General features: G+C 39.2%; 2 protein-coding genes and 3 long non-coding RNA genes across 12 annotated transcripts; 2 read left to right on the forward strand and 3 right to left on the reverse strand.

The window, feature by feature from the left end:
- Positions 1-26,451: 26,451 nt before the first annotated feature.
- Positions 26,452-121,119, reverse strand: LOC123611433. 2 transcript variants are annotated; one of them, XR_006718666.1, is made up of 4 exons: positions 120,844-121,119; positions 31,142-31,210; positions 28,064-28,175; positions 26,452-26,634 (listed from the first exon to the last, which is right to left on the reverse strand). It is a non-coding gene; the product is annotated as an uncharacterized LOC123611433 (long non-coding RNA). The 2 variants fall into 2 exon arrangements; XR_006718667.1 differs by having other exon boundaries at positions 28,064-28,179.
- On the forward strand, positions 96,506-119,601 carry LOC123611434. Its single transcript, XR_006718668.1, has 4 exons — positions 96,506-96,745; positions 114,529-114,695; positions 116,966-117,644; positions 118,486-119,601. It is a non-coding gene; the product is annotated as an uncharacterized LOC123611434 (long non-coding RNA).
- Positions 121,120-128,793: 7,674 nt separating the features above from the next.
- ZIC1 (Zic family member 1) lies at positions 128,794-132,316 on the reverse strand. The gene is made up of 3 exons (XM_045503351.1): positions 131,300-132,316; positions 129,701-129,864; positions 128,794-129,018 (listed from the first exon to the last, which is right to left on the reverse strand). Exons 1-3 carry the CDS (start codon positions 132,279-132,281, stop codon positions 128,821-128,823), a joined length of 1,344 nt encoding a protein of 447 aa, XP_045359307.1. The 5' UTR covers positions 132,282-132,316; the 3' UTR covers positions 128,794-128,820.
- ZIC4 (Zic family member 4) lies at positions 129,026-156,546 on the forward strand. 7 transcript variants are annotated; one of them, XM_045503354.1, is made up of 6 exons: positions 129,026-129,319; positions 135,823-136,076; positions 139,753-139,837; positions 145,938-146,555; positions 151,294-151,612; positions 153,701-156,546. In XM_045503354.1, coding segments are annotated over exons 3-6 (1,008 nt in total). In that variant the 5' UTR covers positions 129,026-129,319; positions 135,823-136,076; positions 139,753-139,767; the 3' UTR covers positions 153,702-156,546. The 7 variants fall into 7 exon arrangements, with proteins under 7 accessions (XP_045359310.1, XP_045359314.1, XP_045359309.1 ...); XM_045503353.1 differs by lacking the exon at positions 129,026-129,319 and adding an exon at positions 132,321-133,227; XM_045503358.1 differs by lacking the exon at positions 135,823-136,076.
- On the reverse strand, positions 147,081-150,314 carry LOC123611437. The gene is made up of 2 exons (XR_006718669.1): positions 149,247-150,314; positions 147,081-148,178 (listed from the first exon to the last, which is right to left on the reverse strand). It is a non-coding gene; the product is annotated as an uncharacterized LOC123611437 (long non-coding RNA).
- Positions 156,547-288,358: the final 131,812 nt, after the last annotated feature.

Genomic DNA, 288,358 nt, shown 5'->3' on the forward strand with positions numbered 1-288,358 from the left:
ATATTTTGGGATCGTTGATAATAACTCAAAAGATTGTGGGAGGGAAAAAGATGCCTGGAAAATTCCTATCTCTTGAAGAGTTAACTCTTCAGTCTCATGAAGTAGGGTAAATGTGAGGGATAGAGAATAGGAAATTCTCCATACTCTCCCTGTATGTGAATACTATTTCTTGCATGTAACATACAGCATCTCAGTAACTGTAAGGCAGTTGTTATTTTAGACACAAGAAAATCTAAGTTCAGAGAGATTAATTATACTATCTAGCCCAAGGTAACATAGCTAGTAAATGGTGAACACAAGAGTTAAACACAAGTCTGTCTGACACCAGAGTTCACACACATGCATACAAGTCAGGAAATGAAGCTGTGTAACTAACACCTCATTAATTTTTATTCTATTAAGGCTAAATAATAACTGACAAAACATTGGTACACACACACGCACACACACGCATGCACAATACCAATTTCACAAGGAAAAACACCCAAGAAGAAATTACATGATGGAATATTTATAATTAAAAGGATCATGGGACTTCTACTTCAGTTAATTATAGAGTAATTTGGAAATGCTTTGCCACTAAAAATAACTAAGAAACTAGATTTCATATCTTAAACATATTTTAAATCTTTAACATCTTTTTTTTTTGAGAGAGAGAGTGAGCGAGAGTGTGCAAGTGGAGGAGAAGGGGCAGAGGAGAGAGAGAGAGAGACAAACAGAGAGAGAGGGAGAGAGAGAGAGAGAGAGAGAGAGAGAGAGAGAACCTTTAGCAGACTCCACACTGAGCGTGGGCTCAATCCCACAACCCTGGGATTATGACCTGAGTTGAAATCAAGAGTCAGATGCTCAACTGACTGAGGCACTCAGGCACTCCAAAACCTTTAGTATCTTTTAAAAATACTAAAGAACAAACAGTACTTTGTAAGTAAGATTCAAAGAGGAAGTCCTGGCCCTGGTTGTCTTCACCATATAAAGTACTTGCCAATCCTGAAGAGGTAGGAAATCAGTTGAGCTACTCTTTTGATGACACTTAGGAGAAGACACAATACCTAGAGTCCAGGGCTCACAGGATGAACATTTTGACAAACTAATTTCCACTTAGACTGGACATCAAACAGCTGGACCCTAGAAGTTATATCTGAAGTAAGCCAGTTCTACAATGGATGGCTACCTATCTTCAAGTTATTTCTGCATCACAGAAAATATCAGACTCTGAATTTGGATTAAAGCACATTAATGAGTAGTGCTCCCATGTGCCAGAAAAAGGCAAAGAAAATCCTCTTTGGAGGAAGACATCAACAGCAAAGCTATTCTACAAATGCAACCATACCTCAGAGATATTTTGGGTCTGGTTCCAGATCATTGTAATAAAGCAAATATTGCAATAAAATGAGTCAATTTTTTCATTGCCCCGTGCATATAAAAGTTGTGTTTATATTATATTCTATTAAGTGTACAATAACATTATGTCTAAAAGACAAACATAATACCTTAATTAAAAAATACTTTAGGGGTGCCTGGGTGGCTCAGTCGGTTGAGCGTCCAACTTCGGCTCAGGTCATGATCTCACAGTCTGTGAGTTTGAGCCCCGCATCGGGCTCCGTGCTGACAGCTCAGAGCCTGGAGCCTGTTTCGGATTCTGTGTCTCCCTCTCTCTCTGACCCTCCCCCATTCATGCTCTGTCTCTCTCTATCTCAAAAATAAATAAACGTTAATAAAAAAATTTTTTTAAATACTTTCTTGCTGAAAATAAGGCTAACCGTTATCTGAGGTTTCAGCGAGTTGCAATCACTGATCACAGATCACTATGACAAATAAAATAATAACTAAAATTTTGCAATATTAAAAACTTTGAAAGTTTGAAAAGTTTGTGAGAATTATCAAAATCTGACAGAGAGACACAAAACATGCAAATGCTATTGGAAAAATGGTTCCAATGGACTTGCTTAATAAAAGGTTACCACAAACCTTCAATTTGCACACACAAAAAAAAAGCAACATGTGAAAAGCACAATAAAGTGAAGTGCAATCAAACCAGGTATGCCTATAGTTTTTCAATACAATGACCAATATAAAATTGAAGATAACCAGATATATGTGAAGACATAGAACTATCTAGTAGGTGTAACTATTATTCTTGTCATTTCTATAACTAAAAGTAAAATTCAATAGGAAAAAAAGCAGATCATAAGTCTTGCTGGTAGCTTGAGTGCCTACAAATATCATAAAAAATATCATCCAAGACTTCCAGACAGAATTTCATCTTCTGTTAATTCAGCTTAATTAACCTTGTGTTAATTCAACCATTCAAATTACATGTCAACTAATGAACTCAGTTTTTAACAAATCATTGATTTTTTTCTAGTTAACTAACAAATGCCAATCAAAAAAATCACTGATTTATAGACGCCTTAAGTCCTTAAATTCCTGATATCATTCCACTCATATGACAATTCAATTCCTTCCGACTCAAAAGTCTGTTTGTAATGGCCTGTTGTTTTAGTCTTATTATCAAAGAATCTATGTCACCCTATTGTCATCCAAAACCAGTAGTCAACCTCTTCACCAAGGATCCAGAGTAAACATTCGAACCTCTTTGGAAAGAAGTACTATGGCATAATTAGAACAAGATATATTATCAACACAGGAAAAAGTAGTAAAAAACCCAAGTGGAAAAAACTTGGAGAATAATTTTATCAATAAAATATGAGAAATTTTCCATATAGTACAGAATATTAAAATGTAGATTACTCCATATTTTCATACCTCATGTGTAGCCATTTACCTAAATTGATTCATTTTTCATTTTGAAGTAGAATTTCTCTTCAATGGAGTTGCTATTCAAAAAAAAAGTGACACAAGATGTAGAGTTTACTAAATATTTCTCTTTTCCTAAAAATTCGAACAGTAGTTATTTATCCAGCATAGTTAAATACAGAACTACTTGTTTATTCAGGAGACTTCTGGAGTTCACAACATTGGAGTGAATTTCTTCATATTGAATGAAAACTACTGTTATGCTGCATTGTAGGTTTCATTTATAAATAATAAGAAATTGTTTAAGACAAGTTTTTGGAAATTCTGATTCTACTTTCTGCTGTTTTTATTTTTTTACAAGATAATGAGTGTTTAATTTTGAGGTTTGCAAGGATGTATCAGCTGAAAGATCCTGAGTGAAAACAGGGAAATCTACCACAACTTCCATTTTGCTGCAAGCTGTGTATATTATTATTATCAGCCTTGGTATTAAAACTAGACTTTTGTTAGGAGCAGTTGATCAGAAACAAGCTCTACTTATAATTTTCTTTAGCACATAAACACCCTCCAAAGCTAAATTCAATACTTCCACAACATGAAATGTTGACCCTTTTATTTATCAAAAATAAATTCCCAAGATAAGAGAATGAGTAAATAAATTTGACAATAAAATATACTTCTTTACCTTAATTATGGGGTCTTTTACTGGGGACATTACAGTAATGAAAAGAATAATGTATCAATGTTACTTTAGGAAATGAGACAAAACAATAAACTACATTTCACAGAAACTAAATTAAAAAAAAAAAACAACCCTGCTTATGGTCTACTGGTTTCCCATAATGCAACACCACCTGTGTTTAAATCATTACCTGAACAAATGCCACACGAGTAGCAATCTTTCAATTTAGTTTGCCTTTTGAATCAGTTGGGATATGAAATTAAGTTTTAAACCTGAAAAGCATAAGAGACTCTTAAAAACTGAGAACAAACTGAGGTTTGATGGGGGATGGGAGGGAGGGAGGGTGGGTGATGGGTATTGAGGAGGGCACCTTTTGGGATGAGCACTGGGTGTTGTATGGAAACCAATTTGACAATAAATTTCATATATTGAAAACTAAAAAAAAAAAAACGAAAAAATAAATAAATAAACCTGATAGAAATTTTACAAATAAAATAGCTTGCCTCATCAGTATCTCCATGGAAACACTGAGGGTGGGGGAGGGTACTGAGAGCAAATGAGCAAGTATCTTAATTCTGGTGAAACTTACTTTTATTTAATGTAGAAAATAAAGTTTATAAAGCCCCAACATTTAAGAAGGACTTGTTTTACAACATTAAAATTGGGTGTGTTTTGTGGATTTTTAAACATATGCTCATTGTCCAGTTCAAAGAGAAGAATATAACAAAGAACATTAAACATCACCTGTACTCCCACTACGGAGGAAGATTTACTCAAAATTTGGGGGAACATGATTCTAACATCTCTCCATGCATACAAATGTAATTTTTAACGGGCTTAATCTAAATCTACATTTTAGTCTACATAATTCACTCAAAAGTATTTTATAAAGAGCTTTTTTTGGTCAATAAATACAAATATCCAGTATCATTTTTAGTAATCAGAATTTTCTATTATATGAGCACACTACAATTCATTTGACCCACATGATTATTTATTTGCCAGCAATTACAATATTTCTTTTCCAATATTTAAATTATCTCAGTACACTTGTCAGTCACTTCCTAGGAATAAATTTCAACAAGTAAATTTGTTGGAACACAGGGTGGACAAAAGTTAAATATTGATTTAGTTTGTCAAAGAAGTTGCACTCATTTACATGCTCTGCAGCTCCGGAGATTACTCATTTTGCTTTATCTTTGCTGATACCAGGTTCTAAAAAAAATCTATCTTAATTTTTTTTCCCTAAACTAACAGTCAGAAATGTTTCATTAATTTGATTGTTTTATTTTATAGAAAGGTTGAACAACTTCTCATACGTATATTGCCTATTTGCGTTTCTTCTCCTGAAGTCTTACAATGAATCCTTGATGCAAATTTTGCCTAGGCAATTCTGAAATTTACTTTAAAAAGTCCTACAGAAGTGATACACAAATGTGGCTTCAACAGAAGAGCAACTACATACCAGTGAAACAGATGCCTAGACCATAGTTGCACCTGATTGCCCTATAAACTCTGTTTTGAATCAGTTACTTACAAATTAGCTTATTTCATTCACACTTCTTCACCACTAACTTGACAGGCAATTTTTAAAGAGAAGAAATGTGTGACTCTATTTTCAACCTTTTTTTTTTTTTAAGTATTTCACAATGGAAGGCATCCCTCTCAGTATTTCTATAAAGGTTTTTGACTACATTTCCCTTTACGATGTTCATAGAACTCTCTCTTATCTAGGCTTCCCACTTCCTGAATAACATTAATAGCCAAATTGACACTAATGGAGTCCCTAAAGCCAGAGTTACATCTTTCCATCTACCTCAAGCTGGAGTCAGAGACACCAAGAAGAGACGTATTATTTCCACGTCATCTGGGTGATCTTTAGCACTGCTCACCCTCACCTATCGATGTGAACTTCTAGGGACTGCCATTGAATCTATTTCCTCCACAGGGCAAGTGTTCCCTTGCTTCAAGACCTGAAATGACACTGTACAAGCCACACTCCAGAAAAGGTACTGATTGGTCGTGGATGCCTCCTACTTAGCCAATAGCTAGAATATTTATATCTTTTAGAGGGTAGCAACTATTCACAGTTAGGGCTTTTGAACCACTAGCTTCATCTATTTTAGTTTCCACCGTTTAAAAATAATTCTGCCTCATCTAAGGAAGGGAACAAAAAGAGAGCATCCTTATAGGGGCAGAGCCCTGCACAACTTCTGTTATTAGTCTCTCTCTTTTCCCCCAAGACAGAAGCAAGACAGTTTCTTCCCCAGATTTCCAAAGATATTACTTCTAGAAAGCCCTAAGAAAATCAGAATTCATAGAGGAAAATCCCATTCACTTGCCATTGTTGTTTGGTCATTACCTTAAGGCTCTAACCCTGGGCTTAATTGCCTCCTGGGGCTCCTTTGTTATAAGGGGGTGGGGGGGGGAAGCATGTAGAAGGGTCTACTCACTCTGCAAAAATCTCATTTAACTAGAAGACGCAGCTTTTAGCAGACATCTTTTTCTGAAACAAAGTAAATATCTATTCCAAGGTTTGCCTCCCATTCACTTCCCCTGTGAAAAGTGAAGTAAAAAGATTTATTGCATCATATACATTCTGTTAAAATTTGGTATTTAAAGTACAGTTTCTACTTCGTCTCTTTTTCCTTTTCTCTACTTATTTATATTGAGGTAAATATCTATCTTGGTTGGATGTATTTACTTTCCACCTGAAATTCAATTTCAGTACAATTAAGGAATGTGTATTCCAAAATTTTATTCTGCCTTTTTTCTCAAAGCTAGGGAATGGAAATTCTGCGTGGAAAAAAGTTGGATAACAAAATTGTGAATAACTACTTTCCTTCTCATCAGAAATAAACTTTTTAAAAAATAATTACTTAACTAAAATTAACTTAAATATAAAAATCCAATAGCTTGGATTCTTCATTGAATTGTCTAGTTATTTCATGAGAAATGCTGCTCTAGGGAATGAGGAAAATAGTTTCTTCATAACATAGAGAAAAGCCTGATTTCTGAGTTCTTCTAAGAACATGAATGTTCATTTTGACTTCATAGAATGCTGTACCGTGCCTGTTTATTCATGTGGCTTAGCTTAATTGCTAATTCAGTGTTGTTTCTGAGGTACTTAAAATTCAGTAATGAAGACTCACATAATGAAGTATTATGTAGACTAATTAATGAGTATATAATGCCACGTAAAGTTATTGCAAATGCCAACTGTTATCATCATACATGTCAGACTTAATTTTGCTTCTGAATCCACTGAGCTGAGTACCTAATTCTATATTTACTACTTTATTTAGTATGGCAATGGCCCACAGTTCTTCCCTAGCTTCTCAATGTAGGAACCTTCTATTTAGCAGAAAATCAGAAAGACAAGACAGACTTTAAAAAAGGAAAACCGTATATTTAATTTAAATCATAGCTCTGTCATTTACCAGCTCTCTGATCTTGCCTAACCTTTTTGAAACTCAGTGTCACAAGTTTTAAAATGAAAATAGTAATATTCTTTCAACAAATATTGCCTAAGTATATGTTGTGTTCCAATTCCTGAGGTAGGCATGGAGGTAAACAGTAAACACAACACAATCCATTCCTCAAGAACATGGATGGGAGGCAGATTGTGTTAGGTGCCATGATGAAGACAAGAGCTAGTTATTACAGAAGCATTTTAGGGGCACCTGGGTGGCTCAGTCAGTTGGGCATCTGACTTTGACTCAGGTCATGATCTCGTGGTTTGTGTGTTCAAGCCTACATTGGGCTCTCTGCTGTCAGCACGGAGCCCGCTTCAATCCTTTATCACCCTCTCTCTTTGCCAGCCCCCCACCCCCGGGCTGGTTCTCTCTCTCTCTCAAAATGAATAAATAAACTTTTTTTAAAAAGAAGATTTGAGGGGCGCCTGGGTGGCGCAGTCGGTTAAGCGTCCGACTTCAGCCAGGTCACGATCTCGCGGTCCCGGAGTTCGAGCCCCGCGTCAGGCTCTGGGCTGATGGCTCAGAGCCTGGAGCCTGTTTCCGATTCTGTGTCTCCCTCTCTCTCTGCCCACCCCCCCCCCCCCGTTCATGCTCTGTCTCTCTCTGTCCCAAAAATAAATAAACGTTGAAAAAATAAATAAATACATACATACATACATACATACATACATACATACATACATAAATAAATAAATAAAAAGAAGATTCGAAAGGATCAACTCATAACATTGTGGAGAAATTAAGTTAAATATTGTTTATAGAGAAACTAGCACAATGCCTAGCAATACTAGATACCAAGAAATATTCATCTTTTTTAAAGCTATGTAGTGTTACCTAGAAAAAAAAATGGCACTACATATCAAATATTGATTGTGTCCAAGTTCATGTGGTAGTTTAGCCGTTACAAACAGTGGTTCTTTAAAGGACAGATTTGCCTTCTTTACCGCTGAAAACCCTTTTATGCTTCATTAATTTAGCCCAAGAGAAAAAATTTTCAAACTGTTTGATCTGGTTACCTCTCAGGTGCAGGAACAGTGAAGAATTTAACTTTACGCTTTATATACTTAATATTCGTGACTTTTTGGTAACAAATACGTTATCATTATACTTTTTTTTAAATTATGGTAAAATATGAATAGTACAAAATTTACCATCTTAATCTTTTTAGGAGAGAGAGAGAGCCAGAGCATATGTGCCAGCAGGAGTGAGGCACAGAGAGAGAATCTCAAGCAGCCTCCATGTCCAGCATAGAACTCCACACGGGGCTCAATCTCACTACCATGAGATCGTGAGCTGAGCATATATCAAGAGTGGGATGCTTAAGAGCTGAGCCACCAGGCACCCCCAGCTTAATCATTTTTAACTGTACAGTTCAAGTGTTAAATATATTCTCATTGTTCTACAACCTATCTCCTGGACACCTTCATTTGCAAAACTGAAACTCTGCACTCATGAAACAACTCCCCACATCCCCCTCCCCCATTCCTTGGCAACCACCATTCTATTTTTTGTTTCTATAAACTTGACTACTCTGAATATCTCATATAAGCAAAATCACATAGTATTTGTCTTTTTGTAACTGGCTTATTTTACTTAGCATGTCCTAAAGGTTCATCCACATAGCATGTGTCAGAATTTTCTTCCATCTTTTTTAATAGAAATAATCTTTTCTTTTAATTTTTAATTTTTAATTCTTTAAGGAAAAATATATACACTTGGGTTGCCTGAGTGGCTCAGTCAGTTAAGCATCTGACTTCAGGTCATGATCTCACGGTTCATGGGTTCGAGCCCTGTGTCAGGCTCTGTGCTGACAGCTCAGAGCCTGGAGCCTACTTTGGATTCTGTCTCTCTCTCTCTTTCTCTCTCTCTCTCTGCCCCTCCCCAGCTTGCACTCTTTCTCTGTCTCTTAAAAATGAATAAATGTTAAAAAATTTGTATATACTTAAGGTGTACAACATGATGATTTAATATACATATATATGTATATAGGAAAATAATTACTATAGGCAAGCTAATTAACATATCTTCTCTTCATAGTTACCATTTTGTGTGTGTGTGTGTGTGTGTGTGTGTGTGTGTGTGTGTGTGGTGAAGGTACCTGAAATCTACTCTCAGCAAATTTCCAGTATTTAATACAGTATTATTATTATTTTTTAAGTTTATTTATTTATTTTGAGAGAGAGAGAGAGAGAGAGAGACAGTATGAGCGGCAAGGGGCAGAGAGAGAAAATTGCAGACAGGCTCTGAGCTGTCAGAGCAGAGCCTGATGCAGGGATCGAACCCACAAATCTGGAGATCATGACCTGAGCCAAAATCAAGAGTTGGACCTTTAACTGACTGAGCCACCCAGGTGCTGCTCAATACAGTATTATTAACTACAGACATCAGGCTATACATTAGATCTCTAGACTTATTCATCTTACATAACTGCAACTCTGTATCCTTTGACCAACCTCTCCATTTCCCAAACACTCCCACCACTGGTAATCACCATTCTACTCTCTGCATCTATATATTTGTCTACTTTAGATTCTACATATTAATGAAACCAGGCATTTGTTTTCTTTCTGTGTCTGCTTATTTCACTAAGAACAATATTCCCCAGGTTCATGGATATTGCTGCAAATGACAAAATCTCCTTCTTTTCTAAGACTGAATGATATCCATTATATACAAAATTACATATGTGTGTATATACAGAATATATATATTACATATATTTATTTATCCCTTCATCTGTTGACAAACTTCAGTTGTTTCTATAGCTTGACTATTGTGACTCATGCTGTAGGAAACATGAGAGCACAGATATCTCTTCAAGGCACTGATTTCATTTCCACTGAGTATCTACCCAAAAAAGGAGTTGCTGGATTATATGATAATTCTATTTGTAGTTTTGATGAACCTCTATACTATTTTTAAAAAAATTTTTAATGTATATTTTTGAGAGAGAGAGAGACAGTGTGAGTGGGCAAGGGGCAGAGAGGGAGACACAGATTTCAAAGCAGGCTCCGGGCTCTGAGCTATCAACACAGAGCCTGATGTGGGGCCAGAACTCACAAACTGCGAGATCATGACCTGAGCCAAAGTCAGACACTTAACTCACTGAGCCACCCAGGTGCCCCTAACCTCTATACTATTTTTAATAATAGCTATACCAATGTACATTCCCACCAGCAGTGTGCAAGGGTTTCCTTTTCTTCACACCTTTGCCAACATTTAACTCTTATCTTTTTGATAAGTCATCCCAATGGATGTGAGGTAATATCTCATTGTGGTTTTGCGTTTACCTGATGATTAGTGATGTTGAGCACCTTCTCGTATGCCTGTTGACCAGCTGTATGTCTTCTTTGGAAGAATTTCCTTTCTTTTCAAGATTTAGTAATATTCTATTTACTTATTATGAATAAATAATAATAATTAATAATACCATAAGACCTAGCAATTTCACTTCTAAGTATTTACCCAAGAAAAAAATTAATGTATATGTCCTCAACACACCATTATAAGGAATATTTAGAAGAATTAAATCATTGGGCCAGAGAGAGAAGGAGATAGGGTTGGTGTGAGCTAATTCTCATCTGTCATAACGGGAAGACAAATGATGTCTTAAGTTGTTAAATAAAGAAATTAGGGGCACTTAGGTGGCTCACTGGGTTAAGCATCTGACTCTTGATTTCAGTTCAGGTCATGATCTTATAGTTTGTGAGTTCAAGCCCCATATTGGGCTCTGCACTAGGATTCTCTCTCTCAACCTCTCTCTGCCCTTCCCCTGCTCATGCTATCTCAAAATAAATAAATAAACTTAAAGAAATTAGAGGGGCGCCTGGGTGGCTCCTTCGGTTGAGCATCCAACTTTGGCTCGGGTCATCATCTCGCAGTCTGTAAGTTCAAGCCCCATTTCCGGCTATGTGCTGACAGCTCAGAGCCTGGAACCTGCTTTGGATTCTTTGTCTCCCTCTCTCTCTCTGCCCCTCCTCTGCTGGTGCTCTTTCTCTGTCTCAAAAATAAATAAACGTGAAAAAAAATTTTTTAAGAAATTAGAGGTATCTGCATATTATTTGGTATTAATGGAGCCAAATAACAGAAAACTTAAACAGAAGCATTTAAAACTATTGCCCCTGGGAGCTGAGATTGAAGGCAGAGAAGGGTGGGACAGAAAACAGGTATTTTTTTTTAATTATGTGTTTGTTATTATTTGAGTATTTTTTATCCAGTCAATATATTATTTTGATTAAGAATATTAAAATCAAGAAAATTTAATGTTTCTCAAAAGTAATATCTAGGTGTATATTACTTTTCCCAAACTGAATCTCATCAGTAAACCAACTTTGAGAGTATATATATCCTTACATATATAAAAGATTTATTTTTAAGTAATCACTACACCCAAAGTGGGACTCAAACTCACAACTCTGAGATGAACTCCACCCACTGAGCCAGCCAGGCACCCCAAGGAGATACTTTTAAAATGATAAATAAAATTATACACATTTAGTTTTCAGCTTCACCTGAGATATGAATTAGATATCACAATTATTTATGAGTGCATCTATGTATTTAAACTTGTACTAGGCACCATACAGTGGGGTAATTATTGAGTCAGAGGTAATCCCTTCAAGGAACTCACTTTTTGGGCAAACGAATATTTTAGGCAAATACAAGAATCCTTGCTGAGCAACATTCTCAACCAAGGTGACTGATGTCAAGGAAGAACAAAATTCCTCTTAACCTGGAAGGATAAGTGAGGCAAGTTTCTTTCCCCATCAAAAAAGCCAAGACCAGAAGAGAAGGAAAATGGGTTCCAGGTGAGAATGCTCTAAGGGAGTTTTATATGACACAAAGGAAGGCAGAACACATTTATTTTCCTTTCCTCCCAGCTGTTCTAATGGCAAAAAGTGCTGCTGTCCTACCCATATACATCTGCTTGCAGACTGGCATCTGCAGATGATTGCCTCCAGGTGTTTGCCTGAAGGAAGATCCTGAAAGTCAATGCAAGCTGGAAGCCTGGCCTCCAGGAGCAGATGCGGGCCTGCAGGTTTCTGCAGACCTCTGCAGATATATTTTGAGAAATAAAGTTAAGATCCAGTTCTAAAAAACAGGGATGGCATAAATTAAGAACTTGGGGAATTACCTTCAGGACATTTTATATTTACATATTTAGTACTTTTTTGGGGTATAAAGCTTCTGTGTGATTCATGAATAAACACCTTGGGTTCTATTTCTCCTCGAAGAGGAAACAGTCTGCCACGTATGCCAGATATTTTCTATTTGCTGTGACAAACTGGTCCGGATGCTAAGAACTTAGATTCCAAAGGGACAAAACACACATGAAAAGAAGCAACTGTGGCAAACTCAAAGACTGGAACAGTGATAGGGAGCTCTACGATGTATTCTCCATTAGGGACTTGCTCCTTTCGGGTTAAAAAAAATACTGTTCAAAAAAACAAAGGAAGGACCCACATGTCATTTTTACAAACATCTGAGTCAGCTTACTTCTTAAAAAATATTTCTCCAAAGACTACTCCTGAAATGGCCTGGATTAAGCTGGAGAGAATAAAGCTGAATAGATTATTAAATTTTCTGTTAAATAGAGATGAATGGCATTTATTTGTGCATCCTGGTTGTCCCCATGAGGGTGCTTTTCTACTACCTTTCTATGCTGTCACTTGTTCTAGTAGAATTAATTAATCAAAAATCACAGTGGTAGTCAAATTCTTACTTTGTTTCAGAGTATTAATTATATGTCTCTATACTCATGGCCACACACTTTTTAAATAAATAATAATAAAGCAAACTCTCACAAAAGAATAAAGATGTGTTTCTGGTTTTGTGTTTCTTCCCTAATAAGCTTTAGATGTATTTGATAGTTAGTTCCAGATATTATTTATTTTTTCATTTATTTATTTGCCATTTGTTGAGTATGAATTTTGCTAGTAGTGGCAGGAAAGAAACTTCAAAACAAAACAGATGCTGATTCTGTCCTCAAAAATCTTAAGATCTGAATAAGAACAATAAAAAAATTCATAACATAACGTAAGCTAGAGTACAAATAAGAGAGATGCTAATGAAACACTAAGGGGTAAGGTACTGGAGATGCTACCTCCAGCTAAAAAAAGCCATAGGTTTCATGGAGAAATTAGCGTTTAGACTTGGTCTTGAAGAGGGGTATGATTTAAGGAGATGAATATGATTTAAGGAGATGAATATGACAGAGGAATAACGTAATAGGCAGAGTGAAAGGTTAATGTGTGTCTCCATGTTTTACTTTACTTGTTTTGTTTGCAAATTCCCAAAATAGAAAGAGCAGGTTACAACTTTCATGTAATTAAACATTGGCAAAAGGGGAAACTCACATAAATGTTCTCTAAAAGTCTAGTTTGTTTCAGTAAAAATATACAATGTGCTTATATGCAGCATTATATTAGAAGTCCTAGCTAACACAAGAAGACAAGAAGAAATAAAAGGTGGAAGAATTTTAGAAACAAGTCATTATTCACGTATGATATGATTCTCTATCAAGAACATCCAAGAGTCACTACAGACCAACATACAAAAATGAATAATATCCTTTATAGCAGCAAAAACTAAGTAGTGCTAATAAGTCAAGTATATTAAGTACTATATTCTAGGCATATATTATCTCAATTACTCTTCACAACAAACCTGCTGAAGTAGCTAAGTAAATAAGTAAATTGAAATACACCTAGTACGTGGTAGAGCTAGGATTTGAACTCAAGCCCTTGGATCTAGAACCCAGACTTTTTAACCCCTATCTATTCCACATTAGGAAAAATCCCATTAACAATATCAGTGTAATCAAGATTGTTAGAAATAAATGCATCAAAAAGAAGGTGAGGCCAGTAAACAAAAAAAATCATCAAATTTTAGGGAAGGGCATAAGAAAGCCTTTAAACACTGGATACATATACAATGTTCAGAGTTAAAGGACCCAATACCACAAGGGTGCCGTTTTCTCGATAACTGAGTTATAGATTCAATGCAAATGCAATCAAAATACTAACACGTTTTAATCTGATAGGCTTATCTTAAAATTCATACGAAAGAGAAAATAGCCAATAACGGCCAACACAAAACTGCAGACTGTGCTCTAGTATGTATTGAGTCATAATATAATAACATTAATTAAAATGATATGGCATTTATGTATAAATGATCAGTAGATGATAAATAGGACTGAGCAGCCAGAAACAGCCCCACACATATATGGGAATTTGGCATGTCATGTTACAGTGCAACGAATAAAGAATGTTCTACTCAGGGAAAAAGGCCAGGAAAATTGATTATCCATATATGATAAAATAAGATCGCTAACACACTCCATACACCCAAATAAATTCCTCATGGAAAAGACTTAAATGCACCTCTTGCATGAGAAAAGAATACATGGCAGAAGATTTTATTACCATATGATATGTAAAATTTGCTTAAATAAAATAAAAACAGGGGTGCCTGGTTGACTCAGTTGGTTGTGTCTGACTCTTGATCTCAGCTCAGGTCTTGATCTCAGGGTTGTGGGTTCAAGCCCAGCACTGGGCTCTGTGCTGGGCATGAAGTCTACTTTAAAAGTAAACAGACAAATAAACAAATAAATAAAACAAAAATATCTCATATCAGAAAAAAATTGATACATTTGTCTGCTTTAAACTTAAAATATCTGGAGGTGCCTAGGTGACTCAGTTGGTTAAGCATGACTCTTTTTTAAAAATGTTTACTTATTTGTTTTTGGAAGAGCACCAGCAGAGGAAGGGCTGAGAAAGGGAGAGAGAGACTCCCAAGCAGTCTCCCGATGCAGGCTCAGTCTCTTGAATCATGAGATCATTACCTGAGCCAAAATCAAGAATTGCTTAACCGGCTTGCTTAACCGGGTGCTTAACCGGCTTAACCGACTAAGACACCCAGACTCTTGACCTCAGCTCAGCTCTTAATCTCAGGTTTGTGAGATCAGATCACTGTCAGGCTCTGGGCTAGGCTTGGAGCCTGCTTAAGTTTCTCTCCCTCTTCCTCTGTCCTTCTCCCTGCTCATGAGCACTCTCTCTTTCTTTCTCTCTCTCAAAACATAAATAATAAATAAAATAAAATAAAATAAAATAAAATAAAATAAAATAAAATAAAATAAAATAAAGTATAGTAAAGTAAAATAAAATAAAATAATAAAATAAAAAATGGGTACAGTAAAGGCAGTATAAATATTTACAGAGAAATAAATTAGGAAGAGGATATTGGCAAAGTGTTTCTTTGCTCAATCTCACTAGAAATCAGAGAAATGCAAATATAAATTAAAATAACAATGAGATAGTATTTGATGTAGGACACACACAAAGAGTACAATATATTTCTGTAAATTTTAAGCGTGAAAATAATACACTATTTTATTTGTAGATTATATCTTGAAATATATTTAAAAACATGAAAAGAAAGTATATACACCAATATCAGAACAGTGATTGCCTATGGGGAGGAAAGGAGGCAAAAGAGATTGGAGAATGTAAAAAAGGAATTTGAATTACTTTATTTTATTTTATTTTATTTTATTTTATTTTATTTTATACTAATATAAGATTTTATTTTTAAGTAATCTCTATACCCAGGGTGGGTTTGAACTCACAACCCCGAGATCAAAAGTCACATGCACCCCTAACTGAGCCAGCCAGCTGCCCCAAGAATTTTAACTAGTTTTAAAAATGCTTTGAAGCAGGGGTGCCTGGGTGGCTCAGTCAGTTGAGTGACCAACTCTTGATTTTGCCTCAGGTCATGATCCCAGGGTGATGGAATGGAGCCCAGCCTTGGGCTCCAGGCTGAGATTCTCTCTCTCTCCCTCTGCCCCTCTGTCCTGCTTACTCTCTCTCTAAATTAAATAAAATAATGATTTGAAGCAAATGCCAAATTGTCAACCTCTGTTATATGCACATGTTGGCTACATGCATGTTTGTTATACTATTTCCATACAGTTCTGTAACTTTGAAAAAACACTAGTTTTTAAAGTTCAGTGATGACTTTCTAAAGCCAATATATTTCAGTTTTTTAATACATTCTATTTATTCCAATGAATGTACTTGCTACTCCAGGTAATACAGTCCAGGGAGCGTAGAGAATGAAATTCAATCCCTGCCCTCAGAAATTAACAGTGTGGTTAAAGAGTTATAAGTGTAAAGAAAATAAAAAAAGACAATTATGTAGCAAGAAGTTCCCACAGGTAATAAAAACAAAAAGAAACTTAGGAGTTAGCTTCATATATATATTACCTATATCTTTTCTTTACTTGTCTTTACAGGAAAAATATATATCTATTATCTCTCCCTTCAATCTAACCCCATAATTTTAAATACTCTCTCCCTCTTTTTGTATCTGCAGCCTAATTACGGACTCCTTTTGAAAGTTTGGTACCAATGGCATTCAGGATGTTCACATTATTTTTTCTGCACTCACATTTTTGTTTGACTGGGCCAAGCCAGACTCACTAGGAGCAAGACAGATGATTTGCAAAATAGTGAGTCATTTCCATGTGTATGAGCAATAAGGGATTAATTTTTATAATTCAACAGTAGTCTCTTTCTCCAACTAAAATGATAAATGATAGCAACCATACTTCAAAGGCCCACTTCAGTTATTCATTGGTAATTCCCTTTTAAAGTAAGCTCAAAATGGAGACAAATATTTTTAAAGACAACGTAATGTGCATTTGTAGAATATATCAAATTATAACTGGAGAAGGGGACAAATAAATTATTTGAAAGAATTTTGCAAAAATATTTTATTTTCCCAAGTATGAGTGGGTGTTTGTAGGAATAAAGAATTCCAGAGAAACAGTCTAGAAAGAAAAGAAAGAAAAACTAAAAAGAAAATTGATGACAACTAACTTAAGAATATTGAACAAGATTTTAGAAATAGATGTGGACATTTGTTATAAAAGTTCGGGGTCTAAATAAATGTGTCTTTTGCATGGTGGCTATTGAGATTGCTCCTCAGAAAATGAAAAGTTATTTTTTGAAATCATGGTATTGTGGAACAGGATACATACAGGTTTTTTGTCAACAGTTATCTTAATAACCAAGACATGCCTCAATATAGAGTAAGTCTATTGCTTTGAAATTTAAAAATATGTTTATAACAGAGTTTGGCTCTAACAAAGTACATATTGATGTTTCTAGAGAGCAAAATAGATCCAGGAATTTAAAACTACTGTATAATGCAAATTACATACTTAGTTGACTAAACCACACCTTTCACAATTTACTTTGTAAGCAACAATAACAACAACAAAATCTGAGGATATTTTTAAATGTTAACACTGGTTAGAATTTTTACTTGGCTTTTGGTAAGAAATTGCCATTACTAAAATTTCTCTATAACTACATTTATGGAAGCATGAAAGGTATTCCAAAAACTAAGATAGAAAGGTAGTTAAGTGATAAACTTAGAAACTGAATCTTGATATTTGACTTCTCAAATTAGAAGAGACCTTCAAATATTGAAAAGAAAATATATAGTACTCCAATATTCACAAAGAAGTAAATACTGTTATGACCCCTTCCCTCCCTCACTTCTTGTTGTACTGTGTTCCAAAACAACAAGCAGGGGCACGTAGGCGGTCAATCTGTTGAATGTTGGACTTCCACTCAGGTCATGATCTGGAGGTTCGTGGGTTCGAGCCCCCCCCCTTCCCCGTCGAGCTCTCTGCTTTTAGAGCAGAGCCTCCTTCATATCCTCAGTCCCCCTCTCTCTCTGCCCCTCCCCCACTTGCACGCGCGCGCTCTCTCTCTCTCTCTCTCTCTCTCTGTCTCTCTCAAATAAATACATAAATTTTAAGATCAACAACAACAGCACAACAACAACAAACAGACTTTCCTATGCTGGAGGGACACAGGCTATCATGACAGGTCCTAACTCCAGGGCTCTAGCAGGAATCTCAGGGTGTGAGGAAGGGAATGGAACAAAATGACGAAGAACCTTCTACATTCAAAACTACACTTTACAGTCTCAACTAACCACTGTCCTTAGATGGAGGGAACGCTCTCTTCCCTTGAAGAGAAAAATATCCTTCAGAGAAAAATATCCCAGAGGACCTGTCTTTCTGAAACTTGTAGCTGGCCCAAACAACTGAATTTAATGGAATATTTGCCACATATCTACAAGAGAGAGAAGATACAATAAAGTAAAGATAGGTATAGAGTTCAAGCTGGGGAAAGAAGAAGCAGGTAAAATATCTCCACACAAAATACTGAAATCAGTCATGTTTCTCAAATATGAAAAATTAAAACGCTGCCTCAATTTTTATTTGCCTGCTTAAACACGTGATTTCCATGATTTTTGTATTTTTTTTCCTCCCTAGGTCTCTGCTTTCCAACCAGAAACAAATTACTTGGCAAAATGGTAAAATCTATATAATAAAATATATGCTCATTACATAAATACTCAGGAAAAAAGATACAATTTCTGTATGAAAAGAAATGCCTAATACTTCACATTCCATGTGAAACTTAATAAAATTTTTCTCAAAGAACAAATTATATACAATATTTAAATTTTTAAAAAGATTTTGTTTCCTTACCAAAGAATCTCTTTGGATTTTTGTTTAACTGTGTGCCTATGGGATTTGATGTAATGCAGAGTTTCTCAGCTTTGACAATATTGAAACTTTGGGCTGTATAACTTTTGTCTTAAGGTCCACTTTTTTTTTTTTTTTTTTTTTTTTTTTTTTTTTTTTTTTTTTGCCAAATGGCCTAAAATCCCAGAAGGGGAAAAAAAAAATAGATGGAAAGGAAAATCCAGTGAGTTTATGTACGTGTGACAGGAAGGCAAGTGGGTGGTCCTGTACACTGTAGGATGTTGAGTGGCATCCCTGGCCTCTTCCCCTTGATGTTAGTAGCACCTCTCATTCCTCCACACACCCCACTCCCCCCCCACCCACCCATTGTAAGAAGCAAAATGTCTCCCAACATTACCAAATGTCTACTGAGGAGCAAAACCACCCCTAGTTGGGAATCACTGATGCAATGTTTTGTCAAGGATAGAGCAACAAATGTTTACTGTGTGTCTGTCATATACAAAACTGTCAAACATGAGCTATCAAATTGTGAAATGCTGTGCTTGCTTTTAAGGAAGTTACGATGCACGCGGAGTTCCAAAATTTACTTGCATTACAATCTAAAGAGTAGAAGACTATAAATATGAAGTCAAAGCTACATATGTAATATCATATATATACATATATGTGTAATGCCACACATACACATACATATATATAGTCCTCCAAGAAATTACTGAGATGATCCCAGTTCTGTAATTTTATTTTTTTTAATATTTGTTTATTTATTTATTTATTTATTTATTTATTTATTTATTTATTGAGAGAAAGCAGGAGCAGAGAGAGAGAATCCCAAGCAGGCTCTGTGCTGCCAGTCTAGAGCCTAATGCAGGGCTCAAACCCATGAATGGTGAGATTATGACCTGAGCCAAAACCAAGAGTCTGACACTTAACTGACTGAGCTACTCAGGCGTCCCCCACCCCCAGTTCTACAAGTCTAAAAATGAAAGGAACTGCAATGGAAGAACAAGAAAGGCTTTATGGAATAGTTCAATTTCAGTTGCATCTTCAAGGTTGGGTTTGGAGAGAAAACACTGGGTAAAAAAACATTTGGCCCATCTCTGTAAAGGCACAAGTAATGTGACTCTAGAAAGGAAGGAGGATTATTTAAAAATAACTGGAAAAAAGAATTGTCTTTCCATTTTTTTAAAACGAATTTATGCTTAATTTATTTGGGAAATAAAAAAATATTTCTCTATAATTACTGACATTCATTTATCTTGCAAATTTTAATCATACAATGTTTAAAGAGTCTAAAATAATATTTTGTAGTTCATAAACTTTAAGCTGTAGATTTCGGGGCTTAGCAGAAAGCAGGCTAACAAATCAATATACTGAATAGTTATCAAGATAGAACATAGCGTAAAGCTCTGGTAGTTTGGTTTTTATTTCACATAGCTAGAACTTATATTCCACACATCAATTCTTTTTTTTTACGCTCTACACCCGATGTGGAGCTCACACACATGATCCCAAGATCAAAGAGTCTCACACTCTACCAACTGAGCCCCAGGCACCCTATACACATCAATTCTGAATCTGTTTTGATTTTTCAGAGTTTCTGAAATTACTGAATTCTGAATTCTGAATTACCGTTCTTAACTTTATATTAAATAATAAATAAACGCCAACAATTAACATCCCAAACAAAAGTGAACAAACTCTAAGAGAAAGAGTTTCCATCATTTGTCCTTAATAGCTACCATTAATTGAGTCCTTAAGGCTAGGCACTATACTAAGGGCCTCACAATCATTTTGTACATCTTCTATTTTTATACGTAACAAGTGTAAAGACATGACATTTTTAAATCAAGTGAACCTAATATGCAGACCTCTACATGAAGAAAAGTTACTTTGGAAAAACAATAGCTTCCTAAAATGTATTGATCTTTCTCTATGCTGGTAGATGAATTTAGAAACAAGCATTTAAGAAAAAACAGGAAGTTTAGGAAAATTATTATCTAGTAAATTTTCTCAAGTTGTAACAAATTTTATTAGAATTACACCTTCTATTTGTGTCCCTGTCCTTCCTTGCTGTATTGCATTTTCAATGAACTTTAAAATATGCTATAGTATTTTTTTTTAATTTGCAGATATACTATACACTAAAGCAAGCTTTGTTTTATCTGGAATGATTAAGTAATTCAAAAGTTTATTTTGAAAAGAAAGAAAAAAAGACTGAGACTTTAGTAATTTAAAAATTTTATCTGTCTTAAAGAACCAATAGCTAAAAACTGAAACAACGGTATCTTCAAATTTAAATCTTATGTAGTTGGATTAACATAAATAAAATGATGCATTATAGCCTGTAAATATTGTCAACAGTCTTATTATCTGCTCAGTCTCTCAATTTTCATATGGCAAAAACAACTGCCAAAAGGGGGCAAATTATGTGTGTCCTTGCTAAATGCAAAACATGTACTAAAAAGAGTTGGCAGTAAGCAATAATTTTGATCAATTTACATAATAAATTCAGGGGGAGATTGGAATATGCTGACAAGCATTATCCAATCTTATAAACTTGGATTTATGGTTCTATGTTTATTTTTTATTTGAGAATATTCCTCCTCGAAAGCAAAGGGATAGTACAATAACCTCAGAAGGTCCAGTTCTTATATGTAACTTCAAATACTAGTTACAGGGAACCTTTGATAAGAATTTATTCAAAGACAGAACTAACATTTTAGAATATGCTGTAGAATGAAGGAGTGGATTGTACACATCACCATACATTTTTCGATAACAAAAAATTCACCATTATTGTCAATGACATTTTAAATTTTAGAATGTGACTGTTTATAATTGTATAACTATAATTATTAAAGTACTAATTATTTATTCAGAAAATTTAAAATTAATATTGCTGTTGCCTATTTTGTTTTTAATGAACAAAACAATCACACCAAGATTTTAAAAGTTTTGGGTATTTGATACCAAACTCATTGACCCCCCATTATTATTTTCCAATTATAACTAGAAATTAACAACGATTGTGTCAGACATGTAAAAAATGTTTCATGTAAAATGCTCTCTTACTGTTGCATCTTTATTCAACATCAACTTCCAGATGGGAACTATTTTTCATGGTTCATAAAGCCAAATCCAGCTGCTACATTTGGACCTACATAAGGAATCCACATTTTATTGCCTTCTCAGTGTGTATAAAACAATTGCTGTTGTTTCTTTAGCCGTGGTGCAACTCACTGTTCTCAGTGCAAATGAGATATCCAAAAAGAACTTTTAATGTCTTCATAGTTGATTACTTAGCAGTGCTATGCGTAATAGGATCCCGGTTTTACAACATTTTCTAGATATCTAAGCTAGCTTAAACAAAAACAATCTTCAACGGTAACCATAGATTGAGTGAATTACCAAAAGTGTTCATACAATTTCCTATTAAAACCCACAATGGTTATTAAATACTTCTGTAATCTTAGCTTTATTAAGAGACAGGAAGGGCACAGTTTCCTTTTCCCTCCTCACTCAGCTAATCTGGTTCTTTGATGGTCATGCGTTTGGAAGAACCATGGGGTTTCCACCATAGCATAGTCTTCTCACAGCTAAATGGAATTAACCCTGTCAAGCCTTAAAAGAAGAAAGAAAGAAAGAAAGAAAGAAAGAAAGAAAGAAAGAAAGAAAGAAAGAAAGCATTTCATTGTTAGAAAGAAATACATTTGGAAATTTATTGTGAATGAATAGCAGTTGTATTAAAACACAGTCAATTTGTGCATAGGACATTTTTGGTAGGGCCACCAATGACAAAGAAACATCAATTTCAGAAAATGGATTTACTCAGTTTGCAAAATTACCCATGCTTAGGCTTACTCACTATCTATAGATGTCAAACGTTTGGTATCTTTTCAATTAAGTTCATTAAATACTTTTTAGATTCTGAATTAACATCCGCTACTCTTTTTAGCCAAAAGACCTAAAATCCCAGAAGGCGGGGGAGGAGATGGAAAAGTGAGTTAATGTAAGAGTACGACAAGGAGGCAAGTTTTCTATGAATTGGGAAGCACAGACTATAGTAAACCGCTGGATAATCCCCATCCTGCTGAGTGGTTGCCCCAGAGGTCTGATACAGCGCCAAAGCCTCTTACGCATACTGAAACAAAGCTTATTTCAAGCCGAATTCAGCTCCTAAAGCCACCATACTGCTCCCTGACAACCTCCAGTTGCACTGCTGCTGTATTTTTGTTTCCTGCTGTTTATATTTGCTTGTTCCCAAAGCCACAATAACTACAAAAACAAATACTTGTTATGCAATGCTTTGTATCGATGCAGGTAAAGTGCTCTGCTCCTTTTTTTTTTTTTTTTTTTTACTTGTACATAGCTTGTGCAAATAGGTTTTTAATATATTCTGAGATTAATTTGGTAATTATAAACCAGTTTAGAAACACTCGTTAAACAACAGGTCATATAGTCACCATTTCTATTCCAGAATAATTCTGTTTTGACCCTTGAGCAAAGATGAGCAAATGTGTATTCAGAAAGAAATTTATTTGAATCGTCCACTTGCTTTGCCTTGTCAGGTCCCAATTGATATTCTGTTTGGATTTTTACTGCAATCTTTTTGACCTTTGGCAAGGGATTGTGCTGACTTATCTGATTTAAATGTTTGCAACAAGCTTTTAAGTTATTTTTTTAAATTGGGCTAAATAGAATGTAGGTGATTTCAGGAAGCTATTTCTATTTTTAAGTCAATTCTATTCATTCTTCATAAAAATAGGATTATACCCATTGTGGCTGCATAAATACATAGCCTGTAGAAGTGTTCATAGTTTCTCTAGTACAAGAATGTCACCGAAATCCTCTAATGTAATCTGACAGAGGTAACAGAGTACCTTTTTACAAAAGGAAAACAAATAAAGAAGATTAACTTAAATGTAATCATATGTAAATTTTAAAAATGGAAAAATGGACCTTAAGCTTTTTATTATTTAAGGCTAATATAAGCACTAAGAATAACTGGGTAGTGAATGTATTACATTTCATTTTAAAACTCTGTACTCAAAAGAAACTTTGGAAAGCAAAAGGAAAATAATATTCCTTCTATTAGATTGAGATCTAGATTCCTTTAGGCTTCATCTTTCTACCTATACTAAAATTATATTGTTCAAAACTGGAAAACATATAATCGAATGCTAATTAAGCAGAAAATATTATGTCACAATGTTAAATTATTTCATGACTACACCACAGACACAAGCTTTGAGAATCTATCTAGTTATCAAGATATACCTGCCTTCTTTTTCTTTTTAGGTATTTCTCCTTTTTCCTCCTTTATTTAGGGAATTTCTCAAATCCAGTACAGGTTGACATAAATTTAACGTGCTCCTTTCCAGAAGTGAATGTTCAGTCCTGGAGACCCAAGACAAAAAGAAAACACACACAGTAATTAAAACAATACTGTAATGCACATTTTTAGCCTCAATTGTGCTAGGAAACTACAAGTTTATTTTCAGATTCTCTCTTTTCTAACCTATCATGGACAGCTTCATTTCTAGTCTTAGAGTCCCAAACACCAATATAAAAGGTGGAAACCATTGAGAGACAGAAAAATAGGTGTGAATTTATAGCCCAAAAGAATGTAAAAATATAAACAGGCAAGGTGCTGTATTCCATTTTATTTCATTAGGTTTATAGCTTTAACCAACATATTTAGCAACCACTTATTTTATCTGAATGACTAATGTTTGTTAATTCCAGAAAGATTACACCAACCAGGAGATATTTTAAGCCACAGTTTTAGTGATTCCATCTTAAATGCTTTAAGACCAAAAAAAAAAGAAAAAGAAAAAGAAGTGAATGTTTTACTAATTGTCTTTTAAGTGAAAATAGCAATCAGTCCGGGCAAAAGAATAAAAAAATAACTCAGCTAATGCGAGATTAAAAAGTGATCCCATACTTCCAGAGTGAGACTTAGAGAAATGACAGAAAACCTATTAAAGAAGTGTTATCTCTCTTGAACGTATTTGCGGTTGTATTGTATTATTCACATGAACATTTACGGCATGATGCCCTTCCATTTTCTGTATTCACCTTCTAGCACCAAAGGAGAAAATACTGTGGGAAAGGGAAAGACCAATGGTTCTCAACTGGGGTCAATTTTGCACCCCCCGACAGAAGACATTCAGCAGTGTCCGGAGACACTTTGGGGGATCCCATTGTGGGGGATGAGGTGCTACTGGAATCTGGTGTGTAGAGGCCAGAGACACTATAGTACACAGGGCAGTCCTCTACAAGGTAGAATTCTCTGGCCCCAAATGTCAATAGTGTCAAGGTAGGAAGAATGAAACAAAACAAAAACAAAAACAAGACAAAAGGATCGTCAATTGAGCTTTTCTTTTTCTATTGTTTCTCTCCTTCACATGATAAAATGATTGTCATCATTATCTCCTTCTTGAGTTTATTGATGCCTCTAATTTTCCCCTTAAAATAATTTTTCAAAGTTCCAAGGCTGTTCTTGTGGATACCACTTTTTTTTTCGAATACTGCCTCTTGCTCATCTTTAAATCTCAGATGCTACTTTTTTTCTCCATCTTCAGGATCAGACCCTCTTAGGGGCAAAACTGGAAGTTTCCTTGGCCTAGTCTGTGGAATCATTTGTACTTTTAAAATAGGAGAAGGAAGAAAGGGAGAGGCCAGGAACCACAGTCCCTTATCCCTGGAAATTGTCTGGTAAAGTAGCTTTGCAAGGATGTCCCCAATAGAATTGAGCAAACTAGATGCAAATATGGTAGAAAATTCTAAACTCATATGAACTGTGTTTTCTCTCATTTAAAAACAAAGACGAAAAACACAATAATCTTCCAGCCTCACACTTACCAAAATATATTCCTTAACAATAGCTCCTCAGGAAAAGGTCTTAGGGGTCAAACAATATTAGCAAACATACTACTGCCATCCTTAGAGACTCTCCTTACACATTAATATGTTAAAGATTTTGAGAAGTGATACAATAAAAGCTGTATTTTGGAGTTTTAATTAATCTAGTGTTTTTTCTCAAACTTGACCAGAGGAATATTTTCATTGTGTTTGGTTATGATCTTCATTGCACCTGTTAATTAACATTCGGGAAGCACTAACCTAGTTTTTCTAATATAGAATGAAATCATTCCCTTTCATCTCATCTTAAAGAGCATATAAGCTCGCATATTTACATACAGCATAAAACACAATCTTTTTTAAAGATTAATAAAGAATAACTATGAAAGTTTGAAAGCTATCTAGCTAATGCTGCACATGGTAATTACTAAAGATGTTCAAGAAGTTAAAACCCATCAGGTAACACAAAACACTCTCCAATTAAAAACATTATCTCCAGCCAAAGCCAGAAAGACTTTCAAAGGCCATCTCATTTTGGGCTCACATGAGCCTGACCAAGGAACATACACACTGAAATGATCAAAATTGTTTCTTTCAGTTAATATTGCTATAAATGAAATGATTTTTATCACCTCATAACATGTATAACTTAAATATTGCATATTCAAAACAATATGTATTTATTCTTTTCATTTCATTTTTAAAAATTAATCTCATTTCCCTATCATTCTTACAATATATATTAAGTATGCCCATTTGGTCTGCTTCTGAGTGAAAATAAGGGTGAGTAGAGTAATAATAACAAAAAGCATGTAAATGCATCCAGAATTGGCCCACCTGTTTTATACGTAGTAGTTCCCTCCCAACAACACTGAATGAGCAGTAAGCACAATTATTATTCCCAGTTGAGAGCCAAGATTCAAGCTTATGGCACACTTTTAACTACTATGATAGATTTAAGTGGAATAAGCATTTTACACTTAGCAAACACTTTACAAACATCATCTCCTTTGTTTCTCATAAAAGCAATATTTGTAAGATAGGTATTACTCCTCTGGTTTTCCATATGGAGAAATGGAGGAAAAGAAGTAACTCGCCCAAGATCACAAAGCCAGAAGATGAATCCAAAATGAACGTTATCCAGGGCCGTTTCTGTAAGCGATGCTGCTGCGGCCTTTTAGGTCTTCTGGGAAGCTCTCCAGGCTCGTTCCCAGCACTCCTGGGGGGCAGCTAGGAAGCACTCGCTAAGCTCTGAGCTGCTCATCCTTTGTGGTTTAGCTTGGCTAAGACATGAAAAGAGACAGTGGAGAATAACAATTATTTGGATGCCTGGAAATACTCAGCAGGTAAAAATGACCTGTACAAATAATGTATTTATTAAATAGAATAAGGTCTTCCCACATTTCTAGCGGGAATTTTCTTGCATAAATTAACTTTGCTTAACCTTCTTCCAGTGTTCACTGGTATTTAGTAATGTGTCACTTCTGTGCAGCTCTAATAATAATGATGATGGTATTAAAAAGAATAATGAGGAAAAAAGGAGATAAAGAAATAGATATAAAAGTGTTAAATATTTTCCATTGATTTTATATTAAAACAATAACAATATTTGGCTATTTAACTTCTGGAAGATGTGTTTTTAGTAATTAGCTTCCTAGACCTGGTACAGGTGAAATGAAATGAAATAAATGTGATTTTTTTTTCAGTTTTAGCATTTTGTGTAAGAAGCATTACAAAATGCCAAAAGAACTCCAACAAGAGATCTTATTTTTCTTACCTTAATATAATTTCTCACAGAAATGTTAGACTAGAAATATATAACATATATTGGTTTACTTCTTTTTTTTTTTTTTAACGTTTATTTATTTTTGGGACAGAGAGAGACAGAGCATGAACAGGGGAGGGGCAGAGAGAGAGGGAGACACAGAATCGGAAACAGGCTCCAGGCTCTGAGCCATCAGCCCAGAGCCCGACGCGGGGCTCGAACTTGCGGACCGCGAGATCGTGATTGGTTTACTTCTTAAGCTGTCTCCTCCTGAAAGTAATATTTTGGTGGCCTTAAATATTATATCAAATTATAAAACGTAGAAAATCAGATGTTTATGCCTAAAGTGAAGAACGTAAACTGACTCCAAACACAAAATGTTCCTATCTCTATATAAACTAGTTATGAATATTTTAAATTCCAGCACCCACTTGCATTCTGCCCTCTACTTGTCAATGTGCTTAGCTCCCTGCATATATATTAATCACAACTGTTGTATAAATTATTCTTATCACTGATGCAGTGAAAATATCCCTAGTAGTCTCTCAATTATGGCTAAATTATTTTCTGAGGCTTAGGGTGACAACAACAATACTAATAGATGACTTTTAGCTAATGTTTACTTTGTGCTAGGCACTTTGTTAATTTCGTTCAAGCCTCACAATTCCATTGGAAAATGTATTATTATTACTATTACTATTACTATTGTTATTACTATTACTATTACTATTACTATTAGTGAGGAAGCTGAGGCTCCAGTCATGCAGCCAGTAGAAATGAAACTAGGAATTATAGCCAAGCATCTCAACCTTGTAGAGTTTTTCACCACTATGTTATACTATATCCAGGAAGTACCAAGCAAGGCCTTGACCTTGGCACTTCCCTCATTTACATTTCCCTCTGTATTGTCAAGCAGATTGGTTTGCCAGGGAAGTTTTAGAACTCACCAGACTTCCTGGAAGAACTTCAGACTAGGGATGCCTCAGAGACCATGCCATATCAAACCCAGCTCCCAAGAGTCTTTCCAGTTTAAAGCCACATCCTAGAGCTTCCCAGGAGCTGTCTTATGGGGGAAGGAAACCATTAGTCAGTCACCTGAACATCTGTAACATTGAACAGCCATTTCAAGAGCCAAAGATTTGCCCAGTGCGTTTTAGGCCCTCTCTTGGGAACAGAAGGTCACCCCACTGGTTTATAAAGTTGAAAACAAGCTCTTAGTCAAGTGATGGATGTGGCATCATTGCACAAGATGTTTCCTGAGTATGTCATCCTGTTCTTGGATACCTTAAAACAAATTCTGGGACTCAGGCTAGCAAGCAATCTATTAACTATATTCGTGCTGAACAGCAAAAGTTTAGGTGAATTGAATATATATCCTGAAGTCATATACTGGAAACTTTCTTCAATGACCATATCTTTTCAGTGAGCATAACAAGAAAAGGAAGGCTAAAGAAGAATGAGAAGTGGAAGGAAGGAAGGAAGGAAGGAAGGAAGGAAGGAAGGAAGGAAGGAAGGAAGGGACAGAGGGAGAGAAGGGAAAAAGGGAGGGAGGGAAAAAAAGAGGGAGGAAGGAAATAGTCATTTGAAAAACTTTAAAAATTCAAGTCCCATAATCCTACTATAGAATTAGCTAGTATTTGTCTTATTTCTCACATGAGCTGGATATTTTGTCTAGCCCTGACATATTCCTGGGGTGCATAATATGTAAATTTGATCCATGAGATGAGGTACACTATCAGATAATAAATGTGACTTGTTTTTTTAAGATGACATTTTAGTGATTTATGTGTATCTGTTTTAAGGCATTTATAGAAGCTTTATAAATCTGATTTAGATATGTGAACTGAATTTTTACTTTTATATGATGCCACTATTAGAAAAATATATTTTTCTTATAACTGAATAAAATGTATGTGGGGCTTTAGATGTGTGTGTTTTCTACACGCAGTTTCTATACTTTTATATGTTATAAAACTCTATAAGTTTGTGTGTTGACCCATATTCAAGGTGTATATCTGAAATACATGTAATTCAAATGTTTGTATGTTAAATTTATATTTATAAATAAAATAGGAGGGATTATTATTTAATCAAATTTAATTTTTATATCTTTATAAATTAAAAAATGCCTCCCTTGAGTACCCTGTTACATAATAGGTATAAAGTATCATTTGTTTAATTAATTAATATAGCATAAATTCATCTTTTCTTACACCATGTTTAACTGACAGAAAATACCTGGTCACTAAGTTGAATGTGATCTCAGATACTTAAAATTATTGCCTCTCTCTTCTCTTTCCATGAACTAAGAGAGAATCAGGAGCCTATTATGATGAAAACAGAGTTTTTGTAGAGCGGGCTTTTAATTTTTATGAGAAAATGAAGGGATTATGCTAAAGAATTATCAACACATAATTTTATACTTTAAATCCTCATTAATAAAAGTTAAATGTTACCTTAAAGGCTAATAACTTATTTGTTTTTAGTGTTAAATAGCAAACATCTAAGAAAACACCCTAAGTAGACCTGAATGGTGAGAACCTGGGACAAAAATGTAAAGGGCAGGCAGAGGCGAGTTCACAAAGGGCCTGACAGGTCAGAGTCAGGAGTGTGGATTTTTATACTAAATACAGGAAGAGGCCATAGAATGGTTTTCATTTGTTTTAAGTCATGTTCATTGAGATATAATTTATCTCATGTAGACATAATTTGGGATAGAAGCTCCTCACAGACTTTCTAGAACACGTGTACGATTGTCAGAGTTAAAGGAAGGTGCTTTATGAGGATGGATTTATTCTCTTATTTTTTTTCTAAAGGACACTTAAAGCATTCTATGGAACTGGGTCTCCCTTTCTCTCTGAAAAATAGATATATATGTCTATGTATATAATTATTCTAAACAATAAGTGTATATATAACTTTTATTACATTCATATATGTGATGGTTATATATCCTGTATATATTCTATATATATAAAATCATCATATATATGCATGTTACGAAATTAACCCTTTTCATGTACATAACGGTTTGATGATTATAGACAAATATATAAGTTGTGTAACTACCACAATCAAGAAATAGATCATTCTGTCACCCCAAAGAGTTCCCTCATGTCCTCCACCCCCTAGCAACCACTGATCGCATCTTTGTCCCCATAGTTTTTCCAGGATGTCATTTAATGGAATCATGTAGCCTTTTGTGTCTTGCTTCTTTCACTTAGCGTAATGCCTTTGAGACGCATCCACGTTGTTAAGTGTATCAATTGTTCATTATGGCTGAAAGAATTCCATTGTGTGAATGCACTATTTGTTTATCCATTCACTGGTTGATGAACATTTGCGTTGTTTCCAGTTTGGGCCATTACAAATAAAGCTATAGAAGCTTTTAAAGAAGGAGTGACATGATCTGGCATAAACTTAAAAAAAAATCCTTCCGGCTCCCATATAAAGAATACATTTTAGTGGGAGGCCAGAGGCAGGGAAACCAGCACAGCAGTCCAGGTGACAGAAGAAGGTACTCGCTCAAGTGAAGATACAGAGAAATCAATAGAATCACAATACTTACATTGAAAGCACAGTGTAGAGCATTTGCAGTAATGAAAAAGTGGGGAAAATCAAAGATATTTCCTTAGTTTTTGTCTGGAGCAACTAGATTACTGCACACTCCTCATTTCCAGTTACCTATCTCCATATCACATTAGCATAACAACTCTGTGGGTATCAGTTAGTAAAATTAAATTTGGGACAAAAAAATTTGAAAATATAGAATTTTCTATGAAATCGACCATCTATCATCCAGTCCACAAAAGCAAATCTTCTGTGACAGGCAGGTAACTTCTAGAATCTTGGACTGAGTCTCTACAACACTGTCTTTCAACACAACACAATTTAAGTTATTTTCAGAATTACGCATGGAACACTAAGATTAGATAATTTGGGGAATTTTAAAGCCTGTCACACTCCCATTCTTGGTCTAAATACTGATTTAAGAAAAATATTAGAACTGTGAGAGCCTCGCTTACACTGGGCAGCACGTCATCCTGAGATTATTCCCAAGGTCGTTCCAATTCCATAGAATGAACTGAGTCCCCCTGGAAAAAAAATCAGAGGTAAACACATCCTTATAAAGTGCCTCCTTTAAACTTGGAGAATTGTACACTTGTCCTTCACAGTTTATAGAGGGGCTTCTACCCCAAATCCTCTACTTCTAATTAATAGAGTTTATGGATTGGATTGTTTTTACTCTGTCCTCAGTAATTACAGAGGTTGAACCCATATTTTGGTTTTTGAATATTCGATACATATAACCATGTAAAAGTGATATCATTTCCTCAAGTCACCTACATTTATATATAAACCAACTCTTCATTTTTTGCTGCATATAATAGAGTCTGTGTGCTTAAACTCTTAGAAAGCATTTGGGGTGAGTTCTACTTTCTCTGTACCTGGAGACATATAAACATAAAATAAATTACCAGCAGTGAGGACCGACCTTTGCCTCCATCATCCCACGGGGAGATAAAAATATCCTTTTACTTAATTTTGAACCTATTTTTATATTTCTATTTTTATATTTCTGAAAAGGCTTAATTCTAAAGATTCATATTTCTCCTGATTTTCAGGTTAGAGATTTTTTTTGTCCATACCTCTTTTCTGCCTTTTTCTATAATAACAAAAGAATCCATAAATTGAAAATCACGTGATGATATTTGGTGAGCCTTCATAGCTTCACAGTGTGGCAGCCTCATTTTCAGTTACAGAGTGTCTGTCTGTGTGTGAATGATGTATTAGAACATGCATATATATATATATGTATATATATATATATATATATAAAATCAGTCAATATTATGATCTTCTGTGTGAACAAATATGAATGTGTGAATATCAGTGATAGCATCAAATTCATAAAATATTTATTTAGCTGCTTATTTTGTTGATTACAGGCCTATTTTAGACTTTACAAGAAAAACTATTTCTAGATTTTGCACATATATGTGATTTTCTCAAGTTTCGCATTTCCATACCATATTGTCTAACTCAGAACTACTGAAATAGATTAATTTTTGTAATGAAAATAAAACTCCACTGAGCTTTTGGAATAAAAAATGATAATAACCAGTGTTTACTGTTTTCCCCGGTTCTTGACATTGATTTTTAAAGCCGATGGAAATGAAAAATCTTAGGCCCTCCTGCACTATGGATCACCTTATTGACAAAATTACTTGGTTGATTTTTTATTTTAATTTATGTTAATTTTTTATTTAGTGGGTGTCTACGTTGTACCACACACTGTGTTAAGCATTGGGAATATAGACAAACATGAAATGGCCCTGTCCTCCAAACAAAAGTTCATTTTTCAGTAAGGAGACATTATACCATAATGACTATAAATTGGTTCAAAACTAATAATATCAAATAACTTTGCAAAACTCTGCACACAATGATGACTATACGTGTGTGTGTGTGTGTGTGTGTGTGTACACACACTTTGCAAAACTCTGCACACAATGATGACTATATGTGTGTGTGTGTATACACACACACACACACACACACACACACTATTCCAAACTTTGCCAAGATACACATCCCTGACATTTTGCATCCTTCCCTCACCAAACGTTCAAAAGACTATCCCACTGCCATTTTTTTTTTAATTTTTTTTTCAACGTTTATTTATTTTTTTGGGACAGAGAGAGACAGAGCATGAACGGGGGAGGGGCAGAGAGAGAGGGAGACACAGAATCGGAAACAGGCTCCAGGCTCTGAGCCATCAGCCCAGAGCCTGACGCGGGGCTGGAACTCACGGACCGCGAGATCGTGACCTGGCTGAAGTCGGACGCTTAACCGACTGCGCCACCCAGGCGCCCCTATCCCACTGCCATTTAACAACACATACATGTTATGTATATAAAGCAGCCACTTTATGAATTGTTAACTTGGAATTTTATAGTATTTTTATTACACATGATACAGTTCATAAGTATACCTCAGTACACACATTACTTTAAACTCTGACCGGCTTGCTGACTTCAGGCACTTTTTCATTCTGAGTTTCAATTACTTATCTGTAGAGTGGGTGTATAACACCTGCCTCATAGGGTAATTATCAGGATTTGCTAGGACAGTGTAGGTAGCGGCCACTAGCTGACTTTAGAGCTGAATAAATGGTAGTTATTTCCACCAGCAGCAGTGGTGGTGTCATTGCTAATCAAACTCTGCCACAGTGTTTGTTGCCAACAATAGGCACAAGTCGGCCAGCTGGGTAGCTTGAATTCCGAATTCAGCTCTGCCACCTGACCACATTTCACTCTCAGAACTTCCGTGTAGAAGTGAAATTGTCCTATGTAACAGTTCTGAACATTTTAATTGAACTACAGTAGAATCCTTTCATCGTACACACATTAAAACGCATTCGATTTCCTTCTAGACTTGTTGTAAGGCCCTGGAAATACAAAGAGACATTAAACAAAGGCCTCTGTCAGAGTAAAATCTTGAAAGGAAAATACATTGGTAGGCAACTAATGATAATGCAAGGCAAAGCATACTATAAGAGAAATATGTACAAGTTATTACAACCAAGGAAGAAGTGACAATGTCAGAAGAAAAATGGTTGGGAAAGGCTCTATAGGACTTTATGACCAAACCTTTATAATAAGTCATTTTCTAATGTTGATTTATTGTGTTCTGTATGTTATATTTAGGGGAAAACATATATCCTATATATATCCTACACATGTGCACAGACCCTTCTAAACGCTGGGTGCCTTCCATACAAGTAGGGAAGATTTCTCTCCAATCTCATGCAAGGGGCCTAAGGCATGTTAAGAAACACATGGGTATATTAATACAGCTACCACATGTGCCTATAATCCATATATCAACATGATAACTTTCTCAGAGAAGCCTTCCTAAGCAATCTAACTGTACCTTTGACTACTCTCGGAACTAGTTCACGCTATGTTCTTCATAGAACTCAACATTAAATTGAAATTATATAATTAGATTCTTAGATTTTCTTCCTCCCTCTCTCCTTTCCTTCCTTTCTCTCTTTCCTTCTTTCTGTGTGTGTTTCTCAAACTAGAATGTAAACTTTAGGAAGCCAGGAATTTCTCATGCTTCCCTGCTGTGTCCTCGATGCTGAGAATCCTGCCTGGCACGTAATTGGTAACCGAGAAATTTATACTAAGTGGATAAGTAATGAATGCACACAGAAATCCATACATGTATTAGCCCCATAATCCCAAAAGCACTAGTCTCATTCTTACCAGCCATTAAACCTTTGAGTTTATTGAGTTTCCAGAAAGCTTGTGAATTCGGTTGCCAAGTATAAATGACTCAAAAATACATAACCACATGAATTTCATTAATTCTACCAACAAACATAAATGAATCTTGCCTCCTGTTTATCATGATTCTCACATGCATTTTTTTCTATTTGTAAAAAAATAGTTGTATTATTAAAGCTACAGCAAATATATCAATGGTTTATGAAACTTGCATATGGAGATGAGAATATTTCTTAAACTCCACTAAATATCTGAATTTATGTTTTGTTTAGTGGTGGAAAAAATCCAGTTGCACTGACTATGATCACATATTTACCCATATCTTAATTATACTGCAACAATATCAAAGCCTATAACATACGTAGAATTTTTATCACGTCTCCGGTTTAGCTACATTTTTTCTCACCCAGCCCCCAGGAAAATATTCATGAGGCAAAACTGGCAATACAAAAATAATTATTTGAAAAACATTATATGAGGTGAGTTGTTGCTTCTCTACTGGATGCCAGTTTAAATTGAGCTAATTTGTTTTACCAGTAGCTTAAGAAAACCCCCAGCACAGCGGCACGACAATTATATCCAGGTGCAAGGACTTAATTCAACAAATTCTAGGTGGATCCTTCCAGTCTGCACGGTGGGCCCCATTCTCAGCTCTGGCTAAGAACAGATGCCTTGAAAAGCCTCTGTAAACATGATCCAGTCAGTCCTTGAATAGAGATGTTGAAATGTTTCCAAGAAAGAAAAAAAAAAAAAAAAAGAATGTGATATTCTCATGACCATAATTCCAGTGTATACACCATTGAAGAAAATGACATGGTAGGAATTATTTTACATATGTGAACAAAATAAGAAAAGTAATTTATTCCTTTGGATTATTTTTTTCATATACAAAGCATATATACCTTTAAAATTATAAATGTTCATATAGGTTTTAAGATAAGTTATAACTATAACTATATATTATATATATATGCATACAGTGTATATAAAAATTAAAACCATTAATACCAATATACACATTTGCAAATAGTTTCTGACAGAACTTTAGTGATGCTCTAGATGAGAAAAGTGTGGAATGTCAGATGAGGAAAATGAGCCTCTGAAAGATAAATATGCTTGCCCACGTTCATGGAGCAGCTTATGTAGAGAAAAGACTATAGTATAATTGCCCATAACCTCCCTTTTTAAAATTCATGATTTTTTTAATTAAATAAATTCAGGCTCTTGCCTTATTAACTTTTTAAATAACTTTCGTTAAATTATATTGAGCAACATAAACAAAAGCCTTTCGTGTTTTCAGGGCCAGAAATAAATAGCCAAGTAATGAGTATTTTATTTTTCCAGCATACTTCTAGATAATAGTTTTCTCAGAATCTGTTGTTTGTCTTTTCACTAATTGCTAAGTTAGATGGGAAACAATTTCTAACTTAATATTGTAGCAAACTGCCTCTTTAAAATTACTAAAATACACGTGTGCAGACATGCACTAGATTTGGATATATTTAAAATTTAGTGCTAATTATTAGTATAGTAAGACCAGCAGGTAAGTATGCGGGTGTCTATAACCTTCAGTTTTCCAGTGTTGCTCAATCTAAATCTGTTAACAGATGACTACCCAGATTATTCCAGATTGGGAATTATATCATAAGAGATAGTTATTTTGGCCACTCTGTCATTTCCAATTTTACCCCAACCAAGAGTTTTCTACCAGTTTTTTTAAGGAAATTTTTTCTTTAAAACTTCTGATAATGTCCACATTATTTTTATTTTAAAATAAAGCCATAAAACTATTTTTTTCAGCATAATATGTAAACATTAACAATACTAATTAGAGGTAAGCCAGACGATTTGAATTAAACCATTAGGTAGTGCTTATTCAGATGTAATGTGAATAGTCTGGACATTTTGAAAAACATCCAAATGGGACGCAAATAAAAAACTGTCAAAATCTAAAACAAGTTCAGCCAGGCGTACAAGACCAGTTCCCATGAACTGAAAGAAAAAATTAAAAGCAGTCAGATGTCCTAAAAAATCTTAAAGCTAGATAACAACTTTTCTCCTCTTTTGCTAGTGGATACTAAAAGAAGATTTGATACAATGAAATCTCCAGGGCAGAGATTTTAGATAATTTTGGATAATAATATAGCAATTTATATCCTCATTACGCCAATTTTTCTCTTATGTAAAAAAAAAAAAAAAAGATTGGATGTGATATTCCACTTAAAACAGCAAGATTATAATTCCACCATGGTGTCCCTATCCAAATAATAAACCTTACCTCAAAGAATCAAGCTTTAATTGCTTCATTGTAAAACAAAATTTAAGTTGTCAGATAGAAAGCCAACTTCCTATTTGAGGGAGAGAAGGCATTCTACACTGAGAACAATTTAAAACAACATAGCAACATGCAGAGTGTTCAAAAGCAAAGAAAGATATGTTGACAATCATTTTTTCTTCTTTCAACAAGTATTTCTTTAACATTAATCAATACTAAGAGTCAAGGTACAAAAATACATAAAAACTTAAGTCTGATCTTTTAGGCACCCAAATTTTCATAAGGAACAAAACACTATTATAAAGAAAAACATTACATTTCATTAAATATTTTAACAAAAAATCATTTGTCTACATATTATTTTTTAAGTTTATTTGAAAATAGAGTGTGTATTTAAATGAGGCTACCTAAGTTTAGATACTAGTGGTGTTTTCTTTTACTCAGGCCAACAAAAATTTATGATTCTATTTCATATTCTAAATATCTGATGAAGCCTGAGAATCAAACATGAGAAAACTAGACTCGTAAAGTGAACTCCAAATAATTAAAATCACCCAAAAATTCTTAATAATATGTTTTCACACAAGAATGTAACCAGAGAGGGGTGCCTGGGTGGCTCAGTCGGTTGAGTGGCCGACTTCAGCTCAGGTCATGATCTCGCAGTCCGTGAGTTCGAGCCCCGCGTCGGGCTCTGTGCTGACAGCTCGGAGCCTGGAGCCTGTTTCGGATTCCGTGTCTCCCTCTCTCTGACCCTCCCCCGTTCATGCTCTATCTCTCTCTGTCTCAAAAATAAATAAACGTTAAAAAATTAAATAAAAAAAAAAAAGAATGTAACCAGAGATAGAAGAAACAATTCCCAATCTCCTGGGATCCTTATTACAAAACTTATTCTAGAACGTTAAAGCTTATGAGTGACGTTGGAGATGAGCTGGTACAATGCTTCCATTTCTCAGGTCAGAAAACCAAGTCCCAGAGACAATGAGTGACTTGTGACTCGAATCCTTGTGACACAGACTTAGGACACAAGTCTCTTGTGTTCCAGTCTGGAGAACCCCAACATCGTACTATGCTAATCCGCAGCTAAAGTTTATTATTATTTTTCCATGTGTAAAATACATGCACTGAAGTTGGTGGTTATAAAAACAAAGAGGAGTTTCAAACTGCTCAACTTTACAAAATCAAGTTGTTTTGTGTGAAAATTGTATGAACATCTACCCCCACCCTCTGGCCCAAGTTGTAGCGGACTGTGTTTTAGGCAAATTACTCTTTATTCTGATAAACCCATGAGACAAGTGAAGTTTGAGTATTAAAGAGTATTGAAAATGTTAAACATGGCAAGTGACCCAGAATTTCTTAAACGAAGAACAGGTAGCAAGAAGCAACTGGGGGAAAAAGTCTCTAGAGAAGGAAGAAGGAAATATTGTCATCTGATGTAGGAAATTACTTTCAGGGAGGCATCTCTCTACTTGCTGGATGGGGTACTTCCCAATTCAGGAATCTCTTAATAAAGACAATGAGATCTTTAAAACATGACTTTAACTACTTGAAGTCATTGAAAATTATGTTGCCCATGTTAAGGTAAATGTGCTACAAATATCTAAAAGTCATATCTAAAAGCAGACATGATACATATCCTATTCTTCACACTTTTACCTCTGTATCCCCACTGGGTAGAACTGTGCAACATAGCAAAAAAAAATAAGTCTCTTGTAACTTATGTAAAACCGATGGAGATTATGATAAAACAGAGAATATCAGTTCTCCACCGAATTGTTAATATGATTTTTAGCACAGTTTAACAATACAGTTTAATTTTAGCTTCAAAGAACATTGTTTTTAATTTCAATTTTTTTTCTGCTTATACTTTACAATAGATAATTACAAGTGTAATCATTATTGGTCATTGGCCATTAATTTGTTTCAGCGTATGTACCTCAGTGGGCAGTAATTACTGCACAGCCTTCAATAAGATATCATTAACAAAATGAGAAGACCGAGAAAATATGTTAATTACTGTAAGTGCTCCATTGGTTCCTCCCTGGAATAAACAAGTCTAACAATTAAGATCACACTTACTTTTTGCCAGATTATATTATGCAGTGCAAAAAGAAGGGGGGGGGGAAGACACTGCTATATAGTTTGAAGAAAAGATATTTGGAGGAATTAATATTATTTCCCCTTTAAATTCAAATCAGCAAATCTAATGACCCAAAGATAGAAACCAGCTTTTGCACCAAGCAGCAATTTCATAAAAGCTCACTGTTAATAATGGAGGGAAAAACTAATTGACTACTGTGTCCTATTACAATGAGAAATATCACAAAATTATGTAAATGTTTTAATATTTTTAAACTATCGTAGAGCAAGTTAAATTGATTTCCTATTAGTCCGTGTATAAATAGACTGGGGAATGTTTTAAAGGCTCTAATTAAGAACTTAACAATATACCAAACTCACTTAGATCCTAATTGGTTTTGGTGTCCAGTGTAGAGTTCCAAGTATTTCTTAGCATGGCATGGATAGTGTGTTCTAACTGAAAAGCGTAATCAAGATATCTGCCCATTCGATTCTCTTTGGCTTTTAATCTTCGTTTTCCAGTTCATCGCTAAGAATGTTAGTCTTTCCTAAGCATTTGTTTTGTGCATCTTTGGATATTACCTATATATGTTTCCCATTGCTGTTCATTTAGACCTTCCCTGCAACTGGGTTTGCCTTGTATCACAGATCCAAACCCCGCAGCTGTTCCTGCCTTTCTTTTATTGTCCCGAGCAAGGCACATCTCATTTCACCCTCATTCTTCCGCAGTTGCAGGCCTTTCCAATCTCCCTTCCAACTGCTCCAGCTGTACCTTTTACAGCCCAGCTGTTGGGAGCCTTTTACAGAGACCTCCTCTTCCTGACCTCAGGCAACTCCAACCCTCCACTGCTGATTCCCTAGTCCTTTCTGACCTCTTTCAGGCTGGTTCAAGTCCTTCGATTCCCTCTTGACCTAAGCTACCTCAAGTCGATTTGAACTTGATTGCAACCGTTTCTAAAATTACAGGATCAATGACAAACAATGAAAACTTCTCACACAACATCATAACCATTAATACTTAAGCAGTAAAAAATTTTCCTAAGTGTATACTTTAATAAGATTTGCAAGTAGTGTTGTCTGGAAGAGTAACACCAATAATAATTGAAGTCAAAAAATAGCAAGCTGAATAGACCACCACGGTTCATGATAGACTGCCTTCCAGCACTCTTTATAGTACTTATTCAGAAACTTGAACAGCTAGATGTGTTTTTCTTTGAATGATCTGCAGAGTCTTTCAGCAATGGTGATAACCCAGAAGCTTTCAAAACTAACAAATTATCAAGTGTTTCAAAATACAGCCATCACCAATGCAAATATAAAAAAATCTGACCTCTGATCTTCTCCTTCAGAACTCTTTCTTACATTCCCAAAGACCCCAGGACTTCCCTCTATAAGAATACTTATTATTTTGAATTGTAGTTCTCTGTTTGTTCGCCTGTCTCCCCCAGTGAACTAAAAAGTCTTAAGGAAAGTGGACTATGTATGTCATATGCTAGATGAGTTAATTGAGTAAATGGCCTCAGGTACTAAAAAAAAAGTTTTTGAAGGTAACAAAGTAGTTATGAGACAAGGTTAGACTTTAAGAATTTCTGGATACTTTAAAAAGAATGTGGATTCATTTTTCATGTGATTTGTTGGTTTTTTTTGTTTATAATTATAATCTCAATTCTAGGTATATGTGTCTATTAGTTTTAAAAATTACTGTAGTATCCTTTCAACTTTGACAGGGCCATTCTGAGTCTTTAGAGAGTAGAGTATCTACCTGAAAAGTTTCAGATTTCTACACGACTTACATAAATTTATCTGTTTATAGCAGTGCTTATATATCATGGTGTACATATACATACTAACAACTCAGGTATCTAATAACAAAGATTATATTTCTACTTTGTGGAAATAACATTCCTATAGACACTACATCTCAGGAGGACACAAGTTCTTACTTCCACTAAAAATTCATTTATCTTACAATAGAAAAGCAAACAAGAGTCTAATTAACGAATTCTGTAATAAATTATTTCCCTTTAACACACATAAACAAACATGGCAACAAATCTAAATCTAAGAAATTCACAACTTTAAAATAACAATTAAACCCAAATATAGTTTTAAGTAAGAGAAGGAAAGATAATACCTATCACTGAAATAAAACCATTCGACATGGTGTCAGAGTATATCCAGACATTACACATTTTTTTCAAACATTATATTTTTAAATGAGTGTATAATGATCATTAGCAACTTGGAAAATGATTGTCAAAATAATGAGAAAAAGAAAGCTCACAAGAGGCCTCAAAATTTATACCTCTTCAAAAGTATTCCTATTGTGTAAAAGTAAACTTAAAATTTAAGTTTGAGGGGCAGGAGGGTGGCTCAGTTAAATGACTGACCACCTCTTGGTTTCAGCCCGGGTCATGATCTCACAATTTGTGAGTTCAAGCCTCTCTGAGCGCTGACAGCTCAGAGCCTACTTGGGATCCTCTCTCTCCCTCTCTCCCGCCAATTCCGTGCTCATGTGCACTCCCTCTCTCTCTCAAAATAAATAAATAAACAAAAAAATCCATTTGACTTCGGCTACTACTGGCCATGGGAATCCATACCTTGCAATGACAACACTCATCTAATTATATACACTTTTTTTTTTTTCAAGAAATTCATGAAGCCAACACTGAGGCATGATTCTGCCTCTTCATTCATCTCCCAGATTTGTCCCGCCTTTACCTAATGGGACTTGTGGTCACCAGTTCCCAGAAATTATTTTTAACTCATCATCACAGTATTTTTCAGAATACATTTAACATGCCTTAGTTTTTTCATTTGAATTATTTATAGAATTTTAAGAAACACCCTAACCTCTTCTTACTCCTTACTATAGCCACAGTAAAAATCAAAGCTTCATTTACTGCATTGGAGAGGGGCAGGATGTTGGAACTCCCTTCTAGTGTTAAACAGATAGAATAGAGTGCTGGTTCCCAATAAAAAAACCTTAATTATTTTTTTTAAATCCCCTATAGCACAAGCCAGTCACTTAGTAGAAGCTCAACAAGCACTTGATGACTGGTTCTTTAATTCACACTAAAATAAAAAGGATGCTGGAAGTGCAATTTTCAGCTTCCATCTACAGACCCCATTAGTCAAGAGAAAGATGTCATCAGTTGGCACATTCATTCCTGGTGGGAATATAAATTTCCGTGGGCAATTTAGCAAAGTGTCAAAAGTCGTTTGTTGTTGTTGTCGTTGTTGTTGTTTAAAGTACATACCCTTTAACCCAACAATTCTACTTCTGGGAATTTTTTTTTAAGGAATTAACCTTTAAAGTTGAATACACGTTTAAGTAAACTTTAGGTCACAGGAATGTTATCAGACTGTTGCAACCATTTATGAAAACTGCTAGTAACAAAAACGTGTAACAAGAAATTGACTTTAAAAGTACAAAATTATAGTACAATCAAATAACGATACTACAAATAACAAGGAAAGGAGTGTGAGATATATTGCTAGGAAAATAGACAATACCACACAGCAGAATATATAGAACATGAGACTGTTGTCATACGTATTTGTGATGGCAAAGAAGACAACGTAATGTTGAACTTGCTTCCACACCCCCAGAATTTCTTACTGTAAACAGAAAAGATGGTTTGCTATCCTATGGTCTAAAACGTATAAACATCCCACTGGCCATCCTATCTTCCCTCTGACTGGAGGCTGATGGCCAGGAATCTTCAGTAGCAAGGTTAATGATGACACTGCCCTGAGTGACTGTATGGAGCAGAGCATGAGGGACCTCGGCCCTTCCCCCATCCTCCAGCCTCGGCCCCCACCCCCCCCCCCGCCACTGCTGGCAACCCCCTCCAGAGTAAGAAATAAACGATTGTGTTCAGCCACTGATATTTTAGAGGCATATCTATGTCAGCAGTTGCAATATCCCAATATTATTCATAGAAAGACTTAAAAAAAACTATAGATGTACATCAAAATGTTAATAGTAATGGTGATTCATTTTTTACATCTTATATTTTTCTTGCTTGAACACCTATTTGGCAATAAAAATTTTTTGAGAGTGGAGGGGGGGCAGAGAGGAGGGGGAGAGAGAATCTCAAGCAAGCTGCACACCCAGCTCAGAGCCCAGTGGATCTCATGACCCTGAGATCATGACCTGAGCGGAAATCAAGAGTCGGATGCTTAACTGACTGATCCACGCCAGAACCCCTGTAATACAAATTTTTTTGGAAGGGAAATCTTCAGTAGTAAAAACCTCACAAATGGGATTTTGGATCCCTAAAGGTATGATTTCCAAATATAGAAATCATATTCTTCAGAAAATAATTGAAGCATCATTTATAATTAGTAGCTTTATAGGGGCATTTTTGCCTTGGTGAATGTCCTTAACAAAAGCCATAAATTATCCTCTTAACTGTTGCTAATATGGAGCAAGCTCTACTACAAGTCCATTTCCACCCCTCAAGTCCTGAACAAATTAAATACCATCTCGCACCAACTCTCAGACATCTCTACACTTGACTGGATCGACTTGACGAAATATGTCAGACCTGACAAATGTAGCTCTTAGAACGACTTGAACTCGGTTTTCAAGCCCTCTGACATAGCTGCCAAAACTCTGTTAATGTGATTTACAGTTAAATTAAACATAAAAACATCGTTAAAACAATGATAAAAGGCTAAGGCCTCGAGCTATAAATGCAGAGGAGAGAAGGCCATGCTGTGCTCTGGAGCTCAGTGAGCCTGCTCAAGCAGCTCTGCCTGGGCTGGGTGGCTGGGCAGAAGCCAAGCAACGCCCATTTCAGTGTTTCGGAGCATGTATAGTCTGGGCATAAAAACACACTAAAACCCGTCTTGATCTGTAAAACGCAAAACAAAACACCGCACTTTTGTCTGGTTCATACTCTGCCTTTGCACAAGGCTCTTACACTTGACTGATCCTCATACCCACTTCACAGATGAGCAAACTGAACCCTAGTTGAGGTCAGTGTCAAGGGCTTTTAGAGAACAAAGATGCAACCCTTTCACCTCCACCACCATAATCCATGTCAGGCAGTCTGTGTCACTGTTTGCCTTCTCTTTGTGGACTGAGGTCCACCCTAGTGAAAGAAATCACACAAATCTGAGTTCTCGTCCATGGAGATGCCTCCTGAGAACTTCCCTCATCCTGCTTTACCACATCTGTACCAGTTCGGTGCGCAGACTGACTTAAACTGTCGGTTTCTCTTCAAAGATTTTTCTACATTTGCTGGGCTGAACTCTCATCATTCAAAATCTTGCATCCCTGTAGGATGGTCTGCAAGCCATAACATTATCTTTGACCAGACTATGAACCCTCAGAGACAAAACATCTGCCATATCCAGCTTGATTACCCCAGATTGTAACATAATGCTGGGCTCATTGTAAGTTTGCAAAAATAAATGTATAAATGAAGAGCAGAAACTACACTATTTTTAAAGACATGTGAAATAAAGTGAAATCCACAGTTTCTGAATGACTCAGTGCAGTAGCTCTCAACTTCTCTAGTTCTGCTAAAATAGTCATTTCAGTGTGTCCCTAACTACCAAGAACTTCTTTCTTACCCCAGCTTTGCCAGCTTTGCCTTACTCCCGCAATTAAAGGCTTTTAGTGGAAGCCCATAATTATTGCAAAGCTGAGACTAAAACTATTTGCCTTTATAAAATCTCCTAAGTCAATTTTTCCCAGGGGTAGGTGTATAACTCACTAAAGATACTTCAGTCATTCATTCTTTCTGAAATTGTTTACTGAACATCCACTGGAGTTGTAGGGACATGGGTTTAAATGATGCATCCAATCCAGTTTCTACAAACAAGTCGGAGACTAGTTAGGAAGAAAGACAAAACACAACAGAAAACTACAACTCTAATGCAGTGGAGAGATGCAGGGAGCATTAAGGGGTCACTCAGAGATGTACTGAGTGGAAGTGAGGACATCAAGGTAGGCTTCCTAGAGGAGGTAACCCTTGATCAGAGCCTTCATAAAGAGCTTGTTAGGTAGACAAAACAAAGCGGGGGGGGGGGGGTGAAGTTCCAAGTACAGAAGAGATGATATACAAAGCTACAGAGATGAAAGAAAAAAAAAAACAGTATGTGTGGCAAATAATAGGATCTTTAATACTAATGGAACATAAAAATATGTACACAGAAAGACTTAAGAGAGGAGACAAGGGAGGAAAGGAGGCAGCAGGCAAGGGATGATTATACACCATGTTAGAGTTTAGTCTGTGACCTCAAAGAATTATTGCGTACACAAAAATCTCTTTTAAGTATTTATTTTTGAGAGAGTGAAAGCAGGGGAGGGAAAAAGAGAGGGGGACAGAGGATTCGAAGCGAAGTGGGTTCTGCACTGGCAGCAGCGAGCCTGATGTGGGGCTCGAACTCACAAACTGAGATCATGACCTGAACTGAAATCAGATGCTCAACCAACCGAGCCACCCATGTGCCCCACAAAAATCTCTTTTTGACACAAAGATTTATCACTAAAAGTGTATATACTGTCTAGTCTATTAGGATTTGATTGTTTTATGCCTAATATTAAAATACTTTTCTTAGATAATCCTGGAAGGGAATATGGATCCCATCATTTAGATCTTCTCTTAAATCCTTGGTTTTCTTTCTTGAAAGAAATAGGCTCTTCTTAGATCCTTTCTAAAGGGAACTGGTGTAGCTAAAGGATTCTCTCCTTGATCCTGTTGGTCCTGTTGGTGTTTTGTCGCTCTGCCCTTGCTTTCTCTCTCACTGCCGTTGTTTCTCTTTTTTTCTTTATCAATAGTTTTGCCTTCAATGCCATTTCCACAAAGAGGCTTAGTAACCATCTCCTGACATTGTTTCCTAAGCCAACAACATGGAACGTTGGGTCAGAATACAGCTCTCTCCCGACCACCTTTATGCATCAGGCAGATCTTTTTCGCTTGTCATGTTGGCACTCATAAAACATCTGGGACCTCAGTCTGCCCTGAATCTTGAAAGAGTAGGGCATAAACCAAATTTTGGACTCCTCTGTTGATAATAACCCATTCAATATAGCACCTGGAGTGTTTTTTTTATTAGAGAGAGTGAGTGCTGTGCTAAGCGGCAGTGATGCAGTTTGATGGAACTGCCCCTGGAATGTAATAAAGAGCAGGGGACATGCTCCTCCGAGTGTGTTCCTGAATTAAAAGCCAATGGTTTAAGAGCTCACCGGAGAACCCAGGCAGGGAGAGATGCTTACTCCACGGCTGTTGGCGACACTGAGCATGTCATTAGTCTATTCTAGTTAGCTATTTACTTCCAGGTGCAACTCAAAGTGTAGCACAAAAAATATATATAGATATATACACATGTGCATAACTTTATATTATGTTTGGTCCTGGCTAACTCAGAAAACGCATTCAAGTGCGAAGTGTTCCATCAGTGGTGAAAATGAAATTTTACTGCTAATGGGTTCGAAATATGAGACCCATGCAAGTGGAAGCAGTGTGCTTTGCAATTCCCATTTTTCCTTAGTTTACCCTTTGGAGGTCTAGTACAAAATCCTGCCTTTTCTATTTGAAAATACGTAGTATTATCGGGGGGAAGATCTGAAGTATTAATTTTTATTATTTATTTGCAATTACTATTCAAAATGAGTATCTAAATAGAGGTTCTTCGGGGCGCCTGGGTGGCGCAGTCGGTTAGGCGTCCGACTTCAGCCAGGTCACGATCTCGCGGTCCGTGAGTTCGAGCCCCGCCTCGGGCTCTGGGCTGATGGCTCAGAGCCTGGAGCCTGTTTCCGATTCTGTGTCTCCCTCTCTCTCTGCCCCTCCCCCGTTCATGCTCTGTCTCTCTCTGTCCCAAAAATGAATAAATGTTGAAAAAAAATTTTTTTTTAAATAAATAAATAAATAAATAGAGGTTCTTCTTCTTATTTTTACATGAAAGTCATAGCTCTACTACTTACTTTTTCAGAGTGAAGGGAAATCCAAGAGCATGTTAATCAAAACTAGGGACCTGTTTGATGACAATACTAAATCCTAGGTTCAGATGATGTAATTCAATCATGCAGTATAGAAAGGAAGTATTCCAAAGGTCACTCCTTTCATAGTCCCTTTAGTAACGTAAGGCTGAAACTTCAGTTTTTAAAAAAACCACACTGATTTTATTACTTCTTCTACCTTTGTGCTAGAGAATATTTTGCCAAAATAATTATAAACACCTTGCTTGTTCGGGGTACCTCTCAATAATTCAAATGACATTTTTTTTCCCAAAGAGAATCAACATGTACATTAAAGCACTCATCACATAAGATGGAATTCTGGTTTACAAGCTTACATTTCATAATTAATTCATTTTCATATAAACTATTCATAATTTATTTTCAAATAAATATCAATAGGCTAATATTTCCCTATCATAATCAGGATCTCGTTTTGAAAGTTTCTCAGTTATATACACTACTGCTGACCTTTCTTCACTGAAAGGTAACAAAATAACTGAAATAGTTTTTAAATAACAGTAACATCATCAACTATTGATATAAACTGTAATATATTGATGATAAGAGGAAACCAAAAGAGCCTAAGTTTGTGAACATAAAAATGATTACATGTTTTTCTAAGGACTAAACCTTGACTCATAATTATCAAAAGAATGAAATGCTTTAGATACCTCTGCATCACCTAGACAACATAGTTCAATTCCTCCTGATGCAGTTTGACATGCCACAACTCTAAAACCTAATCCAAGTCAAATCCTATTTTAATTGATTAAAAGAAATGGATATTTTCGGAGATCAAAAACGGCACATAATATCTGCATTATAGCTTCTATCCTTATTTCCACTTAATGATGATAAATGTTTATGATATGACAAAATGATACGTTTGTCTGCACTATTTGGGAACTTCCATGATTTGTAGAAAAGTTCTGTTTTTAATTAAAGTGTATTACACAACATCAGAATTTTTCTTCTTTATTATGCCAAGGAAGCATATGGAAACTTGAACTCTAAGATGTTACTGATTTATTCTGATGTTAGAGCATTTTGCTCCCATGTAAACATATCCTGTGACATGAATATGAATAGCTTTGTGCCCTAGAAAAGTCCATTATTATAGGTAGCACACGGTTTTGACACCTACACCATGAGGAATATGAGAAAAACCAGTTTGCCAAGCAAGTTATTGTAAACATTTTGTGCACCCTAAGCTATAGACAGAGATAATTACTATACCTGTTGTTTATTTTAAGTACCATCTCAACTGTAATCTCTTCCTTGTTTTGCATTTATTGTTTTCAGCAGCTGAGTTGAAGTCTCCCTGCAAGATGTATAGACAAAGACCAAATACGGACCCCAAAGTCTAAGCACACAGAAGTCAAAATCAAGGCAACCACAAACAAGCTAATAATATATTCTACACCAATGCTTGTATTAAGAATATATCCTTTCTCGGGGTGCCTGGGTGGCTCAGTCAGTTAGGCGTCCAACTTCAGCTGGGGTCATGATCTTCCGGTTTGTGAGTTTGAGCCCGGGGTCAGGCTCTGTGCTGATGGCTCAGAGCTTGGAGCCTGCTTCGGATTCTGTGTCTCCCCTTCTCTCTGTCTCGCCCATGCTCATGCTCTGTCTCTCTCTGTCTTTCAATAATAAATAAACGTTAAAAATTAAGAAAAAAAAAAGAATATATCCTGTCTTGGGGCACTCGGGTGGCTCAGTAAGTTGGGCCTCTTGAGTCTTGATCTTGGCTCAGATCAGAATCTCATGGTTGGTGGGATCGAGCCCAAGTCTGGCAGCCAAAGCCTGCGTGGGATTCTCTTTCTCTGCTCCTCCCTGTTCTCAGGGCACTCGTGTGTGTGTGTGTGTGTGTGTGTGTGTGTGCGTGTGTGTGTGTGTGTGTGTCTAAATAAATAAATAAAAACTTTTAAAAAGAATATATCCTTTCTTAATTCAATCTTTCATAATCAAAAATATCCACTTTCACAAATGACATGGACTGTATCTTTTAAATTATATAATTAAAAAACACTAAAAGTATGCCACAAATGATTAATTTTTAAATGTTTTGGGTTTTTTTTGTTTCTGTTTTTCTTTTTTATATTTGAGAGAGAGAGAGCGTGAGTTGGGGAGAGGGGCAGGAGGAGAAGGGAGGAGAGAGAGAGAGAGAGAGAGAGAGAGAGAGAGAGAGAATCTTAAGCAGGCTCCACGCTCAGCATGGGGCCCCATTGAGGGGCTGGATCCCACAACCCTGGGATCATGACCTGAGCCAAAATCAACATTCAGTCGCTCAACCAACTGAGCCACCCAGGCACCCCAAAGATTGATTTTTATAACTCTTCATAGGGGGTTGGATTATTCTGAATTATCAAATGTTGAATACAGGGTTTCCAAATACTAAATTTAGAGTTAACCCCAAATTCATATTAAAAACATGAATAAAAAGAATATAAATATTAACTTCAATATTATGTGAGCTTTTTTTTAATAAAAGGAGAATAATTTATCCCTTCAGTAACTCATTGATTTCAATGTTTCCCAAACATACCTGATTCACAAGAATTACCTTAGGATCTTATTAAAATTCATATTCCAGGACACAGTGGTTCAGATGGATCTTATAATCTGAAAGTTTTGGAATTACAGATTTAGATCCACAATAGAAACAAGGGACTGAATCATGTGTGTGATATACTTTCTTCCAGTTATAATGTTCTATGATCTATGAAGTGACTAAAAAACCACAGATTCATTTATTTGATATAGAAACATTTAGATGTAGATATAAACATAAATACTGGCACAGACCTAGATATCAGAACTGAAAATTTTTGGTGACAGATCCAAAAATAGATAGATACATAAACAGGTACAAGTGACCCCTAAACACACAGGCTTGAACTGTATGGGTCCACTTAGAAGTGGATTTTTTTCCACAAATATATTGTAAAGTTTTTGATAAAAAATCATAGACAAACCCCACAGACTAGAAATATTGAATTTTAATATTTCCAATACTGTATTATGAGTATGACTATACTACTATATGCCATAAAAACCTTATAATGATTCATTCATTAGCGTATAGGCTAAACCACCATAAAGCAATTGTATTGATTACACTAAGCTACCATAAAGCAATCCTATTGCTGCTTCTTCATTATCCATACATGAATCATTATACCCATTAAAAAATATGAATTTCTCTTTCACATTATCTTCTCATTTTTTAGATCTAGTGATAATAATATATATAATATCTACAGTGTTTTGTATCATATAAGACAATATTGATGTAGGTACTGACATGATTCATCTTGTAAACAGATGACATAAACCTACCACATTGATAAAATACAGTACAGCACCGTAAATGTACTTTCTCTTCCTTGTGATTTCTTTAATGACATTTCTTACTTCAAGATTACTTCATTGTAAGTATATAATACATATAACATACAAAATATGTGTTGATTGTTTATGTTATTGGTAAGGTTTCCTGTCAACAGTAGGCTATTAAGTTTCTACTAAACTACTTTCGACTACGAGGGGGTCAGTACACTTAACCCGCATGTTACTTATAGATTACCTATAGATAAATTGATAGGTCTAAATATATGTCATAACACAGAACCTTTTTAATCAAACTAATTCCATGAAGTTATCAGCAGACATGTATCTAAAATGTATTCATGGAGAGAACAAATGCAAATTGGCCACTGAAACTATCTACTCAACTGCCTTTTTGCCTACAAATACATAGGAAGATTGTGTTCATGTATTTATATAGATTTTTAGTTGCTACATTTCTAAAGCTAATTACAGGGCATATTTGGATTTAGCAAAATTAAATGTTTTTAAAAACACAGTTTGCAACTTTGGCCTGTTTGGTTGAGAAAATTCTGGAGAAATAAAATTAGAGAACCAGTAGATCTAAATATTAATTACAGGCACTATTCTGTATTTCTAAAGCTATCCTACTCCTAAAGCCAGTCAGTATCAGTCTACTAAGAATGGTCTGAATAAATGGTTCTCAAATTTTACTGTGTATACAAGCAACTTACGAATATTGTTAAACTGAAAACTGATTTAGTAAATGAATGGTGGGGCCCAGGAATATTCATTTCTAACCAGTTATCAGATAATCATCATTACCATCATCATCATCATCACCATCCCCATCACCGTCAGCATAATAGTCCATGAAACAACTTTCCATTAGTAAGGCACTAACCAATGGCAACAAGGGTAAAAAAAAAAAAAAAAAAAAAAAAAAAAAAAAAAAAGATACATTTCTTGATCCAAAACTTTTTATGCAATTTAGGAGAAAGGTGTGACTGAAGGAAATTTAGCTTGTCAGCATGTGTAATACCTGCCTCCCCATACGAAGACAACGACTAGAACTAAAAATGTTCATTTGCTTTAGAAAATTAAAAAAGGAAACCAGATTGGGGTATGTTTTGTTGTTCATTTGTTTTGGTTTTGGCTTTGGTTTTGATTTTGGTTTGTCTTTTATATGTTTGACTCAACTATCAGTAGAACTTTTCTCACATTAAGAGTTATTATCATCATCAACAGGAATAAATATTAATTGTATGGGCTGCTGTATACAAGTTATTAAGACCTATAAGCATACAAAGAAATTTATCCTTCATATTATAATTTCACTTTATAATTTATTATTGTACTACAAAAAATTCCAACAGATTATTTGGAAGACACACAATAAAATAAGGAACAAAATTAGTGTAGAAACGGGATTGAAGTGAAATAAGGCAAAAAACAAAAATAAGGCCAGTTATAAGATCCAGTATTAAAAGAATTCATATGATGCTGTAGGTGGACCAATACTCGGATCTGAGGCTGACCTTTCCATCAGCCAGGGCCAAGAGGAAAATACAATCAGATGCAAAGTTTATAGGCAGTTTACTTGAATAAAGCTTTCTGTGAAACTGATATGTGACAAAAAATTTTTTTGGCCTGGCTTCATTAAGAAGATTCCATAATACCATGTAAGAGACTATGTCTTCAACAATATTTCTTCAGTGAACACAACTAAATATACTATTAAATGTAAGGAAATGCGCATAGAATAACTTATAAATTGGGAAAATCAAACTTAATGGATGAACCAAAAGTTATATAGCAATAAAAATCAGTGCTGCTATTTACTAGAACCAGTTAAGATACATTTGTGTATCTTATTTGTGCTATATTAGCAACAATTTTAATTGCTGAGTTTGAGGGGTACATATAATTTGCATTAAAATTTTAGTGGAATGTTGAAGAATGTGTGCGAATTTTAAACTGAAAAAGTTTCCAGATGGCATAATGAGAGTGAAATGACTCAAAAATATGGACACTGGTAGATTGAAACATAGCAAATTCCCTCCAATGAAAAATAAATTCTCCTTCCACTCCTCTGCCCCTTAGCTATTCCCAGGCTCTCTCTCTTCTCCTCCATGGTCAAATTTATCAATAGAATCATCTACTATTGATGTCTCCATTACCTCATTTCCCCCTCACTTCTCAACTATCTGGTTTCCACACACGTCATCACATAGAAATTGCTTTCATAAGATTTTCCATTCTCGGGGCGCCTGGGTGGCTCAATTGGTTAAGCGTCTGACTTCGGCTTAGGTCATGATCTCATGGTTCATGGATTCGAGCCCCACATCGGGCTCTGTGCCAACAGCTCAGAGCCTGGAGCCTGCTTCGGATTCTGTGTCTCCCTCTCTCTCTGACCCTTCCCCACTCATGCTGTCTCTGTCTCTCAAAAATAAATAAAACATTGAAAAAAAAATTTTCCATTCTCAATGTTCTAATTGTAGAATATCACTTTGAAAGTTTCTTATCTGCTATTTGAAAGAAAGAGGAAATGTCACTGGAGCAAAATATAAGACAAACTAGAACTAAGAAAGAAGCTGGTGAAAATATTGACTCCTAGTTGGAAAAAAAAAAGTACTACACATGTTTACCTGCTAAAAGCCTATGGTCTTATAATTACTAAAATACAAAGTAGGTGCAGAGTAGCTTAACAGAAGGCAAAAGTCACAGAATAGCTTATGAAATATAAAATTCAAATGACAACATAATTATATATCAATAAAAGAATATTATATATTAACTTTAAAAAATGCCTAAACAAAATCATTACTTAATAAAGGCATAGATACACATTCTATTTATTTTCATCTATATTTATGTAAAGGGAACACGTTCTTTTTCTTTGATTATTTAATCACACTTTATTTCTCTCACGTGTGTCAAATTCACTTAAAAAAACTATTTTTCCTGTCTGAAGAAAGACATGTGTAGATATACACCCTCGTTTTTAGTATTACAGCAGTCCTCCAACCCCCCAAATCTCAACACTAAGTATCCTGAAAAAAATACAATTACTTATGCAATAACTTTATTCTCATATACTAATAATGCCCAGAATCATGTATTAATTAAGTAAATACCAACTCAGAACTTCTTAAAACCTGCATCTGCTCTGGGAAATATTAAGACAAGACTTGTTTTTCTCCTCAAGGTAGAAAAGGAGGGAAAACCCCAAGGATTATCAAAGGAGAATAAAGAAGTGAAGTGGAGAGAGAGTTCAAAACTACCTGCCAACATATCAGAGAAGTCAGAGCTAAAACCAGGTAACTAGGCTAAGCAGGGTTTCTCCACAGGGCAGTTTTGGCACTTGGGATCAGAAAATTCTTTGTTGCTGGGGGCTGTCTTGTGCATTATAGAATGTATAGCAGCATCCTGACCTCTACCTATTAGATACCAGTAACAAGCCCTCCACTTCTCAGCTGGGAGAATTAAAAATGTCTCCAGGCATTGCCAAATATTACTTGGCAGGCAAATTCAACCCCAATTAAGAACCACTGGGTTAGAGCCAGACTGAGAGTGGGAAGTGTCTTGAAATGGTAGACCAAATCCACCAAAGTTGTGATATTAACAATCGGAATGAAGAATAAAGAGTAGACGTAATTTATTAAACATTTCAAGGACAAGGAAACAAACATTTGTTTCAGGCACTGTTATATTCTGTGTATATAAGATCTAACATATCTCACAAAAAAACCTTTGAAGTAGAAATTATTATCCTTGTTTTACAGATTTAGGAGCTGTAACTGTTGGTGATTTTATAACTTTCAGCATTCACAATGGATAGCAATGGTAAACAATGACAAAAACCTCCCAACAACAACAATAACAACAAAAGCCCAGGACTAGATAGATGGGTTCCCAGGTGAATTCTATCAAACATTTAAAGGAGAATTAATAGCAATCCTTCTTAAACTCTTCCAGAAAATTGAAGAGGAGGGGATACTTTTAAATTCATTTAACAAAGCCATCATTACTCCCACACCAAATCCAAATAAGGAAAAACAAAAAAAACAAGTCAATATCCCTGACTGACCCACATGTAAAAATGTTCAACAAAATACTAGCAAACTAAATTCAGTGGTGCATAAACAGAGATCATTCACCATGATCAAATGGCATTTATCGCTGGGATGCAAAGATGGTCCAACATATGTAAATCAATAAATGTGATGCACCACATTAACAGAATGAAAGGTAAAATCATATGATCATCTCAACATATGCAAAAAGGCAATTGACAAAATTCAACATTCTTTCATGATAAAAACTCTCAACAAATTAGGTATAGAACTCTCACCCCTTTTAGTCAACATAATACTGGAAGTCCTAGCCACAGCAATTAGACAAGAAAATAAATAAATAAATAAAGGCATTCAAATTGGAAAAGAAGAAGTAAAGTTGTCTCTGTTTACCAACAACATGTCTTATATATAAGGAACCCTAAATACTCCACCAGATCTAACAAACAAATTCAATAAAATTGCAGGATACAAAATCAGCATACAAAAATCAATTGTTTTTCTGTACATTAAAAATGAATATTCAAAAGAGAAATTAAGAAAATAATCCATTTACAATAGCATTAAAAAGAATAAAATATTTAGGAATAAATTTAAACAAGAAGGTGAAATATCTGTATGCTGAAAACTATAAGACCTGAAAGAAATCGAAGAAGATAGAAACAAATGGAAAGATAATGCATGTTGTTTGATTGAAATAATTAATACTTTGAAAATGTCCATATTACTCAAAGCTATCTACAAATTCAATGCAATTTCTATCAAATTCCAATGGCATTTTCTATAAAAATAGGGGAAAAAATCCTAAAATTCATAAGGAACCACAAAAGATACTGACTAACCAAAGCAATCATAAGAAAGAAGAACAATCTGGTGCAGCCACTCTGGAAAACAGTATGGAGGTTCCTCAAAAAATTAAAAATAGAACTACCCTATGACCCAGCAATTGCACTACTAGGTGTTTATCCAAGGGATACAGGTATGCTGTTTCAAAGGGACACAGGCACCCCAATGTTTATAGCAGCACTATCAACAATAGCTGAAGTATGGAAAGAGCCCAAATGTCCATTGATGGATGAATGGATAAAGAAGATGTGAGATATATGTATGTATGTGTATATATATATATATATATATATATATATATATATATATATATAATGGAGTATTACTCGGCAATGAAAAAGAATGAAATCTTGCCATTTGCAACTATGTGGATGGAACTGGAGAATATTATGCTAAGCGAAATTAGTGAGTCAGAGAAAGAAAAAAATAGAATATGACTTCATTCGTATGAGGACTTTAAGACACAGAACAAATGAACATAAGAGAAGGGAAGCAAAAATAATATAAAAACAGAGAGAGGGACAAAACAGAAGAGAATCTTAAATATGGAGACCAAACAGAGGGTTACTGGAGGGGTTGTGGGGGGGGCGTGGGCTAAATGGGTAAGGGGCATTAAGGAATCTACTCCTGAAATCATTGTTTGCGCTATATGCTAACTAATTTGGATGTAAATTAAAAAAATAAAATTAAAAAAAAAAGAAGAACAAAGCTGGAGACATCATACTTCCTCATTTCAAACTAGATCACAAAGCTATAGTTATTGAAACAGTGTTATACTGGCATAAAAACCGACACATATCTAAATGGAACAGAATTAAGAGTCCAAAAAAATCCACACATATACTATAAATTAATCTACAGCAAGGGTTCCAAGAATTCACAATTGAAAGTACTGTCTGCGCAATAAACGGTGTTGAGAAAACTGAATATCCACACGCAAAAGAGTAAAATTGGACCTTTATTGTATATAACATATAGAAATCAAATAAAAATGGATTAAAGACTTAAATGTGAGACCTGAAACAATAAAGCTCCTAGAATAGAATAAAGGGAAAAAGCTCCCTGACATTGGTGTTGGTAAGGGTTTTTGGGATATTACACCAAAGGAACAGGCCACAAAAGAAAAATAAACAAGTGAGACTTCATCAAACTAAAAATTTCCTGCACAACAAAGGAAGCAATCAACAAAATGAAAAGGCAACCTATGGAATGGGAGAAAATATTTCCAAGCCATATGTCTGATAAGAGGTTAATATCCAAAACAAATAAGAATCTCCAAAAACTCAAAAGCAAAATATAAATAAATAATCTAATTTAAAAAGGGGCAAAGAGGGGTGCCTGGGTGGCTCAGGCGGTTAAGCGTCCAACTACAGCTCAGGTCATGGTTTCACAGTCTGTGACTTTGAGCCCCACGTCATGCTCTGTGCTGACAGCTCAGAGCCTGGAGCCTGCTTCAGATTCTGTCTCCCTCTCTCTCTTCCCCTCCCCCATCTCAAAAAATAAATAAACATTAAAAAAGGGAGTGGGGCAAAGAAACTGAATAGACATTTTCCCAAGGAAGATACACAAATGTCCAACAGGTAGTAGTAGGTTATGTAGTATTATACTTTTTCTTTTTTTCTGTGATGTGATATTGATAGATTTATAAGAATACTTTAAAATGTACATAAATTATTTAAACACAACTTTCAATTTTTTTTTTCTTTCATGTCTCCCCACAATAGATGCCACAGTCAAACTCCATTAAGTGTGATAGATCTTAACTAGTGCTCTTCTCTTTCCTGGTCTTGAAGGAGAATTAAGCTTCATTGTCCCTTTAAGTTTGTTATAACCATGTGGCTTGATTCAACAAATGAAATATGGGCCAAAGTGACAGGTCACTTCTAGGTGGAGCCATTTAAAAGCAGGAAATGATTCTCCATGGTTACAATGGTAAACCGTGAAGGCTTATGTTGAAATGGAAGTATAAAATAATAAAGACTCTGTCAGCCTAGGTCTCTGAGTGATTCTCAGCACATACCAACCTCAGCAATCTGCATTGTAGAGATACAAATCTTTTGTTTTAAACTGTTGAGATTTAGGGGCACCTGGGTGGCTCAGTCAGTTAAGCGGCTGACTTCAGCTCAGATCATGATCTCTCGGTCCATGAGTTCGAGCCCCACGTTGGGCTCTGTGCTGACAGCTCAGAGCCTGGAGCCTGTTTCAGACTCCGTGTCTCCCTCTCTCTGACCCTCCCCTGTTCATGCTCTGTCTCTCCCTGTCTCAAAAATAAATAAAACGTTAAAAAAAAAAACTGTTGAGATTTAGAGGTTATTTGTTACTGTAGCCTAACCTAATCTATCCTGACTAATAACAGTAGATTATTCTTGTGTTGTATCATGATGGCAAAAATTTTCCAAAAGCTCAACCAAAATCATATACTTGTTACCATAGCCAAATACATATAATTAGAAATTGTTATGTGTTAGGCTAAACTTATGTATTAGTTATCCTATAACTAAGAAATTTCAGAGATATCAAAAATCCTGAGGAGCCCAAGAGGGTTAAAGGTCTCGTCACACTCACAGAATAATATATATCATGGATAACAATCCTAATTTCCTTACTATCAATAAAAACAAGTGAAACAAGCCGTGGATTCTAATAAGTTGAATGTATAAACAATCCATGTGTTTAATGTAGAATGAAAGCTCACAAGTCCACGATGTTAGTAGAATCTTGTGTGCGTAGTATGTTGCTAATGGAGCACAAGGTTAATCACACATTAGAATAGATTCCTGTATAGTTTCAAGAATAAAAGCTTTGAATTACTGACTTGGATGGTTTCATGTTTAAGATGGCACTGTCATAATATAAAATATCCTAGATATTTTTCACTTTCCTTGAGCCTTTTTCATCTTTTTATAAAATTAACTATATACTGTGCCATTATTTGTTGTTTTCTAGTCTGTGAGCTGGAAAAGTCAGAGGCTGTGTTTACATGCATATTAATGCTTGTAATACCCCATGGTGCCTAACACATAGTCTGTACTCAAAAGGCACTGGATGAGTTTAATTAGATTCTTTATCTACAACATGGTCATTCTCCCTAGTATCTTTACCTAGACTTCAGACGCTCTTCTCTCAAAGGACACATTGTAAGGCATATAATGTCTCTTGAAGAGAGCATAAGAAGATAAAAGGTAGAAGAAGGATTAAATTCTGTTCTCTTTATAAAGGTATTTACTCTTATTTATTGACAAGAATTCAGATGGTTGAAATGAATAAGATGCAAAATACACCTAAATTAGAAAGTGAGCATAAAGAAAAGGAGAAAAAATAAATATTCTAAGTAAAAACATTATATGGTTCATGTGTCAAAATATCTGATTTAACTCTGAGCTTTGTAATAGCCAGCTCAGAAAAGAAACTTATAAAGGTGTATAGTTCTTATTAATCAAAAGTAGAAAGCATGCTAATTCCTCACAAAAGAAAATTCTATCCCCCATTGTCCTGTGCGGTTTAATCTGAAACCTCTGAGAAAGAAATACACTGAATGTTGCTGCTTTTTGTGATCTCTTCCAATAAAAGCTAGAGGCAGGAAGAGTAATTCTACCAGGTCTAAGTTAATATAAATGGATCTTATTGCCATTCTGTCTTCAGATTGGATCCAGTGATAATACCTGAGTATCCACAGAAGTTGAGAGAGGACAAGCCTTTGGAATAACGTCTCTTAAAAAATCACTTCTTAGACTCAACTTTAGATGAAGAGTCACACATGGGAAAGATCACAGACTTTGGAATCAAGAAGATCCAGATTTGACAATCTATTTCCTCTTGGACAATTTATTTCATTTCCCTGAGCCTCAGTTTCATTAGCGGAAATGTACAGGTGAGAAATAAAAATCTGACACATGCCTTGGGAAAAGGCATTACTTGCTCCAGAAAAATAAGGAGAGACCTTGGATTCTAGATGAGCAGGTAAAACTGTTCCAATTTTTATGAGGCCTGAAAAGCTATCCAAGATGGTCATTCCATGGAAGGCCCACCTACCAACTCATGAAAGAAGCCAAGCCAGATCTCCCCTCAGGGAACATCTGGCATTCACCTTCAGGAATTTGACAAGTTTTCAAGTGACATCCCAGATTTTCACACTATAGCATTGTCTAATATCATCCTGGGAACTATATGAATCAGACTCTTCCTATTGTCCAAAGAGAATAAACTCAGTACCACTTCCAAGGGTTGGATGATTCTGAACTTAGCTTTTCCACGAGCATGCCAGAGTTAGTTAGCTGCAAATGCATGCCCAGATCACTGAACACATGAACTAGATTTATAAAGACATTTAGTATTCACTACCCTAATTTCAGGAGCATGTCTTTGTCAGATAATGAGTCTCACTTTTCCTAGTCAATGTTGAGTTAATCTTGCCAGGAATAAATTCTATAGTTATTCACTTCATGGAGCCATCAAACTAGGTCATCAGACTGTTGTTCAATTTGAACAACATTGTAGATGAGATATGAAGTTAGTTCATATAACAATATTTGCATATAGGGGTTCCTGGGAGACTCAGTCAGTTGAGCCTCTGATTCTTGATTTTGGCTCAGGTCAAGATCTCATGTTTGGTGAGATTGAGCACTCCATGGGGCTGTGCACTGACAGTGTAGAACCTGCTTAGGATTCTCTCTTTCCCCCCACTCTCAGACCCTACCATGCTTGTGCATGCTCTTTCAAAATAAATAAATAAACTTTAAAAAGTATGTATTTGCATACACATTAAACAAAAGTGAAACAAAAAAAGATCAAGTTTTTCACCACTTGATATTATTATCTCACCTTTACGTCATGGAATTATGTTGCTTCCAGACATGTGAAGTGTGAGTCACAACAAATCAAGTGATATCACTGATTTCATACAAAACTATTTTCACGAAATAACCTTTCTTGTAACCAACTCTAAATTCTATCATTTCTCTGTTAATAAAGAGGATTCTCCTAAAAGACCTCACAGTTGTTCTCCTATTAAAGACCACCTGAATCCAATGTGTTTGATAACAGTCTGTTTCAGAATAAGTCCAACATCACAAGAAATGCAAGTAAGGGAAAAACGCCACATTTTTTATACGTTAATATTAGTTTTGTACTTATTTCTTTATACTGGTTTTCCTGTTTGGCCTTCTATGCCTTCTATGCATGTTTTAATCTGAAATTAATTTCACTTCTAACCCTCTCCTATCACCACCACCACCGTCCACCCCACCCTCAGGGGAAAAAAAAAATAAAACCTTAAGTGGAGTAAATGGTCCAAATATCCCAAGGGAAATCTTTGCCACTTTAATCCATGTAGAGGAAAAAATGTATATCATCTGCTGATGGCTCAGCAGCCTGTGAACTATGTGTTGGTAAGCTTAGTCCTGTTGCTAGTGGCAAAAATAATCATGCTTTGTATCTATGTAGTAATACGTTTCTTCTGTGGAACTTACAGGATATTATGTGTCTTGCATCACTCATCTTCATAATATCCCGTATTTAAGGGAATCTATTGAAGTAAGGACCATATTTTATCCTGAAAGATCATGAAGTGGGCAAAATTGATAAAGAAAGATGCTAAACACAGTTGATCTTGTTACGGGTATATGGAAATGTTGCGGGGCCAGACTCTCATTCCCCGTCACACTATATGCACCATTTTCCATAAACGAATCTTTTTTTTTTTTTTTTTCCAATCTAGACAGAGAGCCATGACTGAAAGCTGAAAAGAAGAAAGATTCAGTGACTAAGCAGCAGAGTGGAACCTCAGGGCCTCTGCGTTTTCTTTTTAATTCTGTTCCTAATTTGTGATGTGACCCCAAGAAACCTTTTGCCCTCTTTAAGCCTCAATTGTTTTACTTACAAAATAGTATTGTGAAAGCATGTTGCTCCGCATCCTGGCTCTGGCATCCAACACTCTATCTTTTGTAGTGTCCTTTAATTAATTTGTTCATTTATTCAACAAATATATATTGAGCATCTTCCATGTTTAAGGCACGGGGGCAGTTGCTTTGGGACTCTAAAGGAAATTAAGACATTATCTGGAGCTTAAAAAATAGAAGCAGGAGCTCTTACGTGTATGAAAATAACTACATAACAAACTACTGCATGTTAAGTGTCATTGAATGATACAGATAATACACTAAACAAATTCTAAAAATTTGCTTCTGCCAGGCTGAGTTAGCAGAAAAAGCAGTGAACAAGGAGTAAAACTTCATCTGTAGATCCAGTTCTGCCACCTAGCTCGCTGTATGATAAATAAAATAATAGCTGTCTGTATGATAAATAAAGTAACAGCTCTCTGTACAATAGCAAAACAAAATACTGTAGGAGAAATCACCTTGTAAATGTAAAGTTGGTGTTTTTGGTTTTGTTTTTATTGTAACTAAAGAGATCAGAATATGCTTCAGGTTAGTGACATTCAGAATGATCTTTGGACGATGAAGAATATCTTGACAGATGTATAATATTTTGAACAGAAAGAATGGTATAATCTAAGGCAAAGAGCAGGAAACATATTACGAGAACTAAAAAAAAAAAAATGAAAGGATCATAATGAGGGAAAGGACTATCTCTGGAAAGTAAAGGATGATGGAAGAAATGAAGGAGTGAAACATATAGCATCAAGGAAATGATGAGGAAGGGGCCTGTTAGTTCAAGATACTCAGTTGTTCAAAATGCTGACATGGTCTAAAGGAGGATGGTGGTTGATCCATGGCTGAAATGAACTGAAGATTTGGACTCAACAAAATTGAAGTGATTCAGGAAATGTTAGTCCATTTTTGTATGAGTTGAGCACAAAGAGAGAGATGAGAATGCAGAATGGAAAAGAAAACTCTGAACCCTGTGTGGAACTCATCACAGTGGTGAGACCTGGGGATGAAAGTCAAAAAAAAAAAAAAAAAAAAAAAGAAAAGAAAAGAAAAGAAAAGGTAAAAATGAGACAGATGAAGAACTGAGAAAAGTTACCTTAGAATGAATTGTAAGAAATAATAGAAAAGACTGAAGATATGCAAAACTCCATAGTTTGCTTATAGTGATGTTTTGTTTAGGATTCTCCTAAATAACATTCTTCAGCAAGTAGCTCCAATCTCCTCATGAATCTACAATTGTTAAAGGTCAACATCCAAGTGATGACTATATGGCATTCTCTGTACCTTAGACTCAGAACAGTGCAGTTAGAAGCCATACCTTTATCTGTGATCAACGACTTCCCTGTTGAGACACCTTCCCAATATCCCCTGTCTCCTCTCCTCCTTCCCACAACACACTCACATATGCACTTTTCTTTTCTTTCTTCCTTTTTTTTTTTTTAAAGTAATCTCTACACCCAACATGGGGCTCGAACTCATGACCTGGAGATCAAGAATCACTGGCTCCACTAACTGAGCCAGCCAGGCACCCTGCACATATCAACTTTGAGTAAGTCAGAAATAGTTCAAACTCAGAGAAAATTTAGGATTTCTAGCCCTCAAAGTCCGAACCAAGAGCAAATTACAAGATCAGTGTCTACCATGGCATTGAGTACGTGCACACAGTTTTAAAGTTAGTGTCCATTTATCCATGTTGCATGAATATATAACAGTAATTGGTAAATATCATAATGTATAAATTCTGGGTAAATTTCGAGTTGCAAGTTTACTTCATTTCCACTATTATGAAATATTCTTTCCATTTGACTATCAGATGTCAAAATCATAGATCACCATGAATTCTGTTCTTGGGTCTAAATTGATGAAAACTAAACAACAAATGGTATCTTACAATGAATAAAACATTTAAAACAATTTTTTTTAAATACAAGACTACCTAATGAGCTAGAAATGAGAAATACTTTCTTTTAGTTTATTCCCCATTTTGTTTTTCACCTTTGACCTAGTTTTTCTTTCTTCTTTTGATAACTAGTTTGCCTTTGATCAACAAGAGTGAATGTTCAATGATCAGAACACAAGTCTTACTTCAAAGATCAGAACAATTTCTTGATGGCCAGCCTTATGAGTAACTAAGTATCAACTGGTATGTTTAGCTAGAGCATGTGGCTATATATACTTCATGTATATATTTTTTCTTGTAAAAAAAATTACTTTAAAATACTCATCTATGCAGCTATGAGTAGACCTCTTACAGACTATCAAAACGTACGTGCAATTATGATCATTGCATTCACTATATGCCATCCAGAGTGACCAGATATCATATTTCAGGTGTTTATATGACCTAATTTCCAAACTAAGGAAATGTCTTACTCTCAAAAGCATTCCCACGTAAAGTAATACCTTTATTAATGTGGTTTACTTTTTCTCAAATGTTCACCTTTTTGGTAAAACACCAAACTGATATGACTTTCTTATTATTTATATTAATTTCTCATGCTAAACTTTCTTATAGTTGTCTCTGAACTAATCACTAAATAAAAAGTGAAGTTCTTAACAAGCTAATATCTATTTATAAACTTACTTAGGGATAATATAACCCCTTTAAAACAACTCCAAAGAAACAGACACAATAGCGCCTCCATAATGGACATATAATTTAATCCCTGCATATCAATTCACAGTTGAAAAACTGCTTTCATATATTTTAATTTATTTGATTCTGACAGCATCCCTGTAAATTGGGTTTGCAAACATTTTTATTATCCTTATTCTCAGATAAGGAAACTGAGGCTCAGTTAAATAAGTTACTTGCTCAAGGTTATATAAATTAGTATCAGAGACTAGAATTCATGTCTTCAAAGGATACCATTTTGATCCAAGATGAACACTAAAGAGAGAACATTAATAATTTGTCACTTCCAAAAAATATTTACTTTCAATGCAATAAAATATAAAATAAGAAATAAGAGCTATAGAATTGAAAAGGAAGAAAGAAATCATTATTTACAGACAAAATGATCGCCTACATAGAAAATATAAATAAATTTATAGACAAGCCGTTGAAAGAAATGAGTTTATCAAAGTGGCTGGATGAGACAGTGTTCCTATAAAAAATCAACAACTTTTTAAAAATACATAAATATATATGAAAATATTATTTTTAAATCATTTTCACAACAAAAACTTAAAATGGCCAAAACTAGAGTAACCAAAATATATGAGTTGCATATGAAAATTGTAAAACTTCATTAACGCTATAAAAAGAAGACCCATAGATAACATTTTCTATACCTCAAAAGTTGTCATTTTAATTGTAAAGCCCTGAAATATAAGTGTTCACAACATTATCAATATAAATAAAATGACAATGTTATGTAATGTGACCGAGGAAGACTTTATCCTTTTGACATTTTTGCCTAACATTTCCCTAGTTTGAATTCTGACACCACCAAGAAACTAAATGATTGTTTAGATGTTAATATAATTTGAAAATGGCAGGTATATCAGAATTACTCAAATTTAAAAGACTGAACTTTCCACATGTATGGGAGAATATGAAAAAACTGGAACTCTCATGTAGTACTGGGTTGTCTGGTAATTTCTTAAAATGTTAAATTTACACTGTCATGTGATCCAACCATTTCACTCCTAGATATTTGCCCAATAGAAAAGGAAGTGTATGTTCATACAGCAAATTATACACACATGTTCATTGTAGCTTTCTTTTTATAGCTAACACTAGAGCAACCTATTCTAGAGAATAGATAAGCAAATTGTAGCACACACATACAATGAAACACCGCTCAGCAATAAAAAGGAATAGACTTTGGATACACACAAAACAAAGAATGAATTTTAAATAATTATGCTAAAAGAACCAAGACCAAAAAAAAAAAAAAAAAAAGAATATATACCACACAATTTCATTTATATAAAACTGTGGAAAATACAGACTCATCTAATCTATAATGACAAATACAGATCAGTGGTTGCCTAGGGGGCAGGAGAAAGAGGGGATAGGGTGAGAGGGACTATTACCTAAAGGCATGAAAACTGTGACGTGATGGACATGTGGGTGTCATGTGTATATACAAATGTCAAGTTTATCAATCGCACATTTTTTAAATGTTCAGTTTATTGTATTTCAAGTATACCTCAATCGATAAAAACTGTCTTTTAAAGTGATAAGCAGGCCAGAATAGTCTAGCAGAGTAAATTTCCAACTGACAACATCCAGAACACTACAAACTTACTTTATTAGTAATTTATACAAAAAACAGCTTCCTGCTACACAAGATATTTGTGGCATGTTACATAAAGGAATAAATCTACAGACTTTATTATGATAGGGCACTGAGTTTGGCTAGTAAGAGACTTAATTTCACCCATTACATTCTTTTAATTGCATCTAACCTTTTGTGAAACTATTGAGATTCAGAAACCAGTTTGTCATCACCTGTTTGCATTGATCCATTGGAATTAAATATAAAATTATTTAAATTCAGTGTTGACTAACTATGTGAACCTGTACAAATCACTTGGACTTTCTAAGCCTCAATTGTTCACGTTGGTTGTTGCCGTAAAGAGAATTTACATCTGTATGGCACTGTGTATAATAATAGGTATATAATAAATGGTTGTTATTATTATTACGTAACATTATGAGATAAAGAAATCTCATTAAAGACTGTGATATTTTTTTCTGGTCTCTTTCTAACCAATTGAACCAATTATGGGTTTTCACAATATATAAATAAATATAAAGCATTATCTGTGTACATATATACATGTTTATTTGTTTAGCAAGTATTTAGTAAACTCCTATAGAACTACATGGCAACCATGAATTTTTGCTATATTTTTATGCTCAATTTCACAGTAATATCCAGTGCTTTTGAACTCTAACCACTGAATTCTGATCTTTACAATAATTATTATCTAAATATTCTTCTACAATTACTTTCTCTTTGAATTTCAAAACATTGTTTAAATATTGGTAAAATTACAATATAATGCATATAATAAAAATTGTGTATGTGTGTTTAAAAAGGAAATTCAGCAAAATGTTGAATATCTTTTTATTTTGATGATAGGACAATTATTTTTAGTTGTTTTTTTTCTCACTTTATTATAATGTCAAATTTTTTTAAAGTATGTTTCATCTTTAAAGTGAAAAATAAAGCTGAAGTAATGAATAAAATATTTACTGCCTAAATTTGGCCGTGTCCACCAATGCTATATTTAGAAACGTCACTTGGATTCTCACTCCTGCTCATTCCCCCGTCACACTGTATGCACCAACTTTCATAAGTAAATCTGTCTTTCAATCTAAAGGAGAACCATGACTGAAGGCTGAATAGAGGAAAGATTTGGTGACTAAGCAACAGACTGGAACCTCAGTGCCTCTGAATTTCATTCTAATTCTGTCCCTAATTTGTGATGTACCCTAAGGAATTTCTAAGCCAGTTTGTGCCTCTCCTACTTGGCTTGTAAAATGGTGGCATTCACAGTTACTCTTCACTGTGACTTTGCCTGGTTTCTGAGCAAACATTGTATATATAATCAAGCCCTGTATTGGTTGTTCACAATGGTTCCTAGCAGAGATCATATTCTCCCACTCAGAGCTGGTCATGCAAACATGTAAACATATCAAATAGCCACCCTTTCAGGCTGACAAACAAGTTGATCAGTATCACATTATCATTTGGTTTTCATTAGGAAAGATTCCAAGATTGTTTGACTCATTTTCACACCACTCTCCATATCCCACAGGGATTTGGCAGTAGTTATAAGCCCACATGCATTCCCTACAACAGTTAGAACTAGCTGACCTTACCTCCCTATCCCCTAAACATGTTAAGACTTGAGGAAAATGAAAAATAGCTCATACACCAAGAAAATGAAGTATCTTAGCTTGGAGGTGAGGAGCTTTATTTCACATGTAGTACTGGGTTGTCTGGTAATTTCTTAAAATGTTAAATTTACACTGTCATGTGATCCAACCATTTCACTCCTAGATATTTGCCCAATAGAAAAGGAAGTGTATGTTCATACAGCAAATTATACACACATGTTCATTGTAGCTGGTATGTTCCATACCACCAACCGCATGTCTAACAAAACTTTATTTGAAGCTTAAATAAATTAATATAGCCCAAACTGAGAGATCTTAAATTGAAATTTTAGGATCAACATGCTATATCATCCCTTATGTCAGGTTGAAATTCATATATCCATTTTAGGCAGTAGTAAGAAGTTTCTCCCAAACATCAAACTCTGACATTGAAGATCAAATATCCAAAATTCCAAGAAAGTCATATAGGGCAACCATAGCTGCTGCTTGCCTCAAAATGAATGAGATGGCAGTGATTAGAAATTGATACCCTTCCGGTGGGTATCAGGCATGTCATATCAGCGCTGCTTGATGGCAGGGTAGACAATGACAGTGGCAGAGCCCAAGAATGGCAGAACCCTGGCAGAGAAATAGTTCTTTAATGCTAAGACTAAGCTTGACGTAACTTAGGGGGCTATATCCCCTGTGCTATAGCAATAATGCCACTGTTATTAAGATGATGTTAATTAAGTTATTAATTCTTTCCATTAAGAAAGTAAGATATGTTGATTTATAATTAGCAGATACCTTTCAGCAACTTTTGGTAGAATGGTGTCATGTTAACAGTTGCCCAGTCTCTCAGTATGGTGCATGTTTATAATTTTTTCCTTCATATCTTGGCCCATGGATCTACATTTTAATTCCTGAGAGATTCCAGATTTCTCATTGATCATCACCTAGTGAAATTACCACATTTAGTTTGCAAATAAGATTTGGAGGACTCTGAATTTATAGTTCTTTCAGGTGGTACCCAGCTATCAATTTGAAAGCAGAATTCAGGAATTTCCAATTTGCAATGATATCTAGAAAGGAGTCACCAATACAGATTTTCCCTACTTCCCACTAAAATGTACAGGGAAAAAGAAAAACAAATATCATATCACAACTAAAAATTGAGACTGAATAAAAAATACTTAATATGCAAAACTAGGCTGAAAAATCCATGAACTATGAAAGGAATATAGCTGCATTGATTTTTTAATAATATAGACTTCCTCTCAATAAATATAGACTACTTCTAAAAAAGGGGGTAAAATATTGACTATTTAGTTCAAGGCACTCACAATTTATAGCATCCTGGAAGCCAAGGATTGACCTACTTATTGTAGAAGTCTAAGATGCTGCATTTTCTTTTTTTTTTTTTCCAACATTTATTTATTTTTGGGACAGAGAGAGACAGAGCATGAACGGGGGAGGGGCAGAGAGAGAGGGAGACACAGAATCGGAAACAGGCTCCAGGCTCTGAGCCATCAGCCCAGAGCCCAATGCAGGCTCGAACTCACGGACCGCGAGATCGTGACCTGGCTGAAGTCGGACGCTTAACCTACTGTGCCACCCAGGCGCCCCTAAGATGCTGCACTTTCAAATAGCCAGAAAACGATTTTAAACACACACACACACACACACACACACACACACACACACAAATTCCTTTCCAACCCCACTCCCCCAAATCTGCACATTGTATCCATACATAGACCATGTGGAAAGATGGACAATGGCAAGTTGCATCCTGCCTTGTCTGCAAGCTTAAACCAGGTAGTAGTGCATGCTGGGATTTGTAGTCTTTTTTTTTTTTTTAACTTTCATTAGTTCAGGTTATTAAAATCAAATGGGAGAAGGATAGGTAAGCACCCTAAGGAAAAAAGAATTGTATACAAAAAATTCCTGCTAGAAATTTGAATAGAACACCAACTTGCTTTGTGATTTCATATCTGAATAAAAAGTCAACTACTATTCTCATAGACAAGAGATAACCAGGGCTATCCTTGTTAAAAAATCTTAGGTGTGCAAAAGTAAACTACTGGGACCTCATCAAAATAATAAGCTTCTGCACAGCAAAGCAAACAATCAACAAAACTAAAAGGCAGCTGACAGAATGGGAGAAGATATTTGCAAATGACATATCAGTTAAAGGGTTAGTATCCAAAATCTGTAAAGAACTTATCACACTCAATACCCAAAAAACAAATAATCCAGTGAAGAAATGGACAAAAGACATGAATAGACACTTCTCCAAAGAAGACATCCAGATGGCCAACCGACACATGAAAAAATGCTCAACATCATTCACCATCAGGGAAATACAAATCAAAACCACAATGAGATACCACCTTACCCCTGTCAGAATGGCTAACATTAACAACTCAGGCAACAACAGGTGTTGGTGAGGATGTGGAGAAAGAGGATCTCTTTTACATTGTTGGTGGGAATGCAAGCTGGTGCAGCCACTCTGGGAAACAGTAGGGAGGTTCCTCAAAAAAGTAAAACTAGAACTACCCTACGACCCAGCAATTGCACTACTAGGCATTTATCCAAGGGATACAGGTGTGCTATTTTGAAGGGACACATGCACCCCCATGTTTATAGCAGCACTATCAACAGTAGCCAAAGTATGGAAAGAGCCCAAATGTCCATCGATGGATGAATGGATAAAGAAGATGTGGTAATATATATATACAATGGAGTATTACTGGGCAATCAAAAAGAATGAAATCTTGGGGCACGTGGGTGGCTCAGTCTGTTGAGTGACCAACTTCGGCTCAGGTCATGATCTCACGGTTTGTGAGTTTGAGCCCTGTGTCGGGCTCTGTGCTGACAGCTCAGAGCCTGGAGCCTGCTTCTGATTCTGTGTCTCCCTCTCTCTCTGTCCCTCCCCCACTCATGCTCTGTCTCTCTCTGTCTCAGAAATAAATAAACATTAAAAATTTTTTTTTTTAAAAAGAATGAAATCTTGCCATTTGCAACTATGTGGATGGGACTGGAGGGTATTATGCTAAGTGAAATTAGTCAGTCAGAGAAAGACAAATATACACTTCACTCATATGAGGACTTTAAGAGACAAAACAGATGAACATAAGAGAAGGGAAACAAAAATAATATAAAAACAAGGAGGGGAACAAAACATAAGAGACTCTTAAATATGGAAAACAAACAGAGGATTACTGGAGGGGGTGTGGGAGAGGGGGTGGGCTAAATGGGTAAGGGGCATTAAGGAATCTACTCCTGAAATCATTGTTTGCACTATATGCTAACTAATTTGGATGTAAATTTTAAAAAATGAAATTAAACAAAAGACAGTAAAAAAAAAAGTCTTAGGTGTGGCTGGATCTTGCCTCATTAGTAGACAAATACATGTAAAAATTCAACCTGATATCTCTGAAAAAATATAGACTAAGGGAAAGGTAGAGATAAATCTATAAACTATTTATTTACTCACTTATTCAACAAATATCTTTGAACCTATATAATTCTAATTCTATATAATTAGTACTATCAGAGGCACTAGACATAGAAGGGAAAATAAATCATATATGAACACTCTATACTAAGTTTAAAGTCAAATAGGCAAGGCAGATATCAATTAAAAACTTACACACATATTTTGATGCTGTTATAAAGAAAGGTATGGAAGGACATAGAAAGCTATATTACAGTATTCAAGACAAATTTTATAAAATTTCTTGACATTTTCATATATGACAATGTATGTAAATTTTATATTTTGTATTTATGTATTTTAATGTAATACAAATATAAGTGTGATGTAAAAAATAATGTAGCCTCTATGGAAAAGAAACAGAAGATTATAAGAGAACAATTCAGAAAAAAAAAAAAAAAAGGACAATACGCACAATAGGACCAAATGAAAGGAAATAAAAGATATAATGTCAAAATAAAAATCCATACTGGAGAGAGAACAAAACCAAACCAACATGGAGAAAGTAATATCGGTAATATGTGGAACAAAATTAAGAAATCCCTCCTACAATAAACAGGATACAGAGAGATGAAAATGATAGAAATGAAGACTACGGTTGTGGAAAGCACAGAACAGAGATCTAATACATGAATAACTTGAATGTCTAAAAAGAGACCACAGAAAATAGAACCAAAAAAAAATAGTTCAAAATGGTGGGGAAGGAGGTGGAAGTGGATGGAATATTCTAAAGTGCAAAAAATCTTGTGTAGCTAACATATGGTAAAAGATTAAAAGCTTTTCCCTAAGATTAAGGAGAAGACAAGGATGCTTGCTTTCACCATTTCTATTCAACATAGTTCTGGAAATTCTAGTCAGAGCAATTAGGCAAGAGAAAGAAATAAAAGGCATCCAAATTGGAAAGGAAGACCTAAAAGTATCTCTATTCACAGATAGCATGTTCTTACATGATCTTCTTAATGATCCTGCCAACTACTTTGTTTCTGCCAGTAACTCCTCAATCACACCCTAGGGCACACCTACGGCATTATCTAATACAGTAGGCACCAGCCACATGTGCTCTTGAGCTCTTGAAATACTACTGTGACTGACAGACTGAACTTTAAATTTTATTGAATATTATTTAATTTAATTTAGAATTTTCAAATGATGTGTGATTTAGTTATTGAAAAACTTTTAAGAATGTTTGGATTGATTTCAATTTGAGTATATAAATTGACTTTTTCCAACTGTAATGTTTCTGAAATCTAAATACCTATCAAACATCTCTGATAAAAATTTAACTTCTTTTTTTTATGTTTATTTATTTTTGAGAGAGAGAGAGAGACAGAGAGTGAGTGGGGGAATAGCAGAGAGAGGGGGAGACACAGAATCCGAAGTAGGCTCCAGGCTCTGAATGTCAGCACCCGACATGGGGCTGTAACTCACGGAGTGAGAAATCACGACCTGAGCCAAAGTAGGACACTTAACTGACTGATCCTCCCAGGCGCCCCTAAAATTTTAACTACTTAATTGAGATGTACGATAAGTATAAAATATATCTCAGATTCTTAAGATTTAGGATGAGAAAAAGAGAATGCAATACATTTTGTTAATAGTTTTTATATTGATTTCCTATTTAATAATATTTTATAATATTAATAATATATAATAAAATAATAATAAAATAATAATATTTTTCTATGTCTGGTTAAATAAAATATATTATTAAAATTAATTTTTTCCTCTGGAGGAGGAGTCAAGATGGCAAAACAGCATGGAAGGTTTTTGTGTGTCTCACGTCCATGAAATACAGCCAGACCAACACTAAACCATCCTACACACCTAGAAAACTGATTGGAAGATTAACACAACAATCTGCACAACCTGAACCACAGAATTCAACAGGTATGCAACACGAAGAGCTGAACTTGGGGAGCAAGAAGCCCCAAAACGTAGGGAACCCCGTTTGTGGGCAGAGAGAGGACAGAGACTGGGGAGGGGGGAGCATATGGGAAAAGCACCCCTCCCCAAAAGCAGCTGGAGAGAAAGTGGAAAATTGGAAACAGCCATAGGAAACTAAAAAGGGAGAAAGGAGAAAAAAGGGGGTTTAAATTCCATTAAGACCGTAAACAAGGGGAGTGCAAAGGCTGCAACTCTGCAGCTCAATACCTGGCGGTGCTCTGGTAGGTAGGGCAAATCCCCAGGAATACAATGGGGTCCGGGAGGTTCTCGGGCCACACAGGGAAAAGCGGTTCCACTGCTGGAAGGACATTTGGTAGAGACTGTTGAAGCCACCTGGTCCCAGCAGACCCTGGAAGGCAGCCACATTCGCTGGTGCTGGGGCAAGGTTGTTGAGGGTGAAGCCTGGTGCCAGATGTGGGTTGCAATTTTCCATAATCCCTGAAACGCTGAGGCTACACTGTCTCTCGATCTTTTGGGGGGGGGGGGGGCGGGCTGGCACCTGGCCACAGTCTCAGGGCAGCAGCAACAGCAGGGTCCAGTGGGCGTTCCTGGGTGCAGCCGACATTTGGCCATTGCTCATTCGGCCATTGCTTGGTGAGACACTCCTGCAGAGGGGCAGAGCGGGTCAAAGCCGCAGTCCTTCGGAGGTAAGGGGCCAGGGAAAACAGCCGCATCTCAGACAAAACTTGGGAGAGAGGTACTGCCTGAGGCCTGGTCACGGAGAGTGAAAAAGCGGGGAGTGGACGAGAGCTGAAGACTGAGGACCGGTGCACGATTGCTGATCCAGGAGAACAGCCTGGGTGGCTGGGTGGCGCCATTTTTCACCCCTCCTGCGCATGCACACTGACGAGCACCTCAACAATCTACCCCAGTAGGCTACCAGCGCCATCTAGGGGAGAGCGGAGCTGTTACACCGAGCCCTGCCCAACTGGGCCAACTTCGCTCTTCAAGAACACAAACCTCACCGCGGGCTTAATTTATGGACTATAAAGAGCTACATGGACTGACCTCCAGGGGAAAATGAAGCAATTTCAGTCCTACTTCAATCTGTTAGCAGGTTCACCTATTCATTTTTTTTTCTCCCTTTTTCCTTTTTCTCTTTTACAATTCTTTTCTTTTTCTTGAATACCGAAGGAGAAAAAACTCATTTTTATTTTCAATTTTTATTAAAAATATGTCTTTAATTTTTATTACTATATTTTTTACTTTTGTGTAAATTTTTTTGAAATTCTACTTCCATCATTTTGTTTTAGTCTACTTCAGTGTACTCACCTTGTCAAATTTTCAAACAATTTCCTTTTTTTCTTTCTTTTTTTCTCTTCTTCATTTCTTTTCTTTTTCTTGAATGCAGAAAGGGAAAAACTTAATTTTTACTTTCAATTTCTTTTAAAAATATTTTATTTAATTTTTATTACTGTATTTTTTGCTTTTATGTAACTTTTTTCAAATTCTATCTTACTCCCATCATTTTATTTCAGTCTACTACAGTGTATTCACTTTTTAAAATTTTCAAATGATTTATTTTTTGTCTTTTCTTTTTTCTTTTCTTTATCTTTTTTCTCTTTTTCATTTCTTTTCTTTTTTCTTAAATACAGAAAACAAAACAATCCATATTTCTTTTTAATTTTTATTAAAAATATTTTTCTATAATTTTTTCCTACTATATTCTCTAATTTTGTGTATTTTAGTCTACTGTAGTATTCCTTTTTTTTTCAAATTCTCAACTGATTTCCTTTTTTTCTCTTCTCTCCACCCCCTTTTTTTGTTTGTTTGTTTGTTTGTTTCTCTAATCTGTCAAACCACTTTCTACTCCCAGACCAAAACATACCTACGATCTACATCATCTATTTGATTTTTCTGTGTGTGTGTTTTTAATTTTTAATTCTAATATTTTTTTAATTTTAATTTCAATTTTTCTACCTCATTAATTCCTTTTCTCCCTTCAAAATGACAAAACGAAGGACTTCACCCCAAAAGAAAGAGCACGAAGAAACAACAGCCAGGGATTTAACCAACACAGACACAAGCAAGATGTCTGAACCAGAATTTAGACTCATGATAATAAGAATACTAGCTGGAGTCGAAAATAGATTAGAATCCCTTTCTGCAGAGATAAAAGAAGTAAAAAATAGCCAGAATGAAATTAAAAATGCTATAACTGAGCTGCAATCACGGATGGATGCAGCAGCGGCAAGGATGGACAAGGCAGAACAGAAAATCAGCAATACAGAGGACAAACTTACAGAGAATAGTGAAGCAGAAAAAAGGAGGGAGATTAAGGCAAAAGAGCATGATTTAAGAATTAGAAAAATCAGTGACTCATTAAAAAGGAACAACATCAGAATCTCAGGGGTCCCAGAGGAGGAAGAGAGAGAATGGTAGGGGTAGAATGGTTATGTGAGAAAATCATAGTGGAAAACTTTCCAACCTGGGAAAACACACAGACATCAAAATCCAGGAAGCACAGACGACTCCCATTAGATTCAACAAAAACTGACCATGAACAAGGCATGTCATAGTCAAATTCACAAAATACTCAGGCAAGGAGAGAATCACGAAAGCATCAAGGGAAACAAAGTCCCTAACCTACAGGAGAAGACAGATCAGGTTTGCCGCAGACCTATCCACAAAACTTGGAAGGCCAGAAAGGAGTGGCAGGATATATTCAGTGTGCTGAATCAGAAAAATATGCAGTCAAGAATTCTTTATCCAGCAAGGCTGTCATTCAAAATAGAAGGAGAGATCAGGGCGCCTGGGTGTCTTGGTCGGTTAAGCGTCCCACTTCAGATCAGGTCATGATCTCACCATCCATGAGTTCGAGCCCCGCATCGGGCTCTGTGCTGACCGCTCAGAGCCTGCAGCCTGTTTCAGACTCTGTGTCTCCCTCTCTCTATGCCCCTCCCCTGTTCATGCTCTGGCTCTCTCTGTCTCAAAAATAAATAAACGTTAAAAAAAAAACAGGAGGAGAGATAAAAAGTTTCCCAGACAAACAAAAATTAAAGGAGTTTGTAACCACTAAATCAGCCCTGCAAGAAATTTTAAGGGGGACTCTCTGAGGGGAGAAAAGATGAAAAAATATATATGTAAATAAATAAATACCAAAAGCAACAAAAGATTAGAAAGGGCCAGAGAACACCACAAAAAACTCCAACTCTACAAGCATCATAATGGCAATAAATTCATATCTTTCAGTACTCACTCTAAACGTCAATGGATTCAATGCTCTAATCAAAAGACATAGGGTAACAGAACGGATAAGGAAACAAGATCCATCTGTATGCTGTTTACAAGAGACCCACTTTAGACCTAAAGACACCTACAGATTGAAAATAAGGGGATGGAGAACCATCTATCATGCTAATAGTCAACAAAAGAAAGCCAGAGTAGCCATACTTATATCAGACAATCTAGACTTTAAAATAAAGACTGTATCAAAGAGATGCAGCAGGGCATTATATCATAATCAAGGGGTCTATAGACCAAGAAGACCTAACAATTGTAAACATTTATGCACCAAATATGGAAACACCCAAATATATACATCAATTAATCACAAACGTCAAGAAACTCATCGATAGTAATACTGTAATAGTAGGAAACTTCAACACCCCACTGACAGCAATGGACAGATCATCTAATCAAAAAATCAACAAGGAAACAATGGCTTTGAATGGCACATTGGACCAGATGAACTTAACGGATATATTCAGAACATTTCATCCTACAGCAGCAGAATATACATTATTTTCCAGTGCACATGGAACGTTCTCCAGAATAGACCATATACTGGGACACAAATCAGCACTAAGTAAGTACAAAAAGATCGAGATCATACTGTGCATATTTTCAGACCACAATGCTATGACACTTGAAATCACCCACAAGAAAAACTTTGGAAAGGTAACAAATACTTGGAGACTGAAGAACATCCTACTAAAGAATGTATGGGCTAACCAACCAGTTAAAGAAGAAATTAAAAAGTATATGGAAGTGAATGAAAATGATATCACCACAACCAAAACCACTGGGATGCAGCAAAGGCAGCCATAAGAGGAAAGTATATAGCAATCCAGGCCTTCCTAAAGAAGGAAGAAAGATCTCAGATACACAATCTAACCTTACACCTTAAGGAGCTGGAAAAAGAACAGCAAATAAAACCCCAAAATGGCAAAAGACAGGAAATAATAAAGATTAGAGCAGAAATTAATGCTATCAAAACCAAAAAAAACAGTAGAACAGATCAATGAAACCAGAAGCTGGTTCTTTGAAAGAATTAACAAAATTGATAAACCACTAGCTAGTTTTATCAAGAAGAAAAAGGAAAGGACCCAAATAAGTAAAATCAAGAATGAAAGAGGAGAGATCACAACCAACACAACAGAAATAAAAACAATAATAAGAGACTATTATGAGCAATTATATGGCAATAAAATGGGCTATCTGGAAGAAATGGACAAATTCCTAGAAATATATACACTACCAAAACTGAAACAGGAAGAAATAGAAAATTTGAACAGACCCATAACCAGTAAGGAAATCGAATTAATAATTAAAAATCTGCCAAAAAACAAGAGTCCAGGGCCAGATGGCTTTCCAAGGGAATTCTACCAAACATTTAAGGAAGAGTTGACACCTATTCTCTTGAAACTGTTCCAAAAAATAGAAATGGAAGGAAAACTTCCAAACTCTTTCTATGAAGCCAGCATTACCCTGATTCCAAAACCAGACAGAGACCCCACTAAAAAAGGAGAACTATAGACCAATTTCCCTGATGAACATGGATGCAAAAATCCTCAACAAGATATTAGCCAACTGGATCCAACAATACATTAAAAAAAATTATTCACCATGAACAAGTGGGATTTATACCTGGGATGTAGGGCTGATTCAATATCTGCAAAACAATTAACGTGATTCATCGCATTGATAAAAGAAAGGACAAGAACCATATGATCCTCTCAATAGATGCAGAGAAAGCATTTGACAAAATACAGCATCCTGTCATGATAAAAACCCTCAAGAAAGTAGGGATAGAAGGATCATGTCTCGAGATGATAAAAGCCATATACGAGGGGCGCCTGGGTGGCTCAGTTGGTTGAGTGTCCAACTTCACCTCAGGTCATGATCTCGCAGTGTGTGAGTTCAAGCTCTGCGTCGGGCTCTGTGCTGACAGCTCAGAGCCTGGAGCCTGCCTGGCATTCTGTGTCTCCCTCTCTCTCTGCCCCTCCCCCACTCATGCTCACTCTCTCTCTCTCTCTCTTTCTCTCTCTGTCAAAAATAAGTAAACATTAAAAATAAATAAATAAGTGAATAAATAAATAAATAAATAAATAAATAAATAAAAGCCATATACGAGCAACCCAATGCTAATATCATCCTCAATGGGGAAAAACTGAGAGCTTTCTCCCTAAGGTCAGGAACAAGACAGGGATGTCCACTCCTACCACTGTTATTCAACATAGTATTGGAAATCTTAGCCTCTGCAATCAGACAACACAAAGAAATAAAAGGCATCCAAATTGGCCAGGAGGAGGTCAAACTTTCACTCTTCGCAGATGACATGATACTCTATATGGAATTCCACCAAAGATTCCACCAAAAAACTGCTAGAACTGATTCATGAATTCAGCAAAGTTGCAGGATATAAAATCAATGCACAGAAATTGGTTGCATTCCATTACACCAACAATAAAGCGACAGAAAGAGAAATCAAGGAATCGATCCCATTTACAGTTGCACCAAAAACCATAAAATACCTAGGAAAAAATCTAACCAAAGAGGTGAAAAATCTATACACTGAAAACGATAGAACACTTATGAAAGAAATTGAAGAAGACACAAAGAAATGGAAAAAGATTCCATGTTCCTGGATAGGAAGAACAAATATTGTTAAAATGTCCATACTACCCAAAGCAATCTACATATTCAACGTGATCCCTATCAAAGTGACACCAGCATTCTTCACAGAGCTAGAACAAATAATCCTAAAATTTGTATGGAACCAGAAAAGACCCTAAATAGCCAAAGCAATCTTGAAAAAGAAAACCAAAGCAGGAGGCGTCACAATCCCAGACTTCAAGCTATACTACAAACCTGCAATCATCAAGACAATATGGTACTGGCACAAGAACAGACACTCAGATCAATGGAATAGAATAGAGAACCCAGAAATGGACCCACAAACGTATGGGCAACTAATCTTTAACAAAGCAGGAAAGAATATCCAATGGAATAAAGACAGTCTCTTCAGCAAGTGGTGCTGAGAAAACTGGACAGCGACATGCAGAAGAATGAACCTGGACCACTTTCTTACACCAGACACAAAAATAAACTCAAAGTGGATGAAAGACTTCAATGTAAGACAGGAAGCCATCAAAATCCTTGAGGAGAAAGCAGGCAAAAACCTCTTTGATCTTTCCTGCCGCAATTTCTTACTCAACACGTCTCCGGAGGCAAGGAAAACAAAAGCAAAAATGAACTACTGGGACCTCATCAAAATAAAAAGCTTCTGCACAGCGAAGGAAACAATCAACAAAACTAAAAGGCAACTGACAGAATGGGAGAAGATATTTGCAAATGACATATCAGATAAAGGGTTAGTATCCAAAATCTGTAAAGAACTTATCAAACTCAACACCCAAAAAACAAATAATCCAGTGAAGAAATGGGCAAAAGACATGAATAGAAGCTTCTCCAAAGAAGACATCCAGATGGCCAACTGACACATGAAAAAATGTGTCACATGAAAAAGTGTGTCAACATCACTCATCATCAGGGAAAGACAAATCAAAACCACAATGAGATACCACCTCACACCTGTCAGAATGGCTAACATTAACAACCCAGGCAACAACAGATGTTGGCGAGGATGTGGAGAAAGAGGATCTCTTTTGCATTGTGGGTGGGAATGCAAGCTGGTGCAGCCACTCTGGGAAACAGTAGGGAGGTTCCTCAAAAAAGTAAAAATAGAACTACCATACGACGCAGCAATTGCACTACTAGGCATTTATCCAAGGGATACAGGTGTACTGTTTCGAAGGGACATATGCACCCCAATGTTTATAGCAGTACTATCAACAATAGCTAAAGTATGGAAAGAGCCCAAATGTCCATTGATGGATGAATGGATAAAGAAGAGGTGGTATATATATATATATATATATATATATATATATATATATATATATACATACACACACACACACAACAGAGTATTTCTCGGCAATCAAAAAGAATGAAATCTTGCCATTTGCAACTACGTGGATGGAACTGGAAGGTATTATGCTAAGTGAAATTAGTCAGAGAAAGACAAAAATCATATGACTTCACTGATATGAGGACTTTAAGAGAGAAAACAGATGAACATAAGGAAAGGAAAACAAAAATAATATAAAAACAAGGAGGGGGACAAAACAGAAGAGACTCATAAATATGGAGAAGAAACTGAGGGTCGCTGGAGGGGTTGTGGGAGGGGGGATAGGCTAAATGGGTAAGGGGCATTAAGGAATCTACTGAAATCATTGCTTCACTATATACTAACTAATTTGGATGTAAATTTAAAAAAATAAAAAATAAAGTTAAAAAAATAAATTAAATTAAATTAATTTTATGTTGGGGCACCTGAGTGACTCAGTCAATTGAGCATCCAGCTTTAGCTCAGGTAATGATTTCATGGTTTGTGAGTTTGAGCCCCACATGTGGCTCACTGCTGTCAGAGCAGAGCCTGCTTTGGAACCTCTCTCCCCCCTTCTCTCTCTGTCCCTCCCCCGATCATGCTTTCTCTCTCAAAAATGAATAACATTAAAACAAAAAACAACACTAATTTTATCTATTTACCTTTTTTAAACTTTATGTATTTCAAGAGAGACAGAAAACGTGAGTCAGGGAGGGGCAGAGAGAGAATCCCAAGCAGGTTCCACACTGCCAGCGCAGAGCCAGATGCAGGGCTTGAATCCACGAACTGCGAGACCATGACCTGAGCTGCAGTCAGATGCTTAACCGCCTGAGCCACCCACGTGCCCGTTTACCTTTTATGTAGCTTCTAGAACACTGAAAATTACATTTGTGGTTTGCATTATATTTCTGTTGGGCAGTATTACCCTAGACCTTGCCATTACCACTGACAGCACTGAAATATCAATTCCAAAGGTCCCACTCCTTGATCGTAAACTATCTTTCCACCGAATACCCCAACTCCAATCATTACTGAAACCACCAAGACATTCCATCCATTGATGCTACCATCTTACACCACCCCTCCTCCAGGCCATCAGTTCCCTTTTACTCAACTTAAACTCCATGTTCCATTGTTACAGATAAATTAATGAAGAAGGTAACAAAAAACAAGTCCCAAGCAGCAGAGGGGGGAGGAGGGGGAAAGACATGTAGCAATAAAACATGTACAGCTAATTTTTATTGTGTGCTCTCTGTTTTACATTGTTTTTTTAATCTCTCGACAATATAATGAGGTCGTTACTCATTTTATGTTCATTTTCTCCATGAAGAAATAGAGATTTTGAGAGTTTAACTTACCCCAAATCCTAGTGCTAGCAGTGGTAAAGCTAAGACGTTAACCAGGGTTAGAGATGTTCTTATTCACTACCTCCTAGTTTCTGTCCCATACTATGACACCATGATAGAAAAAAGAAATAAATGATAAGCTTGCTTCATAAAGCAATTGCTGCCTCAGGGGCCTCTAGGTCTTTTGTCTTCTGCCTGAATTTGGCCCACTCTTTTGATCCCCATCTCCTGTCTCTGATTCTGACAGCTGCTTTTACAGATGATTCAAAGCTATGCTTAGATAGCTTCACAACCCGTTCTCCATAATCTATTTCTTCTAACAGTTCATTTATTTATCAATTCAACAAATTTGTTGAGGACTTTCTCTATACCAGGCACTGCTGTAGATACTGGTAACACAGCTATGAACTAAACCAGAGCTCAGGAAACTGTAAAAGGTCAGATAGTAAATATTTTAGGCTTTGTGGGCCAAGGGGCAAAATCAATAATGTAGTACTTGCAAAACAAAAGAGAAAACAAATATCCTCAATTTTTATTAATGAAATTAAAAATATATTAATAAAAAATGAGTCAAGTTTTTTGTAATACAAGTCTCCCAGTGAGAAGAATAAAATCCTTTCTCTAGAAAGGATAACATTTTGCTTAATTTAGATTAAAAGTTAGTATTCCTATAATCAAATCCATTGCAAATGTTCATCTGTACATCCTAAGCTCAGGCAATACCAGAATGATAGGCCAGAAATGGCTGTAGTATGCCAATCACTGAACCAAACATAAAAAATCCTTATATTCTCATGGAGGGATAAGTTATATAGGGCATAAACAAATATAATACATCACATGGTGATAAATGCAGGGAGGGAGGAATCAAAGGTGGCTAATGAAAGATGGCAAAAACAATGATTTTATGTAGGATTGTCAGATGACCCCTCCTTGGCTGAAACAGAGACCTGAAGAAACCAAGAGAGTAGGCTATTGGAAGAAACTGAGTGTTCCAAGCTGAGGGATCTTGGTGAATTCTCCTGAGTAGATGTATGTGTCTGATCAGTGGACAGACATAAACAAGGGGATGGTGGCAGGAAATAAATAGGTGGCTTTGATTATAGACGTCCTTGACAGTCCAGAGTGAAATGTGAAATCATTGCAGGGTAGCAGGAAAAGAAGATAACTGGATGAAAATGGAAGAGTTGAAAACATAAATGAGACCAGACATAGCTTAATTACTTAATCTCCACTCTTCAATAAATCGGGTCATACATAGAAGCAATTTTGAATAACTCCTTCTCCCCCTACTTACTTACTTATTTTTTAATTTTTTAATTTTTTATTTTTTACTGAATGAACCAGTGACTATTTTGTCAGCATAGGTTCTGAAAAAGATACGGATAATATCTTACCATTTAAATAAATTCAACATATGCATATACACAGCTATAATATGTCTAGAAACTTTCTAGTTATTGTGGAAGAAATGAAAGAAACACAAGGCCTTCTAATCGCAGTAGAGAGTCAGAAGATACATACACAATGGATGAAATCCCCTTCTGGGGAATCTCCTGCTACGTGTACATCACTGGAATTCAAATTTCCCTGAAACATAGGGAGAACATAGGAAGGACTACTCCTCCACTTGGATATTTGCTGTTGTGTAAGCTGCCTAACCCTTGCTTTTCTTTCATTTTCCAGCCTGGTTTTCAGCTTTCCATGGTTCCATGAATACCTGGATTTTCATCTAGATGGCCAGAGTCCATTTCTATTGCTACTGACCAGGAAGTCTATAATGTCAATAACAGAAGGCAGGGCAATTTGGGGCATCCAGAGGACTAACATTATTACAAGTACAATAAGAAAATATCATTGGGGCTTTCTGGGTGGCTCAGTCGGTTAAGCCTCGGACTCTTGATCTCAGCTCAGGTCTTGACCTCAAGATTGTGAGTTCAAGCCCCGCATTGGGCTCCATGCTGGGCAAGAAACCTACTTAACAAAATAAAAATAAAATTAAAGTAAATAAAGAAGAAAATATCATTGCTATACAACAATATGAACGTTTACAAAACACTGAACTATACACTTAAAAGAGGTTATGATAGTAAGTTTTGTTATATATATTTTATCACAATTGAAAAAAAAAAAACAGGAAAAAAGGGCAGGGGGAAACTCTTGGCTTCAATGGTGTAAGCAGGTAAACATCAAAATGTACATTTAAATATGTGCAATTTAGGAGTGTCTGAGGGGCTCAGTCAGTTGAGCGTCCGCCTCTTGATTTAGGCTCAGGTCATGATCACAGGGTTGTTGGATCAAGCCCTTCGTCGGGCTCCGTGCTGAGCATGGAGCCTGCTTGAGATTCGTCTTTTTCTTTCTCTCTCTCTCTCTCTCTCTCTCTCTGCCTCCCTCTGCCTTTTCCCTGCTCTTGCATGCATGAGCCAACATATGCGCATGCTCTCTCCCTCTCAAAAAATTAAAAAATAAATAAATATGTGCAGTTTACTTTAAGTCAATTATGCTTACAAAATCTGTTTACAAAACAAATATTAAAAATGTGTCACTTTCCTTTCATTTTATGCTTATAAGAAAAGAAAATACCGTGAAGTGGATGTTTGGCAACGTCTTCATTGAAGAAATAAAATTTGTGTTTACCCTTGAAAGCTGAATAGAAATTAAATGAGTTCAGAAGAGGAAAGAAAAAAAAAAGAATTCCAAACAAACAAAACATTACCAGGTAAGTAGGGAGATATGGCTGTACATATCAGGCTTGTGGGAGTGAAATAAAGTAGTGTTAAGGAGTCATAAGGGCAAAGATATTGAATGGTCATGGAAATGTTAGCTTTTGGAAACTTTGAATGTCAAAAAGAGGACTGAGTACCTGAATTTCTATGCAATGACAAAGAAGATAGTGAGTAGAAATCAATACCTTGGAAATAAAATCACGAAACCAATGAATTACACATGCCATTTTTGAGGCTTCGATAGTTACTTAATTTGTGTATTCTTACGAATGATTATTCTTTCTATCGCATATCCTGTAAATTGCTTTGTTAAATATCTTTTCCAATCTTCTAATGTGCTTTTAGGTGCAATAAAGTCTAGGGAGTTAAAAACTAAACTTCTCAGACTCCCTTGAAGTTAGCTTTCCAGATATCATGTTCTGCCATCAAGTGCATTTATGCAAGACTAGAATTTGGATCTGAAGTAAATGGGAGAGAAGTGACAAGAGACATCCATTTTGTTAGTGGAAATTGGGGCAGAGACAGCATGGAGCCAGGAGCTTTCGTGGCAGCGTCCCAGGTAAACACAGTCATGGCAACACCAGCAGCTCTCTTGGCAGCCCATTTCAGGAGTGTGGCTCTTAGAGGTGTCCCTGGAAACTCAACCTAGAATCTGGTTCTTGAGCCCTCCCAAAGATTCAGCAAGCCATTTAACGCTCTGTAATAAATCTTGTTCTGCTGACACTAGCTCACTGGGTTGTGTTCTCGGAAACTAACCCTGACAAATATTTGTTCTAACTATACCAGTTTGGAAAAAATTATCACGCTGTACTTTGTTAATGAAGAGCATGTGTAGGTACACAAACACGGTAACATATATCTTTCCTTTCAAAATCTTGAAATATTAAAATTCATCACATTATTATCACACGCTATGTCCTTCTGTACTCTAAACAAAAGAGGGATCCTATTTATTTAAATCTTATTCGGCAGAGAATATCAGTGTTAAGAGAATAAGTATAATGTATGTATCCATTTTGGTGTTTCCAAAATATGTTTCTTGATTAATTAGAAAAATATACGGTAGTTAGGGGCGCCTGGGTGGCTCAGTCGGTTGAGCCTCCCACTTCGCTCAGGTCACGATCTCACAGTCTGTGAGTTAGAGCCCCGCGTCGGGCTCTGTGCTGACAGCTCAGAGCCTGGAGCCTGCTTCCGGTTCTGTGTCTCCCTCTGTCTCTGATCCTCCCCCGTTCATGCTCTGTCTGTCTCTGTCTCAAAGATAAATAAACATTAAAAAAAAATTTAAAAAAAAAGAAAAATATACACTAGTTAATTCTGATAAGGAAATATTTATTTGGCAGGACTGAGTCTCAATTTAGTCAAGATGCTCTTTAATATACTGAAATTAACTGTTGTAATGACATGAAAATTCTATGATGCTATTAATATAAGGATGTGTTTTTTGTCATGTAGCATATTTCCAGAGTTCATTCAGTGGCTTAAGCTCCTTTTTCCCACGGGAAAAGCAAAGCAGATCCCTAGATAGCTCATAGTACCAAATTTATCACTTATTTTATCAAAAAGTAATTTGTTTTTAATAAAAACATTCCACTGGTTGACAAATGAAATAATAAAGCTACTTGGCTGTTGTCATTGTTTTTAAAGAAGTGTGTGTGTGTGTATGTGTGTGTGTGTGTGTGTGTGTGTGTGTGTGTGTGTGTCTGGTATCTGAACACTGTCTTATCCTCTAACATAATGTAAGTATTGGGGGTGTGAGTATGCTGCTATGCATCCCATGATTAGGAAAGCATAGAAAACTGATTTTAGTATGCTTTTGCTCTTAGCAGCAGGGTATAATCATTTATAACAGAAATTATAAAATTGTGCATCAGCATACTATGTACATTTCAGATTACCAGACTACATTGTATATCATGTGTATGTATCAGAAAATCTTTACTTCCACATGTTCCTATTTTTTGCTTATTTAAATCAATAGCTACACAAATTATACTAAGGTCATACCAATGTTTCCCTATCCAGTCATGTCAACATTTAAGTATTGAACACATTTTTCTATTGATTTAAATGTTAAGTATCTTATTTGTCTTGAAATATTATGCTTTTTATAACTGATTTTGAAAAATATGCCAATGGATGTTGAAGAGATAAAACCTTAGAAACAAAAAAATGTGAACAGAAATAAGTGAAGCAAAAGCCAATTTGATAAAGTATTTACAAGGTACCTACGATGTACATGGCATTGACTTAGATTCTAGGACTATAGAAAGGTTTACCTAATAAGCCCAACAAAGAATGACAGAGGGAAAGGAAAACATATTGCTTCTAAATCTGAGACACACTCCAAGCCAGTTTGATCATAGCTTAGTTTTTCATACAATGAGCTATGCATCTGTGCTTCGGGGCCACTTCCAAATGCCCTGAGGAAAGAGGGAAAAAAATGCAGTCATTCAGACCCTAAACATCTAACTGCATGACCCTATTATAAAATCCTTTTTTATTTTGAAGGTGAGGCTGCTTCCTGGAATTTATGCTCAAATGCAATTTGGAGTTCTTAAAAACATTATCTCCTTAACTTAAACATTTTGCATTTGCATGAGACACCAGGGAATATGAAATGATGCACTAATTGAAACATGACTTAATAAGCAGTCCATGAAACCAGGAGAGCCCCTGAACTGTAATCCCAGCTTGGATACCACTTGCTGTGTTTCTTTGGTTTAATTGAATAATACACCAGAATTTTTAGTTCCCCGATTTGTTGAAAGAAATAAACAGTGAAGCTACCAGTCACTGAAAAATTGAATAAATTAAATGGTTAATTTTGTGCCTTTTTGTAAGGATGAATTATATATGTAAAGTCATGTTTGCTGAAAATAGAGCTTGCTGCCTAAAAAGCTTCTTCTACAGGGGAAAATTCTACCAAAATCTATAGATTACGTCTTGATTTCTGATTATTCATTTATCAAGCTCAATTTTGGTATCTTTATTTGAGTCCTATGCTAATTGGTAATTCAACGAATTAAAGTGGCATAAGTCATTAAGAAAACTGAGGCAAATCTGTATGTACTGACAGGAAAAATAGACAAATCTATCGCTAAATTAAAAATAGCAAGGTACAATGCCAAGTGTAGAGTATTCTATGACTTGTGTTTTTTTAAAAATTGAGAAAAAGAGGGATGGGGTGGTAGGGAGGAGAGGGTGGGGGGATAGTGAGAGGAAGAATGATTCTAATCCAGCCACAAGGTGATGAGTTTTTCTGAGCGCTTAAGAACACGTTTGCTTTATCCCCATAAATACAGCATCTGTTTCAATGCCTGGTTCAAATGAGATGGTAAGGGCATATGTATGCTGTGACTATCATCTCTAAGATGTCATTTAGGCATTCCACGTATAAAGCAAAAAGACTTGTAACCAAAATTAATAAAGATTTATAAACTCTTTTTTAAGGATTTCTGAGATTGTAAACCAGCAAAACATTGAAACCGGTAAGGAAAGGATTAAGTAAACTGAATTATAACCACTTTGCTGAAATATTGTGTAACTATTAGAAATTAGTTTGGAAAACTATGTAGTAATAAATAAAAATATTTAACGGTAGGAAGTTAAATGAGAAATGAAGTATCCGCTAAAGCTGAACACACGTATCCCGTCTGGTGCAACAATTCCACTCCAGGGAAATTCCAACCAAAAATGTGGACATATGTATTCACTAAAAGACGAGGACAAGAATTTTCATAGCAACACCATTTGGGATTACCAAAAACCATTTATGTATTCACTCCACTCTGGATGGACAAGAGAAAAGTCCTCCAGCACCATCGCATTTATTTTCTTCCCAGGGTTATTTTCATAGGAAGTGTTTTATTGCTAACCTTCAAAGCACCGAATAAGGAACTAGAGGTCATTCCAATTGGGACTCACATAGAATAATTATAGGTAACTGTTTGGAAAGTCTTACAAGTATCATGATACTTAAAAGATGGCTATACAGCGGGACACCGCGGTTCACCGACCGCCCACTTCACCAGCTGTAATGGGCCGCATCTCTATGGTCTGCAAGTAGAGGCAGAAGCGTGCCAACGCACAAGGCGGTTTGTCTCTTCCCAGTGTTTCCTGCACGCCCTGGGAAACAGCACTTCAATGAGAGAGCAGCCTTTAGCTTCAGACATTCGTTGAGCCACCAGGAGCCAAGAGCTATCAGCAATAGCAGGGGAGAGCGAGGTGCAAAGCCCTGGCTAGAGAAGGCACTGGCAGGAGAGGGAGAGAGATGACCGCAGCGACAGCAGGAGCCAGTGGTGGCAGCAGGAGCCACAGGAAGAGATGCCATGAGATGCTCACTTGGTATAATGACTGCCCCAAGGTGAATGCATAAAAGTAACAAATCATGACATCTCATTACATGCTGGCTCTGGTGTCAGCCCTCGGTCAGCATGACTGAGTGGCACAAGCTAAAAATAAAACCAATAATAAGAATCCCAATTCCCTTGGTCTCTGACACCTCAGAGTGGTACCTGCTTATGGGTGGGACAGCTACGGTCTTTGCCAGCCTCAATTACTTCAAGTAATAAAGTGTCACTTAACAACCAATTTAAATAGTTTGAAGATTCTGACAGGAACTGCCTCAATATAAAAACCCTGCCTTGTGCGTGTGGGTTTTTTTCTCTTATCTCAATACCACAACTAGTAAAAGAGCAGCTTAGCTAAAAGGCTAACCCCACAAATACCATCAGAAAACATTTGGAAGCTCCCAAACATTCAGGCAGATACCCAAGCTATTTCTCTCTCCCATCAGAAGGCAGGGGCTTCTGCCCGGAAGACAATTTGTGGAAAGGAACTAATATGCCTGTTGTTTACAAAACATCATCTGTTCTTCCTTTACGAATATTATAATTATGCAATTTTTTCACAGAAAGCTCTCCATGACCTCTCTGTACACAAACAATAAAGCCCAGCACAGGAACCTGGATCAGTCCTATGATAAATGTTGCTGCACTTCATATTCAGAGAATGAAATAAGAGGAAATTGCGTATTTAAATTTGACTGATGCTAAAGGATTTGCTTGTCCAAGCATTAAACATATTATGAGATTCAAATCACCATTGCCCACAAAATAATCTCTTTGGAAATTAACCCAAGGCTGCAAATTTATGTTGAAATTATTTAACAAGAAAGAATTGTATAAAATACTATATTCTTTCAAGGACAGGTTTGCAGAATTATATACTAATAGCCTGAAACTTAAGTGTATTTTTCAGTGCCTTTTTATTCTTTCATTCATCAAATACAGCTTGGGACCTTTCCTTACGAGAAAATGTGATAGTACTAAAAAGGATAAAAAGATAAACTAAAAGCAAAGTCTCCATGAGTTTATCATATAATAGGGAAATTGATACATATGATAATGACATTTAAAGAGAATACATGATTTTATTATTGAATGACTTCTAAGGGCCTGACACATCGTACCAAGTGCAAAGTATACGCCAATATTCTGGATTCTGGGAGTTCACCGTATATTGGAAAGGGCAGATAGACAAGCAAACAGGTTACAAAACAACATGATAAAGGCTAAAGCAGGGGTACGTAAAATGTTCTATTCTATGAATGCATAGAGGAGAAAATGGCTAATTGAGCCAGCCAGAGAAACCAGAGGGGATTGATTACGTCCGGCACCTGGTGGTTATGTTGGGTTTTGTGAGATGGGTAGGATTTCACTAGGGAGAGAATGAAATTGACGGCAGGACGTTCCAAGAAAAGTGAACTGTAGACACAAGTAAGACACAAATGTGAGAAATCAAGGGGATGATAGACACTACGATCCAGTTTTTATCTATTGTCCTGACATAATTTAGTAGCACCCACTTATACTCTCAAAAGTGCTATTTTTGCACATTACAGCACGTGGTCAACCTCATGGACGAGCAGGTCTCAGTTCAGAATTACTGCAACCTTAGGCATATTAAGAACAATGAATAAGAATTAAGGAACATATTAAGGGATCAAGATTTTTTTCATCTTGTAGGCAATGAAGAGACATCAGAAATATTTAACTGGGCATGTATCAGAATATGTACCTTTTAAAGGTACCAGTGGTTGGGATTTTAGAAACTAGACTGGGATACAGAGCATGAATAGAGTATCTGACTGAAAAGATATTAACGAAGAAGTAAATCCAGGTTCTGGCAAAATCAGTAGGACATTAAAGACTGATCAACAAAGAAAGACACCAGGATAGCCTCTTTTCTCAATCCCCACTGAATCTGTAAATCTTTACCATGTCCTTTAAGCCCCCAACCATGTGTCCTACACTCCCGGTGATAATCTAGGGACATGTCCACTAAGCCTCCTGGCCCTGTTTCCTATTTCTTCCATCTGTTTCTTGTATCTTCATTCTCCCTCCCTATCTCTGCCAACTTTTACCATAGGGCACCTGGGTGGTGGCTCAGTCGGTTAAACGTGTCTGCTCTTAAGCAAATAAAAACAACAACCACAATTACAGCTAACACGGATTGAAGTCTTACAGGTTCTAGGCACGAGGCTTTGCATGCTCTGTCTTATCAATCTTGTCACCAAAAACTCATAGTGTAGGTACTACTACTGTTCCACTTTTATTGATTGAAAAGCAGACTTAGTGAACATGAGTAATTGAACTTCAGAAAATGAGACTCACAGAGGGAATCAAAAAGAGCCACTCTCTGAAGAATGTCAGCCAAAGAGGCCTCAGCCATCACCTGTGTACTGATGATTTTGAATATAACTAATTCCAGAACTGTCTCTCCTCTCCTGAGTTGCAAACATATCCTTTGAACCCCCTACACGACATTTCCACTTGAATAATCTGCTGAAAACCCAAATTCTATATGCACAAAACTGAACCTATAATCACTCCCCTCAATAGCTCCTTGCAAAGAAAACCCTTCTGGTAATCTCTACTAGGTACTTGAGAGTAAATCTTGTTTCTTCCTTATCCACCTTCCTTCCTCCCTCAACTACTACTATCAACTGTTTGCCATGTCCCATGAAATGTAGCTCCAAAATTTCTTACCTATTCATACCTCTCCGTGCCTTCCTTTCCCTACGCTGCCCAAGTCCGGCACCGTGTCACCTCTCAACTATAGCTTTATAACAGTCACATGCTTCAATCTCTCAACTGTTCTATTTCTCCTCAACACATCAACCACAGCCATCTTGCTGACACAGATGGCCAACTCTTTAGATATCCTACACAGCTCTGATCATACCCATGCTTAAAATCTTTATGGTCTCAAAGCTTAGCTCAGCTGTCAGCTCCTTTTCCCAACTGTGCTCCCTGCACAAAGGAAAGTTAGTCATCACCACCTTCAGAGTTTTCCATTGCAGTTTATGCTAGAGCAACATTTATCCCATTGAGAGTGGATAGCCATGTATGTTGTGTTTCTCCCTACTCAGCCACGATTATGTGTGCCTTGATGGCAAGGATCTGGACTTACTAACCTTCGCATACCCAGCATCTATCCTAGTGCTTAGCATCCATGTTAAATAAATAAATAAATTCGTCGATTTAGAAATGGCTGGATCATAATCATACAGTGTCAGATCCACGTGCTGAAACAAGCTTTAATCATCTTTCTTCCCAAACATAAGGATATTCATGAAGCATTTTACTACCAAACTCTCTCTAGAAGGAAAACAGTGGTGGAAAACGGTCCCTAGTATTTCTAACCTGGAGCAGAAGGTGCCAAATTTCACAGAAACTTTGTTCCAAAGCAACTTTTCAGAGGGGCTTGTGTTCTGCAAAGGTGTAGAGGTCAGATAACTAGCCGATTAACTTCGCTATGCGCTTCCATTTGGAAGACTTATCTGAACGTTTCTAAGGTTTTTTCCTCCCATCTCCCTTTGCTTTATCCTTCACACCCTCATCATTGAGAATGCTAATAGCCTTTAAAGAAATCAATATCCTGCCATTGGGCTCTCACAAGGAGTGCAGTGCTGGCCTGGCAGGTGAGTCATTATAGCACTGGTTACGGAAACAGCTGCAAACCTTTCCCAGGGACATCAGCTGGGATGCAAAAGGGCAGAATGTGGCCTTAAGATGAAACTGAATGCAAAGTCAAAATTAATTTAACTTATATTTTATTTATGCTTCAATGAATTAATAATCAAGGATATTTGCATGGGCAAGGTTTTTAAGCAGTAGAGTATCCTTTGATTGAATTAGTATTTCCCTTCAAAAGATATTTTAAATATTAGCACAATAGAGCATATTGGAGTGAAATCCAAAAATCCATTTGTGAAAATTCTTTATACCTTATGCAGGTGAGTAGGTAGCGAGTGATGACACCCTTACACAAATTTGCTTTCATGGAATTTTCTTGTAGTAAAATTATATAAGAAACATGAGACTTATTGGTTTCATAGTTACTGACCTCCATCAATATCCTTCAGCATTATTTTTCTAAATTACATCCAAAAAGCCTATTGAGGTAAGAATTTACTTAGGTTCAAGAGTGATAAAGAAGGTAGGAACAAATCCTATTTATGTATCAAGAAACTGAGGCATATCTAACTGGTTCTTTATTTCCCCAAAGATGTAACTATTACTGCTAATGAATTTGATGTCTCCTTGACCTCCCAGATCTTTAATTCCTGTTTTATGTGTACACATCCAGATATTTCCTCTGCAATTATTTTCATAGATATTCATATGGAGAGATAAATGATGGCATTTGAGGCCTTTATATTTATATCATGCTGATAACATTATTCCGAAAGGTATTTTTACTTAATCTTGTTTGTGGTTAAGAACAGCATAAAGTCAAATCCCAACTCTGCCCCTTTATCACTTGTGTGACTTCAGACAAGTTATTTAACCTCCTCCCTGCCTCAGTTTTCCCATCTGGCAGATGGAGATAATAATATTACCTCCCTCATAGGGTTTTGTGAGGTTTAAATGCAAATCCTTTAGAACAGTGCTTGATACATGGCATAAACTCTATGTGTGTTGGCTTACTATTATCAGTGCTATTGTTTTCTCCTTATTTTTCTTAATTTCTGAATATTATTCCAAATTCTGAAATGTGTAGGGATCTCCTCCATCTCATGACTTTAAATACCATTCACATGCAGCTCTCAAATTTCTGTCTCTGAGCTGTACCTCACCACCAAATTTTGACTCGCATATAGAACTGTGTACTCTCCATCCCTAGCTGGATGTCTAGGAGACACCTCAGAGCTAGCATGTCAAAACCTATACTCTTGGCCTTCCCCCAGCACAGCCACTCATCCTACTCTCCTTCTAGCTGATAAGGCCAAAGCCCTTCGAGTCCTCTTGGACTCCTTTCTCCCATCCAAGTACTAACCAGGACCGACCCTGCTTAGCTTCCGAGATCACACGAGTTAGGGCACATTCAGAGTGGTATGGCCATAGAGTCTGACTCCTTTCTGTATCTCTCACCCCATATCCTATCGATCAGGAAATTCTGGTGACCCTTTCTTCCCTACATACACATCCAAACAATTCTCACTACATCAACAACTCCAACTCTGGTCACAGATACAATCATTCTCATTTAGATGATTGTAATAGCCTCCAAACTGATTTCCCTGTTTCCACCCTTGCCTCCCTTAGTCTGTTCTCCACACAGCATTAGCAAGATCCTTATAAAATACAAAGCAGACCTTCTCACTCTTCTATTTGAAACCCTGCAATGGCACAATGGCTCCTCTCATTCAGAGTCAAAGGCAGAGTCCTCACTACAGCCACCAGACCTACCTACAAAATCACCCCTACTTCTGACCTCACTTCATACTCGTCTATCCTCAATCATTCTCTTCCATGAGAGTTACATGGCCTCCTTGCTATTCCATGAACCATCAGGCATGCTTTCACTGAAGGATTGTTGCACTTATTAGAACCCTAACTAGATGCTCCAAACATCCACATGTTTCCCTCCCTCATATACTTTCAGGTACCCGTTCAAATATGACCTTTTCATTGAAGGCTCTCTGATGACAGTATTTAAAATTACAAACCATCCTTCCCGTGTCCCAACTCTGGCCCCGCACCTTCTATCTCATTACCTGCTTTCTTTTCTCCATAAGTATTGCAACTTCCCAATACTTTAGTTTTTAAATTTGTGTTGTTTGCCTCTCTCTGTCTACTATAACACAAGCTCCCTGAAGGTATATATTTTTGTCTCTTTGTTCAATGCTTTTATCTCCAGTGCCTAGGACAGTGCCCGGCACAGGGTAACTATTCGTAAATGTCAATAATACTGAGTGTCAGAAAATATTTGGCAAATAAATAAGTCAAGGCACTATGACTTGACTTATTCCTCTAACGAGTGACATTTAAATTGTCTTCTGTAATGTGAATATCTGTGCATGTCTTCCTAGAGTAGATATTAAACAGGGGAAATGCAGGGTCAAATATTTGTACAAATTCATCTTAAAATTTACTGACCACCTGACCTCCAAAACATCTATAATAACTTACATATCCAAGAACAGTATGTAAAAGTACTCCTTCAAAATCCACCTCAAACACTTGTGTCTTTTAATCTATAGCTCTTTTTGTTTAGAGTACCCTGTTTTTAACTCCCATTCTCTCCCTAGTGAAACTCTACTCATCCTTTACAACCCAACTCAACTGTCATGACAGAGAGGCAAGCAATCCCCTCTGATTTACCTGGTTGGGGCAATTAGCCATTTCCTCCTCTATGCTTTTACAGCACACTTTTATATACCTCTGTTTTAATCTTTATCGTGTTGTTTTGTAATTTGTGTTTCTGGATTTTGCACTACACAATGAGCTCCCAGCAGCTAGAATATTAGTCTACCTTTAGATCTGGTGGAATGTAGGCAGAGAGAAGTCAATCAATCCATACAATAATATATTTCCTTGAATGATGTTGATTCTTTGTCTTCTCCTTCCAGAGATTCTGATTCAGTAGCTCCTAAGGAAGACCCAGGTATCTGAATATTTATTCATCACCTCCAGTGATTCTAACTTAATCCTTCCACCAAGCATGCCTTGAGGGATACAATTACTAAGAAATACTAAGGACAGTGTACTAGGATCAAGCATTGTAGAATTATATCCTGATGTACCACTCACCATTCTTACAGGTGTGTTTGTTAAAAAATCTTTTTTTAGCCTCTTTATTAGGCTATGGTTGACAACAAAAAACTGCACACATTTAATGTATACAACTTGATAAGTTTTGAGATAAGTATACACCCGTCAAACTGTCACCACAATCAATGCCATAAACATCCATCACCTCCAAATGTTTCCTCCAGCCCTATTTTGTTGTTTAAAACCTCAGTATTATTAGGTATCTTCCCCAAAGCTCATGAATATCAGCCAACTGATATCTTCCCAAAAGCTCATGAATATCAGTCAATTGATTCAGTGAACTGCACATGAGAATAAAGAATTTACTGGCTACAATTCAGTCCAATTAAACTAAATCAAAGAGTGCAAAATAAGTCTTGTTGTTTTAGTGCTATGCTTCAACTTACTGAAATATGAGTCAGCAGAGTTATTGTAGCTTTCAAATGGGAGGAAACAGGAGTATTTGGGAGGAGAGGATGCTGTTCTGCACATACCAGACAAACAGAATAACTAGAACAGATATTCTTATCAATCTTTTATAGAGATGAAAACCAAGGTTTAGAGCGGTCGAGTGATTCACTCAAGTACACACTTCCTAGTAACTGATAGAATTTAGATTTTAAACCAGGTCTTTCTGGCTCCAAAATTGATGCTTTTTCCCATTATACCACATTTCTCCCATATACTCCAAAGAAAATATTGTTAAGTGTGTAACAAAATGATTTGTGCTTTTTGTGATGAGTTACCGAACACTATCATTTAACAGCTGTGTAATCTTCTACTGGTCCTTTCATCTCTTTGGGTAATGGATGAAAAAAACAATAGTGCTGACCAAAGGAAGTCCATAGGAGCAGGACCAGCACAGAGGAGCTGTCGGGAGATTCCAAACGTGGTGACTCCATGTCCACTCTACAGTGCCCATAGCTGAAGACTATCATGGACAATGCATCCCTAGAATGAGTGAACAGAGCAGTGCTTAGGATGACAGCCATGTTATGTTTTGGTCCTAACAAGTGGAGACAAAGTGCCTAAGACCCATATTGAAGTACCTACTTCCAAATCCCAGCCCCACCACTTCACTGGCTATTTGAAATCTGACAAAATATTTAATCTCTCTCGGCTTCAGTAGCCCATCCACCAAATGGGGATCGCAGTATCTTTTTCAAAACAGGAGTGAATGAGCAAGAGAAGCTGCCACAAACCAAATCTCAGTTGTCACTATTTTTATTATACGACAGTGTAATCAAGTAGTCAATGTAGGCATCTAAAATTTCCATTCTCTTACAACCAGAAAGAAAATCCAATATGTTTAGGTACCAGGGGTTAGCAGAGAGTGTGTGCTCCATGTTGATGCCTGTAAGAGCCTAGAAGTTTGACTTAAGGTTTCGGTTTGTGTTGATTCAGCGTTGCCTAAATATCACCTAAATAAAATTCTCAGGGAACTGGCTACTTTGCATTTTATGTGCTAATAGAGATTGTGACCTTCTTATCCAGGTCTGGAAACCTTATCACATTATCTACACTGAGCAACAATGTATGCAATATTCTATTTATCTACTTAACAAGATCACTTATTTAATATTATAATTATTTTCTTCATTTTTTTATTCTCCATGTGATAAAAGCTAAAAGAATATTTTTTACATTAGTGCATTAAGATAATGTAAGCCAGGCGCCTGGCTGGCTCAGTCGGTGGAGCACGACACTCTTGATCTTAGGGTTGTGAGTTCAAGCCCCAAGTTGGGTGCAGAGATTACTTAAAAATAAAATCGTTGAAAAAATAAATTAAAATTTTTTAAAATTTGAAGACATGTAAGCAATCATGGCTTATAATAAATTGGTATTTGTTTTCATCCGAAAAGTCCTTATGAAATGTTCATGGTAGAAACAAAGCTTATGCTATTTAAAGAAACACAAAGATATTTGTGTACCTTAATGTAACTTTTCAGTTTTTTTTTTAATGTTTATTTTTTGAGAGAGAGAGAGAGACAGCACGAGTGGGGGAGGGGCAGTGAACGAGGGAGGCAGGGAATCTTTTTTTTTTTTTTTAATCAAAACATTTGTTACCATTTTGTTTGTGACAAAACAATTGGGTGACCTAAGGAGACTCAGAATCTGAAGCAGACTCCAGGCTCTGAGCTGTCAGCACATAGCCCAACGCAGAGTTCAAACTCACCCATGGTGGGATTATGACCTGAGCTGAAGTGCAGTACAAGAAAAGTTTATAACGCCATATTTTAAACAAGTGTAAGCAATTTTGTAATATTGGATATTATATTCTACATTTTACATAGGAATTGTTGAATGCCATTATTATACATTATGTTTGTGAAGTATGTGTGCAATCCTCATACAAAACTAATGTTTAGTTTGTATTTTATGTAGTTATTTATTTATCTTTAAAGGTTTATTTATTTTTGATGAGAGAGTGAGCCACGGGAGGAGGAGCAGAGAGAAAGGAAGACAGAGGACCCGAAGCAGGCTCTGAACTGACAGCAAAGAACCTGTTACAGGGCTCCAGCTCACAAACTGTGAGCTCATGACCTGAGGTGAAGTTCAATGCTTAACCAACTGAGCTATCCAGGTGCCCCTAATTTATATTTTAACATTGAAATTAATTATGGAAAAATGTTCTTTCTGGTAAAATCTATTACACATCAGAAGGCATGACTATGTAACTGAATTAAAACATCGTTTGATCTGGTTAATTTTAATCTATATGTGCTGTATATACAATACTTTGTAGAGCAAAGGAAATTGTTATTTAACTAAGGTTTGAGAAAGCATGTAGGCATATTCATTCCCACACAAAAAGTTGAAGGGAAGAGAGGTTATATTTACATTTTATTAAGAAGTAATGATTATAGTGTCCTGTGAATTTTTTGGAAAGTGGATGTATATTGAGACTCATTTTTCCAAAAAATAACACATGATTTTTCCCCTTTTTTTCTTTCTTTTTTCTTTTTTTTTCTTAGAGAGAAATAGCAGGCACAAGAGCCCGCAAGCAGGTGGGAGAGGTGGGGGGGGGGAGGGGCAGAGGGGGAGAGAGAGAATCCTAGGCAGGCTCCATGCTTACCATGGAGCTGGATGTAGGTCTCCATCCCACAAACTTCGATTATGACCCCAAGCCAAAATCAATAGTCAGTTGCTCAACCAACTGAGCCATCCAGGCACCCCCCTTCTTTTTTTAAGTAAGCTCTATGCTCAAACTTAACTACCCTGAGATCAAGGTTGCATGGTCTACTGACTAAGCCCGACAGGTGCCCCCAAATGATTTTTAATTAAGTCAAGAAAATAACATTAAATGTTATGAAGTAACCAATCTTGTTGGAATATCAGTTATGTAAATCAGTTGCCTGAATCTATAAACCATAGAAGTCCCCAAAAGTGTCTTAGCAACAACTTCAGAAGCAAATTTGTTTACTCAATGTGTAAGAGTGATAAAATAATTCATCTTTAAAATTTCCCATTATTTTAATTTCTAAACTGTCTTATGAAAAATAATTGAAAAATGGTAAACTTTTTATATGATTAGCTACTACTAATTACAGATTACTTCCATCCGGCATCTTAAAATAGTTTGGAAAACAGATGAAAGCTACTCAAGACTTAGTTAATTTATTTTATCTAACTTTATTTCTCATGCTATCAATGTTATTTCACCTAACTTTCTACTCGTAACGTGTTATAATAAAGTAAGTTCATATTAGAACAATAGACTGCTTTGTAAATCGCAAATGTCTCAGTTGTCGTTAGAGGACAAATGTGGTATTAAATTAAATTTTTTATATTTATTTTCTGATAAGACCCAAACTTACATTTCAGGGACTTTTATTCAAACTCACTACTGCTGAATTGCAAAATGTTGTCTTTGTCCTTAAGACCATGACAGAGAACTTTATCTGCATTCAAATTGCCTACTGGTTTGTGGTATTTCAATAATAAAACAGCAGGATTGAAGGCTCATGATGAGAAATCTGACTAATTACCTGTTAGATGATAGATGGTTGTAACTAGGCAGTGCCAGTCACTGAAAACAAAACACTTCGAGATATCAATCAGCTTCCTGACAAATCCAATTTCCCTCACATTCAGCGGACAATAAATGGGAATTTTACCTCTACGTCTACAGAGTGCAGAGTTACAGCTTTAAAATATGCATAATGATATTTTAATAAAGTAGTTTTTTTAATAAGTTAGTATTTAAATACCTGACATATTCATATTTCAATCTCAGGGCTTTTAAATAGATAGATGGTGGAAATAATTAACATTGTAAATCTGTATTGTATTCTATTGAGGAGGGTAAGGTGTACTTAATAGTAGTTTTCCTATTTTCTTTCTGCATTTACATTTAACTCAAATTATTCACAACAACTCTAATAGCTGTATTTGCTCTCTTCATTTTTTTTTAATTTTGTGGTAAATTAGTTGGCTGTACATTCTACGTGAGATTCAAAAAGCAGAATGCCCAATTAACACTGCCACGTATCAGCATGTGGGCAGAGTTAAAGCAAAGAGGGATTGAAGCATGGAAATTGAATGTCGGCCCAGAGAAACACCTCTTTCTCCCTTATAAGGAGTGATTACATAATCAACATTTGAAATTTATGATTAACCCTAATAAGTTATGACCTTCAATATCCAATTTTGTGATAAAAACAAGAAAATTAAAGGCGGCAGAGAAATGGAGAAAGAAAGAGGGTTTGTTTGCTTCCTTTTTTTTTTTTTTTTGAAGAAAATTGAATTTGTAGGCAAAGATATAAAAGTTTAATAGTATATAGCCTGATAGAGAACAAACTGAGGGTTAATGGAGGGAGGGAGGGGGGAGATGAGCTAGATGGGTGATGGGGATTAAGGAGGGCATTTGTTGTGATGAGCACTGGGGGTTGTATGTAAGTGATGAATCCCTAAATTCTACTCCTGAAACCAATATTGCACTGTATTAAGTAACTAACATTTAAATTTAATAAAAAATAAATTTTTTGTTAACTAACTAAAATTTAAATTAAAAAAAAAAAAATAGGTGGGGCACCTAGGTGGCTCAGTTGGTTAAGCATCAGACTCTTGGTTTTGGCTCAGGTCACGATCTCATGATTTTGTGAGATTGAGCCCCATTGGGGGCTCCACACTTACAGATGGATCCTGCTTGGAATTCTCTCTCCCTCTCTCTCTCTTTCTGCCCCTCCCCTACTTGCGCGCACGGGCGCGGGCGCGCGCTCTCTCTCAAAATACATAAATGAACTTAAAAAATTGTAAAAAATAAAAATTAAAAACTTAAAGTATATAGTCTGACACTAGGACCTTTTAAATGTTAATGGAAGGTAAGTTGATACAACTTCATTGAAGGACTATTTGACAATAACTATCAAAATTTAAATGCTTAAATATAGCAATCCACTTTAAGAACGTTTCCAATAATTATACTCCAATATCTCTTTGAATGTTCACCGTATACCATCTTTAATTTCTTAAATTATTTTTGAACTGGAAATAAGTTCCCTCCATATGGGCGAGTTCAATAAAACATTTACACCCATACAATAGAACACTATGTAACCAAATATAGACCTGAAAAAGGATGAGGTAGATCTGTATATGCTATTTTGGAATAACATTCAAGACACATTTTAAGTGAAAATAAGCCAGAAACATTTGAGCTTTTTAAAAGAACTTAAATTAAGGGGTATAAATATAAATAGATGTTTGATTAGTAATAGAAAATTTATGGAGGGATACCTAAAATGCTACCTTTGGCTGCTTTGGGAAAGGAGTCTAATGTTGGCTTGGGCAGCTCATATACTAAAATTGGGAGAGGAGTCTAGAGACCTGAAAGGGAGGCACTACTTACTGTCCATTGCATACTCTCTTAATTTTTTTTGAAATTTTATCATGCTGCTTTATATCCATTCCTATAATACATAAACAAATGAAAAAAGAGAAAAAAATGAAAGAAGGAAAGAAGGGAGGGAGGAAGGTAAGAAGGAAGGGAGAAAGGGAACATATGCACACAGATGAGTCTGTTTGACTCCAAAATCCAGTCCTCTCTAGGTGTTCTGCAGTCAAAACTTGAGAAGACATGATTAAATTTTTTAAAGCAGCCTAAATTCTGCATGTTCTTGACATAACGGTGAGAACAGAAACAGAAGACACAGCCTGAGTTGATACTAATGAGCTGAACTTGAACATGGCCATCCCCCGAGGCTGACTGCTTGGCTGTGACCTAGTCTCTGACTAAGAACTGTGAGTGAGTGTTTGAGGACTGCAGTATCTAATCCCAGCCACCTGGGAGAATGAAAGGTCACTCTGGCAATGAAGCACTTCAAGCTTACACTTTGTCTACCCAGCCAGGCAAGGAAGGGAATATACAAGGACGGCAGAACTTAGAAAAGTTCGAAAAGTTGAAAACTCCTCCCCAACTCATCCTATACCAGAACACTATGAAGATATTGGAGAGAGATACCCGTTGTTTCAGGACAAGAAGACACATGTTGGTACACCCTTACCCACAGACACATATACATACACACGCATACCAACATCATGCTTTGTCCTCTCATGCATTCTTTGCAGAATTAGATACCTGCAAAAGTAAACCTAGAAATAACAAAATATATTATCAGAGCTAAGTCTATCAGTAGAAGGGATAAGTCTTCAAACAAGGCATGATTAAGGAGCATTTATATATTCGACTGGAAATTTCGGTCACTGAAGGCATACCACATTAAATACAAAATCAGGAATCTAAGGTCTAAAAAACTTGTCTCAACATGATGAAAAACTGAGGTAGAGGTATGACTTATATAATGACAAGACACCTTTGAATGATGAGGCACAGGAAGAAGAGATGAACTTCAAGAGGAGAGAGGAGATTTTAAGCAAAATCTTCACTTGTTTCTAAGTTTAACCCAAGCACAGTTCTAACCAGAAAATTTGTGGGGACAGTGAGACTACTTGTATAAATAACTAGAAAAAGAATAATTCCTTTACCTTCTAACATCTTCTTTTTCATTCATATATATATATATATATATATATATATATATATACACACACACACACATATATATGTATATAACTATGAAGATCACAAAGAATTTCAAAATTATATTAAATAAGAAAATAAGATAATTATGTGCCATATGAGAACATAAAGCAATTGGTACCCTCCACATGAAAATTGAATATTGGGGAAAAATGCAGATCAGGATTACCAACATACAAAAAAAGAGGAAAAAAAAAATGTAAAACTCAATTAAAGAGAAAATTTTAATATGTTATTTAAAAATTTGGCTTTTGGCTTTTGGCTCAGAGGAGACAAAGGTGCAACTGTCTTTGGTCATCCCAAATCTGGGTTCATCCATCACCAGCAGCCTCCACCAGGCCACCTAAGTTTGACTTCAACGAGATCAGTTGTATACCTGAGGTGTACCAGTGAGGAAGCAGGTGTCTATCTGTCCTGGCCCCTAAGATCAAAGACTGGCCCCCTGAGTCTGTCTCCAAAACAGGTTAGTGATGACATTGCCAAGGCAACTGGTGACTGGATAGGTCTGAGGATTACAGTGAAATTGATCCTTCAGAACACATAGGCCCAGATTGAAGGGGTACCTTCTGCCTCTGCCCTGATTATCAAAGCCCTAAAAGAACTGCCAAGAGAGAGAAAGAGGCAGAAATATCACTTTTATTTTTAAAGGGAAGGGAAAGAATTGACTTTTTTTTAAATTTTTTCATGTTTATTTTTTTGAGAGAGAGAGAAACAGAGCATGAGTGGGGAAGGGGCAGAGAGAGAGGGAGACGCAGAATCCGAAGCAGGCTCCAAGCTGTCAAGCACAGAGCCAGATGTGGGGCTCAAACCCACAAACTGTGAGATCATCATCTGAGTGAAATCTGATGCTTAACCAACCGAACCACCCAGAGGCACCAGAAATCGCCCTTTTGATGAGATTGTCAACATTGCCTGACAGATGCCACACAGATCTTTAGCCAGAGAACTCTCTGGAGCCATTAAAGAGATCCTGGGGAGTGCTCAATCTGTGAGCTGCAATGCTGATGGCCACCACCCTCATGACATTACAGATGACACCAATAGAGGTACAGTGGAATGCCCAGCTAGTTAAGAGCTATAACAGAAAATAATTCAATAAAGGATCATTTGACAACCAAGTAAGTAAATAAATAAATAATCATAGAAAAGAAAAATATAAATACAACACAGAAGGAAATGAAAAGAGAGTAAAAATATAATACATCTTTACTCAAGGTTTCTAAATAGATGAAATGGAAGTTAACAGAAGTAGTTTATCTGAGGAGTCAATCATTTTTATTATCAAATTATATGTGTGTATTATATAACGTGCCTTCATAAATACTAATCCAAAAAATTTGAACTATGAAAAAAATTCTGATGTAAGAAAAGTATTTTGAGTCTTTAATGAAGTTCTCAAAGAAGGAAGGGAGGGAGAAAGGAAGGAAGGGAGGGAGGAGATACATGCACACAGATGAGTTTGTTTGACTCCAAAGTCCATTCCTCTCTAACAATCATGTCTGCTGTCTCTCTTACTATTTGCAACTCATAAAATTTTTCAAAGGGCATAGTTACCAGAATTCGCATTTTCCACCAAAAAGTGTCAAACAAACCTTGAAATTAGGGCCCAGGATTAGCCTACAATAGATAAGAGATCATAGAACTGGAATCTGGCAAGCATCTTTCCACTTTATAACAAGGCAATGAGATAATTTCACCAAGAATCACTCAAGGGTGGGCAAATCAGTAGTTGAAAAGATGGATGAAGTTGAAGGACTAGAAAAAATAAATTTCGAAATTATCTTTTATTTCTAATAATACATATAAGAATAATTTATTTTTAGACACAAATAAAGCAGCAACAAATATTCAATGACTCTTGAAAAGTTATTGAGAAATGCTAATGAAGTATCTCAGTACTAGTACTCAGGAACAAAAGGACTGACTCATGGTGCACAGTGGAGAAAGAAAAGCTATAAAGAAGTCAAGGGAAAAAGTAAGGACAACTTAAAACAAAACGAGTTATAATCCAAATGTTTAGTGTTAGACTGGTACTTAGACAATACTGACTTAAGGTGCATAAGAAATTATGGATGAAGTGATATGAAATCGGGACTTCTCTTCAAAATAATACAGGATGAGGGAGTGGGTGAGGGTACGGAAGAAACATGTGGCCATTAGTTGATAGGTACTAAAACTGAATGATGGCTACATGGAGGTTTATGATATTTGTCTAGTTTTTTTTATATATTTAAAATGCATCATGATAGCTTTTATAAAAAGAAATGAATTAAAAAATAAGTGAAGGGCACCTGGCTGGCTCAGTCGGACGAGTAGGAGACTCTTGATCTCAGGGTCATGAGTTCAAGCCCCAGGTTGGGTGTAGAGCTTACTTAAAGAAGAAGGAGGAGAAGGAGGAGGGGAAGAAATAAGTGAAAAATGGGAAGCGGGGACAAAAGAGACACTTAAAGTGTCCATATAATGTTGGAAATGAAAAGGGGTAGCATTAATCATTTTAACTGCTACAGGCCTAAGCCAGTGCTGTCCTGGGAAGTCCATGATATATGATCACTCTACTTTCCACCAGCAGGTTTCAAACATCAGGCTAATGTGATTTAAAATTTGCTACCAAAACAAAAAGAGAGAGAACGACTTGTAACGATGAACATTTAGATAATTAGCAACCACTTGTTTTTTTAAGTCTTTGTGAAGAACTGGTCCCAAAGCACTGCCTAACCACCGATCCTTCTGGACCAGAAGTTGCAAACTGGTGGCCTGGGGTTGGATCCAGCCGGCAGATGTGTTTGCTTTGGCCTGAAATGTATTTGGTTACAGATTGCTTTTCTTAAGACTTTGAGCTCATTGCCAATATTTCCAAGCTGAAAGATGTCTTGTTAAAATCCAGATTTCTATCTTGTTTTGAAAAACTTGAGGAGTTTTAAGACAAGGCAGACATTTTCATGTGTCAACAAATCCACCCCAGTCCTCACTTCTCTCCAGTGAGTTCTAATTCTGGGATGCTTTGCTTAGTTCTTTCTTTGGCTCCTACAGATACTTGACTTCTCAACTTTTGGACTAGATCAAGCTCTCTTCATTAGAACAATGAAAATGAGGTTGCCTGCAGAAGCTGCCATTTAATAAAGCAATTGAAAATAGAAATCAATAAACCCAGACAATTAATCTGGAAATTCCTGAAGATCTGTAGACTTTTAAATAAGTCCAACGGAAAGAAGCTAATTCTATTTAGAAAATTCCTCTTTAACTTTTCTACTTTTTTCCACATTTCAGATCATTTCCTGTTTACCAAAGTAATTTAGCATGAACTATGTGAGTAGAGCTCCCAGAAATTCTCTTACCAAAAAAGACAATAGCCAATCTACAGCCCATTGGCAAAAGGCACAGTTACAGGCCCCAGCCCAATGACTGTTGCCCACCCTATTTCTTTCAACAAGCCCGGAACATCACTGGGTGTGTGATTATTAGCAACTCTTCATTAATTACAAGCCTCATAAACAGCTGTGCAATGTGGGAGGTTGGGGAGAAACAGCTCCTGTCTTCATAAGAGAGACTTGGAACTAAAAGGGGTTTCTAGCTACAAAGCATTCCAAAATAGGTTGAGTTGTTTTGAGAGTAGACAGAATAACATAAGAAAGCAAGAATGTTCATCCTGAAGATTGGTACCGAAACAACAACTAAAAAACCTTCCACTCGATCACAAAGGATAATGGAGAACTGTAGTTGGTTTCATAATCAACTTACACAAACTTAAATGTTTTGAAAAAAATACAACTGGTAAAATTATCTATGACCTACACTTGTGTCTCTTGTGAGACAGAGAACTGCGTTTGCCTGCTTAGTGTTGGCACTAAACCAAGGAAGAGTTATCGGAGAAAAGTTTGGGGGAGTTTATTTCCAACCTGTTTCCACTATGAAACCCCCACTATAGCCAGGCTTATCTCAACTCTTGTCTGCACATGGTTTGGACTCTCCTATTATCTATGGATTCCCACTGAACATTTCATCTATATTTTTGTTTCAGGGGAGGGATGATTGATATTCTTGGTACTAAAACAAAAGAGGTAAGGTCTATTTAGAGAACTGTCTTAAACACTTTGTGGTCATCCGTATAATTAAAAATCACATGATCATTAGGAGAAATGAGCTAGAGCTATAAAGAATAGTATAAATCCCTAGCACATATCGCTTCATAAAAAAGTTCCCAAAAATAATATTACCATTTTATTTATCCTATATACTCATTATCTCCAATTCCTCTCCCCCTTTGGTCTCCTTCAAACCTACTCCAAAGAGATCATTATCTCTACCATTACAACCCCCTGATTGTTCATGTCAAATCACTGGTACGCTCTGTTACTGAATTAAATGATCACTTCTCTCTTCTACTCCGACTTGGCCTGCCATCACATTTGACACAGCTGATCACTCCTGACTTCTTGAAACACTTTCTTCACGTAGCTGTCGTGACACCACCTCTGCTAGATTTCTTCCTGTCTCACTCACTGCTTCTCTCCTTTTCTAGTTCTTCCATATCTCTATGACTTCTAAATTTTGGAGAGGCCAAGACCTGAGCCTTATACCTCTTCTTTCTTTATATTTGTTTTTTGGTGGTCTCATTCAATCTCAAAGCTTTAAATACTATCACTATGCTGATGACTCCAATCCAACTGCCTGCTCAACTATTCCACACAAATGTCTAAAGGCATATCTAACCTACCATTTCCAAAACTGAGTTCCTGATTTCCACTCCCTAACACACATGCCCTAAAAACTTCCCCTTCCACAATCTTCTTTATCTCAGTTAATGAAAACTGCATCTTTCCAATTATTCAAGGCCATCCTTGTTGTCAACACTAATTTCTCTTTTTTTCTCACATCTGCATCTAATCCAGAAGAAACCTTTGTTTGCTCTACCATCAGAATCAATCCAGAATCTTGACTACTCATCACTTTCTCTGCTACTCTCTTGTCCAGATCACTATGATCTCTTGCCTGAATCATAGCAATAGCCTAACATCTGACTGCTGCCAGCCTCTTTCCGTCTAGTCTCAACTCAGAAATCATGATGATCCACTCAAAATAAGTCAGATCAAGTTACTTTGCTCAAAATATTACAGTGTCTTCTACCTCACAGAGAATTAAAGTAAAGGCCTTAAACTTGTTAACAAGAACCTCAGTGAGTAGTCCCAACTCCTCCCCAGCTCCCAGAATCCCATAGTTACTCTGACCTCTCCTACTCTTCTCCCCCTTGTTCATACTGCTTCAGACTGACAGAACTTCTTCATGTTCTTTGAACATGCAGTCACCTGCTGTTCTGTATGCTTATAATGTCTTTTCTCTAGATGGCCTCTTACAAGTCTTGGCTCAAATGTCACCTTCAAATTGGTCTGTTCTCTGGCCACTTCTTTCATATTATCTTCAGAATTTATTTTTCTGCATAGCACTCATGATCTTCCCAAGTACCACGTAACATATTTATTTAGCGAGTTTTATGTCTGTCTGTCTCCTCTGGCAGGTAAACTCCATGAGGGCAACAATTATTGTTCATTTTATGCAGTGCTAAATTTCCAGTGCATTCAATTACTATTTGCTAAATAGAGAAATAAATTTATGTGATATGATACTATTTTCTATAGAATGTGTGTATGTGTGTATATCTCTAAAGCACATTTAGCTCTAGGGAGAGTACTGAGGAGGGAGAGGGTAAATGGTATCAGGATTGGTGTGGGTGGAAGAGGATATCAAAATGGTACTCTATCCTTATTAAGTATTATTTCAAGTTTTTAAATGTGAGATAGTCCTTATTTTTATATTATGGGAGATCGATTATTTGTTAATAACATAACACATTGCAAGAACATACTGTATAGCTCCTATCTCCTGCTCCCCTCCTCCAGCTACAGCTGATTGGACCAGTGTATATACCTAATTTAAACTGGGAAAAATCAAAGTATCTCTCCCAGGAATTTGAAACTGGTCATTGTAAGACTAAGCCAGTCGGAGAGCTGTGAAAATTGGAACTAGAGGCCACATGGAATTTGAGACCAATGTCAAACAATACCACATGTAAAGTGAATTTCTGGAGAAACAAAGAAACATACGTAAGACAAGAAAGATTATGGGGGTACCTGGCTGGCTCAGTTGGTGGAGCACACACCTCTTGATCTCAGGGTGGTGAGTTTGAGCCCCACGTTGTGTGTAGAGATTACTTAAAAATAAAATCTTTAGGGGCACCTGGGTGGCTCAGTCGGTTGAGCATCCGACTTCGGGTCAGGTCATGATCTCACGGTCTGTGAGTTTGAGCCCCACGTCGGGTTCTGTGCTGACAGCTCAGAGCCTGGAGCCTGCTTCGGATTCTCTGTCTCCCTCTCTCTCTCTCTGCCCCTCCCCTACTCATGCTCTGTCTCTCTCTCTCTCTGTCAAAAATAAATAAACATTTTTAAAAATTTTTTAAGAAATAACAAAAATAATAAATGACAAATAATAAAAATAAAATCTTTAAAAAAAAGTGTATGCAAAAAGAGAAACAGGAAACTAGTGGAGCAGATATGTAGATAAAGGGATGTTTTCAGTGTCATCCACATGCAGACATTACACTTTGTTTCCTGTCCATGTTCTTTCCTATCAATAAACACCCTTCAACATGAACTACTTTAAATAGAGTTCTATTCCCTGTGATGTTGAATCTTGACTTAAATACCAATATCTTGTTGATAGTAAAAACTAAGACAATATCCCAACATGGGAAAAATTATAAAATATAAGAAAATGTGCTCAATGGTGAATTTGCTGCTTTTAATTAAAAAGTATAACGAGGCTAAGACCAAGACCTTGATTCTTGCCTTTGCAGGATTGCTCAAATCTATATTAATTTGCATACTCTCATTATTTAGTTTTAAGTTTCATCATTGTTAAAGCTTTTCTTTAATATTTATTCAGCAAAAATTCCTTAATTCTGCCATACGTTCCCAATAATTAAAACAGCTGTTTTAAGCCTGAATATCCCAAACCCCCAGTGGGGAAAGTTTCATGTAATTTCCTACTACTAATAAAGTACATAAATTTATGAATTTTTTTCCTGTTTTATAAACTTGAAAATTTACAGTTCCTTGCATTTCCATATGCATTCATTAGGGGAAGAGAAAATGGTGGGGTTACAGGTAGACCAACAAGAGCCACACATTATCATCAGCCTGTTTTACTATATCCCAAAACATAATTCGAAATATCCAAAGGTAGGATGTGACACAAATGTGAGCTTCCTATCATACCAGTCACTTACTCAGAAAGGCCTTTTCTAGTCCCTCAAGCTAGGATATCCACCAAAAAAGTATCTATCGCACTGTTCCATCCCACTTAGTATGATCTCATTTATTATTTTCTGATATTTTTTCTGTTTGCTTTGTTTGTCTTTCTGTTTCACTAGAATATGGTTCCATGGGAGCTGGTATTCAAGATATCTATCTTGTTCGTCACCATTTCCCCAGCACCTTAGAATACATTGCATCTGATACAAAACAGGCACTTAGCAAATATTTGTGGAGAAGAATAAAGGAATGGATTAATTAACATGCCAAACTAATTACCACTCCAGAACCTTTAGATTTTGTCTTTCCTTAGCCAGAACCCCCTTCTCCTTGTTCCTTCACATCATTTAGGTCTTAGGTCAAATGTCAGCTCCGCAGAAAGGCCACTGATTACGCTAGCCTCTCCACCCTGCAAGGCCCTCCCCGTCCCACTACACTGGTTGAGTTTAAGCACAACACCGACGACTATGTGAAGTTCCCTTTTATATGTATTCCTTTCATGTTAATTGTTGTCACTGCTCTCCCCACTGAAATGTAAACCCCATGAGGAAATTTGACTTACCACCGCATCTCCAGAATGGGCCTGGGATTTAGGAGGCCTTCGATAAATATTTGTTAAATGAGTGAATGAAAGGTTGGAAATTGCAATTTTAAAATATACACCCACACATGGTATCACTGTTCTTCAGTATTTGGAAACAGGCAACAAACTAAATTGCTATATGTGCAAATAATCTTTGGACAATTAAAATTTCACACGGCATCTAGATGAAAAGATTGTCAAATTATGTTTCCAGCTCTATTTAGAATCCTGGTTGGCTGCTACTTGCTTATAATCAGTAGCCTGTTCAATTTCGACTATCCTCACTCATTAGTTTCCAAGAGAAAATGTTCTATCTTTCCTCAGACAGACTAGAAAATGAAGTTGCAAAGGAGAAGACTTCACTACAGTTAAACTACAACTATTGACATTTGGCAAATATATGTCACTGCCCAATGTATCTGTGTATACAAACAGACACAATTCCTAAAGGAAGGAAATGCCGCGTTCCAAAAACAAACAAACAAGCAAACACAAAACCTCACATGTTTATCTCCACAAACAGAATTCAGTTACACCTCATAACACAGATCTAAAAGGGGGTGGGAGCGACTGGGTGGCTCAGTCAGTTGAACCTCTGACTCTTGGTTTCCACTCAGGTCGTGATCTCATGGTTGCTGAGTCCAAGCTCCACCATCTGAGGGAATTCTGTCTGTCCCTCTCTCGTTGCCCCTCCCCTGCTCACGCTCTCTGTCTCTCAAAATAAATAAACTTCAAAAAAAAAATGTAAAACTAAATAAATAGATAGATAGATAGATAGATAGATAGATAGATAAAAGGGAGGTAGGAAGTTCCTCCTCTGAGACAGAAAATCACAATTACAATCACCCCAAGTCATTGGTTACTGAAATGATCCATAGTGGGCAGACTGGAATTGTCAAAGATGGAGATTTTCACCACTAAGCCAATTCTATCTTATGTCCTATGGCCCTTTCTCTACACAACCATTGTCAACCAATAGGCGGGAACTGTGAGATCTCCTTTACACTCATCGCTCTTCGGAAATCTTTTCTAACTAACTTCATTCAGTCAACCATTAGGACAGTCAGTCAGACAACAAACACTTATTGAATGTCTATCATGTAGCTGGCACCGTTTGCGCAGTGAAAATATATCGGTAAACAAAACATAAAAATGCTTACCCTCATGGAGCTTATATTCTAACTGCATCACATTTACTTTAAAGATATTTAAAAGTAGAGACGATGAAAGCAGATGTTTGATAGAGATGAATACATAGAGTCATAGATACATCAACAGATACAATGGTTGGTACATAAGCACATAGTTATCGTATATTTCCCAGGGCACTCAGAATTATATCACTAAAGAGTATGTTTGGGATATAAATCAAGTATGGTGCTTTCCAATTGCTTTCCTATAACATTATGTGTGCATGTTATCCTCATTATGGGCTTCCCCTGAGCAGAAAACATGTTCTTCATTTTCTTCATACTCTGTTCAGGGGGCAAGTTGTACAGTGTCCCCAAACAGACTACGAGTTCATTAACTGAGTGTTTGTTGAATAATACACTGCATTTATCAGGTGCTTTTTAACTTTTTAAAAGGCACTTTGATGCACATTATCATTATTAATATCACACACATATTCTTCCTCTAACGCTAGATCAAGAAGAAGACAGCGATTATAGTAAGGGTAATGGTGGTAACACAAATAGTATGTTTGAGACCACCAGCTTTGTTTGCTAAGAACCTGTCCAACATCATTACTGTTGTTGGCTTTTTGTTTTATGAATCTCGATGGAAGTTCAGACTCTAGAAAGTGCAGGCACCAGGAAGTTTAAAATCACAACAATAGAAGCAAGGCCCAGAGAAAAAGTCACATCCAAGGGCACAGTCTAGGACTTCAATCAAATGAGTTTTAAACTTCACGTTGTTAAAATGAAGATTCCCAATAACAGCCTAACCCAGACATTCTCATTCTCATTCACTTAGAACTGAAGGCCAGGAATATGAATTTGTATAAACAGCTGATGCAAGCCCCCTGAGAAATACTGGTCCAGAGAGAGCTTACCTGACTGCAAAGGCTGGGCTGGGGATGGTTAGTTAGTTCAATGAATGGCTTCCACAGCCATGGTCAGATATGGCTTGATATGAGAGCCATAAATACATACATTACAGCAGACATAACAAAGTGATAAGAAGAGCCATCATTTCTGAATGCTGTTACAAGAACCACTACTGCTAGAGATGTAGGACCAGGATCTAGTCCCATGGAGGAAAGAACTAGAATGCTTCGAATGCTCTAGTCTCATGGTACTGTCTAGGCTGGTTTGCATCCTTGGGGAGATTTGGGTTGCAGACAGGAAAATCCAGCATAGTGAGAACATGGAAGAAAACTGAGACGGAATGCCAATCTGGGCAGGATAGGTTGAGAGGAAGATAACTTGGCACTTTGAAGGATTTACTTATTCCTATCCCTAATATTCTAGAACTGGTTAGGAAATGGAGAAGGGCAACATAAGTCAAAACTGGAGGCCCACTCTAAAAACTCAAACCTGAAAATCATAATTCAATTCCAAGTTCCATAATGAATTACATTATGAGGATGCTGTGTTTTCTACTTCCATAAGGAATGGCCCAGAAATGAAGTCTGAAGGGCAGATGTGTTATGGAAGGAGAAACAAGAGGCAGGAGTTAACCCTGAACTTCAAGAGTCTGTATTTCCCATAAGAAAAGTAGAAAAAGAAAAGCATTATGCTATAGCAAGAATCTCATTTTAAAATCTATAACTGTCATTATTTTCTCCACATACTGAGAAATGTTCTACCATAATCAATGCACAAAACGACCACAAGTAGAAAGTGACAACTAGACCTTTCCATAGAGCTTGAAACATTTAGATGACAAACATTCAAGTAACTACAAGTTTAAATTATCAAGCAACATTTTTGCTGGCAAGGTGTTATGAATTCATATCTAATACATAGGGGTATATGGAAAAAATATTAGCATTTATTTAAACCAGAGGGAGTATTTTCACGTATGTAAAAACTGAAGTTGAAAGAGATTCACTGGCTTCTCCAAGGACACGCTTGGGTAGTCCAGGATGATGCAAGTAAACTTTTATCTTTTTAATTTTTAATATAATTTCATTCCTTCTTTTGACTTCTCTACTGATAGATAGAAAAACACTTTAGTGGAGTTCTTCTTGACATTTTATCTTTTTCATTTTTGCTAGTTTATTAAGAAAAAATAAATATATACAGAAGTAGAGAATATTACCATAATCCCAGGTACCCATCTCCCTGCAATAAAAGTCTTGGTTCTTACACTCACTCATTCCCACCCCTCGCCCAAGATTATTTGAAGCAAATTCCAGACATCACATAATTTCATACATAAATAGTTTGGCATAGAGCTCTAAAATATCAGTACTCTCTTTTGAAAATCAACAACATATGGCTTCATGTGACTTAATGAGATAAGGAAACAATACATTTAAATCACGGTGCATAAATTCATATTTATTATTATATCAATAATTGGGGGATTACCTTGGGTGAAATAAAGCTGAAACCCAATGAATGCATTTACATGATAGTTTTTCAAGTACAATGATTTTTCCATACCAGTACAAGTTCATAGGATTTTTTTTTTCATTAAAAGATTCCTAGTCATCACTTTTCCCCAAGTCAGAAACTTTTGAGTGAATTATTCTCACTCCATTATGACTACTAGACTCTGGAGATTATGAGATTTCCCACTTGAAGCTTCCATCTTCATTGATTATGATGATAATCAAGTGAATTATTCTTTTGCTCTTGATAACTACAGAGCTCCTTGATTCCAGTGGCTAATAAAGGCTCTGGTATTGGAAGCAAAACTGTTAAAAGGATCGAGAACAGCAGCTCAAAGCTCAGGCCAGGCAGTGTTTCAGAAAAACATACTAGTTGACTTGAAAAAGCCACTCTGCTTTGTAGCAAACATTAAGATCTTATTAAATAATAAATATTTACATATTAAATAATAGGATGTCTAGGGTGTGCTTCAAAATAATTCTGGGGGAGAACAGTGGATGGAAATATTATAAACTGGGCTATTTGTTGATAGACGCTGAAGTTGGGTGATAAAGATTTATTACATTATTCTCTCTACTTTTGTATGTATTTGAAATTGCTCAATATTAAAACTTGTTACAAAAAGGATTAGAATCACATGACAATGACACAACAAAGTCTTCAAACACACTTTGTGACCCTTCCTGCTTGAATCAACTCATCCAAACAGCTAGAAAATACAAATCAAACTGATCTGAGTTGCGCCACTTCCCAAATGACCCAAAAACAGCACAAAGGGAAAAAAAAGGAATGTGAATAATATGTAATTGGACCAGTTACCTCTAATTCTTTGATTGGTTACAGGTTAGTCCTACTTTGAGCTTCTAAAGAACCTGATTGGAACCCTTTTCAGAAAACATGAATTATTTCTTAGTTTCATAGGGTGACTATCAAATGTTATAAAGTAGACATAAAATTTCCTTGGAAAATACTGCCAGAGAATCACATCAGCCTTAGGGGAAGGGAAAACATGGCTTAATATTTCAGAACAAAAAATAGTCTTGAAAAATTAGTCCTATGCTGACACTTTTATAGTGAATATTTTAAAAACTGAGTTAAAATGAACAAAAGAACCATAATGAAAACAAACAAAAGATTTATTTGTTAGTGACAAGGGAATCTGTATTTAGATCAAACAAATAATAGAAAAGAGAGAAACCCTGCTCACTTCTATAAAGTGTAAATGTCCTGGTGACCAATCAGTGTTCTCTTTTCAGATATTTACCTAGAGTTGTCAGAACTTGGTCTCTGCTTGGTCTGACCCACTTCGACCATTAAAATGGACACCCTGGTTGCTGAAAAGCTCTGACCAGCCCCAGATCCCAGCATTCCCAGAGTTTAAGCCCATCCATGGGAGCCCAGGCTAGCTGACTACAGATGGGCACTTGGACAAAACTTCCCCCAAAAGACAAAGGCCTGGCAAGGATTCAGGCAGTGAGCTCACAACACCACTGCCACCATCCTGAGAAAGGTCTTCTGAAAATTTCATTTTACCTTAGGTTCTAGAGCAAGGAAGAGAAGAAGAGAAGAAGGAGGAGCTAAAGAGAAGGAAAAGGAGCAAAAGAGGGCATGAAGGAAAGAGAAAGAAAAATCCGTGATATGACATTTTGTTCTGATTTTCTAAAGCAGCAAGTGACATCCAATATCTTCTAAAGAGAATCAAAAAGTAAAACATTCCCCAATTTTGTGTATGCCTCTCTTAAGACAAGTACCATATTTTACCTTATATTTTGAATAACTGTGTATATTTCTCCTGTTATATGCCTGGAAGGAAGAAAGCATTTGAAATTTAATTTTGAAATGACATAGTCTCTATTAACAATAACTATACTAATCTCTAATGTTTGTCGGGGTAATTAATTAATCAATTAATTGGTCTAGTCAAGTGCAGTTAGCTGACAGGTAAGTAACAAGCAACAGCTGCAGAACCTGTGGATTGAATAATATACTCAATATATTTAGCTCTTCACGCTGATCTAGCGAGGAGAGTGTGCAGGAGCATCGTGTTTTCCTCTTATTCTTGTTACTTACATGGTGGGATTTGTATCGCCTTCAAATATACATCTATTTGTATATGACCAGAACTTGGTTTACACTTCCTAAATTCATGCTCTTAAACATTTGAATTTAATAGTGTTTCCATCTCTTAAGCATCCTCTGCCCCTGTTTACGAAAATACTGCTTGTAATTCACATCAACAAAACACTGGAAATGTATTTTATTTCCTTTTCAAACTAAGAAGGAGAAAAAGAGGTTTCCTGTAGCCTTCCTTGTTTAGTAGAACACATTTCTGAAACAAGACTCTCAGGGAAAAAAAAGAAAACTTAACAATGAGGTTTTACAATAGGAATTGCTAGTTGATTTCATTTATATCCCAAATCAGTTAAGATTTCCCTGATTTATTTTTTTTTCACAAATAAAAAGTTAAAAGCTTTGCTGTTGCTTTTTTTAATCCATAAGCAAGACTAAGTGAAATCACGACTTTGAGGACTACACAAAAATTTAGTGAGCATCTTGTCTAGGACACTGATTTCACAAGTGCAAATCTAAGTAAGAGCCAAGAATATCAACTGACTTCACGAGGTCAGCAAGTGAAATCATGTTTGAAGCAGCAGAAAAATCACATAACCTCCATAGGATATTGTCTAAATTGTACAAATCACTTATTTGAAGATATACACACACACACACACATAATGACTTTCAAATGTGTCCCTTCAATTCAATTATTGCCTTAAATCTGTAAATATTTATTGATTCAGGAACTGTAATAATATTAGCTGACTTAAAAAAAATCTAATGAATATCCTAGGGTTTTTCTCAGCCAGGGTGTTATAAACATAGTCTGGAATATATCTTAGGCCTATAAATTTCAGCCTGCTGTACCAAAAATAGCAGAACTCTCTGGAAAGATTTGTAGTATATAAAAGTAGTAGTACGTAAAATAGAAAACAGCACCGAAGTTGTTGAATGCCAATTAACTGTTGTCCGCAACTCCAAATATTTTTTATTCTACCTAACACACATTTTTGGAATTTTAAAGAAAAGTCTAGGTATAACAAGCCATAGAAATATATAATAATCATAGCAGAAAAAGTAAATGATGGACCCTGGACCTTTGTTTGTTTTTATTTCCCTAAATGAGGTTTCTTTTCATTTTTCTTTTTGTGTGCAGTTACCTCTTTTCTAATACATTTAATACACAATTCTTGGAAATTTTTATTGATGAATGCTCGTGGAATTTTGTACATTTACTAATGTGACTGTTGACACTTTTTAAAATTCTCCTTCACAAAGCTCTCAATACTGCAAATATATGTATCTGATGTATAAGAATGAGCTCCATTTTTACTCATATTTTAGAAAATAATTATTGCACACTTCTGAGAGATTGTATATATTTGTTAAATATTTACCACATAACTATTGGTTAAAAATAAATTATAAACTTGAGAATAAAATGGTCACCATCACAGTTCTGAGTCAAAAGCTGCCTGCAGGGCTCTAAAACTTCCAAAAGAAAAATTAAAGTTCGGTCAGTTGTTTTTCTGTCTGTGAAACACTAAACAAATTACCTGCCTTTCAGAATACTTTTCAGGATATTTCTACCTCCTATAGATATAACTAGAGAGGCTTTTCATTCTGGCCCTGTGGATCCTGACAAATACATTTTATATTCATATGTATGAAGATAATTTTATATTTTTGAGAGCTGCTACTTCTTGGTCTTATGCAGTGATACATGTGAACTTTATTTTTATATACAGGATCTTTCAAACAGCTAATATAACAAGAGAATTGCAGAGAAATTATTTATGACAAGTAAGATAATATGCAAGACGCTTAAATTTGTGGATTATTGTTTCCAGTCCTATAAAAATTGTCTTGATTCAAATGGGTTAGTTTAATTCTTACATAATTTCATTCTTTTTCCAGAAAATCACCTCACCATCACCTGTGGAATTCCATCATATATGGCATGATTTCTTTCTTCCTTTTGTAGAGAAGAGCCCAAGAGAGAATTTGTGCCACAGTGACCCTGCTGTGCCCTATGTTTATTCGGCAGTAATCCTCGGGGAAAGGATTTTGAAAATGTATTAGAGCTAGCACCGAGAACGAGTGTTATTTTGAAGAAGTTACTGCTCCTTAACATTCTATTTTAAGTAGATATTATAGGTGTGATTCCTTTTAAAACAAAAGAAAAAAGGAGAGCTGTGTTTGATTTTACAAATGGAAGGTTTTGTTCCTGATACCGAATGGCATTATTCATTTACCTTGGCCCTGTCGGTGTTTGATAGGGTTTTTTCCCCTCCTTTTCACTCAACAACAACAATAATAGTATCAGATCTCGGACTAAGAATCTGACGAAACAGAAAAGGGGATGTGAGCATCCTAGATCCAGCTTTATGAAGCAATGCCCACACACATCTCACCCCCTTGGTTGATAGAGATGATTAAGCTCCTCAAGCTTGAATCTACAGGGAAGTTGTAACCATGCAGTTCCCACATGAACAAATATTGGCGCTTCCACCAAGAATCCCCAAAACCAGTTACAAAGTGAAGAGCTCAAACCTACAAAAGTGTGGACCCAGAGGGCAGACGGGACCACAAGAAGGTGCGAAGTTGGTAACTATGCTTTGAGAAACCGAAATATATATATATATATATATATATATATATATATATATATATATATCTCCCGCCTGAATTATAGCTTGAGCTTTCTTTGCAATATTTACCATCTAATAATTAATGACGCCCCACGCCGGGCGCCTTGTTGCCAGGACTGGGGTTCGGGCCACCGGGAGCCCCTGACGTCAGCGGCAGCGCGGCCTGCGTCAGGTCCCCCGAGCAGCCCCGAAGGTGGCCCCGACCGACCTACCGAGGCCTTGGGGGCTTCGGGGAGGGAGCCCCGGGCAGGGCTGGATGATATCCCAGAAGGGGCGAAAGAGGCTTTCCTCAAGCCAGCCAGTAGGTCACGTCGCATTTAGAACTTCAGGGTTCACGGCTCCGGGGTACTCGCGGGTACCCCAGAGTTGCGACCGGGTCCGGAGGCCCAAACCCAGGTGTAGGTTCCCGGGGCTAGACGAGGGTGGAGGCTGTAGAGAAGGGGGCCAAAGAAACTCGGAGCAAGTCTGTAAGCGGCAAGTGTTTCCTTCCTTCCACTCTTACAAGCATCAGCATTTTAGTAATCCCACCGACTCCCAGAAGTGGACCTTAAAATGAAATAGATCCACCGTTTCCACCTCAACTTGACACAACTCGGAAGTTGGTGGTCCCGGGCAGTGTCTCGCCCTTGCACCAGTAACTGGTGATCGCAGACTGGGTAGGAGGGTGCTGGGACCCGCCACTGGGGGAAAATGAACTCGATCTCTCAGTTAACTGGCCACAATCTTTCCTTTCTCCATCCTCTACCAACCTTTCCCTTCTTTCTCCATTCTCTTCTTAACTCTTAGACCATTTTTGCAACCTTCTCAAGCCTGCGGGGTTCTCAAGAGTCTGGAAAGGTGTGATTTTTCCAAAGGGGGCCAGGACGTCTATCGTCTCGAAAAGTGTTCAACCGGCTCAGTTGCCCTTGTCCTAAGGGTCGGGAACCAGAATTTGGCGAGCCGTCGGCCTGTGCGTGGGGACGCTATCTACAAAACCCATTGTGGAGCAAGTCCTGTAGCTCTCATAGGCCCTGTCTGTATTTCTTCAACGTAGGCTCTTGGAGAATGACCTCTCTCCCCTAGATTCCTTATTTTTAACCTATCTTTTTTTCCCATGATAGTAAGTGCCTTTCTCGTTTAATTTTCCATCTTTTCATCTACACTCAGAGGACACCGAGGAATGGAGATAGAGCCTCTCTAAGCAAAGATAGGAGGCCAAAAACTGTTTCGTGTACGTTTTCCCCTGGATTAAATCCGCATCCCAGGAACCGCCCCTGCGTAGACCCAGCAAAACCCAGCGGCAGAACCCAGCACTCAGGTGCATAAAACGTATGCGTCTGCCTCTGCGATACTCTCCCCAGGACAGCAACGTGAAGAAGCCAGCGGTTAGAGGGTTGCCAGGTACAGAGCCAGAACACCGTTTCGCTTCGCCCTCCCCCTTCCACTCTTAGAGTGGCTGGAAACTTCGACAGGAGAGAATTTCTCCCCCCTTTCCAACTGACAACAGCGGGCTCTGCTATTGGGGGAAAGAAAAGAAAAGCATTTTCTGGCGGTACTCTTTTTTTTTTTTTTTTTTTAAGTTCGAGCTTTAATGTGAACTTAGATATAATGACACCTTCCCGAATCAGTCAATAAATACCGCGGGAGCCGCCGCACCCTGCAAGCGGCCGCAGCAAAGTCCCCAACCTCTGCCCCATCCGTGCGGCCGCTGCGCTCCAGGCCAGGGTGCTGGTGGCCAGCCTGCCTTCCCTTTCCGGGCTCCAACGTCTGGAGACAAATCGAACCAAATCAAATTGAGGGACGCGTCAACTTTGAAACGGCTTTAAAATCTGTGACTCCCTCCTCTGTGTGTGCCCCACTGCCTGGCGGATATAAATTGGCATACTCCAGTATCTCCACCGAGTAAAACAGCATTTCAAAATATACGAATCTCAGAAAAGGATTATTGCCCTAACTGCGCCGCTGCCTTCACAGTCTTGCTTAGTATTAGGATTTAACACAACAGAATTTATTAGAACGAATGATTAGCTTTATTTATAAGCATTTCGTCCAAGTGGTGACTTGGGAGATTTCAGGAATTATTCAGAGAAGGCTTTTTGGTTTTGTTTTGTTTATTTTTTAAGGAGCTAGGAATGTGTCTTTTACCCGGTGTCCTCCACTGCCCTTTTCAGGCAGCGATTGGCCCTCCTGACATTTGGTTAAGCCTCGGGACTTAAAAAGATCATTTCCTCGTACACTAATTTGAGCAAAATCTGGATTCAGAGTGTGGGTTTACACGCCCAGCTCGAATGTCTAATGTATCAAATCCTCGTTAACGAACGGCCCGCTCCGTGGCCGTGTCAGCCAAAGGTCAGTCCCGTGCAACAGGGCAGCACGGTTCAAAAGCACTCTTCCAGAGCCCTGCCTACCCCTCCCCCCCAAAATCCATCTTTCACGTTTCAATAATAGAGCACACGGAGTTCCAGCGAGAAACACCAAGGCTGCTTTTCTTTCTTTCCTTCTTTCGTCACATTAGTGACATGTAAACGATGGGTCCTAGGGCAACTACTGAAAAATTACGTTTATTTTTTTTTTCCAGGGGAAGGGAGTGGAGTTAGTGGACAAGGTAATTGTCGAAATGTCCTCAAGAGGCACGTATATTTGAGAAGCGTGACTTAGAAATCTTCACTTAAAATAGTAACAACAACAACGACAAGGACTTCACAGCATTCGAATGAAACCTCTGAGTAAACTTTGTTGGAGACCTTAGGGATTAGACACTGCTTTAGGGAAGGGACAGTTTCCCTCCCCCATACTCCCCCAACACTCTCTCTCTCTCTCTCTCTCTCTCTCTCTCTCTCTCTCTCCTCTCGCTCTCTCTCTTTAGAGACCAGCAGAAAGCTTATTCTTAAAAGGTAGCTTTTGGTGTCCAGAGGGACAAAGAGGATCCAGGGGAGCGAGGCTGGACCCTTTTTGCTCCCGCCTCACTGGGGAGCCCCGCGACATTTCTCACTACCTTGAGGTCCTAGGCGTTCATACACACCAGCGGCAGAGGCCGGATTCGCGCGGCTGCTCCAAACCAGCCCAACTTCTCAGCGCGCGCCTCGGGCCACGCGCGTGCACGAAGTCGCGGGCCCAGTCCGCTAGGAAGGTGGCAGGGCGGGGTGGGGGAAGAACGCGACTTACCAAGTCTGGGGTCTAGGTTTCGGGCAAGGTTGGCAGCAGACAGAAGCCGGGCAGATAGTCCTACCGGAGACGGGCAATATGGGCAGGGACTAAGGCGCGAGTGGGTGGGGGTGGGGGGGGAGGAAAGCGCCTGTCTGGTTTGGGGTCCATCTTGGCCCCGGCCAGCTCCCCCGCCGTCGCCTCCGCAGACTAAACTCGGACTGACCCGGGGAGGCCACAGAGCCTGCCTCGCCTCCATCAGGCCAGAGCCTCTGGGCCTCTGGCGCCGACCCCGAGGCGCCGTGGGGGGGGGGGGGGGGGGGGGGAGAGAAGCGTCCCCACTCTCTGGCCGGGGAGGAAGCAACCAAGTCGCAGGCACTGATGCTGGCGGCCAAGCTGAGCAGCCGGGCAAGTCCGTCGCGTCCGGCCGCTGGCTTGCAGACCCCGGCCCGCTCCCGCCTACGCCCCTCCCTTTCGTCAAGCCCCTCGCCAAATGAAAAGGGTTCTTTGGGCTTTGGCCTTTTGGGGAGGAACGCAGGAACCCACGCTGGGTTTGAGCTTTCTGCTCAGAGTGTGCCCGACACAGGTCTTCATCATTAGCATGGAGTCCGTGGAATCGCCCTCCCCATAACACGTTTAAACACAAAGGGACCCAAATCGCGAAGGGTTTCCTGTGAGGTGGCCTCTTGTGGCAGGGGTTCAGTGGATCAAGGGATTTTGCACCCGGGACTAAACGTTGGACGCTCTGGCCTCCGGGGACCTCAGACAAGAGAACCCCTTGCTCCAGCCTGTTCCGCCAAGTCCCTGGGTGTGGGAGTGAGGGGCTTCTGCCAGGCTTCTGTGGATCCAGGTCCGTGCGGCTCTTCTCAAACCATCTTTGTATTATCGAACTCTGAGACCTAAAGGCTGGCAAAGAGAAAAGGCCTCGTCCTGGCAGGAACGTTTCCAAAACCCCTCTCGGCTGCACCCTTCAGCGGAAGACTTGGCGACCGGGGACTGTCAGATGGAATGATGCTACGGCCCCCCATCAGAACTGGTAGGGTGAAGCTGGCCCTCAGTAAGACTGCAGTGGCACAAGGCCTCTCCTGTTGGCAGTGGAGGAAGCAAGAGGGATGGGTGTCATGGAATGGGTCCACCCGTTCAGTTAAAAGTAAAATCCTGAAGAAGATTAGAACCTGTGGCAGCCATTATCTGATGCCATGGGACCTAGGATTTTGACCAACACACTCAAAGACAGGACTCTATAGGCGTCTGAGAATAGAAGGATCCAAGGGCCTTCCACCACCCTTCCCCTTTGTTTAAAAGCGTTGGTCACTCTAGCAGACAGGTTATTCACTCGCTCTGGAACTGTCAGCACATTGGCCACAAAATGTCATGCACCGTGCAGAACCCCAAGAATGTCACCAGCGCCTGAACTCCGGATATCTCTCAGCAAACCCTACACTTTCCAGGTCTCTCAGCCAGGGCAGTTCCTCCACCAGTCATCACATAAGCACGTTTGAGCTTAACAGAACTACATCAGCTCCTAGACAAGCGAGCTGACGAGCATTATTTGGGAAGGGTCAAGTGAAAACCTTAGAGCGAGCTGCTGCTAACCTCCTAAATGGGTAACTAGGGCTAGGGCACAGAAAGAGGAAGAGGGACCAGGAGAGGGAAAGGAAAGGGGGAGAGAGACAGACAGGGGGACATTCAGGCCTATATCTGGGCAAAGAAGTGGGTACTAGGAAACCCCTACTGACTGCTCCCCCCTCCCGCCATCTCAGGCTTGGGTTCTGTCTATGGGCAGAGGGGAGAGTGCCCCGTCTAGGAGCTAAGGGATGAGAAGAGCCAGGATGCCAGCTTCCGGTTTGGGCGGGGACGGGAGGTGGAGGAATCCTCAGCGGACTTGGCTCTCGTCTGGGACTCTCGCACCTCGCAGGCCCTCGGGGTAAGGGAGACTGCCTGGCCGGCTCAGCTTTCGGTTCTTTCTAAGTTCTGCGAGCTTAGGCTCGAGCCTACTCTGCCTGGCTTTGTGAACTCACTTAAACCAGCGCGGCTGGAAAACAAACACGTGCAGCTTCCTCGCCGCACTATTTTGGCAGCCGGGCCGGCGGCTTTCACAGGCCTGAGCGTCTGAGAGGTTCCCTCCGCAGCCCGCGTGGGCAAAGGCGCCTGCTGCATATTCATCAGCACGTGGAACCGCGGGCCGCGGGCCGCGCATGCGCACTGCGTTCCCAGACGCAGCCCCAGCCCGCGGCAGCGACTTGGAAAGCGCCCCGCTGGCCTGCAGGGTGGCGCAAAGGGCCCCTCAAAAGCTGACCGCCTGGCCTTTGGTGGTGGTGCTGTGGGGAAGTCTTGCTGTTCCGCACCCTCCACCCCCGAAGCACACGTCCACCCCCAACCCCTGTGTTTATATATTTTCAGGAAATTCTCTAGGACAAAAATCTCCCTTGACACATAGACTCACCCACGCCATTCTCTTGGTTTTACCTTCCTCCACAACTCAGTTTGCTTTGCGAGAAGCTAGGGTTTTTCCGAGTGGACAGATGATTTTTAAAAAGGAATCAAGATGTGAGCTTCTCTCACTGTCTTTACGTCCTTATGTTTTCTGTAGCTTAATGAAAATTGTTACACAAAGGATAGATTTGCTAAGGTATCTCGCCTTCAAACGTCTGGAGGCTTTTTTTTTTTTAAAGATACGATTCCCATATGTTTATATCCACGCTTAAGAGTAGGCTGTAGGTGCTGTAGGTGAAAATATCACTGTGTAAGTTTCACAACCAGTGAATTTCCCTGCATTTACTAGAGATGCCCTGCAACCATTAGAGGCAGCCAAAATATTGTGGACAGTTGACAGTTTTAAGTCTCTAGCATCTTCGCTGCCAAACAATGTTATTTCCATACTGGATAGCTAACTCTTATTTCTCATTCTTGAGAAACCCACCTCCAATTTAACATCAATTGGAAACTTTATACTGTTCTAGCTCCTCCTCTAAAGTGGAAATAAACGTTAGGAACTAATGCCAGAATTCAGCTTGCATGGTATAAATAGTCCCTGGTTTGGCCTGGTCTTGTTGCCTCTTCAGGCAGAGACTCTGGAGCAACCAGTCTTGCATAGATTAATGGAGAATATTGCCCATTCTCTGTGTATATTACACCATTATATTTGCAATAAACTTTGAAGAAAAGGCTCAAATGTGACATGTCATAGGAAGTTGTTAACATTTTTTATTATCTCTAGCCCCAAACTAGTAATTGTCACTTGAAAAAAATATATATAGGTATCCTTGTAAAGTATTACTTTCTGTATCCAACCAGTTTGAATGGATACATATTACTGATGGTGAATGAGGTGGTAAAAGCTGAAAGAGTACCATAGATAATGTCAACCTTTAGTGGCTTAACTGGCATAGATGGGATGTATCTTTTCATTGCCCCTCTATTTTCAAAAATTCTAAAACTAGAGAGTGCTGTCAACTGTGACCATCTTTATGAAAGCAAGACTTTTTTTTTTTTTTTTTTTTTTTTTTTTTAGCCAATAATAACACAAGGTTCTAAGAACTACACTTGGTGCTAGGAGGAAGTGAGAACTCTATACTTAGAGAGGAGATAAATTTCTAATTAGTATTTCACATTTAAAAAAAAGAAAGAAATGTGAATTGGGAATCTCTGAAATCTGATGGTTTCATATGTAGTTCACAAATAATCAAAAGCCCAAGCTCAGGGCTTTCCTTTTGAGTTTGCCAGACCATATATAGTTACTCCCCAACCCATCTTAAACTGATGCTGTTCTTTAGGGACCAGGGCCTTCTCCAAGCTTCTTCCTGGAAAGCAGTATGTTTAGGTACTAACTACACCAGCACTGATTCACAAGGGATCCAGCACACTGGTTACATTTTGGCCTCAAAAATGGGCTGTCTGGAAGGCTTCAGAGCTGGGGAGTACGGTTCTGTTGCCAGCCCTTAAAAGTTCTGAGAAAACTTCACAATCAACAAATAGAAACATCTAAATGCCAGGCCCATCACCAAAGAAGGTTAGTGCTATTTTCATTGTCAGCTAAAGAAAAAAAAAAAAAAAGAAAGAAAGAAAAAGAAAAAAAAATGATAAGCATATGGGCCAATTGAAAGGTTACATCTTTCTTTTGGAGGTGGTTTGCTTCTTAAAGGTTAACTTGAATGCTTGACTTTAAAAAATCAAAATCATCAGCTGCAAATGCTTAAAGCAGTTGGGGGTAGCTTTTGAAGAAGAAAACAAAGGATCTGAAATGGTTGAAAATTACTTAGCCCCCATATAAATGGTGCTTGTATATTTATATGCTTATTCTGTAAATGTACACACACACAAACCACAACTCATTTCTCTTCATTTCTCAAATATGATTGCTTGTACTTAGGCATTTTTTTGTTGACACAATATAACTTTTTAATAACTTGTCAGCTGTTCCAGTCATTTGGTAGTATCCAGATTACAATGCAGTTAAAATATGAATCAGGATGGCTTTCTACCTAAACCAAAATCTACAGCTACACACAGAAACCAGCCATTTGCAGCATCCTGTGCTCCTGCTAAATAGGGTCTAACAATATATCTCGCTGTTCACATTCATGTATTTCAAAACCTAATAGCCCATGAAGAAAAGTATGAAGAATACATCTCAAGAAGCAGACATTAAAGGTACCAGCAAAATAATAGGCTACATTTAAGTTTGAAGCATTTTTTTTTAAGCGACCTACATCATTAATGACTTTTTCTTTGTGGTGGGTATTGGAGAAAAGAAAGCATAAGGGGCTTTGGCATAAATATTGGCTTCTGCTGTAAAAGTTCCTTTCCTGTGAGTGTTATTCACAGACACACACAGTATTCCTCAAATGTTTTTTTAGAGTAAATATTGACCCCTAAAATTTATATTTAAAATATCCTACTTAAATCATGTATCATAGTATAATTATTATACAATAATATTAAATAACCAGGAACATAACAAATAATGACACATTTATATTTCCAAATTTGAAGTCAACTGCTTTTATGAATGGTCAAAAGAAAAAATGCACTCATTTACTATCTTCTCAAATATACTAAAAAAGTTAAAAAGTATTGTTATTATTGTGATTATGATCATTGTCATAAATACTCATGTCAGGCTCCCAGACATTCTGATTCCTAATGGGAAGAGAAAGGATTATTAATTGAGGTGTTTATCTGACTTTCCTAGAGAGATGGAGCTATCTTTATTCTTCTTTCCATGTTTAAAAAAATGATTGGGCCTAATGTCTGGTGTCACTTCAAGTACTACACTGTTAATCAATCTGGAACCTCCAAAGCCAATTGGGGCCAGCTTTTGGTCTCACAAATCTTAGGAGTTAGAAGCAATTCTTATGTAGGTGTTCAACTTCCTTAAATATCGCCAAACCTTGCAAGGTGGCGCTCTTTTCATGGAAGGTTGATATTTACTCTTAGAATCACAATAGTATTTTTTAAAAAGTTAAACACCACCATCTCCAGTTTTCCATGTGCTAAATAAAGTGCAGCAATCCCTTCCACCAATAAAACTTTGTCGGCTAAAAGTGACAAATACAAATGGCAATAAATGAAAAGCCACGTCAACAAAGAATTTTTAAAGAGAATTTAACATTTTGATTTTGTAATTGGTCAATGGCATACTCTGAAAAATTAATGTCACTTTAAAATAGATGTGAGTATCTGAAGGGGTTCTTACACTTTTGTAGGGTTTCCCCCTCCTACTTTGCTTCACTGAGTCAATATGGCCTGTGATTCCCTGAAACACAGAGTATATTAAAAAAGCAGGTCCAGGTTCGTCCTTGCCCACAGTGAGGTCAGTTTCTGCCTCCTGCTCTGACACATCCACACCCTTGCAGCTACAGCCAAGGCCCTGATTTGTGATCTCTCCTACGTTGTCTGCTTAATGGGGCGATCATGCAAGCTACAACCAGAGACAAAGAAGCTCGCGTTCCTACCAGCGCAGCTAACTTCGAAGGAGCAGCATAGCTTGCAAATCTATCAAACTAAACTGCAAGAAAGACAATCTGATTTAGAGAAAAGGCGTTCTGCTACAGTCATTAAGCACAAGTAATTTAGATTTTTTATATTGTCTCCTCATTTACAAATTTACTGTATCAACGCCAGCCAATGGAACGAATTTCTTAAGTAAATGAGAAATAAATAAAAGAGATAGAAAGATAATCAAATTACATAAAATAATTCTCTTCCCTAGATGTATTTTTGAAAGAACTAATAACAGTGGCAAAATTATAGGAATAATAACATATCATAGGAAGTAATTAATTTAAATTAGCATCACGTTTGAAGAAATATAAGTAAGACGCTTTATGGACGTTTACTTTTGTACAAAGAAGGAAGGTCTGTAAAAGCATGCATCAACATCCTGAAAATTAGTTATAGCCGTAAATGGTTTAATTGAAGACAGCAATTTAAAATATGATATTGTAAATCTGCAAGTCGGTTTCAGCCCGGGGAATTTAATTTGGGGGGCAGCGGAACCCTCTGCTTCAAGTTCATTTGCAACACTGCAGAGTGAGCCCCTGAGCTTCTGACAATTCACCTACATTAATATTGATGTCGCCTGTGCAATCTATTTCTGTTATTTTTATGGTTGTTATTCTACGTCTGCAAAGGTCATTTAAATTATACAGCGGCCGAAAATTTGTTTCATAAATTTTGATATAAATACTAATTACACCCTCTCGGAGAGCCAGCAGGGTAGCGTTCATTTATCACGTTTATACGATCTGCGATGACAGAAAAGAAAGGCGAGGGAGACTGGAAAGCTTTTCTCAAGACCCACTAAAGCTGGCCGAAGAGGCAGCAGGTTGCTGGGGGTGAAGAAGAAATTCCTACCACAATCACTGAGATTTAAGAATCTTTAATAAGGTACGAAAGGTTACCAAACAGTTCTGGAAACTAAAGTGTACATACGAGTTTTTCTAGCCATAAATATTGAATAGCTGTAACATGAATAAACCGGCCCTTTACATGCGGATAAATATGGAAACTAGGAATTATATACATTATGTGGTTGTATCTTTTGCCAAAAGCAACGGACAGTTATAGTTTATATCTTTTTTAATATCACTTTACATAAACAAATGGAACAGTTTGACACGCAGATCCAGGCTCGTACTATACGAATTCTTGACAGGACGTGAAACAACATTTTACTGCACTAAAGTACTTAGACTTTGGGACGAAATGTTTGCACTTTATACAAAAAAAAAAAAAAAAAAAAAAAAAGCACATTAATACCAATAATATTCTGTTAGGTCGACGTGGAGACTGAAATCGTACAAAGTAATTCACATTTTGGTACACATTTACTAGAACATTCTTGCCATTCAGTACAAACAGTTGGCTTTCGGCCGCCCACCCTCCCTCCCCTCCCCCACCCACCCAGCCCCTCCCCCCTCCCCCAATGCAAAGACCACAACGCCACGAACCCACCCGCCCGCTCCAACCGAGATATAACTATTTACAGAATCCAACAGTACATTTTTTAAGCTAGTAATTCTGTATTTACAAGAATGCAAAGAAAAACAAAAACAAAAAAACAAACAAAAAACAAAAAACAAAAACGGAAGCCCAGAGAGCCTGTTCGATTCCGACGAGAAACTGGCCCTCGGTCGGGGTTGGCGGCACTTGGTCAGGCGGCCGCCTTCTCCTCGACCACCCTCCCGCCCCTCGGCTACCAAACCTTTGCCAAAAAAAAAAAAAAAAAGAAAAAAGAAAAAAAAAGAAAAAGAAAAAGAAAGATAAATCAAAGAAAAAGAAGGAAAGAAAAGGAAAAAAAATAAAAGGTTTGGGGTATTCTTTCTCTTACTCGGTCCTGGGTCTTTTGGCAGGTTAAAAAAAAATAGGACTGCGGGGTCTGGGGCGAGGGGGTGGGGGGGCTGTGTTGATTCGCAGGGTTCATTCAGTAATATTTTGTGTACGTGTGTGTTCAGTCTCTTAAATAGGGTTTTGCTCGGTGTTTTGTTTCTGAGTTTAAACGTACCATTCATTAAAATTGGAAGAGAGCGCGCTGTGGCCGGCTGTGTGGTGGACTGCGGAGGAGGAGGGCGACAGGGAGCTGGTGGTCGGGTTGTCTGTGGAGGGAGACACGATGGTGGGCGGCGTGGAGGACTCGTAGCCGGAGCTGGCGGCGGGCGAAGGCTGCGAGCCCTGCGAGGAGGATTCGTGGACCTGCGGGAATAAAGTCGCGTTTTTACGGAGATACCGAGCGCGCGCGGCGCCCGCCCAGCAGGGGTGAAGGCCGCGGGCCGCCTCCCCACGCCGCGCTGAATCCCGTGCAGCTCGCGGGAGGCCTAGCGGGCCGGAGGGAGGCTTGCCTGCCTCCGCCCTGCGAAGGCAGCGCTCCAGAGAGGCACAGCGCCCCCGGGACTCACAAAAGAAAAATAGAACTGGGAAGAGAGAGGCTGCACTGGAGGCCAGAGCCCGCGATGGTCCCTCCCGCAGCCGCTGGACTTTGCTTGCTCAGAGTTAGGTAAGCAAACGCTCAGGCCTGCGCGCAGGAGCCCAACTCTTCTGCCGACGCCGGCGGCTCCAATGGCGGCAGCTTCGGCAGAGCCAGCCCGCCGGTACATCCCTAGCTCCCTACCTGGGCCAAATTGCCGCGGCTTCTGCTCCAGTGCACACTGCTTTTTACTTTTCTCATTCGGCGGTGAACTTAGAACGCCCTGGGGTGCCCCCATCCCCCCTTTCGAGCCCCTGCCCTCTCCGCCCGGCCCCACTCAGCAAAGTGGGACCGGTTCCTGTCTGCCTGCGCCCCCGCTCCTCCCACCCGGCTGCCACTCGCCGCCGGACCCTGGCCGAAGAGCAGGGCAGGCCCCGGCTGGAAGGCGGGCAGCGAGAGCGCGGCGATTACCTTCATGTGTTTGCGCAGCGAGCTGGGGTGCGTGTAGGACTTGTCGCACATCTTGCAAAGATAGGGCTTGTCGCTCGTGTGCACGTGCATGTGCTTCTTGCGGTCGCTGCTATTGGCAAAGCGTCGGTCGCAGCCTTCGAACTCGCATTTGAAGGGCTTCTCCCCTGGTGCGAAAGGCAAGAAAGAAGTCTGATTAGAACAAATCCTGCAACTGTTTTTAAAAATATAAACCATGGAAGAAATAAAAACCAAAACAAAGCAGCCCAGTGTTAATACTTTGCAAGTTCAAAAACCTGGGTCTTCAATAAAGTCTTATATCTTCAGCGGAATTATTGGTATCTGAACCATTTTAACTCCTAATCCAATGAGATCCGGATTTAATTTTTTAGTATTATTATAAGTAGTGGTAGTTTTTCTAGATCCCAGAGCAGCAGCAGGTCTGACTGCTGGTTTTTCTGCCTGAGGCTATACAGACGATTTCCGGCGGCTTCTACCTAGCTCTTGGTTTCTAATTTTCGCATCGCGAGCTGCTTCTCCTGCTGTTTTGCTCTTCTCTCCACCCCCTACCCCCTCCCCGATGCTCCGCACCCCCCTGGTCGCCTCCTCCACCCCACCCCACCCCCTACACACACTCACATTTTATAAGGTAATCGGGGCCGAGAGCTCGGCGCCGCAAATTCTTCCCTCACTCCGGCATTAAAACCCCAAGTTCCAAACGCGGTTCACAGAAATCACCCCGGCAAACCAGAATGGGAAAGCAGACAGGATTCCCGGCCTTGTTGGCGCTAGAGGCCTGGAATGGCCTGGGACTCAGATCACAGCCTTGAGCTCGCCGCGAACTTTTCTTTTAACTGTTCCCGACCGGTCTCTTTATTTTTAAAGGCCAATGCAGAATATTCGGTGTTTTGAAAACTACCTCATAGAATCTAATTGACAAAAAAAGACTTCGCCTTCCGCCGCCTATCCCAACTCTTCAAGCCTACTCAAAATCAAGTCACTGCTAAAATTGGGCTCTTTATGCAGAAGTCTCCAAAAGCCTCCTCAGGCCCAACTTACTTGCTTTCAATCCTCCGCCCCCCCTTTCAGTTTTTGTTTCTTTCTCTGCGCCTTCGTCCTATCTCTTCCAATTTTCTCAGTTCCTTCCTTTGACAAAGTCCTCACTAAGGTGCGTGGAGAGAGATGTTGGCTGGAAGCAAACGTTTAGATTTGTCTGCAGCTGGAGCGGCTGGCGCCTCCGCCGCCGAGAGCCTGCCACCTCTCTCGGCTTCGCGCGCACCAAGGTCTCCGCAAAGCTGGGCTTGTCTCTCTGCTCTCCCAGGCTTTTTAGTCCTCATTTTAAAATCTATATTCCTAGATACATCTTGTCCGATCCTTTCTATACCTCTTCATAATTTCAAGCCTCAAACTGAAAACAACAACAACAACAACAACAACAACAACAACAACAAAAACCAGCACACACTTTTCACAGCCTGCCTACTGGAAAATGACGCCCAGACCCAATCGCGGCCGGGTTTGTGCGCCCCGGCCGCTGACTTTTGGATTTCGGGTCCCAGACCCGGGATGAGGGGTGAGGATTCAAGAACAGCGTTTTCGTACCTGTGTGCGTCCTTTTGTGGATCTTTAAGTTCTCAGAACGCGCGAAGACCTTGCCACAGCCAGGAAAGGGGCAGGGGAAGGGCTTCTCGCCCGTGTGCACGCGGATGTGGTTGACCAGTTTGTATTTGGCTTTGAAGGGCTTGCCCTCGCGCGGACACTCCTCCCAAAAGCAGATGTGGTTACTCTGCTCAGGTCCGCCGACGTGCTCCACGGTGACGTGCGTGACCAGCTCGTGCATGGTGCTGAAAGTTTTGTTGCACGACTTTTTCGGGTTGGCCAGCTGCTCTGGCTCGATCCACTTGCAGATGAGCTCCTGCTTGATGGGTTGGCGCATGTAACGGAAGAAGGCGCCGGCGCCGTGATGCGCGGCCATGTTCACGTTCATGGGCCCATAGCCGTGCAGCTGCGGTGCTGCATAATGCTCCGAACGCGGGCTGGTCACCTGGCCGTACTGCTCGGGCCGCGGGTACATGTCCCCGGAGAAGCCAAGCCTCATCTGCCCGTTGACCACGTTGGGCGACGCGTGGCCCGCCGCCTGCTCGTGAAGGCCAGGGAAGAGGAGGTGGCCCGCGGCGTCCGTGTGACCGTGTGGGCCCCCGAAGCCTCCAGCTGAAGCAGCGAACAGACTGTGCTGAGCGCTGGCTGCCGCTGCCGCGTCGCCAAAGCCCCGGTTGCGGAACAGAAAGTCCCGCGTGGAGTTGAAGGCTGCGCTCGAATAGGAGCCGACGTGGCCCGGGTGGTGGTGATGGCCCAGGGCCGCGGCAGCCGCGTAGCCGGGCGCTTGAGACGTGAAGGCCGTCTGGCCGGCGGAGGCCAGCTCGTGCGAGCTGGGGTTGAGCTTGAAGGCGCCCATGCCGTCGGCGAACGGGTTGATGCCCAGGCCCACGTCGCGCTCGGCCACGTCGCCCGCCGAGTGGTGGCGGGACGCGCCAAAGGTGGTCACGCCGATCGCGGGGTACTGGGGGCCGGCGTCCAGGAGCATCGTGGCTGCTCGGGGCGAGCCCCGGCCTCCCCCGCCCCCCCCACCCTCGCCCGCCGAGGAGGGAAAATCAGGAGGAGGAGGAGGAGGAGGAGGAGGAACGGGAGGCGGAGGAAGAGGAAGAAGAAGAAGAGGAGGGAGGAGGAGTCGACCCACCTCGCGAAGTCCTAGCCCGCAGGCAGCGGCGCGACGCGCCGGGACGCCCGCCTGACCAAGCTCGGGGAAGCCGGACGGCTCCGGGCCGAAAGCAAGGCGGGCTCCGGCTCCCGCCAAACAGACCTTGCCGGCCCGGCTCGCACTTTCTCGCCGCTCAGTCTCTGCCGAGAGGACCTTGCGTCAAGGCTGCCCAGGGAAAGGCATGGAGCATCTCAGCCCCCCAAAAAAAACTTCCTCCCGGATTTGTAGCATAGAGGAATGTGAGCGCCGGAGCCGCGACTGCTCGCCCTTTCTCCGCCTCGCGCCGTATGCCCCTCCTTACTTCTCCACTAGCCCCTCGCCCTTTCTTTTCTCTCTCTCTCTCTCTCTCTCTCTCTCTCTCCTTTCTCTCAGGCTCGCCTTCTCGCTCCTTCACTCTCCTTTTTCCCCCTCTGCTTTTTGCGAAAAAAAAAAGGGGGGGAGAAAAAAGAAAGAAAGAAAAAACCAAAGAAAAGGCGCAAATCATGCACAATATTGTCTTTTGCGGTTTATCTTCCTGGGGAGAAACTTTCACCTCCTCAGCCGGGCGGTGAGCGCGAGACTGATAGCAGCAATCATTCCTGCAGATAAATGAATTGAAAGGACGACACCGTCCCCCCCTTGATGAATGGGAGCAGGGGGAGGTGTCACGTGCTGCTGACGCGGGCGCCCATTGGTGTGCCCACACTCCCCCCTCCTGCAGCCGCCGCGCCAACGGAGGGCGCGCCGAGGCGCCGCGCGCCGTTCATTGGCCCGCCCGCCTCATCAATCCCAGGTATTGTAAAGCGCTTGACATCCCCTTTTGACAAACAGGGCTGCCAGGAGTAGCAACTTTTTTTTTTTTTAGCCAAATTTTTCCCTCTTCTCATGGAAGAATTGTTTTGCCACGATTCCTTTTCCTTCTCGCAGTGATATACACTCCTTCTCTCTTCTGATGCCTCTGTCTCCCATTCCCTCTCCCTCTTCCACTCCCTCTCTCTCTTATTTCTATCTGTATCATCTCTCTCTCTCTCTTTTTCTCTATCTAGTCCTTCTTGAGATCTGCTCTTAGCTGAGCGATTAGCTACTCCGGGCGTCTCCGAGAGTAGGAGGTGGGGATGGGGCTGGTAAACACAGCTAAGGCACTTCCAGAATGTCCCGATTCAGCAACTTTCTTTTCTTTCTTCTCCCCTCTACCCCCACCCCTTCAAGGGCAGCAAAGGAGGCTTTTGTTATTTGCTCCTTTTGAAGTTTGCTTCCCTCTTGCCTCGTCCCCCTCCTGTTCATAATTTAAGATCTCGGTAGCACACGGGCACTCCACTATGAATTTACAAGAAATGTGATTTCTGAGGGTAATCGGCTGCCTCGATTTTCTCACTTTTATCAAATAAACCAGGCTTCCTGCGCTTCCCTCCCCCCCCCCCCAATAAGCACAGGTGGATGAGCTCTCTTAACTTTCCAGATTGTTAAGGTGACATATTTTTGTGTGTGGCAAATTGGAAACATTGTTGCCGAGTTGTTTTTTTTTTCCCCCTTCTCCTGGGTTATTCTTTTTTCTTTCTTTTCCTTAGTCTCCCTGGTTTGCCCCCGCTAACCCCCTCCCTCTGCACTCCTGTTCCCAACCGAGGCCCCTTTCATTCAGGTAAAACTGTAAATTTCCCAACGCGCCATTGTTCTTCAATACTGCCCAAAGCTCCCTAGAAATCCCCGAATACTTTTTTGGTATTTAAATCCCCGATAGATAGGACCAATGTAAATTTTGTGACATTCAAACCTTTTCTGGTTCACAAATCAGTCACCCTTGTCACAGTTATTGAAATTCCGCAACTCGCCACACCAGGACGGTGGAAAAAGCGGGCGCGGTCTTTGTTGCCGACCAGGCTTTTGATCGCCAGAGAAAATTTACTTACCTTCAGATGAGTGAGCAGAAAAAGAAATAACACTCCCTTTGATTTAGTTAGGAAAATGCAGACATTTGGATTCAGTGCAAACATACAACACTCGCTTGTTTTCGCGATGCGGCCCTCGATTAACCTGTCTTTGCCCAGCGCAAAGTCTATTCAACAACTGCGCGTAGTTGCTTTTTGTCCCGTCCACAAAGAGCCATTGACTATATATTAAAATGATTGTTGAAAGGTAGAGGAGTATGGCACTTAAAAGCAGGAAAAAAAAAAATCCCTGTGACTCAATCAATTAAGGCGAGCAACATTTATGCATTTCAAAAAATGCATGCAGATGCGGGGGGTTGGGGGATGAAGGTTGCATTTCTGGAAGCTCTGTTTAAAACCCAACAGCCCCGGCCGGCCGGCCGAGGGTTTAGCTGTAGCGTCTGCATATTCATTAGGTCTAATTATTTTCTAGTAAGGAAAACACAAAAAGCCAAGAGTCGGAATCCTTCAATTTGCCCTTTGTTTCTAACTTCATTTGGCTTCTTTGCAGCTGAATCAGAGCCCTAAACTCTTCTCAGACAAAGAAACCTCAACTCATCCTTTCACTGGCGGCCCCGTTAGGAAACTCACCAGTGCCCCGGCGAGAGGAAAAAATGAAAATGAATATTTTTTTGCCCAGTCGCCCGCGCGGGCCGCACCGGTGGGAGGAAGGCAGGGTCAGCGGCAGCCTCTCCTCGCCTTTCTAATTTTCTGGTCTTTTCATCGACTAGATTGTCGCTTGGTGTTGGCAAGATGAGTTGCCCTTTCCCTGGGCTCTCCCGGCTCAAAACTCCGCTTGTGTATCTGGGATGGTTTCCCGGTGTCTGAAGGGACCTGGCCAGCATTTGCGCTTATTGTGCTGGGAAATAGAAATTTGAGAAAGGAAAAAAAAAAAAAAAATCATATGTTCTGTCCCCAGCAACAAGTCAGTATAGCAGCCCAGTATTCCCCACCAACTTTGAGTGGAACCAGGTTGGGGAATGGAGGGAAAAGGGCTATGGCTTGAGGGGTGGTTTTTCAAAAACAAAACAAAACAATTAGACAGTTTGTTCAAAGATGTATCAGAACTACTCAAGGGGAAGTTGGATCTTGCCTTCATTTCAGTTGTAAAAACCTTATTTGCAAGGAGAAGTTTTCTCTAGAGGCTGTAATAGTGTTCTCACTAGGGAGAACAAATATTGAACCCACCTCGCCTGCCGTTCAAAAAAAAAAAAAAAAAAAAACAAGGGAGGGGACCTGAGGGGGAATGGTAGCCGTTGGGAGGGGGAGAGGGAAAATAATTCTTCAAAAAAGAAAAGTCAGTCCTCTCTCTCCAGTCCGTGGAAAATCCAAGGGGGACGTTGACAAGAGGGTATTTTTAGGAAACGCTTCCAAATATACAGGGTAAGAGTGAATGTGAGGAAAAAAAAAAAAAGTTGTGGGTTGTAGAAGTTATCAAGTGGGATTTGCGGCGCTCTCTGCAGGAAACGCAAGCGGCTCCAGTTCAAAGCCACATGCACCAACGTGACATATAAGCCATTAAAATATCATCCTGACGGCTCATTTCTGCTTCATCATACATTCCCTAACTGCTTCCCGAAAGCTGGAAAAGGAGAAATGAAGGATGACCGCCTCGCTGGAACCACAAAAGAGAGGCTTGGAGGGGTTTGTGGTTCCCCCTCAGCCACCCCAAAGTGATGTGCAGAAATGAGGCGATCCCGGCAACAGGTGGAGCGGGGTAAGTGTGTGAGTCCAGGGGGCAGATAGACGGGACCTGTACAGCCAGCTGCCGGGTAGCAAGCGCCCTTCGCGGGGCCACTGGCACCCAAACCCCACTGGGGAAAGAGGCCCAGCTAGACTTTCTCCCCATCCCCTCCCTCATTAGCCCCCCAACCGTGGGCATAGGCCCCACCCCACTGACATTGAGGGGAGGAGGGGGCCCTTCCGCCAAGGGCAGCGCTGGGGATGAGTCCATCTTTTCTTCCCAGGGAGGGGGGGGGGGCAAGGAGGACGAATGGGGTTCCCACTGGCACCGGGACCAAGACCAGCTTCTTACCCACCCGCCTTTCCTCCCCTCCTTGTAAACTGCCTGGGTGCCCCACCATAGGCACAAGGAGGGGAGTCGTGGCGGAGAGCTTTCTTTTCACCAAGTGAGCCGGACCCTCTCCAGGAGGAGGACCCCCCCCCCCCACTCCAGGCAGCTTCTCGCCCGTCCCTGCGAGGATGGCAGGGAGGGACCCGGCTTCCCCTTTCCAGGGTCAAAGGAGCTAAGTCAGCCTTGCTGGCAGCAAGATGATGGAACTTCTCCGCCCCAACCGGAGGGGAGATGCTGGCTGGGCCAGCCGCGGGGCCCGGATCCTCGCCCTGGCGTATCCTCGTCCTGCTTCAGGAAGTTGACCGCTGGGATCCGCTCTCTGCGCGTAGCGGGCCACGGGTTCGGGACTTGGCTTTCTTTCTCCCAGATTCGAACGAGGGCTACGACTAGTTCTCTGGGGAGCAGGCCGCAGCCGCCTAGAATTCTGATCAGTATCTTAGACATTTAGGGACACAGGAAATTTGGGGCAAGTAAGGCGGGAACTGAGTCGAGATGTGAAAGAAAGCTAGGACTGCCTCAAAGGCTCGACTGGAAAGTTTTGGGTTGATGAATGAGGTTGGCGGTCCATGGGGACAGCTGGAAGCCAGCAAGGTCTTAGGAATGGAGAAGGGGTATTGAAGGGCTGTACCTTGGCCGGCACTGTCTGCAGGAGGCTCCCTATGGATTCCAAGGCCATATTTCTACCCACTTTCCAACAGCATTGGCCTCAGAGCGACCCAAGGCGAGGCACCAACTTCCTTTCCTCTATCTAGCTGCCGGCAGGTGGGGGTCGGGGGTGTTCAAAGAGACAGTTAAATGTCCCGGCTTGTCCTGCTGGCAACCCACTAATGCATACTCTTCTTTGAGCCCACGGAGGTCACCCAGCCTTCAGCCCGCAGCCGGGAAACCCCGGGACTCTTTCCTCAAGGGAGGAGAAAAAGGCGAGAAGGCGGTCACACAGTCCAGCCTTGTCTCTGTGCTAAAGGGCCTGATGGAGGAGAGTCGGGGAGATGTCGGTGCAGCTGGCAATGGCAGACTGCGGGTAGAAGCCAGGAGCTTTTTTTGGTTTTGGCTTCAGAGCTCCCTGGCAGGCTGAAGGGCCCCTGTTCTGCACCGTCCCAGCTGAGCCGTGGCCGAGAGGCCGGCATGCCTTTGCCTGAGTGCCTGCGGGTTAATCAGTGCAGAGCAGCGTTCATGGCTCCCGGACTAAAATCTCTGGCTTGGAGAGCAGGCTGTAGGTGACCTCTGACCTTGGGCAGGCTTGAGCAGTCCGGGGCGACCCTACAACGTTCAGCCTCGGTGTTCCCCCAAAGAAAAACAGTGTCTTTTGCGTGTACCCACCAGCCCACCTGCTTGGCTCTCCCCCAAACCAATTAATTACGGCGGCTGGCTGGCACCCTTTCCTCTTCTCAAAGTGTGAGGAGGAAGGTAAGTTCTGATGTCTTCAGGTTATGCTCCTGACTCCTGATTAAGTAGCCATGGGAGTGTGCGGAGACAAACCAGGAGCAGTAATTTGAGGAGAACTTAGCCAAGCATTTTCAGAGCTTTTATATCCCTGGCTTAGTGGGGAACTCATGTCTAGGGGCCCAGGGATTGTTCCCATATTCTTTCACCCCTCCTTCAGTGAGATAACTGGCTTGCTAAGTGGGACCAGAGTTTGAACCAAAGGAGGAGATATTTACCCTGGTTCTCTACACCAGCCTGGTGATGGAGCTGCTACAGAGCAGCATAAGCTCTCAGCTGCCAGGCTGCCAGCCCAAAGCCCAGCCTCTGCAGCATTTGTTTGCATGCCTGTGGGTTTGTAATGCACAAAAGACTGCCAGGATCTAGGGGTAGAAGCGACCCAGGCCTCTTAAGCAGGGAGGGACTTGGGCAGCATTGTGGGTGGATGGGGCTCTCTAGGGAAACACACCCATTTTCCTCTGAAGCAAAAAGGTAAATTCTACTAATCCCAACCAACCAGAATGTTTCCAGTGCCAGATATCCTGCCATGAGGAAATTTAGAGCGAGGATGCCTCGCGTGCCAAACTTCCGTAGGAATGCAACGTTGGGCCCCCGTTCGTTACTGATTTGTGCAGGGAAGAGCTTATTACTTTTGGGGATAGAAGCCTTTTGTTTAGAAAAAAATTGAAAATAAATAAAACCCTCTGGGAAAAGGTGAGTCTACCCCCCCCCCCCCCACACACACACACACCTCAGGCTTGGACCTAGAAAAGATAGAGGAAAGGGCAAAAACACACAAGCTAGTTCAAGCCCAGGTTGAGGGTTGAGGGAGAGAGAAAGAGATCTTTGAGCATAGAGAATTGGAAAGCCTTTGAGATAGCAGAGCCCCATTTGGATTTGGCCTGTGGTTCAACAAGTTAAACAATCGCTTGTTCTGTGGGCTGGAGTGTCAAGACAGGCAGACGTCCTCATTGACAGAGGGCGTGCTGTGTTTGTCCAGCCTGAGACCTTTTCAATGACTGTTTGTCTTTCTAGGCCAAATTGAGGGTTGGGGCTGGATGGATCGTCTCTCTTTGGCTGTTCCACTGTCTTTAGTGTTGCCTGACACATGCAAAGGTCCCCAGGATGGGTTTCAGACTTTAAGATGGCCAAAGGTTTGGTAGCATTATCCACAAAGTGAATTTGATAAGGGATGCAAGTATTGTGGGAGGGGGGAGGGGTTGCAGTTCTGACATTCTTAACTAAGAACTGGAGCCAACCAGGACCAGATGATAGAAATGATACTTTTTTCCCCCCTATTGTGGTGAATTTTATACTAACTTTAAAAAATCAACCAATGATGATTTCCAAATGGGCTTGAGGGTGGAAGCCATGTAAGGATAAGGGATCCCACACCACTATGGGCAAGATCTACAAATCCACAAAGAAATTTCTCTCTTCTCAATTGCAATATTTGTACCTCAATTTTTAACCTGTCAACCTCCCAGAGGACACCTAGCCCTCCTCATTACATTTTACTAAACTCAGTAAACTTAAAGAAAGAAATGGGAACTTCTCATACATTAAATTCAAATTCAAGAAGTTAGAGGTATTTGAACACTGGCTGGTGCTTAAATCCTATTTACAAGGGAAATCAACAAATGAGTTTCACAAAAAAAATGTCTAGAAGGAAAATGATTTTTAATATTTTGTATCATGAAGGATATATTGTTTTGCAACGGTAGTTCCCAGCAGAGTGCTTTCTCTGACTTTAAAATTTCAAAATGGTTTAAGAAAGACTGAAAGACTCTTCAGACCACACTGTTTTTCAGTCATATATTAAGGCCACACAATCTTGCCATACAAACATGTATGAAATTGTTTAACCAGTGACCATCTCTCTTTTCTTCTCAAACAGGCTCAAAGTCAGAAAATGAGATACAAGACTTCCTTGGTGATGAGGAAAAGATTACGGCTTTACCGAAACTCCCTAAAAGAGTCTAGTAAGTTAAAATCCTCTTTCGAATATTGGTTTGCTGAAGTTATTCTTTTATAGTGGGAAGTTTTGTTTGGTCTTCTGGTGATGTTGAGTTGTGAGCTTGGAGATATTTCTTGAGTTCCAATGAAACTGAGAACAACACCTTGGCGTTTGATGCATTTGCACACAAATCAGTGACACAACATCCCACCAGCAGCCAGCTAATCCCCCTCAATGCCTACTCATCTGGACATTCTAGAATTAATATTTGACGACTCTCTCATTGAAACAACCACCCCTGACCTTCTGCAGTTCCACTGTCACATTATTCTATGACATATTCATCTTGAATTCATTTCCAGACGATTTGATTGGAATGAGGTTTGACATGTATTGGCTTCCATGAAAGGAGCAGACTTTGATCTTGGTGATGGGGTTTACATGATATGCATCATCTTTACCAGGGACACCAGGCTTCTGCAATGTGGCGGCAACTACGTTCCCACAATGTGGTGTCTGAACAGGGAGTGACTGACAGCCACTCTGTCAGGAATACCTTCATTGTGAAGAATTTAATTTAATATTCCATTTAGAATAAGCATATGATTTAGGGTTGGGTGTTTTCCCTTCCAGGCGCTTCTAGTTTTCCTCATTTCAACTATACCACCAACTGATGATGCTTGCCTCCAAGGTATTCCCTTGGTGGAAGGAAAATCAACCTTCTTAACAAAAGTTAAATGGACAACTCAGGAAATGGCTTTCTTCTATTATTTTGGGATAATTCGATGGTAGAATTCTCAAGAGAGATGTGCTTATTATGTAAATTCACTTGTTTTAATCCCTCAGTGCTGTTCTGGAAGGTCTTTGACCATGTTTCTTAATCTTTTGTCAAAAGATGTTTAGCAGAACCCTTGCTTGGAAATTAAATTTTATCCAAGTATATTTTCTTTCATACTCAGTTCCATTAATGATGATTAAAGCCCAAACTTCCATAGCAGAGGAGGGAAATCTCTTCCTTTATCTCCAAAATCCTAGATCTCATCTCCTTTGTACAATTTGGGCTGGGACATACAGTGGGCTCCTGGGGCTTAAGTTATTATTTTTTTTCATAAGACTAGAGACAACCTCTCACTGCAGGAATCTAAAGTCTCTCTGTGAATAGCCTATAAAGAGATATGTTTCTTGTTTGGGGTGGTAACCTGGCTAGAAACAGGGAAGAAAGGATTGAACAAGTGACTGCAGATCTAGATGCAAATATTCAGACAAGAAGGCTTGTTCTCGTCTAGGCTCTGTGTGGTGGCCCTCAGCTCCTGAGACCCTGCTCTGGGCATAACCTGCAACAGATAATCATCAGTTAGCATTGCTTAAAAGATCAAAGTGGAAAAAAAGCCTAGCTATTGATCTGAAACCTCCCCCAATTTCTTTCTTTTCCAAAGGAGAGAGTCAGACATTCCCCTATTTGAACCAGTGATGTGAGGAGCTCTGGCAGATGGCAGGGCCACCAAATGTCATATTTCTATACAGCAGGGCTAAAAAATCACTTTAGTGTATGCTGTTGCTTTGGCCAGGCTGAGGTGAACAAAGGTTCTTAGGGCAGGATTCGGGGCACTGGATGGATGTTTGGCATCTGGTGGTGGAGCTTGCTCCACACAGGCCCCTACAAAAGCCTCCAGTGCTTCTTTGAATTCTGCTGAAGATCTCTGGGCTGCAGAATGTGGTGGTTTTTCTCCTGCAAATCAAGTAGGAAAGTGAACTCAACAGGGCTGTAACTCCCAGCATGGTTAGAAATAGAATGCTCCAGCCAAGCATTTGGTATTGGGAGTCAGTGTGGTGAGATAACTTTCTGAAAGAAAAATTGTGAGCACCAGTGAGGAACACCACTCCTCAGCCTGCCCTGTCAAGTCAATGAAGTCAGGACTCTTTGATACTTGGCACTGGAAGACTCAAAGAAACCACCCCGAAAACTAAAATATACCTCCCTGCCATCGGCGTTCCACCTGTCATCTGTGGTTACCTGGATACTGCTTTGGGTCTTATTTTGGAGATATGCCTTAAAGACCCTCATGTAATCACCTAGAGTTCCCTGTCTATATTAGTGGCTGAATAGATTTTTTCCCCCTCCCTGTCTCTGTCCCTGGGAAAATGTCCCTCTAGGAGAATTCCTTGTCCCATTTCTGTGTTTAGCCAACGTGTGAACCATGTGGCTCTAACGAACTTGCAAGGATCAGACAGCCTTACTGACCTGCAGGTCAAGTAATCCCTGGCTACTCAAGAAGCATCTACCCGGGATGGGTCCATATGTTTTCAGTACTTCAAGAGAATGCTGCATCTGGGAAGGAGCTCCATGGGGCCAGGTTACTATCGGTGAATTTGGCTGAATCAGACATATCTGCCCTTTCGCTGTTGGCACAAAAAGCCACGCACATGTTCAAAGTTTTTCAAGGGTAAAGTTAGTAAGGGTATATAGCGTACTAACAGTCTACAAGTATAAAACCTCTGCTTCTTATCCCTAGAGTCTACAGAGTCAGGGCTTAGAACTTAGGGGGTCCACAAACTTGAAAAGGAAAAATTGCATCTTTATTTTCACCACTTTCTAATGGAAAGTTACATGTTTCTTCTACTATATGTGTTAACAAAAACAAGACTATTAGAGTCCACTGGCTTCACAAAGCTTCCAAAAGGGTCCATAGACTAAAACAATTTTAATACCCCTGTTCTCTGCTGTTATTCAAAGCTTTTGATGTAGGTGAGGTCACAGTTATATATTGAGGGATCCATTTTTGTGCAAATCAGAGATTTAATGGGAGCAAAAGTGGATGATGAGTTTGACAAACATCCTGAACAGTAGGTTGTAGATCATGTAGGTTCAGGTGGAAAAGAAGATATTTTTATTGCTGGACCACTGCAGAAGTATCCCTGCACTTAGGCCTGAAAGCTGCAGGAGGAGTTGACTAAGCTCTATCAGAGTTGGTTAGGAGAAACAGCTAGGCAAGGGGTCCCAGGGAGGAACACATTCATTTTGGGTTTGGGTTTTTTTTTGTGTGGGGGCTTTTTGTTTGTTTGTTTGTTTGTTTGTCTTTAGAAGCCCTTCATGGGTTTGGCCCACACTTGCCTAGACAACTGCGCATTCAACAGACACCTGAGCAGTGAGGAGCCTTGAAACCACTAAGACTAGGCCTGGCCATCACAAGGGGGAAGGGAAAACAGAGTGAGAGACAGGAGAGGAGGCTTCTGTGGCAGAAGGGTAAATCCCAGAAAGAGAGAGTATGGGAGGAGGTAAAAGCCAGGAAGGAGACAAATCCTCAAAGTCTAGTCTCAACACTATGTACACATCCTTGGTTTCCAGAGCAGAAGGGATTCGACTGTCAAAAGCTCTCCTTCAACCTTTCTTTTCCTTTTTCTTTTTCCTTTTCCTTTTCCTTTTCCTTTCCTTTCCTTTCCCTCTCTTCTCTTTTCTCTCTCTTCTTTTTTTCTTTTCCTTTCTTTCTTTCCTTTCTTTCATTTTTTCTCTTTCTTTCTTTCTTTCTTTCTTTCTTTCTTTCTTTTTCTTCTTTCTTTCTTTCTTTCTTTCTTTCTTTCTTTCTTTCTTTCTTTCTTTCTTTCTTTTTTAATGCTAACGCAGCATCTATTGGTCGCATTGCTTAAGCTCTTCCGGCCGGCCAGAGGAGCAAAAGACCTGGACTTGTCAAAGCCGAGGGAAATTGTGTAAGTTAATCCCTCGCTAAAATGCGGCTCGAGCGGGGAACAATGTATTAAATGAAGAACGTCTCAAAGAATCTGCCAACCATTATAAGTAAGTTAATTATTTTTTTTTAAATTTTAAAAGAAACCCTTTTTACTGACCAGGAAATGTGTAAGAATAGTTCTCCGTGCTGGGGGTGGGTGGGTCAGCTCAATCAACTCCAAGTCAGAGTTCCTTGCAATCTGTCCAAACTTCTCACCTCAGCTAGGGATATGGGATCTTTTACTCAATCCTTACAACTTCTCTTAAAAATCCAAGCTTTCCTCTGCTTTGGAGGCCCTTTCTATGGCCGCTAGGGAGGCCCAAGTACCTAAGTTGGCATTTTTGGCTTCAGAGAGCAGGGCAGGCGTTAGGGCGAGCAGCCCTTTAAATCGCCAAGCTGTGCAGCCAGCCCTAGCCGGTCGGCGGCGCAGACAAAGGACACTCCCCCCTGTTCAGGCGGTACTAGGCTAGGCCGAAACTGAAAGGTTTATTTCCGCCCGCCGACCCCCACCCCAAGACGGTAGAGCCTCAGCCTGGGAGGGCGTCCGGCGAAAGGAGGCCGTGGTCCCGCAGTCCCTTTCACAGCCTGGGCTGGGAAACTTGGTGTCCACTCTTCTCAGAGCCCTAAGGGCTAGCGAGCATAGACGCAGAGACTCCGGCCACTGGCAACAAGTGGAGGGAGCTGAAAGTGGAAGTGATCGCGGTCCCGTTTCCCAGAGGCTCTGTTTGGCGTCAGGGTACAGAGCTCAAGACTCCTTGCAGCGTGCCCCTCGCCTCTGTTTCTTTGGCCAGCCGGCCCGCGGGGCGAAGGGGTTTGTGGCGGAGAGGATTCTTAGCCCCTCTCGGGAGAGTGGCGTGGGTTTGAGGCCAGTCTCTCCCAGGTCATTCTGGGTCTGGTCAGGGCCGGACTCTTGGGTTTAGGGGTCTCCGAGCGCCACTTGAAAGGAGGGGCTGGCAAGGCTAGGTGGGAAGGATAGAGTGGGGAGAAGGGAAAGGGTCGGAGAGTCCAAGGAAATGAGAGAAAGAGACATAAGGGACACGAGAAATTTCGGCAAAAGCGAGAAAAAATAATAATAAAGCTCAAGGGCTGCTAGCCTGAGAGTTTCCTCCGCTCCCGGACGCGTAGTCTGCAGTCCCTGGGTACAGCAGCCCCCTCCCCCCCTCCCCCCGCCTCTGGCTCCGGGGACAAACCCACCAAGCAGCCCGCCATCCCCTCGCGCCCGGTGCTGCCCCGTCCGCAGGGCTGGACTGTCCGTCTAATAACCCGAGTACTTTACGTAAGGCGCAACACCCCCTCCCCAAAGTCGTGGTCAAAGAAGGCATAACCCAACCCCTCTCACTTCCTGGAGCAGTGAGGCAGAGCAGATCTAGTCAGCTTTCCAGAGAGGAGGGGGAGGGGGCTCAAGAGGAGAGAAAAGAATCCGTGCCCGGGTCAGAGCGCATGAGCAGTAGAAGCGAGATATGTTGGGGGTAGGGTGGGGTGGGGTGGAGAGGCGCTGGAGCAGGAGAGAGAGAGAGTGTGTGTGTGTGTGTGTGTGTGTGTGTGTGTGTGTGTGTGTGTATCTGCGTGTGGCGGGACCTGTCATTGCTGACGTCGGGCCCGGCTGCGGGCCAATAGGCGACCTAGGCGATTGTTCCTCTCCGCGGGCCCCGGCCATGGCCCCGAATCTCTATTCACTTCCTCACGCGCCCCGCTGCTACCTCTGTAGTGTACGGGATTTCAAGTAGGCATTAAAGACTGAGGGAGGGGGGAACACACCCCGAAACTTGAGGGGGAAAAAAAAAAACTTTGCGTAAGTTTTTTGTGGTTGTTCTTTGCCCTCCCTGCTGTCAGGTGACTGGCCTGAGCGACCTGACCTAGGGAGCTCTGGGGAGCCCCGGCCAGGATCCAGCAGGCCACCCTCTTTCAGCAGAGCTGGGCACTGAAATAAAAAAAATGGCTGGGGCGCTTCCGCACCACCACCACCTAAAACATCACCGCTTCCCTCACTGCCATTTCCCCGCAGGGCTCCGAGACCCCTGAGTGCTCCAGGGGATTGGCTGCCAGAGCGCTCTGGGGGCGCAGGTCGGGCCCCTCTGGAGCACAGCCCGGGGTCCCCGAGCAACCCACAGACTCAGCACTGCGCACCCCACTGCCCTTTCCACCTGCCCTGCAGTCTCTCTCCCTCTCCCGCTCATGGAGCGGCAGGGGGCTCTACCGAACTGCTGCCCAGCCGGTCCGCAGTGGAGGTGCTTGGCCTCTCGCTGTCCACTCCGTTCGCTGCTGCCTCTGTCTGGCTCGCGGTCCCGGCGCTGACGGCAGAGGCCGTGGTGTGGCTGGGCTGGGCCTGCCCCCCGGGGCCCGGTGGAATGCTCGGCCCACGCCGCCCGTTCTCACGCGCGCTATTTGTCTCCACAACAGGTAGCAGCTCCGGACACCATGGCCCCCAGCTTGCTGCCGCCTCCAGCCCCTCGGTGTTCCCGGGCCTTCAAGAGCAGCCACCGCAGGCCTCCCCCAGCGGCACTTTGAACGGACTCCTGCGTCTGGGGCTCCCTGGAGACATGTACGCGCGGCCCGAACCCTTTACGCCGGGACCGGTGGCCCGCAGCGACGCCCTGGCAGCTGCCGCGGCCCTGCACGGCTACGGGGGCATGAACCTGACCGTGAACCTCACGGCGCCCCACGGTCCCGGTGCCTTCTTCCGCTACATGCGCCAGCCGATCAAACAGGAGCTCATCTGCAAGTGGCTGGCAGCCGATAGCCCCGCGCCCCCGCGCCTCTGCTCCAAAACTTTCAGCACCATGCACGAGCTGGTCACGCACGTCACCGTGGAACACGTCGGCGGCCCGGAGCAGGCCAACCACATCTGCTTCTGGGAGGAGTGTCCGCGCCAGGGCAAGCCCTTTAAAGCCAAATACAAACTTGTAAATCACATCCGCGTGCACACGGGCGAGAAGCCCTTCCCCTGTCCTTTCCCGGGGTGTGGGAAGGTGTTTGCTAGATCAGAAAATCTCAAAATACACAAAAGAACTCACACAGGTCAGTATTCGGCACTGTCTGTCTCGTGCGGACCCTCTGGGGGAGCAGGCGGCCTCTTCTGGGCCCTCGGGGCTGGATTTCCTCAAGTTCCATCTGGGTGGAGGGAGGCTATCTTGGTATTTCCATGACCCAAGTCCATAAAATACTAATTATGCCCTTCTATTAGAATCACAGAAGTTTCCTGAGCCTGTGTGTGGAGGAAAGCAAGTGATTTCTGCTCTGTGAGAGGGGGCGAGTGTGAACATACTTGGGTCTCTGTGTGTGCAAATGTGTGTTCGCTGATCGAGCTTGATTTGCAGGTTTTAAAACAGCACTATTCCCCAAAGTCATAAGACATAGTACCAATTTCATTTTCTTGGTCCTTTTGGAATCCTGAGGCAAGTGCTCTTCCCCTGGTGGACTTGACAACCTGACTACCACCTGAACTGAGGGATCATCAGGCCCTTGGTGTCTTCTTGAGGATTTGGGGGTCTCATGGGCTGACTTTGCCCAGGTTTTGGAGCCTTGGTGACCTGACACTTGGGATGTTTGACAAACTCCTTTGCTTTAGCAGAGACCAAGGAGACTCATCTGCCTTATATGTCGTTTACTGAGCTGTTAAGTGAAATGGGGACATGTGTCAACCACATCTGTTAGTTCTAGTTAACAGAAAGAACAGGAGCCTGCTGAAGAGCATGCAAAGTTGAACTCCTCTGGCCAGAAGCATCTCTAATTAATGCAATTGCAAGGAGAAAGTTTTCACACTTCCCAGAACAGCCTGTGAAGTTACATTAATTAGTTTAGCAGCCGATGTTTGTATTCTCTCTAGCTAGGGTTTTCTCACCCAAACACCCTAGAAGTTTAAGAATGCAACATCTCCTCTCCTCTATTTTGGGGCTGGAGAGGGGGACTGGTGGGGAGAGGAGAAGATAAAATAAGTTCCAGCTTGGTGCCCCCCACTTCTCTTACTCTCTTGGGGCTCTACCTTACTCACCTCTCTTCTTGGTGGAAATATCAGCAAGGATTGAAGTCAAAGGACTCCCCCAGGCTGATACTGCTGGGGAAAGAAACTTGCAAAGCCTGATTCCTCCCCCAAGCCCTGCAATCTCGGGGAAGGTCCTTGGCCAGGACGCTGGCACAGGTGGAGTCCAGACCAAAGTCCACTCTTAGTTTCCTTTATTTCCATAGTATATCTAGAAATGTGCAATTTTCCTCCCACTGTTTCCAGTATCTTTCCCACCCCCTCCGCAAGCAGTTGTTCCCCTTTAGCGCTCTCCGAGTTTCATCCCAGAGGAGGGGAGGAGAAGTGAGGCCCCATCACCTCCCACAGCCCCGCTGACTCCAGGAGTTGATGGCCCGTACTGCGAAGGTAGATGCGCAGTCCTGAGCCAGAGAAGGAACTCATTTTTAATGACAGGTTTGTTGTTGTTGTTGTTGTTGTTGTTTTTTTTAACAAACAAACTTTTACTGCTCTTTGCCGGCCTAGTGTTTGAAGTCCATGAAGCAGAAAATGGTTAAATTCTTAGTGCAATCGACCTACAGCAGAGAAGCAAGTTCAGTGCGCCCGGGCTGGCTCAGGTTTGCGTCCATTCAGGACAGAATTTTAAGTGCGTCCTTTCCACTGGCAGTCCTGACTCATTATCTCTGGAGTTAAAAAGGAAGGAAGGAAGGAAGGAAGGAAGGAAGGAAGGAAGGAAGGAAGGAAGGAAGGAAGGAAGGAAGGAAGGAAGGAAGGAAGGAAGGAAGGAAGGAAGGAAGGAAGGAAGAGAGAAAGAAAAAAGAAAAAAAAAAAAACCTACTGAGATTCTCCTGCTCCAGCGTTTCTCTCAAACCCCCCCTCCTAAGTAATGAAAAGACAGAGAGAGGGGGGGAAAAAAAACAACAAAATGTTTCTCAAATGGCAATAGACCTCACTACAAATTATTCATGAAGACAGTTCTCGATTCAACAGGAAAATAATTGCCTTTTCAAATATTAATGGCGTTTCATTTCCTCGAGTCGCGGAAGCGGCGAACAGGAGCTGATTTCTCAGGAGTTGAGATTCTCCCGGATCTGAAGCCCGGGCCCGGCTTAGGAGGCAGCTGCCCCAAGCCCCATGCCGCAAGGTTTCACTTTGTGGCGGTCACAGCAATCCCGGAACAATGGTGCCGCCGCGAGGGAGATGCGGGGCAGCCGCCGAGCTCCGGCCCGACCCGGCCGCCTGTCCCCCAACCCCCCCTTCTCGGGACCCCTCAGCTGGGGGCTCGCCCCACCTTCCCCGCCAGTCGTTAGAGAGAGACAGGGCGGGGGGTCCCAGGTAGAGAAGTGACTGCGCCGCTACAGAGATGCTCGGTAACCTGGTCCAGCCACAAGTGCGAGAAAATGGCGCTAGCCGAACTGCCCCGCGGCTTCCGAACTTTGTCCGGCGGGCCTGGCGCAGGGCCGCGCAGGAGGCCGCTCCCGGGTGCTGAGCCTCTGGGAGGAGACTCCCGGCCCCTCTTGATTTAAGCCCCAGGCCCCGGCCGCTCCGGACCGGCTGCAGGGTCCTGGCCCTACCCTGCCTCTGCACATCCACCCACCCACCCAGGGCGCAGCGCCCGGACACTGTGGGAAGGGAGGGGGCGGGAAGCAGTGTATGGGGGTGGGGGTGGGGGCGCAGTGTTAAGCGTGAAGTCCAGGGGGCCTCCTGCAGCTGGGGAGAGGCCGGGAGGGCGCGAGTGGGCGCGGCCTCACCTGACATCCCTGGGGCCTCAGAACTTCCAGACTGCTCGAAGTGCCATGCTTTTTCCCCTCTGCTCCTCGTCTGGGATGAAATCATTGTTTCTGTTTTACGTGAATGTCCAACGAGGTGCTGGCAAGATGGGATAAGTGTGCAGGGGAATATTGGGGAAGGGGGGCGGTCAACCTCAAATTCTATTCCTCCTCTGTGTTCTCAGCAAATCTTGTTTTCTTTTGCAGGCCCTGAATTGCATGGTTCTTGTAAGTAATCTTAGAAAGAAAAGAAGGTAGGGAGGAAGAAAAGTTTTAGTTTTGCAGATGCCAACAGGGATCAGAGAGGAGAAAACAAGGGGCAAATAGGGACACTGATGTATTCTGCATCTTTCTCGTTTTTGTTTTTGTTTTAATAAAATGGTACCAGTGTGCCGAGAAATGGCAGATGCCAGCACCGCCCAGTGTTCCACTGTATTAGCAGTACTCCTGCAGGGTCAGAACGCAACGACCCGGCCCTGCCAGAACCCTGGGCTCACTATCCGCAGCCGCACGGAGGCAAGGGTTGTGCGCAAAACTCTGACTCCGCCTGAGCTTCAGCCCGGCTCAGGAATAGGGGCTTTGTGTGTTCAAACCTGCCCCAAAGCACCCAGCCTTCCTGGAAGCGGCGGAGAAGCGACCACACAGGCAACCGTCCTCCAGCCATGCATCTCTTTCTTAGCCAGACGCTTGGTAGCCTTTCTCTCAACCCTGGGCGCCCGGTGGCATCCATTGTTTAAAGCGCCTAGACACTTCCTCTCCACTTTGCCACAGCATCTGCAGCTCCAGCAGGAACCTGGGCTTCCGGGTTCTTGGGGTCCTTTCCACCCCCACATTCCAGCGAATCCAGCCGCCAGTGAGCTCCAGGATTGGGGCTCTGTCTTCGGCGAATATTTCCACCCTAACGCGCGCTCGCGCCTTCCCGCGGCTCTATAGGGCATCGCACCACGAATCCGAACCCCTCGCGGGTCTACCCCGGCTGCCCGCTTGTCCTGGCCTGGTCTGATCTCAGCAGCTGCGCTCATCCCGAAGCCGCCGAGCTCAAGGGTGCGATTACGCGAGAGGCCTCGGATCCCGCCTGGCGCGGGCAAACCCTGCAGCGCCCGCCTCTCAGCTCAGGCCTGCAAGGCCCGAGAGCGGGGCGTGGGTGGTCTGGGGAGGCTTTTCGACCTCTCAAGTCAGTTCGGACTGGGAGAGCCGGCTGCCAGCGGCAGCGTCTCCGGGAGGCTGCTGGAGCAGCGTAATAAAATATTATTGCCGGCGCGCGTATCTGGAGGGATCCCGGACAGTTTAGGCAAGATTTGAAGAATGCTGCTAAATGTTTGCCCTCAGGGGGTAGAAGGGAAGGGGGAGGGGGCTCCATTTCCCGTAAAAATCGCGTCTGAAGTGAATCATTGCTCAGAATACCTTTTCCTGCAGCACGAATCCACATTATGCACATATCGTGTGCAACGGCTGCGCATCTTTAAATTATTCCATCACCTTGGCGTTTGCACAAAATCTACTCTAGTAAATAATTTGGGCCATGGTAGGGTGCGTGCGGGGTTGACTACTGTGTGGGGGGTGTGTGGGGGGGGTGTGTGGGGGTGGTGGGAGGAATACAGACGTTTGGCTAGAACAGCAATTTTAAAGCAAACGGACGCTAGCTCCTCGGTCAACTCTATTCTCGGGCAAAGATACTTCTGGTTCCGAGTGGAGAAAATTTGGAGGAAAACAACCAGAGTGGATCAGGATGGAAACTCGACAAAGATGGAGTCTTCATCGCTCCTCCTCCGTACCCTCCCCCGCCCCCCCCCCCCCTGCTCCGGCCCGGGCGGGAGAGGGGGAGGGGTGACGGCGTGCTGGAGGAAGCTCGGGGCGCGCTCCGAGCGGGCGAAGGGGGTGCTAGTCCTGAGAGGCCAAAAGGAAAGAAGGTTTATGAAAATCTTCTGTGGGTCTTTTTCTAAAAATGACAGAGAAATTGAGAAGGGTGGTGAGGCCAAACTGGGGCCACGACCCACGCGCACTAATGTCTCTGCGTTGCCTCCACCAGGGGAGAAGCCCTTCAGGTGCGAGTTCGAGGGCTGCGAGCGGCGCTTCGCCAACAGCAGCGACCGCAAGAAGCACTCGCACGTGCACACGAGCGACAAGCCATACACGTGCAAAGTGCGCGGCTGCGACAAGTGCTACACGCACCCCAGTTCTCTGCGTAAGCACATGAAGGTGCATGGGCGCTCGCCGCCGCCGCCTAGCTCTGGCTACGACTCAGCCACGCCGTCTGCCCTGGTGTCGCCCTCATCGGACTTCGGCCGCGACCCGCCGGTGGCCTCCTCGGCGGCGGTGGCGGCGCGTGGCGCCGACCTGAGTGAATGGTACGTGTGTCAGGGCGCGGGCCCCTCCGCAACCGCCCCCGCCGCACCCCCAAAGCCCCAGCCACCACCTGGTCCCGCCGCTGCCGCTGCCGCCACCGCCTCCGGTTTTAGCGCTGCTGCTCTGGTTGCCGCTTCCGGTACACTGACTGCTTGTCTAGGCGGGGTTACTGAGTCTTGAAGAGAGGGTGAGGAAGGAAGAAAGGATGGAAGGGAAGGAGGGAGAGAGGGAGGAAGGTAACCGCTAAAAGTTGTTAGAGCTCATTGAATATGCTAATATAATATCCATTATTTTAAAATATAAATATGGTTCCCATATTTATTCCGCAATCACACCCAGCACCCTGCACCCACCCCCATCGACGCCTTCACAACTGAGTAGCGTGACACCAGTGTTTGGGTGGAGAAAGTACAGAAAGAGACGAAAGAAAAAAAAAATACACATTAGGAGAGTTTATGTGCGAACTTGGCAGCTGCAGGCGGTGAAATTAAGACCACAAAGTCCTCTCGTGGTTCACAGAATGTGAGATGTTTTCCTCGAGGCCTGGGCTGCTGGGACTGCCACCGGGACTCCCTTCCCAGCTTCCATTGGGAGCCTCCTCGAAAGTTCCAATCGCAGAAGGTGGCAGAGGGAATCCCTGAGCCATTATCTTGCCTATTTCCTTCTACTTCTGCCTCCCTACATTCTCTCCTCCTTCAGCTATCCTCTCAAACAAAAATGCACAAGTCCCAGGCCCCAAAATTTCCAACTACCTATACAAAGGAGTTAAAAGGGAGAGAAGTTTAAGCACCTACCCCTGTGGATCACATGCCATTCTCCCAAGAGCTGGCCCAAGCACCCAGAAATATCTGCTCCCTATACTTCTACCTCTGGGATAAGGTGTGAGTCCTAACAGCCGAAAATGCAGACAAAGGAGTGCTAGAGGGGCTTTAGGATTCAATGCTCTGAAGCCTCCTGGGAACAATCACCCTCTCCCCACCCCCCTATCCTTGTAGAAGAGCTGCCTTTGAAATCTTGTGGGTGCTTGGCATTGGGGGTGCAGAGTGGGCCAATGACGTCACCAAGCCAAGGCCTCCACAGTGAAGGGATCTGGACTAGGGAACAGTACCTGGATGAATCCCATCAATTCTGGGATAATCTTTGTAAAAAATCATACAATTGTTTGTCTTATTTTTTAAAAGGTGTGTGTGGGGGGGGGGGGGTTGGACAAGAGAGATTAACTTCAATAATAAATGTTTTAAAGGCAAATACCCAATGGGTCTAGATCGAATGAGTATTCGATATTCTGCGGACCAAGTCCCCAGATAAAGAACCAGATGTTGGGGGCAGAGGAGAGGAAAGTCTGCAATTGTTGCCAAGGAGGGGAGGAATCAAGGCCTGTTGCCCAGCCTCCCACCCTCTGCAGGGAGGATGGGGCTGCCCCCAAATCCTTGCTAACATGAGGGAGGGGGTTAGAAAGAAAAAAGAAGGGTGAAAAAGCTTTGGTAGACCTATCCCAATCCCCTAAGAATTGGAAGATGGGCGCTCTGTTAGTCCCACCTAGGGGGAGCCTGCTAGACTGCCCAACAAGTCCTGGCCCTGCTACTCTGCTAGGTTTTCTTCTACAGCCTCCCCTTCGGACACTATTAGACAATTCTCACTCCTGCCCCGCAGCCCCACACTTTCATCAGATAAACAATGTCCTAACTGGAATGGGAGTGTTTTCAGTACCTCTCAAAAAAAACCAGAATCTTCCAAACACACACTTAGTGAATCCATTCTTGTGGAAGTGGCCCCGCAATCCCCTCCCCCCACTGCTCTCACCCGTACAATGGAGTCCAGAGGCCGCCTGGCCAAGGGCCGGCGGCCTGCAGCAAACGACTCGTTCCCATCGGGGAAACACCCCGCCCCACCGCCAAGGTGGAGAGGGCATCTGCAGAACTTGCTTCTTCTGACGTTTAAAAATTCTTCCCTCTACAAATCGGACTCATTCCTTTCTTTTCTGTTTCTAGGCCCCTGTTTGCCTTCCACTCCCATCCAAAATAGTGAAATAAAATAAAAATGCTTGGTCGGCCCCTAATAGCCTTTAATTTTTCATTTGCTTGTTACAGATGTCCACCGCGTTGCTCGCAAGGTAATCTCGCCCAACGCAGCTGAGCGCCCGCATCTAGCGCCTGCGACATCAAAGGGTCCGCGCACAAAGCAATGTTTCTTCGCCACGGTGCATCTTCATGGTAAGTTAGGATTTCTATGGCAATGGGCAAGTTGCACTGAAATCCTGAAAGGCCGAGCCTGGAGCCCGTCCAGGCTTTTCATTAAGGACATAATATTTACGTCTAACAGGCCTTTTTTCTTGTGTATACAAGTATATATTTTTGTTTGACGCGGACTAAATCATTTTCATTTAATTTCCGGTAAACAAAACCCACGCGAATGGGCACTTGTTCCCGATCATAATAAAAATGGATAATAATGTGAGGGAAGAAAAGGGCCGCTTGAATCGCCGCTCAGCCCCCTTTGTTTCTGCTTTCTGCGGTGATCAGAGGGCGCATTTGGGTTTGATGGCGAGTTTCTAAAGGCGAGGAAATGGTTTGTAAGAGGGGAAAGAAAAGGAGAAAGGTCTAATCAAGCTCGGGTTGTTCAAAGAGTCGGGTTTTGGGGTTGAAAGTGTGAGTTTGACGGTGCATCAGCATGCCGCGTTAGGCTCGCCATGGAAATGCGCGCGGGGAGCGGCCGCTTCAAAGGCGGCACACTTCACTGCAGACACTCTATTAAGATACATTTGCGCTGACCTTTGCTTTCACGCCATTTAATACTGTCACTACGTTCTCCAGTATATACTTCCTCTTTGGAACCAGCGTCGCCCGCGTTTAGGGGTTCACCCTACACTCCTGTGGGGAGGGGGCGTTTTGATGCCAGGGACGCATTCAGGAAAGGAGGAGCCGGACTCCGTGCACCTTGACTGCGCCCCCAAAGAAGCTCCAGGGTCAAGAGTAAATAACTTTAGGGCAACCTCAGAAGCTTAACAAATGAGCATCCCCAGCTCGATTTTGTGCAAAACGCCTCTCTGCCACTTGAGCAGGGTAGAGGCCTGAATTTGAAAGGGACTTGTGGAGGGGACACACTGGATGAATCTAAGGAGTTCAAACTGTGCCTTTGGGACATTACCACTCTGGTCCCCAGATCAACCCATTCTGCCCCCTCTATCCCAGAGGTCTCTTGCAGGCCCCCATATTGTTTCTCCCTAGTGTGGGGCATAGGATACCCATCAGGCCTAGGCTGGCCCTGGGCATGAACTCAAGAGCCCAAGGCCAAGGGGATAGGGAAGATGGCAGGAAAGTTAGAAGTCCATGTTCCCTTAATTGTCTTGTTGTTTATTTTATCCAAGTACCCCAGTGAATAGGGGAAAAATAAACACGGTGAAAAAAAAAATCAAACAGTAGAGTCTTCTTTAGTGCCAGTCCTTGTGGTTGAATAAAAAGGATGGTCCGCTTTCTATTGAGCTGAGAAATCTTTGAAGTGGGAGTTATTATCTGAGACATTCCTGCTTGTCGTCCTAACAACGCTGATGAAACGTAAAAGGTTCTTTGTCAGCGATTTGTTCTCCTCTCTGTCAAACTCCCTCTGCCCCGTTAGTTTCAAACCGTTTCTAAAGAGATAAAATCAAACTTCTTAAAAAAAAAAAAAATACATGCACAGTACACTAACTGATAACTTTAGGACTCAGTCCTGCTAAGGAAAAAACAAAAGCAACACAGAGACATCAGGCCCAAGGTCTGTGGAGGCGCACAGATGTTGAGGGGCCTTTTGCACAGGCTCTGGGACATGGGGGAAAGAATGCAGAGGAGGTGTAGGCAGAGGGTACATACCCCAAGCACAAACTGTGTGTCTGCTTCTCTCTGCACTGGCCTGCACTCATCAGTCCCAGTCAGGTCACTTGGATGAAACTCCTTTGGGGACCCCTCAAACTCCCAATATTCTTGCCAAGGATGCTTGGAACCTTTGACTGCAGCCAAGCAATTGTTAATATTTTCTGCTCCTTCAAAGACAATCTCTTCTAAAAATAGACCCATTGTGTGTTTCTTCCCACTAGCAGCAATCAGCAAGCCCTTTTTGCCATTAATAGAAAGTAGAGTGGCTTGAAGGAGAGACATTTTTATCATTTCCTGTTTTCTTCAGAGTCTTGGCAATTGGAGTTCAGAAAGGTCAGTTTACAAGATAGTGTCCCCAAAGTGCATGCAAATACCCTCCTCCCATCCACATATGCAGTTCTTCATTTAATATTGTGCCCAGGAAAGAAAATTTCACCCTGTCCAGCTTTCCCCAAACCTCCCGATGTGGTTTTAAAGGTGGTTTACATACATAAGGATGTACTGGCCTCCCTACTCTGTGTGTGCTGAATAAATGATTTGTAAAGAAGTTTCCCCAAGCTGTAACCCATGCTGTTATTATAGTTGCTGCAAAATGTTGTCTCTTATATTGATTTTTATTTGTTTACTGGAAGTCCCCATATGTTTGTTTATATCACTAATTTATGGGAAATGTAATGATTGCAATGAATGTGAATTATACAGACAGGCAAATGTTTTGTAATCATAAATTCACACACACACACACACACACACACGCACGCACACACACAAGAAGCCTGACTGAAACCTTATACTCTTTGGTACATCTCTACCCAAACTGTTTGTGATTTATCATCTCTCCCCCTTAGATCCTTAAATTATGAACTAACCTGAAAGAAAAATAAAAGTTGTTATGTATTTGATTGCAAGTGATTGTTGAATGAAAAAATATAGTCGAAAGCTGTGGCTTCATCTTGCTGTAAATATGTAAAAATGGATTAAAATCTGTGATTCTCTTTCCCTCCAAAGAGCGTTGTGTACATGGAGCTCCATTTTGCTACTTTCTTTGGTAATAAATGTTGTGACGTTTCCCTTCCTCTTTTGAATTCGAGTGTCCTGTTATTACTTCATCATCCAGGGAAAGAAGTGGGGGCCCTCCTGAAGCCTCCAGTCCTTTTCCCTGCCTCTCCCTCAGGGCTTTACAGAAACACCTCGGAAGCCTAGTGGTTCAGGACAGCAAAACGGAGGGCCCCACCAAAGCGGCCTTTGTGAAGGAGGGCTTCTCCGTCCCCAATTTCATCCCACTAACACTGGCACTCATCAACCAATTTCCGTCACAGAAGACGGAAAGGTAAAAACGATGCTCTCAATGGCTTCCTGGAAAGGTAGCCTTCCCACCGCTGGGACAAGTCGCACCCTTTCACAAACCACTTCTCACTTCCCAGACAAGAGCCCGGTAGTCATCGGGAATAAACACAGGCAAAGAACAAGCGAGAGTGAGCTGGCTTCAAGCCCTGCCTAAGTCCTGATGGGGTACCTCGGGCACAGTTGCCCGCAGGAGTCTTCCTAGCTGGATCCCACTCCCTCCCGGAGTGGCGGGAGCTCAGACCTCACGACTCCCTTCAGAGAGCTGCGAAAGGCCAAGCCGTTAGACTGGCTACAGCCCACAGCGACTCTTTCCTGGGTCCTGACCGGGATCTTCAGTGGGCTGTAGCTTCGAGTGCGGAAGCCCTATTTGGTCCTGCCACTAGAGATTTCAGATGTGTCAGAACCCCCTGAATCGTCAGAGCCTCGCTCCCACCGTCACAGCGCTCACAGAGCCTGGAGGGCTCCTGCGACCCCCTCGCCCTGCCCCCCTACTGCGCAGGCGCCGCGTCCGCACACGCTCCGCCTGGCCTCTTTCAACTGGTTCCTGTGGGTCTGGCGGGGATCGGGGGCTGCGCTCCGTGGAAGGGTCACAGCTGTTGGGGTTGGGGTGCTAGGGCTCCATCGAGAACACCTTAGAGAAGCAGCTCTTGGGGCAAAGGGTGCAGTACCGAAGAGAAGGTTGGGGGAAGGGCCCCGGCTCGCAAAGGCGATAGGGGGACGCGCGCGTGTGAAAAGAGCGGCCACAAGGGGAAGGCCCCTGGGGCCGCCAAGACCCGTCCGAGTCGCTGGGAACCGCGAGGGAGGAGGGCCATAGGATGTTAGTACTGGGATTAGCGCCCCCTCCCGTCCCTCTCGAGGAAAGGTCCCCCTCCTCCGGTCCAGGGACAGGTTAGAGGGGCCTGCCTCCACTGCCGCTTCCGTCTCCCCGACCCGGCCTCCTGGAGAGAGCGCTCGTTAAAGCCGTTTCACCGACAGAATCGCTGCGCTGGGGAGCATGGGGGTTGGGAAGGACTCTCAGGCTCAGCGCTTCGCTGGGTGCGCTCCTGGAGAGAGCCCAGAGCCAGGCCTTTCCCCTGCCCTCTGTATCTGTCACCGGACAGCAATGTGCCTGCCGCGAGGGCCCCGGGGGGGGGGGGGGGGGTCGGGGGGCCGGGAGGTTAGGGCTCGAGCCATTCCTGGGAATGGAGGGAGAAGAGAGTGTGAGGAGGGATGGCTGCCCTTGGCAACTCGTGCTGGTCGTGCTGCGAAACACCTCAGCAGCCCCTGACGCCAGGAGAGCTCAGACTTCCTTCCGGAAACCATTATTTTTTTGGCAGAAAGTTGAATGGGGTAGCCTCTGGGGGAGGTTGCATTCACCGGTGCCCTAGTGCCCTTGGCTAGCCTCACCCTAGGAGACGAACTCACGTGTCCTCTGGGGGTTACCCACCTCCCACCGCGCAATGGCGGCGCCAAGGGCAGTTTGGGGGTATCTTAGCCTGCTAGTGGTTTCCACTGAGCTTTTCCTCCACTGTCCTGTGCTTCAGTTTCCTCATCTGGTAAAATAGAGTTTCAAAGACTCTCCTTCACTTTGTTTTGTTTTGTTTTGTTTTGTTTTGTTTTGTTTTGTTTGAGCGTTAAATAAGATAATCCTTGAAACATTTAACATTGACATGTTGTTAAGTGCTTGTTAATGTTACTGTCGTTACTTTATATGACTCCGACTGCGACTTTCAGACATGTCCCCTAGTTCCTCCCAGAATCAGATGTCCAGACCTGACCGGAAAATGTACCGCCAGGGGCCTCAAGCTCCATAGCAGGGTGTACCTCTCCAGACAGCCCCGAGGCTAGAGGAGGGTTCTGAAACCAGGTGAGGTAACGTTCTCTGAGAGTTCCAGAGCCTGGTGCAGCAGGGCGCTGAGGCAGAGACATTTATTTTTTAAAAGGTCCAAGAAAAATTAAAGGGAATCGAGTTTATTTCGGTGCGAGATGAAGCTGGAGAAACCCAATCGTCTTAATGTCACCCCCATGACTTGTTAAGACACTGGCACTGCAGTGAACTCTACGGCCTGCCCGGCCCAGAGGTTGATTTATTTTTGTCTTAGGTCGGTTGGGTTTTTCAAGATCCGGGTGAGAAGAGAGGAAATATGCGATTGGGGGGGGGGGGGAGTGCCAGGGTGGGCAACGGAAGGCAGAGCGTTTGCGCAAAAGTCACAGAAAAGCATATTTTTCCCAGGAAGGCATCAGAACTTTTGTTTTTAAGACTTTTTATTTTTAAATAATCTCAACACTCAACCTGGGGCTCAGACTCAACCCCAAGATCAAGAGTCGCATGTTCTACTGACTGAGTCTCCCCTAGCACGCCAAAGTCTTTTTCTATAATTATAGTTTCCTCATACTGATGTTTATTGTGGGGAAATTAATCATGTCTTGATCATTAAGTGACCAAAGATCCCACGATAGCATGTTCACTTTGTCACCAACTTCCTGTTTGGGCATCAGGACAGCACCACTTTTTTGCTCAAATATCTTCAGTGAGGAAAATGCTTGAGAGTTTTCTAGGAATCTTATCAAGTTCAGATCCCCAAATCATTCAGGAAAAGGAAACTCATTAGACAATTAGGAGTGGTCTTGGGGGTTGCTTCTGAATCTTCCAGTAGTCTTGCAAACATATACAACAGCTGCATAGAAAAAAAGAGAAAGAAAAAAATCATCTTAGGATGCAAGTTAATCAAATGTAAATATGAGGAGGGAGATGGATTTGAAACTTGTCTTGCATTTTTGGCTTCTTTAGATCCAGTGAGACTCTGTATGAGCCAACATGCAGGGCAAGAATATTGATCAATTCAAAACAAGTCAGGCAGGGTTGTGCATGGTTCTGAACCTCATAATGAATGGGCAGACTTGGGAAATGTTTGCAGAGGGAAGAAAGCAAAATTGGGTAAACTTCTATGGGTTTGGCTGTACCATGCAGTTGTAGGATAATGGCAAAAAGAAGGGTTAAAAAACACTAGTAATATTATTGGATGATTTATATAGAATATCAGAAGGATGACCCAGTTTTTCCTTGTTTGTGGCTGACGGCTGGCCCAAGCAAGATCAGATTAGCCAGATGAAGATAGTGTTTCTTGCCAGAACAGGGGAGAAAATGCAGACAGCTCAAACTCCTTGGCTTAAGCCACTGCAAGGTCTTGCTCTGGGGGAGGGCAGGGTTAATGGAGGTCTCTAGCTTTTGCACTCATCAATGTATTCAGTAAGTGTTTAAAAATGCACCCAGCATATTCTTGAAAATGTTCTGCCTGAAATGTGCATATTTCTAAGTCATGAATAATAGGTATCTGCCCCTGAAAGATTTGCTTATTTATTTCCTCTGAGGGAAACAAGGAAAGTTGCCTAATGCATGATGCACAGAAACAATTCTCAATCACACTGCAGCCACTTTCACCTGAGAACGTTCAAGTGTTTCAAATGCGCTATAAAAATTTCCCTTACATTTTCTGCTGGTGCGTTTAGTAAGCAAGGAATCCATAGTCAAATGCTTTCTATCATTCAAAAAAAAAAAAAAAAAACCCTGCCAATTAAAAAAAAAACTGTTGTAGAAAAACAGAGCTTTCTTTAAGTGTGAAATATCATTTCATTGTAAAAAGTTAAAAAAAAGGAGCGGTAATCCAACTTCCGGATACTGTTCTGAATTATTTCACCAGACCCTTTTAAAAGGGGATTAGCGGGGCTTTGGGAGCAAAATCCTTCTGTTTTATTCAATCTCTGATTTTATGTTATAATTACTGGTTGTAAAGACTCTGGAATTAGTATGCAGGCACCGTCAGGACACGATGCAGGTGCTATTCTAATGGTTCAGCTTTTTTAATTAAGAAAAGAGGTAAGAAAATTGAATCATAAAAACACTTTTGTGAGAGCTGAGAACATTGAAACGACTGCATGAATAAAGCCTTTATACCTTCCCCTGACAGGTCAGCTACCAAGGCACTGACTTACGACCTTTTCAGGGCCAGACAATAGTTAATAGCTTTCTCACCTTGTCCCCACCAAACCTTTTCTTTTAGGACAGACCTTATGGAAATCGCTTTAAGTTGATTGACTTCCACACACACACACACACACACACACACAAATATTGCAGTTAGAATAGATACATATCCATATTGAAATGCCTGTTCCTAGGTTCTAACTACAGATGTCTTATTCTCTGGATCTTTTCTCATGAGTGGAGGAAGAGGGGTGTATGGGAGACACAGATAGTGTATGGGGGAATGGAATCTTCCCTGAAATACCCATATAGGGTATAGGGAGAAGCAGGACCAAGGCCAAGGTAGATGCCCCTCTCAGTTATTGGGAAGACAAAACTAGAAAGATTGGCAGGGGCTGCCCGCTGTTCTGCACTTCTCTGAAATGGGCTCTTCTTGGAGGATTTAGCTTGAAAGCAAAGCTCTTCTTGAAGACAGCCTGTCAGTGGATGTGTCTTAGTCCTTTGTAAGTTCCTCCAGCTCTCCAGTCACCCCTAGATGATCATCATCTTTAGGTAAAGTTGTTCTTGCCCGTGACACTTCAACACATGTCCCCAGCTCGCCCCCAAAGTAATGTTGGAGGCCCAGCAAACTTGCCACAAGACCATGGACCATGGGCCTATTCTTCGGCCGGGGAACTCCCATGACTCTCCTATCCCAGATCTGAACTCTCAGGGAAGCCCTCACTCTGTTCTCCTTGGGCTCCTGTAAATCCCCACCCATCGCTTTTTCTTTTCTTTTCTTTTCTTTTCTTTCTGAATCTGAACAGGGTATGTGACTGGGGACCTGGTCCACGACCAGCAACCCAGGCCTTGCCCTTTCTGAGGAGGCCTGTCTCGCCAGGGCCCAGCCTAGGACAATGCGAGTATTAGGATATCAGCCGCCCTCGCAATGATCACGCGTTCAACGATTTTGTTTTCACGGCTGAGGGGGCTTTTTTCCAATGTAAATCAAGCGCTTTAGTTATTAAGGCCGAACACTAATCTCCAACAACCTTGACATAATGTGGCCGGGCGCGCCGGCCCACTTCGCACCTGCAGTCTGAATAGGGCGCCTTGTCAATGGGGGACACGCTTGTTGCCCCGGCTTGCAAAGGAGGGGAGTGAATAAGTCAAGCTTTGTGAATGCCCATGCGCGCTCTCCCTCCCGCCTTTGATCACGGAAAATGTCTTCTAATTTGTCCCTTTTTCATTGTAACAACGTTTTCAAGGCCCTTTCTATTTTTTCCGATCCACATTTTTATAAAGAACATAAATCGCCCCCCAAAACAAAAGGGGCGCACCCCGGCCAACTGGCGCCATCACGCTTCAGTGTTTTGTGGCCCTGGAAAGTTTGTTGCTTCTTGAAGCTGCCCTCATGGCAAACCCTGGCTGGAAGGCCCCCACAGTCTAGAGCTCCATATCCCGGTTTCTGGGAGGAGAGTGATAACTGGCTGAGGGAGGGGAATGTAGAGAAGACTTTATTTGCGGGGGAGGGGAGAAGGATGAGGCCTAGGGTAGGCGTCAGAAGGGCCTTGGAGCTAAGATTCATGTGATCAAGACCCAGAAGCAGATGTGTCCCTAGGGGAGGTTATGCCACTTCCTGGCCTCTCCTGAACTCAGCAGGCAGTTCCCCGACTCCGTGGAAGTGGAAATGAGTTATCCACCTTTTATTACGCGAGGCACACGTAGGTGCTCACAGCACTCTAAGCACAGCATTTCTCAACGGCTTCTCCCCTCTCATCCTGTTACTCCTGCAATTGGCAGTGGTTCTGAATCCTCCACAGAACCTGGGAACTGGGGAGTATCTGGGGAGGCTACCTGCCTGCAGACACTCCCCTAGGTCTAGTGTGGGAAGCCAGAGCATTTTAGATACACTGTCTCCCCATAAAAATCCTACAAGAAAACAGAATCGGTGCCATTTTATCCAGGGCCATGAAGCAAGTTCTTTGCGGAATGTGGATTTTATTTGCAATTGACTCAAAAGTCTCTATCTGTGAACCCACAGGCAGTAATGAAGCTGATGTCTCATTTGGCGGGATATTAATTATCAAGCTGCAAATCAATGGGAAACCTCTGCTTCTCCTCCCCCAACCCTACTCCCAACATTAAGTTTGGATTTCCAAATGTTTTGCGGAAGCTTTTGCCAGGAATACTTTTATCCTAGAGTTTTAACTGTATCCCTTTCTCCCAGATTAAATAATTTTTCTTAGAGGCAGGCAGACTCCCCCCCCCCCCTTTTCTCCCTGTTAGTCATTATTTTAGCGCAGACTCAGGGTAAGAAAACTAACATAACCCACTAATACAGTTTAAAACACTTTGATGTCTTGCCAAGAGACACAGTTCCTTCAAGAGAGAAGTCAACATTTGTTTTTCACATTAAATGGCGTTTAGTTGCCATTGGAAGAAAAAATAATTCTAAGGACCACTTTTTAATTCGATGGATAACAACCGCAGGGGTCTAAAAGAAAATAACGACGATAGCTATAGACACAAATAACTAAATTACCAAAACGTTAGTATATCTCCCGGCTTCATTAATATGTAACAGACTCCCCAGTTAATCTCCAAAAGCTAGTGTTCCCCCTGTAAAATAGCACTCTGGGACGAATTGTACATGAGATCAATCACTGCTAATGCAGGAAGGTTTACTGCAGGAAAGAAAAAAAAAAGCTATTTACACCTTCAAATAGAAGCTTTTCAGATTTAAGTGTAAGAGCCATACATCACCAAGAATAAATGATTATGAATTGGTAAATGCGCCCTCCAGCGATTAGCTATGCGATGCTATTTATCATTTCTTGGGTGGTGATGGTGGTGGAGGTTTTTTCTTCTTCTCCTTTGCCTTCTTTTTAAAATCATCTGACTGTTTGGAAAGAAAAGCTTGACAAGCAGAGGAGAAGGTGGGGGGGGGGGAACACTGCGGGGAAAGTTTGTTTTTGCATACACTCTAAGTCATCAAAACATGGCCATGCAGATATAAACAGGGTCATAGAGAGAGAGAGTAATAGAAAACAGTGTAGCCCTTTCATTGTTTCATTTGTTATTAGGAAATTATTTGCCCGCTGAAGTTGACACAACAGCAGGTTTTTTTTCTCTCCTCCCCTCTCTTTATTGATCCCCTTGTTCATTATATTTCTCCCTTCATCTAGTCCACGCATTCAGGTAGCTCACCATCAGCATGTTTGTTTGTTGTTTGTTTGTTTGTTTGTTTGTTTGTTTAGGAACTTTTCTTTGTGTGTGTGTGTGTGTGTGTGTGTGCGCGCGCGCGCGCGCGCGCGCGCGCGGGGCGCTGCAAGTCTGCGCTGGCGCTGGTGTGCGTGGCAGTGTGCCTGCGCTAGACTACAGCCCGGAGCCCGCCCAGCCACAGTTGTCCGGGGAAACCGTGCTCCTGCCAAGGCATGGGGTCAGGGACTCCTGGGGACCCCGCTTGCTGTTTGCAACACAAAAGCATATGCAGCCCCTAAACATTCCAAGAGAGACAAAGGCTGGAGCTGAGGACTGACTTCACCCTGGCTAAAACTAACCCACAGCCCACCTCCTTGGTCCAGTGCAGATCTGGAGGCAAGGGACAGGGGGCTGAGACTCTGCTAGGGCCAGGGGCTATCAGATTTAGGCACCGGCCTTGGCTGGGGTAGGGATAGGTGTTTGCGGTGAGGGGCGCGAATCCCAGTATTAGAGTCAGAATCTGTTCTAAAGCAGGGTTCAAGGGCGACCCACGCTACCAAAATGGTGGTGTGGCGGTCGGGGATCAGTCCCGAAAACTTAGGACCCCTGGGCTGCGGAACTGTCCCCCCAGCAATACGGACCTGAGGGATCTTTGGTGGGACGGCGGCAGCACTAGCTTCACCTGCAGGTGGTAGAAACGTTAACTGTCAGTTCTGAAGCCAAATGTCTAGCAGGAGGCTGGGTAGAGCAAAAGTTTGTAGGCGGGGACTCACCTGCCTACTGCTGTCGAGGCGATGAGGACACGTTAGGCCATGCCCACCTCTAATAGCAGGAAGGGTCTCTATAAGGCACTCTTGAAGGGCCGCAGCCCCTCTGCATCCATTTGTGGGGTGTTGGGCGTTTGAGCTGGGAAGGAGGGGGAAGCTTTGGGGGCCAGTTACTGTGGGCTGCTGGGACTCCCTAACTGAAAGAGAAGACCAGGGCACAATTGTTACATGCACCCAGTGACCCACAAATTCGGCTTTGAGTGGTGTTAAGGTCCTTTTTCTTTAGGTTGGAGAGATTTTAATAAGGCTGGGAGGGGAGTGATGGCTGTAAGCCTGTCATAGCAGGTAACATTCCCCAAGGGATCTTTCAAGCAAACATACAGCAGGCCTTGCAGATAGTCTCAAGATTGTGGAATAAACCCAGGGCATGCCCTCCATAGGCAGGAGAAGGGCCCATTTCAGATTTAGTTTATGGTTCGCTTTTAAAGCTAATGCATTTACAAAGTGTTGTACGTGCACGTGCACATACAGGAGGAAGGATGATTCCTGCCCCAACCCCTCCACCAACAAAGAAAAGTTGATAAGAATAGTGAAGAGGCTGAATCTAAAGTATCTAACCATGCATTCCCAATTTTAAAATATATTATGGAGTTATTACAAAATAAATTAATGTCTAGAGAGTTGGGAGAGAAATGAAACGTCCCTCATTTTTATTTCATGCTCTGTTACATAAACTTTTCTTCCCTTTGCCCCCATGGATTCTTCTCCCATTTTGATAGCTTATGACAGGCTGGTGTAGAATGTCTGCTTGAAGGATCAGTTCAGACATATTGACCTTCAGGGAATGGATTTCTCTTTTACTTTTCAAAGCTGGTACAATTCTGTGCTTTGGGAAAGAGAAATGGAGAGAAGGAAAGAGCTCAGAAGTTTGAAAGAGGGAGCGTGCATTTGTCTTGTACCTCCCTCCCCAGAAACCTTTAACACTTTGCACCTAATATTGACTCCAGGAAGGAAAAAAATATATTGATAATAAGCCCTGTGAAGTAAGCAAATTGTCATCATGAAGATTTAATTCTGCAGCTCCAGCAAAGCATATTATTCATTTACTTTCTATTGTTCTTCAAGATTTTATTCTTAATTTTAAATTTTAATGCCATTATTTTCTTCTGTACAACGCATTTTTGAAATAAAAGATTCCCTTTATGATATGTTTTCAATAGTGAGTCTCTAAAGATCTATAATATTATTATTTATCTGAATTTTGTAGCTCTGAGGGCTGTATACACGATGTAATTGCTTTAACATGTTTTCATAAATTACATTCAGAAATGTGTCATAGTAAATTACCTTTGTAATAAAATGTAAAAAATGCAAATGGCTGTTGTCTTTATTACGTTTTAAACCATTGGTTTATCTGCACTATTTCACTTGTCACTTGCACAATATGTTGGCTAAAGGGGCGGCACAGTTTGATAACAGAGAGCTGGGTCCTGTGTGTAATCTTGCAGGCACGTACAGTTTGGGTCATTTCCTCATCTCCCGCAGAAAAGACATTATCCCGCTCATATTTACATACTTTTCAATATTTGTCAAACAATCATAAATTATAAATTAATGAAATGTTCGACAGTCTTCAGAGATCAGACTAATGAAGACATTTACCTTTTTGGTGATTTTGAGTCTCATCTTTGTAAGTTTAATGACATTTTGACGCTCACGCTTTATTAGGCTTTATTAGATTTGTCCTTCACTCCCGCTGTCATTCAGATGTCTCTGCAGAAACATCACCTGCTTCAGGTACAAGAACAAATCAACTTCGACCAGGAAACCTTCAAAACAGGGGCTCTGCAACCTTAGCTTTAAGAATAAATATTGACGTCACTCTCAAAGACCACTAGACATTTTTACAGTGAAATTTTTTTGGAGACTGCTGTTACATTTCTTTCACTAGCAAGCAATAACATGGAAACTCAGATGCAAGTGTGGCTGAGATATATATACTATGATTTCAAAGTGATTTACAGTAGCAGTATCAGGAATGAGGAAAAACAGCTCTGATCTTGGTTTTCATCTTTTGGAATTTTATGAAATTTCCTTCATATTGAGGGAGGGTGCACCGTTTGTAAACCTTCCCTTGAATCCACAGGGAGGAACTACATTTACAACCTGGCCTAAAGCAGCCGGTGGGCACCATCTCACCCAGCTTTGGTTCCTCCCAAATGCCATGCCCATTGAGGGCTTCACTGACCCTTTATGCTCAGAGGGAACAGCAGGTGTGTGCCTGCTCAGCCTAGGACAGGAAAGGGATGGTGTAAGCGCCATGTGTCCGTGAAGTTGACACATTTTCCTGGAAAATGTTGACTCCCCATGCTCTCATTATGATTGATGGCCACAGGGCTTTTTAATACAATTATAGGTGATGAATTTAATTCAATTCAGAGAGGTCAAACGATCAGTCTTGACTTAAGATTCAAATACTAAAGCACAGAGAACAAATGCACATCATCACCACCCATCCCAGCCTCGGTGGAAGTGAGCTGGGGCTTTGGCGCCATCTTACTCTAAACAAAGGGCAAGGAGCCCAGGAAGTCAGAATGTCAATGTCTCTGTCATCAGGTTGGGTAATTTTATTAGCTCTCTTGCAAATTTTATCAACCCGTGTTAGTACACACTACCCCGCGGCGCCACCAGACGCCCTACTTCCCTTAGCCTTGCCCATGAGGGGCATGCATCCTTTGGGACACAGTGTCATTAGTGGAAGTGAGAAGGGGGTGCTAGAATGAGGTAGGACTCACAATCTCCCAGGGTTATCTTTAAGTAGAAAGAGGTGTGTGTGTGTGTGTGTGTGTGTGTGTGTGTGTGTGTAAGAGGAGAGAGAGAGAGGGACGCGAGCGCGCGCGCGAGGTGCCAAAGAGACAATTTTAGCAATTTTAGAGGTGGCTGCCCCCCTGCAAGCCTTTGTACAAGTCCATTACGTCCTCTTCTGCCACCTCGGCTTTGAGCATACACGCGAGGCATTCGCTGTGGAAAGCAGGAGGCGGACTCCATTTCCCTCTCAGAGCACGGACTTGTAGTTTAGCCTTTGCCCCTTTATAAAATATATATCAGGAATAAAACGGCGGCCTATTAAAGGCCACGATCAGAACCTATAAAAATGTTGGGAGCGACTTCGAAATATTTCCAAACACTACTATTTTAATACACAACGGAGAGTTATTAAGCGGCTTCTTGGTGAAGCGAGCATGACTTCCGCAATCATCAAAAATTGATATGTACCGCTAGTAAAGTAATTATGCGCCATCCTGAGGATAAGGGAGCGGGCAATTGTTAATCCACTTGCACACCCGTTGACTTGCAGCATCAAGCTGCAAATAGCTTAATTAAGTCATACACGTGGACTATAACCATATTGCTCCGTTGCTTTATGCACACTATATCTCAATTTATTGGGACAATTAATGCGAAGCTCCACCTCGGGCGGGTACGCCATCCACCCTGTGCCCAAGTTCCTTTCGATTGATACTTGTGCAGAAAGCCAGAACCCATCCAGAAAGCCAAGGACAAGTGAGAATTAAGAGAGAAAGAGAAAGATGTCGGATGGGGGGTGGGGTGGGATTTGTGAGCAAACTTTGGCCCACCGGAGCTGTTGGAATGGGGGGGTCATAAAAGCGGAGGCAAAAACGAGGGCTTTGGACACAACATGATTCATCATGTCTGAGCTGGTCACTATAAGCAGGGGGGAGTCCCCAATAGTTTTATTATAATTGTAAAGTACAAAGCAAAGCCTATTAGTCTTAAGAAATCTTCAGCCCAGAGGGGAAGGGGTCTGTTAGAACAGTTACTTAAATCCACCTGACCCCACAAACATCAATTGGCTACAAGCAGTTTGTTTGAGTTCCGACTACAGAAACCTCCGGGTTAAACCAAAGCACCATACCACTATGTACAAATGACCAAGACCCAAACTTCCACAGGAAATTCCTCTTTCCCATTTCCTTTTTGGAAGGTGTAAAAATATTCAAGGTGAAGAGCCGCTGGAAATGCTGTCACGGGCTCTGGAAGGAGCCTTGGCGACAGCAAGGAGTGGACAGAGAGGGGGAGGCAACTTGACAGAGGGTCCAGCTGCCTCCAAAGGTGCGAAACTCTGAGAGCCCCGGTCGGAGGTGGACTTTGGTATCCACCCACTGAGGTCGTGGGGAACCTGAACTCCTTATACCAGGATACCAGGCAGTGCCCTAATTTGAATCTGAGGAGTGAGATACCCAAAGGAGACAAACATTGATAGGAAGTCTAGTCCTCATGGGCCCCTCAGACCCGGTGGAGACCAGAAATCGACCTTTCCACACTTAAAACGTCACAAATAAGTGGGGGACTCCAAAGCGGCCGTCAAAGGGCTTCTCATAGATGTGCCACTAAACGCTGGTTGAAGCAGGCTAGCCCCACATCTTGTGGGGTTTTAGCACGGTTGCCCCCAAAGATGGGGCCATTGACTTTGATAGCAGATTTCAGAGGTGTTATCTTGAATTCCCAGCTACTGCTATGCCTCCTTCCTCCAGGGTCCGGGAGCAACGCGGGCTGCGACTTGCATTCAGGGACCGTGCCCCATTCCCCCGGCCCCCAAACCTTTGCAGGTCAGCTTTTAAGAAGGAAGATGTCTTCTCCCGGCATCCTCTGCGAAAAATAAAAATACGTGAGCGGGAAAACCGAGGTGTGAACTTGAGGTGTGCTGGGCTGACCCTCTCAGTCTCCCTGGCATCTTTCTCCCGTTCTTTCTCTGGGTTGTTTTTCCTTCACTTCCAAAAGGTAGTAAAGCAGCGTCTCGTCTTTTCCGGAAGGGCTTCTCCAACTCAGCTTTGGGGGCTTGTTTTCAGGGTCAATGCGCCTTTAAGGGACCAGGGTTGAGGATACTTCATGTCTTCCCCGAGATACCTGGGGTTCTGCAACCTGCCCAGGAAAAGGAAAGGAGCGGCCAGGCACTCAGTGGAACTGGGCTGGCGCGAACTGGGAGAGCTGGTCCCATTCCTGAATAGTCCAGATCTCTGCCAGCTCCAAGGATCCCAGACTGGACGCATCTGGATCTTCAGAGCCAAGACAGTGAGGACGTGGGTCTGGAGAATCACTTATTGTGAGCTTATGCTATGAGGTACCCTCAAGGGCAAAGCCTGTCAGCATTTACAGCAAAAGACAAGAGCAGGAGTAACAACAACGCATCAGCTTAAGTATTTATCGAGCACTTTTTATGCCCGTTTTGTACTCACAGTCCTATTTCAAGCAAACGAACAAAAAACAAACAAACAAAAACCGCCACCATTTGAAACAGGTTCTATTTCTGTGCCCATTTTAGAGATGAGGAAACAGAGTTGTAGTTTGAAAGACAGTGTTCAGGGTCCCTCAGCCGGGAAATGACAGAGCCGGTATTTGGAGCAGATTGCCGTCAAAGGGCCCACTGTTCTTCCCTGGTTTGCCTCTGCCCCTTTGAGAAAGCTGGGGTAGTCAAGGTATTGTCTGCCCTTTCTTGGCGCGGCAGGCTCCCCGAAGTCGATACAACTCTAGTGTTAATCTTTGCTCCCCAGGATCCGGCCCTTTTCCCCACACAGGTCCCCAAATCCCCTGCAATTGGGGGTGGGGGTGGTATCTTCCAGGTTTGGACGCGCGTTGGCGGGATCCAAATCTTCAATCCGTCTGAAAACCCGCCCCTTCACCACCCCCAGTTCTCCGGCCAGTAGTGCGTCAGTCAGGCTAGGGCGGAGACCATCCGGAGGACTTCCCGGAGGTGGTGGCCAAACTCGTTGACCCGACTAAATCTTTTCAGGGCCGATGTTAAGGAGTAGTGTCCTCAGTAGCTTCAGGCCCTTCCTTCTATCTGGAAAGGAAGAGCTCCAGGTGATGTAATCGTTTATTTCTCCTCCACCTCCCCACCCCCCACGCCCTATTTGTTTGTTTAACAAACATCCGACTCCAAGAATGCAGCTCAAGAAGGATGCACATTAATTTCACAGTTCCCACGGAATCTCTGTGGCCACACCAATCTGTGGCTCTCTGACCCCGAAGAATGTTACAGGGAACCCCTAAGAAATTTACCGAGAATACATTGCTCTGTGGGTTGGGAATGCAAGGGAGGGATCTACAAGGGTACAAGGCGGAGTAGTGAGCTCCACTCTTCTGATTTTCCGCGGTGGCAGCGAGGTAGGGGTGGGGAGTGAGGTGGGGTGGGATGAACATATTTGCACTTCTATTCCAAAGCTTTAGTTGTCCCGAGACGTCAAAGGCCGGTGGCATTTGAACCAAGAACCTGACGAAGGCCCGCAATGAGCGGGGCCTACCGCCTTCACAGTTTGCTTTGCTCCGCGCTCAAAAGTTTAACTCTTTTATCAAAGGGGAAATTGAAAAGTGACTTCTGGAAATCCCAAGATGGGGTCTCACCAACAACTTCTGGGGTGGGGAGAAATGTGGGGGACCAAAAGGGAGGTGAAAAAAAAGAGCGGGGAAATCAATTGGGGAAAGAAAAAAAAAAAGATACACGCGGGATTAAATAAACTAAGAAGCTCAGCCGGCGAATTCTAGATCTGGGTTTTGAAACCAAGAGGGTCCCTCTACCTTTGGCCATCTGGCTGTTTTAAGCTCTGCCCCATGCTGTATGATTTTAGCTGAAAATCTCTTCCGTTGCAGCTTCTCTTTTATTGAATTCATCAAAAGCAAACTTTCCCTGAGTTTTTTTTTTTTTTTTTTTTTTTTAAGACGGCTAAAATAATACGCCGACCACTGTGACATTCTCCGCGCCCAGGCCATTTTTCATAACGCCGCGGATCCGCTTTTGTGCCTCTGAGGCGACTAAACAGATGAATAACGAGCAAAGTCTCCCGAAAGTAAGCTAGCAGCTTTTCTCAGCTCTAAAAAAGTTAACTGAAATGAGAGGTGCATGTAAAAACCCACACCCAAAGATGGGGCCACACTTTTATTACTCTGAATGACAACGACGTCTTTTTAAAAGCAACTAACTCCCACACTCACACACGCGCGCGCGCGCGCGCGCGCGCACACACACACACACACACACACACCAGCACACTTGCTCACACAAACTACACAAACTTTAAGCCTTGTGAAGCGTGTTTTGGAAATTTTGGTAAAGAAAGAAGGAAGGAAGATGTATTTGAGGCAGATTTCTAGCTGGCAAGAGGTGAGAAGGGTAAAACCCGGATTTATTTAGTTTTAGATTTTTTTTTGTTTTGGTATTTTTTGTTTGTTTTTTGTTTTGTTTTTGTTTTTGTTTTGTTTTTTTGTTTTTTGTTTTTTGTTTTTTTAGCCGCAGCTAGTTTGAAAGTTGGTTTCTGGCAAGAGGCAAGAAAAGGCTGCAGCACTAAAGGAAGAATCAAAGTGTTAAAGGACGCTCAAAATGTAGTATTGTGGCAGGTCGGGGTAAGTTCCTTTTTTTTATCCCCCCCCCTGTTTTCTCTTTGGTTTTGGAACACAGTAAAAATGCACTTCGAGTCGAGTTTTCCTGTTGTTTGTAGGGGAGAGAAAGTGTGGCCGCCTCCAGCGACTTTGCTCTGGTTTTGCGAGTGTTTTACAGCGAGGTGCTTTCTTCCCGAGCCCTGTCATCACAGTCCCAGAGGCCCGCGAGCCCTGAGTGCTGGGGTTTGGAGAGCCACGCTCCAGCCACAGAGGCAACAAGTCATGGACTCTGGCTCCGGGCAAGCGCCGCGCCGCTCCGCAGCTGGGCCAGTGGCTCGCCAGAATCTCAGGAATGAATATCGCACGTGTAAAAACTACTGGCTTGTGGACGCGCACAGCTGCGACCCTCGGGTTTATCAGGGGAAAAAACTCTTCCCTTAAATGGACGGTTTGGAAAAACCCAGCCATTGGTTCTCGCCAGATGATTATCGATGCAAAGTAAACCCTAGGGCTGGAGCGCGCGCGCGTTTGTTTAACCCTAAAAGTATTCCACTTCGGAGTTGCTCAAGTTGACATCCACTTGAAATCGTTTTGTATTTTTTCCTTCCAGGGGCTAGGAAAAGAACTAGGAGTGATCTGTGGGAGATGATGTAGACATATTAGTGTGGGAAGCCTATTTCCCCGGAAAGCAATGCCCTGTGTTCGCTGAACTGCAGGAAAGTGGCCCCAAAGAAACTCGGAAGACGGTTCCGTGCGCGCGCATACGTTTCCACAGACGTGTGTTACGAATGCGTAGTTATATACACTTCCCTGTCACTAACCTGAGGCTCTGGGATTCGGTTCAGTGGTATGAATACTGTTGATGGTGCGCTGTGTATTTCATGGCATGGATATATGGGCGCCTGCGCCGAGTGGTCGTTCATTTAAGCGGCAAACAGCGACCTGCAAACGTCCGCCGTGAGCCAGATTTTATTTATTATTAGTTCTTCCCTACTCAGGAACGTGGAATAAATACGTGCTGCGCCAAAGATTGGGCAGAGCCGATCCGGATGTTGGCAAATGCGACCTTGCCAGTTATTTCTGAGAGCCGAGAGAGAGAGAAATTGACAAGGGAGTTGATGGTGGATCGGAGGCGATTTTGTTCATTAGCAGGCGCGACTTCTGCGCCTGGGTCTGGCGGGGCGAGCATATAAAATGCAACTTTTGCCCCATTGGTTCGCTAGGTGAATTAGCGCATACTGGGACTGAACAGTCCTTGACCTTTGCCTTTATGTTTGCGCAAATGTTTGCCTAAAACACAATCGGCCTTGACAAGGGAGCATGCTACCGTGTGACACCGCCTATTCACCAGATAGATGTTCCCTGCCACACACGACCCAGAGCAGCCTTTTAAATAGCTTAGGTATTTGTACAAACCGTATAAATTAATGTCGGATGATTGCTAGTTGCTAGTTAAATAGAAGACAATTTAGACGTGGGATACACATCCCTCTTCAGTCTTTTTCTTTTTTCTTTTTTCCTTTCTGTCCAAAAAGTCGGTAAGATGACCAGGAAACACAGCTGGTACTGGAGGAAAGTTTATGTTTAGGGGGAGGCAACAGATTCTTACCGATAAAATGGGCACAAGAATGCAGTTCCCTTACGAATGACTTTTCCACAAACATGGGGAGTGAATGAAACAAGAGAGAGAAGCAGTGGGGAAAACTGAGGGGCTGGTGCTCAGGACAATTAGTAATGGGGAGTTTTGGAAAATGAACCTGAAGATCCTGGAGGATGTATTGTTCCTGGAGGGGCCATGAGAGTCAAGAGGCTCTCAGGGCTCCGGGAACCCCGTGGGACGGGGCAAGTTTTCCCCATTCCTCAGCTTTATGGTTCTGAATATTTCCCCCGGTAATAAAACTAAACACTTTAGCAGGAGGAGAAAACATCTTGTTAAAAAACTAAAATTGGTTTAAACCTTATTTTTAACCTGCACATTGTAGGTTTGAAATGATTTAGAGACCTTAGCTGCCTTTCCCTGAACTTTGACATCGGGAAAAAAATGAATTTCCCTTAGCTGTGGTTTCTAGCTGGGTTCAGAATTTTCCACATTCCTTTCATTACCAGCAAGATGGCAAAACCTCACTGGTTTCCAGGGCTTGATTTCTGGGGCAGATAAGATTGCAGAGACAGGGAGGACAAATTAAGAAAAACAGGGACATTTGCAGTATTCCTTTAGGGAGTGTCATTCCTTTGGGAGAGAGGAGTATTTACTTCCTTCGTTCCAAGAGGAAGCAGTGGACCAGGACAGCACCAACTCAAGCCACAGATCTGAACGTCTGAAAGCCATAGTGGTTTCTCCAAACATTGGCCAGGTTCTTTCAGGCTTCCTTTAACCATCTGCAAGTGGTGGGTCACCAGCTCTCCCTTGGAAGCCTTTTCTCTTGTTCTCTGGGCAGAATTTGCCTCCCTTCTGGTGGGCTACGGGTCAGAGCAGGGAGAAGTTTGTTAACAAAAAACAAAACAAAAACTCTGAATTTTGATGTTGCACAAAAGTAGCAGAAAGGCATAAACAACAGCACCAGAATGCAAGAGCGAAAAGATAAAACTTAAGAACAAGCACCTTGCAGAGAACTGTCATTTGGAGAGACTTGCAACAAGAGTAAACATAAGTGATCTAGAACATAATTAAGGAGACTTCCTCTGTTTTTCAATAATTCCCTCCTAAGAATTTCTTAATTAACAGATCAGATTTGTTAGTTTACCCTCATTATTTAATTAATAATGTGTCAGATAGGAACCATTTCAAAAACAGTTCTGCAAGCTTGGCAGACAATGTGGATGGTAACCTATGTAGTTTGGCTTTAAGTTTAGAAATGCAGGCAACTGGATGTGCACAGAAATCATACTTCAGTTCTCAGAGGATATTTGCTCATTTTCTCAGACTTGTTATCATCTTAACTATTTTTAAGGAATTGTTTCATTTAAAGATGAAATGACTCTGGGTGGTCGCTTCTCTCTCTCTCTGCCCTTCTCATCCAATCTTTCAAAGTATTTAGAAGTTAAAGATGTAGAAATGCACACTTTAGAGTTCTCTTCTCTGAGATCCTCTACAGTGACATGGAGAAAGCAAGGCAGTAATAAATTTCTAGCCTTTAGCAATATGTTCCTAGCTATCTTGTAGGTGTGCTTGTGGTAGATGACGTTTATTCAGGCTTATGGGTGAGTTGGGACCTCGAATTTTTAATCCATGATGATAGATATAAGCATCACAGGTTTAAACTAGTTGTAAAAATCAATTTGGGAGCTCAAGAGATTTCCAAATTTGTGTGGTTTGAAATGGATGTATATTTAATAAAACACATCAAGCTAGAAAAAAATCAACATCTTAGATAAAATATATTTCACATGTATCCTAGATGTCAACCATTCAGGTATTTAGTTCACATACTCATTTAGTTATTCAATTATAATGAATCAAATTGAAGATAAGAGATGATCAGTTTGATTAATTTATGATAGACATCTAGAAATTGTGCATATTTCGGGCCAAAGCTGATATACCATTAAATATTTATATTGTGAAATCTGTAGGTGGTTTTATCTAGCTGTGCTCAAGAGGACATATAGTAATTAATTGATGCCAATAAAGACGTAGCATATTGCCAAAACTATTCTTATTCAAGTGAGTATCACAACTTTTAATGGAGAAGAAAGGAGGAAATTTCTTTTATTATTGTTGGAAATAAGCTTTTACAGCAATGTTATTTCTCTTAGAGCAAAAAGAAATTTAATAGTAGTAAAGGTGTAAAAAAAACCCTTAGTTTATAACTGTATTTGAAAAATTAAGGTAACTGATTTATTCTTATGAGTAGTTGCGAAAAATCTCAGCTGAAAATCATTTGCATATGAAATTAACATTCATTAAAGGTAAAATGTGTTACCTGACACGGAAACTGTAAATTCTTTTAGATGACTCTGTAGTATATGTTAACCTATATGTTAATAATTTTCTTACTGGCTTGATTATGAAATGCCATCTGCCAGGATCGATGAAACTTTATATTTTACTCTGCCTTGAAATTAAGGTGAAGAAGTAAATTCAGGTTTCAGGTGCTGGAGAGAGCACCCCAGACCTCCCCCACCCATTCTCTCTCCTGAAAGGTAATTCTTTCCCCCTAATTTATGTAGACACAGCTTATATTGTTTAAAAAATTCTCAACAGTTGTTTGCTATTAAATTCCATTCTCCTCTGTCTATGAAAAGTTACAGATGGCTTGTAGGCATGTGAATTTAACTATTAATTACCAAACTTGAGTTGGAATAGCTCAAATTTGTTCATATGAATAGCTAGGCCTTGCTAGAGTTGAGGTTCAAAGACCAGACATTCCCTAGTTGATGAGAAGTCGAGGCTTTCTTGGCATAGAGAAAGAAAGGGTCCTTCTTACCTCCATTTTGATTCACAATCTCTGATCAGATAAATTGTGCTCTGATTTCCAATGCCTATTGCCTCTGACATGAGGCCCTAATTACCTACTCCTGGCACAGACAATGGAGATTGTAGGGGATACTGAGCAGGGCTTGGGTTCCAGAGGGCTTTTGGAAGAGGCCAAGCCAAGCTTTACTCAGGAAGTGAGATTTAAGACCTGTTCCTATGGGCAGAGAAATTGTTCCTATAGATAGGTAAAAATTCTGGACTTCGAGAAGGGGTCCCCATCCTCTTTTTTGTAAAAGTTGTGAATTCAGAATTAAAGGAGGAGGGAGCTGTGAAGACATTAGAGGGGAGTGCAGGGCCCCTGGCAAGTGCCCACACCTGAGAGGTGTGGCAACCACGTTCTCACCAGACTTCCAAGAGTCCCTTAATGTGATAACATGGGGAGCCAAGCGCCAGTGTTAATCAGTCACTCGGAGAAGCCGATTCCCATAGGGAGCGCCGGCGTGGCAGGTACTCAGAACATTGGGAGGGCTGGGGTCTCATTCTCTGACTTATTTGAAAGCAGGCTGGTGTGGTAGCAAGGGGTCAGGAATAAGGTTTCTTTGGCTCCTAACTCTGTCTCTTACACTGATCTGGTCACTACTCATTTGTATTCCCTGCCTTCCCATAGCAGCTTGGGAGACGGTCTGAGCAGGGTGCACCTTACCCACTCCACTCTCCCCATTCACCTTCTCCCACCTCCCCTAGTGCCTGACACCCTCTCACACGCCTTCAGCACTTTCCAAACCTTCTCCTCACACTTCACAGTCCCTCCTAGCCCTTCCCCCCTCTCCCCTCCTTCCACTCCCACACAAATCCACAAGCCCTCAGATCTCCTCAACCCTCCTTAGTTCTCTTACTCTGCTCAGACCCCTTACCACCTCAGTCCTCTTCAGCCCACACTCCCTTGTATCCCGTGCACCCTCTCACAGCCCTGTGACATCTCTGTCCCCACCCACATCCTTTCACATCAGCCACTCTCTCCTCATCCTCCATACTCTGCACTTGCCCATGGCATCCCCCCACTTTTTATGCCCACCATATTCACATCTCCCACAGCCCTCACACTCAGACTCCTACTTTCACCCATACACACAAGTCACCCCCTCAAACTGCCTTTTTTTTTTTTTTGTCCAGTGGTATTTGAGCTCCTTTCTCTGTTTTGGAGAACCTAACCTCCAGCGTCTTCCCTTCAGACCCCTCCTCCCTTCACTGCTTCCTTCCATACCTGAGGGTCAGCATCTCTCTATCCCCCATCTGGACTTCTCTCTGAGGGAGGGATCATGGATGGCTGCCCCCGCCTTCACCTTTTTCACCCCTAAGGGCTCAGCCACCTGGGGCTGGCAACTGGAGAAGTTGCTCCCCAGGGCCCTGAGCTGGGTCTGCCGGAGATCAGAACCAGAACCTCTGATCTGACGTCTCTGTTCTCAGTCCTCAGCTTCAGACAGCATTTCCTTGACTCTCCTTCCATTTTGTCTCCAGACTTCAGGAACACAAACTCATAAGCGTAAAATTTCCATCAGCGGGGTGGGTGGTAGGTTCTTTAACCTGGCAGTTTTTCAACTTGATCAAGCCTCAGAATCACCTAGAGTCTATTAGTAAAACAAAACAAAACAACCGTAGATTGCAGATTGCGGGGGCCCACCCTCAGAGTTTCTGATTCAGTAGGCTTGAGGTAAGACCAGAGCATTTGCATTTCTAACAAGTTTCTAGGTGATGCTGAGGCTGCTGCTCTGGGACCATATTTTGAGGGAATGTAAATGACATCTCAGCAGAATGAAGTGATCTTATTGTATAGTTATAAGACAGAGGGAGGTCCAAAGAACATAGAAGTTCAAGAGGGGAGTGATGCTGGCTGGATGGGAATGGTGCAGCCCAAATTTTCCAAGCCAGAAGACACTGTGGAAGTGTGGACTTATTCTGATGAATGTTTAGTTTCTCAGAAAATGACCAAATTATCTTCATGGTTAGGGTTCCTTCCATGAGCAGAAGGGAAAAATAAAAAAGAAGTTGTGTCCAGGACATGTCTTTTCCGAAGACCTCACTGGCCATTTTCAAGGAAGCTACTAGTGATTAGAATTGGGAGTAATTGAGTCTTGGGTCACTGAAAGTGCTAGTCTCTCTGGGGTAGATTTATTGTTTATGAATTGTGTGTGTGAATATGTGTGTGTCTGTGTTAGAGGGTTTGCTGACTACCTTTGTGGTCAGGCTTCCTTCTAAATGGCCAAGAAGAGGGCTCAGGACTTACAAAAACACCTTTTCTACCTGGGTAGGGGTTCCCCTGGTTACTTCCTTTTTCCCTCTCCCATCTGCTTGTAAAGCCTTCACAGATTTCTCCCTTCAGTCCTTCTTGAGGGCTGGAAAGTGGTCCAGAAACTTTTGGCCAATTCATATTCTGCCTTTTCTATTATCTAGGAAATGGTTTTCTTAATTAATTTGGAACTGCAAAGATATGTGTATAAAGGAGGAAAAACATAAACAAGAAAAAATCTAAATCCTTTAAATGTATCTTGTGTATTTCTATGTGATATGCTTAGCCAGTTAGAGAACACATACCGTAATCAGTCATGATACTGAACAGCAGTTTATTTTGTATTTGAGTTTACATAACAGTATAAATCCTAAATCCTAGTCACTTGGGCCAAGAATGTCTATACATTTGTCTCCCAGCTGGTTTTGCCAACAGTTTTCAATCCCATTTTCTCTAGGTTTAATGACCAAGGCAGAAATTTCTAGTCTGATTTCTAAGAATTGGATCTAGGGATTAGAGCTTTGAGATCTTAGCCAGAGTGTGCACAATACTTTCACGTTTACGAATTCTTAGCAACAGTCCAATACCCCAACTTTCCCTCTCTTCTCTCCTCACATTACAAATAATTATGCTGTTCTAATATGCATTAGAAAAAACATAACTGCATTAGCATGTTTCTCTTATTATCTTGCTATTAAAAATAGACTTAAAAAGCCAAAATTCTGTTAATTCATAGCTTTTCTCCTGGTTTAAAATTTTTTTAATTTTGTCAAGTGTCCATTTGATAGTACGTTTTCTGTTTTTTTCCTAGCCAAAAAATTACAGACATTGCTAAAATGTTCCAAGAGATCATCAGCATACTAGCTGCTTGCGAAGTGTTAGGACAGACATCACACTGACCAAACAATCCAGTTGTCAGATTTTAACGGTTTCAAGTTGGTCCCAATTTCCTTTCTCCCACTTTATGATCTCTAGATTATTCTCTTCTTCAAGTTGGAGTTTTACCCAATTTTATTTCAAATTGGAGCTTTATAATATGGGAAAGCCAGAGGTTGCCAAAGGAATTGGATGTTTAATCTAAACTGAGTATATTTTTGAAGTATATAAAATCCACATATTAACTTGAAATTGAGATAATGTAGTGTGAGTCTCTTTATGTTTTCTGCTATCAAAATAGAAGCTTCAGTGGGACAAAACCAATCTATAAACCTGTTGTCTGCATGTTAGACCCTGATGTAACCAGTTCAATTAATATTGCTACTATATTTAAGTTGTGAGTGATGAATATATTATCTAAATAAATGCTCCAAGTATCTCAAGGTTGATGATTTTACAATGGTCTTGGTTTTGGGAAAATGGTCTACATACGTTTTGTCTCAGAGATGGTCTTACCGGAAATAATTGTGGCAAATGACATCTAACCATAATGATAATATTAATGTTACTCTCACTCTGGAAAAAAACAACAACCCTGAATTTCGTCTGTTTACAGGTGGTTTGGCATTTCCCCCAACCATCTAATCATCCTTTATGGAAAAATATGGTGTTGGGTCTTTTTTTTTTTTTTTTTATTGAGGCATAATTGACACATATTAGTTTCAGAGGTACAACACAATGATTTGATATTTGTATATGCTGTGAGATGATCACTGCAATAAGTCTAGTTACCATCTGTCACCATACAAAGATACACAAATGTTTTTTTCTTGTAATGAGAACTTTTAAGATTTACTCTTAGCGAATCACAAATATGGAATGCAATATTGTTGGTTGTTTCTTGGTTGGTATGGTCTCACCACTCCCTCCCTTCGGGTAAACCCCCACTCCTGCCCCCTAGTGGAGGGTTTGGCAGTGCACCAGCAGCTAGGACAACCAGCAATTATTTATTGATCACCTGCTGCGTGGCAAGCACTGTGGAGGAAGCCGAAGCGTGTCCAGATTTGGGCACAGTCCAATGCTATAAAGGGCTTTGTAAGATGATTTAAGACTGAACAGATATTGTAGCCTCAAGTCCTTGTGGGCTCCTTACCTGGGGGCCCCTTCAGAACCCTGACCTCACTCATGTTGCACTTGGAGCCTGACTGGAGGCATCTCTGGCCACCAGAAGCTCCCACAGCCAGTTTTGGATGGAGAAGCTGGCTACTCCTTGGCAGGCCTGGTTATAATTTGCGTCCTCTTGTATAGAGCTGTCCAGTTTGACCTGTAGTTGCAACCAGTCTTGGATCAGCATTGTCAGACCTGGGTTCCACCACATTCTGTTTGAAGAGTCCCATTTTGTGCAGTGGCAGCCACAACAAAACCCAACTTTCCTCTGTGACTTTGTTCTTTTGATTTTTAATAGATCAAAGACATGGAGGGAGGAAGGAAAAGCAGGGGAGGGGGGAAAGGGGGTAGGGATTGTTGTCGTGTCAAGATACAGCGCCCATTTGAGGCCACTAGCCCCATTAGAAGGGAAAAGTGCACGGAAAAGGGCGAGAAACCTGCACTTGGCGCGGCATTGTTTGGGGGATTCGAGCTGCGGCCGCCCCAGCCTCCGCCATACAGTACAGTCTCCATGGCAACGCAACCTGCTGCTGCCACCGCCAAAGTTGAAGGCGCTTGAAAGGGCTTGAAGAGACCAGAATCACAACCCTATTTCGGTTCCCCGAGAACAACGGGGAGAAAATGAAGCAGAGAAAGAAAAGAGGAAGAAAGGAAGGAGAGGAGGAGAAGGGAGGGAGAGGGAGGCGATGGGAGGGAGAGGGGGAGGGAGGAGAGAGAGAGAGAGAGAGAGAGAGAGAGACCTAGAGGGAAAGGAGGAGAATGAGAATGAATATGAATGAATATGAATGAATGAGAGAGGGAGGGAAAGAGAAGAGAGAATATAGAGGGAGGGAGGGCGTGAGGGGGAAGGCCTAGAAAAACCCCACCCCAGGCCCATGAATGCTGGCATTGTCCCCTCTTTTCTGAATCTGATTTACCATATCATAACCCCCAGGAAGAAGAAAACATCAATATCCCGAAGGAATGGAGATGTTTCTATGGAAAACCTAGGAATTTTAGTCCATAACAGATCTGGTATAAAAAAAATCAAAGAGATCAAAGGCAGAGCTCCCCGGAGTATAGATGCGTCTCTGAATTAAAGATGGACGATGCAGACTACAAAGTACTTTTTCTTCTTTATTCAGTCCTCTGTTTCCATTTCAAGGGGAGGCGCTGGCTTCGTCATATCTGAACTAGACCATCATTTTGAACAATGTTATAAAGGGAAATAAAAAGATGAGTTGGGGGCACTAGGAACCCTGCCCCAGCCGGGTTTCCAGGTATCTTCTCCAGCAAGTATCCCAGTAGGCGTTAGCTCAGCCCTCCTCAGAGAAGGAGCTCCTGGAAAAACCCACCCCACCCTCAATCCTACAGGAGCACTTAGGAAAAAAGAAGTCTGCTGAAATCAGGGGAAGTCTGTTGAAATCAGTGGTATTAGGCTGGCTCAAGAAATTAAGCTCAGGACATTATCAAAGGAAAAGCATGGCAGTTTTGGTATAGGGAGGAGACAGCAATGTCTTTAGGGCTAGATATAGACTGGGGTGGGATATAGGGCACCCCGGATTGGCAGATCTTGGGGCAGCCCCCACAGCTGTCTTTGCAGATGTGGGTTCCTGGAAGTTCTTCCAAGAGAGTGGCCCCCAAAGGGGAAGACATTGGGAGGGGAGGCCAGTTAAGTGAGGCATTCTCTTGCCTGCTGGCCTCTCAATTTTCACACCTAAGAAGCAAATTCTAAATGCTTTTTAGGTTCTTCTGGCAAGAAAGACTAGCTGACTGCCACTTTTCTTTTTAAACCTAAGGCAAGTTGAGAAGTCAGGGATCATGACTGCTGGGTGTATGTATCAGTAGAAGATCATGGAAAGGAGTAGGCCAGCAGCAGTCCTAGATGAATGTCTTCTCCATGTGCACAAAGAGAATTCTCTGCCTTGGCAGGCAATGTGTTGTATGTGTCCATGTTGGTGTGGGCAGGCTTTGGGAAGGGCTGTTCCCATCTGCAGAGTGGCTACTTCTGGACATCGAGGCTGGAAAACTAAACCAGTAAATTTTTAAAAGCCAGAGACTCTCTGCTTTCCCCGGAAAGAAGCCAAGAGAGTTAGGAGGTCTGGACATGTGTGGGGAGCCAACCCTCCAGAGGCCTCAGCCCTTTGCCCCAGGAGTCTCTCCTTCAGTTGCTCCAAAGCTAAAGCCAGCACATGAACATTAGAGAAGTCAATTAAGTTGTTTGCAAACACAAGCGGGCCAGCGCGGACCACGGAGGGGTGAAAGCCGGTTCCCAGGGTGGGATCGGCATCTGCACGGGCCTCCAGCGGACCTGGGGTCAGGCCCGACACTAAGTAAACAGCGCCTCGGCTGAGGGTCTCCTTTGTGACAGCCGCAAATGTCCAGCTGCCCATTGTCTGGCCAGGGCTGGAGACTCCATTGCTGCCCGTGCGCCAACCCCGTGCACATAGACCAGGGCAGGCTGCACACATCCCGACCAGGGCCCCAGGCCACCAGGCTTTTTCCTCTATCTTCCCTTCAGCAGCCTGGCCTCTGCAGGCATTTTGTTTTTTCCCCTCCTTAACAGCAGAGATGCAAAAAAGCCCAGAATCTGGGGAAGGGTGGGAAGGATGGGGATGGGAAGAACATCATCACAGAACAAAAGAATAGGAGGTTGGAAATCACAAAATTGAAATCGAGTGATCTTGTTAAACAGGAATTCTTTGTCTATCCCAAGTCATCTATCTTGGAGAAATTGGTGTGTCTGATAGAGAAGATGGGTAACCCGGGACCCAGGGCAGTAAAAATTCCTGAGCTGGGGTGGGGGGGTCTGTAGGGGGTGGTCTTGAGTCGTGATGGCTCACTCAGGGGCCCTGACAGAAATGCCCCAAGGGTTCAGCCACCTGGGTGGCTCCTTGTGACTGAGTTTCTCCTAAGGATGAAACTCTAAATTCCAACACCCTCCCTCTCCCTCAGCACCACCCCTCACCCCAGCACTAGGGAGATGTAATGGGGGACAAGGGGTCACTGAGTTTTTTAGACTAGTTTTGTTGGACTCAGTCTCTCCGAGAAGTACCCTGTGACTTCAACCTGTTCTGCGAGTGAAATGACTTCACCCCTGCAGCCCCAAAGCTGCATGACATGTACAGGCCGAGGGGAAATTCGCAAAGCAACTGGCAGATGAAGAAGTAACAGGAGTGACCCTTGAGATGAGGCCTCCTGCGGCTTCCAGACCCATCTCCACCCAAACAAACTCTTCAGAGCAATGTGAAGGACACATTTCCCTGAATTATGGCCTGAGCAGCCAAGTCCAAGACTTGTCCAGCCGCCTCCAGTCTGCCTTTCAGGCCCTCACTGAGTCCAATGTCAACAGAGTGGTTCAGATCCTCAGAGAGCCAAGCTTGAGCAGCCTCAAAGCAGAGCCCTGCCCAAGTTCAGAGCTGTGGCTAATGGTACTTGCCAAACAGCCACTTGCCTCCTAGTACTGGGAAAGAAAAAAAAAAAAAGTTGTTCTGCTCTTGGTGCTAATTCCCTCATTATCCTCATTCTCTAGTAGAGAAAAAAAAAATCTTAAATTCCATTTTGATTAACAACTGCCTGCCAGACATTGGAGAAAAGACCTTTTATCTGGTTTAACTGGCTTGTCTCTTATTCCCTTGACTTCTTGAAATCCTAAATTTAGAAAGTTGGAGGTAAAACTCCTAACAAAATTTTAAAATGCAGTTAGGATGTTGCTGCTGAAAAAAATCCTAGAGCCTGACTGAATGAAAAGCCTTTGACTCAGACTCCAGGGTTTCAGAGGACTCTGGTTTCTGCCACCTCTCCATCAATGGTTAAGAAGTTGGATTGTTGTTAATTTTTTTTTTTTTAATGGCCGAGGGAATAGCTGAAGGTTAATTAAATGACCGCCAAAGTCCTGAGTAGCAGAAGCTCCGAAATTCCTGATGTACAAATGGGAGAGAAATCGTTGAGGTCCTAGCTCATCTAAGGTTAATTGTCAAAATTGAATGAACAGGAAGAATGGAGGAGTTTGAAGCATTCTGACGTAGGCTCTGGCCCTGTGCTTGTGTGTGTCATTTGCTGTGGGGTGCGGTGGTGGGGACCTCAAACCAACCATCAGATTCCAGGAAGTCTGTCTCCTGGTTTCCCTCACCAGAAACACTGAAGGAATTCAAAGGAAACTTTTGAATGAGCTTCTGGTTCTGGCCCCCTGGGAATGGGATGTGACAAGCGAGCTTTTTTTTTTTTTTTTTTCCTTTTATGTTTGTTTGTTTTGTTTTTTGTTTTTGTTAGTGCAGATTCCCGCGGGCAGATTACATGGGGACCACGAGCCTGCCAATACGGTCAGGTGTGTAGAAGTCTTTTCAGCCGCTATTTTTCTAGAACATGTATCTGCAGATTGCGGGGGCTTGTTTTTGTTTTGTTTTTATTTGGTGAGACATTTGCCGAGGACAAATCCGATGGCAAATCGTTCCTCAGGCGGTTGTCCAAATGCCTCAAATAGCTGGCGCTCGGGGGCGCGCGTGGCAGAAGAAACTGGAAGCCGCGCCAAGCGGCTCAGCCTCAACTTTGCAAACGCTGAGCTTTTCCTCCGGGTTGGACGCGAGCCTGCCCTGCTCCTGGGGGCTCCCCTAGGAGTCGGAGAGCACGTGGGAAAATATTGGGTAAATTTGCCACATCCCCAACGAATAAACAGGGTAATTAAAATGACGCAGATGCTGGTTGTTGGATTTCTCGGTTTCTATGATCATTAAAGGCAGCGACTTAAAAAAAAAAAAACTTAATTAAGACTAATGATGGAGCTTTTCTTCTCGTGAATAGATGGCGGGTTAAACCAATTAGACACATTCATCAAATTCTTTCCACGAAGTTTTTATAGACATTTATGTTATGTTCTCAGCGCAGTGCAGAAAGTCGCATACTCACCGTCGCCCAGCGCAGGTCAGATGTGGGAGGCGCCCGGACCCGAGTTCAGGAAAAGCACTCCCTCCATCGCATCGCGGAAGGCTGATTGCGTGGGGACCTGAGAGTTCACGCTTGGAGTTTTCTAGTGTGGCACCAGTCCCTTTCCCGCCCAACTTCTTTCCCAAACAGTCGCTCAAAATTAACGCATTTTCCGTTAAGTCCCTCCCAGTGGCCAAGAGCTCTGGGTGTGGGCGCGTTTGGCAAAATATAACTCTTCCTGGCATGAGGGAGCACCTAAAAAAGGCCAGAAGTAAGAACCCTGAGAATGGAAATCGAATAATAGAAAAATAATATTAGTTCTCCTTTTGCACTTTCCCCAGAATCTCCTGCGGAGGCCGGGAGAGACGTGTTTCCAAGGGGCCCAGATCTGCACGGGGTGGGCGGGGGAGGGGAGAGAGGCGCAGAGAGAGGGAAGTGTGGAGGACTCCCCCAATAACCTAACTCCAACAGTTCTGCCCGCCTTGGTGCCACATGATCGTCCTGAGCACATGTAAGACTTAAATTTCCTTGATTTCCTGGGAGCTCGGGACTCTCTCCGGAGAGCTGTTGAAGTTCAACTTCTACGGAGTTTTCCGTAGCCTGAGCTGCTCTGGCCTCCTCGGAATAGGAGTTCCGTCTGTTGGCCGGGACCCTGCACGTCTGCTGTTTGAACAAGGACTTCTTTCCATTACCTTGGGAGTTGATAGGTAGTGCTTGAGCCCTTGGGGAAGAAAGAGAAACGATTTTGGGTGCTAGGTTCCTGCTTACGGCAGCCACAGGCTTTTCAACCACAGGTAAAAGGGAGTGGAATGCGGCTCAAAGCAGATTCTAGTATCCAGTGTGCTTCGTTCAACACATGTCCATAGGTGTAACGTAACTACACACGCGCAAACACACACACACACACTCGCATTATACATAGATATATCTGTATTTCTCCCACCTAGTATGTACCACTGTATTTGACGAATATGGACATATGCTTTCATTTTGTTTTCATACATCACAGGACTAATTGATATGCGTAGTTGTATTAGGTGGCATATGTTTTATATTAGGATATATATGTAGATATGGTGATAAATATGTTAGATATGCATTGACATTTTGGAATTGCATATTAAGGGACGACAGTAAAATAGCGTTTAAGGACCAATATTATCTCAACGGAAGCATATTATTATATATTAGGTTGTATATACGAGGCTGGAGATATATATGTTATTTATTTTAGATTGCGTATTTACAATTTTGGGCAATGCAGAGTGGAATCTTTCGAGCTCTAGCAGGAACCAACGCTGGCTGGCCGAGAAAAAAAATAAGCGCCTTCTTTTTACCAGCGCCATTTCTAACCTCTGCTCTTGATCAGTACTTCTGTGTCCTATCCTTCATCTTGATGTAAATAAGGAAATAATAATATGTAAACAAAACACTCCAGCCTTATCCCTGCCTGGCCAAGTGTGCCCCATTCGCCTCAAAGCTAGTTTCTTTGGGGAAGAGGGTTGAGTTTGGTTCATTGTAGGGAACTTTCCCCACGCGTGGCGACCTTCCAGGGTCAAACTGAGTCAGCGGAGGTTCTGAGACCCAGGGCAAGGAGATCGAGAAAAAGGCACGACTCAGCCCTAGTTGAATGGGAAGAACAAATTTCAGGGTGAGAGCCAGCCTTTGGAGTGTTAGGCATGTGAGCACCGTTCCTAGGTGGAGTTTTTTAGAGCCAGCTGCTGTTGAATGCGAGACTGTGACACCAGGTTGCGGGTGAGGAGGGGAGCAGGGGAGAGGAAAGTTTGAAAAGCTTCGATTTGCAAGAGGACAAACTTTTTGAACTCTCCATGCAGATGGTGCAAATCCTCCTGTAATCATTTTTCAGCCCATCCGGAAGCTGCTCTCTAAGCGAGGCCCCAAAGTAAATAAACACCCCCCTCCCTTCTCAAAGTCATGTCTTTAAAGCTACCACCGTCGGCTTAATTACGCTTGAATTATGCAAGGAGCTCCGCAGAGGATGGAACTTTAGACAAATAATTGCGCCATTGTGCGCGGCGGCCGCCCCGCGCCGTTTCTCTCCAGTTTTCATCACTCCGCGCTCGAAAGGCGGCGGGGCTCGCAGCCCCCTGAAATCCGCAGCCGGGGGCCAAGCCAGAGACTCTTGCCTAATTAACCTACTTCTCCACCCGGTGGATGTCAAGATTTTAGAAAAAAGGTTGGGGTAGGGAAAAAGAGGGGCAACCAGGGTTTCCCCCTCCCCCCACCTCCCTGGAGACGAAGCAAAGTTACTTGGCCAAGTTTTGTTGATTCCTTGAAAGCCTTTGCGCTTAAGGCAAAAGACTTGAGACGTCCAGGGAATTAATTGAAAAAAGCTTTTGGGACTATTGGGGGAGCCGTGAAGAGATGGAAGGTTTTGGAAAATGAACGCCTTCTGTGTTTCAGTAGTGATTCAGTAAATCACTGCCCTCAGAAAAGGCTCTCACAATTGGAGAATCAATGGGGAAAATGTGAACATCCCCATATTCGCTAGATGAATACTTAATTTTCTAAATGAGCATTCAATTAATCTGTGATATAATTTCCCGAGTAGCAAAAAATTAGGGATTTTAACTCGGAAAGAGTATACTCTCCTAAAAGCTCGGTGAGGATTACTCGGCTGAGCAGGAAGCTTCAGTTATGATATTCTACTTATCAATTTCCCATTAACTCTAATTTGGCTAGAACTGCAATTGTATTTTCAGGATGAGGAGTCTCCTATGTGGATCATGTTCTCGAAAAAAGAAATCTGTGTTGACCTCCAGACCTCATGAGTTCATATGGAAACTCTACTAAGTTGATTGAATAACACATTATTTAGCTTATCAAGTCTTCTTAAATACTTAGTGACATTCGCAATATACTAGATTTCTATGAAGGTAATTTTGGAAGAAGGTATACAGACTTTGAAATTTACAGAAGCTGAGGGCTGAATAAGCATTAGAACAGAAAACTAAGAGTCATTGTAGATTGTTAGAAAGATTCTCTTTTAATAAATATAGATGCTTTGCTATTCAATTAGTCCATCCCCTCCAGCTTTAGAAACTCTGCAGGACTCTAGCGAAAGGTGTATGCAAACATTTTCCCAAAGGGCTTATGTATATTTATTTATTCATGGAGCCCAAGGCAACCGGAGTTTTATAAGCAGGGAAGCGATAGGATGAGGGGCTGGAGGAGGTAAAATGCTTCTGAAGTGAGTTCCTGAGAAGCAAGTTCCTGAATGGTGTTCTTTCTTTAGGAAAGTTATTTATCAGCACATAAATGTTTCAGCGAAAATTGAGAAGATGCCTTTAGTTGATGGGTTATGAATCCCACAATTAACTGTACTCTGCCTTTTTCAGTAACCATGTTACTATACACAAACACAGATACACGCCTGTGTATGCACAGACATAAAGACAAACAAACAAACAAAAATACCCAGAAAGGTGAGTCATAAATACAGACATCAGAACAGAAGGTGGTGGGGGCAGAGTCAGAGTGGGCAAAATAGGATTAGAGGGGATACGGGCTGTATAGATTATCAGCTGAGTCTGTGACTTTAGAAAGTGCTAATTTGTGAAATTCCACCTGGCCGAAGGCACAGACATCCTTGGGTGGGCCCCTCCCCCGGCCCCCACAAGGTACCCAGGAAGTGAGCACAAGACTTTATAATTAATACGAGCTTTCTCTCTAGACTAAGAATATGGTTCTCATCTCACATTTCATGAACACTTAGGATTTTAGAAGACTTGGCAGGAGCTGTTTATTTTGAGTGTATAGAATTAAATATTTGCATTGAGTGGCCATTACTCTTCCTCAACTTCTCTGTATACAGTTTCCTGTTTGCCTCAAACTCCTTTAAATTTTTATGAGAAATCTCTGATAAGCTACATAAACCCTGAAGCTTTTATACCCCACTTCTTGATCATCACTTAAGAACTAAGATACGTTCATCTCAAATAAATGATCTAATTCCTAGAATTATACAATGATTTAAATATTTTTTTCTATTGCCGTTAACTGAATACCTCTGAATTTCCCTCTCCACAACTCTGGTTTAATATAAGCTAATTTTTAGTTACTTATAAATATATTTGTAGAATAGTTCTTTGACTAGAAGTTATTATTATTCTCAATGTTAGTTGTGAAGCTGTTTTCTGAACACTATAAATATCTGTAGCCCCTAAAATTTCACCAAGTTCTGGCCCACATTTACAGTTAGAGACTCAGGGTCATATTGTTCTTGTCATATATTCAAGCGAGTGAGTAAAACCATTATTTGGTTGTTAATAGAGATGATATCCAATAATTAAAATATCCATTAGATCTATTTTTTCCTATCTCTTGAAAAATATTTTGCTTGAAATGACCCACTATACCTTTTCTTTTAGCTTAGATATCTTCTCTCTCCTATGAAGATTTCAAGGCAAGATCATAGCATAGCCATTGGAGTGGAAGATGATAGGGAAAATAAAGTTTCCTAAATATGCATGGAGTTTGATCTGTGATTGGTCAGATTGTAAGAGCGTTCACATAATCCTTTAAGCTTATTGGTGGACCAAGAAAATATTTCAGTTAAGTTTTAGTATCTGGTATGCTTGGGAGTAAGGATGGGAATTAATTGTAATTTCTTTCCCAACAGAAAATTTTCTCTGTAATATTTGTGTTTTTTAATATCAACAAACCTTATATTGAAAACATGGTTACGTGACCTTAATTGACTAAGGTGCAAGAATATAGATTATATCATGAAGTATAAATGTGAATTAAATGAAGATAATTATTCAACTAGTCAATATATTTTAAAATATTAGCTTTATATATGTATCTGTATATTTATACACACACATATGTATACACCCACATATACAGATTGATACAAATGTGTAAAAGTTTAAGATGCTTTAAAAATATTGTTCATTTATACAAGAATAAAGATACCTATAATTAGATATTCTTTAAAAACTTGTTTTTAGCCAAAGTAACGAATGATAAAATCAACTGTTTTCTAAAGAGTAAGATTGATATAATATGCCATCTTCTCTAATGATCATGTTCTACTTCAAATTTTAGATATTCTACCATCTTATTAAATAAGCTTCTGCAAGAGAGCTTTAGTTTAGATATTGGTTGAGTCACACGTTTAATATGTTGGCATTTATTAAAAAACATAATATTACATAGCAGCTGCCTAAGAATAGTTTTTATATGCATATGCGTTTGTAAGTGTGGAAAACATTCACAATTACATCTTTATAGCAAGTTCTTAAATCACCTCATTATATCTTTAAAACAGCATGATTTTTGGTATAACACAAGTATGAAATAAAAAATAGAAAAGTAGTTTATTCATATTGGCTGCAGTGGTATTTACTTAACATTGGACACATTATATTTTGGAGTTGGAGCTGATATCCCAGAAGGTTGTGCCAACCTGCATGGAAATGCTCTGCTGAAAAACCAAGGGTGTAGCCCGCCTGACTGCATTCCTGGTAGCAGGGAGACTTTCATTAGCTGCCCGTTTTATTTTTTATTTTTTTAATATGAAATTTATTGTCAAATTGGTTTCCATACAACATCCAGTGCTCATCCCAACAGGTGCCCTCCTCAATGCCTATCAATGTCATCCTCCCCTCCCCCCCCCCCCACCCCGGTCAACCCTCAGTTTATTCTGTTTGCCCGTTTGTTTTTAAAGTGGAGATTTGGCTTGGTCATATGAACTTGATGGGCTGTACGTGCTTTGCATGTAGTCTTTGAAAGAACACTCGGGCCCTTTTAGTTCTAAAAGAGCAAATACATTCCTAATTTTCTATAATGTTGAGAGGTAAAAAACAGAACAAAACAAAAACAAAACATGGTGATTTCATATATGGAATTCTTTTTTTTCCTTTATTTTTAAAAATTTATTTCTTTATTTTTAAAGATTCAGGTGAACAATATGATTCAACAATTGTATACATTACTCCGTGCTCATCACAAGTGTACTCTTAATCCCCGTCACCTGTTTCACCCGTCCCCTCCAGCTCCCCTTTGGCAATCACAAGTTTGTTCTTTATATTTAAGAGTCTATTTTTTGGGTTGTCTCTTTTTTTCTTCATTTGTTTTGTTTGTTAAATTCCACACCAAACATGGAATTATTCTGACAAGCTTTGTTCGTATGAGTGTCTGTGTGTGTGTGTGTGTGTGTGTGTGTGTGTAAACATATATGAACAAATCTGTTATACACACATACATACACACACTCAAAAGAATGTTTTTACATTCCCAGAGAGAATCACAGTTGGAGAATTAGTCATTTTCATGTTTTTATCCTTTTTATATTGAAATAAGCATTTAGAGACCTTTTATAAAACTAACATTGCCTGAAAGAATTTGAAGGGATACCTCTACCTTTAGGGATATAGTGGGAGAAAGGTAAGCATGAAACCTGTCTAAAACAAAATATGAAAGTCTAGAGGATTTTTTATCATTTTCATCATTTAGACAACTTTGGGTGTAGAATATAGTATTAGAGAGGCTTATCTTTGGTGGAGATTCAAGTATCACTTACACTGAATCCTTCATTTTACAGATGAAAAAAAAAATGAGGCTTATGGAAAAGAACTGATTCCAAAGAACATAGTCTGGGACCAGACTTAGGTCTTCTGGTCTTCATCCAGCTTCTATTAATGGGAATGGGCGCATTACAGAGATTATAATTGTTTTGAAAGGCAAATCTGTGCTTCTCACGACGTTGTGGTACCTGTGCATGCTTTGGAACAAAAAGCTCTCAAAGCTTTCACTGAAAACAAAGAAATTAAAGTTCTGAGGGTGGATTGCATTTCTTAAGGATGGCGAGACCAAATCACTCGCTAGAAACCTATTCTGAAAAACTTGGAAAAACAGTGCAGTAGGTATGGCATGGGAATATCTTATTTTAGTGGACTCTTATTGGAGAGAAAAGGGGGCCCTCAGTCCTTGGTCCATTGAAAGTTGTGTTTCAAGGCTGAAATAAGTGCTGTAATATAGACGAATACATGAAACACTTTTAGAAGCTATAAGAACCAAGATTAGTGCCAGAATATGTGTGTGGATAGGACTTGCACAAGAACGGCATAAACAGGAGGTAGAAATCTGAAAAAAAAAAAGCAATTTAGAATAGAATAAATCATCCAAATACTATCTGCTTAGTAGTATATAACTTAAAATATATGCTTTATTATTACTTTATTTTTCTGTGTATCATTTAGGGAGCACAGTGCTCTTTAGTTGTCTAGAAAAGCTATGTTGATTGCCTTGAGTTTTATTTTAACTCATTTTGTAATAATAGGACAAATTAGTAAAATTTTGCCTTTAAAAATGATACATTGGGGAGCGCCTGGGTGGCTCAGTCAGTTAAGTGTCTGACTCTTGATTTTGGCTTAGGTCATGATCTTGCAGTTTGTGGGTTCCAGCCCAGTGTTGGGCTCTGAGCTGACAGTGCAGAGCCTGTTTGGGATTCTCCCTCCCTCCCTCTCTCTCTGCCCCTCCTCTGCTTGCACTCTCTCGCTGTCTCTCTCAAAATAAATAAACATGAAAAAATGATATATTGGGGGGCACCTGGGTGGTTCAGTCGGTCAAGTGCCCAATTCTTGATTTTAGCTCAGGGCGTGATCTCAAAGTTTCATTTCAGGCTCCATGTTGGGCTCTGTGCTATCTGTGTACAGCCTGCTTGGGATTCTCCCTCTCTCTCTGCCCCATCCCTGAGCACACTCTCTCTGTTTCTCTTAAAATAAATAAATAAGCTTAAAGAATGATATATGAGTTATATTACAACTTTTTAAACTGAAAAAGGTGAATGGTTCCAAATCAAGCCATTTCCCCAGGAAAATATGGGAAGAAAACAGTGTTTGATCAATTAATGATTACACAAAAGGCTTTAAATATTGCAAGATTTATAATAGCTCTGGGCAAATGATTTATTATCTGAAATAAGTAAATGCTGATAATTTTGATGTTTTGAAAGTCGAGTCATGCTTTCATGAACCATCAAGTATGTCTGGAGTATATAGTTTGAGTTGGGAAAATGATGTTCTTCTTGCCTATCAGGCAGTCAGGCATTTGCCAACATCTGCCTTACATGATCTAAATTCGTTGCTGCATTTGGGGTGCCTGGACTGCTCAGTCGGCTAAGCGTCTGACTTTTGGTTTCAGCTCAGGCATGACGTCATGGTTTGTGGGATTGCTGCCAGCATGAGGCCTGCTTGGGACTCTCTCCCTCTCTCTCTGCTTCTCCCTGCCCTTCCCATTCTTTCTCTCTCAAAATAAATAAACTTAAGAAAAAATAAATTTGTTGCTGCATCCCTTTAAAACATTTTTTTTAATATTTATTGATTTTTGAGACAGAGTGCAAGCAGGAGAGGGGCAGGGGAGAGCGCAAAAATAGGCTCCAGGCTCTGAGCTGTCAGTATAGAGCCCCGCGTGGGGCTCAAGCCCCTGAACTACAAGATCATGACCTGAGAGGAAGTCCCACGCTTAACCAACTGAGCCACCCAGATGCCCCTGTTGCTGCATTCTGGAGGCTGGAAATTTGGGAAGATAATTTCTTTGCTGCTCAAGACTGTCCTCTTTATTAGCTTGAGATTTAGTGTGGCTTTCTTCCTTCCTTCCTTTTTTTCCCCCCCAAACATTCTTTTACATGTTTAGTTATTTTTGAGAGAGAGAGTACAAATAGGGGAAGGGCAGAGAGAGGAGAGAGAATCCCAAGCAGGCTCCACACTGCTAGCTCGGAGCCCAATGTGGGGCTTGATCCCCAAACCCCACGATCGTGACCCAAACGGAAATCAAAAGTCCTACACTTAACCATGAGAGTCATCTAGGTACCCCTAGCAGAGCTTTCTTAATATGCATCCAAGAATGGGGATATTTACGTTAACACCTGTTTTGGGGCTCACATGATCTTTTGGGGACTGAGCATATCACTTATCCTGCTTGGGTGCTCCTGGGTCCCCAGCTTGCTTCACCCCCTTTTTCCCCTCTGTGATTCTACTCCACTGCAAAAAAAATCTTTCTAATTGATGGTATGATAGTGCCACAATCTAGATGCTGTTAAAATTCTTTTCCAAGGTATTTTTTTCATTACTGGGAGAAGATGTCTTTATTATTGTTAGCACACTTTAATTGGGATTTTTTTTTTCTTTTTCCTGAGAACTACAGAATTAAGTAGGGGTCATAAAATCAGTGGAAGATATCAGTACCACAAGATACTGCCACACAGAGGCAGTATTTTGGAGTTTTCCATGTGGCAGAAGATTGACTTTATTTTACTTGGATGTGGGGAAAAAGCATCAAAAAACAGGAAGGGATTATTTCATTCTGTGATAAGCAGTGACCTCTTCCAGAGAATGTTATGTTTGGATAATATTCAGAAAATGAGGAAAGATTGTTTGGTAAATTGAATTATAGGTTATTAAAACCAGTGAAAAAACAAAGATTGTTACGTATGTGAAAAAAAATGAACTAGTAAACACCTGACTCTATTTCAAATTAATGGAAGCATCACTAAAACATTAAACACTTACATTACTGCACAAGTGTACAAATAATAAGGAAAATTAAAGATTAAATAATAAAGTTGAACTTAGTATTATTATTCTGCTTAGTATTAACTTATTAATATTATATCTTTTGATGGAAGCAAGAGCAGTATCTAGTGTTTTTACTCAAATTCCAGTTAGTTAGCATATAGTGTAATATTAGTTTCATGTGTGCAATATAGCGATTCAACACTTCCATACGTCACCCAGTGATCATCACAAGTGGCCCCCTTAATCCTCATAGGCATTTCCCGTAACTCCCACCCACCTCCCAAGATGTGTATTTCTTAAAACATGGCTTGTCATATTGGACAGGTCCAAAGTGGAGCTTCATATCTCCTCTATCTGTCCTCTTCCCCCTCCTTCAAGTCTATTTCATATTTTGTTTAATAGGACCACCAGTTTTCAGGTTCCCAATCAAGGAGTTTTCTTTTCATACTTCTTCCCCTTTTAGGCCCATGTCCAATTTGTCTTTAAGTCCTCCCATTGAAGCTTGCTCCTAGTTTCTTTCTTCCTTTTTACTCCTTTGTTTCTTGTCACTTGAATCATTTTAGTAATCTCTAACTACCTAACTTCCCACCTCCCAGTTCATCTTCAACATCAAGGCAGCTTATCTAAAGAGCTGTTATCCACTCAGGATCAACCAGATGTTGGGCACTTTACATAAACTATCTCATTTAATGCTCACTCACATGTACCTCATTCAAGAGGTGTCATCTTCATTTATTTCTATTTTACTTATCTTTTATTTAAAGCTTATTGATTTACTTTTGAGTAAGCTAGGGCTCAAGCGGGGGAGGAGCAGAGAGACAGAGGGACAGAGGATCCGAAGCGGGCTCTGTGCTGACAGCAGAAAGCCTGATGCAGGGCTCGAACTCACCATCCGTGAAATCATGACCTGAGCCAGTCGGACACTCAATCCACTGAGCCACCCTGACACCACTCATCTTCATTTATAAAGAAAAGGAGGCTCAATGAATTGAAGAAACTTGCCCCAGAACATCCAAGAGAGTGATCTAATTTCTCATCCACACAGAGACACTTTTGAACATGAAAGGGGAAACTAGAAGTGGTTATGCCCAGACAGCAGGTGTAGGAAGGAACTTCCACAGACAAACCAGGACATAAGTTATCCACTCAGTACGTAGCTGACTCAACCAGAGTCCACCCTAGGTATATCTGGAGAAATGCTGTAGCCATCTGGTGACCATGAGGGGAGTAGCTGATGAGCTGGGGGTGACAGGGAGGAAGGAGAAAAAGAAGTTGGTCCATGTTGATCCACTCCATCTCCTATCTTCATGTTAAGGAGAGAATAAGTATCTTTATTGTTTAAGTCATTTTATGTGGTTTTCAATTACTTGAGGCTGAATCCACATTGATACAAGGAAAGACAGTAAGTTGTACAAGCAATGACAATGTGTGACTTCTACTAGGCTAAGGGGAGTGTAGGACACTTTATGAGAGCACTTAGGGCTCTCTGATCTAATCTTGTGCTAGTGCGTATGTGTGTATGGAAGGGAGATAGTTAATGCTAGATTCCTGGAAGAAAAGTCATTTGAATAGTAACTTGGGCATTGAATTGAATTTTGTTTACCTATATCTTTGTATTTGGAAAAGTAAGTTTCCCCTCCCAAGAACTATGACCTCAGTAATTTGCACGTTCTGTGCTTTGCAATTTTGACAAGCAAGTAATATTAGACTGAGTTGCCAGAGTCAAGGTGATTCAGGGATCCAACTGGCAAAGTCACCTAAAAGTTTTGGTTTTATCTGATTTATGTTTTCCCTTTAATTGGTTTGTATCAATATTCATGCAATTCATACTATGCATGATAGTATTAAGTGTTATGATGCTTTATTTTTTGCTTCGATTTTGCCTTTCTAAAATCTCCAGCTTTCTTCGGGTGATTTTTTTGTCATTCAGCTGGGATTAAAAAGAAAGGAAGACCTCTGAATTCATGAGTGATTTGTTAAAAAGAAGAAATATACCAAACAATTCAGAATTATACAAACAATGACAATTGTAGGAAGACCACCTGTTCCATGATAGTCTATCCTCAGAGATTTTAAACACGCTTTCTTCCCAGCCTTAATTGCCTCAGGATGAGGCAATCCTGTGTATCTGTTCAGAACCATTAATAACCTACTTCACCTGATTGCAGCAAGTGTTTTTTTTTTTCCTTCTTCAGATTTGTCACATGGGAAGCGCAAGGACTTTATGCACTGATAAACAACAAAATTGACCAAATTTAGCAGTTGGTCTCAGCAAAAGGCAATTTCTTCTTTCATTTTCTATCTAATTTGACAACTAACGATCTTTGGAAGTCTAAAGCTGAATGATTTCTCCAGCACCCTTGCTAGATTTTGATTAGATTAAGTGTGGTCTGCTTCCACGTTGTTTTTTGGAATTGTTCTCTGGTTGTATTTCCTCCGACGTTGGCGTGATCTGATAGATTTCCAGATGGCCATCTCTGCCTTATGAAGATGATGTCCTGTTCTTCTCTTCCATTTCTTTGATTATTTCTAGTATTTACCTTTTGATTTGTGTGACTTAGAGCAAGTCACTTAACCTCTCTGAGCTTCAAATTGATTATTATTTGTGCAACAGTAATGAGAAAGCTAAAGAGACAATGAGATGTGTTTTCTGAGCAAATAGCTTTGGAAAATCATCAGGTCTGCAAGAATTCTGGAATTAGCACACACAGACCAATTCTACTTACTTTGCTTTCCAACCATTTTTGAAGCTCTTCCTTCAAGAGTGCGGGGCTCACTACTGTGGCTCTCAGCCCCAGCATTTTATGTAGGTGATGTTCATTTTAGAACGATTTTAAGAATAACTTCAAAAGGGAGAAATAAGTACCGTGGTTTTTGTGTGGTGAAAGTGGTGTTCTTTGTGATGATGGTGTGGGAGTGTGGGGATGAGCTTTGTGGGCTGATAAAATAAAGCACGTAAGTCTAGGGACACTTTTTGCATCATGCCTTGTATTTAGAGAAACACAGCTATGTGTCCCTCCACGGCTGTGTACTTGGAGACTTTAGAAGACAGGGTTTCAATAAATATTTAATTTAAAACATAGAATCCTGGGGTGCCTGGGCGTCTCAGTTGGTTGGGCATACGAGTTCAGCTCAGGTCATAATTTCATGGTTGGTGAGCTGGAGCCCCGCATCAGGCTCTCTGCTGTCAGCCCAGAGCCCACTTTGGATCATTTTTTTTCCTCTCTCTGCCCCTCCCCTGCTCACACGCACATGTGTTCTTTCTCTCTCTCTCTCTCTCTCTCAAATAAACATTTGGTGTGCCTGGGTGGCTCAGTCGGTTAAGGGTCCAACTCTTGATTTTGGCTCAGGTCATGATCTCACGGTTTGTGAGTTCAAGCCCTGCGTTGGGCTCTGCACTGACAGTGTGGAGCCTGCCTGGGATTCTCTCTCCGTCTCTCTGCTCCTCCCCTGTTCATGCTCTCTCTCTCTCTCTAAAAATAAATAAATACAACTTAAAAAAATAAAAATAAATAAATAGATGTTAAAAAATAATAAAACATAGAATCCTAAATATCTGGTCTTTGTAAATGAAAAGGAAGTGACACAAACCATGCATAGTTAAGTGACAAAATGAAAGCAAAAGCAAAATTAGAAGGCACAGAAATGTGGAAATGTGTCAGGGAAATATAAGAAGCCCATAATGTGTGATAATTTAGGAGAAAGGAATTTAGATGTTGAAAAAAGACTCTTGAGTGGTATTGAAGAGATTCCAAAGTTGGGGTGCCTGGGTGGTTCAGTTGGTTAAGTGTGGTACTCTTGGTTTCAGCTCAGGTCATGATCTCAGGTCATGATCTCATGGTCATGAGATCAAACCTCTGGTCAGGCTCTGTGCTAGATGTGCAGCCTGCTTGGGAGTCTCTCTCTCCCTCTCTCTGCCCCTCCCCTCCCCTTCTCTCTATCTCGCTCTCAAAATATATAAGTAAACATTAAAAACAAGAAGTTCCAAAGTTAATATTAAAAGTCCATTTTAAAGATATATTAAAGCCCAGAAAACTGTTGGGAAATCATTTGGACTCTTTAAGAGCAAAAAAATGTTTGTGGAAAAGGCCAAAATTTTGTAATTCAGTAGGTCCTTTCATGATCTGCAAGACTCAGTGCAATCTATTCCTGCTCTAACGCTTGCTGACTTGTAACCATGTGCAAGTTATAAGCCCCTCTTTGTGACTCAGGTTTTCTCATAAGTAAAATAGGGAAGCTATTAGGGTCTATCTCCCAAGGCCTTCGTGAGGATGAGATGAGAGTACACCTGAAACATAATTTGAAAAGAGTGTCATAATGAACACTCATATAAGATGAGCTGATATTGATTATTATGATGATCACTACTACAGTCATTATCGCCATCATTGAGAGATGTTTCGAGAGCACGGACTTTGGAACCAGATTGCCTGGCTTGGTACCCTCGCTCCGTCGCTTGCTACTTGTGGGTCTTTGGCCGAGTTACTGAAATCTCCAGATTTCTGTTTCCTCACCTGCAAAATGGGTAGAATAGTGCTTTCTTCATGAAATGATATAAACATGAAATGAACAAATGCATGTAAAGGGTTTACAGCTGTACCCAGTTCATTATGTCATTATGACAAAGATTATTTTTCGGACCTCATCTTATCCCACCCTACCATCAGTCACCCTGACTTACATTCTGTTTTTCATGTGCATCAAGAGCCTATGCTTCATGGTTCTTTGCCTTCGAGGTCACCTCTTCAGCCAGGCCTTCCCTGACCACCCTGTCTGTTTTCTCTCCACCCACAGGTACTCTCTGGATCAGTTCCTGTCTCAGTTTTGTCCTAGCATTTTCTGACGTTCTCTTTGTGCATGTACTGCTCCCCTGTTTATTATCTGACTCTCCCCACTCTTACAGCATATAATCTGCATGTCTTGTTTGCTACTGTGTCCCAGCACCTAGGTCAACACCTGGCAGGTAGTAGGCATTCAAAAATAGTTGTCAAATGAATGGGCACAATTGTGACAGAGTGATCTGCAGATCGGTAAAGACCACTTTCTGTCCTTAAAGGTAGTGTAGCATAGGGCTGCTTCAAAATGTGGGTCCACGTGAGTGACTATCGTGCTGGGTCCAGTGTCGGTGATAGTCTGCTCCCTTCAAACAAGAATAGAGAATAAAAGGGGGATCCCATTAATACTCATGTCAGCACTGCAAGCAGAAACTTGCACAGTAAACCTTATCCATGAACTAGCGGCATTAGAACTACAGATGGGGGATGGTCTCACAAAAATGCAGATTCCTGGGCCTCCAGAGCATCAGTATCTTTGGTAGAGAGGCTCCCACATCTATATTCTAGGAGGTGCCTGGCACAATTCTGCAATCTGCCAAACGTGGCAGAGTTTGAGAACCGTTGGAGCTGGGGGTTAGAACATCCTCCTCTGAGGCTTCGTCCTCAACCCGGGAGGCTTCCCTAAAGGTGTTAAATACTTAACACTATTGTGGGGGGCTGCCTTGGCTGCTGTGGGGGAGCCAAATGCTCATTAGCACTTGTATAGGAACCTCTGCCTGTTCTTGAGAGTTAATTTCTTGGCAAACAATGAGAGTCTTCATAAAGCACTTCTGCAGAGTGAGGACAAATTTGGGGTAATGTAGTGCAAATTGTAGGAAGTGAGTACATTAGCAGAAAGAGATTTAATAAGCCTGGAAAAGAGGTTTAGTATGTCTGGCAAAAAGATGTAAATTTGGGGGGAGGGGAAGGTGAATATAAAGGCTAATCAATTATGGTTGAAACTTTTCTTTTTAAAAAATAATGCTTTTGAGAATATTGGAGTTTGTAGATAATTCTAATACCTGCAGAATATGAAATGTTTTGTGGACTTTTGCTAAATGTATCTTTGTATTGGTGTCATGGGCAATATTTTATGGGAATGGGTAATTGTGGTAAAGTAAATAAAGCCTTTACTGCCCTCTTTTTTTTAAATTTTATTTCTCACTTCTATCAAGAACTCTCCATGTTAACTAACTAGAATTTAAAAATTTGAAAAAAAGAAAATCTCTTTGTCTATTTCATCTCCCTGTACTGGGAGTGAACTATGAATTGCCCTTTTGGGTTTCCTTCATGGCATCGTGAATCTTACCTCTTTTTCATCCTTTTTTAACATTTTCAAATTCATTCCTCTTTTGAGCATCCCTGCTACAGAAGGCTAATGTATGAATTTATACCTTTATCAACTTAAAATCTTACAAACATTTAGGTTTGGTTTTTATAGTCTCAACAGCAAGTCTTCATTTAGATTCCAATCTTTGTAAACAGCTCACTAAGGTTTTAAACAAAAATCATTAAATCATAGATACTATTATTTATTTATTTATTTATTCATTTAAATATTTATTATTTTTTTTTTTGAAAGAGAGAGCGTGCAAGCAGGGGAGGGGCAGAGAGAGGGGGTCAGAGGACCTGAAGCAGACCCCCCATGCTGACAGCAGCAAGCCCAACGTGAGGCTCGAATTCGGGAACCCTGAGATCATGACCTGAGCCGAAGTCAGACACTCAACCAACTGAGCCACTCAGGCATCCTGAGATACCATTTTATATAGAGATACATTTAAGAGATAGAGAGATGTCACTCACATATCTTGGTTTTGTTATCATTTCCTACGAAGTAAAAAGAAGCAGGTGGAGAAAGTGTTCTTGTGAGGTCTTCATTTAAAATAATATGAAAAATGAGAATTCACCCATAGTCATGTTAAAACAAAGTCTAAAAGGGCACCTTTCTCTCGTTGATTATTTTCAGTGTGTATATTTTATTTCTCATTATGTAAACCTAACCATGGGATTTGGCAACCACCCTAAGAATCTGAATTTTAAAGACAGAGGGAAGAGCTTCTAGTCGTATCTATTTCCAATCCCAGGAATGAAAATGCTGTGTATGGAGTTTATGGAAATGGTTCTCATAATTATTTATACGTTAAGCTTCCCATACTAATTCAAACAAAACCGTACCATCCGAAATTGGGTGTGTGTGACTTTAAAAGTTTTTGGCTCAAGGCCAGCCTTCCACCAGTATGCTGGCCACTTTGGGTAGCATTGGCAACTTCTTTCGCAGGTTTTCCAGTTGATGCAGTTTCAAACAGCAGGAGGGTGACGTCTCTGTATTCAGAACACCTAACAATGCCTGTTCAAAACAGATTCCTGACTCCTTAAGCTTGCCTGGAAAGATTGTTTCTCTAAAATCTCCTCTAGAGACATGGAGCTATCTTAATTACTTCTAACATTAGCCGAGTATTTAAAATATTACATATTACGGTAGCTGTGTTTCAGGGCCTCCTCCGCCCAAATAAGTAAGCATCAATGTGTTAAGATAATCCATTATATCATGGCATTTGTCAAAAACAACTTCATGGAGAAAATAAACTACTGTTTCTCAGTGAAACATTAGCCTCCTGATGGTGGACATGTTTGCCCTGGGAATCAATACCTTCAATCTAATAATATCTACAGTTTTGAAAGCCAGGCTGTTGTCGAGACGCTGGTTCTGGTTGAGGGAAGTTGCTCTTATTTTGTAACATGGATCTCTCATCCTCTCTCGTCGTCACCTTTGAATTTCCTGTAGTCAGCTGTGATTGCCTTCAGGTTTTGGTTTTGGAACTGCCGTCTGGGTGTGTTGGAAATGTGACTTTTGCCATAATTCAAAGAGCACACCTGAGGCTGCTGGAGGACACTGGCTGTGATGTTTCAGGAGCTGGAGCAGAAAAATACATGTTTAATACAATCAGATGGAGCACCGTCTTTTCTTAAATCCTTGTGGCTGTAATTATATATATATATATATATATATATATATGTGTGTGTATATATATATATATATTTTTTTTTTTTCTTTTTTTGCATAGGTTTTTCTCTTGGATGAAATCTGGAATTTAATTTCCAGTCTGACATTCAAATTATATATAAACCAATACTTTTTTATTAATGAGTACATTTCCATGAACTTTTTGACAAGAATAAGGTGTTACACTTTGCGATTTTGTCCTGATTCCAGGTTAGATGATTACAAATCATCTTGCATAAACTTTCTCTTTTATTCGTGATTATGATTTCTCCTTTCAACCCACCTTCCCTTCTAGAAATGGGCAGAAATCACTTAAAGTTTTTACTTTCTGAATTTCAAGGCCATGTTAAAATACCAGATGTTACATGTAAAAAATTTTAAACATACAGAAGGAGTATTATATGTGCTTGATACATGTTTTTGTTTTTCAAATGGTATATACAGGCTTCATTTAGTTCCTAAAATATTTTCCATTTCTTTTTTCTGGCCCACCTAGGGAAAAATCAAAATAAGAACCACAAATGATAACCTTTTATAAATTTCATTTCCTGCTTGGCTATTTCTACTCTGAAAGCAGTACAACAAAATAAAATAATGAAGAGGACCAGAATTTAAGATTCATTTCATAAGAATTCCAAATTCTCCAAGTTTTATATTTAAAATATGCTATTTCATGGACTAGGATAAATCATGACTTTTTGGGTTTGTATCTAAACATATATTTTGACTCATTTTTCTTAGAACTTAAAAACAATCTGAAATATTTTTTTTCCCACTAATGGGAGATACAGTTTCCCATATACAGTTTCTATATTTATACCGATCTGCCCTGGTCAGTCAAAAAAGAAATTCAGAGTCATGCATTATAGTCATCTGATTATTCAAACCGTCCTAAAAATAGTGTAAAGGCAATTAAGAAGATAATGGAATATTCATTGTTTATTCTGGGTAGAGTGCTAGAAATAATAAGCGTCTCAGAAAATAATATCAACACATTAGATATTCAAGAAACTAGAGTTGCAATACTAGGAAAAATATAATGCAAAAAACCACAACCACAAAGACATGGGGGATAATGAAGAACCATTTAGACAAAGGACATTAGGTATAATGTTGATTGTGGCAAAAATAACAAAGCAAAACTATGACTTTTGGCCCTTTGTTGGAAAAAAGTTAGGGGCAACTGAAATATTAGGAACATATGTAATTGAAAGAAATAAAAATTCCTTCATGAAAATTGGAAAATTGAGTACAGGGCTACAGGCACCAACTAAAAGGAGATAATGAGGACTACATGGGAGGCGAATGAAAATACAATGAATTTTAAAGTGATGATGCTTTTTATTTGTATTAACTTCGATCATTTAGCTTTTTCTAAAACAGAAGGCTGTGTATAGAGGGAAAGATACTTTATATTGTAATATCTTATGCTATAATTGGATAGGGTTCAAATAGATTTTCAAATTAGCTAACTTCTGTTCAGGGCATATACTAAACACCTCTATATGTACATTTGAACTGGAAAGAAAAGATGAAATCCTTTCCCACATACACGTAGAGTTTTTTAAAAATATATAAATTATAAAACAAAAAAGTAGCTTAAAAGCATTTCAGAGGAGAAGAAAGAGAAAAACATATATTTTACTTTAACGGACTACGTGGCATCACTCAATTTTAAAATCTTAGATTTTGATCGACACAGGTGAGCAGGGAGGGAGGGTGTCAGGCTAACATGAGCTATGTCAAGAGGAGAGAGATCCTTAGGGGTAAGTAAGAAAAACAAAAGGGCCTGACAAAGGGAAAAGTGAAGAAGAAGAAAAAAGGCAGGACGGAGATGGGAAAAGGAAAGTGCTCAAAAAATATCAAGCTCAGTCAATACTGCACAAATCGTTGCCTTAGTTGGTATAAGCACCCTCTCCCTGTTACAGCTGTATCTTATAGCACATACACAAGTACTCTACTCCTTAGCGGAGGATAAACTGAAAGAATCAACTTGGCAATTAATCTACAAGACATCTATAAGGGTCTTAGCACTGTTTGGCCTCTTTCACCATTCCCCATCAGTCTGAGAGAAATAGGCAGACTGGGTCATATTATCTCTGCACATCTGTCCAGTGTCTTGTTAGGATCCAGTTGTATTTAGCTATTAGAACATGACACACTCCTATTAAGAGTCTTAAACTTGTAATTAAAACCAGATTGTCTGGAGAACACTCTAAGGGCTCTGTGGAAAAACTCTTGACTCCATTTACTAAATATGAAATCAAATGTTGCAATTCACTGTAGACTGGGCCAGGGCAACCCTTTCTTTGACCACATGACCGGTTCTTGCATGGAGAGTGGGTAAACGTTTCTGATGGTGACTAAGTCGTGGCCTTCGGCTCTCTCAAATCAGCTGTAGTCATATCCCTCTGGTTCCTTTGGTCCTCATCTTCTCACCTTTGGTTTTTGAGGACAGGTATTATAGACTTGCACCAGGCTTTGTTGCTCTCAGTGAAAATCACAAGTTTGGTGGCCTCTCCTTTCCTTTGTTGAATGGGTTTGTTCCCCTTACAGAATGCCTGCCGTGCAGTTGTCACTCTGGGCGTCCACTACTCTCCTGCTGCTTGTCCATGCTGCTCCAGCTTCTCCTGCGGCCCCCCCTCCCCGCCTTTGGATTTCACACCAACTTGGGCCAAATTTTCAGTGTTCATCTCTGTTTGGTGACCCATGTCGTGTACTCTCTTTACTCGGCATTTCCTCGTGGTTGGAGAAGTGAGGTTCTTAAATCACCCAGGAAGAGTTGCAAACTCTATGATCATTTCCCTTTAGGAGGGGCGGTTCTCTGGGGTGCCTGGCTGGGGCAGCCTGTAGAGCATGCCGCTCTTGATCTCCAGGTTGTGAGTTCAAGCTCCACCTTGGGGGGTAGAGTATAGCTGAAAAAAATGTTAAAAAAAAAAAGGTGGTTCTCATTCCCAGGCCATCTGACTGATGGGGGAACTAGTTGCTTCTCATTCTGATTTCACTGGCCACCTCTTTCTAACTCTCCCCCTCTCTTTCATGGCAAGGTCTGTATCCTGTATCCCTTCCTTAGGATGTTGAAGCTAGAAAAGTCTAGTTGCCTGCAGGGCTACTTAGAAGGTTATGTCTGTTTCTGTCACCCAGGAAGCCAAATAAGAGCTACCATGGAGGTGCTTTTGCATACTGATTGTGCGACCTAGGGTAAGGTACCTGATATATGGGCATATTTGGAATATATGGCCAGTGCTTCTGTAATACATGGGTAATTATTTCCACTTATTGTGCAAAGTTAAAATGAGCTGTGTGAGAATCAGCAAGGATGAAATGTTTTACTCTCTTAGCACAGTATTTGGCACACAGCAAGTGCTGCGGGAGGTTTGCTAGTTTTATTATTATTCCCTCAAGAGCAGATTTATGAGTACAGGAGAACACATATCCTTGTTGGGTTGTAGGTCCAGAGGAAGACATCTTAATCATTTCATATAACATGTATATTATATCTTCAAATAATAAACTTAAATTAGTTGCATAGCAACATATTTTATAAGGACATCTTTAGCCTGTGAAATATACTTTTTTTTTTCTCCCTGAAATAACAATTGAAATAATGTGGCTTGAATTTATTCTTAACAATAGACTTAACTTTTTTTTTTTTTTTTTTTTTTTTTTTGAGGAGGGGACACACTGCCTCGATTATCATACTTGGGTGGTGAACATTTCAGAAAACAGCCTGCACAAGATTTAGGATTCTTTTTTTTTTTTTTAATTTTTTTTTTCAACGTTTTTATTTATTTTTGAGACAGAGAGAGATAGAGCATGAACGGGGGAGGGTCAGAGAGAGGGAGACACAGAATCGGAAGCAGGCTCCAGGCTCTGAGCGGCCAGCACAGAGCCCGACGCGGGGCTCGAACTCACGGACCGCGAGATCGTGACCTGGCTGAAGTCGGACGCCTAACCGACTGCGCCACCCAGGCGCCCCAAGATTTAGGATTCTTAACAGATATTGCCAGTTTCCACAGTGCATCTCTTCAAAAGGGAATCATCCCTCACAGTAGAACTGCAATCCTGTGATGAACAAATGAATTGGCTTTTTTTCCCCCTCTAACTCATATGCTCATATGATAACATATGAAAAATAGAAATGTTGAAAAGTATTAGCCCAGATTTTTGGTACTATATGAATTGGACTTCACTTTCAAAATATGAAACATTTTGAAGAGAAGTGACAGTGGAATTCAGTTTTGCCCAAAGCACAGCTTTTGAAATTGATGAAATGATTAACAGGTTTCTTCCTAAGTACACAAATTGCGGGTGGCGGGGGGATGGTAGGGAAGAATGTAGAACCACACACATGCTTTGCTTTTTGCAAACACATGCTTTCAGAGAAAAATAGTAATTTTTATCGTCAGATCATGAAACTATGAGAATCCTATGATATCACATTTTGTGGAGTGTGCGCATTTATGTTTTTTAAAAGTTGGTGTTCTCATATGCATTTCTAACTTGTTAGAGAAGTAAAAGCTATTTTGTTGGTTATGATTGACGGGTAACAAGTTGAGCTATAAGTTTTATATGTTAACTATATGTTATATTGTTTTTTTATTCCCTTTTAGAAATTTAAAAGCTCTAAGATATTTTAAACGATAAAGGAATATGAGATAAATCATCTACTTTTTTTCTTAAAAATGACACATGTAGAATTGAAGATACCTGGTGTGTTCATCTTTCCATAAATTATTTAGAGAGAAAAAAAAGTTACAGGCATTTTTTTTTGAGGCCTCACAGGATCAAAAATGGCTTTATAACATGCAATTAAGTCTATGTATTTCCAATGGGAAAGCTGAGGTTGTTTCTACATTGTAGTGTCAGTATTGTTTTCAAACAACAGGAAACCTTGTTTTATTAATTTCTTTCCTTTTCTTCCTCTCTGCCTCCTTTTCTCCCTTCATTTCCTTCCCTTTCCTTCCTTCCTTCCTTCCTTCCTTCCTTCCTTCCTTCCTTCCTTCCCTTCTTTTTCTCCTTCTTTTCCTCCTCCTTCTTTTTCTCCTCCTCCTCCTTCTTGTTTTACAATGATGGCAATAATCCGTTAGACGTTTAAAAGGGGGGTATGATTTTAGCTTTTAAAAAATTTAAAATCATACAACTAGCATGGGTCTGTGCATCATATAGGCACTTAGGAAATAGCTGTTGCATAACAACCAATAACACAAACCACTCTGGTAGATAGAGTGAAACATTCAGGATTTTTATGATAGATTAAAAAAAAGCTGCTAGTGAAATGTAAATCTATAAATATTTGTAATAGTCTCCCAAATAAATATCTCTCTATAAGAGTACACCACTGTAAGCTAAAATTTTCAGGATTTTTTTTTTTTTAGCTTTAGGGGACATGATTTTGTCTTGATAAGAAAAAGCTATCATATTGCAAATATTATGGAATAAAAAATCAATTCCACATGACACAGTTTAAAATTAAACCTATGTTAGATTTTCTTAGTAATGAAGCAATTTCTATAACATGAGACCAATAAAATAATTTTGGTTTGAAATAGAAAATGAATTAAAGGACTAATGACCAAGTAATTACCCTGTATTATTTGATTACTACCTAAATAATGTAGATACAAGTTTCCAATGGATGGGAGTTTTATTTTTACCTGATAAAATGAAAATAGAAAATAGATTGAGGTAATCTAAAATCATGTATCTAACGTAGCTAGAAATTTGCCTTCTGGGGCTACTGAAAAGGTATTATTTCCTGGTCTTTTTCTTCTTATGAGAACCATAGGAAAAGTCCAGGTACACAATGACATTTAATTTGAACTCAGAAAAGAATAAATCGTTATTTTGTCTGAGGGTGTGGGGAAGGATTGATTGCATTTGTTCTACAACTAGTATTCCCAGAATTTGAGCTTAGGAACATTAGAAATGGGAAATTAAAGAGAAATTAAAGAGTGTAAACAATCTTTTAGTCAAAGGTAAAGGTTTAATTATAATGGAAAGTGGAGGACCAAAGATTCAGTACATAAGGAAACACATTTCCACCTTTTCAATATTTCTAAAAATGTATTGAGTACATAGTAGTTAAATATAGTACATTTACTTCTAAATCTGATGTATTTATATGAAAGGATTAAGATATCATTATAGTATAAGAAAAAAATACTGGTCAATGTGAAATTTACACAATAAATCCATTTATAATATCAGGTCAATTATAATTAAATTCCACATTTAATTGTAAGTTTAATTTTGTAAAAGCAAAATACACTTTCCGCTTTTTGATTGTACATATGTGTTCTGATGCATCATCAATTTTGCCTTGATTGGGTGTAGAAATTGTTTGCTATTAAACTGTGCTTCAGTTTGCAAACTAAAACGTGTGCCCCAGTACAACATAAAAGGCTGGCCAGCTGTCATTAAAAGACATCAAAGGGCAGCTTCCCTGAAGTCTTTAAGTTTTACGGCAGGTGCCTCATAGAGAATGTCAGGTCATCTCAAGAAACCAGAAGAAGACTCCATCTAAACTCAATTGTCTTTGGTCTCTTTCATCTGTTTGGGAAGGTAGCCATTCTGGGTTAGAAAGAGTTTTGCAGTAATTTGAATATTGGACATCAAGCCTCTCTGATTTCAGCTGCTCTCAGCATGAAGGCTGCAGTCATGGTCTCTCCTGATGGACACATCTGGGGAACAGAAAAATGATCCTTGTGATAATATCATTGAGTGCCTATGAAGCCTCTTTTTTGGCTCTTCTCAGGACACAAACATCAGGGCATTTGTGGTATACATAGGCAATTCAGTAGAACTTTGGAAAGGGACCATTTCCAAATTTGAAAGCACTACTCTCATTTGCTTAGTATGGTACTAAGATAATTTCTACAGAAGAACAGAATAATGGGATTTCTGTTTAAACAAAGTAGCACAATAAATCCAGTTTTTTTTTCTGGTTAAACCTACTCATATAATTATTTCCTTAATGAGATATTACAAAATCCTATATAGAGAATAATATCTTTCCAATCAAATTAGGGGACAGCGATGGCTAATTTTTAGCTGATTATAAAAATGCATGTATTGCACATGAAAACAAACACTTATGGTCTTAGATTACTTAGATGTTTTTACGATTTGTTTTCCAGCCTCATCTGCACTATCTCAGGGTACATTAATTTAATTTTGCTTAACAAGTATATCCTTTATGTTGTCATAAGCCTAAAACATCTCTTGGCTAGTTGTTTCTACTTTATTAGGACCAAACAAAATCTCCACAAGAACTAACAAATTATCATGAGCTCTGGAGGCTTATTTATTTATTTATTTTTGCCTAAGAATTAATATATTTAAAGAATACAGTTTAAACCATTTTGTACTGCTTTGATCATTCACTTACATGTCATTAAGTAGTGTAAGCATTTTATTATGAAAGGGCTCTGTTTACAAATTAGACCAGAGAACACGTTTCACACTGAAGATCAGCCTATATATTGTATTTTATTTCAGATGCACATGACACAACCTTAATATTAGAGCCAGATGATTAAAAGAACATTACCTGAGCCATGAGAGTCACTGAATGAGCTATGCTAAATTGGTTGTTTTCTGTTTTGTGATTAATTGTGCTTCTAAACCATATTTTAGTGTGCTTTGTTTTTCTGTCCCTAGTCATCCCATATTATTAAAGAGAAATTCTGCATATCTCTCCTGGAGTCCAATTAAGGATTTGCATCATGACTAGATTTTTCACTTTAATTACTGTATATAAAGTAGGTTTTGACTTATTTCCATATTTATCAAACTATGCAGAAGAAGCAAAATTCATCAAATAAACAGATATCTGTGGCTATAATTGCAGCCTGCATTGAGCATGTAGGAAGAAAATATGAGGGTCCAAATTTCATTATGTAGAACATAATAAACATCTGAATAATTAAACTGTGTGTAAATCATAGGCTTGGCAGTAGTAAGAATAGGAAAGACACCTTCATTTGATCCAAAAAATATCTTAAACAAAATTCTGAAAATATGTCCTGAACATTAGACAAACAATGACTTGAAAAAAAACTTACATCTCTTATCAGGTGAAAAATATAACATTGGATAAAGTACATTCAAAAATTGTGTTTTAATCAGTTGTAATACATGATGAGCTTTCTGTATGCCTGGATTTCCAGTAAAGGGTCCTTTCTTTTGTAAATCAGAGAATAAAACCAAAGGAAAGTTCACATTAGCAAATTATTTTGATGATTTTTCTTTGTACTTATACTGTAAGTAATTAGGAGAAGTGACCCATCAATTTCTAGGAGTAAAGAAAACAATCTTGCTTTCTAAATATGTGTAATTTAAAGCTCCAAATAATCATCCGCTTGAAAATGTTTAGCTATACTTCATGCTTAATTGTGTCTTAAATAATTTGTAGCTAAACAAATATAGGAAGCATTATTTTCATTAGAGTAAAAATTTAAAGATGGGAAGTATAGTAATATTATGACCGAGATGCTCACAACTCATCACAAGTGGAAAGCCCAAGAGTTTTCATTTTAAACATGATGTTTTAACTTTTAAGACGTTCAAAAAATATTTCAAATGATTTTTCCTTTGCTTATTTAATTGCAAAACTTAAATTGTCTCCAGTGTCACAAATGAATTGGGTTTATTAATTTCAAAACTTTCAGAAAGACATTTTTAATTTAAATTTTTACCATAGTTAAGCTCCTGACAAGGAAAGTTTAATTCTAGTTATTGTAAGGTTGCTAAGGGCTTTGAATTAATTTATCTTGTAAGTCCTGCTGTGAATGTAGCTGGTTACTTTTGAATTAGATATTAGGGACAGATAAAGTGATGAACCTGCTTGGCTTCCACTATATGAAGATTCATCATATTTTGATTTCCACAGGCTCCCAGAAGTGAAGATGTCTGGGAAATAGGATCTGCTTAATGTTGTCTGAAATCAGTCATTTCTCTCTTGCAATTGATACAGAAATTTTCTTTTCACTTTTAAATATGCTACAAAATGTGAAAATATGGCCTTTTAAAGGTAGCTACAGCGAATCATATCGAGGCCACTATGTCATAGCCCAACGAAATAACTTGGGTATGTCCCAATATACAATGCGTGGGGACACTGAATATACAAAATTGGTTATGGAAGTGTCATCGATAGTATTGTTTACTTTGGGGGGAGGTGAGGAAATAAGTTTGTATTCACTCAAATAAAGAGTTACTGTACATTTCTTTGTACTAAGAATTCTGATAATTGAATACTTTTCTTGATTCATTTTCATGTTTCAGCTGGCCTTTCTGGGCAGGCTTGCTATTCTTCTCTTAAGGTTTATATGAAGGTAACTATTGAACAATAAAAACAGAGTATCACAATGGACTGGGTGTGAATACACTAAAAGTGATTAATAGAGTTGAATAGAATCAGTAACTGAAGGTCTAATGGCTTCTCACCAGCAATACCTAGTTGTTTGGCTTAAAACTGTTTTCAAAACCCATGTCTATGGATAAAGACATTTAGATGGTCATATAATAAATGTTATGTCATCAACCCAGGAGAAAGAGTTTCAAAGTGTTTGTTTAGTATGGGCTGGACATTTTTATAAAATATTAAAGGGGGTGTCAGAAAGATAGACTTTATACATTTTAATGGTGCAAGTTACAGTTTGGTATTCTGAGTAGGAAACGCTTAAGTGCAACATTTCATGAGCCAAATATTCACCTTATGATTGAAGACAATTTTCAATAGTATTAGTTTTCTAGAATAAAGAAAAACTATAACTGACCTCCATATTTCATGGGTAATTCTGAAATGGCTTCTTATTTCCACACTGGTTTTGACTACGTGAGAATGTTAAATGAATAATTTAGGAATTTAGGAATAGTAAGTAGTTTTTGAAGAGAAGGTTATAGTTTTAATTTACAAAATAGATTTTCTTTGTATAATACCCCGTGCAGAATCATGACCATGTATAGGTTTCCCTCCTGAAAGAGAGAATGTGATACTCAAAAGGAATATCTGTAGGTTTCTTCTTAAAGGAAACATCTGCTGGTGCTTTTCTCAGCTCAAACAACGTATTTCATTTTGTGTACTTTTCTTTCTTCCACTGTAGAGAAAAAGATTGTTTAAAAGAGAGATTGCTGGGCCTTAGCCCAGATCCACAGATTTAGAATCTGAGGCATTGAGACCTGGGAATTTGCATTGTAAACAATTATCCTGAGCAGTGCTGCATTGGCAAATATGTAACAACTTGCTCATGAAAAATAGTGTATTATAAACTTTGCTGATGCAGAGAATATACACTGTACCACATAAAAATTATGAAATATACAATACTCTTTTTTGTAAATTCTATATAGTCAATCGATTTCCACATAATGATGTCTTTGATTTTTGCTGAACTGTTTTATTTGTAGCCAAATTACGGTTGTAACTGATGAATGAATATAGTTCCAACGCGAATGTTGGTGGGTAATTTTGTTTATGGTAAGACAAAAATAAACCAATGAAGATTATATTGGAACTCACTTTAATATTAGTCAATGGTGTCAGTAACTTCTTTGCTGAACAAGGTAAGAGTTTTCAAATGTTGAAAGAATGTTTCTTCAATTTTTTTCATTATTCACAATGTAATAGTTATAGATATGACATACTTTTTATTTTTGAATTCTAAGCAAGCTTCACACCTGCCACAGAGCCCATTGTGAGGCTTGAACTCACAACCCTGAGATTCCGACCTGAACTGAGATCAAGAGTCAGACACTTGACTGATGGAGCCACCCAGGCACCCTTGGACATGACGCACTTCTAAGTTTAATCTGCATTACACAGAATAGACAACACAAACAACAAAATATAAGGCCTGTTTTGTGGCATTTTTCAAATTTCACTCCCGCCTTGCCAATTTCAAGCTACCAATGTGATGTTCTTGAAGCAAGGTTGGAAAGGGATGCCCAATACTATATAATGATATGTTTCTATCATCAATATGATAGATGTAAGTGACCTGAAAAGCAGTTCAATAGTAAAATATGGTAAATAATTATGAAGTGATAAATTTTAGTGTTACCTTTATTTTTCAGATATTTTATTTATATACTTTAAATATATTTAAGATAACTTATATTTTAAAATATAATTTAAACGATTTTTAAAGATTTTATTATTTTAAGGAATCTCTATACCCAATATGGGACTCGAACTCACAACCCTGAGATCAAGAGTTGTGCACTCCACTGACTGAGCCCACCAGGTGCCCCTAAACCATAACTTAATTTTTAATAATGGTTATGTTTAACGACTGACTCATAAAATTCCTGAAAATGTAGCATTTATGTTTGATTGATATTTGTTTAAATTTTTATTTATTTATTGAGAGAGAGTGCGTGAGCTGGGGAAGGGCAGAGAGAGGGAGAGAGAGAATCCTAAGCAGGCTCTGTGCTGTCAGTGCAGAGCCTGACTCGGGGCTCCATCCCACGACCTGAGCCCATGATCATGACCTGAGCCAAAATCAAGCATCAGATGCTTAACAGATGGAGCCACCCAGGTGCTTCTGACAATTTAAAATTTAAACAATTAATGTAAAAATTATAATCAGAAATTAAAAATTAGAATTTTCTCAAGACAATAGATAGGCTTATAGACAGAGTATTTAAAAAAAATTTTTTTTAAACATTTATTTATTTTTGAGACAGAGAGAGACAGAGCATGAGTGGGGGAGGGGCAGAGAGAGAGGGAGACACAGAATTGGAAGCAGGCTCCAGGCTCTGGGCCACCAACCCAGAGCCCAACGCGGGGCTCGAACTCACGGACCGTGAGATCGTGACCTGAGCTGAAGTCGGACGCTTAACCGACTGAGCCACCCAGGCGCCCCTAGACAGAGTATTTTTATAAAGGATTGAACACAATTTACATACATAAAGATGTGGTAGGTTGTGGTGTATGTATATTAGCATCAAACTATAAAGTATAAAGTGCCTTCAAGGCACTTAGCTTTGTGCTGATGGTTGTAGGAAATGCAGAAATAAAAAGTATGCTTTTTTTAAACTTCAGGTCTTCATAATACATACATATGAAAATGTTAATGTAGTGATGACTACAAAATGACTTGTTAAAGTATGAGGGCAGATCAATAGCTCTGTGATGTCTGTAAATAGTAGGGAACGTATCTTGGAAGAGGTGGAACTTAATTAGGGACCTGAGAAATGGGTAGTCAAACCCAGACAGTGGTCTCATACTGTAGAGCAAGGAAGAGCATGGCAAGCAACAAAAAGGAGTTGAACAAACACAATCCAGAATTTTTTTTTTTTTTTACCAGTTTTTTTCCTTTAGGTTTCAGTGGTATAAGCCACTCCACACATAGTTTGAGGGTGTTAGGATTTTGCTATTGTTTATTAGCAGGATCGTTAATTCTAGTCTGCGGGGGTGCGTGGTCCACATCCTCCCTCTGATCTTTTTCCTCAAGCTCTTCCACTTCTTGATCCTTTAGCATCTTTGATTTTCCCTCACATTGCCCCTCTTCCCCCTGTGAAGGTTGGTCCACTTCTGCCCCGATAGGGTCAGCAAAAGGTTAATTTATTTCTCATTGGTCTGTTTAACAACAAGTTTTTCTTTAACCGTGTACTGTAGTCAAGTTCAGTGGTGAAGCCACGCTCCCTATGTGAGTGCACTTTCACCCAAAAGTAGAGATATTCTCGCTGAATGTAGATAAAGCAAGCCTTAATGAATGGACTCATCACCCAAGAGAGGAGAGGGGAGACTCCTGATTTCTAGGAAGAAAGGTGAAGGGTCATGGTTTCTCAGCACTCCATGCAGGGTTTATAACCTAGAGGAAGGCGTGTCTGTGTGTGTGAGGCATTGCTCTGGTGGCCACACAGTTTTCCCCAAAATAGGTCCTTGTTCACCTGGCCAGAGGAGACACAATGGTGTCTTTTTTTTTTATAAGTTTATTTATTTATTTTGAGAGAAAGAGGCAGCCTGAGTGGGGGAGGGGCAAAGAGAGAGAGAGACTCCCAGGCAGGCTCTCCACTGTGGGACAGACCCCGATGTGGGGCTGGAACTCACAAACCTTGAGATCATGACCTGAGCTGGAATCAAGAGTCAGATGCTTAATGGGCAGAGCCACCCAGATACCCTGACACAATAGTGTCTTAGTACTCATCTTTCAATCTATCATAATGTCATGTTATCATTATTATGTTTACTATGTAAATATTGTTCACTCTTAAACCAAGTAGTGTCCTATGATTGCATTTCTTTTATTATGTAACTTTTTCCCTGGAGTTAATAATGGGCTTACTTTTTTACTTGCTTAATTTCTTAGCACCTCCAGCCAAGTCTTCCCATGCTCTGTAAAAATACTTCCCATTAGGTAACTTCTCTTTTCTGTTTGGGTTGTCTGTTTTTGATTTTCATAATTACCTCAGTCTTGATTCACACCCCCATTTTGTTAGAATACAGTCTCCATTAGTTTCTTGAGTAAAGGTCCAGAGGAATAATTATATTTGGAAATTTGCATGTGTGCAAATACTTTTATCCTATTCTCATAACTTATCATTAGTTAGACTGGGTGCGGGACTCTAGTTGGAAATCTTTTGATATTGTCCATACTCTAAATTGATTGTGACTTTTATTTTTTTTAAAAAAAACTTATTTGGAAGGCCTCCTGGGTGGCTTAGTCGGGTAAGTGTCTGACTCTTGATTTTTGCTCAGGTCATGATCTCACAGTCATGAGATTGAGCTCTGTGTCAGGCTCCACACCAGCGTGGAGCCTGCTTAAGATGATCTCTCTCCCGGGGCGCCTGGGTGGCTCAGTCGGTGAGTTCAAGCCCCGCGTCGGGCTCTGTGCTGACAGCTCAGAGCCTGGAGCCTGTTTCAGATTCTGTGTCTCCCTCTCTCTCTGACCCTCTCTCAAAAATAAATAAACGTTAAAAAAATTAAAAAAAAAAAAAAAAGATGATCTCTCTCCCTCTCCCACTGTCCCTTTCCTGGTGTCTCTCTCTCTCTCTCAAAAACAAAAAACAAACAACAAACAAACAAAAAACAAACCTTATTGAAATCTTAATATTATTACTAATATAAAATTTCACAATGTGCAACTTATTACTTTATTTTATTTTTAAAATATTTTTAAAACATTTTTTTGGGGCGCCTGGGTGGCGCAGTCGGTTAAGCGTCCGACTTCAGCCAGGTCACCATCTCACGGTCCGTGAGTTCGAGCCCCGCGTCAGGCTCTGGGCTGATGGCTCATGATGGCTCAGAGCCTGGAGCCTGTTTCCGATTCTGTGTCTCCCTCTCTCTCTCTGACCCTCCCCCGTTCATGCTCTGTCTCTCTCTGTCCCAAAAATAAATAAACGTTGAAAAAAAAAATTAAAACATTTTTATTTATTTTTGAGAGACAGAGAGAGATAGAGCACCAGCGGGGGGCGGGTAGAGAGAGAGAGCGAGACACAGAATCCAAAGCAGGCTCTAGGCTCTGAGCTGTCAGCAGAGCTTGAATCCACGAGAGCCGTGAGATCATGACCTGAGCAGAAGTCGGATGTTCAACCGACTGAGCCACCCGGGCACCCCTCCTTTTAAATTTATTTGTTAGGTAATGTAGTGAAAAGCACCTCAAATTCAATATGCCCAAAATAGAACTCCTTTTCTTCCTGCTCCACTCCTTGTTTTCTCATTCTCAATGAATGATACTACCATTTATCTAATTATACTTGTTGGAAACATAACCCTCATATGTAATTTGTCATTAATTCTCCTCAGTGTGTCTTCTGATGTATTTCTTTAATATCTCCATCCCACTTCCTCTTATCTCTGGCAAATTATTCCAGGACAACATTCCATTTCACTCCCTGACCCAAATTTCCTAACTGACCTTTTTATAAACACTCTTGTGCTCTTTCATTCTGTTCTCTTCATTGTACCTGGATAGATCCTTTGGAAATGCATATCTGGTAATGTCAAATTTCTACTTAAAATTAGTCTTCATTGCATTCCCATTAGTGAAATTTATCCCAATGGATAAAGACAAAGACCTTGAGCAAAGCCTCCCAGACCTTGTGTGACCTAGGTCTCTAGGTCCTTCCTTCTTCCTTCCTTCCTTCCTTCCTTCCTTCCTTCCTTCCTTCCTTCCTTCCTTTTTCTTTAATTCTTGCTCTTTTTTGGGGAGGTGGCCATGAATGATAAATAACCTGATTTTATTTGGATTAATCAAGAAAACAAGCCAGGCAAGATCAATAAAGTAATTATTTACACATATATTTATTATAAATACAATATATTTTAAATAAAATATTTAAAAATCTCTTTGAATTTGCAGCTAATAAAAAATGGTTATAATTGCAATAGACATTGTAATAACAATGTTTAATTTTGAAGTATACTTATTTAGAGGTTAACATTCCAAAATATATTAAGTTAATTAAAACAAGAAATTAAGGAGGGGGGGGGGCTCCTGGATGGTTCAGTCGGTTAAGTGTCTGACTTTAAGTCAGATCATGATCTCACAGTCTGTGAGTTCGAGCCCCTTGCCAGCCTCTGTGCTGACAGCTCAGAGCCTGGAGCCTGCTTCAGATTCTATGTTTTCCTGTCTTTCTGCCCCTCCTCCATTCTCTCTCTCTCTCTCTCTCTCTCAAAAATAAACAAAAAAAAATTTAAAAAAAGGAAAAGAAATTAAAGGTATTATGAACTTTAACTTGGCAGCATTTAAAAATTTCAAGGTATTCCAGTTATTTTGCTTAAAGACAGTAACTTCAGCAAGGAATGATCCTTTAATTCATACTCCCTATTTCCTAATGAGATTTTTCTTCAGTTTAATTTAGAAAACCATCTTTTAACTCATGATTAATAAAGTATTTGTTTATAGATGCATATAGGTGTACCTCAGCATTCTACTTCAGAACTATAGAGAGCAGAATGTAGTATGCTTGAAAATGATAATGATTGTGTTATTTTGTGTGCTTTCTTAAGGGACCACACTTACAATGGAGAAGGCAAATGTTTTTGTATCTCCGCCCACATTTTAATTTATGACTATTTTATTCTTTCATCTTTAAAAACTTGATTTCCTTTCTACTGGGTAATAGATTTCCGAATCAGATTATGGATTGGGCTACATCCCCAAAAGGCCAATTTGTGAGTTTTAGATAAATGTCACGTAGTTTTGTTTAATGATCTCAGAATATATAATGCAGCGGGGGTGAGTGACGGCTGCATGAGGATGTATATATTCCAGAATCCTCTTGCTGGTTTTTGGCACAGCCTGCTGTAGTTCCAGTCTCTTTGTTTACCATGTGCAAAAGACCGGATCAACTTTCAAACACTTTATTATGGTTTAATGGGGGAATCATTAGTAGATGAGTTTAACAGACCCAAATGGTAGACACTCAGTGGTTTATTTTTCAAGATTAAAATAATGTCTGTTTCTAACCTTCAGTAGTTTAAAGCAAATTTGCATACAGCTGTATCCAGTTAAGTGCCTTTCAGACTTCTTGTTACATTAAGAATGTACAAGCATTAAGAGTGCTTGTAATACAATTGACTTTAGGCTGAATTTTACATTAATGGCCCCCTTTGTTATTTAGCTGGTATTAAAGGCTTAAGTACAAGAAAATCCATGTACAAAGCGTATCATTTTTATTTTAATTTAAGCTTCCAAGAAATTTCGTGACTAAAACATCCGTTATGCCATTTGGAATAATTTTTTTTCCCCCTAAAGCTCTTTGTAGCAAGAGACAAATGTTAGCAGAATCTCAAAATGCATAGTTACCTCAGGATTGCTGGGTGAATTGATAAAGACTACAGTGATACAAATTGGCATCACAATGGCCAGGGGACACAAAGCTGACAGGGTTTGGGCCTCTCTTAGGGCACTGTTAGGAAAAGGGCCATTAACATTGGCAAACAGGAAGAAGGGCTGTGAGTAGGATACTAACAAGTATAGCAAGGGAGGGGACTCTGCCAGAGCAGGAAGTGATATCAACCAATCTCTAAGGGAAACGCTTTGGACCATCTTTCCTTAACAAATGCCTAGAAATTATACTATTTATGCGACATCTACTTGCTTATTAATATATCTAATAGGAACTGTTCGATGTTAATAAAATCTCTATGTCTCTAGAAATGTTAGGATATCCTAGGTAAATGAATTTTATGGTTCTCTTTAATGTTACAACTCTGTAAAATACACTAGTCTGAACTTGATTCTCTTCATCAAAAATTAGGCCATTACTATGCACGAGGCACTAGGCCAGGAGCTTTTCTCTCTTACTATGTGAGAAATGTATTGAATATAATTGTGCATTTCTTTGATGACCGGGGATCTTGTAGTGCCTCCTGTAATCTCCATTCTGAAAATTTTTTCTCATTGCAAATCAGTTCAGAAATGGATGTCAAAGGTGAAGGAGACTGCACTGAACTCCACGACTCCTCTAGAAATATATACCTTTGTGTTTGAAACTATTCCCTTTTAATTGCTACCTTTTCTTAGAAGTAAAGTGCTAAGAAAAATTTGATTAATTGAGAAAGCTGGATATTTTGATTAATTGAGGGAAGTTGAGTTCTAAATAATTGAGTGCTTATCACAAACTCATCCTTTCTATATGTTTTTGGTTATTATTAAAATTCTTTTTTAATGTTTATTTGTTTTTGAGAGAGAGAGAGAGAGAGCATGAGTGAGGGAGTAGCAGAGAGAGAGGGAGACACAGACTCTGAAGCAGACTCCTGGTTCCAATCTGTCAGCACAGAGTCTGATGTGGGGCTCAAACTCACCAACTGTGAGATCATGACCTGAGCTGAAGTCGAACACCTAACCGACTGAGCCACCCAGGCACCCCTTGGTTCTTTTTTGAAAAAGAGCGCTTTTTGAAATGAATCTACCTGATGTAATTTGTGAAGTGACTTTTCAATGCCTAATGAATAAAAGATGAGAAAGACCAATGGGAAGAGACTGAAGTTTGTGATTCTAACTGTTGACTGGGATTGTGATACTACTGAACTACTACTGAACTGTAAATATACTGGGTGTAAACAAGTATCTGAAGAATATGACCAGAGAAAACATCTGGTAGAGCAAATAAACATAGCCAGGAGCTCCCAATAGTTGAGTGGAAAATAGCACCTTGGGAAGTAGGCCATGTTCCGAGATCCTTCCTTGTGCTACAAATGTGGGAGGTTGACACGTATCTTGGAAAATATTCCAGAGGGCTGGATATCAAGATGTAACCACAAGAATCAAGGTAATCATTCACTCCCCATAGTTAGACACATCATCAGGACTGGATCTGAGGGATAAGGTGGAAACCAACATCTGGACTTGCAGACTTCCCAAACTGCAGAGGTTGAACAGAAAAAGGCATATGAATGAACTCTGCCAGTGGAGACTGAGGCAACTCGAGAGCTTAAGCCTTGTCTAGCTGGTGAAGTGGTTACCAATTGTCTTCATGTGGAAAGGCAGGCCCAGCATGGCCAGATCTTATAATTTTGAAAGAGACATCAAAATTTTATTATCCTGAATTTTACATGTTGTAATTAATGTACATGAGAAAACCAGAAAGTAGGTCGAAAAATTAATAGGCCAGATCTCCAAGTCTTCCATACTTATGCTCTATGTTCTTAACATGACCTGTAAGGCCTCTGCTTCTCCTCATCTCTCACTATGCTACTCCTTCATCATTCCACACTTGCAGCACTTGCCTTTCTTAAGTTCTTCAAATGACTCTGCTTCAGTAGTGCTCTTCAATCATCCTTTCTGTTTGGTTATCTCTTTTATTTATTTATTTATTTATTTATTTATTTATTTATTAAAAAAATTTTTTTTCAACGTTTATTTATTTTTTAGGGACAGAGAGAGACGGAGCATGAACGGGGGAGGGGCAGAGAGAGAGGGAGACACAGAATCGGAAACAGGCTCCAGGCTCTGAGCCATCAGCCCAGAGCCCGACGCGGGGCTCGAACTTGCGGACCGCGAGATCGTGATCTGGCTGAAGTCGAACGCTTAACTGACTGCGCCACCCAGGCGCCCCTCTGTTTGGTTATCTCTTATTCATACCTGAGATCTCAGCAAAAAGATCACCTCTCAGGAAAATTATTCCTAACAACCCCTCAATGCCCTAAGATTTGGTAAGGATTCGTCTCTTATGTTTTTGAACTCTTTGTTTATGATAGTTATGTAGCTAGTATTTGTGACTTGGGTGGGAGGTGTGCAGTGAGAGAGTCCAGTGATTTGTCTCAAGTCTACTTCCCCATTGAAATACGAGCATCTCAAGTTTGGGGACTTGTCTGTTTTGTTGAATGTTGTTTCTCCTGTAACTTACATAGTATATTTACTGAGTAATATACTCAGAGTATATTTACTGACTGAATCAATGAACTGCTCTCTTGGCACAGTAGAACGAATACATTTTGTGGTAAAGGGCACATGAGATCTCTCCGTGGTCCTGAAAATTATTTGTGACAAGACCTGGCCACTTGTTTGAAACATTTGAGATAGCAGAATGTATGACACCAGCAGCTACTAATAACAACTGTCCAGGAAAATGGAAAAGATGACAGAAGAAAGAACTAATAAAAATAACTAATATACACCGAGACTCTTCTACATGTATGGGTCTCTGCGTTACATGCATAATCATATTTAATCCTCACAAACAAACCAGTAGCAGATATTTTTACCCTCATTTTGTGGATGAAGGAACCAAGACGTAGAGATTAAATAGTTTTCAGTATATGTGCTGGGGGAGTGAGCATGAGATCAGTCTTCAGAAGTCCCAATTCTCAGAAGTGACTGAGATGACATTCCAACAATAGTTTGTTGATTCCAGAATTCACTTCATTAACACACAATGCACAGTGGCCGAGGGTTGATAGAACTTAAATGCTTCTTGTCTAGAGGGAGGATTGTTTTTCTAAACTCGGGCAAGGGCTAAACCTCTGTGTGTGACAAGCTGGCCAATCATTGCAATGGCAGGGAGAAAAGGGCAGCAAAGTTTGTGAATCAACCATGATACACAGTATTTAGCAAACAAATGACAATACTTGCTTTTCCAGGATTAGTTTAAAAGATTATAGCTTCTTTGCAGTAAATAATGAACATATTGCAGTGACAATATTTACTGAATACAAAAGATATTGTTCATAATCTTCGGAAGTCACATTTTGACAAAGTTTAATCCTGAGAAGAAAAGATAATGATCAATTTCATGATTGTAGATATTTTTCTTAGGTTGAAGAGCCCCTAGAAATATCTAAGGGGTATAGTCCCTAATTTTCTGAATTATTTCTCCAAATACGTTTTTCTGGAACTGTTGATTACTTGTAAATGATACTCACAATACCAAACATTTATTTGTACTTGCAGCGTTTGAAAGGAGTGAACTGTTTAGTTGTGTACAAGTGACTTGTTTGGTATACTTATGAGTGGAGGTAGGGATGTGGCCTTTGATGAACGTATTCAGGTGCAAGACCACTAAGAAAAGCTCAGAGGGGAAGAAGAGAGAGAAAAGAACATGATGGTCCCCAATTCAAGTTCAGACAGTGGCCCAGGAACTAACCCATGGAAATAGGGAGACCCTACAATCACACCCACAAATTCTAGTCATGAGAGGTGCTGAAGCAGGAGATAGATGCTTATGCCTAATGCCCAGTACATGTAGCGTCACTCCTTGTGGGTTACTCACATGTTATAGGGAAACATCACTGCTGGTCATCCCCTTATGTATTCTTTTTCCCCTTTGGAGACCTCCACCTAAGTGTGTCTTATCTCTTCCCCCTTCCAGCTGCAATTTTATATACTGCACAAGAATAGAAGCTCTCTAGTCACTGACCATTGCTGGAAGTGGAACAATCACGGACTATATGGGGTAGTTGATAGTATCCAGCTCAGGCAGACACACTTAAGAATTTTTTTTAAAAGGCTCTACTAATGAGGTAATAATAAGCTTCCTTCTTTTATTACACAATGAAGCTGTACAGATTCAGTTTTGATCATCTATCGTTCTTATTTCTCACTTGTTTTAGGATACACACGGCATTTAGCCCTCGAAGGATCAATAAAACAGCCACTAGACCTGTTGATGTATTTAAGTTTTCCAGAAATAACAGTTTGTGTCTCATTAAGTCCTCATTTAATTCTGTAACTTTTACTTAATTTCCTTTCTATGAAAAATGACAAAGATGTAAGCATTATGGACAGGATATTACTATCTGGAAGTTGGCAATCTAACACGTAGTTATTAATTTCATGGCCCAGAAGGTGAAGAGTATAGTATAATACCTTATGGGCTTTCTGCTTATTTCAACCTGTCCAATGTAACGAATATGGTATATTTTCCAAGCAGATTGGACTTCAAGAATAGGGTTTGACTGGAAAATGAGATGTGATTTCAAAAGTTACCCTTCTAAAGATGGCATGTTCACAAATAGCTAGAGTGAAGTTCAGATAACGCTGGGACTTTAGAAGTAATGGCATTAGATCAACAAGCAATGTTAGCTTTCGCAAAATAAAATTTGTCATCCTTCTGTGATTTAGACATGCTATAAATAGAAACTGTTTAAAAGGTGTTATTTAGTAGTTTCCAGTATGCAGCTGTCTATTTAAATCATTTAATTTTGGCATCTAATCCAACTCCTAGTCTCCATCAGAGACAAATAAGAAACCATATGTGAAGGCATCTGTGGAAACCTTCCTTTTATTTATGACAACATTAAAGTAAGACTCTGATGTCAGTTACTTAACAATAATAGACGTTCCTTTGCACCTATAGTGCTGGGTTACTTGGGCATATCCCTCAGTGGTATCTTATACCTACTGCTGTTTGCTTCATTATATACAGATGCACAGCAGTGGAGACAGTAATAGTCTTTCTTAATTAAATAAAGCTAAATGTTAATTAGTCCAAAAAATTGATTTATTTTTAGTGCACGAAACTTTTCATACTGGGCCTTTTGCTTTTAAAGAACAGGTTGTATTCTCATTTAGAACTTTACATTTTCCCCCTTTATTTTGGGTTTGTATTTGGAGTCTTGTGGTGGGCTCTAATCGTCATAGAGAAATTATAGGTCTACAGATGTTTTCAAGATGTTCCTCTGTCAGTAGCAGATTATCCCCTGTAGCAAAATCTCATTAAAGTGCAATTTACAGAGCTCTGCTGATGTTGCCATCAACCAAAATTAAAGGCATTAATTTTTCAAAGTTCACAGAAGTCCTTACATAAATGATGTAGCAGTTTGCAAGAACAATTTACAGAAGTGTTATTTGCAGAATTAACCTACATTAACAGAACAAATGTTGTAAGGGTGGAAGAAAGGGCTGGGCAGTGAAATTGCAGCTGTTCCCATTTTATATTAGGTGCTTGATGTAAAGAAGTGTTGAAATGTAACAATGACTGCTTGCTGGGTGAAAAGTTGAGAAGGGAAAACAAGAATTTGAACGACCTTGCTAAAGAGTTAAGTTTATAATAGAGTGATCACCAGTTGGGGACACCCAGTGAGACCTTAAATTCTACTTTGAAACATCTGTAGTCAATATCTTTTAAAATATTCTCATTTAGAGAATGAGTTTATGTAGCTCATGTTGTGAGTATTTCTCTTCAATAAACTGCCAAATGTTTGAGAATTTATTATCTGCACCTCAGCATCCTAACTAAAAGTTATGTGCATAGTGGTGGTTGTGGCCTAAGATATTAAGGTATGACTTTCTCCTGGTAAAAGAGGTATACCTTTTCCTATCATTATTGTATTTCTTTTCCAATATGCCCATTTTTCTTTAACAAAATCTTGACTACTGAATTTAAAACATCGCAGTTGAATCTTCAAAGGGATTAGAAATTTCAGAGATTAAAAGCAGAAAAAAAAGACTTTCTTTTTGAAGTAGTAACTATTTTGCTAACACATTTGTTCCAGAACAGAGGGTACAACTCTGAAAACTCATTAATCTTTACCAATCTTTTTCCTTTCATTACATTAGTTATTTCAGCCTGGATTTGAATCTCATTGTATAAATGAGAGGGCTCATCAATCACACCTGGTCTGAGCCATGCTTCCTCTGGAAGGCTTAAACTTTGCTGAGATCCCAAAGATGACCTTTCTTTTTTCACAAAGTCTGGGTGATGCTTGGTGGTTAGAGCAAACCTTTGGGATGTTATCTGTGCTGGTACAAAGTTCGTCTCGACAAGTGGCGTCAATGGCAAACACAAGCTATTTCTGTATGGTAGCCAACCATTGAATGTGAAATTGTGTTGCTAGTGAACAGGTATGTGTATCTACAATCACCCCACACATACTCTTGCAGCCATATTAATTCTTGTGATATGACTTGTTTCATGCACGCCACGCTCAAGCTCAACTTGTTTTGTCTCAATTTTGTCTGGGGACATACCGGGTTTGACTAAACATTTTTTTTTCCTGTGCATATCAATAAGTTCATGGTCTTTTGTCAGGAAATTCACCTTTGGGTGAGCAATTATGATAAATGTGTGTTTAAGGAATCTTAACAAAAATTCAACAAACAGCACTATTATAAAATCTTAAAAAATATAATTGTACAAGATGAAAAATCAGAACGCTGCGAGAAATTTGGAAAGGTCCGTTGGCTTTTGGTGGGTACAAAATTTAGGAATTTGCTAATAAACTCTAGGAAAGTTTCCTATCTGAAAGTGACAGTTCCCATGGGACCAGGTGGAATACATGTCCATTGGCCTGTCTGTTTGCAAAGAGGATATCAATTATGTTCCAGAATGATGGGGCCATCTGTTAACCAGGGGCTGATTTCAAATCATCAAATATTGGTAGGAACATTAAGCCTTGCTAATTTGCATAGTATCATTATCTCTAATACAAAAAATACATTTGGGAAAAAAGTGAGTATTCTCTGGTCCATTCAAGTATGAAGATATCCACTTGGGTACAGTGCAAACCCTATAATATTTACAGTGGGTAAAGTCTACAGATATTACTCATATCTGCCTTGACACAGTGAAGGCAGCGATTGTCACTTTATTATGTCTTAGACAATAAATGTGAGAAACAAACACAGATGGACTATGAATTTGATTGAAAGCCCCAAGTCCTAGTCAAAAACATTCTTGGATTTTACTCTAATTTTTCCTTTGTTATGTGTCCCTTACATTGTTTCAATAACTTATAAATATATGGTAGATGATTTATTTTTCATAATATTGGTAAGATCAGTAATTTGCTCATTTAGATAAGGTTCTGCACTTTGCTTAAGGTGACTAGCCTACAGAAATATTGGCTGAATAATTTATTTTCATTTATATTTGATGATAAATCTTCCTTACTCATACAGGACCTCATTTAAAGAAGTAATTAACCAATAGCAATATTAAGAAATCTGACAATAGTATATGCATACTTATATGTATACCTCTAATGTGTGATCACAATTATATAGCATCAGCACAACAGAATGAAGATTTTAGATGTTAGTTTTATGAAAGATTTGAGAAAAATCCCATATAATAATAATTCAGAAAACAAATGTCTTTTTATAAAAATTCCATATTAACAAACATTGCAAAAAGAGTTACACTTATTTTAAACAATATTGAATGTTGCATTTGTGATATCACTAAACTGAGTTCAGCCTTTCTTCTTTTGTTCATAAGTAAAAAGAAATATTTTTAGTATTTCATTGGTCAAAAGTGGATTCCACTTCAAATAACTGATTTTGGAGGCTCTGTATTTAAGCAAAGGTCATTTGAGCTCAGTCTAGACTTAATTCACAATTCCTGGAGTTGACTAATAATTTGGGCAATTGTTAATCCTTGCAACCGTTCAATGTGACCCACAGATTTTCCTCACATGGTCAGTTTAGAGAGTAACTTAGAGTTTTGCTGCTGGTCTGACCTGGCAACACTAACCACATTCCCTCTTCCAACTTGGTTAACAAACTTCTTTCCAGGCACTCAGGTTCTTACCAGCTGATCTGTCCCCTGTCATCTTTAAAAGTGTCCTCTGTAGGGGCGCCTGGGTGGCGCAGTCGGTTGAGCGTCCGACTTCAGCCAGGTCACGATCTCGCGGTCCGTGAGTTCGAGCCCCGCATCAGGCTCTGGGCTGATGGCTCAGAGCCTGGAGCCTGTTTCCGATTCTGTGTCTCCCTCTCTCTCTGCCCCTCCCCCGTTCATGCTCTGTCTCTCTCTGTCCCCAAAAATATAAATAAACGTTGAAAAAAAAAAAAGTGTCCTCTGTCCAGACTCTCTTCTTGAATATTTTACTTTAAGACGATGAATGGATTAGGTAACAAAGGAGACTCAGTTTGTATTTCTTTTGCCAAATCTGGTCAGAATCAGCCTAGAAAAATCTGCTAGGCTCTATTCAGAGAACTTCAGGAAAGGCTTGTTTGTAATCTTGATATTTGGAATGAATTCAACATATTCCTTATCTGTTTAATTTTGGTCAGAGAGTTCTTAATTTTGGTCAGTAAATGAATGATGGAAATGTCCATCTAAATCTTTAAAATTAGAAAGTTGATTTTTAATAATATTGATTTATCCTCCAACCCCTCACCCCCAACCACAGGTAACAATTTATGTGTATAAGAGAAATTCCTTGATCTAAATGAAGGCCATCTTTTTGAAGATAATTATACCTCATGTCCGTTAGTTAAAGTAGTGAATGTGTCAGGCGCAGTGCTATCAACAGTGATACCCTCTCCTTAAAGAGAGGGGAGGAACTGACATGTGTACAATGAGATATCAAACTACATCAAGAGAAGCTGCGAGACAGGTGGAGTACAATACTCAGGAAGTGCACAGGGGGACTCACTGCAGCCAGTGGTGGCAAATAAGGTAGGGCTAGATGGGGGCACAGAACTTCATCAGGAGGAAAATCAAGGTGGCAGGAACTACAATAAAGAGACATAAAAATACATGATAAATTTTATAGATTACAGATAATAAAGTTTGAAATTAATTATTATTAAACCATGAGAATATATACATAAAACATAACCATAAGAATATATATACACACATATATGAGTAAGTATATATAAGACTATGTATATGTACATACAGGTATACATGCATGTATACATACATATGTATTCATACATATACATACATATTTTGGGGCATTTGGCCAACACTAAATGCATTTTCCTTCCCCCCCAAACTTTCTCATTTTATTCTGTATGGGTATGCATAATGATCATGCATTCAAACCTTTTATGTTGTCAAAAATGATATTAATTAGGTAGTGTTCCTGAGTCTTTATAACTTTCCTTGTTTGCTGTTCAGTGTTATCTGTAAAAATTTTACTGATAAAGATTATGTTGGTCATAAAAACCATCAGTTATTTATTTTCTTCATACATTAGCATGCACATATATGAGACAGAAACAGAGCAATTATTTTCTTGGCCATAACAAAGCTATTTTGTTACATGCTGGAAATATTAAATGTTAAATTGACTAATCTTAAAAAAATGAAATCAATATCTCCTACAAATTCATTAGTGATTTGGACTTTCACAGTTATTTAATTTCTTAAGTACAGAAAAATTTAAATTTGTAGGATATTTAAAAATCTCTAGAGAATAAATAAAATTTATTGCAAAAAAAAATATATTATATATATATTATATATTAGGTAATACCTAATATATAAAATTAAGCATGTTGTAACTTGAGTATATTTTAAAAATTAAATGTATAGATGTGACATCACAAGAGTGATATATACATTATTTTGGAAACTATTAATATTTTTTAGAAATACTCCAGGAAAACTTTTAGCAAAAATGTCTCTTCCAGATATGAAAGTTGTTTAACATGCTTCATTGGATATATAGCTTTCAAACAGTAAATGCTTTTACAGAAAACTCTTAGAGTTGACAAATAATGAAGGCATACTATATTATATGCTGGTCCCTTCAGGTTGAACAACCTTTTTACTTTCTATATGATGCTGATGAATATAGAGAAGGTATTTTGAAATATAAATTGAGAAAGTTTTTCTGGTCATAATACATAAAAGTAAATGTTTCTCCATTTAACTTTTAGATACCGTGAAAAGCAGACGTGGCAGTCATTTAACGATTTAATAACCATAACTCGTTATAGCACAATAGTGAACTATGCAACCATTTATTTTGTTTCCCCAGAAGCTGGAACAAAATGGCGGGAGGGAAGAAACATGCTTTATATACAAATATCTAACATTAATAATTATAATACTTTTTGGCTGGTTATGTTTATTTATTAAAAAGAATATTTAATCTTTATTTATTTTTGAAAGAGAGAGAGACAGAGCAGGAGCAGGGGAGGGGCAGAGTGAGAGGGAGACACAGAATTTGAAGCAGGCTCCAGGTAGCAGGGTGCCCGGGTGACTCAGTCGGTTAAGCGTCTGACTCTTGATTTCTGCTCAGGTCCATGATCTCACGGTTCGTGGGATCGAGCTCTGCCCTGGGCTCTGCACTGTCAGAGGGACTCTGTCCCTCTCCCACTTGTGCTTGCTCACTCTCTCAAAAAAGTAAACATTAAAAAATTTAATAAAATTAATGGTAAAATAATGTTAATAAAGTAATATGAAAAATAAGGCTAGTTTCAAAGTAGTATAAAGGTCATGTTAAATAGACTGAATCACATTTTTATTGCAGATATAATCCCTGAAAACTTGTATTATTTAATAAACATTTATGAGTTAAACATAATTTATCAGAATATAGTGAAAAGAAATCCAAGTTGAAAATAATTCCACTATAAGGCTCTGAAATTAAACATTTTTTTCCAAAAACTTTTTACACCAGCACTATATATTTTTAGTTATATATGTATATGTATATATATATATATGATTATACATATTTTTAGTTATGAGTAAACAATTCAGCATTCAAAAAAGGCAAACCATTTACAAAGGAGAGACATTTATAGTACAACAAAAATGGAAGTTTTTTTTAACACTAACTTATATACTTGAGTAAGATTGCCTTCTCTGTAAGAATTCTTTGCTTCCTATTAGAGTTCTTGTGAAATTGGAATTGGCCTATCAGTAATCAGCATAGTGGGCTCTTCATTACCGTAGAGGAAGCATTTCAGTCTTTAGATGTGTATATAACAGCACTGGCTCCTGTGAGTACAGAAATTTTAAAAACAGGTACATGCCAGTTTTAAAGAATAATCCATCTCTATATCTTTATAGCTATATATTTAGATTTTAAAGAATATGTTGATCATATATATGGAATATCTGGACATATTATCTATTTATGTCATATATCTATTATATGATCTTGATATATATATATATTTATCTGGGTTTATATATATCATAAAAGTATGTGTGCATATATATATATATATACGATATATATATCATATATATGTATATGTATATACATATATATATATATCATATATTTATATATATTCTTTAAAATCAAGTCTATAGGGGCACCTGGGTGGCTCAGTCGGTTAAATGTCTGACTTCTGTTCAGGTCATGATCTTATGCCTCGTGGGTTCAAGCCCCGCACCAGGCTCTGTGCTGACAGCTCAGAGCCTGGAGCCTGCTTCAGATTCTGTGTCTCCCTCTCTCTCTGCCTCTCTCTCTCTCACTCTCTCTCTCTCTCTCAAAAATAAATACATTAAAAAAATCCAGGTCTATAGATATCTGGACTATTCTCCATGTATGACTGAGATATGTGTCTATACATGTAGACATCTATACCTTTGTGTCTATCTATTAATACAGATCTAGATCATATAATTATAGATATCTATATATATTCTTTAAAATCCTTATTGATATATATCCATGTTTTTTACAGAATCAGGTACTGTGTGTGTGTGTGTATGTGTGTGTGTGCACAATTTTATTTCAACTTTTCCCCCCACCCCCAAGCCAGTGTTGTTGATAGTAACTCTTCTGCCTAATGAGCAATGCATGGCTTTTTGTGAGCTCTGCCTTCATTCAACTGGGGTGAGTGGCCAGGCAGAATGAACTCAGAGATGCTTCATGCTTCCTCCCCTTTGTGCTGTTTTTCCTCCTTTTCCCCTTTCCGTTGTCTCTTTTTCACTTTCCTCCTATTCTTTCATTTCAGTCACTCCTTTTTTTGGTGAGGGAGGGTTCAACTTTGCATGTTTCCTGCTTCCAATCATTGTCACTTGTTTTATTAGAGAGTAAATTGTTAGGAGGTTAGTGCACTACATAACAAAGGAGGGTGTGACCCTTCTTGATTTGCCTCTGTTCATTCCCTTCCAGAACTGTACGGGATGAGAAATTAGTTAGTAACAGTCTTGCCAGCACTCTGCATAGTATGATTGTTGTGTAGAAACAACAATAGAACCTCATCGAGTGCATGACTCTCTATGCCTGGTAACATGCTAAACACTTTATACCATTATCTCATTTTATGCACATAAGTCCATATGGTAGATATAGTTCTCTCATCTTTACAAATGAGAAATCTAGGTTTTACAGAAGTTGAAAACTTAGTGGTGGTCTTGGAAGGGGCGTTCAAATTTGAACCCATGTCTAACTCCAAAGTCCACATCTATAACCAGTAGGCTTATTGCCTCAGTTTTGTTTTATTTGAAAGTCTATGTTTTTTCCTACTTATTAACTAAATGGTATCAGGATAGGTGAAATATGGAACTTTAGCTTATGAGAAACAGATGTTTGAAGTACATGACCAAATGTCGACTGGAAGACTCATTTCCCTCCACATTTTTCTTCAGTGAGATATCATTTGGAGGGGAAAAAAAAGGCGCAACTTTTTCTCTTTGTTTTACTTGAGAATGTTTTAAAGATTTATAACACAGAATATGTTTGTGACAAAGGACTATGGTAGAGAAAGCAACTGGTTTTCAGAAACTTTAGGTTACAAATTAATAATTATAATAATGATACGGTGCCATTCCTCTGAGCAGACTCAGATGATTTATAAAAGTTGGAGGTAAACATAATTTCACTCCCACCCCAGCCAGAGCAAACAGACTAGGCAACAGTGTGAGCTTGCTGGAGTCGTTCTCTCTATGCATCTTTGGAATATTTGAGAGCTTTGTGTTGCCTGTGTCAAAACTGATTTAATAATCAATCACTTAGGGATTAAAAGTCTAAGTTCTTGTTCTGCATTGAAAAAATACGAATTGAATAAATAACAATAAGGGTTTTTTAAAATTTTCATTTATCTGGTCTCTATAGAATTAAAACTTACCATTCTATTGGTTAGAAAGCTATAGAGCCACATGAATATACGAGCTTACTTTGAATTAATGCGGATGTAATAATACATCCATGCATTTGAGTGTAGAAATTTTTATTCCTGGAATAAATCTGTTAGCTTTTAGACAAAAAGAGTTTTGTTTCAAGAACTGTTTGAATTTCTTCCCCATATTTTCTGGCTTGACTGGTGCTTCTGAATAAAAATAATGACTAATTAGTGTGAAATCCTCTTTGAATGATAGGATTTCTGGGAAAAGAATTACCAGATTATTTTACATACCCTAGTCATTTGTAAATTGTTGTGTGCGATTCCCCCAGAGGAATGACATATTTTGCTCAGCAATTTATTATAAGAATTTGGACAAGGTTTTACTCTTAAGCTTTGAGATGACCTCTAGGCCTATCTTGGCTTTTGCCTTAAGTTAAGATGTGCATATGTGAACTTCTTAGAGGACTGTGGGAAGCCATAGTCCCACCCTGGGGTAGAGAGAGTCTCGATGCCGCATCTGCATGCAAGTGACTTCAGGCCACACTGGAATTTCCCAGGAAATTTGCAGGGATCCGAAGGTGTCACAGAAGTAGCCCAAATTATATTCATGTGCCTTCTCTTCACCTTTTCCTATTCATGTCACACACTGTCAGATCTTGAAATCTTTTTTTTTTTTTTTTTTTTTTTTTTTTTGGTAAATAGGATTTATGGGAACACTTGTGTACTGGCAGAATCCTAATTCACCTCCCAGGTTTCTCTACCCCTTAAAGAGGCTAAGTTAACTCTCCTTATAGCTGCCAAGACAATATTCCCAGTTTCACCATTCCTGAATCATATTACTTCCTGTGCCAATAAGAGGCAGTAGGTGAGCTGGAAAAAACCAAAGCCTGGACTTGAGATTTAAATTCTAATTTTGTCCATGCTCTTAACTAGTCCTAGCCTGGTGACCTTGAGTGAGTCATTGAACTCAGTTCAGTGATATTTTAGTTTTCCTTCTGTTATAACACATAGAATTTCAGAGGTGGAAGAAATCTTGGATGAGAACAAAAGCCTTAGACTCAAGTGTCTCGACTGAGCAGCCATAGGTGACCTGTGAAATGGGCCTGATGTCACGCTATAGAATGATGAGGGCTGCGATCCACTGGAGATACAATACCCAGTCTAGGATAAGTAGTGGCTCATAGCTAATTGTTGTCAGTGAGAATTTGCCCAAATTTGACTGACCTTTATATGTGTGTGTGTGTGTGTGTGTGTGTATAATATATTTACGTAGGCTACATGACCAATGTGGGGCTTGAACTCATGACCCTGAGATCAAGAGTTGCATTCTCTACTGATGGAGGCAGCCTGGCATCCCTGACCTTTATATTTTTTAAAAGAAGATTATAAAACCAGATTTGCTGTGAAATCCTCTGATTTCTAAGTGCTCATAAATATTTGAAAAAAACCCACAACACACATCTGCCAGGGGGATTTGCTGTGTAGGTGGTCAGTTACCTCTAATAGGGGGTCCAGGGAGTCCCCACGACTGCCTTCAGCTGCAGTAGGAATCCCTTTAGTGCTCACAAGATACATGCTCAGTGTAGATGGCTCTGTGGCTACGGAAAGGGCTGCTGAGGACATTTATTGATTTTTGTCATCAAGTTTGTGGGAGCTTTGAATACCGAATCATGTTTCCATTAGATTTTGATTAGTTGGCTCCCAGACAAGAAATTTCCAGGACCATTTTTTTCCTACTGAAATTCTGTGCAACTCTTTCTGACTTAGCAACATATCCAACAAGTGACACAACAGCAAAGACAGGGGCCCTATGAGTGGTGTCCAAAGCTTACATGTGCAGGAATGGCATTACAAAGAGGACTGTCTCAGTTGTGGGCATCGAAGAATGATACCCCTGTCAATTAGCTGGGAAAAGAATTTTGAAAAATCAATCTAACGTTATTTCGGGGTGGGCCTTCAGAAAATATAGATGGGGCTGAAAATTTCTGTCTTACAGGCAAAGAGGCAGTACAGTGGTGTCTTGGAAAGTTCTGCTTTGGCATTTTGACTTCTCTCAGCCTAAGTCTCTTCATCTGTAAAATGGACATTACAATAGTGATATTGAAACCTGCCTTTCTAGAACTGTGAGGCTGTGATAAATGAGGAAGTGCACGAAAAGTGCTGAGAAGAGCGTCTGCTGCAGGAGCGTGAAATTAATGTCAGCTGTTCTTTGTACCTGCTCCTCACCCCGTCTCAGACTTCACTCTACTTGTGCAGCCTGTGGTAGCATTGCAGTTACCCGGGGTGGTTCTGTCACTTAAGCGTCAGACCCTTGATTTCTGCTCAGATCATGATCTCTCGGTTGGTATATTCAAGCGCCACGTAGGGTTCTGCACAGACAGTGCGGGAGCCTGCTTGGGATTCTCTGTCTCCCTCTCCCTTTGCCCCCCCCATCTACTTGTTCTCTCTCAAAATAAATACATAAATAAACTAAAAAAAGAGAGAGAGACAGCATCGTTTGTGCAGATTCTTCAAAAATGTCTGTTGAAAGCATAGACATATATACACATTATGACTACATACTGATTAATATCTATAAATGATTAACAAATTAGTAAGTTGGGCTTGTATTGACATTGTTCTTTCCTGCCTAGTGCTTTGTAGGTTTAAACTGAGGATTGTTGTCAGTATTCTATATTTGCTTATCCAATAGTGCAGATTAAATTATATTACTATCTTAATATTAATGTATTGATGTTAGAAGCACCCGTAATTGGTAGAGCAAAGGTCAGTTAAATAGTGAAACCATTAGGTTCAAAACTTAAATGTCAGCAGAGGCACAATTTTTTAATCTGGGGCAATTATCTGGTCCATTGACTTTTGCTGTGACATGTATGTCATTGCATATACACACACACACACACACACACACACACACATTCACACACACACACAAGGTAGGGCCTACACAAGACGATTTAATTATTTATTATTATTCTTTAATTTACCCTTCACTGCAATTGTGTAGTTAAAAATATAGCCAATGAAGTAGTTGCTCTGCATCTGAATTATGAAAAGATAAAAAACATGATAAAACATATGTCCAAAACATGCTAGATGTTTCAGAAGAGCAAATGAGGACTATCCTTTTCATAGAAGATGTGCGGGCATTGTAAATTTCTACATTCAGAAGTGTACAATCACGTTGAAGTATTTAATCTGGTATATTCAAGTCAGATGCTATAAAATCTATTGACTCCAATTTTGACTTTTGAATAGTCTGAATAGCTCACTACAAATGCAAACACCATAGAGTAGTTTGTAAACAACTTTTAGTGGTCTTTGCAAACGTGGATTCGTTTACTTCTGAATGAGTCTTACCTCAAGACTTTAGAAGACAGTGCATTTGGTAATCAATTTTCCTTATAAAGACTACATCGGTATCCTTTGTACAGCACAAAAACTAAACAATAACCCAGGTTTTTTGTTAGTTGGTTTATTTTTTGTTCTCAAATTAGCAATTCTTCAGCCAAGTTAGAACCATTACAGAGTACCGACCGAGAAGCAGATAGAATACTGCACGCACATACCATTCTAAGTCTTCTTATTTTAGTGTAATACTTAGAGGGTTTGCCACAACTGATTGCTCGTCTTCATGACTATCTTTCTGTAAATTTGGTGGGTACTCATTCCGCTGTGTTATTATCTAAGTACATGGGAGTAAATTTATTTTTGAAATAGCCGTTAGGTGTAAGGCAATTATTAGTTGGGCATAATTTAGTTTGCATTTCACATTTTATAATTTTTCCATCAATTATATATTTCCACTAAAATAATTTATAGTTTAGGAGAACAGTGAAATTAGAGAAAGGACTGTATGAATTTAAATGGGCCACACTTATTTTGCAGAAATAAATTTAGGGATAAACTAATGTGTATTTGACAAACAAGATTGGCTTGGAAACTGAGTCCCTTGGAAATGTTTGTCAATGTTTTAGAAGGCTGGTCTATGCTAAAAAGGGAACGAAGCCATGTTTGTAATGGGATATTTTGAGAAGTTGATCTTTAAACTAATTTATTTAGTGTCACCTGTAAGATATATGATTGTCAATACATTTTTGCTTTTGCTGGACTGCAGTCTCCGTGAATGTAGGGACGTCCTTACTGTGGCCCACCCAGCCCTGCATGCCTGGGATCTTCTCTCCCTCAGCAGCCTCCTCTCCTGTCCTCCCTCGCACTGACAGCAGTCCGGCCACGATGATCTTCTTCAGCTCCTGAAGCTCAAATCCACTTCTTTCTGTCTCAGAGCTGTAGCTAACTCTTACTCATCCTAATCAGATCCCAGTATAAGATTCATTTCCACTCCCGCATGGCTCTCATCATAACTGTCTCCTTCCCTTGTAGGAATGTGAGTGTAGTGGAGAATGGCTATGTCCCACCGCTGGGTGCAGCATCCTGCATGTAGCCCAAGACGGTAAAGACTTGTCGAACGAACGAATGAATGAATCCCCTAGCATTTAGCACAATGGATGCTTGGAAAAATCATATACCGAATAGATTGTTATTATGTGAATATATTGTTTCCAAGTTTTTTCCAGCTCTAAAATTCAAACTATTTTGTGTAATGCGTACTCTCGTGTACAAATGTAATTCTATGTGTTTATATTTCCATGCTCACTCTGAGCTCTTAGAGGACACCGTTAAATGGTCAGGTGCAAATGCTACATTTGTCATTTGCTAGCTGCATGAATTTGAGCAAGTAACTTAAACTTTGGAAGTTTTCTCTGGTAAGATGGGGGTAATAGTGTTGTACTTCTAATGTGGTGAAGCAAAAGTGGAATAAGGTATATAAGGTTTACATGTGATAAATACTAGACATATGCTAGCCTCTTTTGGTTTTGTGTCATAAATACTACTGGCCTTAGGATCTCTATTACCTGTCAGAGTGACCGCAACATCGGGTAGTCATTGTGGCCCAATCTTCTCCTTCAGAAATGGTGTTTTTGTATCTCATTGTAAGGCCTAAGTAGGAAAGCCTCATGAAGTTGTTGAAAGTGAAACATGGGACTGTGCTTTTGTGACCTGAGTTTCTAAGCAGTCGTGTGCCATTAGCAGAGTAATATAATCCTTCCAGGTTTCTAGTTGGCTTTAAAAAAATGCTTGAACAGAATAATGTCAGGATGGAAATTTTATGATTGCAGTTCAAATGCCTGAGTCATTAATTACCTGGAGGCTCAGCCTCTCTTTCAGACTCTACGTCCTATGGGTGTAGTGACAGGCTTGCTTTTGTCAGTTCGGGGCAGGGAGAAGACACAAAGGGGTTAGCTATAACACCACCAATATTTTACCCAGTGAAATCTGGGTTAAATAAGGCTTGTGGCAACCTGAAGCCTAAAACGCACTTTGCTAGATATATTTTGTTCATATAGCCGAAGCTCATTGTATGGATAGAAATTTGGAATACGATCCAGTAATGAACTGGTCACACCAACAGTGTCTGTTTCCCTCTCTCTCAACCCATAAATCGCCTGATTTTTAGAAAACACTTTTAAATACCAAGGACAATTTTGGTACAACCTAATATAGTTCTCAACGCTGGCTGCTTGTTCCCCACGTAACAGGAAGTGGCCCTCTTGACCATTGTTTCTTTTTCGTTGTATGAATGTGGATATATATGAATGGTGAACAATGGCACATTTAGCCTAGAAGCAAAAGGAGATGTTCACAACCAGAAGTGGCGTTCGATACGGAACGGGGGGTGTACCCGCACAAATAAGCAAAGGAAGGCAAGTAATGAATAAAACATCTTTTCAGAAGTGCAGAAAAGTCAGTTGCACCATGTTAAAGCTGTTGCCAGGCAACATATCTTTTCACAATAAACTCTTGTGAGTCAGATAACTCATGGAGACACTGAATTGGCAAATGTAACTGCTCTCAGGCAACTTCTGCAGGGCAGAGAATGCTCACAATTCTTTGCACAACATCAGGAATGCATCTCTTCTTGTAACAACTTCTTCTTTGAACCACACCATTTGTTTTCGTCTCTTCATGGGAATTCCCAGTCTTTATGTCTGAATTCCTCTTTATCTCGCAGGCAGCCAGGATGAACATGCAGATCAGGAACACATTCTTCACGGTCTAGGGCTGGGAGAGTGCAGGCATCCCACCTTAGGTGCGAACGTGCAAGTTCTGCAGAGGGGTTTATAAATATGAACGGCGACAGCTATGAGAAATCCACACTGGTGCAGGAGAAACTCAAATGAAACAAAACAAAACACCCCTCAAGTTTATTTATGAAATCAGTTTATGATAGAAGGAAACCCCCCCCATCCTTGTCTGTCAGGAAGCACACCGGACACATCAGGAATAGTGATTGTCTTTTTGAGGATGAAATGAGATGACCTCAGGACCACCCACCCTTGTATTAGCAGAGCAGACTGAAAAAGCAGATTTTTGAACAGTAACTTGCTGTCTGATATTCCTGGCAGAAATACAAAAACATACTTCCATCTCAAATTTATGGCACCATAATGTATTCCCTTTAAGCTTTCCAGATCGTTCCCGTTGCCAAATGTGACCAAAGCATAATCACAGCGACTGAACAAATTAAATGTTCGGTTAAAGACAAGCTCCCCCAAAAAATGAGGAAGGGAAAGAAAGCCCCCAGATTGGTAATAAATTAATGCCACGTCAGGCTTTTTAGTCAGTGAGCTCACAGCCAGGCCTTTAAAGTGCTGTTATCATGCCATGCGATGACGTAGGGAGAATTTTGTCTCCTACAGGATAGGACTGCATGGCACATGCAGGTTCTGGTCACGAATTTTGCTTTATTTACTATATGCACCAATAATGGCCGTCTTTAAGAGAATAATTTTGGATTATTCTCATTTCATACTTAAAGTAGGTCTCATTTTTTGTGATAGCAGGATAAACAGCATGACACAATATTTTGTTACCTTATATAAGCTTTCAATATTTTGCATATTTAGTGAATTAGATTAAACGTTTTAATTGTGGAGATTCCCTCTCCCACATGTTAAATGCTAACATTTAAAATCATACTTTCCTATCTTTTTACCCAGTATCCATTTATGTGTGTGTGTGTGTGTGTGTGTGTGTGTGTACTAAATGTCAACATTTGATTAGGTTAAATAATGTGACCATTTCCTTTGTGGGGGAGAATGAATTTGGACGAACAAAGACTGAAAAGTAGCCAAGGTGGAGAAAAAAAGTAAGCCTTTTTTTATACATTTGTACAAATTTTGGAGCTGGCTATGGACCGTAGAATTTATACATCCCAATTATTTTGTGTCATTGTTGCAGAAATCAAAACCCTGCAGAATGAAATGACTTGTGTAAGTTCATCAGTCTAGTTTGTTAGCTGACTCAGAAACTGGACCCAGATTCTGCAGTACTCTCATATAATATTTCTGCCTATTTCTTGTGATGAAATATGGTAAGACTTCAAAACGCAAGTGAAGCATGTTATCTCCAAAATTTATTCTTTTGAAAGAAATAGAACTGTAATGCCATTTTAAAATAGGAATCTGTATTTCATACCATTTTTCTTCATTTATTTTTTAGTCGAAATTTATTTAGAAGAGAACTCTACCTAAACGTGTGTCTTGAATATAAAAATATAGGTCAACAAATGTCAAGCACTTGTATTGTGTAGCTATTTGTATAGCTATTATTCACTCTAATAGGAATGGCCATACCTTATCAAGAATTTTTTTTCCTTTTTTTTCTTTTAAAAATGTAAAAAAGGAAGGAAGTTATAGGTCACTTAAAAAGGACTTGAAATACTGTCAGTGATTGGTGTGAATTGGTTGGTGACCTAAGAAACATAGTGGATTAAAACTGATGATCTAATTCTATAAATGCATGTGAATTTTTCCTAGAATATTATCCCTTTATTACGTACCTCAAAGATTATACTGTGTACCTGGCATATGAATTAGTCATATTACTGCATTAATCTTGGACAAAGTACTAAGCTTATTCACCCATGAGATACAGATAGTAATACTCGCCATAAACATTCACAGAGGAGCAAAATGAAATCACAAATTGGAACTTATTGTCCATTGTAAATCACCATATAAACATAAGGGAGTATGATATTCCTTATATACAAACATCAGGAACCAAAGGACAAAGTTGAATTTTCCTTGTTTTGTCTCAGTGGGCAAATAATTAGCAGGGAATTAGCATAGCAAAGAGATATTCTCAGAACATAAACATCATGCAAGTGTCTCTGGCCTTTATGACTACCTAGATGCTTGAAAGTATGAGAAAAATACGTTTGGCTAATGGTTTCTTCTTCTTATATACCCGTAAAAGTTTTCCATACACTTGTCATAGTTTAAAAAATAATAGGATTTAAAATGTGTATTTTGAACAGCCTTAAATTTTCACTACAAATTATGTTAGAATACAAATAATAATTAATGTTGTTGCAGAAATTCATATCAGGTTATAATAATTTCAGCTTATCCTTTGTAACTGCATGTTTCTCCTATTGCTTTAATGCTAATTTAGGCCACATTATATACAAAATTAAATCTTACTTTTATGGCTACACCCTTGGGGTTCAATGAAAAGGCTTTATGAGCTAGAAATTAAAAGTACTGGTTGAAAATACTATTACATTATACCAGCGATTATTAAGGCAATTTACAAAGTTAGTGCTAAAACTATGTACATTTTTCATTGTTAGCCCTCATATATTCAGTAAGCCCATGGGACTGTTTGGTATATAATTCGGCAAATAAAATCAATTGAAAAGTAAATAGCAAATCAATGACATTTATCACAAAAGAAAATTATACTATACCAACAGCAATATTTATTTAACCGAATATTGTTATGAATTAACACATTTATTATGTATTTATTGCTGCCGTTTTTTAATGAATTAACACATTTATACTAAATGATTCCAGGAATACATTTGGGTGCTGCCTTCCTCAACTCCAAACGAATGTGGTTTTAACCTGGCAATTTCCTCTTTCAAAGTGAGAGAAAATGATGAAATTTATGAAAGTATACTTTTAATAAAATATACTTCTGACTTTTTAAGACTCTCATAGTTTCTCCACAAAAGTATCCTGTAATGTGGATATATGTTTATATCATGGACGCCTGATGGACCTCAGACAAAATTAAAAGATATTTCATAATTTAGGAAGAATTATTAAATAGATAAGTAAATTTAAGCTCGATAATATACAGATATAGGTTATTCTTTTTAAAGACTTGAAAAGATTAGTAATATCTGAATCACTATAAGATATGCATGCATATGCAAAGATATGATGCTATCATTTTTCATTTGTGTGTTACAGTGATTTAGTTATTCTGTGTGACTCTAATAAGTCCTTAGGAAAAAGTATTTTTAAAAAAGACACTCTGAGACATTCCCGAGCTTATTTTATTAAGTGCATCATGAAATTTGGGGTGGCACATAATGGTACAGCATTTCATAATGAAAAAGCTTCTCTATTAAGAGAAATATTTGACTGCTTCCAGCACAAAGAGAAAATGGCTATTAATGTTTGTCTGTTGAAGGAAAAACAATTTAATGTTCTACTTGACAAACAATGGACATATAAAACATCTTTTTAAGTTTAGTTTTTGAATTCTTAGGCAGCAATAAGTGACATTTCCACATGGAAGTATCTTCTTTGGTTTCTTCTCTTCACTATGGCTGATACTTTTGAACAGGCTATGGTAACTACATCACAGAATAATAAGAGTAAAGTTAACTTCATACTGTGTCAACTATCAGGGTTAGGAAGAAGCAGGCGATAATTTTAGGATCCAAAAAGAAGTAGCTAGAAAGGGTGGAGTGAGGACAATGTGCCTATCTCTAAGTCAGTAGAATCCAATCTTTCTGTGAGAACATGATTGTTGCCAGGCCAGAGCAGGGGTAACAAAACCAAGTATCTACATTTCCCTGTCACTGTGTAAATCCTCGCAAATATAAGACCACAGGAAATGGTAGACTTGTGATGGACCAATCAGCAAGGGCATGCCTGCTTAGATACAAGCAAATTGAGAGATTTTAAAGCCACTGTGAGACCAAAGCCAACCCTTCTGAAGGATGAACTTACCCAATGGGGTTACCATTTAGTAAACCCTGATAGTTTAGCATTACTTGGTGCGTGTAAATGTGTGTGTGTGTGTGTGTGTGTGTGTGTGTGTGTGTGTGTTGTGAAAAGGAGGAAGGGGCACCATTCCATACTGCAACCTTTCACACTGGCAATCACATTAGATATTCAGGGAGACTGACGTGTTACAAATAGCATAGAAATCTACCACATGTAGGTTGTGGATACTTCGAGTAATTTTGGCTCAGTAATAGGTAACTCTTGGTGGGGGCAAAATGAAGCATATGAATGATAAATTACTGAATTATTTAAAATTTCCACCTACTTATTAGGACAATTTCTATTTGGTACAAAATAGAAGGAAAATGGCTTTTAACTATTTACTTTGAAGAGCTAAAAACTGTTTCTTTGTGGATTTCCATATTTATAACTCCAGCAAATAATTAATGGAACTAATCTGATTGCACGAAAAGTAATTCAATTTTATGATGTCTACAACAATTAAATTTATCAACGCACATAAATTATGAGAATAGAATAAAGCATAATAATGTGAAATTTCAAACTATCTAAAATGTTTCTATAAAAAGGATTCATTTTTATATATTAACTCATTGAAACATTTTATAATTTCATAATAAACCCTATTGGTTCTTAGTTTAAAAATTGATATTTGGAGATTACCTTTGGACAATTCTACATAATGTTAATAACATATGTTATTTATTGAAAATGTTCTGACTATCCATTGAGCCATTCACTTAAAGTCATTAATTCAGGAACTTGCTTGTTCTCCAGCAGACTGAAAATCAAAACTCTATATTTATGATAAAAAAAGAAGATACCCATAGACTTAACATTTAATTCCCTAAACAATTATTGTATCCCTAAACAATTAGCTCACATGCTTTTCTCGTGTCTCTAAATGAATGATTTTAAAATATGACTAATAAGTAAATGGGGGGAAAGACTACATTACTTAGGAATTTTATTAGGCTGTCAATTTAAATACTCATTCCTCAGGCAAAGTGCAACTTCACATTTAAATAAATGTATATTAAACACTTTAAATTGATAGCACCAACCCTTCCCTGGGGTATGAATCATTTAGACTTTTCTAGTATACTGTTGTAAAGGACAACATTACATTATACTACATTAATCTAGTATATTAATATCTTTGATTATAAATTCACCATTAAGAGGTAAAAGTGTGTCTCACATGTTTAATAAAGGAGTTAAAAACTACTACACTAGGTAGCAAAATTACTATTTTTTTCTGTTATACCTAGAAAAATATCATTATTTCAACATTAACTGTATCAATTATTTTAAAGCCAATTATTAAAGTAATGCAACTACCAAATTTGCTCCATTAAATTGGCTTTAATATATAGATCATTAGCCTATTAAATTTAATCTATTATGCACACAAGAATTCACTATCAAAATGCATACGACTTTGTTCCCTATTCTTAGTGTTGTTAGGATGTAAACTATTCTGCCTTAGTGTTACAACAGATCATTTTTGGACACATCAGCAAATCAAATTATAAGAAAAAGTTGAAATGAGTTATTCAGTCTGACATAAGGTTCTTTTCTTTTGAAAACCCAGATTTTAAAATTTCAAATTAAACTGAACTGATTTGTTAGTTTCAAAGCTTGTCTGACACTAACATATTTTAAATTGATAGGAGTAGTACAGCACCAAACTATTCCTGGGGTGCAAGAATACATTAAAAATTTTTAATACAGTGGGCTCTTTACCACAAGACAGATAATACCTATATATTGTCAGCTGATTAAGAACAAATATGGAAATAGCGTTTAAAGATGCACTAGTTCCATAACTAGAAGCAAATTACTTAATTTTAACTTACTGCATTTGAAGATTGAGGAAAATTACATTGTTTATTTAAAATGTTAATGTGTCATTTTCTGCTTGACCTTTTAAGAATCTGAGGAGAGTGAATATTTAAAATGGATTTGAAGATTGCTTATCTACTAATTTACCTAGATTATTTGTGATCAATAGCTTATTAATATTATGTCAAGTAAAAGAATCGTTAAGTAAAGAAATTACAGATAAAATGCTCACAAATATTTTTATCGAGTCAAATTCCATGAACTTCATTTTTGTAGACCCTTTCATGTTCGTAAATCTGTAATGGCTCACCAAGTCTGCTAAGTGTTTACTTCATGTCTGACAGATAACCAGTCCTTCATTAATTAAATATATCTACCCAAGTTGGTTTTTTAAAGACATACCAATGAATTCAAATTAGTTTGTGAAATGTTAGACAAATCAAATTTGGATTCCCTCTACTTTGAATATCCACTTGTCTAGATTCTTCCCACCTGCTGTCATGCGTTAATTTTTTTTAAAGCTTCATCTATTTGCAAAAAAAGAAAGAAATTGGTATTGTCTTGTGTTGTTTCATCCTTAAAGCGAAACCATTTGCAAGAAAATTATAGGTCCCTAGTGTTGAGCTTCTTTGCATATTAATTTTGTTAGCCTTACCTCCTGTGGTCTTTAGTTCTGGAAGGCCTATTAGATAATACACAAGATAAATTTTTCCCTTGTATCTCTGAGTTACTAGAAAATACATCCATTTTCCCTTAAAACTGAAATTTGCAGTATGAGTCACGCATATTTTCCTCTATATTACAAATAGAGATTTATTTAATTAAGCATGTTAAGTACTATAATAGTCAATATTAGTTATATTCCTGGAACCCGAGTTTCTGGGAATATGTTATTAATGTTCAGTACAAGTATGGCACAGTATTCCAAACTAGTTAATGTAATACCATGAAATGTGAACTTTGAATGAAACTTTATATTATAAATAAGAGTTCCAACAAGTTTAGAAGAGCAAGTCATTCGTGTATATTGAACAAATAATATAAAAAGAATCTATCTTGAATGGAAATCATCCATTTGGTGACTCAAGCCTACAATGATACCTTGAAAGGACATGTATTTATCCCTCTTTAAAATTCCAGGTGTTGCTGCTTTGATTTTTTCTTTTTATAACATTTCATCAGGCTTTCAAATTTGCTTACGGTGTTTACATTGATCCTATTTGAATGCTAATATATCAAAAATTCCTAAATTTCACTTAGAAATATTAAAACCAACTTAAAAAAGAGATTAAATATGACAGTAAAAAGAGGATAGAAGAGAGCGAAATAATGATTCAATTTGCCATTAGATCTCTGTTGGAAGTTAGACTAATTAAGAATAAAGAATGTCGAATGAGTTTCAGAAAGCTTCCCCTTTTAGAAATTGGCATTGCATTTTTAGTCAGGACACCGGGTGAACACTGCAGATTGTTGAAAAGAGGCTCAAGGGCTTACACAATTTGAGAATTTTGTAAACTTTCAGGGAAGTTTTAGTTTTTGAAATAGTTTTGCTGCCCTAGAAATGAAGCAATAAAAATATTGTTACCGAGATAAAAAAGTAATTTTTTGGTAGATGTTCTTTAAAACAAATCAATGACGATTTGTACTTACTAATGGAGAAAAGTCTTAACCAGAGATTCACCATCTATATCAGCACCTGTATCTATCTCTATTATATGTAGATGCGTATATAAAATATATGGGTATATAAATGTATATATATTTAGCATTTTGAACGTATAGATGTATGAGGTAAAACACTAAGAAGAAAGCAAAGTGCTTTATTATTTAAAAATGATACAGGTAATAGAGACTATTTAACAAGCTGTGGATTTATTTTTAATAAAGCTGTCTTCAAACTTCTGAAACTTTCCAAGGGTTGACACTGTATGTTGTCTAAATAGGTCAAAGCGCAAAGTAGAAATGATGGTGATATAACCTCTCATCTGACTCTAACATCATGGTGCTATTACCTTTTGAATGTATTTACAAATATGATATTATACTGAAGTAAAAACTAAAATGGATTTTATGATACATAAAGTCATATTTCAAAAATTCAATGAAATATTTCAATGGGAACCAGGAAACCCTTCCTCCTATATATATATATACATTCCCATTACAAAGTTCATGGATATTAAAATTATAATAGTAATTTAATAACATATTCTTCTTTGCTTCCTAATTTCATTGCTTTGTTTATATAACTATTGAAGAAAACATTATCTTCAAAAATGATTTTAACCTTTATGTATCTGATCAAAGTATAGAAATCTGAAAGCAAGCCCATCTTATTAGGAATAGTAGTAAGAATGTTCTATAGGCTTATTTAGCTTCTTGGCTGGTGACTTATAACAACAGAACATTTTTAAGTGTAGGTTAGAGATTTTGGAGGAGTAAGTTATTGTGGTGATATATTCTTCTAAGAAAGATGGTGACCAAGGTTCCACTACTTTGGCTTCTTGCACTGTAGTTATGCTTTGAAGCAGGAAATTAATTTGCAATGCCAAATGAATTTAGATTCCTTAATTCACTCGCTATCTCATTGATTCTAACAACAGAGGAAATCCATGAAATATGTGATGTAATCCCTTGGTTTTTATTAATAAGGAATGTGTATATTTTCGATACATAGATAAATTTAACATATAAGTACCTTTTTATTTTTAATTTAAATATTTGTCTCACCGAAATTTATTTATTTATTTATTTTATTTTATTTAAAAAAAAATTTTTTTTTCAACGTTTATTTATTTTTGGGACAGAGAGAGACAAAGCATGAACGGGGGAGGGGCAGAGAGAGGGGGAGACACAGAATCGGAAACAGGCTCCAGGCTCTGAGCCATCAGCCCAGAGCCCGACGCGGGGCTCTAACTCACGGACCGCGAGATTGTGACCTGGCTGAAGTCGGACGCTTAACCGACTGCGCCACCCAGGTGCCCCTGTCTCACTTAAATTTAAAAACAGCACATTTTAATTCAGTGATTTGCTGCACTCACGCATATACTTCTTGGTTCTTTATGCTAAGACACCTCAAATTCTGCATCCATCAAGTTTGTTCAAATTTTACAATAACTATGGTACTCTGATCCTTGTCTGGGCTACTCTTTATATGTCCTTCTCATTCCTAACTCTTTTCATTGTGCTCAGTGCGTTTGAAAATGTCTCTCATTTTCTCTCTCCCAAACTAAGTCACGAGCTTTCCTCAATGACCAACACCAATGAGTCTTCACTAACCGCTCACCATCTTTCCATTCTCTTTGGTATGGGCAGATGTTATGAATATTTGTATGCTGCTTCAGGGGATTAGGCAGATGTCTTATTTACTCATATCTCCTCGATATAAATGTTTGTTTGTCAATAATAAGGGCCTGGTTATGGAATCTTTAGGCAACAGAACTTAAAATCAATAAATCCCCATATTCCCTATTTTATTGTGTTTTTTTTTTTTTTTACTTTGTCATGATCTACGTTATGGTTGCAACAAAAATGGAGTGTTTTTTGAACATGCTTTACTAATTCACTCACATTTAATCGTTAAACATCCAATCAATAATAAAAATATGGCAGCCTGCATATATGTCCAAGGAAGGTAAGTTCCTTCATGGATGTATGTGACAGCTACTAGAAGTTTACAAAATGTCTTTTTTTTTTTTAATTTTTTTTCAACGTTTATTTTTATTTTTGAGACAGAGAGAGACAGAGCATTAACAGGGGAGGGGCAGAGACAGAGGGAGACACAGAATCTGAAACAGGCTGCAGGCTCTGAGCGGTCAGCACAGAGCCCGATGAGGGGCTCGAACTTGCGGACCGTGAGATCATGACCTGAGCCGAAGTCCCGAAGTCGGATGCTTAACCGACCAAGCCACCCAGGCGCCCCTACGAAATGTCTTTAAAGTGAATCCAAGGGGTGCCTGAATGGCTCAGTGGGTTAAGCATCCACCTCTAGATTTTGTGCTCAGGTCATGATCTCTTGACTTGTGAGTTTGAGCCCTGCATTGGGCTCTGCACCGATAGTGTAGAGCCTGCTTGGGATTCTCTGTCTCCCTCTCCCTCTGTCTCTCTCTCCCTCTCTCTCTCTCAAAAATAAATAAACATTGGGGCGCCTGGGTGGCTTGGTCGGTTAAGCGTCCGACTTCGGCTCAGGTCATGATCTCACGGTCCGTGAGTTCGAGCCCCGAGTCGGGCTCTGTGCTGACAGCTCAGAGCCTGGAGCCTGTTTCAGATTCTGTGTCTCCCTCTCTCTCTGCCCCTCCCCTGTTCATGCTCTGTCTCTCTCTGTCTCAAAAATAAATAAACGTTAAAAAAATTTTTTTTAAAAATAAACATTAAAAAAAGAGAATTCAAGACATCTGAATAAATGTTCTATTAGCTTATTATTGCTGCAGTGTCCAGCAGAAATTGGGACATAAAAAAATAAATGTTTATAAAACTATTAACATCAGTGTGGTTATTAATTCATTTTATGGTATATTTTACCTTGAATTTCATTTGATTAAATGAAGTAAGAAATACTAGATTACTTAACTCCACAATCATATATTCTACCTGGTTTATCTTTATAGAGCTTACTTAAGTCTATTGGTGGGGAATATTAGCACTGTAATAAAAATGGTCTATAAGCTAAATCTATAATTCAGATTATAAAAAAATATAATGTTGATATTTCTACCATTGAAGTTAATATAATCAAAATGATGTTTTACTGAATATATTTACATTAGAAATTTTGTCTCTTAAAATATAAATAAATAAATGTAAACAGCTTTTCTGACAATCATGCATTAGAAATGTATTTTTTATTCAATACTGTGTAGACACTAGAATTTGAAGGGAGAAAATTCTTGAAACTGTATATTAGATTTTTCTTTCCACACTGAAATTCAGTTCTGGTTATTCTTGGATTTTAAAATGTACATTTCAAGAACTTTTATTTCTGGCTCTCATTATAACTGTCTCAGAATATAATTAATTTCCATAGACTGTAGAAAAACTGCCAGAGCTCTTTACGTCTTACAAAACAAAGAGATACTATTCTCTTTCTCACGAAGGAATGTAATACAAGGAAAATTGATCCTGAAATCAGGAAATGGAAAAATGCAGGAAACGAACTAGATGCCATGCAGAAAAAGAAACAGTGAACTGCCAGATGTAGTTCAATAAAACAGCCGCTAAGGAGTGTCCACATGAGGCTACTCTCCCGTCCAAACAATCGACTTCCACTAAAATACGGTTGGCTGACACACATTGTTCTCAACCCTCACTTGATCAATTTGCTCTTGGGTTTGCAAGTGATTCGAATGTGTTTTTAAGTTGCTCTCAGAGTTTGACTCTTAAACACATTCACATAGTGAACAATGAAAATTCCCAGTGATAAAATATTTCTAGTTGATCCGTGATGTTTCATTTCAAATTCAGTTACTATGTGTAGTTAATACATGTGCTGAAAGCAGTATCAGACCTTAGTTTTGTGAGCTTTGAAACAGTAGAAGAGTTTTCCCATCACATATATTCTTGGCCATATTTGCACACAAAAATTGTTTTAAATATGCGACAGAAAAGAATTCAATTTGTTGGGCTGAGCAAATGAAGTCTTTCACATGTCATTTATAACACACTTTATGCAGGGGCTGGTGTAGAAAAATCATTGCAGGTAATCTGGATGAGGGAGTAAAAAACTTTTCCTCTCTGGACTTGTTACACTTTGTAACAAAACCTTCATCCTCTAATTTTTCACTTAGTTTCCTAGGGAATTTGTTTTATGGAATAATTTGGAATGTCATGTACCTTCTTCCCATAATCCTGTAAATATCTCAAATATAAGAAAGGCATGCTTTCCTAAATTTTATGCTTTAATAAGACATTTATGGAACAGAAGACTCTGTCTGACCCATGTCACACACATGATCATGTCACACATGAACATGTCACACCCATGAACTAGTATTTGATATGAAGCCTTTATACGGTTACTGGGAAACCCCAGCTGACTTGTGTTTGCGAAAAACTCTCACTCACATGCAAAAGCCAAAATCTTCTGCTTCTTAAGCCAGTCATTTGACAACATGGAATTCTGATGTAACGATCCAAAAATGAACTTGGGAGGTCAATGGCTTGGAGTAACAAAGGTGAGGGGATGGGAGAGCCGTACCAGTGCGAGGTGTGAACAGAAAGGAGGCATCCAGGGAGAGGATGCTCCTGAAACCCACTTCAGAGCACATGAGACACATTGTTCACTTTGCAGTAAGACTGGCCCTGCATGTGGCATCCAGGGGACACCAGCTCTTAGGTTCCCAGGGGAGTCTACTCTACCATATGAGACCAGTGCTTAAATTTGGAGAAGGTACAATTCCAGGGTTGCATGAATATGGAAATTTATTACTTACGTCTTAATAAGTAAGAAAAGGGAAAGGAACAGGACTGTACATTTGGATGCAGGAATAAAACCATGGAATTAGCTCTAAATTAGACTGAATTTGACATTTGTCCTTAAAGGTGTATGGACCTTGTAATCTAATATCACTCTGGGAACGGTGATGGGTGTTGGGCTTTTAGGGGTTGGATGGTGATACTAAAGGCCCAAGAGGACTGTCTGTTTCTTTTGTTTGAAAGATCTGGGGAAGCAGATGAGTTTAACTTGGTATAGTGGAATAGGTTTGGAGTGCTCCTGAGTTGGAAAAAAGGGGAATTGTGGCCCGAGTACTAAAAGGCCACGTAATTTGCAATGAAGCTGATATAACCCCAGTCTGTATCCTTCGAGAGATTCTCAGGGACGTGGGGGAAAAAAACCCAAAAAACAAAAAACAAAACCCAAAAAACAAAAACAGACAAAAAAAACCCATTATCTGAGGTCAACTGACAATTTCATTTTCTTTTGCTTCTTATTTCATCAACTGTGTGTTATTTGAAACTTCAAACCCCTATCCTTTTTTAATACCTATTATGGGTAAAGATCTGAGGTAATTGCAGAGGGATATAAAAATATGCATGTCATAGCCTTTGCCCCATTTGATATCTAGTTGGGAAGGTAAAGCCAAAATATAAGAAGAGATTTAAAACAATATAAACATTATGCAGTAAACAAAAGATACCACAGAAATTGCTAGGTAGCACATGCTAAGTTTGGAAACCAATGAACACTCTTCGTGGTTTGTATTTAGTGGTCTCCTTAGCACTCTCATTACTAACTGGGACAATGCATGCTTATTCTATGTGTTAATAAAACAAAATACTAGATTTTAGATTGGAATTCAGAGATTGGGCCCACGATCACTTCTAGGTTTTGATTGCCTATTGGCCCTGGCCAGTCATTTATAGCAAAGTGAAGAACTTTGGCATCTCTATAATTGGTGTTTGCAATCATTTATTTATTCACTCAACAAATATTCTTTGAATGTTTACAATGGGAATGGAAATAGAACTGAAGAAGACATGCATGGTTTCTCTTTCCTGAAACTTGCTGTCTGGTAGAAAAGACAGATGTGGGACAGGTAATTTCTTTTTTTTTTTTTTAAATGTTTTTATTTATTTTTGACACAGAGAGAGACAGAGCATGAGCAGGGAAGGGGCAGAGAGAGAGGGGGACACAGAATCTGAAGCAGGCTCCAGGCTCTGAGCTGTCAGCACAGAGCCGGACGCGGGGCTTGAACTCACAGACCGTGAGATCATGACCTGAGCTGAAGTCGGCCACTTAACCGACTGAGCCACCCAGGTGCCCCGGGACAGGTAATTTCAAGTGTAATTAATACAAGAAGAGATGTAAATAGTATATGCCAAGACCTAATCTAGATGGAAGGTGTTAGAGAAAAGAAATGCTTTTTTAAGTAATTTTTTAAAAATTTTAAAAAGAATTTTTTTAAGTAAAAATCCAAAGTAGGAAACTTTTAGGCAAATGGAGGTAGAGAGAAGTGGATGGATCTGAGGGAAATTAAGAGCCATAAATGACAAGGCTTGTCAACTACTCACATACTTTGGAGGGGCGGAAGTGAGAGGGAGGAGAAAAGCATGAGACCTAGTCCTTTGGCTAGATGGTGACAGTTATGCATTGACAAGAGAAGGAGGCTAGAGAGAGGATCAAGTTTGGAAAAAGATGGGGGTAATGGAAAAAAAAAGGAGTGACACATTCCTTACCTGAGATGTGAGACTTCCAAGTAGTAATACCAAGTAGGTGGTTAATTGGATCTTGATATCACAGAGTGGTTTGGGCTGGACATATATGCTTGGAGTCATCACTATGTAGTATGGAGCCCCAAGGAAAGACAACATTGAAGAAGGGAGAGGCAGCAGAGAGCAAGAAAAGAACAGAGGAACAGAAAGAGAAAGATGTTTTGGAGAAGAAGAGAATACTCAGCTATAGCGAATACTCAGAAAAGTCCCATAAATGAGGATTGAAAAGATTTCATGTTACTTAATATACAGATAGTTCTCTTCCAGTCATCCATTGTAACCAACCACTGTGGAACTCAGTGGCTTAAAGCAGTAATTTAGCATTATCTTTCATGGTTTTGGGGTGGATTGGACTGAGCTGCTCACAGCTGCTGAAGGCTCAGTCGGTTAGGATGCCCAAGGCAGCTTCTTCGCTCACATGTCTGGGGCCTCAATGCTCCTCCATGAGACCTCTCTCCAGCAGAGCAGCCTATATGGCAGTTCAGGGCTCTAAGACAAAGAAAGAAGAAACTGCCAAGTCTAGGGAAGGACTACACCTATACCTGATACAGGGTAACTTTTGCTGTCATGGGCTGCCTAGATTCATGGAGAGGGTGTGTGTGTGAAAAAACTCAATTTCTCTTGATGGGGGCAGGTCACAAGGCCTTACTGCAGAATGCCTGTGGTTGGAGATATAGCTGTGGCTATGTTTTGAAAGTGTATTCTGCTAAAAGGTGATAATTACACTGATCACTTACTGCATGTTATGTACAATGTGACGTATTAAGAGCTTTATATACATTATCTCCACAGATGACTAAAAAATACTCTTTTTATATTGAAGTATAATCAGCATACCACATTATATTAGTTTCAGATGTACAGCCTAGTGATTCCACGATTCTGTATGTTACTCGACGTTCACCAGGATGAGTGTCGTCAACACCCGTCACCGTACAACGTTACTGCAATATTATTGACTATATTCTCTATGCCGTACTTTTTGTCTCCGTGACTTATTTATTTTATAACTGCAAGTCTGTATGTCTTAATCCTCTTTATCTGTTTTGCCAATCCCTCCACCCTCACCTCTCTAGCAACCACCAGTTTGTTCTGTGTATTTAACATTAAAGATAGATATTGTTATCCTCATCTTACTAGGTGAGAAAACCAGCTCAATGTGGTCAAATGGGTTGTCCAAGGTGTCATAGTTAAGAACATAGCACATATTCACTTATGGTTATTCTTGTATTTTGTAGACTACTGAACTTGCGCTGTTTTTCTGTAATGATTTTTTTAAGCGATAATAAGAAATACTCGTTCTGTTGGAAGTGGCAAACATTTATGAGGGGGTTGGGGAGAAAAGAGCTAGAAGAGAGAAAGAAATGGAAGTTCCATGAAGTCGTGTTTACTCCCATATCTCTAGCACCTAGACTGTGCTCAGTAAATATTTGTTAAATGATTTAAAAAATTATTTAGCTATTTCCCATTTGTGACGATTGTGATTAATATTCCAAACAATACTCAATGCATGGCACTTTTCCTTGAAGTATTACTTTAAAAAAAACCTTTTTTTTTTTTTAACATTTATTCATTTTTGAAAGACAGAGAGAGACAGAGTGAGAATGGGGAAGGGGCAGAGAGGGAGACACAGAATCCGAAGCAGGAGCTGTCAGCACGGAGCCCGATGTGGGACTCGAACTCACAGACCGCAAGATCATGATCTGAGCCGAAGTCGGCCGCCCAACCGACTGAGCCACCCAGGCGCCCCCTTAAAGTATTACTTTATGAGGAATTTTTGCGAGCATATTGTTAATTAACTTATATTTCATAGTTGCCACCACTTCTATCATCATCATCACAATGCATTAAGTAGCTGCCTGATGGTATTGGATGCAGTTCTTAACCTCAAAAGTCTCATTGTTTCTAAGAAAGCGGAAAAACATAAAGACATTAAGAATTCCCCTAGATGTTCAGGTCAATCTATCATACAGATACACCTACAATACCTCGATCTATAATACCTATAATCTATAATCTATAACCTGTAATCTATAATACCTCTCTATCTATAATACAGAGGTTAGAAACCAAAGGTTAAATGTATATGTAAAGTGATCAGCAGTGTGTTGGGAGAGTTTACGTTTAAAAAGGAGTTTGGGAACAATCTTTTGGTTAGTATGAGATTTCCTATGATTTCACTAGTTCGTGGAATAAGGAAGAACTTATTTGAATAAAGAAGACCTTCGTGGTCATCAACAGGAGTATATGCCCTGTGCGCCATTATTTCCGAGGCTCTAGGAACACACGAATGAAAGAGACCATGGCTAGCAAGGAATTCCTATGAGAAGGTTAAGCGTTGGTGAACAAGGCTTCTCTTTCTAACTTTAGTGACAGCAGGGAGGACCTTTTGAATGTTGCCCTTTTCCTATTTCAGCAATGTCTCTTTTGCTCCTCTTTGTGATCATGCCCCTCCTGAACTGGACAATCACTGTGCAGACACTGTGCCTGGCACCCAAGGTCCTGGCTAACCTCAGCGAAAGGTATTTAGGGACTGATTGTAGCGTCTTGGGTGATGCAGGGCCTGCCAAACTTTCCATTGTTTCTAAGAGGACAGATTGCTTTGAACAAGTACAACGCAGCTATAAGGAAGGGACTTACCTGAAGGCTCAGAAGTACTGCTCCACAGTGAGGGATAATATCTTTACCAGATAATTTATAAAAACTTTAATAGTTAGGAATGACAAGCCTGAGGTTTAAAAATCATGGGAATCAGTATAAAGCCTGTTATTTGGGTCCTAATAAAACCATCAGTGTATTTTTATTTTTATTTTAATTTTTATTCATTTATTTTAACTTACTTTTAGTGTTTATTTATTTTTGTGAGAAAGAGAGAGAGAGAATGTACGCATGAGTTGGGAAGGGGCAGAGAGAGGGAGACCGAGAATTCCAAGCAGGCTGCATGTTGCCAGCGCGGAGCCTGATGGGAACTCGAACCCAGGAACTGTGAGATCGTGACCTGACCTGAAATCAAGAGTTGGATGCGTAACCCACTGAGCCACCCAGGTGCCCCTGAGCATTGCATTTTATAAGAAAAAGGCAATCAGTATAATAAATGTCTGAAAATTATTTCTAATGATAAATACGAGAAGTTATGGGAGAAAAGACAGCAAGGTATTAAAAGGAAAAGATAAATAAACTCAAGAAAATTTAAATTTTTAAAGGAAAAGACATAAATCTAAACTTTGCTAGAGTTATCTGGTGGGCAAATCAAGTTTTAGCAATATAATTTTCTTTCTACTAGTGAGGAACCTGTATTCATGCATGCATGCATGCATGCATTCATTCATTCATTCATTCATTCACTGAACACTTATTGAGTACCACTATATGCCAAGCATTGTCCTGAGTGCTGTAGGGGTAGAAGTGAAAAAAAAAAACATACAAAAATTCCTATCTTCATGGAGCCCCCAATTGGTTTTTCACTTCTCAAAATTTAAATGTTAAGAGTAGTTTGCTACCCTTCATTTTAACTTTAGAACTAAAAATCCTAGTAATATTTTAGTTATGACCATCATTGGCTATAAAAATGTTGCAGAAACTCCTTATGTGGGGCTTTAGATTCCTGCTATACAGACATTTTAGCTGCCTTTAAAATTAAAGACAACCGAGAGCACATGATTCCATCATCTGGATAAGTAACTAAAGAAAAAAAAAAAACACGTTGTGAACTTTACTCAATAAGGGCTAACAAAAATATTGAGTCTGTAGAGGTTCATCTGACATTGGGCAAGCCACCTTTCTCAAACTTTGATTTCAACTTTCACATGTGCATTCACACCACGTATTGTATGGGTCAGTGGGCTGAAACCACATGGTGTTTGAGGTAGTTAATATTATCAAAGGAGCATCTGGAGGATGTTCAAGGTTAATGAGAATTCCATTCTTGAACATTTCATTGAACATTGGGAGTTCCTTCTAAGATGGCCAGATTCAGTAAGGTATCATTTTTATCAGTATGAGCTAAAACGTTGCTTATTCCATTAATAATCTCCTTTTTCTTAAATACAATGTCAGAAATGAATAAACAGTACTCTCAAAATTTCCTCATTTAATATATGAATGGGTGCAGACTTACAAGCAACCATCCGCATGTACGTAAATAACAAAAGAAAAGCAAGTGATGCAAATATGGTCTTGAACTAACTTTCCATAAAACACAGGTGTTTTATTATATTGCAGTATTATTAAGTGAAGCATGTTTGCAATATTCTATACTGATTTTGAGGAACATTTCCTCTGCCCAAAGTTATTTTCTGCTTCTGTCCCATAAACAAATTCACTAAATAGTCTGCTCAGGTGACAGAGCTGAGGCTGAGAAAGGTAAAGTCATTTCTCTAAAGCCACACCACTAATGAGGGGATGGGTCGGCCTTTCAGTGTGTGATTTTCTGACTAGACTACCCATGAGTTTCATTTTATCTTCCATTATCCTCTGATTTCTGCCTTCCCTGTTGTCCTGACCTCGTTTGGGTTTCAAAAGTGCTTTTCAATTTTTTTGTGCATCAGCATTAACTTAGGTAATAAGACAACGATCCGTGGTTCAGGAGTGGAACTCTACCAATGTGCACACACACATAGACACTGACAGGTTCTGCAGAGGAAACGTATTCAAAAGAGTTAGGTCTTAAACAAACAAACAAACAAACAAACAAACAAACAAAAAACCTGCCTGCAAAAGCTTGCCTTTGAATTGCCTTACTCTTTTCACTATTTTCTGGAGGTGGTGCAACTATCTTTAATAGGATCCAGACGTTTTTGAAGGGGAACAACATGACCCACGTGGAAATGTGGTAGTGACACTTCCTCACATCAAAGATGTGAGTTCTTGAAAGATAACACACATACAGAGAAAATGCACAAATTACAAGTGTGCAACCTGCCTTTTTACAAACTGAACACACCTCTTGTAAGCAGCTCTCAAATGAGAAAAGCAGTACCCAAGATTCCTCTGTTGTGGCCTCTTCCAGTCTCGTGTCTCCCAAGGATAATCACCGTCTTGACACCAGAGATCAGAGTTGCCTGGTTCCTAATTTCGCATAAGTGGAATCTACAGCATGCATGTGTATGGTGTTTATTTAGCATTATCGTTATGAGATTGTTTTCATTTTTGTTATGTGGTTGGAGTTTGTGCATTTTCATTGCTCTGCAGTATTGTATTGAATGCCTATATCACAATTTATTTGTATATTCTGATCTTTTTTTTTCTTCAAATTTTTTATTTAAATTTTCGTTAGTTAGCATACAGTGCAGTATTGGCTTCAGGAGTAGAATTCAGTAGTTTGTCACTTACATGCAACACCCAGTGAGCATCCCAACAAGTGCCCTCCTTAGTGCCTGTCACCCATCTGGTTCATCCCCCACCCACTTCCTTCCATCAACCCTGTTTGTTCTCTATCGCGAAGAGTCTTTTGTGGTTTGTTTCCCTCTCTTCTCTTTTTTCCCCCGTTCCATATGTTTACCTGTTTTGTTTCTTAAATTCCACATATGAGTGAAATCATATGGTATATTTGTCTTTCTCTGTCTTATTTTGTTTAGCATAACACACTCTAGCTCCATCCATGTTGTTGCAAATTGCAAGGTTTCATTCTTTTTGATGGCTGAGTAATACTCCATTGTATATATACCATATTTCCTTTAGCTATTCATCAGTTGATAGACATTTGGGCATAGTTTGGCTATTGTTGATAGTGCCGCTATAAACATCAGGGTGCATTTACCCCTTTGAATATATACTTTTATATCCTCTGAATACCTAGTAGTGCAATTGCTGGATGGTAGAGTAGTTCTTTTTTTTAACGTTTTGAGTAATTCCATACTGTTTTCCAGAGTGGCTGCACCAGTTTGCATTCTGACCAAAAGTGCAAGAGTGTCTGTGCATCCTTGCCAACACCTGTTGTTTCCTGTGTTGTTAATTTTAGCCATTCTGACATGTGTGAGGTGGTATCTCATTGTGGTTTTGATTTGTATTTCCCTGATGATGAGTGATGTTGAGCATCTTTTCATGTGTCCGTTAGCCATCTGGATGTCTTCTTTGGAAAAACATCTATTTTATGTCTTTTGTCCATTTCTTAACTGGATTATTTGTTTCTTGGGTGTTGAGTTTGGTAAGTTCTTTATAGGTTTTAGATACTAACCCTTTATCAGGTATGTCATTCGCAAATATCTTCTCTCATTCTTTAGGCTGCCTTTTAGTTTCGTTGATTGTTTTCTTCGATGTGCAGAGGCTTTTTATCTTGATGAAGTCCGAACAGTTCATTTTTGCTTTTGTTTCTCTTGCCTCTGGAGACATGTCTAGTAAGAAGTTGCTATGGCTGAGGTCAAAGAGGTTGCTGCTTGTGTTCTCCTCTAGGATTTTGATGGTTTCCTGTCTCATATTTAGGTCTTTCATCCATTCTGAATTTATTTTAGTGTCTGGTGTAAGAAAGTGGTCCAGTTTCATTCTTCTGCGTGTCATTGTCCAGTTTTCCCAACACCATTTATTGAAAAGACTGTCTTTTTCTCCATTGGATAATCTTTCCTGCTTTGTCAAAGATAGTTGACCACATGGTTGTGGATTATGTTTTCTATTCTTGATGGAATTTTGGTAGTTTCCAATTTAGGGTTATCACATATGATAGTGCCATTAATACTCTTATGCATATATTTTGATGGATATATGTATACAGTTCTGTTGAGTAAATACCTAAGAGTGAAATTGTCCAGCATATTTGGAAAAGCCACCCTAATTTGGTATGAATGAAAGGAATGGAGGTCTGTGTAAAGAGATCTCTCTCCATCTGTACATGTATTTTAATTGTTGCTTCATGTGCGTATAACATGACCTTTATTAAGTTGTTTTGGAAAATCAAGAAAAAATAAGAAAAGTATTATCTATCACTTAGGGACAACAGTCACATTTAATGTTTTCTTAAAATCTTTTACTATGTGTTAGGCATTGTATATTTACATAGCTAAAATTATATATACTCAGTTTCCTTCTATTTAACAATATTTTATTAGAATGTTCTTATGTCCTTTAAAAGAAGGATTGTTTGAAATAGTGCAATAAAGTCAGCCAGTGGTGGTAGAGAACAAAGGATAGATGTTTTAAGATGAAGTAACCAAACACTGGAGTGAGGCCACGAAGGGAAACATTTACAAAGAGTGTGTTGGATTTAGCAACTAGGAGGTTATTGATGAGCCTAATGTGATGGTGTAAATTTTTGAGAACTTTACTTATGCTTGGAAAGAGTTACATGAGGATGCTAATTTTAGAAAGGTCTTTTCTTCACTTCCCTTCTCACTTCCTCTTTTCCTTCCTTTCCCTTCATTTTCCGTTCCTTTTTATTAGTTTGTTGCTTGTATGTGAAATAATGTTATTCTGTTTACATTTTTTCTTAGGTATAGCTCTCTACCTTTACTGCCATCCACATGGTCTAGACTAGCGTCATCTTTTGCCTAAATTAGCTGCATTTGTGTCCTGCTATTTCTACACATGTTCATTCTTATCCCCACCCTTCATGACCTTCTTTATATTTCAGCCAGGGAAAGGTGAAGAGAGGAAAGAGTTACTTAATGAGAACTATGCAGAATTTTCTGGACTCAGGGTTGTAAATGGAGTTTGGTTGTAAATCATTCCAATATAGATGTAGGCTGAGACTTTAAGTGGCTTTACATAGTGTTGAATGATTGAGCCTCTAGAACTGCAGACTGCTTTGGCCATGTATCCCCTTACCCACTCTACAAATAGGATGTTGGTAGAAAGTTGTTGGGGCACCTCTGAAAAAATCTGCCCCCCCCACCCCGGTTTGGAGGGAACAATGTTCTTGCAGACATCTTTGAGGAAACAGTCTCAAACTCGTGTGTCTATTTTGTCTATGATTTTTATTCTTTAAAAAAAAAGTAATACATATACAAAATAGAAAAAAACTTTGTTTATTTTATTATCAGGCATACTCCCTCATTGGGTGGTCTGGCCCATGAAATAATTTTCATAATTTTGATCCTTGATGGGATTTGGGGAGTTTAATCATTATTTAGAAATGCCAAGGACATCAGATGTCAGGGGGAGTCTAAATAGAGGTATGTGATGAGTTGCAAATGGAATGTCCATATTTTAGAGATTTGTCCTGCCACCAACCAGCAAGTGTATCTCTGTTACTCATCTCTTTTTAGTAAATGAATAAAGTTAAAAGGCAGAATTTATTATGTTTTTCTAGTACACATTTATATAGAATTCTATGATCTCTCTTCTTGAAGTTGCTGGGTCTTATTAGACGTACAATGATAAATTTTGTCAAAATAAACACTATAATTCTTGTAGGAATTCAATATAATCAAGTAATTTTTAGAGATGATTTAATGATGAGATGTATTGAGGGGTGTTCATGGTTTTAAAGCCAAAATTCTTTTGAGAACCAGGAATTAGCTTATTTTAAAGCATAATGATGAAAGACAAATGACTCTTGTCAAAATAATTGAAAGCGTAAATACATATCGATTTGGTAGTCCTTTGCTATATATTTTGTTTGTGTGTGTGTTTGTTTGTTTTCCAGTGTTTTCCCTTCTGACCCTCAAAGGTTAGTGCATATTTACGAAGGCATATTTTTGCTACTAGAAATCAAAATATTTCATTAAAAAAAAGAGAAACGAAAGGATGGTATATTAGTTTCTTGTTGCTTCCTTAACAAATTAATACAACTGTGGTAGCTTAAAAGAACAAAAACTTATTCTTTCATAGTTCTGGAGGCCAGAAGATCAAACTCCAGGTGTCAGCAAGCCCATGCTCCTTCTGGTTGCTTTAGAGAATATTCTTTTCCTTGCCTCTTCAGCTCCAGGTGTTCCTAGGTGTTTTTGGTAGTCACAACATTCCAATCTCTGCCCCTGTTTTCATGTTATCTTTTCCTCTTCTCTGTGTCTCTTCTTTGGATGTCTTTTATAAGGATATCTATCTTTGGATTTAGGACCTATCTGGATAATCCAGAATGATCTCCATTTGAGATCCTTTATTATGTCTGCAGAAGCCATTTTTCCAAATAAGTTCACATTTACATGTGCTGGGGGCACAGGTATCAGCATGTCTTTTTGGGGTCATAATTCAACCCCCTACTGATTTATTACAATATTGCTTTGGGGCTTGATTAAGTATTTTTTCAAGTTAATTTTGATTACTGCATAAAACTTACGTTTTGGCTTTTGTATCATTTAGGATTGATTGTAATATACTTAAATAACCTGCTGAAATAAATACAAAAATCTATTATTTCAATTTTATTTTATTTTTTTTATAAATTTTTTTTCCAACGTTTATTTATTTTTGGGACAGAGAGAGACAGAGCATGAACAGGGCAGGGGCAGAGAGAGAGGGAGACACAGAATGGGAAGCAGGCTCCAGGCTCTGAGCCATCAGCCCAGAGCCCGACGTGGGGCTCGAACTCACGGACCGCGAGATCGTGACCTGGCTGAAGTCGGACGCTTAACCGACTGCGCCACCCAGGCGCCCCTATTATTTCAATTTTAAAGCTGGCATGCACGTACTGGGTTTCTACTGTTCTCTTATAGTGTCATTTCAGCTGCTAAAGAGAAATGCCCACCATCTTTTCCAGCATCACGTGAGACATGCTGTGGTTTTCATACATCAGAAATTCTATAAATGGTTTCGTCACCTCTTGAGCTGGTTTTTTTTGTATCCAATTTTTATAATTTAAAATATTTTTAGGATCTTATCGCACTGTCTTTCAAGTGTTTCTCAAATGGTGGGTTTTTCTGATGCTGAAAAATGGACCTGAAAATCAGTAATACCGGAATGGAATTTGATCTGGCTAAAACACCGTAAAGGAGGCCAAACGATCATGATGATACCCAGTTCTGTCATATTGGGGAAAAAAACACGTAGAAAAACGAGAGATAAGGCTGAAAACATAAAAAAAACCCCAAACATATGTTAAAAATATGCTATCATGACTGTAGATGTATGTATTCTGTAAATCCATCACTCCATTGACATTTATTCCTGTGTGAATGGTTGTCTTAAATTATGTGTGGTATTCAGGAAGTCATCCTTAACATAAAGTGCAATTGCCTTGTATATATAATTTTGTATTCTGTTTTTTTCCTATGATATTATATCATAAGCTTTTTCATGTTGTTTCAAATGGATACATAGTATTCTTCCATTTGGATATGCATAATTTACCTCACTAATTTTCCATGTTTTATTTATGTTCCTTCTACTATTTTTGCAGTTATATGTAACAAAATGATGAATATATTTGTGAATATGGTTTTTCCATATTTCTAGTAATGTATTTATGATAGATTCCAAGCAGAATTTCCAAGTCAGAGAACATGAATATGTTTAAGAGTCTTGTTATGCTACCAAATTATTTTCTGAAAGTGTTATTTTCATTTCAACCAGCAATCTATGAGAGATTGACTCAACATTTTGTTTCTGAGATTTATCCATGTTGCTCATTTATAATAGCTGATGAATATTATTTCATTTTATGAAAAAAATCACAATTTATTGATCTATTCTTATGTTACAAACACTTATGTTGATTATAGTGTATCATTAATTTAAAATACGAATCTTTGTGTACCTCTGTGATTATTTTTCTATGGTGTCTAGTTAGAAGTAGAATTCTTGGTTCAGGGGTGCCTGAGTGGCTCAGTCGGTTAGGCGACCAACTTCGGCTCAGGTCATGAATTGCACTTCTGTCATATATCAAGTCACCGTAGGTCTGCTCATCATGGATGCTTTATCTTACCCCATTGGTTTGTTTTTCTATGTCCATTTTAATTCCATCCCATTTTATTAGTATAGCTTTGTAACAGTTCTGATACATAGTTGAGAACTTCCTCAAACTTTGTTCTGTTCCAAAGTCATCTTGCTATTCTTAGCATTTTGGTATTATCATATGAGCTTTAGATAAACTTATGTTCCTAGCAACTTGGAGTGAAATTGCATTGAAACTTCATTCAGGGGAGAATAGACTTCTTTAAAATAGAGTCTTCCTATCCATTAATGTGGCCTTTCTTCTCATTTATTTAGGTTTCCTTTTTGGTATTGCATTTCAACTCTTTCCATAAAAGTTTTCTATAATTTTGTCAAATTTATTTTTTGGTACTCTAGAGTTTTTATTGATATCATAAATAGCACATTTAATATTTCTATTACATATTTTAGTTAGTACTGATGTGTAGGCAGGCTACTGATTTTTGTGGATTGATGTTTTATTAAGCAATCTTATTGATTTCCTTATTTTAACACCCCTTCACCCTGTTGCCTATAGATTCTCTTGGGTTTTCTTTTTTTTTTTTTTAATTTATTTAATTAATTAATTAATTTTTTTTTGAGAGACAGAGAGAGCATGAGCAGGGGAAGGGCAGACACACACACACACACACACACACACACACACACACACACAGAATCAGAAGCAGGCTCCAGGCTCTGAGCTGTCAGCACAGAGCCTGATGTGGGACTTGAACCCACAAACCATGAGATCATGACCTGGGCTGAAGTTGGATGCTTAACCGACTGAGCCACCCAGGGGCCCATCTCTTGGGTTTTCTATGTATATAAATAAAGTTTTCATCCCTTTGTTCTTATGGCTTAGTTCTTTTTCTTGGCTTCTTGCTTTGGCTAAGACCTGCAGTACCTTGTAAAATAGGAGTCAGAGAGGGCATTTTTGACTTCACCTTAACTTAGTTTTTGATTTTTGCTTTTATGGAGGTGATTATATGGTTTTTCATCTTTAATTTGAAAATGTGTTGTATTACATTAATAGCCTGCTTGATGCAGAATTATCATGTATTTCTGGTATGATGTATTTCACCATCATAATTTTGATATACTAATAATAAGTTTTGAAAATTTATACCTATATCTTAAGTGAGATTTCTTAATAACTTTCAATAACTGTCTTTTTAAAAATACTATTCTTGCTCTACTAGGTATCAAGGTTATGTTAGACTCAACATTATTTGATTAGGTTCCAGTTTTTTTTTTTTTTTTTAAATAATGTGGAGTAGTTTTTATAAGACATAGTTTATCTCTTGATAGTTCACAAGAAGCTATGACTAGTATCTTTTGAACTGGGAAACTTAAAAAAATTGAATCAATATTTAACAGGGTTTATTAAAGTTAATTTTAGTAGTTTGTATTTTGTTCTAAAAAACTATCAGTATAGGGAAACCTGGTTGGCTCAGTCGGTAGTGAATGTGACCCTTGATCTTGGGGTTGTGAGTTTGAGCCCCATGTTGGGGGTAGCGATTACTTAAAAATAAAATCTTTAAAAAACAGAACAAAAAATTATCAGTATATTTGAGCATATAGGCGGAGAAAAACTGCTTGTATTTGATAAATTTTGACTTATTCTGAATAATGTACCAAGTTTTATCTGTTGGAGAATCTAGAAATATCTGTATCATTTCAATGGCAACAAGAGTTTTGTTTATTTATTTATTTTTTAATCACATACTATAGAAAATTGAACTGGCTAAGATATTTGGATTGCTTGAGTATTCAATGAGGGATAGCACTACCATTATTCTATGTATCTATAACCCTGAAAAAGCTACCTAACTACACAGTTGTAAGTATGGCTGGGTCTCATGTAATCTGAATAAAATAAGGAACATATTCCTTTGCTTTTCATGTCAAACTTTTTCCATATTCTGATATGCCAGCAATGAAATTATTGGGTTTTATGTCTGACTGACACTTTGGATCTTATTATAAAGATAGAATGCTATTTCTCATGGGAAAATTCTACTTTAGAATACTATAAACTTTCACACATTAATGCATGTATATTTGGGACTCAATTGTATCTATTTTACTAAATCACCAAATATCAGTAAAAAGTAGATACGATTAGGTAATTTAATGTTCTAAAATAGTGGTGGACATCTTTTTTTTTTCTTTACCTGAAGACAAATTTATAAAAATAAAAAATGTTTTTAAGGTCATATTAATAAATTCAATACAAAGTACCTTTATTCCTCCAAGTGAAAAGCAATTATTTTTTTCTATTTTGATTATTTTATCAATAGAAAAAGAAAAAAGTGAATTAGCTTTATATATATTTTTGCCACTGACATTTAAGTCTTGGGAAGTAGAATGAATACGTAAGAGAAACTTAAAAAAATTTTTCTCCCTTAGATTGTTACGACACTTTTTTTTTAAGTTTGAGATTTTTATTTTTAAGTAATCTCTACACCCACCCAACATGGGACTTGAACTTACAACCCTGAGATCAAGAGTCACATGTTTTACCAACTGAGCCAGCCAGGCACCCCAAATAGTACTTTTTTATTCAGTACGCTTATGTGCATTATCTCATTTAAAATTTTTTTCAGCTTCGTTGAGGTGTAATTGGCAGATAAAATTGTCATATATACAAAGTGTACAATGTGATGATTTGATCTGTGTGCACATTGTAAAAGGATTGCCACCACTGAGTTGATTAACACATCCATCACCTCACATATTTATCTTTGTGTGTGTGTGTGTGTGTGTGAGAACACTAAGTTCTAACTCTCTTAGTAAATTTCAGTTATAAAATACAGTATTATCAACTATAGTCACCACATTGTATATTAGCTCCTCAGTTCTAATTCATCTCATAACTGAAAGGTTATACCCTTTTTTTAAAAAAAATTTTTTAATGTTTATTTATTTTTTTTTTTTTTTTTTTTTTTTTTAAATTTTTTTTTTCAACGTTCATTTATTTCTGGGACAGAGAGAGACAGAGCATGAACGGGGGAGGGGCAGAGAGAGAGGGAGACACAGAATCGGAAACGGGCTCCAGGCTCTGACCCATCAGCCCAGAGCCTGACGCGGGGCTCGAACTCACGGACCGCGAGATCGTGACCTGGCTGAAGTCGGACGCCCAACCGACTGCGCCACCCAGGCGCCCCATTGTTTATTTATTTTTGAGACAGAGAGAGACAGAGCATGAACAGGGGAGGGTCAGAGAGAGAGGGAGACACAGAATCCAAAGCAGGCTCCAGGCTCTGAGCTGTCAGCACAGAGCCCGACGCGGGACTCGAACTCACAGACAGCGAGATCATGACCTGAGCCGAAGTCGGACGCTCAACCGACTGAGCCACCCAGGCGCCCCAGGGTTATACCCTTTTACCAGCCTCTCCCTATTTCTCCCACTCTTCAGCCCTGGCAACTGCATTGTATTCTCTGTTTCTATGAGTTTGACTATTTCTTAGATTTCCTATATAAATCATCTGTGCAGTACTTGTCTTTTTGTGTCTTGCTTGTTTTGCTTAGCATAATTCCTTCCGGCTTCATCCGTGTTGTCACAAATGGCAGGGTTTTCTTGTTTTCAAGGCTGAGCAATATTTCACGTGTGTGTGTGTGTGTGTCCCCGCCACATTTTCTTTATCCATTTATCCATTGGTAGGTTATTTCCAGAGCTTGGCTATTGTGAATAATGCCATAATGAAAAGGAAAGTACAGATGACTATTTGAGATAATGATTTTATTTCCTTTGGATATATACCCAGAAATGGGATTGCTGGGTCATATGGTAATTCGTTTTTATTTTATTTTATTTTTACATAATCTCTACACCCAGCATGAGGCTTGAACTCACAATCCCGAGATCAAGATTTGAATGTTCCACTGACTGAGGCAGCCATACACGCCTCATATGGTAACTCTATTTTAAATTTTGAGGAACCTCCATACTGTTTTCCACTACGGCTGTACTGCTTTACATTTCTACCAACAATGTGTAGGATTTTCTTTGGTCTGCATCCTTGCCAACGTTTGTTATATCTTGTCTTTTTGCTAATAGATATCCAACAGGTGTGAGGTGATATCTCAATGTGGTTTTGATTTGCATTTCCATGATGATTAGTGATGTTGAGCACCTATTGGCCATTTGTATGTCTTCGTTGGAAAAAATGACTATTCAGGTATTCAGGTACTTTGCCCATTTAAATTTTTTTTTAATTTTGTTTTTTGCTATTAAGTAGTAGGAGTTCCTTGTATATTTTGGATATTAACTCCTTGTCAGATGCGTTTTTTTGCAAATAACTTATCCCATTTCATAGGTTGCCTTTTCATTTTGTTGATGGTTTCCTTTACTGTGTAGAAACCTCTTAGTTTGATGTAGTCCCACTTGTTTTTTGCTTTGTTGACTGTGCTTTTGCTGTCAAATCGAAAAAAATGATTGCCAGGACAAATATCAAGAAGTTTACCCCAGTGTTTTCTTCCTGAAGTTTTACAATTTCAGGTCTTATATTTAAGACTGTAATCTATTTTGAGTTAATTTTTGTGTGTGGTGTTAGACAGTCATTCAATTTTATTCTTTTGGATGTAGCTGTCCAGTTTTTCCAATCCCATTTATTGAAGAAACTATCTTTTTGCATTGTATATTCTTGGCCTCTTTTTTGTAAATTGGCCATATATGCATGGGTTTATTTCTGGGCTCTTTATTCTGTTCCATTGATCTATGTGTCTGTTTCATTCCAATACCATACAGTTCTGAATGCTATAGCTATATATATACCAAATAGTAAGTATACATATATAATATAGTGTATATTATATGTACATTGAATAGTGTATATTATATGTATATAATATATATTTATATAGGTTGAAATCCAAAAGTGTGATGCTTTGTTCTCCCTCAAGATTGCTTTGACTCTTGGGGTTCATTTGTGGTTCTGTAGGAACTTTAGCATTTTTTTTTCTATTTCTGTGAAAAATGCCATTGGAATTTTGATAGGGCTTGCCTTGAAATTGTAGCTCATTTTAGGTGAAATGGACATTTTAACAACAATCTTCCAATCCTTTAGCACGGAATATCTTTCTATTTATTTGTGTCTTCTTCAATTTCTTTCATCAGTATTTTATAGTTTTCAGTGTATGGGTCTTTCACTTCCTTGGTTAAATTTATTTCTAAATATTTTATTTTTTTTTTGGTGTTCTAAGTGGGATTGTTTTCTTAATTTTTCTCCCTGATAGTTCATTGTTAGTGTATATAATCACAACTGAGTTTTGTATATTGGTTTATGGTGCAATTTTACTGAATTCATTGGCTGGTATTAACATGTTTTTAGCCCAAGTGCTTACGTTTTGGTTAAGAATTGTTTTTTTTTTCTTTGCTTTAGTCCTGTGGGACTCATGAATACATCTCTTTTGATTATCAGATCTAGGTGATTTGGGTGTCATTCTCTCCAATGGCGCCATAAAAGTTGGGTGCTGAAATGTGTAGACCTGTTCATTGCAGGAAGATTCTGGAAACTTGGTTTTATTGTTGGAATGAGCTGGAGGGAGATAACAAGGGAAGTGCCCTCTGGCTCTTTGGCTCTGAGGAGGATAACAGCCAGCACCTAGATGCATGCTTTCTGGAGAAAAATTGGGAAGTAGACATCATTGCCTGCTTCCCCTGTGCTGAGCTCTTGGAGGGGTAGCTGTGACAAGTGCTCACATGTTTGATATGAGCTGCTTCTTTGTTTGCGGTAGTCCTGTCAGACTCTGAATGCAAGCCCTGTTGCCTGTCAGAAGTAGTGTGTTGAGGGCCCATGCTTTGGGTTGGCAGCCTTACAAATGGGGAGCTAGATATGTGGTCCAAATTCTTTGCTCCTCAGGGAGAAGTTGGGAGTTGAGGGTTTCCTCCCAATTGTATGGCGCTGTGCTGGGGGTAGGGTTTTATGACGAAAGTGTTTCTTAGCCTTTCCTACCTGTTTTGATGTGGGTGTTTTCTCAGTCGCCCAATGTACACGAGTCACTCAGCTAGTTTCTGGATTTATCAAAAAATTAACTCCTTCATGTATAGCTATATATTTGTGGGTGGGAAGAGGGAAATTCAGGAGTTTTCTATGTCACCATTGTGGTCCAGAGTCTCATTCTAACTGTAAATGACTCACTTCCCAGGTTTCTCAGACTCAGATTTTGTTTTTATCCCTTTAAATTCAGAATTAATTGAGCTTGGGGGGGGGGGCAGGCATGCGGACACAGAGGTGGACAGGTGGCAGCATCCCTAGACTTTCTTCTCTTGTGCTAGTATGGCAGGGAAGGTGACTCTTCCTAGAGCATTACCAGAATCAGGAGGCTACCTAAAGGCCTAAAGGCCGTGTACCTAAAGGAGGATACACGGGATGCTCAGTGTAGGCCAGCATCAGATGGTTTTGATTCCTGAAGGATCCAGCCTGCTGTGTACCTTGTCTACAGACCAAATGATTCCATAGAAAAAAGAGTCTAAGGACATATATCCAAAAGTTCGTGGTCTTAGGGTAGTGGGATTAAAGTCCAATGATACCACATAAAAAATATATTAAATATTAATAGCAGTGGTTTCTGGGTAGTGGGATCACAGGCTTGTTTTTTTGTTTTGTTTTGTCTTTTGGTGTTTCTTGTATATGCATCTATTTTATGTATCTATCAAGGTTTATGCATCTAATAAGTATTACTTTTATAACTAGGAAACATTTTTTCCATTTATTGAGAAATAATTGTCATACATCACCATATAAGTTTAAGCATGATTTTTAGATCTATGGATTTTATTTATTTTTTGGAGAACATTTTTATTTAAAAAATTAAAAAGCAAAATAAAAAATGAATCAACATTGTTCAATAGCATTAAAAATACTGTTTGAAGTCTATTGAAGCTATGATAAATGAATAGTTGTCTGAATTAAGTCAATCAATTGCATAATATCTGGATATTTGGATGAATTTACTTTCCTCCCCACCTTGCAACATCCCCCCCACAAAGAAACAGAGAAAATTTGTATGTGTGAGAGTTAATGTGTGTTGTATGTATATATGCATATAGATGTTTTAACATCTACCTTAGAAGTTTTCTTTAGAGAATATCAGTTGGTGTATAAATGGCCTGATTTATGAAGTGTGTGTGTGTGTGTGTGTGTGTGTGTGTGTGTGTGTCTGTGTGTGTGAGTTTATATGTGTATGGAATTTGTTAACCTGAAAATAAGACTTTAAAATCTAGGAGCATTTCAAAAGCCTCAATTTGTTCTTATGGAAAAATTTAGTATGTGTCACTTGATTTTTTTCTTTTAAATATCTTAGATTTCAATCTGAATATGTTGCCTGGATGTCCTTATGCTGTAGAAAATTGCAAGATGTTACAGGTACCAGTGAAAATATTACAAAGCATAATAGTTTGTTTTACATAATTATGTGATAAAATTTCAAGGCATATGTTTTACACAGACACACAGACACAGTCAAACACACACACACACACACACACACACACACACACACGCACACACCATGAAATCTCAGGAAGTCTTCCTGTGCTATAAACTAGTAAGGTCCATACCCTGCTTTCCTTGGCCACAATACTATTTTGAATCTTTCTGGAATGTTAAATATCCTTTATATCTCGGGATAATCAAAACGGAACAAACACTCTTTTCATGGTTTTTAAATCTCTCTTTTTCTGACCATAGGTTTTTCAAGTTGTCCATGTCATCTTCAAGGTTTAAGCTTTCAAAAGCAGGCAATCTCAACTCTATAAACAGAAGTTTTATTGACATAAATCACTTAGTTGTTGGGTCTGCAACTTGCCCATGGTCAGAAAAAAAAATTAGTGGTGAAGAGGAAAGACTTTCCACTGTGAGTTAGTAGAGCCTGAATGTTCCCTTAGTTTCTGGAGCGACCACAGGTCATCCCTTGTTTGAAAAGTTCTTTTTGGTTGAAATACTGATTCTGTAAAAAATGCACTTATTTTTATATTTCCTATAAACGTATCCCAACTTTAATTACAATTATTTTATATTATCTAGAGGCCAGGGTTGTTGAGGTGAGGTTGCACAGCTCTGTGCAGTGACTGTGATACTCTTATCTTGCAGTGTCCTTAGTAGAGAATACAGATTTTGGAAAAAAGGATATTCTGGGAAGTGTGATTTCTTAGGTCACCATCACTCTTTTGTCATTTTACTATGTGTGGGAATATCTTTATTGCTTCAAATGACCCTTTCCTGAAATTACAGAGGAGTTTGCATTTTGGAAAACCTGAGTAGAGCATTCAAGTCACATTTTTCACTTGTGGTCACTAATATACTAATAATATCTGAGGATCTTGGTATTACTGCCTCTCCCTGGCTCTCCGCTCTCTCTCTCTACACAAGTACTTTGCATATTGTTTCTACAAAAACCCTTTCTGGTACTAGATTCTCTAAGAAAATTCTTACATGTTACCAATGATGGAATTCTAAGGGACAGCTCTTTCACAGATAAAACACCTTAATAAACATCTACCTCAGCAACTAGAAGCTTAAAACATTTCATACTGAGGAGCTCTCCTAGTGACAGAGTTCTTTATGGTAAAAGCCACAAAGGCAGAAAATGTGTTTTCTAAGAACGTGCCTGAACTTTTTACTTCTTTAAGAATAGGCTCCTGGTTTTTTATGAAATAGAGGAGACAACAATTTTGCTTAATTTCTCTGTGAATGTTTTGTTAACTCGTGCTTTTCTTAGAGGAGATATTATTGAGACATTCCATATGTTAATGTTTCTTCTTTTTAATTTTTTAAATGCTTTTATTTATTTTGAGAGAGAGAGAGAGAGAGAGAGAGAGCAAGCAGGGGAGGGACAGAGAGAGAGGGAGAGAGAGAATCCCAAGCACTCTCCGCATGTCAGCACAGAACCTGATGAGGGGCTTGAACTCATAAACCGTGAGATCATGACCTGAGCTGAAATCAAGAGTCAGTCACTTAACTGACTGAGCCACCCAGGTGCTCCAATATGTTGATATATCTAAGGAATAATTTAAAAAGAAAATTTGGCAATAGGTGACATATTTAGAACATAGAATGCCTTAAGACTATGATGAAAGTAAGAAACTAAATCAAAATCTATTAAGAAGCTTATATTTGATGGAAAAAGGGAGGGTAATGAAGGAAGTAGTGGTAATTGAAGACATGAGGAAAGGTGCTCCTTGGTTACTGAATCAATCTCTGGTGTTATGTTGCCTAAAACATCAGTTCTGTACATAGACTGTGGCCTTCCTGCAGAGCAACTGGAGACCTTTGGTGATTACCCACCAACCAATTCTGACACAGGTACAGCAAAAAAGGTCCTGGAAGAGGTTACTGTTGATAGGAATTTAATCTGGGGTAGTGTTGGAATGGATAGAGAAGGGCCTCTCTCTTCAAGCCTAGCTTCCCATTGTGTTTAGCATGGAATTCACACTCCTTCCAATGACATTCATGGCTCTCCTTAATCTGCTATCTATTGACTTCCAGATCATTTCATTCCATTCCTTGCCTCCATCATGGTTTCCAGACACCCCTGGCCTTTCTGCTTTCAAATATTGTATGTTCCTTGAGGCCTTTGCCTTTGCTATTCTCTTCGCTTGGAATTCTCCTCACCAAGATTTTTCCATAGTGGGTTTCTTATTGTTACATAATTTTCACATGAGTATTTTAATAATATTAGTTAAAGTTTTCTAAGCCACTTACAATTAGGCCTCTATTTCTTTTAGTAGACTGCAAGAGGAAGCAAATCTCTAAGAAATAAATTCTGCATGTAATGAGAGGTGGGAGCTCACTGGACGTGTGATAAGTCCTTTCGGTCCACGTGTCCTTCCTCCTTGGATAGAACTGGAAATCCTGTCTGCCTCTTATCCCTTTCTCTGGAACTGCAGCTTTGACAAGGATGCAGTGGAGCCAGCTCATGGTTCTTGAGGGACCAGTAATACTGAATCCATTTCCTGTCTCCATTCATCTTAAGACTGAGGCTGTCTAGACGGTGACACTGCCGTGCCCTAAGACCAGGAGTGGGTACCCAGGAAAGACAGGCCTTGGATTAGGGTTAAGATACTATTCTCTGGCTTATTCATTGTATCCAAATAAAACCTAAAGAAAAATTCGGAAGAAATTCTACTAGTTAATATAGTTACTAACAGTTCGGTCATTTACTTAACATTTATGACACCTTTTATATGTCAGGGACTTTCCTGGACATTCTTACATACATCATAATTTATAATACCGTTAAATATATCATGACCAGCATGAAGTAGTTATTACAGAACATTCATGTTTTGTCTTGATTTTTACATATCTAAAATTTGTTATGGGGATTTTAAAGGACCTAGTGATATTTGTTGGAGTTTCTGTTTCCATTTGTGCCTTTATCAATAGTTCCTCTTATAAGTACTTTTAGATTTTTTGGCTTAAATTTTGGTTCAAATAAATAAAAATAGTATTAAAAATGCATACACACATTCCTGTGTAGTATCTTCATTTTCCCTTTCCTATGTAGACTTAGAAAAATTACCTAACTTCTCTGGACCTGAATTTCCTAATTTGCAACATTGATAGTTGAAATAAGGTGATGTCTTAGGTCTCTCCCAGTTCTAATATTCTATGATTTATCTTTTTATTTGACAGATGAATGTCTTTACATACACAAGGTCACACAGGGGTGCTATTAAAAATATTTTAGATGACCGAGACTGAACTGTCGAGGCTCAGATAGATACCAGAAGCAATCATGTGAGCATGACCTTGGGGTGTTGCTGGTTGGTGATGTGAGCAGCAGTGGCATTGGACAATAGGTGTAGATGGGCACTGGGTATTTCCCTGTCAGGATGCCATTGCCACTGTTAGGCACTGTCTGTCCTGCTGTGATATGCTCTAACCAGAGGAATACACTGGGATGGGGACTGGAATGCAGGAGCCAAGCTGGGTTGGCTGGCAGGCCTGGTGGACTGGAAGCACCAGGGCAGTGCCCTCTAGGTGCCCACCTGTGGCTTCCAGGGAGGGTTGCCCTGAGTGGTTGCAGCTGAGGAGACTTAGCAGCTTTCTCTCAAGTAGTATATATTCAAATACATTAACCAATAAAGCCATATTCCTATACACTGGCCACTTATTGGCTGAAAATCAATTCTGGGGTTATCTTCTACAGCAACTCCCATTCCTCTACAACTTGGCTAAGATTCTTTCTAACTGATCCTTGATACAATAATGTGTTGTCCTTTGAAAACTAAATGAAACCATTGATCTTCCGTCTGTATGGCTTTTTACAAAAAAATCCACTATTGGATAGACTCTGTCCTAGGGCACTGGGGTGCAATGGTGAAAGAAGATAGAGTCCCTATCTCTGTAAGTGTGTGAACCTTCTACAGATGAAGGAGGAAGAGACTGGGCCACACTGGAACGACGGGCCCCGGTAAGGGCTGAGAGTAAGAATTCTGGACTTCCATTGTTCAAAAAGTGACCATGCTAACACTTGTTAATCAGTTTCTAGCATCCCAGTCTTATGTCTTGTTATAGAAGTCCACCTGACTGTCTGTCTGTCTGTCTGTCTGTCTATCTATCTATCTATCTATAATCTATCTATCATCATCTATTTATATCATCTATCTGGTGTGACAGAAGGATATGTTGGGAAATCTATCCACCTGTCACACTTTATGACTAGGAACACAAATCTACACAATGTCTGGCAGATCTAGGGATATGCTTATGTTCACATGTGAGTTAAATTTAGGAACATAGTTTACTTAGCTACATTCTCTAATCCACTATCGATAAGGACAACCAGTGGCATACGTTGAAAACATGGAGAGAAAAAACAAACACACACTCAGTCACGTTAGATCTGGGACTGCCTTTCATACAAGGGGGTAGGTGTCCATCTACAATGTGAATGGAAGGATGTAGGGAAGTGACCTAAGCCCAAAACATTTGTCACATTGAAATGTCATGGTGTCAGGTGACTTCACCATTAAGTACTTCTCTGGAAAGATTCTGAGGGCCCTGTTGGAAATGAGTTTGCTTGGGATTGACCCAGGTTACACTACCATTTCTCTTTGAGACTGTTGCATAATTTAACCAATCATTCATCTAACAAAGAAGGACTTGCAGTAGGGAAGAGGGCAGAGTGTGAAGGAACAAACAAAAATTCATATCGGGTTCAAGGACAACAAAAGGTTACTACCTATCTTAAGGTTATTGTGATAGATAAAATAAAACAAAAATATGTTGTAAACAATAGTATGATTATATATAATGTAAGGTTATCACGATTGTTATTTACTTCAAAGTGTTGCCTATGGTGGATCCAGAGCATAATTATTAAGTGAGTTTGATTTATTCTGTTAACAAAACAGTCCTTGTAGGGAGTGGGAAGCCAGATACTTTAACATTATAAAGGGGATATTATTCCTATGATTTTTATATTAATAATACTTTACATTTGAATACTTCTTTTCAATTTACAAATACCATTTAAGTAACCACAATGCCTAAGTTGGATATAACTTAAGTTGGATAGCTTTTTTGGAAGTTAAATGTAAGAGACAGAAATATAGAACAAAATACACACCAAACACATAATTGTTTCTGTGATAAGTTCAGAAAATCAAAGAAATACTTGGTAATGAATATTTAATATATAGTTTATTTATATCTCAATATTCTTTAAAACTCTTAAATTTCAGAAGACCTACACTTGAAATTATTAAAAAGCACCTGTTAGGTCTATGGGTGTAGTAAAGCTGAATTTTAAATTACAATTATTTAATCAGTCCCATAGGAAGCAGCGCAGAGATGATAGATTTGTGCCCTATTTATTTCTGGAAGTTTCTGTATATAAATTGATAGGTATCCATAGGTACATCATCCATCGTACCATTTTACCATTTATCTAGAGAATTAAGGGCTCATAACCACCTTAAAATACTACGTTAAAATTTAGGGGAATAGAAGTAATTTTATAGATCAAGTTTTAGCACTTTTACTTTAAGAATCGCTCTTTTTCCCACAGTTATATTTTTGGTCACTAGTCAAATATGTTAAAAAATCTAATGGTTTCTCATGTTTATTTTCATAAGTAACTCAGTATTTTGAGAATAAAGGGAGAAATTAGGTATATAATATAAAAAACTAAAGTGTAGTGTAAAGATTTAAGCACACTCTTTTGACTAAATTTTTGTTAAGAACTGATCTATATGATTAAAAAGATCAATAAGAAAAATGAAAAAATATTCAAATACAATGATTTAATACCACTTACCCAATTCTCAACATTTTTATATGTGGATGTCTTTTCTTGTTTTTTTTTTTTTTTTTTTTTTTTTTTTATCAGAGTGCTTGGCAATATATTGGAAAACGTATTAGCTTTTGGTTACTGTGAACTATATTTCTGTTCTTAAAACAATACCCAAGGGATATTTTGTTATAACATATTACATTTCAATTAAGCAGATTTCCATGTAATTGTCTCGTGTATTTTATGTCAACTGTCAAATAAATAAATATCTTAATCTTTTCTCTGAAAGTAATTAAACAAACTATTACACTATTTTTATGTTAGAGCATCTTTACTTGAACTAATTGGATTTATTGAATTGATCTTAATTTACAGTGTTTCTCTCCTACATTTTCATGTATTAACACAATATAAGAAATGCTGATCATCATTAAATAATTCAAGTGATAGTATTTCAATTTATTTTTGTTTTGTAGCCAAACTGCCTTTTGTGCAACTCTTGATGAAGTTTTAGATTTTTAATTTCAAATGCTTATTTGTTGTTTCAGTTATTCTCAATGATCTTTTGATAGGTAATATGATACTTTGTTGAAATAATTTTGCTTAATATTCTTGTTTTACTCCTGTTTACATCAAAACATATTTTAAACAAATTGGCAACTTGTCCCTTAAAGAACAGTTACCACTTTAAACAGACCATGTTTGGCTTAGTGTTAATTTTGAGAACTCTCAAGTCCATTATGAAATAAAAATTTTATGCAGCTAAACAAATAAATATTACAAACGTGGACTGAAAATACCAGTAAAATGCCATCAAATACACTTCATAAGATAGATGTACAAATGCATTTCAGTTCTTTTCTCATCAGTCTCCTTTATATTTTTAGACAGTCTTTATGTGAATACAATGACTTCAATATCAAACATTTTAAATGATGCTTGAAATATCAGTCACTTGACTTTGATGTCACACACAATTAAATCCAACCCATCTTCTCTCAGTTAATAACAGCAATCTTACCAAGTCTAGTGCCTAATTAATACCAGCTATTTGTCACAAAGAGGTGACACATGTATATCAGAAAGCTTGAAATATTGTTTTGTGCTGAAGTGTAGCCAGCCAGCCCTGCAATATAGAATCTGTCTTATGTATGATTGGCTTTAAAGATTTCAAAGGCCCCCGAGTTTAGTGTGTTCAAGCTGGGACGCGACAGCGCATAGAAGGTGTTACTGATGTGACGGGTCCCTTTAGGCTGCTAAGTAGGAAGGTATTTGGAAAAAAAATGCAGCTCTCACTGAAAGGTTCAGACTTGATCATTCACTTAGGTGATGGGCAGAATTAAGAATAAAGTCCCTATGGTAATTTGCTTAACCTGCGGTTTTTAAGCTACGTGACAGGGTACACAATCACAAATTGTCTTGTTTTTGTTGCAAAAGCATCTCTGCTTTTGTTCCACGCAACAACTCTCTTTATCTGTGTTATTGTATATACAATTAAAATAGTACCCATCAAAGAGACAATAGTTTTCCTTGTTAACTTCATTTGCGGTATGTAATAAGAGAAGGACTTAAATTTGAGTAGTAATAGAAAGGAAGCAAAGAAAAACCTAGGGAAGTTTCCTGATTCAGATTTAACTGCAGTTGTACAATTTTCCTCACGACTCCAGTTTTTCCAGGTTGCTGTCCCGGAGGGTCTGGCCCCTGGCCTTTCCTGCCCCAGGCTTACTAGCAACGTAGTAAAATTTGTACTCCTGTTCACTTCTTAGGAAAATCACGAGAGAGAAAGCGCCTTGTAACTGTAAAAAAGAGAAGCAAACGACTCGCACAACAGTGACTATTAGAAAATGGAGATGCTTTGAAAGAATGAAGGGACTCTACGCTCAACGGCGAGAAGCCTCTAAATGACTACTTATCCGAGGCAGCGCGGTTGAAAGCAAACGGCTCTGGTGGCGAACACCAAAGCAGCCACCAGCCGCTCTGGCTCATTTTTTTCAGGCGAGCTCAATTTTCAAAGGGTGCCGAGTCCATGGTTTTGTTTTGTGTGTTTTTGTTTTTTGCGTTCCCCAGGTGGGGGGTTCAAGGAGTAGTTCCCGGGATATAAGTGCAAGAAGAAAAAGAGAAGAAAAATCAATAAGAATCCTGAGGTTTCTTTGGATAGATGATGCTAAATAAGTGATTGGACAATTTTGCTTTTTCACTGGCTTCATATTTTTACACAGAATCCCTTCCCCGAATTTGGAGCATTTGTTTTCACCCGCCTTTTACTAAATCTGATGTGCTTGTTCTCTTAAGTAGTCTTCAATTCCTAGGCAGATTTGGAGACTGGAAAAAAAAAAAAAAATAGCAATGTGATTGTGTGCGTTTGGTGTGTCTGAGGGGGTGTGGCTTCTGTGTGGCCTCCGACAAGTCCCCGGAGCCCCTGGCAACCAGAAAGCAGCCCCACAAAGGACAGTGGCACACACCGGCAAGTTCCTAGCATGGTGGTTCACACGAACAGTGCAGCAGCTCCTGTCTTTGACCTCCAGCTTCTCCATCAGCCTTTCCAATACTACCTCAGCCAGACCATTTCTAGGTGCAGAAGGTAGCCATTGCCCCGTGTCCGTTCGAGGTTGTTAAGCCCTCTTGGGACTAAGACTCCACTACTTTGTTTACACTGGCCAGAAGGTGAGGGCGCCCCCCTGAGTATTGCACAGGCAGGCAGTTCTAGGTGGCTGGCCAGGCAGGCAGGATATCCAGAGCCGGGAAGATAAGGCACGGAATGATGTCCCTCTTGAGGGAATTACCTTTGTGTTTGTAGCTGCATTTTTGGTCCTTTCCTTCTGTGCTGGTTTCTTCTTACTACAAGATAAAAACTCCATTTTGAGATTAAGTCAGAATATTAAAAAAAAATGTATTGAGCATTTGTTGAATGCTTTGTTTAATATTCTGGTTGAGAGAGCCTGTAAGTATCTGGCGGGTTGAAGAGAGAGAAACCACCAGGCCTCTTGTCCTTTGCTGACAGTGGCTCTTTCCTGTGGGAGGCATGTCACTGCATCTCCTATTTGGTTGCCAATATAGTGTCGTGATTTCCTCCTTTTAAAGGAGATGCTTTTAAGTAACAGACATACCAAAATTTGTGGGAGCTTACGCTTTCAGAAAAACTAATGGGTTGAAAGAGGTGAAGGTACAATTTGATTTTCAAAGACTTAGAAGTTGGTATGAGGTCCACCATTTTATCAGAATGGGGACTAGATATATCCTCACAGAATTTCCATCCTTATCCAGCCTGTAAAGAAATATCCAGAATATACTCCAGAGTGGTTCTGCAATCACCCTTAGTTTTTCCATCTTTGCCTATCTTGTTAACCTGTCTGTGGTCGGACTCACCGTGTGCACGAAGACCATGAGGACGGTCAGGGCACACGATTTTGGACTACTGAATTTTCTGAACTCAGATTTGTCAAAGTGATGTACGGTAATTTGCATGACCAACATTGATTGTTTCTGGACTTTTTATTTTGTCCATTCCTTCAAATTGCATTTATTTATAGAATATTGCTCAAAAAGTGCTGGAATGGGCAATGTTTGTTCATTGGTTTTTGGAACCTGCATGGGGTTTATCAATATACATAATTTTTATTCCGCGGAGTGCTGAATCTACAGAAGTCATCTTGGGCTTGCTGAGTGATTTCTGATTTCTTATTGATTGTAGTTGATTTACTCAGTGTATTAGTTTCAGTGATGACAGTAAATAGTTACCCCGTTCAATTTACTTAACCATAAGTGGACATTTGTTTTCAGTATGTGTATTTAAAAAAAAAAATTTTTTTTTAACATTTTTATTTATTTTTGAAGGAGAGAGACAGAGCATGAGTGAGGGAGGAGCAGAGAGAGAGGGAGACACAGAATTCGAAGCAGGCTCCAGGCTCTGAGCCATCAGCACAGAGCCCGATGCAGGGCTCGAACCCACAAACTGTGAGATCATGACCCAAGCCGAAGCCGGACGCTCAACCGACTGAGCCACCCAGGCACCCTGCAGTATGTGTATTAAAATAAAAGAAACTTTAGTTGGCAATTACACTAGATAACAACGTTGACTGATAAGCAAAGTCAGGTTGGTTATAATTCTTGGCCAAGCATTGGGATTTTATCTATGCTTTAATTAAAATTTCACAGTGTGACACCCTCATCCCACATCATATTTTCAAAAAGGATGCCACATGAGATGAAATTTTATTATGGCTATTTGTTTATTAGAAAGAAAATTTCTGCTTTGTCTTTTCATACACATTTTATAGTTTGGTATCATAAGATAAATAAAAGGAAGTTATTATATGTTTTGAAAATACACAGTTGATTCTATAGGCTTAGTAGATAGAGAAAATTTTAAGTTTAACTCTTCTTGGTATCTTGAATTTACTGATGAAGTTCTGACTACCTAAGTCTATATAACATATTAAGATTTATATATATTTTAAAAATCTGGAAACTTTAGGGCTGGCTACCTAAATCTATATACACATTATGGTTACATATATTGTGTGATATATGTCATAGGATTGATATATATTTTAAAAATCTGGAACTTTGATATGCCAATGGAATCTAAAGTTCATGAAGGGAGAGGCTAGGGTTATTCCTTCTTTTATAAAATAGATAAATTGGCTACCATACAGACTTAGTCATAAAGATGCCAAAGCATCAAAAAAAAAAAAAAAAAAAAAAAGAGTGGTCAAGGATAGAGATTTGTTTGTGGAAATAGATTAAGACCTGGGATACTATAGACAGAACAGGAAGCAAGATCAGAAACAGAGCAGAACATTAGAATCAGATGGTCAGGTCAAAGTCAGGCTTACCACAGAGCAAAGCCAGGTTGGCAAACTAAGGTCGGGAACCCTGGAGGTCAGAGTCAGGAGGGCAATGGGAAGCACCATGATTCAAGCACTCAGACTGGGACAAAGTGGGGCCAGAAAGGCAGATCACCAACTGAGAGGTGATGCCTGGGGTTCTCTAACATCTGGTTACCCCTGCTGACTTCAATTCCTCTTGACCCTATCCATAGGTTAACCCCTGCATGCCCAATGGCTTACCTCCCACAGAGTTCTAACATTTAATTTTAATATAAAGTTGGGTAACATCAAAAGCAACCTCATGCCCTGTGTTTCAGCAGCTTCTAGTTTGTGTGTTTTTATTGATGAAGCATTAAGGATCCCATCCTTACATAAATATTCTAGGAAAATTATTAACAAAAGCAAAAAAGTAAACATCTCAATAACGGATAGTTCTCTTTAAATGCCTAGTGTGTGAGATATACATACATACATATTTAAATTGAAGAATGCTATGCCTTTGAAAGGGCTTACTGTTATAAATGGGCTCTGATCCTAGTTAAAATAACATATAGCCTTCAACTGATGTATGTTACAGAGGTGGTGCCTATAATTTTTTCAAAAAGGAAGTGAAAGGCCAAGTCTTCTGTGTCATTTATATGGGACCTATGAACTTAATTTTCCATAGTCCAATTTCTTTTACCACAAGTTACTTAGCCTTCTCCTATGGAGACTGAAGAATGTGTTGATGTTTGTTTCTACAGTGCTTTAAATGTTCATGACATATTATTTCATTATATATTATATTTAGACACGCTCTGCATAAATGCTTAAATATAATATACATACAACACACCCTTCTCATATGGCCTCCATCTATAGTCTTTCGTTATATCATGGACCCAAATAGGAGATATGAGCTATGTATGGAAGAACTGCCTTTGAGAAACTTCTAAAATATTTTGCTTGTGTAATTTTTTCAGCTTTTAATAGACTTATCTTCATCAGCTCTCCTTATCGTCAAATGTTCCAGCACCCAAATTCAATAAGTAACCCAAATTACTTCCTAGAAGTTAATGGAGGAGTCTTTCTGGGTTTGCAGACTTAGTCATGTGATGAACCAAAGCAGTGAGTAATAAAAGTGATAATGCCATTTTGCAAACTGAGAACCTATAAAACAAGTAAATAATCTGTGCTGTGCCTACTAAATTCGTGTTGAATTCTCTAATAAAAAAGGTTTTTGTTTGAAATAAAAGTGAAGGGTTGCTTTGTTAAATATTAAATTCTAGGAGATTAAAAATATAATTTCCTTTCCTTCTCTTGGTATTTCCTTTATCCTACTGCATGGCATTCTTGGAAATCACCATTGTATTGTTTATTTTTTAAATTAAAATGCTGTAAGAACGGCAGCGTTTTTGCATTGTATGAATATTTTATTGCATGATGAAAAAGAATGATTGTGAAAGCCTTAAAGTGCTCAATTTTTCATTTAAATATTTTACAAGGAAAACCCTACTGAGATACATCTTCTTTTCATGGGTGCCCTGGTGGGTCTCACAGAAGGGAGATGCAATATATATAGTTCTACAACCCAGTACATTTAAATTTCATAAAACCAAGAGACAAAGATGGCTTTCTCTTTTAAATGGAGTACTAACATCTTATTTGGGTGTCACATCTCAAAACCAAGTTTTCTCTCCTTCTGTGCAGGTAAAAAATGAGTGATCGGTTCTCTCTCTAAGGTGCCCAAAGCCCTCTGCTCTGAAGTTATTAAATCAGACAGAATGATAATGGACCATGCATTTTGTTTATGCACATGGGAGGGCTTGATTTATAATATCTTTTATTTCCAGGTACTTCTCTATAAAAGAGAAACAAATTTATATTTCAGATGAGGCACCCAGGTGCATGTCACTTTTATAATCATTGAATAGGTTTATAGCATTATTTCCTATAAATTCCAAAGAAGTGAAAAACCTGGCATAGAAAACGGCATAATTCAATTCAATTTTAATTATTGCTTTCCCATAAATTACATATATTTATAGAGTTTTAAAAATATGTTTTGAGTTTAAATATATATATATATATATACATATATATGTGCATATATATATACATATATATGCGCATATATATGTGTATATATATATATATATATATATATATATATATATATATATATAATAACAGTGTTTACAACCATAATACCATACTGGCATTTTATAGGTATGAAGTACATATAGGTTTGAAATGCTTTTAATGCGGTAGTAATTTTTGATGGATAAAAAACTTCTTTTAAAATATTTCAACATTTTCCCATGGAGGTATCAATTTTACTGAAAAATGAAAACATGGTATTTGGAACTGTAGGGCTGAAATAGCAAGAGTTTTATAGGAGTAAAACATGGATACAAGGGGAAACGGTTAAAAAAGAAATTCTTGGCCTGTTATTTGGAGAGAACACTAATTTAAAAGTACTTAGTGCCTTTTGGTGTTACTACTTATTTTAAAATATCTTTATTGTCATGAAATATTAGTAAAAACGAATGTGTTTGAAATTTAGTAAGGGTGGAAACAGAAACAAATAAGATTGCTCGTTTTTTCAATCATTACTTTCATGTCGGAGGAATGTTTTTTTGTATTATTTGCAATAGTGTAGAACTCCAGAGGTTCAGCTGATTCGTCTGAGTCAACACGTAAGTCTAAAAGTTGAGCAGGCTCACTGCTCTACGTAAGCTGCCATAGTCCCAGAAACCACTCCTCCACCAAAGGTTGTGCAGACACTCAGAAACTCAAGAGTTGATCATTTAAAGAGGGTTTAAGTTGAAACTGATTATTTAACCAGTATTTTCCACAGTTCCTCAATCCTAAGAATCACTTGGAGGCACTGCTTACAGATACTTTTCCAGGATTTACTAGTTCTGGGAAGGGACTCAGAGCCTGTAAGGTAAACAAGCTATCCAGGCGATTCTAATGATCAGGCAGGTTTGGGAAACACTATTTAACATAATGTGATTTACTTAGGCACCTTTAAGGATCTTTTATGTAAAATCTCCTCACAGAATCTGGACGTTCTAGTGCACGTTAAACTGGTGTGTATTTGGAACAGTAACACATTTCTCATAGAAAACTTCATTATAAAAATGTAATCTATATCCACATTCATTAGAAACAAAATACCTAGGAATACTGTAAATTACTGGCACAGGAAAGGATCATTCAAATATTTTGCACTTTTTCTAAAAAAGAGACACGGTGGGTGTTGTGGTTAAGAGCATAGGCTCTGAAGCCAGACTTTCTTGGCTCAACTTCTGGTTCTACTGTTTACTACTTGGTGGCCTTGGGCTAATTGGGTAACATGGATGTACTTCTGTTTCTCCATCTATGAAAGGGGCTGGTAATAATAATATTACTTACCTCAGAATTGTATTGAGTTAATATTTATAAAACTTTTAGACAGTGCTTGTAGTGTATTTCTAAACACTAAATAAATATTAGTTATTAGTTTTATGCTTATATACATACACATTCAAGGTGTTAATTACATTTTTTCTTGTAAGGAGTTGACACTTTTCATAGAGCATCATGGGAAGTATCACCTAAATAATTTGGACTTGGCATGAATTCTAGTCTTTTTAAAATTCAGGTGCTGAAAAAAAATACCTTCTTTAGCTCTCTTATTCCTTTTCTATCACATTTCCCTTTTGTGTGTTTTATTATGGAAGAAACTTTTTATAAATGCTGCAGACAGGGCATAAGCATCACACCTTTTGCTATAGGTGAATACTGCCTCTACTAGATAGATAGATAGATAGATAGATAGATAGATATAGTAATTCAGAGAATGCAATTATGTCCTTGGTATTATCCAAACCTATGGGGCAATTAATTTGCTCATAATAGAATTTTCTTCTTCTCCCATTTGCCGACAATCTGGAATTTATAAATTGCCAGTTGAAAAGTCACTGCTTACCACCAAAGGACATTTTTGCTATGTCTGTATCTAACCGAAACAAATGCAACTGTAGAAAATATATACAGATCCAGGAAAAGATGTATTGGGTATAATTTGCAGTAACTTTAAATTACAGATATAAGTTAGATATAATTTGTCTTTCCCAAGAGATTAATTATGGAAATATGTTACATAATGTTTTACTATATTACTAAAAGCCAAAACAGATAACTGAGACTTTATATAGCAAAAAAAGTCAGACTTAATCATGGGATCTACTTTTCTAAATTCTAATTTCAAGGTATAAATCACTTCTTAGTTGCTCCTAGTATGATTACAGAAATGGTATTATCCCATTTCAGTGTAGTCTCTGGCCTAGCAAGTTTTTTTTTTTTTTTTTTTAAGAGACTTGTAATGGAGTCAATTCATTTCTGTTAGTCTTTATGCAAATCCACCAATGAGATTTTCTTTCTTTCTTTCTTTTTTTTTTTTTTAATTTTTTTTCAACGTTTATTTATTTTTTTGGGACAGAGAGAGACAGAGCATGAACGGGGGAGGGGCAGAGAGAGAGGGAGACACAGAATCGGAAACAGGCTCCAGGCTCTGAGCCATCAGCCCAGAGCCTGACGCGGGGCTGGAACTCACGGACCGCGAGATCGTGACCTGGCTGAAGTCGGACGCTTAACCGACTGCGCCACCGAGGCGCCCCACTTTTTTTTTTTAACGTTTATTCATCTTTGAGAGACAGAGAGTGCGTGAGTGGGGAAGGGGTAGAGAGAGAGGGAGACACAGAATCTAAAACAGGCTCCAGGCTCTGTCAGCACAGAGCCCAACGCGGGGCTCGAATTCATGGACCGTGAGATAATGACCTGAGCCAAAGTCGGTCGCTCAACCGACTGAGCCACCCAGTTGCCCTGACATTTTCTTATTTCTTACTGTAATAAAGGTTTTTTACCGCCTTAAAGATAAAATAACATGTCTGCAGGTCTCAGAATGTTCTTTGGCCAAGCAAGGTGCCATCACCAGCCATATAGTTGTTATGGGATTGTGAGGTTCTCCATTTTGGAGTCCCATCTGATTTTAGACCCTAAAGAAGTCTTGGTGTCTCCTCAATATAAAGTATAATGAGACATTATCCAGGGATTTTGCAAACAGCTCAATATATATAACCTATCAATACAGGGAGTAGCCATTGCAATAGGATGACCTTTCAGATCCAGCATGGTCATTTTTCTGGCTTATAAAGCAAGAGGGCAGCACCACAATGATCTAATTAGAACAACCAAGGGCAAGTATTGTATGATTCCTTACACCTACACCACCTCCTTTTGTACTTTTGTCTTGCCTAAGGTTATCCTTTGATAATTGCCACCTGCACAAACCTCTTTCCACAGCCAAAGGTATTTTCTTTCTAATGGTCCTTGGTGAGGAAGCACTGGTTTTTGAACTGTGATGTGCATACCAATTACCTATACCCGGTGATCTGGAAGAAGGTAATTTGATTCAATAAATCCAAAAGGCTAAGAGTTTGCATTTCTTTCTTTTTTTTTTTAAATGCTTATTTATTTTTGTGAGAGAGAGAGATTGAGAGAGAGAGAGAGAGAGGGAGAGAGAGAGAATCTGAAGCAGGTTCCAGGCTATGAGTGTCAGCACAGAGCCTGACTCAGGCCTCAAACTCACGAACCGTGAGATCATGACCTGAACTAAGGTCGGATGCTTAACCACCTGAGCCATCCAGGTGCCCCAAGAGTCTGCATTTCTAACAAGCTCCCAGGTGATGCCCATGTTGCTGGCCTATGTAGCAAGGGAAGTACTTCCTGGTTTAAGAAGGAGAAGGAGGAAACAGATTCTCAGTGAAACCTCGGACTCCTCTGACTTTTGATTCATTGTCCGGCTGGCTGAAGAGGAGTTGGTGGGTGTTGTGAAGTGTCGATGACTGAATGCTCCCGTAGAGTGTCTCCTGAAGACGTTTCCTAGCACAGCTCTTTGCCTTCAAAAATAATCCTCCTGTGATTAACATGAGTGGAAGTGATGGTGTGGGTAATGAGTGGCCTCACAGAATGCAGATGGAGACCAGAGGGAATGAGGGAAGGGTATATAAGGAAAGACA

This window comes from Leopardus geoffroyi, chromosome C2 (genome assembly GCF_018350155.1).
Source record: "Leopardus geoffroyi isolate Oge1 chromosome C2, O.geoffroyi_Oge1_pat1.0, whole genome shotgun sequence".
NCBI lineage: Eukaryota > Metazoa > Chordata > Mammalia > Carnivora > Felidae > Leopardus > Leopardus geoffroyi.

What these genes read in the sequence shown, in the direction of transcription:
- ZIC4 (XM_045503352.1), top strand. Translation starts at nt 136,665, where the DNA reads ATGCTGGCTGGGCCAGCCGCGGGGCCCGGATCCTCGCCCTGGCGTATC. An exon ending in AAACTCCCTAAAAGAGTCTA is followed by an intron (nt 139,838 to 145,937) that starts GTAAGTTAAAAT and finishes TCTCCACAACAG; the next exon opens with GTAGCAGCTCCGGACACCAT. An exon ending in ACACAAAAGAACTCACACAG is followed by an intron (nt 146,556 to 151,293) that starts GTCAGTATTCGG and finishes TGCCTCCACCAG; the next exon opens with GGGAGAAGCCCTTCAGGTGC.
- ZIC1 (XM_045503351.1), bottom strand. Translation starts at nt 132,281, where the DNA reads ATGCTCCTGGACGCCGGCCCCCAGTACCCCGCGATCGGCGTGACCACC. An exon ending in CCACAAAAGGACGCACACAG is followed by an intron (nt 129,865 to 131,299) that starts GTACGAAAACGC and finishes CTTTCGCACCAG; the next exon opens with GGGAGAAGCCCTTCAAATGC. An exon ending in CGCTGCGCAAACACATGAAG is followed by an intron (nt 129,019 to 129,700) that starts GTAATCGCCGCG and finishes TTATTCCCGCAG; the next exon opens with GTCCACGAATCCTCCTCGCA.